Here is a 288358-nt window from a genome sequence, read left to right on the forward strand (position 1 = left end):
TCATTTTTTAACTATTATTGACGCAATGTTATTACCATACGACTGAATGTTTGTGCAAACTATTTTCTTCGTCGTTACTTGAAATGGGCCGCGGCACTCTCTTTCCTGCTGTGTCGACTGTCGACAGACTGTTGTATGCCACGTACGGCAGGGCTACATGGTGCCTACGCGCCACGCTTCTTCGAACAACTTTCTCCGAAGTGTCCACTCATCCGACGGGCGCCCTTTTTTGTATTTTTTTTTACTGTGGGCACCCCTTGCAACCAATGCAGTCAGGCGAGTTTTTTCGAACAATGGACTTCAACTTCCTCCCGCGGGCCCAGAAAGCTGCACGTGCAAGACCTTTGAGACAGGCATTCCGTGGAGCTGAAAGCCCTGGTTCGTGTACGCTGGCTACGAAGACGCGTTTCAGCGGAATTTTCATCTTATTTCGCAAGCATTTAAAATGATAATAATAATATTCAATCAACCAATAATCAATCAATCATTTTTTAACCTACCCAAGAACAACCATAGGGTCTTTCATGCTGGCGCGCGTGAAAAGAAAACAAAAACAAACAATACATTACAGACTGTCCACAGAAATGCAAAAAAGAGCGAAAACGAGCAGTCGAAAAGAAATCAACGCACAATGGAAACAACAAATAAAAGAGTAGATATTCATGGAATGGGACTGAAAAATAATGTAGAATATACATAACCGTGGCGAAGGCTTCCTGAAAGACGGAAAAGGGAAGAATCTGTGCATGTGCAAAGCTACGTTAGGACAGGGCAGCCCTCACTGACAAAAAAAAAATGACTGTAGACTATGGAAAACATAACGAATTGAGAAAGTTGACGTTAGATAGACTCGGTATTCTGTAAAGGATAGAGTGTTGAAAGAAGCTGGCAGGTACATGCAACGGTCGATTCTCTCTCGATAACTTACGCGGAGTTTCAAAATTATTACAACCGAGAAGGGCAGAATATCTCACCCTGAACTAGCTTGTAAAGAAATAACAGCTCAGCGCAATTTTGCCGCCCGTTAACTGATGGCAAATATAATATTCTAGCAGTGTTGAAAGGATTCTAGTGAAACGATGAGGGTAAATACTTATGAAATTTTTCTGGACTCACTCAGTGGCGCTACTGCTGGATTTAGCAAGGCCATTCCAAATCAAATATGCATATGTACTCAAGTTGACCACGACATATCGCGGTGTACAATTTGTAGAAGGCTGTAAAAGAACCGGATTCTCGCGAGATGTTGAGCCAACAGGAAGAGAATGAAGGCCTCGCATGGCAGCACATTTAATGCAAGTAGAAAAAAATCAGCATGCTATCAAAAAGAACACCAAGATAACTGATCTCAAAAAACTTACATAACGACGCAGTATGACAGCATATGGATTTGCTGTTGGGCGTTTTGCGAAATACAGCAACAACAACAACAACAACAATAATAATAATAATAATAATAATACACTCATATCATTCTGACATGGCCGAAAATATCTAGCCACATTGAATGAAATGCCAGTGTCCGGGTGCCCATGAATCTCTATACGTGAGTGTGCACTTGCGCAGTTTGGTGGGTATGTACCGGCATACATATCTTATAAGTAAGTGCACTACCGTGTTGGTGTTGAAAGGATATGTTCGCAAGCAGTTTGAATCGTTACGCGCCTGCACAACAAGGGGCTGTTTACATAATGTAGAGTTTGGCTTAGGTATCACGCCAGCCCGCAAAAAATGTGTCATACTAATTGTATTCACAAGGCAATGTTTAGGCTAATCCTGATGATGGCACGTGCGCTTTAGTGACCTCGACTAAGTAATGACACACCGACACAAAATAGAAGTTTGTGAATTCGGCAGCCTACGTTAAATGTTGCTATAAAGCTTCAGCATTTCATTACATGGTCCATTAAATATGTATCACGTGTGAGTCAGTTGCACCTTAACGTACATGTCTATGACGTGAGATTTATTTGACGCTTGCAAACATTACACTAAATTATTTGTTCACTTGTGCAATCATAAAATTTTCGATAAATTTACTATGTGCACAGCCAGGAACATTATACGTAGCCAAAGGAAACGCAAGATGTATTTTTGCAATAAATTAGTACAACTTCCATCTTGAATGTAATCATAATAGTGCCTGCAAGTTGCATTCACGTAAGTTCTTTTTGTTTTTGAAAATACTCCCTTAAACATTGCACTGCGCATGCAATTAAAGTAAATGGCTGCTGAAAGCAATCGCAGATGAGGGGTCAACAGGATTCAGAGAAATCTTGTTATATGAAGGGAGCATATAGCCATCAAAACTTTCAAATAATCCGAAATTTTGTCCACCGATGTGGAAGCTAAAAGTGCATTGAAATTACTCTTTCTTGCTGCCACTTTAAACAATGCATTAATGTGAACAATATAAGTTGCATGCATTTTGTCTTTACATAATACTATATAGGATTGCTCTATAGTAATAGCGAGGTTCGGAAGCTTCAATACGTTTTGTGACTTGACACGATTCCTTCCTCGTAAAACATGTCTGCTATTGTATACATTATTTACGTCGTATTAATTGCAACTTATTGTTTCAAACCTAAATGCCATGAAAAATGTACGTGTTAAATTACACGAATGCATGCATATATGCATTCAACTGAGTTGCAACTATCACGTACACAAATCTGACCTGAAATTTCGGTTTTTTTGCATGGCAGAAACAACATATATATTTAATACTCCTATTGTTATGAAAAACAAGCAGGTCAGCTTTGTGTACAAATTGTTATATATTACAATTCGCATAAAAGTGTGATCACGTTGCTAAATATATACGTGGTTCATCCCAAATAAGAGAGCACTTCCACATATAAGGATCCACTTGATATGTTATATATGGTGTGGCCGTGCCTTATTTGGCCAGATTTGACTCCTTATATGGGCCAACCGCGTCATATATGGCCGTATATAACCCCATACATGAACCGACTCCGCCAGATATACATCCATATATGCTTATATGTGGCCACATATGCTGCCATATATGCCTATATATGGCCACATATGCTGCCATATATGCTTATATATGGCCAGATATAACTTATATATGGGCCATGTATGGCGTTTCCGTAAGGGCGGCCACTTTATACCCGCAAACTTCGTAATCTCATCTGCCTATCTAACCTTCTGTCTCCTCCTAACCCGCTTGCTTTCTCTGAGAATCCAGTTAGTTACCCTTAATGAACAGCAGTTATCCTAACTACGCACTACATGCCCGGCCCATGTCCATTTCCTCTTCTTGATTTCAACTATGATATCTTTAACCCTTTGCCCCGCCGCGGTGGTCTAGTGGCTAAGGTACTCGGCTGCTCACCCGCAGGTCGCGGGTTCAAATCCCGGCTGCGGCGGCTGCATTTCCGATGGAGGCGGAAATGTTGTAGGCCCGTGTGCTCAGATTTGGGTGCACGTTAAAGAACCCCAGGTGGTCGAAATTTCCGGAGCCCTCCACTACGGCGTCTCTCATAATCATATGGTGGTTTTGGGACGTTAAACCCCACATATCAATCAATCAATCTTTAACCCTCGTTTGTTCCCTAATCCACTCTGCTCTTTTCTTGTCTCTTAAGGTTACACCTACCATTTTTCTTTCCATTGCTCGCTGCGTCGTTCTCAATTTAAGCTGAACCCTCTTTGTAAGTCTCCAGGTTTCTGCTCCGTAGCTAAGCACCGGCAAGATACAGCTGTTACATACCTTCCTCTTGATGAATTGTGTCTTTCATATACATCACTTATAATAGTGAGAAAAAAAGTAACGCTGCAAATCACAGAATGGTTTCCGTACGTCTGAGAAATTGGTATACTGAAATCTCATGTACACATTTCTTCTCAACAGTCGTCAGGGTTACGTAGTCGCGTACCCTGATTTACGCGAATAGCTGACTCGATCTACCATCACGTCAAGAATGGTAATGTTCACTTCACGTAAAAGCACTGCTGATAGCAGTAGTTTGTAAAACAGGTGTCAGAAAATCGAAATGAACTGTTTTGATGGCGCATGTACGCCGCTTCGTGGCCCACGTGATAATGAACCGCCCTTTGCCTCAGTGAAGCAACGATTGGTCTCGCATGTCATGTTCATATACAGATTGATGCTGTTCAGGGGTAATCAACCGTGGGAAAAACTTATTCATTAGGTGACTATATCTAAACTGATACTCACAAGCGTGACAGCACAGTTGCTAAGATGTTGCACGTATACACTATGTGAAATCAGTAGCCGTTTCTGAAAGTAACCTGAACTTCTTTTTCTAGGGAAACAGTGCGCCGAAATTATTCCGAAAAACATGAAGCCACATAACGTGATGAAATGTGAGCAACTACACACAATGAAATCTAACGCAGCAGTTGCGGTGGTATTCTCGGGCCAGTGCATTCGAGATATTTTGCGACACTCGATACTAACTTAAGCACGCTCCCACAGGAAAAAAAAACGCTGCCAGGAGTTACCCCGACGCGTCCGATACAAATACCGATTGTGGAGGCGAAACATTCACATCTCTTTAAAGGAATCGCCCGTGAACGACGCAACTTGAAATGCAAGTACGCTTTCGTATACGTTTCAGAAGCTTGACATCATTGCGAGGCATGCTGTAAAGTAATTGGGGTCACCTCGCATTTTTTTAACCTGCTGCACATGTATTGCCTTGCTGTTCACCCCCGTTGGAGTGCATCTACCGTAGCCGAGAATCGAACCCATCTTCGAAGTAAGCAGTGGGACACCAAAACGAGCCTCATCAAAGCGTGTAGCTTGGAGCGCAGGCACCGTTGGGGATTCTACTGAAAAAAAAAAGTTTAGTTTTTCATTGTTTTACCAGGGATATAGTTGATGCTGCTTCCGTCAAGTATTTGAAGCGTGAGACGAGCAAAAAGTGAACGGTGGCAGCGCAACGGCGTTCGAAGCGAGCGCGTCGTAGCAAGATTCGAAGAGTCCTTGTCGTGACGTCATTCAAGCATACCACCATGCGGCGCCACTCCAACTTCTCGGGGCTAATATTCATCCAGAAACTGAGAGAACAGACGATGGTAATTCATATGCGAGAGTGTCTAAAAAAATGAGATCGGCGGCGTTGACCCGACGAATGCAAAGAATAAATACGAGGGTACCAGCAGAAATCAAACCCGAGAACTCTGCGTGGCCATCAAGTGTTCTACCACCGGGCCGCACCAGACCTGCAAACTTCTTTGAAGAAAAAAAAAACAACAATATATGGAGGCGTATGCTGATGTTGAAACTGTGATTGTGGTTGCAGTGCTGGCTATCTAATTTTATTAAGATTGCACTTACAGTAAGTGAAACAGGCGTCACGTCAGGTTAACTTTAATTTTATACTGAAGCGCCATTCACTGTAGTCGGTATATGCAGCAATGGCCACGTAAATTATCATCGAAAGCGCAAGCGCTATATACTAGCTAACCGCTTCTGGTGTTGGTAATAACCGTGTTTTTGCTGGCATCGCCACGCAAGTGTAAACAACTGGTTGTAGAAAACATGCGACTGTTTAACGTATGTCTGCGCGCTAGAAATTCGTCAATGTCTTCAGAGTCGTTCCGTACAGCTTCGCTCGACAAAAAGAAAAAAGGACGCCACGATCACCTTCCACTAACACGCATCGCATGACATCGATTCCCATGGTATTGAGATCTGCCGAAATTTTTCGTCTGTATTTCTTTGTCTCTCTCTCGGTCCCTTTGTAATCGTGATCTTGCCCACCACCGGGTTATTCTATCCCGCGCCGAGGGAAGGGGCGCACGTGTTCTGGGCGCGAAGCAAAAGATAGAGTCACATGACGGTGACGAATACGAGAACGAAGAGAACTCCTGCCGCTTCACGACAGTGAACATTCCTTTTTTTGGCACTCCACGAAACAAGCGGCACGAAAAAACGGTCGAAAGTCACGCCAAGTTCAAGTGAACGAACGGATCATTCGTTCATTCCATGATCGCGTGACTTCCGACTGTCTTCCCGCCGAAACAACTGGAGCTTGGTCGCGACTCCCTTCAACAAATCTAACGGTCGCTCTCTATGACCGTTAGTACTTGCAGAGTGAACAGAACACTATCGCCATCATGAACCGGCGCGCCCTCTCTTAATATCAAGATCGGGGGGTTTTGCGTCCCAAAACTACGATACAATTAGGAGTGATGCTGTAGTGGAGGGCTGCTGCAATTTGGAATGTCTGGTGTTTGTTTTTTATGCGCTGTGGCATCGCACGATATACACGGGCCTCTACCATTTCGCCTCCGTCGAAATGCGACCGCCGCGGCCGGGTTCGCACCCACGACCTTGGGGTTTAGCAGCCGAGCATCATAACCACCGCTTCATCGCGGTGGACAGCCCCCTCTACGTGTTCTGCATCTTCTGCATGTCTCTCGAATGCGTGTGCCATTTTCTCTAGTGCGGGATGGGTCAACTCTGATGGGCGAGGTAACGATCAAAAAGATAGAGAGAGAAAGAAATGAAAAGGAGAGAAGGGGAAGGATAGAAAAGGAGACCGAGAAAGAGAAAGAAGAGACTGAAAAAAAATGGGGATATATGCATAAAAATAATAAAGGAGAGAATATTAGAGATAAAGAAGGAAACGCGTAGAGGAAGAAATAAAGAAAAATAGAAAGAGCGAGAAAAAGAAAGAAAAACAAAAAGAAACGGTAGAGGTAGCACGGCCCTGTATACGTCCTTCATGTTTGGCACCGCTATGTATAGCGCGCTAGGCTGGATCGATTTATCTCATTCGTGTATGCGTCTTTCATTCGACATCCCAAATTGGCGACTGTTACGTACTTTCTGCGCTTCACGTTACTTTGCGTCAACTGCCTAGTTAACGAGGGCTGCAGCTTTGTCGGCACGCTTAAGAGAGCTTTTAACGGCGGAGCTGTCTATGGTGGAGCTCGCTCCTTTTGGTGCTCGCAAAACTCCTTCGAGTGACGACGTCGCCATCCGTTGCCTGGCAATGCGTTGAACGAAAGAAATGAAAAAAAAAAAGATCAGTGTAATGACGGAGGAAAAGAAATAGATGAAATAATTTACAATTTCTTGGTGAGATTCGAGTCCATGCAGCTGCCTCCCATGATCCGAAGACGAGCGTCCTAACCAGTCGGCTATCCTGGCAGGCTAGCAGGCATAGAGTATAAAGGAACCACGTGATTGCGTTGCTGTGTGCGAGGCAACGAAAAAAGGATAGCGAGAAAGACAAACAGAAAAACAAATATATATATATATATATATATATATATATATATATATATATATATATATATATATATATATATATATAAAGCGCTGGCAAACTTTCATTTTTACCCATTTAGCTCCCTAAACACCCTTGACTACCACCGCTATTATTGCCGCTATGCTTTCACGCAGATAGATTAGTTCCCTGTTTCAGCTTTGTTGTCGGATCATGACAAGATGTTATACCCGCGTTTATGTTTATCGATAACTTGCTCGCAGTTGTACCTATGACGTGTATTGATGTTTGTGCCAGTGATACACACGTTATGTAGCTTCATAATTTTTTACTTATTGTTAATGATTTTTTATTCGTTTCGTCTTCGCACGCTTGTAATCTCATTTTTTCTTGTCTTATCACGCGCACTGTTTCCCACGTGCTTTTAACAACCGTTTGTCAGCCATTAACAGCGATATGATACGTTACTGGCCTTTTTATATTGCGTTACCGTCGCATGTTCACATCACTCCGACGAAGGCCGGTCCCGCGGCCGAAACGTCAGTCCTTTACAAAACAATTTTTCCTAGGTGCTTGATTTTTTTGAACTTTTACTTCCGGGTCCTATGTTAGCACTTCATTGTTATATATATATATATATATATATATATATATATATATATATATATATATATATATATATATATATATAGTGAAATCATATTAGCGTAGTCATGTAGTATACACTTTTAATCAGACGTTAGTTAAATTCTGATTACAACTAGTAAACTACGAAAAATGTCGAGTTTCCTGGCTATATCTGGTAGTTTACATGTAACCCGACTGAGAGTCAGTGAGTGAGCGAGAATTCATTAGATGGCAGAGAGGTCAGCCTGAGTAAATAGAAGTTTGTGAATTCGGCAGCCTACGTTAAATGTTGCTATAAAGCTTCAGCATTTCATTACATGGTCCATTAAATATGTATCACGTGTGAGTCAGTTGCACCTTAACGTACATGTCTATGACGTGAGATTTATTTGACGCTTGCAAACATTACACTAAATTATTTGTTCACTTGTGCAATCATAAAATTTTCGATAAATTTACTATGTGCACAGCCAGGAACATTATACGTAGCCAAAGGAAACGCAAGATGTATTTTTGCAATAAATTAGTACAACTTCCATCTTGAATGTAATCATAATAGTGCCTGCAAGTTGCATTCACGTAAGTTCTTTTTGTTTTTGAAAATACTCCCTTAAACATTGCACTGCGCATGCAATTAAAGTAAATGGCTGCTGAAAGCAATCGCAGATGAGGGGTCAACAGGATTCAGAGAAATCTTGTTATATGAAGGGAGCATATAGCCATCAAAACTTTCAAATAATCCGAAATTTTGTCCACCGATGTGGAAGCTAAAAGTGCATTGAAATTACTCTTTCTTGCTGCCACTTTAAACAATGCATTAATGTGAACAATATAAGTTGCATGCATTTTGTCTTTACATAATACTATATAGGATTGCTCTATAGTAATAGCGAGGTTCGGAAGCTTCAATACGTTTTGTGACTTGACACGATTCCTTCCTCGTAAAACATGTCTGCTATTGTATACATTATTTACGTCGTATTAATTGCAACTTATTGTTTCAAACCTAAATGCCATGAAAAATGTACGTGTTAAATTACACGAATGCATGCATATATGCATTCAACTGAGTTGCAACTATCACGTACACAAATCTGACCTGAAATTTCGGTTTTTTTGCATGGCAGAAACAACATATATATTTAATACTCCTATTGTTATGAAAAACAAGCAGGTCAGCTTTGTGTACAAATTGTTATATATTACAATTCGCATAAAAGTGTGATCACGTTGCTAAATATATACGTGGTTCATCCCAAATAAGAGAGCACTTCCACATATAAGGATCCACTTGATATGTTATATATGGTGTGGCCGTGCCTTATTTGGCCAGATTTGACTCCTTATATGGGCCAACCGCGTCATATATGGCCGTATATAACCCCATACATGAACCGACTCCGCCAGATATACATCCATATATGCTTATATGTGGCCACATATGCTGCCATATATGCCTATATATGGCCACATATGCTGCCATATATGCTTATATATGGCCAGATATAACTTATATATGGGCCATGTATGGCGTTTCCGTAAGGGCGGCCACTTTATACCCGCAAACTTCGTAATCTCATCTGCCTATCTAACCTTCTGTCTCCTCCTAACCCGCTTGCTTTCTCTGAGAATCCAGTTAGTTACCCTTAATGAACAGCAGTTATCCTAACTACGCACTACATGCCCGGCCCATGTCCATTTCCTCTTCTTGATTTCAACTATGATATCTTTAACCCTTTGCCCCGCCGCGGTGGTCTAGTGGCTAAGGTACTCGGCTGCTCACCCGCAGGTCGCGGGTTCAAATCCCGGCTGCGGCGGCTGCATTTCCGATGGAGGCGGAAATGTTGTAGGCCCGTGTGCTCAGATTTGGGTGCACGTTAAAGAACCCCAGGTGGTCGAAATTTCCGGAGCCCTCCACTACGGCGTCTCTCATAATCATATGGTGGTTTTGGGACGTTAAACCCCACATATCAATCAATCAATCTTTAACCCTCGTTTGTTCCCTAATCCACTCTGCTCTTTTCTTGTCTCTTAAGGTTACACCTACCATTTTTCTTTCCATTGCTCGCTGCGTCGTTCTCAATTTAAGCTGAACCCTCTTTGTAAGTCTCCAGGTTTCTGCTCCGTAGCTAAGCACCGGCAAGATACAGCTGTTACATACCTTCCTCTTGATGAATTGTGTCTTTCATATACATCACTTATAATAGTGAGAAAAAAAGTAACGCTGCAAATCACAGAATGGTTTCCGTACGTCTGAGAAATTGGTATACTGAAATCTCATGTACACATTTCTTCTCAACAGTCGTCAGGGTTACGTAGTCGCGTACCCTGATTTACGCGAATAGCTGACTCGATCTACCATCACGTCAAGAATGGTAATGTTCACTTCACGTAAAAGCACTGCTGATAGCAGTAGTTTGTAAAACAGGTGTCAGAAAATCGAAATGAACTGTTTTGATGGCGCATGTACGCCGCTTCGTGGCCCACGTGATAATGAACCGCCCTTTGCCTCAGTGAAGCAACGATTGGTCTCGCATGTCATGTTCATATACAGATTGATGCTGTTCAGGGGTAATCAACCGTGGGAAAAACTTATTCATTAGGTGACTATATCTAAACTGATACTCACAAGCGTGACAGCACAGTTGCTAAGATGTTGCACGTATACACTATGTGAAATCAGTAGCCGTTTCTGAAAGTAACCTGAACTTCTTTTTCTAGGGAAACAGTGCGCCGAAATTATTCCGAAAAACATGAAGCCACATAACGTGATGAAATGTGAGCAACTACACACAATGAAATCTAACGCAGCAGTTGCGGTGGTATTCTCGGGCCAGTGCATTCGAGATATTTTGCGACACTCGATACTAACTTAAGCACGCTCCCACAGGAAAAAAAAACGCTGCCAGGAGTTACCCCGACGCGTCCGATACAAATACCGATTGTGGAGGCGAAACATTCACATCTCTTTAAAGGAATCGCCCGTGAACGACGCAACTTGAAATGCAAGTACGCTTTCGTATACGTTTCAGAAGCTTGACATCATTGCGAGGCATGCTGTAAAGTAATTGGGGTCACCTCGCATTTTTTTAACCTGCTGCACATGTATTGCCTTGCTGTTCACCCCCGTTGGAGTGCATCTACCGTAGCCGAGAATCGAACCCATCTTCGAAGTAAGCAGTGGGACACCAAAACGAGCCTCATCAAAGCGTGTAGCTTGGAGCGCAGGCACCGTTGGGGATTCTACTGAAAAAAAAAAGTTTAGTTTTTCATTGTTTTACCAGGGATATAGTTGATGCTGCTTCCGTCAAGTATTTGAAGCGTGAGACGAGCAAAAAGTGAACGGTGGCAGCGCAACGGCGTTCGAAGCGAGCGCGTCGTAGCAAGATTCGAAGAGTCCTTGTCGTGACGTCATTCAAGCATACCACCATGCGGCGCCACTCCAACTTCTCGGGGCTAATATTCATCCAGAAACTGAGAGAACAGACGATGGTAATTCATATGCGAGAGTGTCTAAAAAAATGAGATCGGCGGCGTTGACCCGACGAATGCAAAGAATAAATACGAGGGTACCAGCAGAAATCAAACCCGAGAACTCTGCGTGGCCATCAAGTGTTCTACCACCGGGCCGCACCAGACCTGCAAACTTCTTTGAAGAAAAAAAAAACAACAATATATGGAGGCGTATGCTGATGTTGAAACTGTGATTGTGGTTGCAGTGCTGGCTATCTAATTTTATTAAGATTGCACTTACAGTAAGTGAAACAGGCGTCACGTCAGGTTAACTTTAATTTTATACTGAAGCGCCATTCACTGTAGTCGGTATATGCAGCAATGGCCACGTAAATTATCATCGAAAGCGCAAGCGCTATATACTAGCTAACCGCTTCTGGTGTTGGTAATAACCGTGTTTTTGCTGGCATCGCCACGCAAGTGTAAACAACTGGTTGTAGAAAACATGCGACTGTTTAACGTATGTCTGCGCGCTAGAAATTCGTCAATGTCTTCAGAGTCGTTCCGTACAGCTTCGCTCGACAAAAAGAAAAAAGGACGCCACGATCACCTTCCACTAACACGCATCGCATGACATCGATTCCCATGGTATTGAGATCTGCCGAAATTTTTCGTCTGTATTTCTTTGTCTCTCTCTCGGTCCCTTTGTAATCGTGATCTTGCCCACCACCGGGTTATTCTATCCCGCGCCGAGGGAAGGGGCGCACGTGTTCTGGGCGCGAAGCAAAAGATAGAGTCACATGACGGTGACGAATACGAGAACGAAGAGAACTCCTGCCGCTTCACGACAGTGAACATTCCTTTTTTTGGCACTCCACGAAACAAGCGGCACGAAAAAACGGTCGAAAGTCACGCCAAGTTCAAGTGAACGAACGGATCATTCGTTCATTCCATGATCGCGTGACTTCCGACTGTCTTCCCGCCGAAACAACTGGAGCTTGGTCGCGACTCCCTTCAACAAATCTAACGGTCGCTCTCTATGACCGTTAGTACTTGCAGAGTGAACAGAACACTATCGCCATCATGAACCGGCGCGCCCTCTCTTAATATCAAGATCGGGGGGTTTTGCGTCCCAAAACTACGATACAATTAGGAGTGATGCTGTAGTGGAGGGCTGCTGCAATTTGGAATGTCTGGTGTTTGTTTTTTATGCGCTGTGGCATCGCACGATATACACGGGCCTCTACCATTTCGCCTCCGTCGAAATGCGACCGCCGCGGCCGGGTTCGCACCCACGACCTTGGGGTTTAGCAGCCGAGCATCATAACCACCGCTTCATCGCGGTGGACAGCCCCCTCTACGTGTTCTGCATCTTCTGCATGTCTCTCGAATGCGTGTGCCATTTTCTCTAGTGCGGGATGGGTCAACTCTGATGGGCGAGGTAACGATCAAAAAGATAGAGAGAGAAAGAAATGAAAAGGAGAGAAGGGGAAGGATAGAAAAGGAGACCGAGAAAGAGAAAGAAGAGACTGAAAAAAAATGGGGATATATGCATAAAAATAATAAAGGAGAGAATATTAGAGATAAAGAAGGAAACGCGTAGAGGAAGAAATAAAGAAAAATAGAAAGAGCGAGAAAAAGAAAGAAAAACAAAAAGAAACGGTAGAGGTAGCACGGCCCTGTATACGTCCTTCATGTTTGGCACCGCTATGTATAGCGCGCTAGGCTGGATCGATTTATCTCATTCGTGTATGCGTCTTTCATTCGACATCCCAAATTGGCGACTGTTACGTACTTTCTGCGCTTCACGTTACTTTGCGTCAACTGCCTAGTTAACGAGGGCTGCAGCTTTGTCGGCACGCTTAAGAGAGCTTTTAACGGCGGAGCTGTCTATGGTGGAGCTCGCTCCTTTTGGTGCTCGCAAAACTCCTTCGAGTGACGACGTCGCCATCCGTTGCCTGGCAATGCGTTGAACGAAAGAAATGAAAAAAAAAAAGATCAGTGTAATGACGGAGGAAAAGAAATAGATGAAATAATTTACAATTTCTTGGTGAGATTCGAGTCCATGCAGCTGCCTCCCATGATCCGAAGACGAGCGTCCTAACCAGTCGGCTATCCTGGCAGGCTAGCAGGCATAGAGTATAAAGGAACCACGTGATTGCGTTGCTGTGTGCGAGGCAACGAAAAAAGGATAGCGAGAAAGACAAACAGAAAAACAAATATATATATATATATATATATATATATATATATATATATATATATATATATATATATAAAGCGCTGGCAAACTTTCATTTTTACCCATTTAGCTCCCTAAACACCCTTGACTACCACCGCTATTATTGCCGCTATGCTTTCACGCAGATAGATTAGTTCCCTGTTTCAGCTTTGTTGTCGGATCATGACAAGATGTTATACCCGCGTTTATGTTTATCGATAACTTGCTCGCAGTTGTACCTATGACGTGTATTGATGTTTGTGCCAGTGATACACACGTTATGTAGCTTCATAATTTTTTACTTATTGTTAATGATTTTTTATTCGTTTCGTCTTCGCACGCTTGTAATCTCATTTTTTCTTGTCTTATCACGCGCACTGTTTCCCACGTGCTTTTAACAACCGTTTGTCAGCCATTAACAGCGATATGATACGTTACTGGCCTTTTTATATTGCGTTACCGTCGCATGTTCACATCACTCCGACGAAGGCCGGTCCCGCGGCCGAAACGTCAGTCCTTTACAAAACAATTTTTCCTAGGTGCTTGATTTTTTTGAACTTTTACTTCCGGGTCCTATGTTAGCACTTCATTGTTATATATATATATATATATATATATATATATATATATATATATATATAGTGAAATCATATTAGCGTAGTCATGTAGTATACACTTTTAATCAGACGTTAGTTAAATTCTGATTACAACTAGTAAACTACGAAAAATGTCGAGTTTCCTGGCTATATCTGGTAGTTTACATGTAACCCGACTGAGAGTCAGTGAGTGAGCGAGAATTCATTAGATGGCAGAGAGGTCAGCCTGAGTAAATAGAAGTTTGTGAATTCGGCAGCCTACGTTAAATGTTGCTATAAAGCTTCAGCATTTCATTACATGGTCCATTAAATATGTATCACGTGTGAGTCAGTTGCACCTTAACGTACATGTCTATGACGTGAGATTTATTTGACGCTTGCAAACATTACACTAAATTATTTGTTCACTTGTGCAATCATAAAATTTTCGATAAATTTACTATGTGCACAGCCAGGAACATTATACGTAGCCAAAGGAAACGCAAGATGTATTTTTGCAATAAATTAGTACAACTTCCATCTTGAATGTAATCATAATAGTGCCTGCAAGTTGCATTCACGTAAGTTCTTTTTGTTTTTGAAAATACTCCCTTAAACATTGCACTGCGCATGCAATTAAAGTAAATGGCTGCTGAAAGCAATCGCAGATGAGGGGTCAACAGGATTCAGAGAAATCTTGTTATATGAAGGGAGCATATAGCCATCAAAACTTTCAAATAATCCGAAATTTTGTCCACCGATGTGGAAGCTAAAAGTGCATTGAAATTACTCTTTCTTGCTGCCACTTTAAACAATGCATTAATGTGAACAATATAAGTTGCATGCATTTTGTCTTTACATAATACTATATAGGATTGCTCTATAGTAATAGCGAGGTTCGGAAGCTTCAATACGTTTTGTGACTTGACACGATTCCTTCCTCGTAAAACATGTCTGCTATTGTATACATTATTTACGTCGTATTAATTGCAACTTATTGTTTCAAACCTAAATGCCATGAAAAATGTACGTGTTAAATTACACGAATGCATGCATATATGCATTCAACTGAGTTGCAACTATCACGTACACAAATCTGACCTGAAATTTCGGTTTTTTTGCATGGCAGAAACAACATATATATTTAATACTCCTATTGTTATGAAAAACAAGCAGGTCAGCTTTGTGTACAAATTGTTATATATTACAATTCGCATAAAAGTGTGATCACGTTGCTAAATATATACGTGGTTCATCCCAAATAAGAGAGCACTTCCACATATAAGGATCCACTTGATATGTTATATATGGTGTGGCCGTGCCTTATTTGGCCAGATTTGACTCCTTATATGGGCCAACCGCGTCATATATGGCCGTATATAACCCCATACATGAACCGACTCCGCCAGATATACATCCATATATGCTTATATGTGGCCACATATGCTGCCATATATGCCTATATATGGCCACATATGCTGCCATATATGCTTATATATGGCCAGATATAACTTATATATGGGCCATGTATGGCGTTTCCGTAAGGGCGGCCACTTTATACCCGCAAACTTCGTAATCTCATCTGCCTATCTAACCTTCTGTCTCCTCCTAACCCGCTTGCTTTCTCTGAGAATCCAGTTAGTTACCCTTAATGAACAGCAGTTATCCTAACTACGCACTACATGCCCGGCCCATGTCCATTTCCTCTTCTTGATTTCAACTATGATATCTTTAACCCTTTGCCCCGCCGCGGTGGTCTAGTGGCTAAGGTACTCGGCTGCTCACCCGCAGGTCGCGGGTTCAAATCCCGGCTGCGGCGGCTGCATTTCCGATGGAGGCGGAAATGTTGTAGGCCCGTGTGCTCAGATTTGGGTGCACGTTAAAGAACCCCAGGTGGTCGAAATTTCCGGAGCCCTCCACTACGGCGTCTCTCATAATCATATGGTGGTTTTGGGACGTTAAACCCCACATATCAATCAATCAATCTTTAACCCTCGTTTGTTCCCTAATCCACTCTGCTCTTTTCTTGTCTCTTAAGGTTACACCTACCATTTTTCTTTCCATTGCTCGCTGCGTCGTTCTCAATTTAAGCTGAACCCTCTTTGTAAGTCTCCAGGTTTCTGCTCCGTAGCTAAGCACCGGCAAGATACAGCTGTTACATACCTTCCTCTTGATGAATTGTGTCTTTCATATACATCACTTATAATAGTGAGAAAAAAAGTAACGCTGCAAATCACAGAATGGTTTCCGTACGTCTGAGAAATTGGTATACTGAAATCTCATGTACACATTTCTTCTCAACAGTCGTCAGGGTTACGTAGTCGCGTACCCTGATTTACGCGAATAGCTGACTCGATCTACCATCACGTCAAGAATGGTAATGTTCACTTCACGTAAAAGCACTGCTGATAGCAGTAGTTTGTAAAACAGGTGTCAGAAAATCGAAATGAACTGTTTTGATGGCGCATGTACGCCGCTTCGTGGCCCACGTGATAATGAACCGCCCTTTGCCTCAGTGAAGCAACGATTGGTCTCGCATGTCATGTTCATATACAGATTGATGCTGTTCAGGGGTAATCAACCGTGGGAAAAACTTATTCATTAGGTGACTATATCTAAACTGATACTCACAAGCGTGACAGCACAGTTGCTAAGATGTTGCACGTATACACTATGTGAAATCAGTAGCCGTTTCTGAAAGTAACCTGAACTTCTTTTTCTAGGGAAACAGTGCGCCGAAATTATTCCGAAAAACATGAAGCCACATAACGTGATGAAATGTGAGCAACTACACACAATGAAATCTAACGCAGCAGTTGCGGTGGTATTCTCGGGCCAGTGCATTCGAGATATTTTGCGACACTCGATACTAACTTAAGCACGCTCCCACAGGAAAAAAAAACGCTGCCAGGAGTTACCCCGACGCGTCCGATACAAATACCGATTGTGGAGGCGAAACATTCACATCTCTTTAAAGGAATCGCCCGTGAACGACGCAACTTGAAATGCAAGTACGCTTTCGTATACGTTTCAGAAGCTTGACATCATTGCGAGGCATGCTGTAAAGTAATTGGGGTCACCTCGCATTTTTTTAACCTGCTGCACATGTATTGCCTTGCTGTTCACCCCCGTTGGAGTGCATCTACCGTAGCCGAGAATCGAACCCATCTTCGAAGTAAGCAGTGGGACACCAAAACGAGCCTCATCAAAGCGTGTAGCTTGGAGCGCAGGCACCGTTGGGGATTCTACTGAAAAAAAAAAGTTTAGTTTTTCATTGTTTTACCAGGGATATAGTTGATGCTGCTTCCGTCAAGTATTTGAAGCGTGAGACGAGCAAAAAGTGAACGGTGGCAGCGCAACGGCGTTCGAAGCGAGCGCGTCGTAGCAAGATTCGAAGAGTCCTTGTCGTGACGTCATTCAAGCATACCACCATGCGGCGCCACTCCAACTTCTCGGGGCTAATATTCATCCAGAAACTGAGAGAACAGACGATGGTAATTCATATGCGAGAGTGTCTAAAAAAATGAGATCGGCGGCGTTGACCCGACGAATGCAAAGAATAAATACGAGGGTACCAGCAGAAATCAAACCCAAGAACTCTGCGTGGCCATCAAGTGTTCTACCACCGGGCCGCACCAGACCTGCAAACTTCTTTGAAGAAAAAAAAAACAACAATATATGGAGGCGTATGCTGATGTTGAAACTGTGATTGGGGTTGCAGTGCTGGCTATCTAATTTTATTAAGATTGCACTTACAGTAAGTGAAACAGGCGTCACGTCAGGTTAACTTTAATTTTATACTGAAGCGCCATTCACTGTAGTCGGTATATGCAGCAATGGCCACGTAAATTATCATCGAAAGCGCAAGCGCTATATACTAGCTAACCGCTTCTGGTGTTGGTAATAACCGTGTTTTTGCTGGCATCGCCACGCAAGTGTAAACAACTGGTTGTAGAAAACATGCGACTGTTTAACGTATGTCTGCGCGCTAGAAATTCGTCAATGTCTTCAGAGTCGTTCCGTACAGCTTCGCTCGACAAAAAGAAAAAAGGACGCCACGATCACCTTCCACTAACACGCATCGCATGACATCGATTCCCATGGTATTGAGATCTGCCGAAATTTTTCGTCTGTATTTCTTTGTCTCTCTCTCGGTCCCTTTGTAATCGTGATCTTGCCCACCACCGGGTTATTCTATCCCGCGCCGAGGGAAGGGGCGCACGTGTTCTGGGCGCGAAGCAAAAGATAGAGTCACATGACGGTGACGAATACGAGAACGAAGAGAACTCCTGCCGCTTCACGACAGTGAACATTCCTTTTTTTGGCACTCCACGAAACAAGCGGCACGAAAAAACGGTCGAAAGTCACGCCAAGTTCAAGTGAACGAACGGATCATTCGTTCATTCCATGATCGCGTGACTTCCGACTGTCTTCCCGCCGAAACAACTGGAGCTTGGTCGCGACTCCCTTCAACAAATCTAACGGTCGCTCTCTATGACCGTTAGTACTTGCAGAGTGAACAGAACACTATCGCCATCATGAACCGGCGCGCCCTCTCTTAATATCAAGATCGGGGGGTTTTGCGTCCCAAAACTACGATACAATTAGGAGTGATGCTGTAGTGGAGGGCTGCTGCAATTTGGAATGTCTGGTGTTTGTTTTTTATGCGCTGTGGCATCGCACGATATACACGGGCCTCTACCATTTCGCCTCCGTCGAAATGCGACCGCCGCGGCCGGGTTCGCACCCACGACCTTGGGGTTTAGCAGCCGAGCATCATAACCACCGCTTCATCGCGGTGGACAGCCCCCTCTACGTGTTCTGCATCTTCTGCATGTCTCTCGAATGCGTGTGCCATTTTCTCTAGTGCGGGATGGGTCAACTCTGATGGGCGAGGTAACGATCAAAAAGATAGAGAGAGAAAGAAATGAAAAGGAGAGAAGGGGAAGGATAGAAAAGGAGACCGAGAAAGAGAAAGAAGAGACTGAAAAAAAATGGGGATATATGCATAAAAATAATAAAGGAGAGAATATTAGAGATAAAGAAGGAAACGCGTAGAGGAAGAAATAAAGAAAAATAGAAAGAGCGAGAAAAAGAAAGAAAAACAAAAAGAAACGGTAGAGGTAGCACGGCCCTGTATACGTCCTTCATGTTTGGCACCGCTATGTATAGCGCGCTAGGCTGGATCGATTTATCTCATTCGTGTATGCGTCTTTCATTCGACATCCCAAATTGGCGACTGTTACGTACTTTCTGCGCTTCACGTTACTTTGCGTCAACTGCCTAGTTAACGAGGGCTGCAGCTTTGTCGGCACGCTTAAGAGAGCTTTTAACGGCGGAGCTGTCTATGGTGGAGCTCGCTCCTTTTGGTGCTCGCAAAACTCCTTCGAGTGACGACGTCGCCATCCGTTGCCTGGCAATGCGTTGAACGAAAGAAATGAAAAAAAAAAAGATCAGTGTAATGACGGAGGAAAAGAAATAGATGAAATAATTTACAATTTCTTGGTGAGATTCGAGTCCATGCAGCTGCCTCCCATGATCCGAAGACGAGCGTCCTAACCAGTCGGCTATCCTGGCAGGCTAGCAGGCATAGAGTATAAAGGAACCACGTGATTGCGTTGCTGTGTGCGAGGCAACGAAAAAAGGATAGCGAGAAAGACAAACAGAAAAACAAATATATATATATATATATATATATATATATATATATATATATATATATATATATATATATATATATATATATATATATATATCTATATATATATATATATAAAGCGCTGGCAAACTTTCATTTTTACCCATTTAGCTCCCTAAACACCCTTGACTACCACCGCTATTATTGCCGCTATGCTTTCACGCAGATAGATTAGTTCCCTGTTTCAGCTTTGTTGTCGGATCATGACAAGATGTTATACCCGCGTTTATGTTTATCGATAACTTGCTCGCAGTTGTACCTATGACGTGTATTGATGTTTGTGCCAGTGATACACACGTTATGTAGCTTCATAATTTTTTACTTATTGTTAATGATTTTTTATTCGTTTCGTCTTCGCACGCTTGTAATCTCATTTTTTCTTGTCTTATCACGCGCACTGTTTCCCACGTGCTTTTAACAACCGTTTGTCAGCCATTAACAGCGATATGATACGTTACTGGCCTTTTTATATTGCGTTACCGTCGCATGTTCACATCACTCCGACGAAGGCCGGTCCCGCGGCCGAAACGTCAGTCCTTTACAAAACAATTTTTCCTAGGTGCTTGATTTTTTTGAACTTTTACTTCCGGGTCCTATGTTAGCACTTCATTGTTATATATATATATATATATATATATATATATATATATATATATATATATATATATATATATATATATATATATATATATATATATATATATATATATATATATATATATATATATTATTACGACGTGTATGTGCCGGATTGATAAGAGGGAATAGAAGTGTGGACTTGGGAAGAAGAAGATCTCTCGGCAGTTTTATCCGGTGCGGCCTCGCCATCCCAGCTTCCGTTCAATAAACCCCCGTACCCCTACTTCAGGCGTAACAGAGTGGTGGAAGGTGCTGGGTACAGTATACGTCGACGAACCACGGAGCCACAGCTGTTCGAACTTCGCCGGAGCCGTCGTATTGCCGGTCTGCCACCGACACCAACTGCCATGGCCGAGAGCGAAGGTCACGCCTTCTCAACCACACAAAGGTCAGTGCCATCTGCACCTCGATATCACTATATGGAACCCCGCCCGTTCGCGGGAAGAGCAGGAGAAGATGTGGATGCGTGGCTGACACAGTACAAAAGGGTGAGCCGGTACAACTGCTGGGATGCCACCGACCAACTGGGAAATGTCGCGCTGTTTCTCACGGAAACAGCTCTGATGTGGTACGAAAACCACGAAGATTCCTTAACAACGTGGGATCGTTTCACTGAAGAGCTCAAGAAATGCTTCGGCGACTCTGATTCAAAAAAGAAGAGCGCGGAGCGCACGTTGGCTCAAAGAGCTCAGACTCCTGGAGAAACGTGTACCACCTACATAGAGGAGGTCCTGATGCTCTGCAAGATCATAGACCCGTACATGACTGAAGAGGACATGGTCGGCCACCTTCTGAAGGGTATAGCAGAGGACGTCTACAACTTTTTGATAGGCAGGGAAGACCTCACTTCCGTCTCCGCCGTCCAACGTCACTGCCGTACTTTTGAGAAGCTAAAGACCCGTCGTATTGCCCCGAAATTTGGTAGGCTGGCAAATGTAACAACGGTCGCCAGCGTCGACGTGAGCCCGCCCGCCGACCTTGCCGCTACTATCCGGACAATAGTGCGGGAAGAACTACAGCGACAAGACACACTGTTCCACGACACCATCCGCCATACGCCTACCTGTTCATCCTACTACCCGGCCCCGTTCGCTCCTCTGCCACCATCAGTATGTGTGACAGACGTTCGCGAAGCTAGGGCTTCGTGGCCACGCCGAGACTCATTCGCGTCTGACCAGCGGTATGACCAACGTCTTCGTCCCGGCCCCGCCCCACAGAGGCGCGCAGCTCCCGTTCAGCAATCTGCTCCACCCCGTTCGGTTAGGCGACCCTACACAGCCCAGCGCTCTCAGCAGTGGTTCGGCGAGCGACCCCTACCCATCTGCTACAACTGTGGCGTCGAAGGCCACATTGCCAGGTACTGTAACTACCGGCAGCCGCCGAGGTACGACTGGCCACCGAGATCCCACCTGTCCGACTTTGCACAAGCACCAACGTTCCCTGGAAGCGCATCTTACGAGACACCAAGGCCGCTGCGAAACCGTTCTCCAGCCTCTGACCGCAGTCTGACACCCCCGCCAGCCCCTCGCTCCAATCGGTCGCCGTCTCCTAGGCGCCGCTACCCTTCGCCGCCTCCGGAAAACTAGGCAGCGCGGCCGCTGGGGGTGAGGTCGCTGGTGATTCGCTGCAAGAAGAGATACCTCCACCGGTGCTTATGTTTAAAAACAAAGTGCAAGTTTTTGTTGATGGTGTACATACGATGGCTTTGGTGGACACTGGAGCCGCCGTGTCGATCATGAGTGCTGCGTTCAAAGCTCGTTTGGGAAGAAAGGTGACCTTTTTGTTGGAGAAAGCGATAACGTTCTGTGGCGTGGGCGGCAACTCGTTGTGTCCGATTGGTGTTTGTACCGCGGCAGTGTTACTGAGTGATCAAGTGTTTGTGACAGAATTCACGGTTCTTCCGCGGAGCACTCATGACATCATTCTAGGCATAGATTTCTTGCGAATGTGCGGAGCCACTGTAGACTGTCGAAATGGCGAAGTTATCATAAGTGACGCTGTTCCTCATGGACTTATCGAGAATTCGGGTACGGAAAGCGGTGCGCTCCGAGTCTATGAAGATACCGTTATCCCGGCCTTCTGTGCTGTGCGCGTTCCAGTAGCTTCTTCGCATATTAACGACAATAAGACCAGTTTCGATGCGCTAGTGGAGCCTTTCCATCTAAGTTGTATAAAGAAGAACACGTTGGTACCCCACAGCATAGTTTCAGTGAGTGAAGGTCGTTCAGACCTTTGGACAACGAATTATTCAAACGAACCGGTGCTGCTACCAGGAGGACTTAAGCTAGCGTCGTTTAAAGAATACTCGCCAACAACAGTAGCTGTCCTCAGTGACGTTCGACGGGATGAACAAGTGACCGCCTGCTCAGACAGTTCGAAAGTTTTACCTATGGTTGATAAGGCGCTGACTGCCGACAAGCGCAGAATGCTTGTGGACGTTTTGTTAAAGTACTTGCAAGTTTTTGATTTCTCCCAGAGTGACCATACGCCTTCCATTCCTCCATTTCGTATACGCCATAGGATAAATACACAAACAGCACAGCCAATCCGACAAAAACCGTACCGAGTATCGCCGTCCGAGCGCAAGATAATAGACAATCAAGTGCGTGAAATGCTCCAAAAGGGCATCATTCAAGAATCATCGAGCCCTTGGGCAGCTCCTGTGATCCTTGTGAAAAAGAAAGACGGTACCTGGAGATTTTGTGTCGACTATCGCCGTTTGAACTCCATCACGAAGAAAGATGTTTATCCTCTTCCACGAATTGATGACGCCTTGGACTGTCTCCATTCGGCGTCATACTTCTCGTCTATCGATTTACGTTCAGGCTACTGGCAGATTCCCATGCATCCAGCGGACAAGGAAAAGACTGCTTTCATAACTCCAGACGGACTTTATGAATTTAACGTGATGCCGTTTGGATTATGTAATGCTCCTGCCACATTCGAAAGGTTCATGGATACCATTCTGCGTGGCCTAAAATGGAACGTCTGTATGTGCTACCTAGATGACATCGTGATCTTTGGGCGCACATTTCGTGAGCACAACGAACGCGTGGACATTGTTCTGGAATGCATTAGAAACGCTGGCCTTGTTCTTAATTCGAAGAAGTGTCATTTCGGCGAGCGACAAACCTTAGTACTTGGGCACCTTGTGAACAAAGATGGGATCAGGCCTGACCCGAGCAAGACAGCAGCTGTGAAAGCGTGCAAACCACCTCGCTCAACGAAAGAGCTTCGCAGCTTCCTAGGCCTGTGCTCGTACTTTCGCCGATTTATTCCCGCATTCGCCGACGTTGCCTTCCCCTTGACCAGTCTGCTACGTCAAGGTACTAGCTTTGAATGGACACATGACTGTGAGACGTCTTTCAACCAACTCAAGTTCTTACTCACATCGCAGCCCATTCTCCGACACTTCGACCCTTCGGCGCCGACCGAAGTTCATACTGACGCCAGTGGCATTGGCATAGGTGCAGTTCTAGTACAACGACACAGTGGAAAGGAACATGTCATTGCGTATGCCAGCAGAACTTTAAGTAAACCAGAACGGAATTACACAGTGACTGAGCAAGAATGTTTGGCACTCGTCTTCGCTGTACAGCGATTCCGTTCATACCTGTACGGTCGTCCCTTCCAAGTGGTCACAGACCATCATTCCTTGTGCTGGCTTGTAAGCCTCCGAGACCCATCTGGCCGCCTGGCACGCTGGGCCCTCCGCTTGCAAGAGTATGACTTCACGGTGTCATACAAGAGTGGCAGGAAGCACGCTGACGCTGACTGCCTTTCGCGGATGCCGCTTACTACAACACTTTGCGATGCCGACAATTTCGATCACCTAATTGCGTCAGTGACTCCAGTATTCCCGGACAAGACCACCTTTGAAAATGAACAGCGGAAGGATGTCAGCTTGGAGCCATTATTTGCTGAAGCACGAGCGTCCACTTTGGCCGGACGCTTTTGCGTTCGTGAAGGATTACTTTACAAGAGGACCTTCTCGGCCACGGGTTCCCGCTTCTTGCTGGTGGTGCCGCACACACTCCGTTCCTCCATTCTGCGCGCCATGCACGACGACGCAACTTCGGGTCACCTGGGAATGACGCGAACACTCCTTCGTACACAGGAGCGATTTTACTGGCCACGCATGCGCCAGTCAGTTGAGCAGTACGTGGCCAGTTGCACTCAATGCCAGACGCACAAATCAGTCACGACTGCTCCGGCTGGACTTCTACAGCCTGTGACGCCTCCCAGCACTCCCTTTGAGCAAGTTGGCATTGACCTCGTGGGCCCTTTTCCACGCTCGGCAAAAGGCAACCGTTGGATTGTAGTGTGCGCCGATTACCTGACCCGCTACTGCGAAACGGCCGCCCTGCCATCTGCGACTGCTGGCGAAGTATCCTCCTTTCTCCTGCACTCTATCATACTGCGCCACGGACCTCCTCGCGTCATAATAAGCGACCGCGGCCGTCAGTTTACGGCAGACGTTGTTGAGGAACTGCTCCGTATGTGTGGCTCGGAACTTCGTCATTCGACACCTTACCATCCACAGACGAATGGCCTTACTGAACGAACGAACCGGACACTGGTGAATATGCTTTCAATGTACGTGGCGTCCAATCACAAGAACTGGGACGACGTCTTACCGTTCATCACGTATGCCTTCAACACTGCCCAACACGAAACCACCGGCCACAGCCCTTTCTTCCTTCTTTACGTTCGACCCCCTCGTTATACCCTGGACACTATCTTTTCGTTTTATGACAATGACGATCCTTCATTAGCTGAAACACTATGCCTTGCAGAAGAAACTCGGCGTCTTGCCCGCCTGCGTACTATAGCATCGCAAGACCGCTCAAAGCTCCGCTACGACAGCAAGCACCGCCACGTCACATATGAACCGGGAGACCTTGTAATGGTGTGGAAGCCTATCCGCAAGCGTGGCTTGTCCACAAAACTTCTCGCCCACTACACTGGCCCATTCGTTGTCCTTGAGCGCCTCAGTGCAGTAGATTATAAAATAGCACGACTGACAGCTAGTGGGAGACGATCAACCAAGACCGAGGTTACCCATGTGGCTCGCCTCAAAGCTTTTAGACTGCGGGACGATGCATGAAACGCGCGGTGCGCTTCGTCTGCGAAGGGGGAAATATTACGACGTGTATGTGCCGGATTGATAAGAGGGAATAGAAGTGTGGACTTGGGAAGAAGAAGATCTCTCGGCAGTTTTATCCGGTGCGGCCTCGCCATCCCAGCTTCCGTTCAATAAACCCCCGTACCCCTACTTCAGGCGTAACAATATATATATATAGTGAAATCATATTAGCGTAGTCATGTAGTATACACTTTTAATCAGACGTTAGTTAAATTCTGATTACAACTAGTAAACTACGAAAAATGTCGAGTTTCCTGGCTATATCTGGTAGTTTACATGTAACCCGACTGAGAGTCAGTGAGTGAGCGAGAATTCATTAGATGGCAGAGAGGTCAGCCTGAGTAGTGCGCTCTAGCCTGCTACTCTACACATGGCAAGGGAAGACGAATGAAGTATGATGATGGAAACAGGAAAAGGTGGTGCGTATGTACATTAGCCACTAAGCGTAGTACCCTACGGCTTAGTATCTAGTCCAGTGCTTTTGATAAATTATGAAACAGCCTTAGTAGCAGTTTTCGACACTGTTTGGTCGGGCATTGCTGACAAAATCTTCAACACTTGAGGAATTCAAAAGAATGCTTACGATGATACGAAGGTGCGGACAATTAAACATAACCGTTTTTTTTTTCCGCACGGTTCGCAGAATGCGGTCTTACCTTTTATTCGGTAGCATGGTGAGTCAGGTGTTCACTGTCGAATCAACCAAATCAACATATCCCAGGATCTCTTTCTTTTTAGCGCGGTTGAGAAGAGGAAACGGCTGATGTAGCTCTTTCTTCGGTACATATAAAGTGACTAGTGCCTTTAGGTATAGGCACTCAACTTTCCGCTAAACGCGATCCCTCAAATGCTGCTCGGATGCGGGCCCTTGTATGCTGTTCGTGTACGTGCGCTAATGAACGCCTCCGTATAGCGTGCGAAAGCAAATAGCGCGAGATATCGTGTCAGTGAACACACACGCAGAGCGTTCAAAAAAAAAAAAAACCTGAACGACAATGCTAAATGCGCGCGACAGACTATACGGCCGCAAGGCGTTACAAACTACAAGTGTGTAGCGAGAGAGCATTACTGGGGCCGCTTTCTTGTATGCAGTGGAAACGCCCGATCAGAAGTTTTTGTTTGGCGTGCAGCGCACCGCTAATGCCACGTGTCCGTGCTTTGTTTATATCGAGAAACCATTACACGTGCTTTTGTGAAGTGTGTATACAGTACGCTCGTCCCCGTCTGCTTCTCTTCCTTGTTCTCTTGCGCGTATAGTGTTCATCGATCACGCTATATACCGATACCTGCGATAAACAAATGGCCCGAGGTATGCATCGCAGAATTGCAGTGGTGGCGTATACGAAGAAACAATGCACTTGACGAGTGTTTATGGCGCGTATATCAGATCGCAGAGGGAAATAAAATGGAGATGCATTGCAGCGCAAGGTTATCTTAGAAGTTTGGCCGTCACACCCAGTCTGCAAGGAACACTTTTTCTCGAGTGCTTCAAATCTGAAGTGAACGCTATAGTAGAGAAAAATACTACAGCTTGGCTTGCGAAGTCATGAATACTAATGTCACGGTAAGGCACGGTGTTTTGTCGACTAGAAAAAACGCAGCAGTTCGGCTTTGCGAAGTGGTTCGCCTCGAGCAGCTACCGTTTGTGGATGAGTTTTTATGTGTCCTGCAGGGCTTTGATATTCCGTTTTTGTCAATTTTTCGTAGCACAGTGAGGCTCGCTGTTCGTTCGGCGCGGGATGAGAAAAGAAACGGCCCCATTTAATTGGTATACGAGAGCTACGCCAAAGACTGCGGCTCAACATCTCCGTGGCGTATATGAAGACGTTAGCAGACGATACCGCGACGGCGCCCAACAACAAATGGTGGGCTTTCGCAGTGTTGCCGCACTTCCAAGCATTATGGGTATCCTCTGTTAAGCAGAACACACACACACAAACAATGTAGTGACTTGTACACGCAATTTATTCGTTTGGGTCGTCAAAAAGAATATCTCGGCACTTAATCCTTTATAAAGACACTAAAGATCAGCATTGATTTTATAGCTTTACCAACTGCACTTTGATTGATATATAGGGTTTAACGTCCCCAAACGGCCATATGATTTTGAGAGACGCCGTAGTAGAGGGCTCCGGGAATTCCGACCACCTGGGGTTCTTTAACGTGCACCCAAATCTGAGCACACGGGCCTACAACGTTTCCGCCTCCATCGGAAACGCAGCCGCCGCAGTCGGGATTCGATCCCGCGACCTGCGGGTCAGCAGCCGAGTACCTTAGCCACTAGACCACTGCGACGGGGCCCAACTGCACTCTGAGAACTGTAATGTCATACGTGTCGCCGTCCTAACTCCAATATTAGCGGAGAAAATCAGCTCTGAAATTTCATGTTAACATTTCGCGCCGAAATCGTCATGCGTGACGCCGAAAATTCAAAGTGCGTTTTTCGTAATTTCGCGACGTTGGCTCAACGAAATTTTCTGAAACTTCGTATGCTATAGGTCTATATATGGAACCCATACAGGACAGTGTACTTCATTTTATATATGGAACCCACACAGGACAGTGTACTTCAATTTTTTACGATTAGAGGCTCCGTAGGACCCAGTGGATGCCTTCAAAATCTATGACGTCATGGTGCTTGGTGCGGGAATTCTTAGGTGGCGTCTCCACGTGCACTTTTTTTCACGCATTTTTTTTTTCGCTTACCAATGGTCGTGTCGTTGTAAGAGTGGTGTTTCTGGATTGTGAAATGGTACTTGACAAATACCCGAAAAGTTGTCTTTTGAACTTGAAAGTGTTTTATGCCGGGGTCGAACACCGCCCCCGCTGACGTACTTCCGTCACGGATGTGACGTCGTGAAATATACACCAACAAATGGCCAAGAAAATAATTAGAAGAAAACGCAGGGCGTCTAACCAGTGACCTCTCTATTCGCTGCGCGCTGCGCTACCCATTATAGGCCACGGAGCGCACATTGACTAAAGACAAGCAACTTATTTCTTCTTTGGTGTCGCTTTAAAGCGGCTGGAATTAGCCGGGAACCCTGCATAGCTCTCACTGTAGACGCTCGCAAACTTTATTTTGATACTGTTACGCCCTCTTCGGAGAGTCTCTATAGAGGGAAGGCGAAACTCTCCAAACGAGAGTTAACGTTTGCAAAATAAATCAGCGCGAAAGACGGAACGAGAGACGCCGTACAACAGGATGATTCCTGTCGTACTTGTGTCTTTCGTCCCGTCTTTCGTGCCGGTTTATTTCGCAATTGTCGCACCAACTTACCCAGCCAAAAGCGCCGAGAGTTAGCGTTTTTATTTAAAGAGGGCTTCTAATGTGGAAACTCGGATTCACCAAAAAGAGCGTAAGGTCTCTTTTTATCTCTTTTATTTTTCGTAGAGTGTACCATCTTGTTGTTGCCGTACACGTCTGATATAGACGCGCACGTACGAGTCTTCGTGCTTAAATCGCTATTTTTAAAATGTTTACCGAATCATATAAAACCTTTGACATCATAAACCTCTATAAACCTCTATAACCTCTATAAGCCTTTGACATCATAAACCTCTAAAGTAAGTGCTAAGGACGTCCCTGATCGTTCTACGTCAGGGGCGTCCGTCAGTACGAGTCATGGTGCCCGTCGCGTCTTGGACGCCTTCGAAGGCGCTTGTCTTCGACGTTGTTGTCCCTACGGGGACTAGTGCCGAGACCGTCGTTGATGCGACGGCCTCAATAGTCGGCCTCTCAGAGGTATACTGCGTGCAGCATCAGGGAGCTCGAAACTTCCAAGTCACCGTTAAGAGCATGGCCTCCATGTCTCTAATCGTCAATGCTGGCTGCCTGGTGATCGGCGGCGAGCGTGTTCAAGTCGTTCCCGTTGGCCCACAAGTGACCAACGTCGCCTGCCTGTTCCTGCCATCGTTCGTCTCAAACGAAGCTCTCGTCCAAGCGTTATCCCCATATGGCAAGGTGCTCACTGTCACCAGTGGTTTGATGAGCGGGCGACGCGGCGTACTCACTGGAACGCGGTATGTTCGAATGGAGATGAACGCCGCTAATCCTGTGCCGAACTACCTGCGCATCTCCGGTCACCGTGCTACGTTTGACTACCGTGGTCTCCAGCGTGTATGTCGAAGATGCGGCTCAGGGGACCATCTACGAGCCCAGTGCACAACACCGTATTGTGGTCGCTGTGGTGTGCACGGTCACGTTAGTGATGGATGTGACCGCCCATGTCGACGCTGCGGGGACGGCCACCCAACTGTGGTTTGCCCTGTCCGCCGCTCTTACTCAGACGCTGCCGCTGGTGCCTTTCCACCACTGACACCGGCAATGGAACCAACTACCGACTCGGGGGACGCAGAGGAGGTCACCGACGCTGTGCTGGCCTCACCCCTACAAGTTCCTTCAAACGAAGCGCACAACGAAAGCGCGATGGTCGATGCGACGCTTGGCGCGTTGGCCTCCCCGCTGGTGCAGGAACCGTGCGCTTCGAAAGACGCAACGCACTGCCCTGAAAACGGCGTCGGCGTCTCTTCTTTGACGCCACTTGATGTTCAGTGCACAAATGACCCCAGTTATCAGGCTGCTGCTGTTGGAGTTGGCCCTACGACCCCGGTTATTTTGGAAAACAGTGGCGAAAACACCACAGCCTCTTCTGTTGCGGCCGCTCCGACCATTTCGACATCGCGTCGTACACGTAAAAAATCGCCCACACAAAGGGTGCCTACACCGGACTGCCGAGACGCGGACAGTGCTGCCAGCATCAAGAATGTGGATCCAAGCTTGCCGGCGGCTCAGTCCCTACCTCCTCAGGACACGTCTTCGGAAGACGGCTTCAGCCTGGGACTGGATAGTAGCATCGGACTGTCTAGCCTTGCCGATTTTGACGTTGAAATGGGAGCTCCACGTGAAACAAAGCGAGAGCACACTTCCAGCTCTTGCTCCGATGAACGCAGTGATGGCCGTGGTAAATCCCAACGGTCCAAAAAACCTCGACCCTCTTCTGGAGGGTCGAACAGTGCGTTGTAATTTGGTCGAGCAAGTGTCCCCTGGACACTTTCCAGGACACCGTCTAGAACTACGCGTCCAGGTTAGTCTTTACTTTTCATTATGGCTACTACACTGCATATTATTTCATTGAACGTTCAGGGTTTTCGCAGTCCGGCAAAGCAGGCTGAAGTGATTAGTGTCGCCCGCGCTGCAAATTGTGATGTTTTGTGCCTCCAGGAAACAAATTTTTTCTCGCTATCCGACGTGCTTGCTTTTAAACGAAGGTTCAACCTAGATTGTTATTTCTCTTTTGCTACATCTCGTTTTACGGGAGTAGGTATTATTATTTTTAACCGAGCTCTATTAAGGGATCATCATGCTTTTTACGATGGCGTGGGCAGGGTTTTGGCTTTAGACTGTAGCTACTTTTCTTTCAGATTAAGGATACTGTGTGTGTATGGGCCAGCGCAAGCTGGACAGTCTAATGACTTTTTTAGAGACCTGGATGTGTTTTTTCTTACCGGTCGTGACGTCATTTTGATTGGCGACTTCAACTGCGTTCTAAATACGCGAACCGATGTACAAGGTCCTGGCTGGGGCCGGTCTGTTTGGAATTCACGCGAGCTTCGCCGCCTTGTCCACCACTTTTCATTACTAGACGCGCACAATGTAGTGCACGGAAATACCTTTGTTTGGACATGGCGACGTGGACGATCCTCCAGCAGGCTCGACCGGGCTTATATCCCACGAGCGTTAGAGGCGTTTGTCTCTGATTTATGCGTTCCGTCCTTCCCACCTTCTCCTGTGTACGTATCTGATCATCGGCCTATTGTCTTGAAGCTCGAAGTTCCATTTTCTTTCTCAGAAAAGCCATGGCGTCTTGATGTTCGCGTCCTGCAGGACGCGCGCTCAAGATCAGATTTGTCACGCGCAATACGTGTGTCGCTCACGGCGTCTGGTCCTGAAGATTGGGATGCGCTTAAAACACAGTGGCGCCTGCGCTGCGCAGTGGAGGGGTGTTCGCTTCGTCGACGCGTTTCTGAAGAGCTTTCTGATACCGCGATGAAGTTACGCATTGCTTTGCGCGCCGAGACGCCTTCTCCTCTGATGCGAGCGTGGCAGCGTGAACTGCGTGAACGCTTTCAGCGCTTGACTGCTGCTTCGTCCCTGGCGGCAGCAGCATGGCGCTGTAGACACAACCCATGTGCACATCCCGAGGTGCTGCGCTACGCGAGACATTCCTTTTTTGGGCAATCAGAGTCACCTGTCTCTATGACAGCACAAATACCACCTGCGCAGCGGCTTCCTACGCGTGATCGATCTGTTTTCTTGGCGCATTTTGAAGCAATGTCGTGTTCGGCCATGCGGACTAACTGTGATGAAACACCGCCAATGCTTAGAAGTTTGCCCCGTATTCCTCAAGAAGTTGCAGATTGCCTGCACATCCCTCCGTCGGCTGAAGAGGTAAAGGTGGCACTGAAATCTATGAAACGTGGAACGGCCCCAGGGCCAGACGGTTTACCTGTTGAGTTTTACTTGACATTTTGGGATGAGATTGGTGCTACAATTACCGCGGTAATCCGGCGATGCTACGAGGACGGTGTCTTTCCATCAAGTTTTCGAGATGGACGCATTGTGCTTATTCCAAAGGGTGATTCTTCCTCTGTTAATCCTGAAGATTGGAGACCTATCACGCTCCTCAACGTTGACTATAAGATATTCGCGGCGGTAGCCGTTCAACGTTTGAGGGGTCTGTTGAACACCCTAATAGGTCATCACCAGACTTCATCAGTGCTTGGACGAGAAATACACAGCTTGTCATATACGACACGGGATATCATAGCTTATACTTTGTCGCGATCTGCGCGTGGTATCCTTGTGTCTTTGGACCAGGAAAAAGCGTTTGACCGACTAGAGCACGCGTATATCTTTAAAGTGCTCACAGCCTTCGGCTTTTCTCATTCGTTTGTGGAAATGATTAAAAATACGTACACTGGTCTGAAAAGCACACTAGTTCTGGATGGTTGGGAAAGTGCTGCCTTTTCCATAACACGTGGGGTCCGTCAGGGTTGTCCATTGTCTCCTGTGCTATTTGTCCTCAGCCTTGAGCCATACTTGCGTGCTCTTGACGCGGATTCACGTGTCCGGGGTCTTGCGCTTCCTGGTAGCGGTGTCGTGAAAGTCACAGCTTTCGCTGATGATATAACCCTGTACCTTTCAGATGAAGATAGCCTTTCACGCAGCCTGCATGTATTTTCCCAGTATGGCGACATTTCAGGTGCAGCGTTGAACATCTCCAAATCCCGGTATTTCTTCATTGGCTCTCCAAACTCCAGGCTTAGCGCCGGTGTTCCCATTCAGCCGGCCGCGTCCCTTCGTATTTTAGGTATTTCATACAATCACTACGGCATTTGCGAATCTGTTTGGTTAAACGCTCTCGAGGAAGTAAGACTGAAAATTCAGGATGCACAGGATTTTGACTTCCCGCTTCTTGAGCGGAGGTACCTTGCGCAGACTGTATTTTGCGGTCGCATTTGGTACCTTTCTCACGTCGTGCAACCATCTTTACGTATCGTGCGATCACTACAGTCTGCTTTGTGTTCCTTTTTTTGGTCAGGCGGCACTGAGTTGGTCTCTCGCGCGGCACTGGGACAGCAGCGTGCTCAAGGAGGCTTTGCTTTCCCTTCAGTGTCCATACGCTGTCGGCTGCTGGCACTGCGTTTCCTTTTGCGCCTAGTGCAAGGGGAGGAATCTCCCGCACGAACGCTTGCATACTACTTTCTGGGTACTCACCTTCGCCATTTGATGCCTAATGCGCAACTTAACAGGGGGCCACAGTCAATAACACTTCCTGCGTTTTATGCAACAACTGTTGCATTTTTTCGCCATGTCAAGTCGAGCTGTCCTGGCATAGATGTTTTGAACAACCACATAGTTGAGACAACTGCTGCTTTGTTGCTTCCGTTGGTCCCGCCAGCCCGCCGTGCTCGCTCTAGACGGGTGTCTTGGAGCTCCTTAACGGCTTCTTTTCTGCCTGGACACCTTCGGGACTTCATGTGGCGCCTGGGATGGGGTGTACTTCCCACTCTCGACCGCCTCGAAAGGTGGAGAATAGTCCAGTCAGCAACATGTCCGAACTGCTCCCTTCGGGAAACAAATCAGCATTTTCTGAGGCATTGCATCATTGCTCGCGTTTTTTGGAGAGCCGTACATGCTGGATTTCCCTGCCTCAGAGTAAATCGCTTCGTTTCTTCTGGGCGTTGTTCGCGAGGCCGCTTCGCTTGTCTTCTCATTGTTGCCGGCGCTTTCTGCCTCTGGCGCAACCGCTGCGAGGCGGTTGCAGCGGGCCGCCGCCGCCGCGCGCTCTACCCGATCCTAGAACGATTGTACTCGGAGCTGCTGTCTGTTTTGTCGGAGGAGCTCTTCTTCCTCGGTGAAGAGGAATTTCTTCGGCACTGGTCTTGCCCTTTTGTGTCGGTCTATGACGGACGAGTGAAACTTGTCTTTCGGCCGGCCTGGTATTGGTAGGCTGAACTGTCGATGTGCCGGCAAAAATGGCATGCCAACATGTAAATATGCAAAATGCACATATTTATGTTTTATTTGTCTCTTGTTTACCTTGAAGTATTTTGTGGTTGTGTTTGAGTGAACCATCGAATGTACATGTTTTTTCAACGTCATCTCATATCCATGTTCATGTAAATGACGTCTGTCTTGTCATCATCGTTAGAGTATGTCTAAGACGGAAATGTTCTGTTGAGTGTTATTGACGTTTGTGGCAATAAATTTTTTCTAAACACACTATTTCGGTTCGTGGCTGAATCATTGTGACTCATGACACGGCGATGAAGCTGCACGTTCCTTCCGGGTGTCGATACCTGCGAACAAAAAAAGGGAAAAGAAAGAAGAAGAAAAAAACGCTGTCAATCCGAAGTCCGCCTTTGCCGCCCTCCCCAAGGAATCGCTACTTATCATGCACGTTTCAATACGTTTCAAATTGCCGCATCCCTAACTTTGTCGTGACTACATATTGATTGTCATGAGAAGCGCTGTAATCCTCTACGCTTGCTTCTACGTTGCGGCCAAACAGGTTCGCCTTCGTCGTAAATATATACGCAGGGGTAAACCAAACCCCGCGCAGTCTTCGTGAACGTATTCTCCCACGCATTCAGCGATCCGCGACGGCGTACACCAATATGCATGCTTAGGCACGCCCCGCGCTTGACGTGGCCGAAAGTGTCGTTACCCAGAATTCACGAATAACATCGCGTGCCGATGTCGCGCGCTTTCACATTCCTTGAATCCGGCGTAGCGAGGCCGCTCGCCACCTCCCCCCCCCCCTTCTTTTTTTTGTTTGGTTCTGTGGCCTCTGTCTTTTTTTTTTAATCGTGATCTTGCCCACCCCCGGGCAAGAATCCTTCTATATAGACTACTATTATTATTGATTGATTGATTTGTGGGGTTTAACGTCCCAAAACCACTATATGATTAACTACTATTATTATAATCCTTCTATTATAATTCTTCTATTATTATAATCCTTCGACTATTATAATTCTTCTATATAGACTGCTTTTTAATTGTACCTTCTTTTTAATTCTTTTCGAAACGAACGAAATCCAAAAATAGAAACCGTGCTAAATTTCACGGTAACGTAAAACACGCCCAAATGTCGACGTCATTTGTTCACAGCCATTTACACTACTTTTCCGTAGCCAATTTGAGCCCAAGCAAAGCGCACAAGTTTTAATACCGACTATGGTGGGTCGTGTGCGCTTTGTCAACAAAAGTTATTATGGGCGCCGCGATTATCTTCTCTTGATTGGTTGTTATACTCTGCGGAACCGCTCACGAATGCATTGCCGAGGTTGCGTCAACTTTTGCTCTTCTGTGCAAATATGCAGAAAAGAGGTAACTCTTCTATCCGTTGAAAAGCTTATCGAATTTCAGCCGTAATATAAGTTTCAGGTGGTGACATATGCACGCTTGAGAGAAGAAAATCTCCGAGAAGCGCAGACTTGATATGTGGGGTTTAACGTCCCAAAACCACTATAAGATTATGAGAGAAGCCGTAGTTGAGGGCTCCGGAAATTTAGACCACCTGGGGTTCTTTAACGTGCACCCAAATTTGAGCACACGGGCCTACAACATTTCCGCCTCCATCGGAAATGCAGCCGCCGCAGCCGGGATTTGAACCCGCGCCCTGCGGGTCAGCAGTTGAGTACCTTAGCCACTAGACCACCGCGGCGGGGCGAGAAGCGCAGACTGTATTGTCAGTATCAAACAGCCGGATTCTTCTCAGTCTGACTTGAAGTTGTGTTGGCTCTTCTTGAAAATAGCGCTTCATTTTGTTTGAGTGGTTGAATTCCGCCATGTTGAGCTTTCGATGCGGCTCGCCTTCTGTCTGTAACAAGCAAAAAGTGACGGCAAGAATGCTTTGAAATTTCTGCAACAATGTGGTTATCACAAAGCTAAAAAGCATGCTCTAAAATTTAAAAAAAGGCAGGTTACCTTTTACTCGTTTGGTAAGTACTTGCTTGCTTGTTTCTTTAAACGTGCGCGTGAACTCTGTCGCAAAGATGACCGTGATGATGATGATGATAATGATGATGATAACGACTACAATAAAGCTCTGATAACGGCTGCAACAGAAACCCGTTATATATAATTTACTATTTGTTTCGCATCTTCGCTATTGTCACCTCGTTTGGTTAAACTGTGCGAAAATATTATTAGGTGATCTAGTCACACTGCAGGAGCAAGCAGAAGCAGGCGCAGAAGCAAGCATTACGTGCTATTGTCGATGTACGCTACAATGAACATACGCGTGTCCTGTCTCTGAAGTTCAAAATTATCCGAGTTTGACCACCTATATGAGTGTCAGGTTATGTGTTCTTGTGAATGTTCATCTTCATTATCAACACTTACTCGCCGCGATCATCCTAATTCTTTGACACCTTATTTTACGAGAACAGATTCATTCAAATTTTCTTTTTTCCAACGCACCGTAACAGACTGGAATGAGTCTTTGTAGCCTTTATTCGTATTGGGTTTATTGCAAATCGTATTAGCTATATTTGTGTTGGCATCGCTTTGTTGCTGCTGATTTTTTCTTGCCCACACTCAGCTTGGATCTGTGTATACGGTCCGCAGTATTGAATAAAGAAAGAACGAAAATTTGAAGTGACCAAGGGTGCTACTCATATGAGGAACATCGCGAACTTGTTAATTAACCAATCATCTCGCTTAAACCGACTCACCGCACCACGCACAAACTATGGTATTTCCAATACTTTTCCTACTTTTTTTCCGTCAACAGTAAAGAAATGTAAATTATGCACTGAAAACATACATTATATATCTAGAAACGCATTACTTCAGCTCATATGAATGTTAACCTTGTTTCTGTACGTTTTTCTTGCAGATTTTTAATAGTTTGCTCTGTGTATTTCTATTTTAATATTGAAACAAGTGGAAGTTCATATCATGTTACAGCTGTTATTGTACGGGGATGTGGGTTATGCTACCATCCTTGCTGTTTGTGGATGTTTCGTACCTGTGTGATTACAAACTTCATCAGTAAGTGGAAGCAGGCTGCGGTCGCTGCTGATCATGGTGGCAGCTATGTACCGAAGATGACGATCATAATAATTACGATGATAATGACGGCAACGACTGCAAATTAACTGTTAAGCGTGGGAAGGCATGCTGCTGACGACGGTGGTAGTTCAATAGCGGGGACGGCCATTAAGACGACAGGCGACAACAGCAGGCTTTTATTGATACGTTGACGTCACAGTTGTTATTAGAATGCACGTGAGTGTGGATCACTGAGTTAGCATTCAAACATGAATGTTTTTAAGTAAGCCAAGACCAGGAGGTTACCATGGACAACTGTTGGAACAGGAACAGAGGTTGGAGGGGGTCGCATACTGACACATGTGCTACGTATGGTAGAAGGACACATTTTGAGTGAGGAGCAGCCTCCTTAGGGCACTCGCATTGGGCTCAAATTGGGGCTAATAGTCCAGCAGCTGAAGCCCAACAGGGTATGCCCTACGACTATATGGCTAGGAAATATTTGCCAAATAGTTAGGTTCGTCAGAGTGTCTAGCATTTGTTATACCTTCTACAACAGTTTATCCGAATCGTTTAGGTAGAAATTGGTCTATTTACTTTCGCATGCAGCTTCTAAGTTTGTGTTGTTTTTCTTGACCGGGGACGACTCGAGTTCCAGGCGTCGCAGCTCCGGGCTGCAAAGCGGATGTGAAGCTTATTCTCGCGCATTGAGGCGGCACATATAGATTCCTGTTGTCGGTAAACGTGCGTGATATTCTCAGATAAGCCACGAGTTTGTCAAGGAACTACATAGAAATATGGCTGATAAGTTTCTTAGATTTATAGGCGATGAGTGTGTTCGTAAATACCACGCATGTACTACGGCTGCTACGTCCGTGATGTGGACTGGAATCCCAGTGACAGGCTTTAAATGACTGCGCATTGGTGCTGCTGACGTCTGTGGGTCAGCGCCACTTCCTTCCGTCTCCAAGGCACTTACGAAGCGACGAAAGATTGCGACACGTCTAGAATCCGAGCCGAAGGGTGTGCCGACCTTGGCACACCGGCGGCGGCCGGCGCGTTCTTCCACCTGTGGCAGCGTCGTTCCTTTGGTGGCGCCCGGTCCTCCTTGGGCAAAAAAAAAAAAAAGAAGGTGCCCCCCCCCCCCCCTTCTTGGATCGATGGTCACCGAAATATCGTTGCCCCTTTCCTCTTCGCGCGCACATCCCGACGCTTCCCGCGGCGCTGGCGCGCGCGCGGATCGAAGAGCTCCGGCGGCGGGGCCCTCCATCGCCGCAGGTGAGCTCGCTCACACACGCACCGCACACACTCGTTGCCGGGCGCCGCCGCGCCCAGGTGTGTGGTGGCACGGTGCGCGCACCCCGGCTGCTGGTGTGGCTGGCAACCGGCGCACCAGCCAGTGCCGCGCGTCACACACAGGCATCTATCGTCCTCCTTCGTGCTTGATCTGTCCGCCCGAACTGGAGCTCGTTCCCGCAAAGAGTCCGCGTGATCTCCGATCGGTGTGAGCGGTCGCTGCTGTGGTTTCGCTTCTGTTCGCCCGGAGGCGTTTCCGACGTCCTCGCGCGGAAGATGGCGGGTGCCCTTTCGTTCGTGGGCCGATACGGCGGCGGCGGCGCGCCTACCTGTTGATTCGGTCGTCCCACCCACAACAAAAAACAACTCCTCGCGTCGCCCGCCCACTGTGAACCATGAGCGGCGGCGGCGGCGGGGGTCGACGGGCGACCAAGAGCGGGGGCTCCTCGGCGGTCGAGCCGCGCGGCGCGGGCGGCCGACGCGCCAGCCTGCCCTATCGCAACGTGGTGGACTTGGCCAAGGCGCTGTGCAAGACGTGTCGCCAGAGGAGGGCCAGCTACGCGGCCGGTGTGGTCATCGCGCTGCCCGGCATCATCCAGGTAGGGAGGACGCTCCGCTCTTTCTCTCGTGAATGGACTCGCCACTTGTCCCGTAAACCTTCGTCTTTCCTTCACGAATGCTTGCGCGCGCGCTTCGGATTACTCGTGGTGCATTTCAACGTGCCGCGTTTCCTTCGGAGTGGTTTGCTGCATGCGGGTTGCGGGGAATACTTGCCCTGCTTTTCTGGCGGGTTGAAAGCTAAAGTACTGTAGTCAGTTGAACCAAGTCTGCAAATTTACATACAGAGGGTGTTTTTTTTTTGTTTCTTTTATTGTCGTATTTCCTTCCCTCTCTGTGTAACGAGGCTCTAATATTTGGCGCCCTTCATACTCGAAGAGCTGCATGCTCAAAACGTAGGGAGTCACAGATGCTTCTGAGTTTATCGAACGGAATCGGGGCTAAAAATAGTAGACAATTTGCTGATATTGTGACTCTATGCGACTTGTGACTGCACGAGCAGCGAAGAAAGGGAAACGTAAAAGCCAATGAAACGAGCATTGGAACTGACATATAAAGGACACTCCAGTGCGTCCATCCTCAACTGTAATACCGTCTTTAGCTACACCCACTCATCAAGTTACCTGTTGGACACCCTAAGAACTGTGACTCTTTTTTTACTCGTGAGAGAATTTCACGTGCAGCGCTCTTTCTGAAGAGTCACATTCACTCTCTTTATGATAGTCGTGGGACGCACGTCTTTTCAAGAGAAAGTGCTTGCACGACTCTGCTAAAGGTAGCCAACGTGCCTCTCTAAAGAGAGCGCTGTACATGCACTCTACACTCTAAGAAAAAAATGGAGTATTTGGGGAGTAGTTCTGCTACACAATATTCAGCGTTATCTGACTTGCTCGCATTTCTTACCTTGAAAACCCAGGCTGGCCACTTTCCGGCCGGGAATGCTTTATAATACTGATAACGGGCTCACCGTTCGCGATCGCGAACTACCAAAACCATGATGATAGCGCGAGGAAAGTACTTGAAGTAGATGGTGATTGTTTTTGTGTAGCATATTCGATTTTAGGGTGTAAAAAATCCAGTAAAAAGGGTGTATCTTTGTCCAACAACAACAACAATAATCATCTGTCTTGTGTTCACTTCCTTCCACGATCGTCGCGCGCCCGACACTTTCAGGTCACGAACGGCGAGCGCGTTATCAGCGTGACATAGCATTCTTGACAGGAAAGTGGCCAGTACGGGTTTTCAAGAAAGGAAATGTGAGCAAGTCAGATAACGTTTACTATTGTGTAGTATAACTACTCCCCAAATACTCTATTTTTTCTTGGAGTGGTGTATAAAAAGAGTCAGAAGCACATTTTTTTTTCTTTCTCAGAGCACATCAGTGGCCGACGTGCACATTGTTTTCACTTTCGATCGCTGTCTACGTCTTGAAAAGCGCGAGTGCAGGCATGGCGTGTTTCCACAGACTTACGCTTCGATTTAATCCTATTCGGGCGAAGCCCGTTACGGCTCACGGATTTTGGGGTCGGTCGCGTCGCACGCGAGAAAGACCCAGTGCCGGCGAGCGCACTAAAACGCGGACCTTGAAGGTGCGCCAATATAGGGTGCTCATTGGTACGTGACCACTTTCTGATAACTGATGCGCTCTCGATCGCGGGCTTGTCGGTGATCGGCCGTCTCTGGTATATGACAGTCTTATCTCTTCATCGAAGTGACTTGTCATTTCACGATGCCGCATCTCAATGTTGCCTCGACATAAACACAAGGCCGTTGCTGTTGCCTGAGCAGGTGAACTGTTGCGCTGCTAAGCACGTCGATTGAGGTGTAATAGATAGATAGATAGATAGATAGATAGATAGATAGATAGATAGATAGATAGATAGATAGATAGATAGATAGATAGATAGATAGATAGATAGATAGATAGATAGATAGATAGATAGATAGATAGATAGATAGATAGATAGATAGATAGATAGATAGATAGATAGATAGATAGATAGATAGATAGATAGATAGATAGATAGATAGATAGATAGATAGATAGATAGATAGATAGATAGATAGATAGATATTATATTTTTTGCGTCCTTTCGCGATGAATATACAGCGGGTTGTGATCGACGTGGTCAGTCGAATTCGTCACGCCGCTTCCGACCGAGTGCGGTCACCGCGCTTTTCGCGGCTCATGCACGGAGAGCGTCTCTCGTCAAGTGTCACAGCCCATATACATAGGCCCGATGTCGACCGCCGCGGGAACCGCTTTCGTAACGTACAGAAAGGGTTGCGACACCTCCTACGCGTGTAATAACGGCACACCGCTATATACTGTATAAGTGTTTAGAAATAACGGCGCAGGAAACGGTGATTCCGGTGAACGTATACTGTGCATGGCTATATTGTATCGAGACATGCCGTCACGTTGCACCGTACTTGCGCGGTCGTTATGTAATGTGGTATATACAGGAGCCGTGCAGGATAAAGCTGCGTTCAGCCTCGATGGGAAAGCTGTCGCGTTTAGCGGTTTCACTTGGACGGTGCTCGGGCGCGTGTGACACGCGTCGGGCTTTGCCTGTTTGCTGCTCTTGCTTCCCTGTCAAATCGGTGTGTCGTAACGGGCGCCGTTGCGACACCGCAGGGTCAAAGTGAATGAACCGAGCGCCTTGTACGACGTTTCAAGCTATAGCTCTCTCAGTTTTTTTTTGAAAGACAATAGTCTTACTTGGGATACGGAGATTTTTCATTATATCTGTCTCTCTCTGTGCCTACATGTCTGTCACACGATACAATTCAGCCACCCGGCCAAAGTAACTCGCTCAACGGCCGGCCATCTTGAACTGGTTACTGCGTTCATTCGAATAGCAAATAATAGGCATATCTGAGGCGCTACGTAAATACGTAGCTATTATAGTTGGCGTGTTCTTTTAATAAAAAATACATAGGTACATGTAATTCTCAAGACCCTATAGCGTTCCTTACACTTCGGTGAATATGCAAGATGAAATGCAAGAGAGAAGGCTGCTAGGCGACTATCGTCTTTTCGAGCCCCGCCGCGGTGGTCTCGTGGCTAAGGTACTCGGCTGCTGACCCGCAGGGCGCGGGTTCGAATCGCGGCTGCAGTGGCTGCATTTCCGATGGAGGCGGAAATGTTCTAGGCCCGTGTGCTCATATTTGGGCGCACGTTAAAAAACCCCAGGTGGTCAAAATTTCCGGAGCCCTCCACTACGGCGTCTCTCATAATCATATCATGGTTTTGGGACGTTAAACCCCACAAATCAATCAATTATCGTCTTTTCGACGACGTTTGCCTTGAAGTACCCAGATACGCAGCCAATGTTTCTGGAGCTCATAAGGTCTGACCACACGTATCCGGTGCAGCGCGTCAGCGCGGGTTTTTCTGAAGCAGCGCCGTGGCAGTTGTCGCGCAGCTTCGCGAAGCCACGCGCCCTCTATCAGGAGAGCGCGCGGCGCCGCGAGAGAAAACCCCGCGCTGTAACGGGAACGTGGGGTCAGGCCTTTAGGCGCCCGTTCCCGCGTTGAACGGCGCCGCCGTTGTTGGCTGCCGTCGGCGTAACCGATAGCGCGAGAGAGAACAAAAGAGAGAGAACGCGACGTTCGTGGGTATAACCCGAGCCGCTGGCCTTTATAACGTCGCTTTGATCCGCCGCCACGTTCGCTGGCCCCTCGATTGGAGCTTCTGCGCATGCTTGGGTGACACGTGCAGTGTGGCTGCCTTCGCTAGTTGTAACAGGACTGTCGGCGTTTCGCTTTGCTCGCGAAGCCTGCAATGCCCAGAGTGCGTAGCATTCGAACGCTGGTATTCTGCGGAAATATGTAATGAATATATTGCCTAGCTACAACTGCTGATAGCCAAAACAGGAAACGTTGAGTGGCAATTACGTGTACGATGAGTGCGGGTTTCGCCCCGCCGCGGTGGTCTAGTGGCTAAGGTACTCGGTTGCTGACCCGCAGGTCGCGGGTTCAAATCCCGGCTGCGGCGGCTGCATTTCCGATGGAGGCGGATATGTTATAGGCCTGTATGCTCACATTTGGGCTCACGTTAATGAACCCCAGGTGGTGAAAATTTCCGGAGCCCTCCACTACGGCGTCTCTCATAATCATATGGTCGTTTTGGGATGTTAAACCCCACATATCAATCAAATCAATCAATGAGTGCGGGTTTCGTTAAAATTTTTGTAATGATTTTGTGCGCGTTGTGTGCGTGGAAGTATCTGATGTGAGAATATGGCAGCTGATAGCAATATCTATAGACTTCACCTTTTGTTGCGTCGTCTGTTGCAGCTATCATTGTGAGCTCTTTACTTTCGATGAAAAGTCGACAAACAGCAACATTATTTGTGTTCTTACATTTCCGTCTTACCCCTCAAGCGCCCGCGGCGGGGGTGTAGCGGTTCCGGTGCTCGGCTGCCGAACAAAAGGTCGCGGGTTCGAACCCGGCCGCCATGGTCGCATTTTGACGGAGGCGAAATTCTAGAGGTCCCTGTACTGCGCTGCGATGTCAGTGCGCGTTAAAGAATATCAGACGATATAAATCTCCGGACCATCGACTACGGCGGCGTCCCTCATAACCATGGATTTCGTAGTTGTGGGACGTGAGATGCCGACTATCATTCTATATTATTGCATTTAAGCAGGAGGTTGTTAGCGACGAGGTGACCAAACAGCCCTTTAAGAACTCACTTAAAAGTTGGGAGTTTGGGCTAGTTGTTAGGGCATGACGATATATAGTTATAGCGCGAGAACAGAACGACGAAAAAGAGACAAGAAGGATACGAGCGCTTGTCTCCTTAATTCTTGTCTCTTTGTCGTCGTTCTGTTCTCGCGCTATAACTATCGCCATTGTAAAAAGTCGTAGGGGTCTCCGGCGTGAATGCGGATGGCGCTATTAGTCGTTAAAACGAGAAGTGAAGAACAAGCGTTTGCAACGATTCACTGTGGACATCACGGTGAAAGTTTAGCGACAGTTTACATAATTCCGGTAGCGGGCGTTGTGTCAAGTTCCAGCGAATACAAACGGAAGCTGGTAAAACCCAGGCAATGCGCGTCAGTGCTTGTTGAGCGTGAATACTTGTCTTCACGCTTGACGATTGATTACAGACTGCTTCGTGTTAGTCATCTTTTGAGATTGGTCGCTCAAACCATATTTTCTAGCTTCAAGTGAGGCCAGAACTAGTCGCGCTGAAATGCCGACACGTCGCGCATTAATCATGATTGGTTGCTAGGAACGCAAGAACAAACTCGACGCGTCGGCAGAATTTCCAGGAATTTGACGCTGATCGGACTTCCGCATGAGTCCTCATAATTCAGAGCGCAAGCGTTCGCATGTTGGTATCAGTGGCGTAGCCAAAAGAAAGGAAGGGGTTCAGTCCCTCCCCCTTCTCACTGAAAGTTTTCAGTTTTGCTTGCGCGTATGTATGCGACGCACAAATACAAACGCACGCACCCACATACATAAAGTATAGCTGAACCCCTCTTCCACCCCCTACCTTTCCAAAAAAAATTGTGGCTACGGCCCTGGTTTTTATCGCATTCACGCGAGGACGTCCAAAAAAAAAAGGTTGCGCCGTGTAAGCGCGGAGCACTCTACAGTGGCCCGAGCTGTCATATGCTGTCGTCGTCTCAGCTTTGCGTAACGTTTGCGAAACCACTAATAGCACGGACACCTGTAAAATATATTCAGCATTGAGTGCATGCTCGCACCAATGAGAAGTATTTTCTTCATTTTGCTGCAAAACAACTTATAAATATTGCTAAAGAGGAAACAAGCGAGAAATGTAACGAGAGAGAAAGAAAGAATACAAAATGGGAATAAATATAGAAATAGAGAAAAGCCAGAAAGGACTGAGGGAAAAAAAGCGAAAACCGAAAGTAAACAGAGAAGGCTTTCCAGCTCAGCGCTCCCCTCAGGCTGGACACTCTAGTGCGAAGCCGCGCTAACATTATGCCTTTCCTTTGCTTTGCCGCACGTTTTGTTTTGTTTGTTTCGCTCTTCTCTACGATGCAACTCGCTAGCCGCTTCCCTTATTTCATTCAATCTGGCCACGATGCACCTGACGGCTCAGCTGGCTGATGTTCCCGGTATACAACATGCGTTGTATGCTATGACACCACCATCTGGGCCACGCAGGGTGCACTCGGAGATATTGAGGCGAACCTCAGGAAGCCGCAAGCATAGTCGACCGCTTACCCGCCAGTGTGGCTTTCAGTGCTCGCCATCCAAATCAGAATTCGTGCACATATGCCCCTCACCCAAGTGCACAGCCAAAATTCAACTCTCACTGGAGACAGTGTCGTGGATCCGGGGGTTCCGTGTCGTATGCCACCGCTGCCACCAAGTTGTTGTGGTTCGGGGTGCTGGTTCGTATCCCACCGCTGCCACCAGTTGTTGCGATCCCGGGGTGCTGTGGTAGCGTGGTGTAGCTTCGGGTTGAGGAAACGACCGCTTACAAGATGGGGATACGAAAAACAAACAAGGTTTATGGCACTATTTACAAATATTTACAGCATGAGGTTAAGAGTTCGCAAACCACGAACGTGGTGGTTGAACCGCTTCACAGTTCAGAGCGACGTCCTGCACTCTGCGGCGCCGTTATAAGCCCTGTCGGGCTCCTCCTTCTTCAGTGGAACACCAATCACACACACACACAACAGGTGAGGGGTACGAGCATGCACGGCGCACGTGAACATCCAAATTCGAGTCAAGATCACTGCACTTAAAGGTGGCGCCAGAGAGGCTCTTGCTCGTCGTGTGTGTCACTGGTCGAGGGGTCCCAAGCTTCGGACAGCAGACATCAAACGGTCCGCCAATCTGTCCGCTCAATTAGCAGGGCACTTTGTGGCGGCGGTCGCCGTTTCTTCAAAGGAATACGCTGTCTTTGTTGTCCCCTCTGGAACGGCTTACAGCTTTGTGGCGACATGACGTCTCATCCGCCGGCTAGCAGGGACAATACCTGGCGGGCATAGACATTCGGCGAGTCGGCTACTTGTTTGAGGATTAAAAAAACGCCGCTCCCCCGTCAGCTCTCGACGCCGGTTCCAAGAAAACCTGGGTTCCAGGCGTGGGAACGTGGCCCGGCTACGCTTCTCAGCGACAGCATGGCGCCTACCGATGGCGGTCATAACAACAGGTCCAATCGCTTAACAAAAGGATGTCCGGGTACTAGAGCTCTTTTAATAATCAAAACAGACGGCCAGAAACCACATTGGCCCATCTCGGGAAGGTGGGCGACCAGGTGGGCCGCATCGTCCGCCGGGTCTCTAATAAACGTGGGGGGGGGGGGGGGGCTACAGTGCAGAGATGCCTTGTGGCCGGCACATGCATTTGTAACCAGTAGAATCTTGTATTCTACACCATACCTTCCTCTTCGGAATCAAGACGAGGATTTACTTGAAGTCCTCCTTCACAAAATTGTAAAACGTACCCTCGACCTCCCCGTAAACACCTATAACCAGCGCCTTCTAGGCCTGGGCATGGTGACTACGTTTCGGAAGCTTCGAGAGGCCCACCTCACAAATCGGTGCACTCGACTTTCACAGACGGTAGCGGGGCGCCGATTATTAGCCCCTCTACCCATAAAACACATTAACATTGCGGAACATCGCGTTCAACTCCCATTCGAGTGGACATGCGCCCTCCACGTGCGTCCTCTTCCAAACAATATGACAAAGAAGACCGCAATGGCCGGCACCTGGCGGGGGCGGAAGCCCTGGCCCACTATTATGGATCAAAACCCGGCGTGTTCTATGCGGACGCCTCCGGCCCACACCCTGGGGGCTGGTACACGACCGCTGTCGTACACGAGAAGCAAGCAGTTAACGGGCTCACGTTTCGAGCCCGGGACATAATCCGTGTGGTTGAAGTCGCCGTTGCATTGGCCGTTTGTCACCCTAGGTCGCAAATAATAATCTCCGACTCTCGAGGGCCCTGTCGAAACATTGTGAACGGCCGTGTCGCATACCTGGCCTACCAGTTATTGCAACGTTCGGACTATCAGAGAATCCCCGCCCCCTGCCGTATAGTCTGGGCGCCTGCTCACATGGGACTCGAAGGGAATGAGGCAGCCGACGCCACTGCCCGCGCGCTCTCTTACCGGGCATTCCCACTCACCTCCCCCGATCAGGACGACCTTGAATTCAATTCGGTGTATTCGTTCCGCGAAATTGTGGGCTATCACCAATTCGATCACAGCCCTTATCCAGGCCCATGCAAAGACCTAAATAAAGCGGAGGAGCTGCTATTACTCCAACTCTTCACGAACACTATGCTGTGCGCGGCAGCCCACAAGTATTCGATGCCGCCTTTTCCGGCAGCTGCTCACACTGTGGGGAGAAGTCTTCGAACATCTACCACATGGTGTGGGCCTGCCCGGGCAACCCTGCTGTACCCCCTATACCTAACCCTACCCGGGAAGAGTGGAAGGTGACCCTACCTGGCTGCTTTAACCTGTAGGCCCAAAAGGCCATGGTTCGACGAGCTCAGGCTGCAGCCGACGCTAATGGTGTCCCGTACTAGGGATCTCCACCTCGTTGTGGGTGCCGTCCTCTTATGTGGTGGTCGCTGCATACCTCCTGTATTGTTTTTATTTTTTGTTAAATGCTTTTACCACCACCCCCTTAATTCACTGAATTGGACGAAAAACGCGCTCTGTAGCACATGTTTTTAACACTCATATGTAGAAATTTTACCATGCGTCTGCCATACGAGAGTGAGCACATCTGAGCGAGTCCAATGTTTGAAAATAGATGTCATACCCACGAAGCCAATGATTATGAAGGAGCTTGCCCCTGAGGTTAAATCTGGTAAACCATGAGCACTCCGTACATCCAGTCGGCCATCACACAAAGGCGTGCCCTACAAGGTTTTAAGACCTTTAACCCCAACAATTCCTCTTATTATATTATTATTATTATTATTATTATTATTGTTGTTGTTGTTGTTGTTGTTGTTGTTGTTGTTGTTGTTGTTGTTGTTGTTGTTCTTGTTGTTGTTGTTGCGAAGGTTCGTTGCAGAGCTGCCCCCCCCCCCCCCTACTCCGAGATAATCGGTGGGTTCGATGGCAAGCACCCCGTGCCTTGGAAGGGTGCCAACTATGGGCGCGCCAACGACGGACACCGGTCTCGTCGGTTGCGTCTCTCGTAGCAGCTCGCGCTTCCCTAGCGTTTGAGAGGACACGCTTGGCAAGCGACGCTATGCCCTCTCAGAGAGACATGCTTGTCGCGTTTCGTTCCGACCCTGTCATTTGCTCCAAAGGGGAGCATGGTTACTACGGAGGATGGTTGGATAAGGCTCGAACATATGGAGCAAGCTCCTAAATTACTGGTCGCCGAGCATCTTGTATGGCATTCCTCGAACGTAGGATCCCTGGCAGCAACAACTGTTTGACAAATAAGGTTTATTTAAGTTGACTCAACTTATTTTTGAGCTGTGTAAATGTTGGTTTCGATTCGCTGGGCCAGACGTCACCGGCAGTACCGCGGGGCCGTGACTGCGCGAGGTCTTGTTTACGTCGTCTGGTAATACCAAGGAGGATACATAATAATAATACTGGGCTACATGTGCAACGACGTTGCCCATGCTCGCGCTGACGCATAGCAGCCGCCGGTACCAGAACGAATGGCAACACTGCGAATGTGACCTTGAACTAAAAGCAGGTCGACTCGTAATAGTACAAAAAAAAAAGGCCACGTGACAACCGGCTCGCTTGGTGGCTAGCGTCGTGCGAACTGCGTGCTCACTTCGTTATTGCGGCGGTCGGGTGACGAAAAAATTGCAAGGGCCCCTGAATAACCTTTGAAAATACGAATTACGAGCAGGGTATTCTCTTCCGGCGTCACAGTACGTGATGCCAGATGTTGGTTCACGTGACCTTAGGACGAAATACGCTTTCGATTGGTCGATATACGAGGAATATCTTTTATTCTGAATTTTCACCTACTCTGTCTTGCCCCGCCGCGGTGGTGGCTATAGTATACTGGGCTGCTGGCCCGAAGGACGCGAGATCGAATCCAGTCTGAGGTTGCTGCATTTTCGAAGGAGGCGAAAATGCAGCAGCCAAAGGATATGGACAAGAGAATTCACATTCAAGACAACACAACGCTAAGTTGCGCTGTACTGTTTTCAATGTGCCTTACTCTTGTCCATGTCCTCTGTCAGCTCTACTATACATTTTCATGCTACCATATACCACCAAGTCCAAATCGCCGCTCTCATGCGGACGTTAAACCCCACATATCAATCAATCAATCAATCAATTAACCTACCCTGTTTGGCATACAGTCGCACGCCCGTTCTGCCGTGTCCTGTATCACTGTTGTGCAGGATAAACTGGTATGGGCAAGCAGATATAGTAGCATGTCGTTCAAAAGCGCCAAATCCTTCGGCTTAACGCTCAGTGCTGACACTGCACTAGTTTTTTGAAGGAGTAATTGGCGAGCAGGAGATATTGCTTGTAGGAAGGATCAACGTTGGGAAGGATGAAGCCGAGAAAGAAATAACTGTCTCTCCTTTGAACACGGTGTGGTTTAAGCGTTCAGGGCCGGGTCATTTAGAAAGGTGTTCGCGTGATGTAAACCGCACGGTAATGATAGCCACAGTAAAAGGCCTTCGCTTTTCAGTAGTAATGTACGTGAATGCTTGCTTCACACTGCGAGTTTTACGGCGAAAGCTGTTGTGAAATCACAACTATCACTTAAAAAAAAAAGTTAGTGAAAAGGTTGCTACGGCAAGCAAATAGGTAGTAACTGCAACGGTTACTACCTTTCTTGGACCGCTACTACCATTTTGCTACCTCTTTACTACCTACGTCAGTAAACAGTTACCAGCTGCAACCGTTACTAACTTTTTGCGACCTGTTTACTACCTACGTTACTAAACAGTAACTGGAATGAAAGAGGTAGTAACTGCCGCTGTTGCTACATTTCCTGCCCCTTTACTACCTTTTTGGTACCAGGCTGTTGACTATCTAATCCAAAATAGTGTGTGATTCCGATTCTGATAATTTATAAGAGGAGTCGTCTCGACGTATCATCGTTAAACGGAAAAATGACGCGAAAGATATCGATTGACCAATAAAATACAGTTTGTTTTAAATTGCGCAACCGAGATATGTAACTGTCGTTCTGATGTTTTCGAAACGGTGAATTACAAGCTAACGAGCCATAAGCAAGTGCTACACGCGTTGTTATAGACAATTTCAACAAACTTAGTTAATTACAGCAAATTAACAAGTCTGGCGGATCAAAATAACCAGGTGGTCACAATTAGATCCGAGCACGGTCACAATTACTCCACTGTAGAATGTCTCCAAATATAACGAAACTTGAGAAACGGAACGTGGCAATATTGTTATTGTTATGGCGCGTCCAACTCCAAAAACGATTATTACCTTTTAACAGCTGATATATTTGCCGTGTGAAGCATTCAAATACGCTGAGAATGCGTTCGGTACATTGTTTCGGCCACCGTACGTAATGCCTTCTTGCGGGCTGTTTATAAAAAATAAATATGACGTATAATTTATTATAAGTAAGGCTGATTAAATGTCTTGTGCTGCGTCCCCAAACCCACTCAACCAGTTAGTACGATATAATGCCATAGGTTCACATTTGTTATAATTCATTCTAAAACACAAGTGCTCCCTTGTGCAGGACATGCACCAGCAAAGTAGGGGCTATATATACCCCACACTTACTTCATATTGTTTGAGTAATACGTAAATATGTAAAATGTGAACAGTCTTGATGATATGCAAGGCAAGAAAGAAAAAAAGTAAAAATAGTGAACCTATTAGGTCTATGTATTCTTCGTGCTCATGGAACACCACGCCTCATTACCCGAAGTTGTGTGGCAATGAGAAATTGATTGACTAACATTAACAGTGGATAAATAATGTGACAAAATTAATGAGTAGGGTAATATTGGTTACTACTTTTTTTAAAGGTTACTATCCATTGGTGGTAACGGCTAGGGTAGTAACAGTTACTAAATGCTGGTAGTAACAGCACAGTTAGTAACTGTTACCACCCTCGCCGTTACTAACTGCGCTTACTACCAGAGTTGTGACATATGTGACAAACCATTACTACCCCAAGGTTAGCAAGTACTACCACCTTTTTTCTAAGAGTGTATAGCCAATGCTGGTGGCGTAGACTGCTATCACGCGAAATGAGTAAAAAAGTAAAAAACATATCCGCAAATAGGTTGGCTTTGTACCCAGGACACGAGTGTTTTACAACAGAGGCACGCCGGTCACATAAGCAATTAAGTCAAAATAGAGCGAGTATTCGTGTAATGTGACACCCCTTCGATTTACGCGCGTGCGATGTTACAAAGACACTATACTTCTAGAGGGTTGATTTCGTGCAAACCGAGTTTTATTTCTCTGGAACAGCATTGAAATTGTGCTAGTACACGTTGTATACCGTTGCGGAATTCGCTCCTACGAAAAACACGCGCGGCCTTTGTTCGATAGCTCGACGCTCCTCGTGCTATACGATGGCGATGGGTTTGATAAAAACGCGGCGAGGTGCCCTTGGGAGCAGTGAAAATTTGCATACCCCCTCTCTTCTTTTTTTCTTTTTTTTAATCCCACGGCCTTCCAAGGCCATGAATGTGAACAAAGACGTGTGAACAGCAACAACCACCGCGCGAGAAAACGTGAACGCGAGACGCAATCGAAGCATAAACGCGGCGATCGTCCTGTTGCAAAACTTCCTCGTCTTTTTTTTTTTAGTGATGCACTTTTTGCGACCCTAAAACCGCCGTCCGCAGCAACGTTTCTAGACTAGGTAAGTTGCAAAACTGAGCGATGTTGCGCGGCGCCGCCGCTGCCAGTGACAAATGTGGCGCTGCTGTCGCATCCGGATTCACTCACTGCATGCTCGCTCACAGAACACCTAGCTCGCTCGTGTCACTCCCGTAACCTCCATCGCCTGTGCATGTTGCAGTGCGTCGATATCTGTGGAGGCTTCTTTCTGCGTGAACAGTTTTGTGCTTCAGCGCGTCCTGTTCTGCTTTGTATGTGTTGCGTGTTTTCATCATGCTCAGATGTTGCGTTCTCGACTGTAGAGTAGCTACAGGAAATGAGAGACACCACGATATTTCTTTTGTGCCCACGTGTACCTGAGCAGCGAGAGGTATGGGGCCACGCTATTCCTCGTGCGGATAAGAAACTGCCCAGCACCTCACGTGTGTGTGATATGCACTTTCATGGGAAGGAAATCCTGAAGACTTTAACTCACGTCATATGGTAAGAAGGTACATATCGCAAGAGGAAAGTGGGACATCGTCGAAGGATGCGTTCCACGAATATTCCCGAATTTGCCCGCTTACATATGTCGCGGGGCCCGCGACAAAGAAGCGAAAGCTGCCTGATAGGAGTGGGGTATTTTCCAGAATATAATCGGCGAAAAAAAAATAGACTATCTCCGAGCACTGAGCTCGAAGACAGTGAAATAAATCCCGACATGTCGTCAACTAGTGGCGTCATTTCGCTTCAAGACATAGAAAACGCTTGTTTGCATGCTGGCGGAAAGTTGCTGAGAATGGCGAGAAACACCACAAGACGTCTTGTCTTGTGGTGTTTCTAGGGCTCAAAAAAAAAGAGTGCTATTTGTGAATACATGCGTTGTCGTCGCAGAAGACATGAGAGTCACCATTAGCAGCCGTCACCATCTCTTAGCCAAGTCGCCTGGCAATGCAGATACCATCACCCAATGGGCCGAACTTCTGGAGGACATAGAAAAGCTGCAACTGTGTTCATGTTGCCCAATGCGTCAGCAGGCAGCCTCGTGAGTAATGACTACGAAGTGCTCACCGATACCCCAATGTGCGGTCTCTGCTCGAAGCTTTGGCTGCAGCTGTGTTAACAGGTTTCATTAGAGGAGGAGGAATAAATGAGGAAGGACAGGGAGGTTAGCCAGTTCTCAGACCGGCTGGCTACCCTGTACTGGGGAAGGGGGTAAGGGGGATAAAGGATGAGAGAAAAGAGACGTTGTGAAAAAAAAGGAGGGAGGAGGTCATCAGACGATCCACGACGCTGTTTACAGTCTGTCTCTAAGACCACTTGTCCGCAGAAAGCGCAACAACGCTCTCAATGCCTTGCGTGCAGAGGACGGTCTTGGCCAGTGTCCTAATACCCTTTCTTCCGACAATTGGCGATTGTCTATTCTATCTAAAGCTTTCGACAGTTCTTTCCTTGGCACGCTGAAGCGAGGACACTCGCAGAGAAGATGGGAGAAAGTCTCTGCGCAGCCACAGTTGTCACATGTCGGGCTGCTGGCCATTCCGATTTGAAACGAATAAGCATTCGTAAAGACCACCCCAATCCACAGACGGCACAAAAGTGTCTCCTCTGCTCTGGTTATTCCTGATGGAAGACGGAGCTGTAGGTGTGGGTCCAAACTATGAAGGCGGACGTTGGTGAATGCCGGTGAATTCCACTGAGCGAGTGTCAGTTCTCGTGCAAGTGATCTAAGCCTTGCAGCGGCGTCCGTTCTTGATAATGGTATAGCTACACAAGGGGCATCATCATGAGCAGTTCGGGCTGCTTCATCGGCACGGTCGTTTCCATCAATGCTGCAGTGGCCTGGTATCCATTGATACGCTATGTCATGTTGTGTCTCTATAGCCCGGTGATGAAGCAGTCGTATTTCAGCAATTAGCTGTTAGTTTGGTCCATGACGATATGGCGAGGCAATGCCCTGGAGAGCTGCTTTGGAGTCGGAGAATATTGACCATGTCTGTTGCGGTTCTTCAACTAGGAACTCCAGAGCGGCACGAATGGCGGCGAGTTCTGACGCCGTGGATGATGCCAGATGCGAGGTCCTGAACTTAATCGTGATGGATTTCTCCGGAATTACCACTGCGCCTGTTGAACTTGTTGAAGTGACCGACCCATCCGTGTAAATGTGAATGCGTCCACTGTGTTTCTCATGCAGAAACAGTAATGTTGTCTGTTTTAGGGCCAAATTTCACAAATTTTTCTTCTTTTGCATTCCGGGGAGGGTTATCAGGGCTTCCAGTGGATGTAGACACCACAATGGTAACGACGGTCTTGCTGCGTGCGTGAAGTTCGTGGGAATCACCGTGCGATGTGGGGCAATAATAGATCAGAACGCATGCAGAGCGTGGCCTGGAAGTGGGAAGGGAGGCGAGGTGATGCGATTGAATCCGGGTGGCATGTCTTATGTGCGTTCTCAAAGCATCGACACGAATGTAGGTTGTGATAGGGAGTTCATGAGCTGTTGCGACAGTCGCTGCTGAGGGTGCGCATCTCGGAAGCCCGAGGCATATTCTCAGTGCTTGAGCTTGTAATGACTGGAGGATGCGTACGTTTGTTATGCGGGCCTTGCCAAGCACAGGTAGGCTTTTCATTAGAGGAACTCTAGAAGAAGCAGAGGGAAGACATGCTAAAGAAAATGGCCGCACGCGTAGCTTTTCAACGGTCTAAGTTGCTAAAGAATGTGACGGACATGAAAAAAAAATCTGACTACATAACCAGACAAAAGCCATGCGATTGTGCCACATAGTTGTAATTTATTTTCAAGCCCGAAAAACACAGCCACGAAAGAGGATGCCAGACATTGTAATTTGGTTTTTCGCGTCTAAAAATCTATTGCGAACGTACACCAACTAGCAACTAACCGACAGACTCGTATGTTATGCTATATATATCAAGCATTGTTTTTTGTGGGCAGTTCAGAAAACCATAATTATACTGTATTTGCCCTACACCGCTAAATATTACGCAGTATTAAGTTTCTGCGGCAGCACTACAAATCTCGATAATATACTGTTGGCAGAGCTCTTTCCGAACGGCCGCCATTGCATCTTGCCGTGACGACTACGCGTTTCCGTCTGCTAGCGGAAGCTTGTTGCGCCGCCAGTGCCACCAAACCGGAAGCTGTCCCGGTGCCGTGTGACGAGTCAGACGCGGGGAGTTTTGCAACTTACCTAGTCTAGAAACGTTGGTCCGCAGTGTGCCTCCTCCTCTCCCCTAGCAACGGCGCGAGGAGCGGAGAAGAGCGTCTGTAGCAACGGCGCAGCGACGTCACACACCACGTGATTGCGCGCGCTCCGCCCTCCGCTCCGTGGCTGCGCGTGCCACCACGACTTGCTCGAGATCGGCAAGTCGTCATAGGCATAGAGTTTCTCAAAATTAACTAGAGGGCACTCTGGCGCTGCGATCGTTCAGCGACCATAAAAATGATGGGTAGTACACACATTTGCCTAGTCTTCGTACTTGCGGACGGCGAATCGTACTTGCGGCTTCGTTTATTGCTGTGTTTCGGTTTTCTTTTGAAATTAAGATTGAATGCTTTTGAACTTCGTGAGCCAATTTGCAAAGTAAGTCTAAAAAAATAAAATGGTGAAGCGCAACCGCTGAACATTTGCTAATACTTGTTTCGTAAGAAAACATCTCCAAGCCACACGAACACTTACGGAGCCAAAGGCAGGCCAGAAGTACGAATATTAGACAAATGTGTGTACTACCCATCATTTCCATGCTCGCTAAAGCGCCGTGCGTTGCAGCTCCCATAGACACTAGCGCCGGAGTTCCCTCTAGTAAGTATTGTAGGAAACTCTATGGTCATAGGCATAGGTCCATCGCAGGCATCAACCTCGACTGCGATACCTCCAAGAACGAGTACAACGCAATCGAATGCGAGCATTGCACGCGTCGTTGAAGATGTCGCGCTGGTTAAAGACAAGGCAGCATGGTGAAGGGCCCGTGATGCCGAGCGCAAGCGGGTGAAGGGGGCTGCGGACATAAACTTCAATGTAGTGCGAATTTACTCTCACATATACGCGTAAACTCACCAAGATTTCCCGAGAGGATCTAATGGTTCCTGAAAATCGCAATGTGATCACACGGGGGAGTTTACGTTAACTCACTGGCGAATGCCAGCGGATTTTAACTTCACTCCCCCTCATAGCATCACCCCGTGCATTCGCACTTAACCATGTTCACCCTCGGGGAAATGCTTGGGAGTTTTTAGATGCGGAGCATCTAATTAATACTCGAGGCTTGTAGTGCGGCGCCGTCCGCAAGCTTCCTCCTCCTCCTTCCACTATCTGTGCATCCCTTCCTCCTCTACACACCGCGTGCGCTTCTCCTCTTCACGAACATTCGCTAGGTGTATAATGTAGCGCGCATGCGCCGTTGCGCTTCTCCCCCTTCTCGAACATTCGACAGCTGACGCGCGCATGCACCGTCACCCACCATCTGTGCCGCGCGCGCTTCTCCCCTTCGAAAACATTCTACAATTCTCCTGATTCTCCAGTGGACGCGCATGCGCCGTCGCGCTTCGAGAATATTCAACAGCTGACAGTGCATGCGCCGTCGCGCTGTATATATACTCAAGGTCGGCGCTCGCTCGCTCAGTTGCCGCTCGTCGGTTGGTTTGTACGGCGCGTCGACGTCCAAGGTCGCGGTGAAATGAATGCCAACGAATCCACAAACACAATGATCGACGTCCCTTCGACCAGCGCCGCCCTTTCGCATACGTGTGTACGTGTTCACTCATTTAACACCCCCTCCTACAACCACGTTAACCAATTTAGCCATCGACCCAAGTAAGTCGCAATTTAACACCCCATTTCACAACCACGTTAACCAATTTAGCCATCGACCCAAGTTAGTCGCACTTTAACACCTCGTTAACCAATTATATGCTCCGCATCCTCCTCAGTGTTCCCCCGAGGGAAGCTGCGGGCAATTTTTTTCTTGTTCGAGGGGCGAAGCACGTTTGGAGCCTCGACTTGGCGGCGTGTCCTGTCGACGTCACCGTTCGTCATAGACGTGTACGCGCCACAATAATTGGTTAAATGCCACTACTCGCCGTCGGTTCATACTATGCATATTATGAGTTAAAGGTTTGTATGCACTGCACCAAACCTTATGTTTGGCTTAGTAGCGGTGTCATAATCCACGAGAAAACTTGCCGAGGCGCTCGAGTTTCTTGTCTTAAACCAGAGACCCAAACGGGAACTTTTACGGTTAGATTATCTATTTAAGACACCACTTACTGAAACACATATAAAAATTAATGAAACTTGATGACTAGTTTATGCCCTGTTTGTTCACATAGCCTTACTATTTATTTAAGTTTAATCATCTCGATGTCATGAATGCCCTGTCTTTGTTGTACGATTTTGCATTGTACGTCACTGCGTATGCAATAAGTTCTTTACGCTGTATATAACAGCTTGCATTGTACATACGCATTGATCACCATTGTCCGTTCTTCTGTGTGTACATAAGCTGTGTAAGATATATCCGGAAATAAAATTCTCTTAAACGAGTTTATGCCCTGCCATACTACCACGTATTCTAAATCGTTAACCACGTTTTCTGAACACACAGTCAGAGCTCCATTTCCAAGGAACGGCCAAGAGCTCTCCCACTGTAGCCATCTCCAAGGAACGGCTTTCAGCTCTCTTATAGTAGAGTACCGAGTACTCTAAATCGTTAAACACTTCTTATAAACACACAGTTGGAGGACGGCACCGCCCTCCAGTGGCTAAATCACTCGGCTTCTGACCCACAGGTCGCGGGATTGAATGCCGGCCGCGTTTTTCGATGGAGGGGAAAATGCTTGAGGCTCGTGCGCTCAGATTCGGGTGCACATTAAAGAACTCCGGGTGGTCGAAATTTCGGGAGCCCTCCACTACGGCGTCTCTCGTATGGTGATTTCGGGTGGTTAAGCCCCTATTATTATTACTAGTTTGTGAACCGGTGGTGAGTGAAGCAATCAACAATGAACATTTTGCTGTAGTAAACAAAAGCGCAGGCTCCGTCTTTCTCCCCAGGTTTCGCGTTTTTCTCATTGCGTAATGCTTTCTCCTATTAAATGCGAAGCACTTCTTGACGAACTTCGGCGACCTTGAGCGTATCTATCTATCCATCTAGTCGCTTACGTTTGGGTGATCCCGTGGCCACCCACTTAACTTGGCGTGAATCAAAGTTAGCAAAGGGTTTTACGAATATGACGCGCTGGTCAAAACACGAATAACGTAACAATTTCGTCGTGTACGTCGTCAAACACTCCCCGCCAGACAGTGGCACATACGCACGAACGGGTATGTGTCGCTGTAACGCCGGTATGTGCCACAGTGGATTGACACTTAGTATCTACCCACGAACGATGAGAACACAAATATATGCAATTTTAACGCGTGAGCAGTACCCGACATCGGTACTATAGCGTCGACCCAACGAAGGCATAGAATAAATCTCCGTGTTAGGAAAAACCTCACATAGGCAGCGTTGGCCTCCCGACGAATGCAAATAATAAACTAGAGGGTCTCTGCAGGGATCCAACCCAATAATTCTGCGTGGCAGTCAAGCATTTTACCACAGAGCTATGTCAGGTCTCGGAACTACTTTTTAAATATAGACGCTGATCTTCGTGAAGCATCAGTGGTGGTTGCAGTGCTGCCTACCCAATTTTATAAACATACATATGTATCACTTTGATACAGCCGTCATGTCGGGTTAACGTCAACCGTGGTTAGTTGCCATGCGCTGAAGCTGATTTATTTAGCAGTGTCCGGGGCCAGCATCTTCGCGAGCATCAGCACTTCATGTCAGCTTCTGGTGTTGCTAAAGCGCACGTTCCAGTTGACATCGTTGCGCAAGTGCAAACAACTGGTTATATGAGCATCTGCAACTCTTCAACATATGTCTGTGCGTGCAACATTTGCACATATTTAGCCTATTTAGCCTCAATTCATGGCGTGTCGCTCAATAAAAAAAATTTCAACACGGTTACCTTCCCTCCGCATGCTTCGCATATTGTCGATTCCCAGGTACTTGGGATCTGTCGATTTTTTTTTTTTTTTTGAGTGCAAACTGCCCAGCCATGGTCAGATCAAGCCGTGTATACACAAGTGCTTCTCGGTTTGACCGAAATGGGTGGGGATAAGTATTTGCAGTGGGGCTGAGCCCACTCGTTTACACGTGTTATTTGTGGCACCTCGAGGCGACTTGTCCGCCGTCCTGTTCCCCGGGGTGACGAAGTTCCGTCGCAATGCTGACAAAGCCCTCGAGATTATGGGCGAGGAGGATATCGCCGCACCGAGTGCGGCTCTTCGCTCCCAGTCTCCAGCGAAGCCTTTCGCGCGTCTGAATGGTGCATGTGAATGGGTGCCGCAAGCAGATTATCTGGGATTAGCCTCTAAGTTTTTCTCTCCCTCTTGTTTCTTTTTTGAGAAGCTGTTTCTACACATTATGTCGGCTGTCAAAGCACCATTTTATAACGAGAATAAAAATGATACCGTAATTTAGGCGGTATAGTAATAATAATATCTGTGGTTTTACGTCCCAAAACCACATTACGACGATGAAGGGCGCCGTATGGGAGGGCTCCGCAAATTTAGAGCAACTGGTGTTCTTTTGGCGCGTACTGATATCGCACACTACACGGGTCGCGATAGTCTCTCTTCTCCACCGAAAAGCGACCGGCACCGCTGGGATCGAACCGGGACAATCGGGTCAGCAGCTGAGCACCTTAACCGCTATACGCCACCGCGGCAGAATGACTGAGGACCCGTTTATTGAAGGAAAAAAAAAAACGTCAGGCGTGAAGCGTTCCCACGAAAAATTGTCGTTCTTTGTTATGCAGCACATATCATCAGTGAGGCCGGCTGGTCAGTGGTTTAGTGTGCTCTTGCTAACTAAACGATTCGTGAATTCGGTCACCGTATTCACAAAACGTTTCACGAAGTGTCCTTCCCCATTGGCTGGCTGCCTTCGATAATGAAATGTGTTTTGTCATGATTGGCTGACAATTTCTCTCTTAACTACACAACAGTTTTTAACGTCAGGACCCCCCCTCGTATTCTTATTTTTATTTTTAATGCGAGTCCAGGAAACCGCAAGATAACTGGGATCTCACTGATTTACTGATAGCGGTAGGAAGAAACACTTTCGACGGTGAGCGGTGTTCTCCATTGGCGAGCCGGCATCAATAAGAATATGTCGAGCACCTGTATTGTTTAAAGCTTTCTTTTAAGAAAATTTTTTTGCGCGAAGTGTTGTGGATTCAGGTCTGCCTGAAAAACCGAAAATCATATGCGAGGGAACAACTAGGCCCAGTATGCTAGTGTCCCGGGACACTAATATGATCTCTTATTCACAAAAGGTCCCAGTTTCACCACAAGGGTGAATTAATTAATACTTTAGTGACAAATTGGAAGGTCATGTACGAAGGAAGGCTATCAGCTTCCTCTAGCGTGGGACCAGACGTCACTGAAGTTCTGAACTACATGAAGGTGTGAGTAACAGCGAGTGAAGTGGACTTCGTTCTACCTATCGCTTAAGCGCAAACTGTACGATGATAAAAGAGCACATACAATGCCATATAACTGTCTGTTGATCCTTGTCAAGGTAAAGAGCGCGTGGCAGACCCTGCTGGTCAAAGTGTGCTGTTCGCACGGAAACAACATAGCAGCACTTCCACCTCCGCTCACTTCTCGCTCTAGCATGGGCCTTTAGGGCTTGTCAACGCGCTAGCCGCACAGCCGCAACATACGTGCCGGGAGACCTGCCGCACCCAAACGGAGGATGAAATAACGTCGCCGATTCGCTCATTTGCCCTCCGCCTGGTTGCGGCACGTGTCCCGGCACGTGCGTTGCGGCTGGATGCGTAGCACATGGACAGGGTCTCACGCGCTACCTGCCCAACCACAACGACACCTGCCGCATTTGCGGGTGGCAAATGAGTGAATCGGTGAGGGCCGTTCCATGCGCTTTCCGCACAGCCGCAACGCACAAGCCGGTATCCCTACCGCACGCAAGCGGGGGACAAATAATCCAATTGGCGACGCTGAGGAGGGTGAAAGAGCGTCGCCAACCGGCTTATTTGTCCCCAGCTTGGGTGCGGTAGGGGTCCCGGCACGTGCGTTGCGGCTGTGTGGGAAGCGCGTGGAATGGCCCGACCCTCTTTCACCCACCGCTTAGGTGCGGCAGGGGTCCCGGCATGGGCGTTGCGGCTGGGCGGGAAGCGCGTGAAATGGCCCTGACCCTCTTTCACCCTCCGCTTGGGTGCGGCAGGGGTCCCGGCACGTGCGTTGCGGCTGTGCGGGAAGCGCGTGGAATGGCCCTGACCCTCTTTCACCCTCCGCTTGGGTGCGGCAGGGGTCCCGGCATGGGCGTTGTGGCTGGGCGGGAAGCGCGTGAAATGGCCCTGACCCTCTTTCACCCTCCGCTTGGGTGCGGCAGGGGTCCCGGCACGTGCGTTGCGGCTGTGCGGGAAGCGCGTGGAATGGCCCTGACCCTCTTTCACCCTCCGCTTGGGTGCGGCAGGGGTCCCGGCATGGGCGTTGTGGCTGTGCGGGAAGCGCGTGGAATGGCCCTGACTCTCTTTCACCCTCCGTTTGGGTGCGGCAGGGGTCCCGGCACGTGCGTTGCGGCTGTGCATGAAGCGCGTGGAATGGCCCTGACCTTCTTTCCCCCTCCGCCTGGGTGCCGCAGGTGTCCCGGCATGGGCGTTGCGGCTGTGTGTGTAACGCGTTGACATGACGGCCGCTGGCGCAACGGAGATGTCCGGTGCGTTTCCTCCCCGTTTGAGCAGCGATCGTCGGCTGCTCTCTAACGCTTTGACCCGCACACAGAACACATATTCTCAGGGGGACGTTATAGACACTTGTGCTTTATGTGAACCTCACGGCGACACCGACGTCTACGGCAATGGCTAGAAAGTGCTTGTAATGCCCATATAAACGCTATCGCAATAATGGCCACGTGTAAAGCCAAATGGGATAAATACAGCCGAATTGATAGGCACACGCATTGCATCGGGAATCCATCTGGCACCGTTACACTTTGATCATCTTAAATAGCATCTGGTAATCCGATGTGACAATGTTGGAAAGCAATTCCACAGAATTACTTCGTATGAAGACTGCTGTGTCTATTTCTATGCTCGCTATGGAATAACTTTGCCATGTGAACAACACGTTAAGGGCCGCAGAATTAGAGGCCAAAAGAATGAAAAGAAAAGAAAGAAATGAACGGAATTTGAGGCGCAGTCTTACGATACAAGAATAGAAGGGCGGGGCTCGAAGAGCAAGTAATTTTCCCGACATTCTGTACTCACAATGAAGTGAACTAATCGAGCATGACCAGCTTACGTAATGCTCAGGAGAGTTAACTCTAGGCCTATTTACAAAAGCAGAGCGATTGGCACCGAATTTCAGTTGTAGACGGCGGTGAACTACTGGCTGGCTCAACCACGAAATTAAGAAATTTGATGACACGAGTCGCCTAACACGAGGCAGACGTAATTGTAGACGCCTGTACGCGAAGTATATTTCTTTTTTTGGCGACCACGGTCATAGAAATTGGACGACGAATCCGGCCCTAATATAAACGTTCGTTCGAGCACGGTGTGCAACCTCCACGAACTCATTCGCGACGCGCAGCAAGAAGAAGCTCGTCGTATGATGTCACGCGAAGGTATACACCCAAGGTCAAGCAGTGTCTGCTGCGGCGCAGTACACAGTATACATCCATGCGTGTATGCTTTTATATATATATATATATATATATATATATATATATATATATATATATATATATATATATATATATATATATACATATATATATATATATATATATATATTGCTACATGCATGTATACTGATATTCTAGGGAGCGACGCGCGTGTGTGCCTGACGAGGAAGACGAAGGGTTGTCTCCGCTCGATCGCTGATGAACCGGGCACGCCATTACCGCTGGTTTGGAATATATCTAATCCCCAGCCTCGTCGTTACGGCGTCTCTTCTTTTCCGTAACAATATATATATATATATATATATATATATATATATATATATATATATATATATATATATATATATATATATATGTGTGTGTGTGTGTGTGTGTGTGTGTGTGTGTGTGTGTGTGTGTGTGTGTGTGTGTGTGTGTGTGTGTGTGTGTGTGTGTGTTTGTGCGCGAGCGTGTGTTATTGTGTGTCCACGTGCGTGTGTTCTTCGTGGCGTGTGCTTGTATATGTTTGTGTCTGTGTTTGCGTGCGTGTGTACACTTCCCAAATGACTCTCGGCAAAACCACGCTTGCACGCAACTTCATCCCTCGCCACTGCCGTTTTTGGGTCGTCGCGGATAAATTGGATTTCGCGAGAGATGTGCCCCCCTGATTGCGGACCCGATGTGCCGCTCGCGCTTTTTGCGCTCGACGAGCGCAGGTTGTAGCATGCGTTCTTCGTTTTTTCTTTATTTTTCTTACCGTGTGAGGTCGAGAGGTTATAGCCGCACGAGTTTTTCTCGGAGCGATTGAGTTAGTGATCCGCTCTGACACTCTCAATAAAAGCGAGGACGCGGCTGAAATCCCGCGCTCTCATTATAGTCGCCACAGTCGGGCGCGCTCCTCGGACGCTTTCAGGGTTCGTATAATCCCTCTCTTATAGATTTGCCTTCCGACAGGCACCGCCGTCGTGTCACCTGACGCCGTCTCCGATTAAAGCACGTAAACAAGCGCGCCGCAGTGACAAACAAAGGGACCGCGCGCGTTGCATGTCGTTGGGCGCATGCACTGCATGTATCTAGTTTGGTGAGAAGAGCGTATAGAGTGTCATTGATAAGAAAAAAACAATATACCTTCTATTAATGGTGACGCCAAAGGTTACTGACGGCTCGCGTGCACTCGGGCGTGCCTTCTGTATTTTCATGTATTTTAATTCGCACGCCCCCCCCCCCCCTCCAAAGCTAGTGTATTTCGACCCTTGTGTCCAGTTCGTCAACGGCGTTCGTATTTTTTTTTTTTAGTCCGTTCCTCACATTCTCGCGCGAAGTACGGCAACTCGTAAAATGATCGAAACGTATAGTATCAAGAATAATAATGATATTAATGATATCTGGGGTCGAACGTCCGAAAACCGCGATTCACGTGGAGGGTTGGGCGCAGCGGAAAATTCCGTAAATTTCGACCACTTGGTGTTCGTTAACGTGCGCCCACATCGCACTGTAGACGAGCTCATCTTCGGAATGCCACGGCCGCGGTTGGGATCGAATTCGCGACCGTCGGTTCAGCATGCGAAGCGCTGTATGCCCGGTCAACCACCACGGCAGACCGCATTGGAGCCCGTTTAGACATCACTGATACCAGTCCAGTGTAAAAATTGCGTGTGGCCTCGTGTATTTCGATTCCCTGTTCTCGTGTAACTAATCTAACCTTGAGTTGTGTTAGTCCACTCAAGACGGAACATCTAGGATTGAAGTGAGGAGAAATTGGTTGAATGATATGTGGGGTTCAACGTCCCAAAACCACCATATGATTATGAGAGACACCGTAGTGTAGGGCTCCGGAAATTTCGACCGCCTGGGGTTCTTTAACGTGCTCACAAATCTGAGCACACGGGCCTAAAGCGTTTCCGCCTCCTTCGGAAATGCAGAATGAGGAAACAAAAAACGATGAACAACCTGCGTCGCTGGCACTGTAATTTTTCAATGAGACCAGTTCCGGAGCGACTTTCCGTTGGGTAGTCGTTCTAAAATGCAGAGCGTGCAAATACTAACGAAACAAGTAAGTCACGATACCAAAACCGCCGGCTGACAACTGTAAGAGTCTCACAAACGGCTGAAAAAGAAAGGGTATCAAAAGTTGTCCGCGCATGCCAACAAAATAGGCGAAAATGTCAATTGGAGAAGCTGAAGCTCTGTACGTCAATTGATTGATGTGTGGGTTTAACGTGCCAAAACCGCCATTTTATTATGAGAGACGCCGTATATGGTGGATAGCTTCTGAAATTTCGACCGCCTGGAGTTCTGTAACGTGCACCCAAATCTGAGCGCACGGGCCTAAAGCATTTCCGCCTCCATCAGAAATGTAGCTGCCGCAGAACTTATTAGACCTGATATTTATTAATCATATTTATATGCTATGCCTCAATTATTATAATCGGCCAAGCTGTGCAACCATGTTCGGAGTTAACATATTTTCTTGACGTTCGGTGAGAGTACCCACTGCAACGCGAGGATAATCTGTATACATCTAGAAGTTGAGTGAATCATTGAGTAAACGATTCAGTAAATGTATGGGGGCATACTGGGAGAAACCATTAGACGATTTAGGAATATTTCGATAATGTCAGCTTGATCAGTGATTGCTTGATTCAGCCCAGCCGCCATGATGTGCTTGTTACTACATCACGTTTTTTTTTTTTTACTTTTGCTTATTACGTACTGCAGACGCTTAGGTCCAACCAGGTGGGCAGTTTCAATAGGACATACTTAGTACAAAAAGTTACGCCACAAATTGTTCGGAGTTGGTGTGAGATACAGTCAAATTAAATGGAAAAGGCGACATGGAAAACTATTTCGTAGGTGATGTGTATAACGGGCGCAATGAAGAAAAAAAATCCATATCAATACTACGTAAAGTTTTGCGATCACTGTAGGAATAAGTACAACAACAAATACAAAATCACAACCCGATCATTTCCACTGTTCTGAACAAAAAATAATAAGTACATATCCATACAATAAAAACAATACACGGAAGAAAAAGAACGCACACACTGCAATAAAGAAAGAAATGAAACTTGAATTGGTGAGGCAATGATACGGTATTTGTCATGCTATACACTACGTTCCCTTTTTTTTTTTTGCTAAAATAGGTACTTGAGTTTGTTCATAATCAGGACAGATTTACCTGCGCTTTTTTTTTTTTCAACTCAACGATGAATCGAACACTGACAACCACCACAATGTATAAATGCAGCCTCACACATTGCGCGTCTTCGGTAGAGTGCAAGTTCATTTTAAACCACTGTCTTCGCCCTTCTTTTGCGTTATGAGGTAGACATTTAACGACCACCTCCCGGCCTCCTCATCACATTCTTCGCTGCTCGCGTTCTCAATGAAGACGGAGCGCGCTCGCCAGTAAGTGTTCGCACCCACGCTATATGGCTCTCGGAGTCGAGCGGAGGCGAGGTGACGTCGACTTCGCCTCCGTACATTGCCCCTTGACGCCCCCCATATTCTGGGCGTCCCTCAGACGGTGGGTGTGCATACGCGTGGAAGTGCTACCCCAATGATGCGATTCGCGAAATGACTGTGGGATGACACAGACTCCCGCGTCCTCGGAACAGTATTTACCAGGAGGTCGACGTCGACTACCGAATGGCTCGCGCTGACGTCGCAGAAAGGGCCACGTCGGAGAACCAGTAGAGTGGAACTTGGTGGTGCCGCGTTTGTGTTATCGGCACGTCGCACGCCGGTTCCTTCGTTTTCGTGCATAGGGGGAAAGCAACGATCTAGCGACGTCGTTATAATACTGAAGCATGCAGGTGAATTGCTGCGTGATCATACTGCTTTGGCGTCAACTAAGCCGCCGTGTTAAGGCCATGTTGTGCGTGCGTGACGTCACGTTTAAAGCGTGACGTCATGTGATCAGTCAATGTAGCCGTCGTTAGGGTTAAAATTTGTGGGAAGGAGGGTTGCAGCCCCCTCTCAGAAATCCTTCAATTTTGCGTGCTCTCGTGTGTAAAACACACACACACACACGCACACACACACGCACGCACGCACACACGCACACACACACACACACACTAAAAGCGTTGCTGATCCTCGCCTTTTGATGGAGGCGGAACTCGAGTGATCTAAGAGTTTCGCCCTAAACGTATCGTTCAAGTTGTAAAGCTGTTGTTTGAGATGTTTTACAGCGAAAGTTGTGATGAGATCACAACATGGTTCACGTGCGGTGCCGTAGTTGTTCGCCGCCGCCAGTGTCCGTAACCACTATTGCACGAACTAAGAAAGAAAACTCAGTAGACAAAAAACACCAACGACACAATGGGATTCGATCCCGGGTCCGTTGCGTGTGAGCCCAGTATTCTACCACTGAAGCCATGCCGCAGCTTGGAACTCGTTTCTAAACTGGCCTCATGCAGGCTCGATGTCGGGAAAGGAATCGCATTAATATGAGTGATAAAGCGTTTTAGAACATCAAAGGAACAGCCAGGGGTATGCCAATTGCGTAAAGAGTAGGTCGTCCAATGATCCAACCCATTAGAAAACCTGTTCTTGATCACTTATTAACTGCGGCACATACCCTCTTGAGACATTATTCTTCAGGCATAATAACTGTGTAGCGGATACCAGGCTTCTCCGATGAATGACGATGGATAGCATAGTGAATGCTGGCCAACTACGCAAAAATTATGATTCGCGTTCCGCAGGATCAAAATAAGGTTATTTTCCTTCCTTTCCAATATGTGGCGTAGTAGTACCAAGCAAGTGTACTTGTAGCAGCTAACCAAAAAGTGATTATAAAAGGCTCTGAAAGGCCGCTCTTCCAGCTTTTGCTGTGATTGTGTTGCGCGTTCTGCGCAAGCCTGGCATTTCTTTTTATATGCTGAAATTTTCTTTCACCGAAACTGCGACATGATATTTATTTATTTATTTATTTATTTATTTATTTATTTATTTATTTATATGTTTATATGCAGCGTGCGGGACTCCGCTTCAGTGTTGGCCGTCCAGGGTTCAGTGTACACTACAATATGCACTTCACTCTAAGCTCACGAATCCCCCCCCCCTTTATTTGTTACTTATTTATATTTTTTTTTCTCATTCTGCCCTCATCGAAACGCGGCCGTCAGTCACCGTAGCTGTGGAAAGTATTCTAGAGCGACGAGGTAATGAACAACAATGAATAGTTATTGAGTACGAAGGCTTTAACTGCACCTCTCGCGTGCTGTAATCCTTTAATTTTTTTTCTACCGTTTTAAAAGTGATGCTTTGTTAGCCGTCATGCATTGTCGTCCTCGTAGCGGAGTCGCTTTTGGCTCCCATAGATATTCAGTTTACGCGAAAAATACCAAATAAACTTTATTGATTTATTGATCCACTAAGCTAGAAGAATAAATAAATAAATAAATAAATAAATAAATAAATAAATAAATAAATAAATAAATAAATAAATAAATAAATAAATAATAGAGAGAGCGTTCAGCCAAGCTGATTTGTCCAACATACGAACACTTGTGAGTTAATGCTCCCTTCAGTAATTGCCATTGCTTGGGCTTTTTTTTTTTCAGCTATGGGCGCATCTGCGCTGGCGCCATTGGTGTTCGTTTTTCTTGGGGGGGGGGGGGGGGGAGGGTACAATAGAGGGCGCCCCTCGCCTTTGCATTCCGTGCTGGTCGTATACATAAGGGCCACGTGAGGAGGGGAAGAGTGCTGCGAGGAATCGTCCGGGCCTCTTTCCTCCCCCGCTTCTCGTAGCACCGCGGTGCGCCTAGAATACTAAAATGCACAAACACTTGCAACACAAAAATAACAACAAGCAAACAGGCAGTGTCATTAAGTAAGCGAAGTAAAGCAACCTCGTTTTACTAATAAATACTAATAAAGACGCACAGAGGTGGTCTTGAAAGTATTTGAAGGACCGCAATGCGAACGTCGGTTGCCGAAAAAGCTGCGACTCCTCGCTTCGGACGAAAGTATGCGCGGCGGCGATATTGATCTATGCGGCCGCAGATTGGATGACTATTTCGTCGCAGCAGCTGTGGCTGCTAATTTCTTAATCGATTCGAAACAGGTCCAGAATAGTACGGGGTCAAATTTTCTTTTCGTACAGCTGGTCGTTTTTCTGCTGCTATAGCCTTTTGCGCCTACCAGTACTTGTTACGTTCCGAGGTGGGACGAAACGCAGGCTACGAATTCACTGCAGATTTCTCTCATGAAAAGTGTATGAGTGTTTGTTGAAGTTTGTTTGTTGAAGTTTGTTGTTTGTTAATTGATTGGTAGGTAGGTAGGTAGGTAGGTAGGTAGGTAGGTAGGTAGGTAGGTAGGTAGGTAGGTAGGTAGGTAGGTAGGTAGGTAGGTAGGTAGGTAGGTAGGTAGGTAGGTAGGTAGGTAGGTAGGTAGGTAGGTAGGTAGGTAGGTAGGTAGGTAGGTAGGTAGGTAGGTAGGTAGGTAGGTAGGTAGGTAGGTGAACGGACGGACGGACAGGCAGGCAGGCAGGCAGGTCATCTATCAACCTTGAACTAAGTGAACTGAATCCTCTCACCCTTTCAGCGTCATGGAATGGTGGTGAGAGTGAATATACATATATGACAGGTGTTCAAAAGGAAACCGCACTTTTTTCAATAGCACTTTTACTATTTGTGGTACAACCTTTTAAGTATTCCCCCTTGAAAAAACTCTGCTCTACTAGCAATACACGGTTGCCAACGTTCCTTGCATTTTTGCAAAGCCTCCTGAAACGCACTTTTTATAATGGCCCGCGGGTCTATTCTCGCATTGTCATGCATACCCTCTGTGGTTTGAACATGACGTTCCTTCAATGTTGTTTCATGTTCAAGATAAAAGAAATAGAAAGAAATTTCATGGCATTATCCTTCGCTATGATACCCACTGTTAGTTTAAATAATGTGGTTAACGTTTTAGAGTAATTTCTACTCTACTATGGGAGAGCATAAAGCCGCCCCATGGGCCTCGCACTTCAATGCTGCTACGCAGCGGCAGCATGAGGCAGTTGAAAACGCTACGGCTTGTGTAAAAAGAAAGTTGTTAACGATTTAGCGTACTCGGTACTTTATTATGGGAGGGCTGAAAGCCGTCCCTTGGGCTCAGCTCGACACCACCCTCCGTGCGAGACTTCTCAAACAATCTAACGATAATTCATTCGGATCATAGCACGAGCCCTCGATGCAGTCATCATCTGCTGTGGTGGAAGGTCATTCAGGCTTTGGACCATCTCCCACCGTCATTGCACCGTGTTCAAAACGCTTGTGCCACTATTCGAAGGTCGCAGGTTCGGTACCAGCACCAGGGCAAGTTATCTTTTCATCCCCGTTTCTTCCATCACCTCTACATTACAATTATTTCTAAAACGAAATCCCCTATACTTTCCTTTGCATGATCGTCTGTTAGATCTCAATAGCATTGTGTGACCCATACAGATTTTACCGCACGTTCGCTGAGCAACTGAAGTCTCTCTCAAAGGTTTCACAAGTTTGTGGCAGAACTTCACACATACACACACCTTGTTCTTCCAGCTATCATTGTCACACTGGTTCTGCTCCAAAGAACAGCTTCTCCATGTGCTGACGTTAACGGCTGTAGCTAGCGAACTATAGTTCAGAGCTAATATCGCAAATGACAGTTCATTGTTTAAGTTTTCATAGCACAACTTTATATCACACTCCTCCCTCGTTTCGTCGTGTCACTTTCCGTGTGCAAAACAACTCCTAGTGCCCTCTGGAGTCTACAGGGCAGTTGAAGTAGTAACATTTATGAATTAGTTCTTCAACCACCCCTGACAGCACCAGGGGTTTTGTGACCTGAGAATACGCATTTCGAACATATTTGCAATGAATTCCCCGTAATATAAACACTCTTTACAAACGTGACAACTGATGGCGCAGCTGCTTGCACCTAATGTGCCAGTTATCACGCAGTCACAAAAGACGGTGGACTGAGCTGTTCGTAGGACTTGTGACATGCCACTACAAGCGGCTCAGTATGTCAAACGCGTCTACACATGTTTATAAACATTAAATAGCTCTATATAGTCTTCAGGGGAGCCTCCCATTGCGGCAACCCCGCCGTGGTGGTCTAATGGCTGAGGTACTCGGCTGCTGACCCGCAGGTCGCGGGTTCGAATCCCGGCTGCGGCGGATGCATTTCCGATGGAGGCGGAAATGTTGTAGGCCAGTGTACTCAGATTTGGGTGCACGTTAAAGAACCCCAGGTGGTCGAAATTTCCGGAGCCCTCCACTAAGGCGCCTCTCATAATAGTATGGTGGTTTTGGGATGTTGGACCCCACATATCAATCAATAAAATTCCGTTGCGACAATGCCCGAGCAGCAGGGTGCTTGGGAGGTGTGACGAGAGTGCACCCATCAGCTTCGCTATTCACCCACCTTCACAAAGTGAAAAGGTTTCAAACTTTCACTTCGCGCTCGCGTGCCTCTCTTATGCCTAGTTCACACTGAAACATCCGCTTTCTACAGCGACCGAAATTCCCCTGCCGCCGAAACACAGCGTCGTTCGCACTGGACGCGCCCCGCGCCGCCGAATATTCCGTCTACTACGGGGCGAACGCGGGATGGATGCGCTGTCACCCGGTTGTTGTCGCGGCTCGCAAACGCTACTACGCTATCCAGTGGTGTCTACTTCGACGATTCTCGTACGCAAGAAGCAAGAAAAGACAGTAATGCTTACTTTGCTGGCAAGTGGCTGTCTTGTAATGTACGAAGAGCAGAAAAACCACCGACGCCAGCGGCGTTGGTCGGTTCGTTTTGCTCTGCAAGACCGCGAAAAGCTCGGTCACGCCACCAGCAACCTCGGTCACCTCTTTCACGAAATACGGAGGCGAAGCAGGCACAGAGTAGGTTAAACTCCCGTTGGTTTCAAGATTCAGTTACGTGCACTGCAGCATAACAAGTGAGTAGGGCTTGGCCGCCATTTTTTCAAAATTCCTTGACTAGCGCTCTTAATGGTCCGCGATGACCGATTCAGGGCAGACGCCGCAAAAATCGGTCCGAGAGCGATCGGCGCGGAGAGGGCCCTTTCGGCGGATCTCGCCGCCGCCGAACCGGATTCGGAGCACTTTCGGCGGCCGGAATGCTCAGTGTGAACGCGGCCTAAATCTTCATTCCTCAACCTCCCTCTCTCTCTGTCACAAGTTGCCGTGGCAGGGCACCGAATGCCTGTCGGGCGTTTAGCGTAAACGCTCGCATGGGTGTTTCGCGCGTATCGGACACGTACGCGGATAACCCTTCCATTGCACACGTTCATGGCATAAGGCCACTCCCCGCGTGACGACTCGCTGTCGAACTCCTTTCGCTGACGCAAATGGATCGGCTGTTATTGCAAGCGAGCCTATATCGAGAGTCATGTAACACAGGCGCGCACGCCTTTGGAGAAGCCGCGACGGGGTGTATACTTGCGCATATACGCCCTTATCGTCGTTCCGCAAACAATCGTTTCGTTTTATCTCGCTTCCCTGTTTGTATACCTAATAATACGCTGGTCTATATGGGGTGAGAGCTATAAACTACCATCCGTAAATGCCTGCTATTGCTGGCACACTCTGGACCCTCGCGCGCGCGTATTTTCGTCTCTCTCTCTCTTTCTGTGTGTGTGTGTGTGTGTGTGTGTGTGTGTGTGTGTGTGTGTGTGTGTGTGTGTGTGTGTGTGTGTGTGTGTGTGTGTGTGTGTGTGTGTGTGTGTGTGTGTGTGTGTGTGTGTGTGTGTGTGTGTGTGTGTGTGTGTGTGTGTGTGTGTGTGTGTGTGTGTGTGTGTGTGTGTGTGTGTGTGTGTGTGTGTGTGTGTGTGTGTGTGTGTGTGTGTGTGTGTGTGTGTGTGTGTGTGTGTGTGTGTGTGTGTGTGTGTGTGTGTGTGTGTGAGGAATTGTGCGTGCGCGCGTGTACGAAGACTTGTGTGTATTTTATAAGACGTTCATGTGAAAGTTTCGAGGAAGAGAAACCCGCCGAGCACTCATTCGCTGTATAAAAACACTAAAGCGGTCCCTTGCGTGACGGCCATTACAACAACCATCAACACCACGTCCACATGTGCCGATATCACCGCCGGGACCATGTCTTTTTGAGCGCGAAGGTTCCTCGGGTGAAGACGCGCCGCCGTAGTAAAAACCACGTGCTCGCGGCGTATGACATAGCCACAGCGTCGACGGAACCACATGGCCTGGGCGGCAATAAACGCCGCGAGGTCGCGCTGTTCGTATTTCATTCGAAACCCGCTCGCTCGCCAGGATGTGACTCAAAGAAAGCAAACGTTGCGCACGTGTTAACGGCTGGCGCGATATTATCTCGAAAACAGCGGCCGGGTGGCCACTTCCGCTCGTCCTTTCAAACGAAGCTCTCTCTGGTCGTGCACGCTCGTTTGCCATCACTCTATGTGGGCACTGAGCCGTGTCCGGAACTAGGAGACAGAAATGAGTGCCTTGTTCATTTTCCAGGAATCACTATATGTATATGACTCCATGCGTGGTATTTCGTTAGTGTAGGTCCCGACCAATTTTTAGGTACTATAGTCTTTCTTGGTATACTTCAAGGAGGTTTCAAAAAATGCTGTAGTGGAAATTCTTGCCCACAAGTGAAACCGTGCCAACCGTAATATGGCGGCTGCGGCAGCCATCTTACTAGAGGCATGATGAGCTGTTGACGTTCGGCGATTGAGAAGGAGCGTTTTTGTCGCACGCCCAACCAGTTTAACGTGGCAACCTTTCAGGGTCAGATTGTGCTCATAATGCGTCCTTCTGTTACTATGGTTCTCTTTAGTAAGCCTCGAACTTCAAAATTTAATTGGACATTAAGTCACCGATACTAGTTTCTGTGGATTATTTCTTCAGAAACAACTATCTTTTAATTTTTAATTAACGTATCATTTATACCAACAAATTAAAGCCACTTGATCTTTTAGTGGGCACAAACCAGAAAATAGCATGTTTCTGAGATCTTTGGAGGGCAAAAGGAGGCCCTCCAAAGATCACTACTGCTGGCAAAAAAATTGCGGGCGCTTCCACTCCGGCATTTTTTTTAGACCTGCTTGGTATACTTTGACGCAAAAAGTTTGGTATGTCTGTCTCTCTCTCTCTCTCTCTCTCGACTTGTCTGTTTGTCAACCGATGCGGCTTCTGCCTTTGCATTTTACACTGTCTTTAATTTCAAAGTTCAACCACATTTGCAGCGCTCACCGCTATTGCTCTGGTTTCTGCGTGCATATCTGTGCGTAGTATCGATTAAAAAGGAAATTTCGCGCATATCCGAGACAGAACATCAACACGTCAATATAATATGGCGTGTTTCTTTATACTACAAAAGTCATGCGTAAGTAATTCTAAGGAACGTAGCGTTTGTTACGCTAAGCTGACAATGCAACGCTATGCACGTAAAGGCGGGTGTTTCCTGCGCTCTCCTAAAACGATACGGTGGTGGCACCCACGGAGAAACGTGGCGACTACCCGCTGCGGCAATCAAATAAAAGCTCTATTGGCTCTCTCTAGACGGAAGACTATCTTCATCCGACGACTTTCGCAGTGAAACGTGAATATACGGGGTCAGTGTGTGTGTGTGTTTTTAATGCTAAGCATTTCTTAGCGAACCTCGGCGACTTTGAGCGTATCTATCTATCTATCTATCTATCTATCTATCTATCTATCTATCTATCTATCTATCTATCTATCTATCTATCTATCTATCTATCTATCTATCTATCCGCCTACGACTCTTTGCTCTCCTGTCCGTTTCAATAATGCTAACGATACCAAATTTGGTATGGCGTAACATGACTGTATGAAGAACATATTGGATTAGTCATAACATGAAAATCATGACATGTATGTCCTGAATGTCAGGATTGACATTTCATGGTTCTGCATCTCTTGCGGGGATTTCGTTCACATGGCATGTTGCAAAACTGGTATGGTAATGCATGATTGCATGGCGAACACAAGCGACAGACGCTAACATGTAAATAATGACATGCGTCTCATGTAGCTACATGACTACATGCCACGCTCATGATGCGCTCGCGGTTGTTTCGCTAGCGTCACATATACCGAATTTGGTATTACAGTGCGTGAATGGATGACGAAGGTATGTGACTGATGCAAACATGATAATCATGAGATGCGTGTCATGTGAGAACGTGACTACATGGCACAGTCAAGGCGCCAATACCTTTATACGTGACGTGGTGCGCGTGCTCGCCGGCGTTCATTTCGTCGCGTCACGCCGGCTTTGCCATTCCAGGCGCCGGTCCTGCCATATAATCGCAGGGGCGCGCCGCGCTGCGTTGCTTTGACGCTTGCGCGTTTCAGCGCGTCCGGCGTCCCTCCGTCACGAAAAGATGGAAACGCAGTGTTGTCTGGGTAACGCATCTGTGCAAAATGCAGCATGTCGCATTTCGCGCCGATTGCCGTCGGGCCGCGCTGACGGTTGCTGATCGCGCTTGGCGTCAGACTACATAGAGTGCTCACGTATCGCTAACGTAGCGTCGCTGTGTCCAGTGTACGCGCACGTCAACCCTACATTGGAGTACATTGAGCCCTTCATGATGCGCTCCTGGCCGTTACAATGCGCGTAAAAGAGACCTACTGCGCATGTGCCAGGAGGCGTGCCAGGTGCATTCCGGTCGTACCCCGTGGTACCCGTGGCTCGCGCACCTCGAGTCACACTGCTCTCCTTGGACGCGTCTTCGGCGCCGGGGCGTTTGCCAGTGTGGTATATAGCCATGGAGAAGGATAGCGAAATCGCTGCTCAGCGCCGCAGAAGAGCGAAGAAGCTCAACTCATCAAATGGCGATGTAGTTACTTGGCAATTAGCGGTTGAGCGTAGGAAGAATGAAAAGAAGAAGGCTGAACGTGTGGTGGAGACACCGGAGCAAAAGGACGAAAGTCTATAGGTAGCGGCGCCGCCAGGACGCTGATTGACTGACTAAACGGTGAAACTTAGCGAAAGCACCAGTGCTTGTCGGACCTTCGAGACGGGCTTCGTAAACAATCCGTTGGGATATGTGTGCGACTTTTGTGAGAAAGTGGTGCGGCACATCAAGAGTTTTGACGCCGGTAATTAATGCAATGCGTGAAACTAGTGCCATGCAAGTTTAACGGTGTCCTCCCATATTACACTGCGTGTATCCTGACGTAGCTGAGGTAAGCTATGCACAGCTAAATTTTTCTCATGCTGGACCTCCTTCTTTACAACAAACTGCTGCAATATATAATCAAAATAAACACTGAGTAAATAAAAACTATGCGATGAAAACACGCATTCTGTTGCTAAAGATGCATTTCTTCAAAATATATTGTTCACTTTTCGTTCACTTTTGGTGTTGTGCCTGTTGTTGGTTTTGACGATTTCTTTTTATCGCGGCTGAGAGTATTCGGATGTTCGAGGCACATTTGTGTCATCAGTTCCGGCGTCGTCGTGCTGGTGCCACTATCTACGGGGCATGCGCCAGGAGTGGAAGGGGCACTTAGCGCATCCACCAATCTGGCATAGCGGGCAACTCACTAGTTCATTTTGAATATATTACATCAAGTAACGAGTTGGTTCACTGCATCCCGCTCTCAACATTAATGTCATTTGTACGTACGATGCAGCTTCGATAGCGTCTGAAATCTCTGCGAAACCTGGTGTCGTATTTTTGGCGACGGTACGGGCTTTGACGGGAAAGGTGAGGCCACGTAATTCCAAATTCGCTTTAATGGCGAAAAAGCAAGCTTATTCCTCAGCGATGTTCAAGCGTAGGTGCCAGTCACTCTGATTAAGAGCGGATGCTGATACTTTCTACAACGCTACTTGGAGACCTGTGCTATCAAGCAGCATGGAGAAAACGTCTCCAAGTTGGCCAGTGTAAAGAAGAGTGCATTGAGAATCGATCGGGGCATAGCTGCAGCTCATTGTAACGCTCAACTCTTTATCCCATCTCGCGCTGTTATCGCAAGGCGGCCAGTATGGATGTATTCACCTATGTTTTACGCGATTTCATTTTATCGTACATTCAAGGCTTAAGCATTACACATTGTTGTGGATATACCGAAGCAAACAATCTTTTATAACGAGGCACTGGTGCGAAAAATGTTTTATGACGCACCAATACATATGCAACACACCGATACAAAAAATAAATTCATCAAACCCCGAAGCATCATTAGCTCAGAAGGTGATGATGGAGGTAAATGCGAGAAAAAGTACGAAGAAACAACGAAAACACATTAAAAATATTTGTCGCCTATCTACGTTCTTCGCTGGCAAAGGTCGTCGATCTTCTGGCTGGAGAGAGAGAGAGAGAATAAAACGTTGACGTTCTGCGCGAGAAGATCAGTTAGTAAACGCTGCCTTAGATATGGACACCATATAGCAGTAGTTAGAAGAAATAGTTTTTCTAGCGTGCAAAGTTACTGGTAGGTGGTGGCACCGTGTACTTTTAGTGAAGCGTAGGAAACACCCTCTTTTTCGTTCATAGTGTCGCGTCGTCAGCGCAGCTCAATAAGCACTGCGGTCTTTAGAATTAAGTATACATGTGTTTTAAAAATAAAGTAACACACTACATAATGCTCACGTGTTGACGACACGCCCAAATAGGCGTAATGTTTGGTCTTTGAAAATGTTCACTAGTATGAGCGCAACCAGAAGATCAATAAGGAACGTTGCTTAAGGAGGAGTTGAAATTTCGCTCTGGTGGCTGAACAGAGCGACAGAGAAGAACAAAAAAGTCACAACTTTGCCGCAAAGGTGAAGCAATGAGCGCGATAGCAATAAATTGGAAGGTCGTGCACAGATTGGCAAGCAGATCGAAACGTACTCACAGATACAGATAAACGCGAATGGGCGTCTCAGTTATTTCGCTGTCACTGAAAAGCGCGTCCTTTTCGCAAAGTGGAGGCTGTGCACCAATTGCAGGGACCTTTGTGCGCCCCCCCGTAACTACAACGCAATCGTTCCAGTGCAAGCCCAACGCCAGCCGAGACGTATGATCTTCCCTATATACCGAGAGATGAGGGCGCGCGAGAGATCGTGCACACCCCTCCTCCCCGCGGGTCAAAGTACCCGCCGTGCGCTGATTGCGCCATCTTGCTGATAATGCTAAAACACAATAGCCCCCCCCCCCACGATATGCCCGCCAACGGCGGTAATCTGTAGATATAAAAAGCTTGCCGTTTGAACGTTAAAGAGGCACTGCTCGGAGGCTCAGTGATTAACGCCTCGCATTCACGACGTGGAGGTCCCACGTTCGATGCCGCGCGCCGTAGTCTTTTTCGTGGATTTTTTTTTCTTACTTGCGTTTTCACATATATAGATATGTATACATATACGGTACATGACAACGACGCCGGCGGTGAAATCCAGCCGAGAGTGTCCATATAATTCCTATCGCAATAAAAAGGCCGACAAATACACAGCAGCCATAGTTGATGTTTCTTGGGTGCGGACGGCTTTCTGCCCTCCCATAGTGGAGTACGAAGTACTCTTAATTGTTAAATACTTGAAGCACCTTAAGCCGTGGGTCGTGCGTCTGCGATGGATATAGTAGTAGTAGTCGTTATCGTAGTAGTAGTAGGTTGCTACCTCAAGTTTAGTTCTTGGAATGTTCGCTGGATGGCGGTACTTGTATATGATGAATATATTGTTACGTGAGTAACGAGACAAAGTATTGCGAATATATTCGAAAAATATATTTGCAAGAGCGGTTGCAGCACTGGCCAGTCTGGCTCCGAGCTCGAGCAGCCAGCGAGCCTCCTCTTCTTCGTCGGGCGCACACGCGCATTCGCACTATGGTTTGTGGCAGCCTACAGGTAGCATATAACCCCCGTCGGCAAAGGCGCCGTCTCGGCGCATCTAGATGTCAAGATCATTGGGCGAGTGGTACTGCTTCAGGCGTGCGACGTGTACGATGTCGCTGGCCCTAGGGGTGGATGAAGACGGCGAGGCAGCAGGAGTGATTTCATAAGTGACGGGAGTCACCTCACGAAGCACTCTGTAGGGCCCTGTGTACCGAGAGAGCAGCTTGTCAGACAGGCCAACGTGCCTGGTCGGAGACCACAGCAGAACCAACGAACCGGGCGAAAAGTGCACATCGCGGTGTCGTTGGTCGTACCGACGCCGTTGGTTTGCTTGGGAGGTCAGAAGGCGAGCACGAGCGGTTTCGCGTGCGTGGGCGGCCCGGCTGATGGCGTCCAGAGCATATTGTGAAGTTGGAGCTGCTGGTAACGGAATCGTCGTATCGAGGGGTAATGTGGGTTCGCGGCCGAACAGCAAGAAAAAAGGGGAGTAACCAGCCGTGTCGTGGCGCGAAGAATTGTAGGCAAATGTCACGTATGGTAAAGCGATGTCCCAGTCAGAGTGATCTGAGGAAACGTACTTTGCAAGCATGTCAGTTAGGGTTCGGTTCAGGCGTTCTGTGAGGCCATTTGTTTGCGGATGGTACGACGTAGTGAGCTTGTGGCGTGTTGCACAAGAGCGTAGAATGTCCGCTATGACTTTCGATAGAAATGTGCGGCCTCGGTCCGTGAGCAGCTGGCGTGGAGCACCATGTTGCAAGATCACGTCGTGTAGAAGAAAATCGGCGACGTCAGTGGCGCAACTTGTTGGAAGGGCGCGTGTGATTGCGTAGCGTGTGGCGTAGTCTGTGGCCACAGCTATCCACCTGTTGCCAGCAGAAGACAGAGGAAAAGGGCCGAGTAAGTCCAAGCCGACGCGAAAGAAAGGTTCAGTAGAAATATCGAGTGGTTGAAGGCGCCCAGCCGGAAGCGTCGATGGTGTTTTGCGGCGCTGACATTCCTCACACGCCGCGACGTATCTTCTGACGGACCGTGCCAGACCTGGCCAATAGAAGCGACGGCGAATCCGGTCGTATGTGCGGGACACACCCAGGTGACCGGCAGTAGGAACGTCATGAAGTTCGTGGAGTACAGCCAAGCGGAGGTGTTTGGGTATGGCAAGCAGCAGAGATGGGCCGTCTGGATGGAAGTTATGCCGGTATAATGTGCCATTCTGGAGTACGAACGAGCGATAGGATCGGTTCGATGGGGAGGAGTCGAGGCGCTCAATGATAGCTCGTAGGGCTGCATCACGGCGTTGCTCGTCGGCTATGTGGTTCAGTTGAGAAACGGAGCACACGCAGGCGTCGTTGTCAGGTATGGTGGCCGATGGGTCAACTGGATAGCGAGAAAGGCAATCGGCGTCCTGGTGCAGGCGTCCAGACTTGTATATCACAGAAAAGGTGTATTCTTGCAGTCGCAGAGCCCAGCGACCAAGTCGACCTGTAGGATCTCTTAAGGATGAAAGCCAGCAGAGCGCGTGGTGGTCGGTGACGACGGAAAAGTGAGTGCCATATAAATATGGACGGAATTTTGAGACCGCCCAGACAAGAGCAAGGCATTCTCGCTCTGTGATCGAATAGTTACGCTCTGCAGGTGTAAGGAGGCGGCTAGCATACGCGATAACGCGGTCGTGTCCCTGTTGGCATTGGGCGAGAACGGCTCCGATACCGTGACCACTGGCATCAGTTCGGACCTCAGTTCGGGCAGATGGGTCAAAGTGGGCGAGGATAGGGGGCGTCGTCAAAAGTGTTATGAGGTGAGAGAAGGCGGCAGCTTGAGTGGACCCCCACGAAAATGGAACGCCTTTCTTCAAAAGATCGGTAAGTGGTTGGGCGATTGCCGCAAAATCTTTCACGAACCGCCTAAAGTAGGAGCAAAGTCCCACAAAGCTCCGGACATCTTTGGCGGATTGGGGTACTGGGAAATTCGTGACGGCACGAATTTTCTCAGGGTCCGGTCTCACACCAGAAGCATCGACAAGGTGGCCCAGCACGGTAATCTGTCGGCGGCCGAAGTGACACTTCGAGGAGTTCAACTGGAGGCCGGCTTTGCGGAAGACGTCGAGAATGGCCGACAGACGCTCAAGGTGGGTCTCAAACGTAGGTGCAAATACGAGGACGTCGTCTAGGTAACACAGGCATGTTGACCATTTGAACCCGTGTAGCAGAGAGTCCATCATACGTTCGAACGTGGCGGGGGCATTGCATAGGCCGAAGGGCATAACCTTGAATTGGTATAGGCCATCTGGAGTGATGAAGGCGGTCTTTTCTTGGTCTTTCTCGTCTACGGCAATCTGCCAATAACCAGAACGAAGGTCGATGGATGAAAAGTAGCGTGCGCCGTGGAGACAATCGAGGGCGTCATCAATACGTGGTAAAGGATACACGTCCTTTTTGGTGATTCGATTTAGATGCCGGTAATCGATGCAAAAACGCCATGTGTTGTCCTTCTTTTTAACCAGGACGACGGGTGACGCCCATGGGCTTGATGAGGGCTCAATAATGCCTTTAGTTAACATCTTATTCACTTCAGCTTGAATAATCTGGCGCTCCGACGCGGACACGCGATACGGTCGACGGTGAATGGGAGCAGCATCACCGGTGTTGATGCGGTGCTTTACAAGAGAAGTTTGGCCGAGTGGGCGGTCGTCAAGGTCGAAGATGTCACGGTAGGAAGCTAGAAGGCGTGCGAGAGCGGCTGATTGCGCTGGGGGAAGGTCAGGGTCGATCATGGGACGTATTGACATGTCGAGGCATGTGGCATCGAGTGGGCGACAAGGAAAATTGGGGCATGCGTCGGCTGCGAAAGTGGTGACGTGATCATCGGCTAAGGACCGCAACGTGGCAATTAGGATGCCTTCAGGGAGGACTTGCTTTGTGAAGCCGAAATTTATGACGGGTAGACGGGTCCGGTTGGAGGCTACAGTTACGATGCAGTGAGGGACGGTGAATATTATGAAAAGATGCGAGATGGCGATACGATACTTGTAGGGTTCACTAGATGGACGGATGCTGGGATTTTTCGGTACACCGAAATTTGGTGGAAGTGTCCCAAGGAAGACGGTCGTCTCTAAAATGTTACTTATAGCAACTATTCTCGAAGTCTTTCTTGGTCTGTTATATCTGCTATGAAGGCAGGAAGCAACATGATTCTGCTCTCTAGGAGTCCCGGATCTGGACGCACAGATTCGCTCTGTAAACCGGTGTGCCAATGCCCTGGCCCTGCGTGGTCCGAACACATACGCGCAATAGGATGTGTGTTTAGGTCCTTTACGGCCCAGGGTCCGTAAAAGACCAAAACTCACTCGCCCAGTACAGTTTTTCCTTCCTTCCTTCCTTCCTTCCTTCCTTCCTTCCTTCCTTCATTCCTTCTTTCCTTCCTTCTCTCCCTCCCTCCCGAAAAAAAGTGAATACTGGTAAACAAAACTCATAGAAAAGAGATATGCGAGCATTATGTCGACGGCCAAAGCGCAACCACACACATTGATGATGAAAAACAGAATAAAATAATGTGAAAAAAAAATCGGCAAATCCCATGCACGTACCTTGGGAATCGATTTTATGCCGAGCATGCACATGCAAGCTGACTGTATTGTAATTTTTTATTGAGCGAAACGTTCCGTAGTGGCGCTTAAGATATGTACAAATGCACGCACAGACATACGATAAGCAGCCGCATATGTTTTATATCACTATTTGTTTACAGTTGCGTAACGATGCCAACAGCAACGTGGATATTAGCAAGACCAGAAGCGGTAAGCTGATATAACGCGCTGCTGCTCGCGAGGATCGTAGCCCTAGATGCTGCTACATATATAAACTTAGGCGAATCACACCTCAACACAATTCATTTTAGCCCGACGTGACGGCTGTATCGTAGGAGTATATATGTAATGTTTATAATATTTTCATTTATAGTTGTTTATAAACGAACATTATGGTCTATTTGAAATATAGCTTTGAGACCTGGCTTGGCTGTGTGGTAGAATGCTTGATTGCCACGCAGAATGCTAGGGTTCGACTCCTGCAGGGACAATGACATTTATTCTTTGCGTTCGTCTGGTCAACGCTGCCGACGTCCGCTTTTTCATAACGATCAAGCGTTACAATTTTTCATTTGTGTTCCCGCCTTTCCTCGGTATAGATAAAAACTGTCAAAACACCTGTGGCACATACCCGCATACCAGTGGTATGTCCCACTGTCTGGCTGAAAGTGTTTGACGTCGTAAGCGACAGCATTTTGACATTATTCATGTCATTACAGTGAGTCTTATTTGTCAAACCATTTTACCCTCCCATACTAATTTTGGCTTAACGCAAGTTAAGGATCACGAGAGCACCGAGACGTAGATAGATAGATAGATGGATAGATAGATAGATAGATAGATAGATAGATAGATAGATAGATAGATAGATAGATAGATAGATAGATAGATAGATAGATAGATAGATAGATAGATAGATAGATAGATAGATAGATAGATAGATAGATAGATAGATAGATAGATAGATAGATAGATAGATAGACATACGCTCAAAGTGCCTATGGTACGCAAAGAAATGCTTCGCATTTAGAACGTGGTGCAAGGGACACGGGTGTTAAAAATATTACGGTGAGATGATACTTAAAGTAGGTCGCGAAAGAATAACAGGGTTCTGAGATAAAGTTTAAATTGAAGTTATAGCGCTCGTATCGAGCATGTACTTGTTCCTCTCTTGTGTCGTTTCTTTCTTTTATTTTTTCGCTACCTGCTTTGACATGAATTCTTACAAACCAGCCCGATCGTTTGTTCTCGTTAGAGATGATAGTGATGGTTGTTCAAGGCTCGATGTCAAACTTATCTATGGAGCAGAATCAGACATAAGCGGACTTGCAAACAATGACTCGGGTTCCTCTTCCATTATGAAACGTAAGCATGAGACATAAGATAGCGTGTTTATTACTTGTTATTATATTGAAGTGATATAACGTTGGTTATCCTGCCATGATGGATGGGCAAAGAGCTGTTCTAGCATGCCGCAAGAATAATTATGTTAGGCCCCTCTTATCGGCGCACACATAAGTACAGAAATGCGTACTCGTAATTCAAAGGTTGCTGTACTGTTCCCTGCCGCCGGCGAATTATATCCTCGTTTAACTATTCTCACATTTATGTCAATATTTCTACAAATAACACTCGCTATGCTTTCCTTGGCGTTATTGTCTGCTATAGTTTCTATTAATACAAGTGAACACACGCGCGCAGAAATGTATGGGCAAACACGCAGAAACACTGTCCCCGAAATGTTCGCAAATTTCGAATGTTTTTGCAGAGCTCTATTTTTGTTTTCATTGAATTGGAATGAAAGTGTGAAATTCCACTTGAGTTCACGCGTAGAAAAAAAATAACGTCAGGCTTCAGCGTGTACTTGGGCTGTGAGCTAATTTACTGCAACAATTGCGTTCTTTTATCTACCCGGGTTTCCGTTGTTGCGAGTATTGTTTTTCCAGTTGAGACATCTCATAACGACCCTGTTGGATGTGCTAAAAACCAATTTCCGATCCAAGCGCAGTGAAAACATACGATATTACTGCGATGCAGTGTACAACGAGCGAGACATCGATGTTCAAGAAGGCGAAGTGTGGACAAGAACGAGATGTAGGGCATACATTCGATTTTGATCGGGTGAGATAAAATCAGCTGTATGCTATACTCGAATTTTCAGTCTCCTGATATAGTATGAGCTCTCGTTTTCTTTTATTGATTCAGTTTTATTTTATTATCATTTTATTGGTCGGAGATAGTTTGCTAATCTTTTTTTCTTTGTTCATTTTAGTAATAGGTTGACAATCATTGTGTAGTGTTCAGATTAGGCTACTAAGAAGCTTTTTTGGCCAATCCTCCGGAGTGGTTATGTGCCATTGCTCCCAGGCAACACACAAACAAACAAACCAACAAACAAACAAACGAGTGCTGCTCAGCACACTTGCAGCGTATATAGGGCTATAGTCCGTTCATATCTCGTATTAACGCGATAGCGTCGAAGAGCTCGTTTGGCATAAATTCCGGCGTTGGTGTGGGCGTCGATCGTTCGTTGTGAGCGAAATTTTTTCTTTCGCATGACCGAAAAATTGAGAAAGATGCAAATAAAATTAATAACAATAAATTTTTTGTTCTAACCAATGATCGAACCTTGATTGTTTGCGCGGCAAGCTGGTTTTTTACCGCGCAGCCAAGCCATGTGAGAGTAACTTTCATGCTTCACAAACACACGTGTCTTGTGTACATGCTTCACAATACAACATGTAACATCGTGGTACTAATGCGTGGCACAATCGTATACATTGCCATCGGGCGTGAGAATAGGTGATTATCATAATGTTTTCATAGTTTAAAGCCGGCCACCGGCCACCCACACGTTACTGCACCTAATTCCTTAAGGCCACTTCGTGGGTGCGTAAAAAGTTCGAAAAGATTTAACGCGCATAATTGCCGTGGTTGAAAGCGTGCTACCCATTACACGGAATGCAGCCATATTCTAAAGCTTCGCTGACACAAGCCACTTTCAACTTTGTAGATTACATTGTAGTAATTCGCAGTTTCAACTTCTCGAGTGACATTATACAATAAAAAGTATGCACTAAGTGTTTGAAGTACGCACTAGAGACAGGATACTGGTATCGCATTCAACTCTTACAGGCGAAACTTAAATGTCCCCCAATTTTTTTTTGCATAAAAATACGGCCACTTAGCGTGAAAAGACATAACAAAACAAAAAAAAACTGCGGAAAAAGAGAGAAGAGGAGAACGGTGAACGCCAACTTTGGGCTGATTCATTGCAACATGCGATACAACAACTTTGTACGTGAAATAAGTGCCAGAGGACATAGCGCCGCGGCCATGGCGCGTCTGTGTAGAGCATGCGAGGAGCCGGTTTTCGCTTTGCAGGGTGAAACCTCGAGGCAGTTTCGGGCTCTGAAGTGCTGCATATGAGAAGCATGTGCGGCCTAGCTGTCAGGCTGACCCCATCAGAGCCCGAAACTGCCTCGAGGTTTCACCCTGCAAAGCGAAAACCGGCTCCTCGCATGCTCTACACAGACGTGGCCGCGGCTGTACATTCGCGGTTCGCGTCAACACACTTTCTAAAAAAAAAAAAAAAGACTCTTTGCAGCTAAGAGGGAAATATATGTGTCGCTGGTTCAAGATGTTTTCTGGTCGTTTTAAATGTGTTCGCGCTGATTTGATCCGTGAATGTACGCCGCTTGGCACTTTGCGCAGGCACAAAATTGTTATATCGCAAGTGGCCATAAATCTGTCCAAAGTTGGCGCTCACAGTTCTCTTGTTCATCCACCCCTAGCCCCCCCCCCCCCTTTTTTTTTTCTTTCGCCGTTTCGCGCTGAGTGAGTTTCGTGCTCAATACAAACGGCTCGTCTCCGACTTCTTCGCTGATGGGCCGGCACTTGCACATATGTCGTTTAAATATCAAGTAATCTGCGCGAATAAAGTGGGCGTCGAATAGAATAACAACTCACCCAACGGTCTATTCTCGTTTAAATAGTTATCTTGATTGATTGGTGGGTGGGGTTTAACGTCCCAAAACCGCGATATGATTATGAGAGACGCCGTAGTGGAGGGCTCCGGAAATTTCGACCACCTGGGGTTCTTTAACGTGCACCCAAATCTGAGCACACGGGCCTATAACAGTTCCGCCTCCATCAGAAATGCAGCCGCCGCATCCGGGATTTGATCCCGCGACCTGCGGGTCAGCAGCCGAGTACCAGCCACTAGACCAGCACGGCGGGGCGCATTTCGAAAGCATTCTGGTTTGCAATATTCGCCAATCTGTTTCTTGAGATCTGTCTATAGCTGTTTGTGTGGTGGAGGATATTTTTCTTGTCGTTGCTTATAGTGTGCCAGTGTGCCATGCTATACGTGACTAATCTGCCTTTTTTGTCTCGTATTCCATATTCGAGTACAGGGAGCCTATACGTGACAGCCCGTATATACGAGAGTGTTTCAGCTCCACTCAAGTGAAACCTGGAGAGGGGCGAATCATGCAGTGTGAGCCGTTGCTTCCCATTTGAAAATCTTTACTCTATGGGCTGCACGATTAGCCACTGGTGCACTGACATACCAACACTTCACGTGTTACGAGTGGAATTTCAAGTGGATTACTTCACCGTAGAAATGCGCGCTTGTGTCTCTGATTTTTGAGTAAGAAACTTGAGCGTCTTGCTAAATTTCGCTGGGAATTTCGGCACCGCTGTTAATCCAAACACAAGATTTTGGCAGTAATGACCACTATTAACTCATACATTTAACTCATAATGCAAGCATGGGCAAGGGGGTTAGGGGGCGACAGAAGGTTAGGTGGGCAGATGAGATTAAGAAGTTTGCGGGTATCAATTGGCAGCAGCAAGCACAGAACAGAGTTAACTGGCGGAACATGGGAGATGCCTTTGTCCTGCAGTGGACTTAGTCAGGCTGATGATGCTGATGATTGATGATGGTGGTGGTGGTGGTGATGATGATGATGACGATGATGTGCGCAGTACACAGCGGTGGCAAGTAGTGGGATTTCCAGAGTTTTCGAGGCGCACACCCGATGTTGAAGGACCTTGACGACAGCATAACGCGCCAATAACCCGAGACCCTAATGGTGCTCGGCTCCTTAAAGAACGGGAGCGCCGTTTGCACCCTGCAGCCATAACAAGTCGCGCTTACAAGGGCCGGAAAACATGGGTCGCTTTGTGTATAGAGGGCGCTCTTCGAGAGGGTGTGGATTGCCTCGAGTGGCTGGCTGATGAGACGTGTGCGCGGGGCTCGTTTCCGTGGCGAGTTTCCAATTCCCGCTTCATACGCTCTCTTCCCCTCTCTGTATTTCTGGCCTCCCGGATCGATATCCGCTACGCTGGGACGCGAGCCGGCACACGGGAAAGAGGCCGCCGCGTTGAGTGAACGCACAGTTTCAGGCATAGAATGACATCAGCTATGGAAAACTAGAAGCTCTTGTGAGAAGCGACGCGTGCGGTCAAAAGCAGCCGTTCGGCGATCTATCTATCTATCTATCTATCTATCTATCTATCTATCTATCTATCTATCTATCTATCTATCTATCTATCTATCTAAATGAAAAAAAAGGATTGTTCGAGCGGCCCGTGTTTTTTTTTTCTTAGACACCACCAAATGCAGCCCACAGGGAGTTAGACCAAGTATAATAATTACATCAATTGGAATGAAATAATATGGACCAGAAAAGGTTCATATTATGCACAACCTTCGAATTACCTTCGAATGAGTATATCTATGGGTTTTCTAACAGAACTGTGTAGGCTCAACGTAAAGGAATATGTGTGCGTGCGTGTGTGTGTGTGTGTGTGTGTGTGTGTGTGTGTGTGTGTGTGTGTGTGCGCAGATATATATATATATATATATATATATATATATATATATATATAGAGAGAGAGAGAGAGAGAGACGGATAGACATACATACATACATACATACATACATACATACATACATACATACATACATACATACATACATACATACATACATACATAGCCCGTGCGGAGGCAAGTTAAAAGTTGGGCGTGACATTGTCCTTGCACACGAAAACAGCTCCCACGGAGAAATGAATTGCTTCTCAAGTCGCTCGGCTGATATCGACTGCGGCGGTGTGCTCCAAAACTCGAGCCTACTTCCCTTCTCTCCTCCTGGCATTTTGCCAACGTCGGAAAGCCGAATAAATCAATTTCGACGAGTGTGTGGGCGCTGTGAAAAACTAGTGCCCTGAATACTTTCAATTTGGTCGTTGGATTCGTTTTGTGTTTCTCTCTCAAGTCCCATTTTCATAATGTTCGCGCAGAGAGCGCGTGTTCGGGCCGCTCACAAACGGCGCGCGTTTAGCTAAAGGCCATCTGTTCTTGGCTTGGTCGTGGCGACCGGAACACAACAGCGTTAAATGGGTCGTTTCACGGAAATTACGACGTCGGCGTCTTTGGCTGTGAGTGAAAAAGCAGCATTGGCCATGCGCGAAAATTAGAGGGAGGTGCAAATGAAGTTAACAGCTGCAAGGTATTTGTACTTTGAGTCTCATTGGTGCCCAGTTTAGGTCTTCACCGAGAATCGAAGGCAGGCTAGCGATTGAAAAGACAGTAGTGTGTGTGTGTGTGTGTGTGTGTGTGTGTGTGTGTGTGTGTGTGTGTGTGTGTGTGTGTGTGTGTGTGTGTGCTGCCTGCATGCGTGCGTATGATTATTCCTATTGCGCTCAAATCCTAAAGGGGAAGAACAAGAAATTCCCGATCCTGGTTGTGACTGAATTTATATTTTCCCCTTTTCTTCCCTCCACATACGTAATATCGTGGCTTAACATAATGCGAAAGAAATTGATAATTTGCATTTTTGATGATGAACAGTACTTCAAGTTGGATTATTTGGTTTGATATTGTATATTGAAAGGAATATCTTCATGTTGAACGTCAAATAATAATGGTAATAATAATAATAATAACGATAATGAACTGCTGTGTCTGTGTGTAACTGTCTTGCTTGTTTTCTTATCCTGTTTTCTACAGCGAACATGTATATGGTTAGATCTTGGCAGATCGAGTTTTTAAACAATACAACCACTGTGCCACTGCCTTGTGGCCCGTTATTGGGTTCGACTGTTGAGCCGGACGTCGCGTAATCGAGTCCCGGTCATGGCCAACGTGTACTTAGGGCTTGAGGCCCGTGTAATTAGATTAGGTTGGCTTTCGGCAAGCATGGGTGGTGGAAATTTTCGAAGCCCGCTTATACGACGTCCCTCATTATCGTCATTTTGAGGTGCTAAACACTTACAGTTACTAGGTGCTTTTGGCGCCTATTATCATACACACTAAACAAAAATGACCTGAAATAACCCCAAAAACTGGTTAAACCATTTGTCCTCTAGCGCACTACCTTTCCTGGGTTTTTTTTACCACCTACTACCGAGGTAAAAATTTACTCTTGTGCTAACTGAGTTTTTGAACGTAGCGAGAGTAGTAATTATTTACCCCGGCGAGGTTTTCAGCGAGTATAGAGAGAGTAAATTTTTACTACCTTCACAAGGTTTTTGAGGTGATTACTGGGAGTTATTTCTGGTGGTAAAAAAATAAAAATGACGGGTGCATTCACCCAGAGTCGACAAATTTATTGAATAGCAGAATTGATTGAATTTATTGAACGGCAGAATTGGTGACACATACATTCACATACAGACAAACACGCACACACAACAAATGCAGAATAATACACCACTAGCACAGACTGCACGCGTTGCTCAACTACACTTCGACAATCCGGTATATATATAGGCACGACTTTTTGACCGGCAATGTAGTACCGGTAGGAGAGCTCTTTTTTTGCATCGATTAACAACAACGCTTGAAGGTGCAAGCGTAAGCTTCAGGTGGGCTGCAGGGCACTAAATGTCACACCAACCTTTTATTATAAATCTACACGATCTCACCTTTTTGATTATCCAATAATTGCTTGGCACACCGGGCTCTTTGCCCCACGCGTGTTAGCACTGCTGATGCACAAGTCCACAAAATATACCTAAGTACGCACAAAGCATGGTAGCTCAATGATTTTCATTCAGCGACGGTGCACAAACACAGTAGCAGCACGTATTCATCACAACGGGCGTAGAAGAGCGGTCCACGCCTGCATACAAGCTGCTTACCGACGGCGTACTAGGCCTTTTTGAGGAGCACGGCTATTCGATAAAACACAGCTGGCGATCACAGAACACATATCCTGTGCGAATTTCGTCGTCATTTTAGACACAAATGAACACGTCACCGCTATCTTACGGGGACGGGGCGGTGTATGCACACTTCCAACGAAAGACCACCATCCGGGTTTTCTTCGTGCTCACGGGCAGCATCTTGTTGTTTCCGTCTGCCTCGTATCGGCTTCGCGCTACATGTTTGAGAACAGTTGGTGCATGAGGTGGGCAATTCGGGCAGCACTTTACTCATGCAGACATCGCCTACTGTGGAACAAAATGTATGCGATGCTTCTTTCACCTGCCCCGGCGACACACTCCCACTGGTCACTGGTGGCCACGGCTCGGTGACGACGACAGAGTGAAGCATTTTGCTTATTGCTTCTCCAGCAGGCAAGCATGAACGATGACGCCAGATTGATTTTGTTACCACTGGCAGATCTTCACGATTCGGCTCGGAAGTGAGATATCCGCGACGTGCAGGTTCGGAGGCGCTTGGAAGAGCACGGTCGCTCGGTGATGTGGGAAACACGTGAGATCCATCAGCCCAACCAGACACACAGATACCCAGCTTCTTGCCCTGTCTGTCTCCAAGGCCACCGCCGAGCAAAAGCAACATTTTGCGAAAATATGCAGGACAGCTTTCCACAGCAGGTTTTCTTTCTTTTTTTTTCTCTTTTGAGAGCCCCTTCCCCCCCCCCCCTCGTCTTTTTTCTTTCGTTCAAAGAATGCTGTTCTCGCTTGTTGTGCTTATGCTGCCCCCAGTTCCAGTAAAAGTGCGCTGACTCGAGGTCAATCCAGAGGCACGGCGATGCAAAAAAAAAAAACAAAAAAAAAAACATCTGTGGGCTTCGCGTACCTTCAGTATTCACTGAGAGCGTCACAAGGGGGGTATGGGGCAAAAGCCGCCGAAGCAGCTGCACCTTGCAGTCACGTGGTAATAAACTCTGAAACGCAGGTTAAAAATCACGTGATAGAAAACTCCCTAATTGGTAAAACTGGATTTTGACATCCTTTTACTACTTGCCTGAGAGGTGGTGGTAAAACTATGTCATGTACCATCTTTTACTCCTACGCGAGGTAGTAATTTTAAACCCGAGAGAGTTTTCAGAGGTCATGAGCCGGAAAAACCCCAAACTCGGATAGTTTTTGCTTACAGTGTATGGCGCTTTTGGGACAATCGTATGGCGCTTTTGGAACATTAAACCCCACATATCAATCATCAATCAATCTGTCTAATTGTTGATTGTATAGCCCAACTAATCAACAAAGCGCAAGAAAGGTTTTCATACAACATGGGTGCTAACTTTCTACAATGAAATTTATCCGCTTTTTCGCAAAATAAGAACTTGGAGGGAATGAAAAGCCTTATTACCTGCAAGGACGAAGAAATAAATAAACGGAATTACAGGGATATTAGTCAGTTCTTAGACCAGCTGGCTTCTCTGTGCTGGGGAAGGGTAAAATACTACACTAAAGTATTTAACGAGAATACGACACTGAAGTCTGTCTATAAGGTCAGTTGTCCGCAAACACACGCAATAAAGCTTTCAGAGCTTTCTGGGCGGAAGACGGGGTCAATGACCCAGAATCCTTTGTACGGACAAAGGGTGATCATCTAGTCTGTTTAAAGCCTCAGTAACTTCTAGTGTTTGTGCGTTGAAAGGGGCACATTCGCACAGAAGATGGGCGATTGTTTCTTTGAAGCTGCAGTAATTTCACCTAGAGGTGGCGGCCATTGCAATAAGAAAGCAGTAGGCGTTCGTGAAAGCTACGCCAAGCCACGGGCGGCACAGAATAGTCTCCTCAGCTCCAGATGTTCCTGGGGGAAGACGGAGCATTAGATCGGGATCCAAGTTACGCAGGTGAGCGTTTGCGTGAAGTTCAACTGTCACAGTGTGACGTTACGTGCTAGCGAACGAAGCCTTGTAGCTGCGTCGGCTCTTGAGAACGACATGGCTGTGTATCATTGCGTACCGTCATGTGCAGGTCTAATGGCCGCATCAGCGCGGTCATTGCCGTATATGCCGCATTGACCTGGTATCCACCGATGTGCTATGTTGTGTTGTTTCTCGATTGATTGGTGGTGAAGAAGCCTTATAAGGTTCCTGGGTAAGTGGGTGAGGTCCTCACTATAGGACTCCACTGGCCTTTGCGGTGCGCCCAAGTGCGCTTGTACTTCACTTTCAGAAGTAGCACGGGGCACAGCAATCGGGCCCCACGCACCTCGCCTTCTGAAATGCTAGCCTGGCTTCGGTTTTCGGTACATAGCGCATGCACCGTGCAGGGGTGGCGCCAGGGGGGGGGCAAGGGTGGGCTGGAGCCCCCCCAAAATTCTCGCCTGCCCCCCCTACGCCCACCCAAGTGCCCGGAAGCATATATTGAAAACCTAGTAGGAGCAGAGCTAGCTTGTCCCCCCGGAGGAACTCACTTTTCGTGGTTGCCCCCCCAGTAAAAACATCCTGGCGCCGCCCCTGGCACCGTGCCGCATTGAAACGAACGACTGTACACGTAACATTGGCGGTTTGGAGCTATAGTTTACAAGACCACAGAATTCTTGGCCAATTCCCTGGTCATGAGCCCTTCTCGTTCGCCTTCTCTTAAAGCTCATGCCCACTGTGGGTAATTGCCAAGAAATCTGCGGTCTTGTAAAGCATTATTGAATTTTAGACAGGTTGTGGACTGTAAAAAAAAAGCATTACAAGTTTTAGAATGAAAATTTTATGCTTACTGAAATGTACAAAATATGTAAAAAGTACAAAAATGTACAAAACTGAAAAGTACTAAATAATGAACACCCAATTTTGAAAAACAGAAATAAATAAGTTAATAAAACTTGTGCATGCGTCTACCAAAATGCTAATAAGGTAGATTAGTTTGTTAGTCCTTTAGTTTCATTCAGATGATTCCGCAAAGCCACGCAAACTTTGACACACTGGCGAACCCAGAAACAGGCTCCAAGAGACAAAATCACGGACACGTGTAATGCCTACCGAAAGTACAGTGTTTAGGTGCTTACTACGCCATAATTCTTCCTCTTGCGAATCGATGAAGGTGCCACTAACCTGCGCTAACCTGCGCAGCAGCTGAATTTGTTTTTGCCGCTGATGATGATAATGTAGAAGCATGTCTGAATGCTTTGCAATGTGTCGGCTTTTTTAACAAGTGCTCTTTGCGCAATTCGTGCGTCGTGACTCCGGGCATGATTGTATACTATTCTGTTACGCAATGTTGCGTGCGTCGAATATACTCCTTCACCGCAAATTTATGCAATGGCACGACTCGGCGGGAGAGCACCCGTTACCAAGCACAAGACTTGGGTTCGATTCTTTCTTGAACAGAAGTTCCTTTTTTGTTTGTTTGTTTGTTTTACGTGCATATTTCTCTTTCTTTTTTTCAGTCGTGGGCGATGGTGATTTTTGGCTCGGAACCAGGGACTCTGACACCGAACTCTATCGCGTTAATACGGAATGGGTGAGAGCTAGCGGCTGAAAATAAAGGAGGCAAAACTAGCGAAACTGCACGAAGGGGCCATTCACCAATCGGAGGTTATGCTACGCCAACACGCCCATTCAAACAGAAAGTACAATGCCGGGGGACGTGCTTTGGGTTCTTTGCGCTGCCGACTAACCTCGGTTGTCGGCCAGCAAGTTTCGGCATCTTGAGGCGCTCGGTACGAGAACTTTCAGTCGCCGTGACATGCGGGAAGAGGCGCGTGACCCGGAACACAGTGCCGCGTGACGTCATCGGTCACGCAACGTCATCGGTAGAGCGGTACTTTCAAGAACAGCGTAGTGACAAATGTTGTACTATTATTTTCGGGGGGATGGTGGGTTCAATCATGATTTATGTATGTTGGCGCATGTGTTAGTATATGTGCGTTTATATTACGCAAGCTAAATTGAATAACTTCGAAGTGATGGGAGGGGGGGGGGAGAATTTCGCAACACCCTCCTTGGCTACGCTCATGTTCCAAAAGTAGTGATGGCTGCAATGTAGCGGGAAAGCCAAGCGGCACGACATAGCTTGCTGGCCCCGTTTAGTAGCAAGGGCCGACCACTGACCCTGGCATAATGCCGATACATCGTGTGACGCCACGCAGAACATTTACATTTAGGGCGAATTTCGGTGGTAGTTTGACTTCACGTGTGACGTTTCTTCGGAGACCATGTGGTCTGGCTCTTTCGCGTATCACAGCTACAGGAAGTTGCGGTACTGCACTGCTGTTGACCACGCTGTTGATCAAGGAAGAATGAATTCGTGGGTGTGTTCCAATACTCACCGTAGACAGCTGAATGGACGGCGGTCATCTTAAGTCTCATTCCAATTCTCACGTAGCTGGCAAAATAGACAGCTCCGAGAAGACCGCATCGTAGACAAATACGATGCAGGCTACTTAAATTTGCTAACAAGATGGCGGCTCAGCGAATCGCTCAGATAGATCGGATCTCGCCGGAATGGCCGTCTGCTTCTCCTGATGCTCAATGTGGGTAACGTTTTAATTTTTTTTTAGATTTTAATATGAAATAAGCCTGAAAATAGAACTGTAACGTTTGCTTATTTGGTTTTCTCGTCTCGATGAGAGGTGGCGTCTCGTCGCGTAAAAGCCGTCCAGACGTGTTCCAATTTTTGGACACCATAAGCTCAGTGCTGTCTTCTAAGCAGTCTGTGTGGACTGTCTTCGTGCTGTCTAAGAATTCGAACACCCTTCCCAACACCCCCCCCCCCCCCCATGAATGGTTGCTTGACAGTGTTATCTACGCTAAGGGATACGCTCACATCGTAACCAGACATCAGGAAAAAACGTATTAGCATTTTCGTTACACAGCACAAAGATAGTTGCGTAAGTCATCCTTCAATTGCCTTAGGAGACGAAGAAATTTTCCGATACTTCTGTTGTTGTTGTTGTTGTTGTTGTTGTTGTTGTTGTTGTTGTTGTTGTTGTTGTTGTTGTTGTTGTGTGTGTGTGTGTGCGTGCGTGCGTGCGTGCGTGCGTGCGTGCGTGTGTGTGTGTGTGTGTGTGTGTGTGTGTGTGTGTGTGTGTGTGTGTGTGTGTGTGTGTGTGTGTGTGTGTGTGTGTGTGTGTGTGTGTGCTTTTTCCGCCCCCTATATGTAAAAATAACTAAAAGGAAAAAGGGGGGTAGCCCGTACCACCAGGAGGTATAACAGGCTCAAGCCAATCTAACATAAATGAAGAGGGGAAAGTTCCCAAATTTTTATTTTTATTTGAAAAAGCCAATTAGTTAAAAAAAATAACGTGGGTAAAACCTAGTGAGTGCAGCATGAAACTGTAATAAATAAACTAGTTAGCTTCTCAGGAATGAGCAGGTCGATATGCAGCAGCAGTGTATTTCCCCCACTTGAGTTTTTGGAGTTCGTGTGTGTGTGTGTGTGTGTGTGTGTGTGTGTGTGTGTGTGTGTGTTTATTTTAAATGCATTGTCGTTGAATGCAGAAAGTCCAAAAACAAACAACGAAGTGGGATGCGAGCCAGTGGTCTTGAGGATGGGTAAACGTTGACGAGGATGGTAGCAGCGGCCTGTGTGATGTCGAAGCCCATTTCTTCACCAGGAGTCATGTAGCCAGGCACGTCGGGATGTCGTTCCAACCAGCGATGCAGCAGGGAACCTTGGGCAGCCTGTTTGCCGCTGCGAACTTAGACAAGGCGCCATTCGCAATAGTAACAAGCTTTTTAAAAAAAAAGAAAAAAAAAAGGGGGGGGGGGGCAGGATTAGGTACTTGCGCAAGCGTTGCGAATCCTATGGTTCGAGTACTTAGGGAAAATGGAGCAGTGATGCTATCGTTATCAGTCGCCGAGGTTTTCTCCCACCTTTGTTGGCATAACTGCGACTGTAATCAAGAGCACTCACGCAAAAGTTGTGATATGGAGGTGATTCGGAGTATGAAGCGACGTCCTGATAAAGTGTTGGTAGCTAATACGTGTCATGTGGATGTCATAGAAACAGAGTTGCGCATGACAGTCACTAACTGAAGTAGATACGCGCGAGATTTTCTATTGGTCAATAGCCCATAATAATGCGCAGGTAGTGTTGTATCACTTTTGGGCACACGTAAATGGGTCACAATGTGTTGTGTGTTTGGGCATTCATTAAAGTAGTGTTGTTCGCTCAAGCAAGGTGCACCGCACATACACCTGTCCGATGCAGTTATATTGAATCGATGAAGATAATACTGAAAGTGTCCGTGACCAGATAATAGGTGTGTTAGGTTTTTAGGAGGCGGGAACCATTGAGGAATTTTGTACGGACTTGTGATCCAATGAAATAGCGTTGTCTCAGGTCCCTCAGTCTGCCAATGGGTGTGCCAATATGAATTCAAGGTTTTATGAAACTGAGTTCGTACTGACCGAATAGATATTTTGGCGTAACGCACGAAGCCTGATTTTCCTCCTAATGCAGCTGCAGCGTCAGCTAGCTCATTTCCCAAAATTCCCATATGGCCAGGTACATGAAACATTTTTATAATTTTGCCTGACGAGATTATATGGTTAAGAAGCAGCTTAATGTTCCGAATTCTTTCATCGTTATCAGTGAGACTTGAAAGCTTCATTAGAAGCGATAGACAGTCTGTGTAAATGTGGGCTGGCGTGTTAAAGTTGTTTGTAAAAACGAAATGAAGGGCTTCTTGGAATGCTATTAATTCCGTGTCGTATGCGCTTGAAGCGTTGCGGATCTGAAATTTTCTAACAGTTATAATTTTTCCATCCTTTGTCAAAGCAATATATGCCGCACCCGCCGCGTAGGACGTGTATGAGCCGTCAGTGTATACGTGAATGGCTTTTGTTTTGAAAATAACCGCTTCTTCTGATGGTGAGAGTTTAGTGAAAGTAAATTTATATTTTTTACTGGGGTGATGAGCCCACGGACTGCATGGATATAGTATGTCAGCCGGTTTGAATGTTTTTACACCATAATAAGTTACGTTCCGGAGTATAAATAAGGAAAATTCTGCAGATTGTCTGTCCAACTCTAGTGGTAACGGGGGCGCGTTAGCGAGAATCTGTAGGGATGACGTACGTGTGGTGTAAAATGCACCTGTTAGGGAAATTAAGACGGTTCGCTGAACTGATAAAACTCGCGCCCTAATGAATTTTGATGGGAACATAGGCCACCATACCGGAGATGCATACGTGAGAGAGGGCAATATTACTTGACGGTAGAGTCGTCTAATGAGTGTACTTTTTAATGAACGGTGCGATTTAACAAATGCGAGGAGCCGGGACGTGGACACTTCAGCCTTTCCTTTAATATAGTCAATGTGGGCATGAAAATTTAAAGAGGGGTCAAATAATACGCCTAGAATCTTAATTTCTTTCTTGTGTTTGAGAAAAATGCCATCCATGCGGATAGATGGGCAGCGTTTTGATGTACCCATGTGTCCGTTATTAAAGAACACGAAGAACGACTTCTCGGCGCTTACGGTAACTTTTTGTTCTCGTGCCCAACCAGATACCAAAGCCAGGACATGCTCAGCCTTTGCTTGTAATCGGAGTCTTGACTTATCTGTGATAACAATGATGGTATCATCCGCGTACGCCTGTATGTGTACGTCGGGTGGCACGGGAAGATTGAGTAAGCTGTGTATTACTATGTTCCACAGTAGCGGACTGATAGGGGATCCTTGTGGGCTGCCAATCGTTGTACGAACTGTCTCTTCTGCAACGTTGGTTGAAAAAGTTACAGTGCGGTTCGATAAAAAGGATTTGAGTAGAAAGTACAAGTTTTGTGGACACCTGTGCTTGCGTAAAAAGTTCAAGACTGCAGGATGCCAAACACTATCGAATGCTCCAACAAAATCAAGCGATATGAGTATGGTAGGAAGTTTGGCTGCCTTGTATGCAGCCAATTTGCTTCGCAGTGTGTATAGTGCTAAAGTAGCACTTTTATTGTGCGTAAAACCGTATTGATTATTGTGAAGAAGATTATTATTGTGCAGGAAATAATACAGACGAGCATTTAAGAGTCTTTCTAATACTTTACTTAATACAGAGTTCATAACTATTGGTCTATATGCATTAGGCGAATTGAGCGGACGTCCTGGCTTTGGTATGAATATTACTTTCCCTCTTCTCCAAGCCTGTGGGAAGTGTCCGATTCTTAAGGCGGTGTTGAAGATAAAATAGAAAAATTGAGGATGGTATTCAAATAATCCTTTAATGAACGAGTAGGTTAATCCGTCGTGTCCAGGGGCAGAGTGTGAGTTACCCTGTTTCATCGCGCACTCTATCTCAGATATTGTAAAAGGAGGGTCAAAAGTATGCCACGGGTAAGGACTAGCCGCAATGTTACGCATGATAGTGTGGTGCATGTTATCTTCAGAACAGCTGTCCACTACTACCAATGTATCGAGTAGTAGCCGGGCGGACTCCATTACAGAAGCTGTGCGAGTGCCGTTAGGTAAATCTAGAGGAGGAAGAAAAGTTACTTGGCGGTGTTTTTGAAATGCGGTTTTGAAAACATCGCCATATAAACATTTCTTAGTGAGAAAGTCACAAATGTCTTTATCAAACGATGATTTTGCTTTCCTGATTTTGTCCTTGTAGGTTGAGAATGCATCAACGTATAATTTGCGATACATGTCTCGAAGAACGGGGTCAGCTGTTCGCTGGTATCGTCGTCGCATAGCCCGAACACGCTTACGTTCAATAGTCAATTCTGGTGTCCACCAACCATTACCTAAATTACTACGCGGTGTTATGCGTCTTGAGTAACGTTGGCTTAAAGCGGAGTATATCGCATAAAACTTGTCTATAACCATGTTTAGGGCTTCAGGTGACCCAATGTTGCAGCCGAGTATCTTTGTGAACCAAGTATCGTCCTTTAATTTGTTAAGAATTTTCGTTCTTCCTAGATTAGTCAATCGTTTAGCACTGCTGGTGTGTGCTTGCGAAAACGAGAATTCAATGTAGTTGTGGTCCGAGAGAGTAGGAATTTGGAGAACATTCCAATGGTAAGCATCGCGAGTGAGGTCATGCGAAACCATGGTTAAATCTATCCATGAATCTGCATACGGAGTTGTGAAAGTTGGAGGGGAGTTGGGGTTGTTCAATATGACTAAGTCATTCGCCGTCACGAATTGGACTACTTGAGAGCCTCGAACATCCCCTATAGCTGGCCCCCACATTCTATGCTTAGAATTGAAATCTCCGGCTATGATGACAGTACAATCTGTAATCAATGAAACTACACATTGCAATTCATCCAGAACTGGGTCAATAGGTCTTTGCGGCGGTGCATACACAGCAATCAGTATTAATGTTTGGTCAATGCTTTCACACTTTACTGCAACAACCAAATCTGTTACGTGTAAAGGGAAAAGGTCAAAATTAGTGTTGTGCACTAGAAGCATGACGCGAGGATTGTTTGGTGCGTGGAACTTTGTTATGGTGTGTGGTATGCCTTGAACAGTGCCTGCGCGGATGTGCGGGTCACATACGAAGGCGAAATTGAAGTGTTGTTGTGTCATGTGTTCTATCAATAATTTTGTGGCATCACGTGTATGGTCTAGATTAGCCTGTAAAAATTTTAAGTTATTGCTGTGAGTCATGATAGTTCTGATCAATTTTAAATAACAAGCGCAACGCCTTTCCTAAAACAAAAATGCGAAAAGCTGTAAGGAGCCTTTTTTCATGTATTGCAGTGTGACCCGCGCAACTAGCAAATATCTTGAGGAAAGAAATATCGTGTAATTTTGTGGGATGTGCAGTTACTTGTAAGTGTGTGTCATATGGTGTAATTTCGTGTATGAATATGTCGTAATTAGGAGAATAGCGGCAAAAGCAGCGACCTCCATGTGATCCATATAAATGAGTCGAAAAGGATGCGGGCACTAATGCAGGAAATCGTAAATAACACTGCACGTTATAGAGGCCGCTGCGTCCTTCTTTGATGTACACGCCTCCTGGATTATCCATAGTCTGTTCTGGCCCTCATGCGGGCGACACGTTCTCGTAATATAGGACACATTTCGTGTCCAGTTGGATGAGAACTAGGTCTTGCGACCTTTTGGCATTCGTTGCAAACAATTCCTGGATCGTTCATCCTAAGAGTGCATGCTTCACCAAGATGTGTCCCCGTGCACTTCGTACACACCACTTTGTCAGGTTCGTTGGCGACAGGACAGGACTTTCTTGTATGGCCGTACGTTGCACAATATGTGCACAATGGCACATGAAAGTCCTCACTCACGCTACATGCTGTCCAACCGAGAAGAACTCGTTCCTGAGCAAGCAGTGAGCGACAGGTGGAAGGATCCACTTCGAGCACATGAGTGAAGTTGCCCGATCGCTCCTTGTACGATACTGCCACTCGGCATGTGGTCGGGTCTAAATGTAGGTTCGGATTGCGCATGTTTAGCTGTGAGATGATGTTGGCGGCTGGAATATCGGAGTCTACACCAGTGAGTTTGACGCGAGGTTTTCGCTTTTGGGGCAATCGGACTGACAATGACATGCTTGTGATTGCGTTCTTTTCAAGTGCATTTTTTAACCTAGTAATAGCGTTATGGTCGTTTGTTAATATTGTTAATCCATGACGTGTCTTTCTGATAGTCAGTTCGCCAATGTTTTCCCTCATGGGGTCAATGTTTGACTTAATAATCTTCGTGACCTCATTGGCAGGATTGGTAGACGGAATGAGTGGGGTTAGAAACATAATATGTTCATGCTCTCGCCTGGTGGTGTGCGTTGTGTGTTGGTCAGCGATTTCAGACCAGTGGGATGGCAGTACAGGGTGAGAACAAGTCTCAGGCCAAACGGGCGGGACCACGGTAGGACGCGCCGTGCTCCGCGCGGCTGCCGCCGCGTAAGTCACGGCCGTTTGGACAGGCCGAGGAGCCGAGAGTGCCGCACCGAGGGAAGCCGAATGTCTCGACAGGGCCAACTGGTGACGAAGTTCATCCATTCGCCCACCCTGGTTTTCTGCAATTGCTCGGATATCAGCACACTCCTGTACAATTTGTCGGAGCAAACCAATGATCTGGGACCTATGGGTATTAGGTACCTTACATGAGGCATCGAATAAAATATCGTGGATCTGTTTCTGATGTGCGATCACGCGGTGAAAAGAAGCTTGCATCATTTGACCACTTTCGGCAGGCAGCCTACCATTTTGCACTCACCCGCTGCAGCAGGCAACTGGATGTTAGTAACGTCGGGGATTGCGGGAACGGAAGTAACTGGCGCATTCTGCAAATCTACATCGAGCAGCGCCCTGTCCCCGTCCGGCGAAAATGTCGAACCATTGGATCGAGGCGAATCCCCCGGACCAGGGTGACTGCCTGCCATTGGAGGCTGTACAGAAACGGCCTCTGGCTCAGACATACCCGAGCGGGTATGAGCCAGCCATGTTGGAACCGGCAGCCGCTGGCCTATAGTACGACTGGTAATTGCGGCCGAATGGCCACTGAGAGAGCCTCGACTCCGTGTCGAACGGAATCGCAAGGTGTTCGAAAGCAACCCCTGAATAAATTCAGAGAGCAGGAAGACAGAATAGCTGACCTTTTGCAGCAAAAGAGTGGAGCCTGTGTGCGTCAAGCCTCTTCTCTTTCTTCGTCGTCCTACGCAGTGTGTGTGTGTGTGTGTGTGTGTGTGTGTGTGTGTGTGTGTGTGTGTGTGTGTGTGTGTGTGTGTGTGTGTGTGTGTGTTTGCGCGCGCACGCGAACGCACGCGCACGATAGTCTATTTATCTGGTTTTGCTACGCGCGCTGATGTGACACCACAAGTGCTTTGCTCAGTTCGGCACCAATAGAAAGTCTGTGTTTTCTGGTATTAAAAATCAGTTGTTCGAAAGCGCCTGTCATATGTTTATTCCCTTCTTTGTATTGGTGGGTTTTTTTCGTGCTTTTTAAACGTGAACAGATTGATTCCAGCTAGGCCAAATGGACGGGCTGGTTGATGTTCGAAGGTATTCTCTCTCAAGTTTTATGCGGAGCATCGACTAATCACGATTGTTTTTGAATTAGTTATTACACACAGTGTCGCAGTACAAAAAGAACTGCTCTGTGAAAACAGCAATGAACTCTAAAAATTTAATCACTCGCAGCGCCAGCGCGATTGCGTGTTAAACATGCGAGTAAATATAATAATGCTATCAATATTAATTACGACGCTACGGGCACCCCTGTATTCTGGCTTGTTCATGCAAAAATTTTGAATAACTTCGGTCGCTGTTTTTTTTTAATGGAACAATTCTGGGATGAACACGCATATTTTTTGCTGCATTGACCGGAATGGCCTGAATATTTTTTTCCTTCCTGCCGTCTCAATTATTTACACTAATTAGCATACGCTGAGTACGCATTAAAAGCGACGGCGAGCGGAGCGACCGAAATAGGGAACGTAAAGAAAACTAACAAAAAAGGTTAACTCAAAGAAAAAAAAATGATTTTGTAATGCGGAGTCCCGGAAGCTCAACAGTAGCAGCGCTGGCGAAATAAGAGGGAAAAAAAGAACTAGCTGAACCAGTGCAATACCGGTGTTCTGGAACTAGGTGTTATCACAGTACTGATAGTAGTGCGATGAATATTCAGTAAAAGAAGAAAAAATAAGTACGAAAAGAGTCAACCGTATGTATTTGAAAATGTCAGTGAAGGCAGCGGTAGGGTCAATACGGCTGCAAAGTGGCGAGAAAAAAAGATAAAATTTTAAAAAATACATATAAGCACGCGCGGAGATGTAGTCCAATTATATATACTTTAAAGAGTAAAATAACGACAAAGCTATATTCGAGGCTGCAATGAAATGTTGGTAAAAAGAGGAAAAACTATTTATACAGAATAACAACAGGATCAGCGGGACTCGAGAGATTGGTTAATGCAAAAATAGAGTTTTGCAATGCAAGCGTGTCGGGAGAAGTCGCTATAGAAGCTCAGGAAAATAAGAACAAAACAATAAAGTATTCCGAGTCTTCGTAGATAATTAGCTCCACTCGAAAATCGATACGGAAGTCTTCTGCCTTTTTTTACAGCTTTAGTGCGTGTTCTTGCTCTCTCATTAAAGCAAAGTCTAATTAAGCCTATGTAAGCGTTCCATGTTTCACAACTACCGGACACGACGAGTCGAAATTACCCGCAATTTTATGCGCCCATTATTTTAATTGCGAAGCATTTCTTAACGAACTTCAGCGACCTTGAGCGTATCTATATATATATATATATATATATATATATATATATATATATATATATATATATATATATATATATATATATATATATATATCTGTCGACGACTTTTAGCTCTCCTGGCCGTTTCTATAATGGTATCGATACCAAACTTGGTATGGCACAACATGACTGTATGAAGGACACATTTGACTAGTCGTAACATGAAATTCATGACATGTATGCCATGAATGTCATGATTTACATTTCATGGTCTTGCAGCTCTTGTGGTGGTTTCGTTCACATGGCATGTTGCAAAACAGGTATAGTATGACATGGCGAACACAAGCGACAGACCCTAACATAAAAATAATGACATGCGTGACCTGAAACAACATGACTACATGCCACGCTCATGATGCGCTGGCGGCCATTTCGCTAGCGTCACATATACCAAATTTGGCATTACAGTACGTGAATGGATGACGAAGGTATGTGACTGGTGTAAACTTAATAATCATGAGACACGTGTCCTGTAACAACATGACTACATGCCAGGCTTATGATGCGCTGGCGGCCATTTCGTTAGCTTTACATATGCCAATTTTTTTATTACGTGACGCCAATAGATGACGAAGGTATGTGACTGGTGCAAACATGACAATCATGAGATGCATGTCATGGAAGAACATGACTACATGCCACAGTCAAGGCGCAAATATATTTCGACGTGACGCGGTGCGCAAGCTCGCCGGCGTACATTTCGTCACGTCACGCCGGCGTTGCCATGCCAGGTGCCGGTCCTGCTATATACTCGCAGGCGCACACCGCGCTGCGTTGCTTTGACGCATGCACGTTTCAGCGCTTCCGGCGTCCCTCCTTCACGAAAAGAGAGAGACGCAGGAGGAGGAGGAGAAAAACTTTATTTATCCCAAGAGCGAAAGGTGCGGTGGTGGAGTGTCAGAGGAGCCTACCCAGCGTAGGTCTCCGCTACCCTCTTGGCCCAATCCAAGATCTGGTCCTGGACCTCGGGCGCCGAGCTGCACATAGCAGCCTCCCACCGCTCCTTATAATTAATGTCATATAGTGGTTTTGGGACGTTAAACCCCACATATCAATCAATCTTACTATTAATGTGTAGAGAATTGGGTGGTGGGTTTTGAGTACAACCCCACATGATATGGTCTGGGTTAGCTCTTTGTTGACAGAAAATGCACTAAGGGGTGGGGTATATCGCAGGGTGTGTAAGATGGCAAAAAGATGTGTAGGAAACGTACGGGTCTGTAACTGGCGCCTTAGTATTTCCTGGTAGCGTGAAGCTCCATGATGTAAGGGGGATATATAGTGCGCTGTAGGCGGTAGTGATTTGTTATATCGTGGAAGGTCAAAAGACGATTTCTCACGCTGAAAAAGGCCGCGTGGTCTAAGGTGCCATCAGAGGCCTGCGCTCGGCCGGTCATTCCTCGAGCACAGGTATGAGCTGCCTCATTGCCACTCAACCCTGCATGCGCAGGCGTACATATGAGAGCAACATCTTCCGTGGGAGGATGTTCCTTAAGAATTGAAAGGGCAGTTGATGAGATGCGACCTGCGCTAAAGTTGCGTATGGCAGTTTTCGAGTCACTTACAATCATAGTTATATTGGGGATGGGTAGACCTAAAGCGATGGCAGCATCCTCTGCCTCCTCCGAAGAGTTGACAGTGATGGATGCCGTTGTGAGCCCCTTGCCGTTATAGTCCACAGCAGAGAGGGCATAGGATGAGGAGGATGGGTATTCTGTTGCTTCGACATAGAGCACGTCATTGGCTCCATACAATTTTTTCTGAAAAGCTTTTGCTCTTTGAATTCTACGCTTAGTGTGATATGTTGGATGCATGTTTTTAGGAAGGGGCGGTATGAGTAACTGTTTGTGTATGTTTTGGGGAATGTTGTATTTAGCATTGGTGAGTGAGGTGAAGTTCATTCGGATAGACAATAAAATGTGGCGACCTGCGCTAGTGGTCGCGAGCCTTGCGTGTTGAGCTGTTAAATGGGCTTCACGGATTTCACATAGACTATTTATGACTCCTGTCTGGTGGAGTAGTGCGTTAGAGGTATTGATTACAATGCCTAGCGCCTATTTGTAAACTCCGCGGAGGAGGGTGTTTACCGATTCCTCCTCTGCTAATTTAAGAATAAGGTAAGGGAGGGTATATGTGATTTTACTAATCACAAAAGCTTGTATTACACGAAGTAGCTCCGACTCTCGGAGCCCTTAATTTCTCCCTGAGATTCTTCCTATCATTCTTAGGGTGTTTTCAGCGGTATTTCATAAAGCTTCGAGTATGTGCGTATTAAGTCGGTTGTTTTAGATAAATAAACCAAGCACACGAATGTGTGATACTCTAGGAATGAGGCACCTATTCATGGGAACTTCGATCATTGGAACGTGTTTGTTCCAACGATGAGTTGGTAGAAGGAGTAACTCTGATTTACTTGGGGTACATTAGAGATTCATCTGAGATGTTAGTGCTGTTATTGTATCTACAGCTGTTTGTAGGGTGTCTTGAATGTGTCCATCTGAGCCTCCTTTCACCCATAAGGTTATATCATCAGAATAGACGGAGAAGTTCAAGTCAGGGATACGTTGAAGAGCGTTGGGTATAGGTAGCATAGCCAAGTTAAAAAGGATTGGAGAGAGCACTGACCCTTGAGGTGTTCCGAACCTGCCTAGTGTATAGGGTGAGGAATGTTCTGGTCCTAATTTTAATGTAGCTGTGCGGTCCGTGAGGAAGCTTTTGATGTAAGAGTATATTTTAGCGTCACAAGAAATGCAGTTGAGGCCAGCATATATAGCTGAGTGGGCTACGTTATTGAAAGCTCCATGTATGCCCAGACCAAAGATTGCCTGAGTATCCTCGCTCTGGTTATGAGTTATGATGTCGTGTTGAAGTCGAAGCACCGCATATTGCGCTGAAAGTGAGGCCCTAAAACCAATCATTTCTAGAGGCAGTAGTCCATTATCCTCCACGTGTCTCTGGAGGCGTGCAAGCACAACATGCTCCATAGTCCTTCCGAGACAGGATGTTAAGGAAATGGGCCTCAGATTTTCTACCAAGAGAGCTTTGTTCGGTTTAGTATAAATATGACTCTGGCATCTTTCCACGAAGGTGGAAGGATGTCCGTGTCAAAACAGTCGTTAAAGTGCTCAGTCAAATCTTTAATAGAAATAGGGTCAAGATTTCTAAATAATTTGTTGTTAACGTGGTCGGGGCATGAAGCCGATGTGGTACAAAGTGTTGCGAGGGCGTGCCTAACTTCCGCTTCTGTTATCGGCGCATCTAATGACTCATTAGGTTTCCTTGTGTAAGATGGTATAGAATCCTTACGTAATTGAGGTAAATGAAACGTGCGGAGGTTATCGAAGAGCTGTCCTAAATGGCCACTGTGCTTGTGAAACAGTTTAGTGATAGCGTGAGAGTGCCGTGCGCGAGAAGTGCTGGGGTCTAGCAGATGTCTAAGAAGTTGCCACGTTCGTTTGTTAGTGAGGTGGTCATGCATTCCTTCACAAAGCTGACCCCATTCTTGGGCCGCCCATTGAGTCGTGTATCGCTCGATTTGTTGGTCTAGCTTCGCTATCCTAATGCAGAGTTTCCTGTTGTGGCGCTGGTGTTCACCGTCGCAGAAGTGACTGTTTTGCTTTCCACATATGGAGAAGCTTGGAGTCGAGAGTAGTTATCGGGGTGTCGGGGGGTAGAGTTCTCGTGTGAATTTCAACATCTTTTTGAAGCTGCTGAGTCCACTCGGCAAGGTCTGCAATACATGAGGGAGCGGTGCTGTGGCGAGTCTCTCTAAATTTGTCCCATTCTGTGAGCATCAGTGGTTTGGGTGCAATGGGTCTGTGTTTTAGTTGTAAAGTAATGCTAATAATGTAATGATCACTGCCAAGATTAGTCCAAACCATTGTGGGGGCATTGTGAGTGAGGGTAAGATCGGGGGGTGTATCTTTGTTCACACTGTTCCCCAAACGAGTAGGCTCCTCCGGGTCGTTGTGCAACGTAAAACGATGTGCCTGAATATGGGACCAGAGGGCTCTACCTTTCAGTGTAGATGCGGTGTAACCCCACGCTGGGTGGGAGGCGTTGAAATCCCCCACTATGAGGAGGGTGTGTTTGCCTGCCGAGGATGTAGCTCGGGCAAATAGGGAATTGAAGCGGTGCCTTTGCTCTTGTGGTCTACTATATGCGTTGAGAATGTATAAGAATGGCGAGTCAAATTTATCAGGTAGTGTTTGGAGAAAGTCGTGCTCGATGTCGATGTCAGCAAATTTTGAATAGGTAACTGTAAGGTGCTTCTGAGTTAAGACAGCAGTGTTTGGTTTGGTGTCAGCCAGGTTTTCATGCGTTTTATAACCTGGCAGCTGTCCTACACCATTCGTTTCTTGTAACGCAATGATTGGGGGAGGGGTAGTTTGTGATTTGATGTACTGCAGAAGGTTTGCCTTTTTCTCGGGGAAGCCCCCTGCAGTTCTATTGCCATACACAAAGTTCAGTGCGGTTACGAGGAGCCATTTTCGCTAGGTTGATTTGGCTTAGGTTGGGCAAGCTCTGGATGGTTAGCGTGGACCGTGTCGATCCACTGCGTGACTCTATCTAGGGTTTGTTGCATCGGTAACATGGCTTGTTGTATTGAGGCCACAGGTTCATGTAGCTACTGCAAGGAAGCTGTGGAGAAGGTATTAAAATTCTCTAGTTTTTCCTCAAGTTTGGTTACTTTTCTTTCTTTTTGCCAACCTTCTCTAGTTTCGCTTCGACTTGGTCTACTCTCTCATCGAACGACAATGTGGGAGCCGAGACTTATCGTTTTTGCGCAGGTGGTTGAGCGGGGTGCCTAGCTATAGGGGTGGTTGAGAGAGGAGCTGGTGCTGGTGAGATACGTGTAGGGGTGAAAAATGAGGCGGGGAGGTGTGTGGAGGTAGATGGTTGTTTGAAGGACTGAAGCTATAGGCGTAGTTTTACATTTTCTGCCCTCAATTTAGCCATCACATCCTGCAATAGTTTGAGCTGATTTTGAATCGAGCTTTCAGGGGAGGCTACATCAGCCCAGCTCACCTCGTGTCCACGGCCAGTCCGAGGGCTGGGGTCTTGATGAATGCTTTTGTTGCGGCTTGCTCTGCGGCTGCGACTTTTTCGGCTTTGTTATCTTGTGATGCTGCGTGAGCGTCCTCTAGGGGCGTTCTTGAAAGATGGGCTTGGGTCGAGGAATGGAGCTGCATCTTGCTGGAAAGTTGAGGGTGCGTGCTTTGGTTTGGGCTTGTAGAGCTGTGGGTACTAGGGCAAGCCGGTGGGGTGGTCACTGTTGCACACCACACACTTAGGTTCACATTCGTGATCAAGGAGTGGGTTCGGAATGCCACACATTGAACATAAAGGCTGAGGGGCGCCTGGGCATAAGTCTGGTTTGTGGCCAAGCTTGCGACAGAGATTACAGGCTTCCGTCTTATGGCGATAGGGTACGCATCTAGTAGTAGTAGTAGTAGAAGTAGTAGTAGTAGTACTTTTATTTACAGTAAGCCGGATACAGAGCTCACTGCAGGGGCAAAGGGCTAAAGGCGAACAGCCTGACAAAGGCCCTTGTCCCTCCGCAGTCCGTGACAGTGCAAGGCTTAGACATCAGCACTGATAAACAATATATATATTCAATACGTTGGTTTCAAGCAACCTGCAATTGTACACACAAAATTCAAGCATAAATAGCATAAGAAGTTTGCATAACGATCACGTTGCATAACGATCTTCAAGGTAACTTTTAAACAGTTGTAATGCAACTCCACGCACCCCATAACTTGATAATTTATGAATCAATGATTTGAATTGTATGAAGTCAAATGCCTTTTTTAAGATCGAGGAAAGCCCAAGAGTATATTTTTTGTTTTTCATATTTTCGATTATCTTATCTTTGATATAGAGTAGAGCTTGTTCTGTTGATTTATTTTTTTTTGAAAACCATACTAACATTTTGTTATTATTTGATACTTATCAAAAAAGGATGCAAGTCTTTCATAAATAACCCCTTCAAATATTTTTGATATTGTTGGAAGCACGAATGCAGGTCGATAGTTCGCTAAAGTATTGATATCACCACCTTTATGTACTGCAGTGACTTTTGCCACTTTTAACTGCTCTGGAAATACACCGTTAGTGAGGGTGAGGTTGATAATATAGGCCAAGACATTAGATATCAATGGTGACACCATTTTTAACTCAACAGAACGTATCTCATCAATTCCTGATGCAACATTGTTTTCAAGTTGATTAATCTTTCTACTTCAACCGGATCTGTGGGTGCGAGAAAAATAGAATACGGCAAAGGAGACTTATCAGGAGTTGGAGCATTATCTCGCTTTTCATCCGTTAAAATAAAGGAACCCGCATTTATGAAATGTTCATTCATAACATTGGCCAACCTTTCACCACTGAAAATCTGACCATTCATTGTTAGGTCCTGTGTCCTATTACAACCCTTATTTGTGTTCGTAAGCCCACTTATGACCTCCCATAGCTTCCTCTGGTCATTGTAAATGCTTTCAAATAATTTTTCATAGTACGTAGTTCTGTGTAGCCTTCCGTATTTTTAAGTTTAAAACGTTTCTGTATTTCTTGTACTCAGCTAAGGCGTCTGTGTTCCGCGAACGAATGAAATCATGATACAATTTATTCTTTATTTTTATGCACCGGTAAAGATCACGATTTATCCAAGGCTTTCTGCATTTCTTATTTCTGCCACGTGAGCGCTTCTGAAGTAGAAATGCCGCATCATAGCTAGCACTCAATAACCTCATGAATGTGTTATAAGCATCATCAGGATTTTCTTGTCTATAAACAGTGGTCCAATCTATGTTCTGAACTAGCTGAAAAAAATGTTCCTGAGTTTTGCTGTTTTTAATTCGGTGGAAAGATGTCTCTGTTTTCTGACCAATTTGAGAAGTAAATCGTGCAAGAAAGAAGATGGGCATATGATCACTTATGTCATACGCTAATACCCAGGATTTTATATTCTGTGAACTTAAATTTGAGGCGCATATATCAAGGAGCGTAGCACTTGTTGATGTAATCCTAGTAGGTGAACGTATAAAATTTGTACTTCCATATGTAAGTAAGAGCGTTTCAAAATCTTTGGCATAAGGATGGTGATGCCACCCTGATAACTTATGTAGAAAGGCACGCGCGTACCTTTGAAGGTGACCATGATGGACGTTGTGGAACCCATGCGACGTCCCGTCAGGATGAGGCCTAGTCTGTCATAGTACAATAGACTTGACAAGATGGTTTCAGATGTGTGTTCCATAGGAATATTACGGATGACCCCTCGGCAGGTATTCGATGTATCGGTAATGTGGGTGATCACTTCAAAGCTGCGCTCATTCATCTTGATGGATTTGATACGGTAGTATGCTTCGGTGCGTGCCGAGTCCGGTGTGCTTATGAGCAGAATGTTGCTTACAGAGTTGATGCGGTATGGGTCATGTAGGGAGCTTGTGAGCGCTGCCGCTTTTAGGACGGAATGTATGAGCTTCGGAAGTGGAGTGTCAGCACAGATGAGGCCTCCACGTATTCGCAGGACTATTTTGTAGTCGTCCGCTGGAAGTGGAGGATGTCTGGGGGCACTGCGACGAGTCGATGGGAAAGCTTTTTGTGACTCTTCTTGCGAAGTGTTGATGGCAGGCGTCAATTTCTTCGCAAATGAAGCGGGCTTTCTGGCCCTGGCATACACTTGACGCCAGCTGCCTTCATCATCGTCGAGAGCTTCGGTGGAGGGAAGCTCCTCTCCCTCTGTTTCGTAGATGACCATGTTGGTAGGCCTAGCCGGTAGGCCTAGCCGGTAGGCCCACCGAGGTAGTCGAACGCTGCCAAAAAGTCGATCTTCGTGGATAGGAACTGCGAAGCGCTCACTTGAAATCACTTCAGATGATGCGGTTGATTCCGTAGAAAGCTTCACATTTGTTCAAGTTGCCATTGAATGACTTAAACAGTCAGAAACGGGAGTTTTGCCGGAGCGCTTGCGAAACGCGGCCGCTCCCGGTGGCGTCTATGGCGCGTCCACAGACGCAGTGTTGTCTGGGTAACGCATCGGTGCAAAATGCAGCATGTCTCATTTCCCGCCGGTTACCGTCGGGCCGCGCTGACGGACACTGGTCGCGCCTGGCGTCAGACTATTGAGTGCTCCTGTTTTGCTAACGTTGCGTCGCTGTGCCGAGCGTGCGCGCGCGTCAACACCACATTGGAGTATATTGGGCCCTTCATGATGCGCTCACGACCGTTTTGCTTGCTCCACATATATCAAATTTGGTGCCACGTGGTGTCAATGGATGGCGAAATATATGACTGGTACAAACATGATAATCCTGACACGCGTGTCATGTGAGAACATGACAACATACCACGCTCATAGCGGGCTCGCGGCCGTTTCGCTAGCTCCACATATACTAAATTTGGTATCACGTGACGTGAATAGATGAGGAAGGTAAACGAGACATTAAAACATGATAATCATCACACGGAAGTTATGTACGGCATCATTTAACTTCACCTCGTAACGTTGTGCTGATTTTAAAGTGACATATCAACCTTTCTCATTCGTGCTTCGAATATCGTTGATTCCCACTGTACGTGGGACCTGCCAAATTCTGTCACTGTGTTTTACACGTGTCGCGACAAGTGTCGGTGCCCCACAATAGAGCCTGCGTATACATCAATTATGTTGACGCACTCGGGTTAATGTTACTGTAATATACTGCATTCGCTGCTGCACAAGTACCGCATCAGGTGACGTGCCGTGTGCCAATTTGAAGTTGCTAGGAACTGTACGTGGCACACGCTCACAGCTTTCTGGCTGTAATTTATGACAATACCTTGTCATTGTTGGTTTGAACAGATCCGTGTTTACTGTGTGTTGGCTTCCACCTCGTAATAAGAGAATGATTTACTCTCACATAATAAAACATGCCACACAGGCTGCTAAACGCCCCACAGGCCAAAATGTAGGAGAGTCTCTCCGAACGTCGTCCTCTTCCTTCACTCTTTCCAAAAAGGTGCATGAATCTCTAATATGTGCTGATTTGAATCGAGGAGTAGCAGCCGTCTTTCACCTACACTTCGGACCTCTGCGCACATTTAAGAAAATTAACGAGGACCAGTCGCATTGAGCCCGCAGTAATTGGGACACGTGACGTAGTGCTTTTCGAAACGCCTCAATTATTTTGTTCTAATACGTCAGCAATTATAAAGACACCTTAAGCGAAAAAAATTGCCATTCATTGGCTTCGGCGTTGTCTTTGGTGTGATGTTCTGTCTAGTGCTCGAGAATCCTGTCTCGTCTCGTGTGTGCGGCAAGCTGTTCAATTGAGAGAAACCATGTGAGAGGAGAGGCACTTCTGTGGAGGGTCCGGGTGAGACGGTAAGCGCGTGTGACCGAGGGAAAGGAGGGAGCGAGTGGAAAGGGTAGGGAAAAGGGGCAGGTGTAGCATTCCTGTCTCTTCTGCAAAAGAACTGACATTTGAGCGAGTTTGACGCTGTTGAACGTGTTGCCGCGCTGAATCCACTCATCATGTCTCTCTTCTTGACAGACCAGATCAGGTCGCTCAGACATTCTGCAACCTGGCTAACCTCCGTGCCTTTCGTTCGCTTTTTTCTCTCCCTCTGTCTTCGTCTGCCACGGTGGAACAGTGGCTACGACACTCTGCTGCTGACCCAATGGTTGCGGTTTTGAGCCCGGCCGCTGCGGTCACACTTCAATAAAGGCGACCGCAGTGACAGCGCCCGTGTACTGTGCGATATCAGTGCATGTTAATGGACTAACACCATATGGTCAAAATTTCCGGAGCCCTCCGCTACGGCGTTTCTCATAATCATGTCGTGATTTTGGGACGTAAAACCCTTGCTGTTAATATTATTGTCTCTCTGTCTTCAAAAGCATCGCTCTTGATAGCTTATGTCTCGATCTGGACACTAAGCTGCTATAGAGAATACTTTTTTTTTTTTTTTTGCTGTGCAGACCCTACAGCCCGAGGATCCCGGTCCGTCTGCACCACGTGGAGGTGGCCAGTCGAGGTCCCCTGGAGGAGACCAGGGCAGCGCTCGCGCCACCATGGGACCTGCTGCACCCGAAGCACGCCAGGTGGGGTAACGAGCGTCTTCTTCTGAGAAGATAAACTTTAGACGCCTCTACAAACGCTAAAAGTGACTGTTGGCTTCGGTGTTGGTATAAACCCGAATCATTGAAAAATTCAAAGAAAGCAACGATGCAGCTGGCGCGCCTTGTAGTCCCATGCATCAAGACGCCTATAGCGTTTGCTAAAGCACTACAAAATATATGAAGAAGTTGTTGAAATTGTTTAGTGTATATGCTATTTATTTGTTATGCTCTAGTTTACGGAAGGGAGCTGTCTTCGATGTACACCCTAAAAAAAATGCCCGCAGCTTCCCTCGGGGGAACACTGAGGAGGATGCGGAGCATATAATTGGTTAACGGGGTGTTAAAGTGCGACTTACTTGGGTCGATGGCTAAATTGGTTAACGTGGTTGTGAAATGGGGTGTTAAATTGCGACTTACTTGGGTCGATGGCTAAATTGGTTAACGTGGTTGTAGGAGGGGGTGTTAAATGAGTGAACACGTACACACGTATGCGAAAGGGCGGCGCTGGTCGAAGGGACGTCGATCATTGTGTTTGTGGATTCGTTGGAATTCATTTCACCGCGACCTTGGACGTCGACGCGCCGTACAAACCAACCGACGAGCGGCAACTGAGCGAGCGAGCGCCGACCTTGAGTATATATACAGCTCGACGGCGCATGCACTGTCAGCTGTTGAATGTTCTCGAAGCGCGACGCCACATGCGCGTCCACTGGAGAATCAGGAGAATTGTAGATGTCGAACGCGGTGTGTAGAGGAGGAAGGGTGCACAGATGGTGGAGGAGTGAAGCGCGCGCGGTGTGTAGAGGAGGAAGGGATGCACAGATGGTGGAAGAGTGGGCGACGGCGCATGCGCGCGCGTCAGCTGTCGAATGTTCGAGAAGCGGCGCGGACGGCGCACTACAAGGCGCGAATATAAGATGCTTCGCATCTAAAAAATTGACTAATCGAGGAGTGTTTCTGCCGCACAACTATCATCGTCATCTACTTCAAGTACTTTCCTCGCGTTATCACCACGGTTTCGGTAGTTCGCGGTCGCGAACGGCGCCCACTTTATCAGTGTAACATAGCGTTCCTGACAGGAAAGTGGCCAGCGCCGTGTTTTCAAAAAAATGGCAGCATATCCACGGAGTGAATGATAAAGAGTGGGGCGAAGAATTCGTCCGTCCATTCGTTCTTGCTTCCGTCCGTCCATGCGTCCGTCAGTGTGACCGTCCATGCGTCCATCAGCCCGTCCGTGCGTGTGTCTGTTCGTGCATCCGTCCCTGCGTTCGTCCATGCGTTCGTCCATGCAGCCGCCCCTGCGTCCGTTCATGCGTCCATCCATGCATCTGTCTATGTGTCCGTTCGTCCATCTATTCAACACTCCAAGTACCACCATCTCGCATCTTTTCATCATATATTCCCCATATAGAAGCACCGCCATCAAGCGGACATTCCAAGGACTAAACGAGAGGTGGCACACGCACGCTTTCTTACGGCTTGCGCTTCGAGTCCACTTTCCACCTTTAACCACCTCGAGTTCATGGTATATACTAGTTCACTGTATTCATGGCACTGCAGCCGAATGCTCGCTAAACCTTTCGAAAAACAAGGAGGTTACGCCCAGCGAGTATGACGTACCAAACTTTTTCAGTCAGATAGTGCTCAATGTACATGCCAATGGCTGCTAATGGGAAATGAGAGGCAGAGAATTCGGCTTTAACTTTTTTACGACTTGCGCTTCGTATCTACTTCCCATTTTTAGCCACCTCGAGTTCATTCATGGTATATACAAGTTCACTGTATTCATGGCACTGCGGCTCAACACTCGCTAAACCTTTCTAAAGCTAAGGAGGTTACACCCAGCGAGTATGACGTAGCAACCCTTTCTTGTCAGATAGTGCTCATTGTACATGCCAATGGCTGCTAATGGTGATCGCAGCCTGCGCTTTAACTAAAAGCGGAATGCTCCTGCCTCTCATTCCCCAATAGCAGCCACTGACATGTTCATTGAGCACTATTTTTTATTGTTCAACAACGCACAGAAGAAGTCTCTCACCGGCACCACCTTGGAAATCAAAATGTTATACTTGTTACATACTACCAGGGGCGAACAGGTGCCGCTATAAGGAGCTTCGCCCCTAAAAGGAAACATGAGCAAGTCAGATGACGATTATTGTTGTGTAGCAGAACTACTCCCCTTATACTCCATTTTTTTCTTAGAGCGTAATCTTTGGACACTGTATGTTCTGTGTTCGACTCCCCCATCTGCTAATATTCGCCGATTTCAGTAAAACTTTGAACGTGCGTTTTCGTCCGTACCGTGGTGATATGTGCCACATTGTACACCCATCAGCCGTTTAGTTGTTTTGAAAAACAAAATTAAAAATTGGTAGCCGATTCTGGAAATACACTTGTAGACGCGGGCCATCCTGTATAGGGTGGCCCGTGTATATTGTACTAGAATATAGGGTAGTGTGTTCAGGCACCCTCTCTCGCCATGCATCGCGTGAAACGGAGCTCGTGGACAAAAAACCGGTTCTCAAGGCGGTGCTGCCGTAGCATGGGCTGGCAGAATCGTCAGCCCCGCGCCGCTCTGCCTTCTCGGGGGCTGTTCAGTGACCTGTTGCTTGTTTTCGCGCCAGCATAACGAAAGTTTTTCTGGCAGTTTTTTTGCTGGCCACGCGACAGTGAGGCAATGCCGAGTCATAGGCGGCAACGACACTGTTTTGCATCTAGGTGCGAAACAGGGTATACTATTGGAAAAAAGGTGAGCAGCCATCGCTTTTCGCTGGACCCAAAAACGATGCACGGAGGAAGGTTTCAGAACAGAATTCGCATCGAACGGATGGGACCTTGAACTAAAGCTGCTCTGTATGTGAGCTACACTTCAAGCCTTCATGTATTCTAGAAGACTGCGTGCATGTTATAAACGGCGAAGAAGTTCGCGTACCACGTAGGAGACCAGAGCTTACGCCGGACGCCGTGCCGATGTTACTGCCCAACACCCCAAGCTGCTTATCGAAGAAAGCGCCGCATCCAAGACCTCCGAGAAAGTGAAAGAACTCGGTGGTCGAATCTACCATCTCCAAGAAAACTGCAGCACCCTGTGTTGATGGTGAGGCTAGTGATTCAGGTTCATCGAAGGACCTTCCTGCTGACTACGAACCCGGGGTGGCGAACACTACAGAGACTGCAGCTTCGCTGAAACGCTTACTCAAGCTTTGTTTACCTTAAATTTACATGAGCTCGATCACACCGCATCTCGTGTCAAAGAGAGCGGTAATTTACGTGCTGTCCCGACTTCATTTTTTCGTGAAGGGTATCAACCAGTCTTGAGAGGCAAAAGGAGAATAAAAAAAGCTGCACGTGAAAATCAGTCGGTGTTCATAAAGGTGCCACCGTGATGAAATGATCGTGAACTGATAATTCCACGAAATGGCGATGAACTTGATCAGTGTTACTGCTCACTGCAGCATGCGCGCTCTTAAATAAAGGGCTTCTTCTTACAGTCTGACAGTTGTGCCAAGTGATGTTTCCTTTTGACTGTACAGTGCAATAACCCGGCCACAGCAGCAGTATTTCGGCGGGCGCGTAATCGTTCAAGGACCCAAGGTTGTCAAAATTATTCCCAAGTCTTCAGCTACGGCGTACCTATCAATCAAATGGCAGTTTTGTCACCTTAGCCACATAATTACAATTGCATAATGCAACTATCGACAAAAACAGTGCCACGCGCGTAATGAAGGAAGGCGAAGCTGTCACAGTGTGCAGACTACAACTTGATATAGCAGTAATATAACAAAAAACTTTCGGGTTTATAGATGCTCCTTCGATACCTCAATCTTTCTAATTTTTTATTCATTCACCAACCGAGCATCAAGAACTGCAGGGAGTTTCCCCAAGGATGACTGCTTCACTATCGTTGGTTAATACCTGCAGCGCATTCGGACCATGCGTTGCAGCTTTGACATTTCCAAGTGTGCGCGCGTGTGCTGTCGAATGTGCTGTGTTTATCTCTATTCCCTCTCTCTTCTCTATCTTTCATCTCCCCCATCCCCCTCCCATGTGCAGGGTAGCAAACCTGCTGCCTATAGGCTGCTTAACCTCCCTGCCGTTCTTTTCCTCCTATTTTCCTCACTTCTTCGTTTTGTTTTGAATGCACTACGAACACACCCATTCAGAAAGCTTTTCGCGGATGTGTCAGCAATTAAACACAAGACTATAAAGCGCGACGTATGCAAGTGCATGTCACAGGATCGAATCCCAGCTGCGGTGGCTGCGTTTTCGGTGGAGACGCAAATACTGAGGTGCGTGTACCTAGATTTAGGTGCACGTTAAAGCACCTCAGGTGGTCGAATTTCCGGAGCACTCCTTTACGGCGTCTCTGATAATCGTATGGGGGTTTTGCGACGTTAAGCCCCTGCTATTACTAATACCAAAGCACAGGAGTGCATAAAAGGCAATGCGTGAGGTGACAGCCTATGCTAAGGTGGCACCTTCTCGTGGCTGTCGATAACAACTGCGGCAGCCACGGCTCCTCCCTGAACACACTACCCCATATTCTAGTACACTATATGTAATGTAAGTGTCTACTCTTGTTCAATACCCCGCCTTTCCCAGCAGATGGATGCAGGGCGCGCTTTCTTTTACGAGGCGACGATGACGCCAGACTCTAGGCCAGACTCTAGGCCGAAACGTCGAAATAAACTACGTTGTGACCGCTCACAGCGGATCTACTGGACTATATATATATATATATATATATATATATATATATATATATATATATATATATATATATATATATGCATTCGTGTAGATAGGACGCATAAATAATGCTCACAATATATATATATATATATATATATATATATATATATATATATATATATATATATATATATATATATATATATATATATATATATATATATGTATATATATATACTGTGAGCATTATTTATGCGTCCTATCTTTTCATCTGTACATACTCATCATCACCAGTCAAGTTTAGGTTGTGGGGCACATACTCGAGTCAATAAAGGAGAGTCTTGAGTGTATTCGACGCCATCTTATAAGTGGTGGAGAGTGCTGCCCGGTTCCTGCGTCCTCTCGCGTTCTCGGACACCCCAGCGTCTTCTAGAACACATCCCTGGAGCTCCGTTCAGGCCGCCGCTTAAACGACCTGGGTCCGGTAATGTCGCAAGCCGCCCAGTCCAGCGTGCCAGCTTCGCCACTGCTCCCACCACCAAGAAACCCTTCTCACCTGGTCACCAGCCCTCAAAAGGATCCTCCGCTGTTCGCAGGGCTTCCGGGGGAAGACGCTGAAGACTGGCTCGAGGAGTATGACCGCGTGAGTGTTATCAACAACTGGGATGAGTCTGTGAAACTCACCCACGTTGCATTCTACTTGAGCGGCGTCGCAAAAACGTGGTTTTTCAACCATGCCACAGATTTTCCGACATGGCCCGCCTTTACACGTCAGATCCGCCAGATTTTTGCCAACCCGTCAGTGCGCTCGGATATCGCCAAAAAGAGGCTCGGTGCACGTGTTCAACGCCCTGGCGAGTCTTACACTTTATACATCGAAGATGTTCTCGCCCTTTGCCGCCGCATCGACAACCATATGGCGGAAAACGACCGTGTGCGCCACCTGCTAAAAGGAATTGCGACTGCCGCTTTCAATGCGCTTGTGGTGCAAAATCCCCAAACCGTAGCCGATGTTGTCGCTACCTGTCAGCGCCTTTAGGAGCTTCAGACCACTCGTGTCGTCAGCGAGTCATTCAAATGTCAGCTACTGAGAGGGCATCCGATGTCGATCCATACAGCTTCCGTTTCGTTGCTGCCACTGATTGTTTCATTTCGCCAGGAGATGAACAACTTCTAATGATCGCTTCGGATACTATAGTTAACGGTGACGTGTTCATAGCTCCATCTGTTCGCTCCGAATCTGCGGGGCTTACCATAACACCCGGCCTTGTGCGGTTTAACGACGGTAAAGCATTGGTCACCGCCTTGACTCCAACTTCTTCGCCAGTGATGCTACCCCAGGGCACTGTTGTGAGCTGCTTCGCTGACAGTGAGCCCTTTTCGCTGGTTCCCCTTCACGCAGAATCACCGTCTTTGTCTGCTACTACTGATATCAAGGCTACCACTGTTACCTTAAATTACATCATAAGTCCTCACCTCACTTCCAAGCTAAAGAGAGACCTCTTGTACCTTCTCCAAAAGCACAGCTTTTCGTTTGATGTACATTGCAAAGTTCTGGGCCGCACCTCCGTTGCAGAGCACAGCATCGAAACCGAAGGCAGCTCCATTGTACGCGGCCGCTCATACCGTCTCTCTTCGGCGGAACGGCAAATCATTGAGTAAAACGTCGCTGACATGCTTAAACGGGATATTATTCGACCTTCATCCAGCTTCTGGTCGTCTCCTGTGGTGTTGGTCCGGAAAAAGGATGGCTCTGTCCGCTTTTGTGTTGATTACAGAGCGCTCAATAAGATCACGAAAAAAGACGTATATCCGTTGCCACGCATAGATGATGCCCTGGACTCCCTACAAGGCGCAGAATATTTCTCCAGCCTCGACCTCCGATGCGGGTATTAGCAAATACCTATGCGCGAAGCAGACAAGGAGAAAACAGCGTTTGCAACGCCTGACAGGCTTTACGAATTTAACGTCATGCCTTTTGGCTTATGCAACGCTCCAGCAACATTCGAGCGCATGATGATACTGTCTTACGTGGTCTCAAATGGAAAACCTGTTTATGTTATTTAGACGACATCGTCATTTATTCTTCTACTTTTCCTCAGCACCTTAAGCATTTGGACGAAGTTCTAACGTGCATTTCGAACGCTGGCCTACAGCTCAATACAAAAAAGTGACACTTCGCCAGCACAAGCATGAAAGTATTGGGTCACCTTGTCAGCAAAGACGGCGTTCGACCCGACCCCGACAAGGTTGCTGCCGTAATTAGTTTTCCACGTCTGCACAATCAAAAACAATTGCAAAGTTTCGTGGGCCTGGCGTCTTACTTCCGCCGCTTCATCCATCACTTTGCTGCCATTGCGGGGCCGGTACACAAGCTTCTGACGGCAGGAACGGATTTCACGTGGACTGACGAGTGCGAGTGTGCTTTCCAAGCCCTTAAGCGTGCTTTGACATCAGACCCCGTTCTCCGTCACTTCGATGAGAGTGCACCCACTTTCCTGCACACAGATGTCAGTGGCCACAGAATCGGGGCTGTCCTCCTCCAGCGCGACGACACTTCACGTGAGAGAGTATTTGCGTATGCCAGCCACGCACTAACACCTGCGGAGCAGAACTACTCGATAACAAAGCAGGAATGTCTCGCTGTTGTTTGGGCCATCCAGAAATTTCGACCTTATCTGTATGGACGCCACTTCACTGTCGTTACCGACCATCATGCCCTATGCTGGTTGTCCTCGCTGAAGAATTTGTCTGGGCACCTCGATCGCTGGATACTGCGTTTGCAAGAGTTCACTTTTGACGTTGTGTACAGGTCCGGCAAACAGCATCAAGATGCTGACGCTCTCTCTTGCTGCCCTCTGCCACTTTCATCTCCAACCACGCATCCTCAATGCCCCTCAGGTGATCAAGCGGCTTCCTCTTCACTCACGTTATCACCCCTGGCAGTTGCTGGGTCACTACCTTTAAACAGCAGCGCCCAGCTTGCCGCGTACCAATGTTACGACCCCTACTGTAACCGCATCATCGGATACTTGAATGGCTCGCCTTCTCCACCTAATGCCAGACTACGTCGTCAGCTACGGCTGTTCAAGCCAGAGAACAATGTCCTTCATCACTATACTTACAATGCGGATGGGCATCGGTGGGTGCCAGTACTTCCCCGTTCGCTGCGAAAACAAGTTCTCGAAGCATTGCACGACGACCCATCAGCTGGACACTTAGGATTTCAAAAGACCTACAACCGCGTTAGGAGCCGTTTCTTCTGGCCTGGTCTTTCTACCTTTGTGGCTAATTATGTCGCTTCTTGCGCACTTTGTCAACGCCGGAAATGACAAACTTCAGCTCCTGCTGGCTTATTACAACCCATTCCATGTCCCGACACACCTTTTGTCGTTGTTGGAATAGACCTCGTCGGGCCACTTCCCGTAATGCCAGCGGGCCACCGCTGGATCATCACAGCCGTCGACCACCTCACACGATACACGGAGACCGCTCCTCTACGTACTAGCTCTGCCTCAGACGTTGCCACCTTCTTTTTAGAAGCCATTGTGTTGCGTCATGGTGCACCTCGCGTGTTGTTGATTGACCGAGGCAGGGCCTTCCTGTCAACAATTCTCAACGAAATCCTAAAATCTTGTGGCACAGTTCATAAGACCACATCCGTTTACCTCCCGCAGACAAATGGGCTGACATAGCGATTCCACCGGACTCTAATCGACATGATATTCATGTACATCGGACCGAACCACGATAATTGGGACAAAATCTTGCCGTTCGTAACATTTGCACACAACACCGCTGTTCAACAAACCACCGGGTATTCACCTTTCTTCCTCGTCTATGGTCGTGTGCCGACATTCACCATTGACGCCTCTTTCTTCAATGTAATGACAAAAACGTCCACGACTACGCCAGAACATTTCGTCTCCAGGCTTGCTGAGGCACGGCAACGTGCTCAAGTCAACACGGAGGCCAGTCAACAAGACCGCAAGCAACGCTATGACAGCTTTTGTCGAGACGTCACCTTCCGTCCTGAAGATGAAGTACTACTTTGAACGCCTGTTTGCACACCCGGATTGTGTGAAAAGTTTCAGTCACGCTTTCTAGGACCTTACGTTGTTTGTGAACGAACATCTTCTGTCAATTACCTTGTCACTCCCGTCGAGGGTTCCTCGGACCGTCGTTACCGTGCCTCCGAGATAGTCCACGTTTCACCTCTTAAACCCTTTGTGTGCCGTACCTTTCCTGCCGAAGTCTCGGCCGGGCCGGCCGCTCAAGTGCGCGAGGAAAATAAGTGTGGGCATTATTTATGCGTCCCATTTTTTCATCTGTACATACTCATCGTCACCAGTCAAGTTTAGGTTGTGGGGCACATACTTGAGTCAATAAAGGAGAGTCTTGAGTGTACTCGACGCCATCTTACAATATATATATATATATATATACATATATATATATATATATATATATATATATATGTATATATATATATATACATACATACATACATACATACATACATACATACATACATATATCACGTCTTTGATAATGTAGTCTGCCATATTTGTGGATGCTTCACAGTTTAGCAATGAAACCCTCCAGCGCTTCGCGCCACTCATCATTATTCACTCCGTGGATATGTTGTGATTTTTTTTCAGCTACGCACATCATGTTAGTCGTCGTTGACATCGAGTCTTACACAAGCATGCACAATATATGTACTGAGCGACGAGGAGTTAAATTCAGGGCACGTCAGATGTTTCATGCGCCGGCAGGTCGAAATTGAGAGGTCATGCTTCCGCGCTCAGATAGTAGCTGCAATCATCGCTGAACTTGTCACAGGTATGTTCAGCCGAGGTGACACAACTTGATTCCGCGCCACATGACATCGTCAACTTGGTTTTTAGACGTCATGAGAGGCATGTGAGCTATGTTTACACCCTTTCCAGCCGTCGCAGTGTGTAACGGATGTCGTGACGTCATCGGGTACGAATTTTGTGACGTCATTCGATACTCGCCACGGAGGACGGAGCAGCCCCTTTTTTGGTTTTGATTCATTGTTAGTTGTTTAATTACAATTATTGAGTGTATGGGCAAAATCAACTACCCCATCTATTGCTGAACTGTCAATAATATTTGAAAACAACACTGTGTCAGTATGGTCAAAAATTTACCAGAGCCCTCCTTTAAGGAGTATAGCCGGCACCTTTCTTGTGCGCCAGCATCTCGTCATATCAAGTCAATAAAATAGCAAGAAATAAGAAGTAAAAATAAGTGACTGACAGTAATTGAGAAGTAATTGACAGTATTTAGAGGGTGCATGATCGCTATTGAAAATATCTTTTTTTATTGATGTGATATATGATATGATATGATATATGACCGAGTAATGACCGTAAATCATCTTTACAACTACCGTTTGACGCTGTCTTACTGCGTGGCGAATAAGAAGAATAACTCATTTTATAATGACCTATCGATGCTACAAAAGACATCTCACTGGCACGATACACGTTTCCCAGAAACGTGGTCTGTTCCAATGCCGCGGCATAACTATGCTTCTCAATCGATAACTTATACACTGCCCCATCTATTGAATAAATTTACAGATAATGCTATTGATATTGTCACGGGCTAAGTAGATGTCTGAGGATGACGACGATGAAGTGCTGTGGGGAACGTGCTCGGACTGCACCAGCGTTGTACGCATTTGCTCGCCAGTATATTCATTGTGTATACTTTATTCACCGTAACATCATTGGTGGAGGTGCCGGGGTACAACTCGCTATACAGCCCCACGAGCTGGATCTTCGCAGCAGACGGCGCATTGCAGCTACCACGATGACAGACCAGGCTACTCAATGTCAACAAGATCCGTCAGCCCCGCAACCGATCGTTGTGGTGCAACCTCGTGACCCAGGCCCATTCAACGGCACAAGTGGCATAGACGTCGATGACTGGCTGGTTCTATATGAGCGCGTCAACTGCAGCAACCATTGGGATCCGACGCTTATGTTGGCGAACATCATCTTCTACTTGCATGGCGTGGCAAAACTCTGGTACGAGACACATCAAGAAGAGTTGACCAGCTGGGATGTCTGTAAGCAGAAATTGTGCTATCTATTTGGGAAACCCATCAAACGTCAAGTGGCCGCAAAGAAAGAGCTTGCGACTCGTGCCCAGACATCCACAGAGCTGTACATCGCAGACATCCAGGACGTGTTGGCTTCGTGCCGCAAGGTCGACAAGGACATGCTCGACGAGGACAAAGTTGGGCACATCCTGAAAGGAATTGCCGATGACGCCTTCAATTTTCTGCTGTGCAAGGACTGCTCGACGGTGGAGTCGGTCATCGAAGCATGTCGTCGCTTCGAACAGCCGAAAAGTAGGTGCATAGTTCACCGATTTGACCGCCTTCCCAATACGGCGGCTACGTCCTCTTGCGAAGATTTGCCCACACTACATCAAGCACCAGCGCCGGAAAACGTCACCAGAATAATCCGTCGGGAACTCGAGGCTATGGCACCCGCTATGTCTAGCGTCAGTGCGCCAGGACACAACCTCAATGCTGTTTCAATGATACAGGCCGTGGTTCGCCAAAAGATCGCGAATATGGGCATTTCGCCACCTCATCAAAATGCCCCTGCTACTTCCAGCTCAGCTCCAGTCGTTGCGGCTGCCACTCCGAACCGCACGTTCGCGCCAAGACGAAACCCATCTGAATGGCGCATCTATGATGATCGGCCCATATGTTTCACGTGCCATCAGATAGGACACATCGCTCGCCATTGCCGCAGTCGTTAGACCTCATCACCTCGTCCGAGCTTCTATGATTGGGGACCTCGCTCTGAACGTGCAGCTTATGCCCCGTCCCATCGTGCAGAGACAGGTGCGGAGCATAATTCAGAACGTCGGACCAGCCGCTTGCCATCGCGCATGCGTCGTCAGTCCCGCTCGCCCCAACCCCGCCGTTCTCGGTCTCCCTACGACCGTCGCTCGGAAAACTAGCCGGTGCAGCCCCCGGAGGTGACGCTGCATACACAACTCGGACTTCAAATCCTCTGATTACTCCCGACCAGCGGTGCAACCTTCTTACAATTCTCGTTGAAGGTTTACCTGTAACTGCTCTTATTGATACCGGTGCGCAAATATCTGTGATGAGCTCAGACCTCCGCTGCCGCCTCCTAAAAGTTCTGACGCCTGCGATTGCACCTACCGTTCGTACAGCGGATGGGAGTACTCCTGCTGTCCTTGAAATGTGCACTGCGCAAATAACGATTTCTGAGCATCAAACTTCAGTTCTGTTTGCTGTACTGGAAAATTGCCCTCATGACCTCATCCTTGGACTCGACTTTCTGACTTCACACGCTGCGCTCATTGACTGTTCCAAAGGTCTTCTTCGGCTCGAACTACTATCCTTCTCAGAGACCGTCTCTACCAGCCCACCTCGTCTACTCTCTGTCGATTTCCTCGGACTTCCGCCGCAAGCCGCAGTTCAAGTCTAACTCTCGCCATATTCCCCAGTACCAATGGTGATTATGTTGCTGCCCCAATATCTGACGTGGCCATGACACGTAATGTTGCACTCCCCAACATGGCGGTTACCGTTAAGGACAACCGAAATTCATTTCCCGTCCTCAATTTCGGCTTCTCAGCCCAAGTTATTCCTAGCGGCATGTCACTTGTGCATCTGACACCATTGGTCGACCACGCAGTTTCCGCCCTAACCACCGATCTGCCACCCGATTTTTCATCAACGTTGCTCTCGTCACGTTCCTGTTCCGACTTTTTCAAGCCAATGCTATCTGACATGCTCACCTCTGAACAAGTCTCTGCTCTCTGCCGTGTGCTTGCTTCTTATTGGGAGATCTTTGACTTCGACCGTAATTTGGGCCAGACATCTGTGGTAACCCATCGCATCGACACCGGTGACGCCCGGCCCATTCGCCGACGGCCCTACCGTGTGTCAGCCCCGGAGCGTGCTATTATACAGCGAGAAGTCGATAAAATGCTTCATAAGGGCATAATCGAACCCTCATCTAGTTCCCGGTCCTCACCCGTGGTACTTGTTAAAAAGAAGGACAATAGCTGGAGATTCTGTGTTGATTACTGCCATCTCAACCATATTACTAAGAAAGATGTCTATTCCTTACCGCACATAGATGATGCACTCGACTGCTTACACGGTGCCAAATATTTCTCTTCAAAGTCCTTCGCTCAGGCTACTGGCAGATCTCTCTGGACGACAAAAACAGACAGGAGACAGCCTTCGTGATGCGTGATGGACTTTATCAGTTCAAGATGATGCCTTTTGGATTATGCGATGCCCCCGCGACTTTTGAGCGCATGATGGGCTCTCTCCTTCGATGCATGAAATGGAACATCTGCCTCCGCTATCTTGACGACGTTATTGTTTTTTCGACTACTTTCGACGACCATTTTTCCCGTTTGTCCACAGTGCTTGATGTTTTCTGACGTGCCAACTTGCAACTTAACTCGTGCAAATGTCGCTTTGGGCAACGCCAAATCTGCGTACTCGGCCATCTTGTTGATACTGTGGGCATTCAACCAGACTCCGCGTAAGTTCGAGCAGTTCGGGACTTACCCACACCCCGCTCAGCCAAGGACGTCCGAAGTTTTCTGGGACTGTGCTCCTATTTCCGTCGTTTTGTCGAGAAGTTTGCTGAAGTAGCCCGTCCTCCAAGCGGCCTCCTCAAAACGGATGTCGCATTCACCTGGGGCCAACAGCAAGCAAACGCCTTCTCGTCGCTCGTTGAGATTCTCACTAATCAACTAGTCCTAGCACACTTCGACCCATCTGCCGCCACGGAGCTTCGTACTGACGCAAGTGGCCACGGCATAGGTCCAGTGCTGGCGCAGCGACAACAAGGAATGCACCGCATCGTCGCATACGCAAGCCGACTGTTGTCGCGCTCAGAACAAAATTATTCGATCACAGAACGCGAGTGCTTAGCTCTCGTCTGGGCAATTGCGAAATTCCGACCGTACCTCTATGGCCGACCATTCTCAGTTATTACGGACCACCATGCGCTTTGCTGGCTCTCCTCACTCAAGGACGCTACGGGACGCCTTGGTCGCAGGGCGCTGCGCTTACAAGAGTACACATTTTCCGTATCCTATAAATCCGGACAACTTCACAAGGATTGCGACTACTTGTCCCATTACCCAGTCGATCCCCCTGACATGATGGAAGATGGACAAGAGGTCCTCGTTCTTTCAATTACCGATTTCACCGACATAGCTGCTGAACAACGCCGCGACCCCTCTTTGCGTGCTATTATGAATGGTCTGCACTCCCCCCACCCTGACCACTCTTTACAAATGTTCGTTCTTCACAACGATATCTTGCACCGCTACAACGCCCGCCCAGATGGTGCTGAGCTTTTACTCGTTGTTCCTGCGCATCTTCGCTCAGACGTTTTGGCCCAGCTCTATGATGCCCTCTCCGCTGGACACCTAGGGGTGTCACGCACATATGACCGCGTTCGCCGCCGATTATTTCGGCCTGGCCTCTACCGTTCTGTGCGACAGTACATTGCGGCATGCGACCTCTGCCAGCGCCACAAGACACCTGCTCTGGGACCTGCTGGTACCCTCCAGCCCATTGAAGTACCAGATGAGCCATTTTTCCAAGTCGGCCTCGATCTTCTAGGACCTTTTCCCGTGTCGGCCACCGGTAATAAGTGGATTGCTATTGCTACCGACTACGCAATGCGGTATGCCGTTACACGCGCCCTCCCCTTTAGCTGCGCTACTGATGTAGCTGATTTCCTTCTTCATGACATCATTCTGCGTCATGGTGCTCCTCGTCAGTTGATCACCGACCGCGGCAGCTGTTTTCTATCTAAAGTAGTCGACGAGCTCCTGCGATCCTGCTCTACCCACCACAAGTTCACTACAGCGTACCATCCGCAAACCAACGGCCTCACGGAACGCCTCAACCGTACCTTGACGAATATGTTAGCGATGTACGTCTCCAAGGATCACAAAGATTGGGACATCCACTTACCTTTCGTTACCTTCGCGTACAACAGTTCACATCATGATACAGCTGGATTTTCCCCTTTTTACCTACTGTTTGGTTATGACCCGCCTTTGCCTATGGACACCATGCTCCAATCTGACGCCCCCTCATCGACTGCTTTTGCTCGTGATGCCCTGGCCCGAGCTGATATCGCCCACCAAGTCGCCCGGGATCGGTTATGTGTCTCGCAGCTTAACCAAAAGAGTGCTTATGATCGCCCGCACCGCGACGTACAGTACTCACCGGGGTCGCTCGTCTTGCTGTGGTTATCATTGCGTCGTGTTGGTCTCTGCGAAAAACTGATGTCTCGTTACGTTGGCCCCCACCGCGTCATACGCAAGGTCACCAGCGTGACCTATGAGATAGCTCCACTCTATACCACGTCAGTACCAGCTTCAGTCCCGACCAATATAGTGCACGTCTCACAGCTTAAACCATACTACTCACGCCCCGAAAATTGATCGCACCAGGACGGTGCTTCTGCCGCCGGCGGGTAATGTTACAGGCTAAGTACATGCCTGATCATGACGACGAGGAAGTGCTGTGGGGAACGTGCTCGGACTGCAGCAGCGTTGTACGCATTTGCTCGCCAGTATATTCATTGTGTATACTTTATTCCCCGTAACATCATTATTACGATGCATGTCGCCCTGTCACAATATAAATCGCCTGCCAAATAACCGTTTCCAAAGCGTATTTTTGACGCCTGACTGTGTTATTTATGAAATTTGATAATTGTTGCCCACCAAACAACCGTTTACTAAGTGTATTTTCTGCCACCTGACTATGTTATTTCTAATTGTGTGTGATCTGTATATTGTTTATATTTGTGTTGATGTACACTTTTGAAATGAATTTGACCATGAACTGTCTCCTCTGAGAGGACGCTTTGATTGTAGGTATCAGTGTTTCTTGGTGGTGTTGATTTTTTGGTATTTTCGTGGGTCATTCGCGATCATCTCTGCGTACAGTACTGCTATTTCTGTTTATTTTGTGCCACTGATCACTCTGTGATTCTGTGGTGTGTTTTCCAAAGCTGTCAGTTCAGAGGCGTCCGCCTCGTCAAGCTACTTCTCACAGTAGCTTTTTGCGGCCGCTCCATTCTTTTATGGAAAAGGAAAATAAAGATTTGATTTGATTTGATATATAAGGAGATGTTGGTGCACAAGTATGGCGCCGGCTACTCCTTAGCTCTTGAGTGAAAGTTGGACATGTATCTTAAAAAAAAACATACGAAACGGTGCATGGAAAATAGAACGCTCAAGCACACATATGCAAAAACACATACGTATATATCACAATTCACTATGATAAGGAAATGTTCCAAAGTCAACGAATAAAGTCTCTGATAATGTCCCTCCTTAATATTCGATCAAACTAGCACAAAAACAGCAGAGCACACGTCTGGTTCTTATGAAGATGTATTCGCTCGTGTGTACAAAGCAGGCGACACGCCATTCACTTCAGAACACACATATGATGGGTGTCATATGATATTGCACATAATAAGTACATGTGTTATGCAAATGAAAGAACGTTATTTCTTAGTACTTGTCAGCAGTTCCGCTGTCTTGTAAGAAACGTGTTAGCGCTTTTAAAGCGGGCGTCTGTAAAACTCGAGCTGGCCATGGACCCAGAAGTTTCTTCATGCTAAAAGGTTTGCGGTCTAATGTCAACAGTTCCGATTTGAGACGGCGTGTCATGATGTGGACAGTCTATGAGAAGGTGACATACGTCTTTATCTGTAAGTCCAAATTCTCATTCGGGAGGTTCAGTTCTGCCAATTCTGTGCAAAAAATATCTTCAACTAATCTTGAGCAATTACAAGTAATTCGAAATGATGCCGAAAAAGTAATAGTGAAGACAGTGCATACGAAATGGTTTTCAGTTTTCATCGTCATCTTGTCTTAACACGTGCTAAGGGGCCCTAAGCAGCCTTTTCGTAAAGACACACTCTCTCAAGTTATTCACTCATATCGGTTATTCAATTGATACCATACCAATACCATTGAATCGTATAATAATCTACTCCGTTTCAAAACACACAGATGCCTACTGACAAATTCGCGGCCGTCGCAGAAACCGACGCTTCACCTGGAAGAAATGTCACCGCATCGCTGGAGTCCTTGTTGTCCTTGTGCGAATTGTGCCAAAAGGGGCTTTAGGGGAAGTAGTTCTGGAAGGTTCGAAAAGTTTTGCGACTGTCTGCAAAAAAAGTAATTCAAATACATAAATGTGTACTCCTGTCATAAGGCTTGCGGCCCTCTGTAGCACAGACACATGCACAAACGATGCAATAGACGAAGGCACCTCATCAAGTGTGACCATGTACATGTTTCCCAGACATGAACTGTTTACTAAGCTTGCCGCTTTGCCTTGTGTAATGGCATTAACTACAACCTGTCAAGACCTACTCGCAAATTTCATGTGCATTTTAAGTATTACACTTTCTTTATCACAATTATCTTTTTTTAATGACGCGTCCTTTGCAACTCCTGTATGAATGCATTCTTTATACTTGCCAAGTGTGTTTGTTCAATGCTGTTACGTGCACCTTGTTTGTAATTACTCCAAATTGTTATCTACGAACTGTACACTTTTCTATACCTCTATTATATGTGTGAACTACCTGCAAGAATCCCCGTTGAGATTGATAGCGTGACTGAAATTAATAAATGATTAAATAAAAAATAAATAGAAGAGTCTTTACAGGCGTTTAGGGCGTCAACACGAGTGATGCAGAAAAAAAAAAGATTAGTTGACTATCATGACGGCACAGGTCGTCCAAGTTTGTGACGTAACATTGATGTGGCGCAATGACATCATGATGTGACGTGGTCGCTTAGCTAAAGGTGGGCCGATTGGCGAGCCAGCGTGAAATCCGCGTTCGGTGCAGAATGCTTTGGGAGGACGGCGGGGTAGGATCAGTACAGTTGACATAAAATAAATAAATAAATAACAAAACAATGCTTTTCCACTTTTGAATCCTACTGGTGAATGCATAATCTACGCTGTGAGTTTTATTTTGTCCCTGCGTCAGCCGGACAACAGCTTGACAAGTGCTTCTGCTTTCTTTCCGAGGCAAAAACAGAACGTGAGCGAGCTACGGTACTTAAGCGTACATATCACGCGACAGAAGCCGGCGCGTGGAAACAAGAAGACCCCGACAGGCGCTCCTGAAGCGTTCAGCCACGCTATCAAGCTTGCTGTCCTGCCGACGCTCTACTGCCTTTCGCTCTAATTAGAGACCGCGTGCCACCTTTACACGAACCACGACGACGTGCTGTAGACAATGACGATGTACACGATAGAAGTGCACGCATGAGAGAAGTCACAGCGAGATACACAACGTTTAAATTCAACTGGTGACATAAATGTAAAAAAGAAGGTAGTCGAATCATCTTGCGATAAAGCATTGTTGTGCAGAAGACAGTTTCGACAGCAGATATTGTAAAAAAAAAACGAAAAAGAGAAAGAGAAAGAACCGTTGAGCAATAGAGAGAGAGAAAAAGAAATAAACTATATATATATATATATATATATATAAAGAATAGTCATTAAAAAATTCGCCTGCTGCTTCTTTGAGTCAGACAGCCTTTGTGTGACAAGATGAACGCTACTACGCCCGTTAAAGTGCGTTAAGATAACCCATCACTTCATTGAAACTGGTAGATTCATGCAGCCCGACCGAGGCGGTAACGATGGGTCAACTATGACTACTCGATCGCTTCTTGCATGGCTTGTTAGAACTGTTCTATTTAGCGGAGTCTGCCGACTACATTCTGTCCTCTGACGTCACAGCATTAGTTTCGGTGGCTCGCCTGTGTGTGTCATTTAGCTCGCAAGGCTGCGCGAGGTAGCATGCTCGACTCGCGGCAGATACAGTTGTGCATATGTAGGAAAGAAATGCAACAGAGTGCTGTTTCGTATTTATTTATATTGAAGTCTTCATAGCAGGGTGGTCAGATTAGAAGAATACAAGGTAAAATAAACATTTTCACACACCGTAACGACATTAGAAAATAAAAATGTTTTAGGTACAAGAAGTGAAGTGAACCAAAACAAGAGCAGGAGATTGCGCTGTGAGAAAGTTCAAGTTTGTTTATGTTGTAACAATACTGATTGTTGGCCTAGTTAGTACTTGCTTAATAACATGCTTGTGCTTGTCCTGTGTTCCTTTACTTTTCTTCGTGTTATTTGCGGCCAAAGCATGTCATGTGTTTATGTTACCGTACTTATACAAACGAACTTGCATGTAGCATACAGAATATGCACGGCGCAATGTAGAAAACTGTTATAGCTACTTTCCATTATTATAGCAGCAAGAAGTAATACTGCGAGCAATCAACACAAATAAATGCTATCTGGAGACAGGGCGTTATCTTAAATAGAAAGCGATTGCATAGCTGTTGAAACACTGTCTTTCTACAAAGTATAATAAATATTTGGAAACAGGGGTGGGCAATTACAAAAAAATTACGGCTTGTTGTGTCTTAGCGACGTCGATAAATATGTATAAATAACCACCCCCTCCCCACTACGGCGTCTGTCACTGTCCACATTGTTGCTCTGTGATGCTAAATTGAATCATTTAAAAAAGTGAGCCCGTGAGTACATCATATAAGTCAAAAGTTAAACTTTCCCTATGCATTCACTGAAAGCAGCTCGAAAGCCAAAGCCCTCTTCTCCTTCTCAGTCGATTGCTCTTTACCTTTTTCCTCGTCACTTAGAGTTCTCTGAACTTTGTTTTAAAATAGTGCCTCTGAGAAAATGCCCACGATTGACCAAGCGACTATACCGTGTGATGCCGTCATCATGTGACGTCACATTATGTAATGTCAGAATGCCCTCACGATGACATCATAACTGGCGTCTAAAGTTTTAGAGTCATGGGACATCATTGCTATCATATTTTGCACGATGTGGTGTTGATGCCAGCGCCGCTGCCAATTGCGATTTTTCTTCTTTTACTAATCCAGTACTTAATAAATCAATGACTCAGTAAATTCACATTTTGAAGGAAAAAAAACGCTGTAAAACAGACGAGGACTAAGGACACAATGTTGAACCACCGACTGGCCTAAGTTTCTCTTCTTGTTTGGTCAATCTATTTTGTCAAACTGCTTGGCCGAGCTCGTGATGCACTATTTTGCAATTGCCACTGAAGTGGCTTTGTGGCGTGTCATATGGGTATGCAGTCAGCAACCAGCTTGGCAAGCAGCGTGAGCAGTGCCAGCAGTAACGACAGCAGCGGAGGCCGAGAAGATGGCCGTCAGGGAGCGGCGGGAGCGTCTTCGGCCTCGACAGGAGCCATGGTCCAGCGAGAGGACATTCTCGTGCTCACCCACGACGTGCGAGCCTTCAAGGAGGCCCTGGGGAGGCTCAGGAAGACCTTCGCCCCGGAGGCACATGGTGAGGATCGTATGGTGTCTTGATGACGTCACTGGAAATCAGGTTCATAGCCAGGAGGGGCCCTAACGGTTGTTTCCCCCCCTTTTCCAACCGAAATTCGTATGGAGGGAGTGTTTCACCAAAAAAAAAATTAGAAAAATGTTTTTCAAAATCTTAAAAAAGTGTCTTCTCCCTCCGAAAAAAATTCCTGGCTACAGGCCTGCTTGAAATAAATGCAAGGTAATCGCCCTTGCTACCACTAGCGACACCTTTGTTGTACTTATCACCTTCACGTAATTCCGGGGTGTGACGAAATCTCGTCTGGTCATAATGAAAGATCGGTGATAATACTGAAGGGCACCTTGCCATGGTGAAGGATATTTACTAACCTTTTGGCTGTGACACAGGATTCTCGTTCACAGCTAGTGCTAACAATGGGACCAACGATCCGACATGAATGTCGAAACCTTAGTACAAGTTGACGTTAGTCGGGCGTCTTTCAGTGTTATTACCAATCATCATATCTCCGCCTGTATACTATCACTTTAATCTGAGTCATAGTTATCACCGTCGCCGTTACTGCGCATTGCTGTCTGCCTCTTTCTCTTTTTCACACTACGAAGTGATCGCGTAATCTTCAAACTGTCCGTTTCAACCAACTTTAGTATCACTTTGACCATCATTGTCATCATTTCAGAATCACCCCACTCTCATTAGCTCCACCCCTTCTTCACTTACTATCAAATTGCTGCTATGAGAATCATGATAATCCAATTATGTCACCTTCATCACCGCCACCAACACACTATCTAAATTCACACCTTTCACTCCCATCTCTTTTTTCCCCAGTGCAGTGCAGCCGACCTGGCTCTGCTGTGATTACCTATAGGCACCCGACAATGCAGTTTACGTGATATGATGGTAGTGCCAGAACACACAGCCTAGCGAGTAGGCGCAGCAAAACCGAGTCTTCCAATGCGTAGCCTAGCGAGTAGACGCAGCAAAACCAAACTTGCATGTGCATATCATTTTATTTTTGAGTTGTGAGCAAAGGGGTCACGGTTGATTATGTAAGCACCCAGGAAGCGTTCTTTAAAAACGTGCCAAAAAGGGCATTGACACTTCAGCGTGCCACTGTGTTCAGCGAGCGTTCGATTTTCTTAGTAACCCTGGCGGTCGGTAGTAACAATGTTGAGGTGGCCCAAAGAGCTTCGTCGCGCCCTCTGGTTCACTGCCGGGTGCCTATAGCTGCCCTTCGTTTACAGCTATTTCTTGCGAAAACACGCCAGACCTTTATGCTCACGCATGCAGGGCTGACACGTGCACTGCAGCTGGCATTGCTAGTCGTAACGAGGTCCGCATGTTTCACTACACCTGTAGTGCAGAGTGTGGTGTGGGTAGCATTCGAGCGCTGGCAGTTCCTGTCGCAATATGTGAGGAACATTGCCTCAACTGTGGATAGCCAAATCTCCAAACATGGTTGACGTTGCCCCAACATGAAGCTTCACTCACAAGTCGCATTAGCTGGTATCTTAATTGTCGGGGAATTTTTTTTCGAGGACCTTCGTGCTCTTTGTCTTGTACCTACTATCTGCCAGTATGAAGTTAATGCGTTTTTCTTTTTTTAACGAGATTGCGTGAAAGAGCTCGTTTCGCAAAAAAATTCAGGCGTCAGAATTGTTGATTGTGGCCGAAAAAATCAAGAACAATCCAAATACAATGAATGGAAAAAAACAACCATGGGTCAGATGAGGGGGGGGGACGAACAAGGGTCGTTTGGGTTCATGTGGAAACCAGACCCGTGTTGTTTGCGTGGCAAGCGGTCATTGCACCACATGGCCACGCGTCTGGTTGTGAATACAGTGAAAAGAACTTCCTCTGCTTGGAATCGCAGTGAAACTAGCTTTCATAGTATAGAGTCGTTCAGCCACATATATATACGGTATAGAATCGTTCAGCCACAACAAAAGGCACACATGCTACTGCGCCTACTTTCTTAAGGCCACGTGGTGGGTACATAGAACGTTCGAAAAGGTCTCGTGCACAAAGTGCTTGAAGTACGCACTAGGAACAAGATATCGCTATCGCGTTAAACTCCTGAAGACTAAGCTTTACGGTCCCCTAACTTATTTTGTTTTATTTCTTTAGATACGTGACTGTGCAGAGGCGTTAGCTTTAAACAAATACGGTGCAATTTCTGTACCAAAGAACAGGTATCAGGCACTCGACATCCAGCAGCAGGGATTGCTTGAAAAAAGTATATTGGCCATACTGTTGGCTACACCAGGGGGTGGCCCACTGGGCACGTGCCCCCCCCCCCCCCCCCGAACTTTTTGCTCGCCATGGCATAAAGAGTAAAAAATGGTTCATTTTAAGAGGGTGCCCCTCCCGAAATCAAAGTGATGCCCCCCCCCCCCCCATCAAGAAAAAAAATCTGGCTGCGCGCCTAGGCTAGATGCGCTGTATAAGTAGTGTTGTCATCAAATTCGCCTACAAACAAGTTTGTATACTGTTATCTTGCAATATTCTTTGTTTGCAATATTTGCTTTGGATTGCTTTATTTGCAATATTGTAACGATACAACGGTGTGGAAACGTTAACACCTGAAATTATCTGTCGACCAAGTTCCGGAAGATAGATGCCATTAGGTAAAGATTGCGTCAGAACCGTTTCTGTTACGATATGTATGCCACTGCAGGAGTTATTACACACTAGCTGTGGTCGTGCCTGGGGCAGGCGCGCTTTCAGCGCATTAAAAAAATCAGCGATCTAGAGTAATCGTCGCTGATCGTAAAGCTACCTTGTTCATCAAGGAAAATGGCTATTTACCCAATTCGTAATTCCTAACCTGGCGAAGCTTCCAGCAGCCTGCTGAGGTAGCGATGCGTCTTCAAGAAACTCGTAAAAGTCTTGCACGACCAGCCATTTTTGAGACCTCTGATAAGTGCTTGGCAAGTTTGTAAAGCTGCGTAAGTTCGAGTGGGTTACGCATAAGACACGGATACAAAAGAGACGTAGACAGCACAAGCTCTAAGTTCAAACCACGTTTATTTCGAAACGCGCTAGAATATATGCTATCACGAATCACAACAATCTCTCGCATCACGCTCATATCATGACAGTAAAGAATCTTTTTGACCATCAAGAAAAATCATTCGTACTACTGAGCTGAATACCGTATTTGTCGACAGCAATGACCCTCCAAGAACCAAATAACTAAATAAATAAATGAATAAAACTTGACAGTACAGTAATTCAGTCATTTAGAAAACAACAATATACAATGTGAATACCAAGGTGCGACATCTGGTAAATACATCAATTTCTACCCTGTGAATGCTGACGCTATCATGACGAGTGCGATATGACGAAGCTGCGTTAAGGAAAGATATTTCCTTGTCATGGCGGCCTAGAAACTTTTGGCTTGCATTCAACGAGCTAACACATCCAGTGGTTGACTGAGCATCCGTTTCCCATGGCAGAAAAGCAGCGACGTGAGACGCGGCTGGTGGCCGCGCATGAGCGGCTGGGCCAGGTTCTGCGCATCCTCCGCTCCATCCTAGAGAAGTACCCGCCCATCCAGTCGGCCGAGCTGCTGGTGGCCGCCTCGGCGCTCATACAGCGCGTCAAGGGACACGACTACGGGCCCGGAGGGTCATCCTCATCGCAAGCATGCTTCGAGGCTGTAGACCACCTGGCTCTCGCGTTCAGCAGCAGGTAAGCACGAGACGACGAGTGGGGGCCACACATACTATCAACATCAAATGAAACCCGAACAGCGGCAAACCTTCACAATGATATAATGCGCTTCGTATACAGTCATCATGATTTACAAGCGCGCATCCTGTTCGGTAGCTCTTGCCCATAGTTATAAGTGGATGGTGCGCGCTATACCATCACGTAAGCTTGCTGCTGTGCGAGTTTCATTTGACACAGATAGTATAGTGGTCAACACTCATGTAGACACTTGCGACAGGCTGTTTGCTCACGAAGAAAAACATGCAAAAAAATTCGGCAGATCCCACGTACCTGAGAATCGACGTTATGGGAAGCATGCGGAGGGAAGATAACGTGTTGCAATTTTTTTTTGAGCGACACGTCATGAATTGGCGCTAAATATACGTACAAATGTTGCACGCACATATATGTTCAAGAGTTGCAGATGTTTATATAACTAGTTGTTTGCACTTATGCAACGATGCCAACTGGAACATGCGTATTAGCAATGCCAGAAGCTGTCATGAAGTGCTGATGCTCGCGAAGATGCTGGCCCTGGACACTGCTACATAAATCAACTTTAGCGTATGACAATTACCCACAATTGACGTTAACCCGACGTACGGCTGTATCAAAGGAGTACATATGTAATGTTTATAAAATTGGGTAGGCAGCACTGCAACCACTATTGACATCTCACAAAGATAAGCGTCTATTTGAAAAGTAGTTCCGAGAAGACCTGGCGTATATAGCTTTGGGGTAAAATGCTTCATTGCCACGCAGATTGGTTAAATTTGATTCCAGCTGGGACCCTGACATTTATTCTTCGCATTCGTCAGGTTGACGCTATCGATGTGTGGTATTTCTTAACGCCCGTGCATTAAAATCTCCCATGTGTATTTTCGTCGTTCCTGGGTATATACTAAGTGTCAATCACCTGTGGCACATACCCACATACCAGCGGCACATACCCGCCCTTGGGTATGTGGCACTGTCTGGCGGGAAGTGTTTGACGACGTACACGACAGGATTGTTACATTATTCTTTTCTTATTCGGTGCGTGATATTCGTCAAACCATCTTACCCTCTCATGCTAATTTTGGTTCACGCCAAGTAAATAGGGGGACCAAAAAACGTACTGAGCATTTTTGTGTCAGTACTCTTTTAGAGGAGTAAAAACGCCTTAGGCTTGGCAAGGAAAACGTGGCTAATCCCTTTGTTTAGAAATCGGTATAACAAAAAAGTAAAACGTGTCTTCATAGAGGCAGTCGACTGTTTTGTGTTTATTGTTTTGCCACAAGGGTGAATAAATGAAGGCTACAGCAACAAATCGTAACATCACGCGAAGGAAGGCAAGCAGCTAGAAACTTGCAGCGGGCACCTCAAGCAGAAAGCACGCATGAAATGTGCATACACAGGATGGACTCGGACTAACAACTGTCACAGCTTGACACTAAAGTGCGCTCTTCAAAGAGAAATAAATACGCACAAAAAGGAACACACCAGTATACACAAGATGAACCCTAACAATTGTCACAATTACTTCTTCATAATATGTGAACAGCAGTGCTCCTTTCGTAAACGCGACCGCGGCAGCGAGCGAAGTGGCTTTCACGCTCTCCCTAATCACGAGTCTGATAAGCGCCCGCGCAGGAGAGATCATACTTCCTGGAGTCGAAACGCGAGAGGCAATGACCTTTGGAGCGCTTCCAGCACGAGTTCTTCATGCCAAGTTGCGCGACTATGAGGACCACCAAATGGTATGGGTGAATAAAAATAGCTTGCCGTTAGCAAGCTTCACTATGCTTTGTGGCCTAGTGGTTTCGCGCTGCAGAGGGAGCGATAGCACATTTGACGCCCAGCGACAACATTTTTGGTTGTTGTTCAAACGGACGCTCTTGGCTGGATTTCGCCACCGGCATTGGCGTCGCCGTCATTCACCGTAAATGGATACGTATTTATATATATGAAAACGCAAGAAACAAATAATCCAGAAATAGGCTTCGGTGTGCGGTATCGATCCTCTGATTACTGAATTGTGAGTGCGAGGCGTTAGCCACTGAGCCACGAAAGAGCACCACCTTCAACGTTCAAACAGCAAGCTATTTATATGTACCACTTACCTCTGGCAATTGGCATCTCGAGGGAACAACTATCATGTTTTCAGCATTAGCAGTGAGATGGCGCAATGAGCTCCCGTCGGCAGATCATCACGACGCGGTGGCACGCGCTCTCATCTCTCACGCGTACTTTGCCCCGCGGAGAGGGGATGGTCTCGCGTGCGCTCGCTTATCTCGCTGTGGGGACAATGGTACGCCTTGGGCTTTAACCGGAAGGATTCTGTTGTAGTTACCGGGCGCACAGTGGTCAATGCACTCTTTGCACAGTCTCCATTTGCAAAAAGAGGGCGCTTTTCAGGCACAGCGAACAACTGATAGGCTTATTCGCGTTCATTTGTACCTGTGAGTACGTTTCGTGCGTCATTTGTGCGTAAGAATTGCGGGGCACGTTTCGATCTGCTTGCCATTCTTTGCGTGACCTTCCAATTTGTTGCTATCGGGTTCATTGCTTCGCCTTTGCAACAAGGCTGTGAGTTTTGTTTATTTGCAATCTGTTAGTGTGTTTTACAACGTCATATCCGTGAAGGAAATGTGAGAGCAGAGCCGTGGGGGACTCCAGCATAAAACACTTTCGTGCTAAAGATGCACACATAAAGGATGATGAAATTGACTAACGAATAATCAAATAATCAATTAATCGCTCACTAAGCTAAGCACCTGCTATAATCTGGAGTTGTGCGCTGCACAACGTCCTCCCCTCCTTTTATTGATCCCTGAGACACAAAAGAACAAAACATTATGGAGATTAAAAGAGATTAATGCAAGAAAACACTGTAGCTATTGACACTACATAGTCGCTTAAGATCTCTAATTTCTTTATTAATCTCGCGTTACTAGGTTTGGATTATCAAAAAAGGAGAATGGAGATCTAAGTTACTGTGTCAGGAATCCACCAACTACACATCCATTTTTTTTTTCGTTTTTTTTTAAAGCGTCTAAATTTTTCACTTTTTTTAATGCTATGAGGTCAATGTTTATATCGTGGAACTTTGAAAAAGGTGAAGGTATATGCGAAATAAATCATTACTAAAATAAGTCATAAATACCAAGTCATGTACTAGTTAGTTTGCATTTGTCTTTAACTTTGTTTAATGCTATCAGGTCGGTTCCTATACTGTGAAAAATGACAAATTAAAGAAAAAGATGAAGATGTAAGCTAAATGAATAATTTATCAGCTATAATATGATTGCCAAGTCAAGTGTTAGTTTGTTAGTCTTTTTCTCAATCTGTACCTACGTATTGGCATTTTTATGATTAATTGTTTACTGGAGGTCTTCATAAGAGGTTGCAGCAAAGTTTCATTTGAGGTTGGTTTGCAAGCTGCGTATCAATTTTCGGCGACGTGGCGTATTTTCAACGCGCACGAATGGCGTGGTGGACGAGCTGCTAGCCCTTAATAGAACGAGCTCACCTCAGCCGGGATTGAACCCACGACATCGCATTCAGCTGCGTAACGTCACTGGGATCCTAATATGTCCGTTATGGCTACCATTGTTCGCGTTGCGGAATATGACAGCCCAGCCAATCGCTTATCAGATTGGGCGCCCTATAGATATACACGCTCTAATCTCTTTCAAATAGCCTCGTGTCGTGCTATCGTCTCATTAAATAAGCGGGAGGGCGGAAGTCACGGAGCCGAGGTGCTTCCTTAGCCGCATTTATCAATTTCGCGTGTGAGTTCACGAGTTTTGTTTTTATTTTGTGGGACTGTGGGTGATAAGCGAATATCAGTTCCGGAGCTTCGTCGCGACATGGTAATGCAGGCTGCCTGCCTTCGTGCGGTCTCTGTGTGCTGTTTATGCGGCTGCCTACTACGCGATCAGTCGCGACCACTCGCGGGTCGTCCCGACCAACTCCACTCCCAAGTGTGGTGTGTTTCGAATCCCACTTTACTCGATCAGATGGATAATGCGGAATGGGCTCGTTTCAGCCAGTGGTTTGTGTCTGCTATGCGACGTGAGTATGGACGTACTTTTTTGTCAGTGTCTACGTAGGAGCGTGATCACGAAATTGCTTGAGTCACAATGGGTTTACGACGAAAAATCTCTGACTCCCCTAAAAATGGTTTGGCACCTTCCTTCGAGCCAAAGATGGGATGATACTTTCGGCAACATACCTTCGTGGTCTGCCGAAGGACCCTAAAATAAAGGGGTGCGGGGGAACAATCAAGGTAGTCATAGCGCGCCACGCTCTTTCGCTCTTCCTACCTTTGAGTAGTGTATATACATACGTACGTACGTACGTACATAGCTTTTTTCAGTGAATTGAAGGATATAATATTGGTGGCAGGTGGGTGAAATTAGTTGCAAATTGGTGGTAATGAACCTACACACTAGATTTCTGCCTTGTAAATAATTAAGACGTTCACCATAAATATTTAATGAAATTTCTAAACATTAACTTTAGGGAAGAAATGAGATTTGTCAAATTCAAGAGCACCTTCAGAGACCCCAGTGCATTATTCGCGGTAAAGAAAGTGCCACGTTTACTATTTTCTCCAAACTGCAAAGAAATTCCACAAAAAAATATAATAAACGTGACAGTGCATTCGCGCGCTACGATCGAGCTGCTCCCGAGCGTGGTTGGAGTGAACAAAGTCGGCTGTGGCGGCAATAGGCCAGCTCCGTTGCAGCGGTAGGCCCGCAAGTTGGGGGTGGTTTTTAAAGACGATAGTCTTTCTTGGGGACCTTCAACGCAAAAATTTTGGTCTGTCCATCTGTACATTTGTCTGTTTGTCCACTCTTACCGGCATTGGGTACATGAAACGGTCGACCCCATCCGCAGCGACCACCAATGTTGCTCAAGATTGAACGTTCATGCTTGTGCAATTGTCAATTAAAAGCAATTATTGCACATGTCTGGGGCACCATAACAACATGCATATATTCTGCATATGCATCTGTTACTAGAAAACGCATACATAAGTAATATGAAGGACCATAGCGCTCATCATGCTGCGCTTACCATGCAACGCTTGCACGGAACGGGGAGTGTTTCCAACGCTTTGCTACGACGAGATTGTGGTGGCACCTACCCGTCGCCTCGCGTTTTATACCTTATCACCTCTGAGATGAGCGCGCACGGGAATGCGCTTTGTTTTCCAAAAGAAACTACCAGATGGCGCTCATGTCTCACGTGTGGCCTCCGCTGCACGCTCGAGGCACTTTAACGCAGCGCCTCCGGAATACCATTCATCAATTTTCTTGCGCAGAACACCAAACAAATGTTTGGGACATGTTTGCCACTACTTGTACCATCACGTTCGACAACTGGCTGACGTGGCCGTGGGTTCGATTCTCGCTGTGAGCAAATATATCTATTACTTATTTTATTTGCACATTTCTCGTTTTTTTTTTTGGTCACAGACAAGGTGATGGTCTTTTGCTCACAACCGACGACGCTGACGCAAGAATGTTCGCGAAACGAGTTCTTTAACGTTTTCTTTAACGTTTTCGCACTAAAAAAAACAATATTTATGAGACTTATAAAAGCATAGTGAACACTAACCACAAACGACGTTAAACCGATATAACGCCCACATCAGAGGAGATCATGACATATTTAATGTTTATTGATTTTGTATAAAATTAGGTTGCGCCAACATTACCCCGCCATGCGGGGGGGTTTTTTTCGACACAGTTTCAAGACCTATACACTGTGAACCGGTACCCACATTTAAGGGTGTTTTACTGTGTCTATAACCAACACCCTTTCTTCGACGATAAGGGTGTTTTGACAAACCAAAACAACCATCCCATGAGTGTTTCGGTATGTCAGTACACACATTCCTCTGAAGGGTGTTTCAACAGCCAAACACCCTTGCATCATTAATAAAAAATGTTATTACACCCTACACCTTTAAACAAAGGGTGCTATTCCACCCTTATGGATTCCTAAATGAAGGGTGCTATTACACCGTTACAAACTTAAATGAAGGGTGCCATTAAACTATTAACTCGAAAGCCGTGCTTCCTCGTGCCGCTCCTTGTTTGTGTGTTAGTAGTTGTTGAAAGGTGGTACTTGTTTTACAGCCCAATACCTCCCTTTTCAAGCACTGTGAGTTTAGAAAAAGCGGTTAACGACTTAGAGTACTTGGTACTTGACTATGGGAGATTATAAAGAAATCCTGTGGAACTCGCACTATATGAGGCCGCGTTGACAACAATTACGCCGTGAACGAGTTCACGGCCTCAGCAAGGAAGAGTTTGAACGTGGTAGCATCAAATCGCATTTGTTGATCTGTTGGTGTAGATTAATAGTACTGGGTACCCCACTATGCGACAGCATAAAGCCGTCCCATAGGCGTCACACTTGACGTGGCCTAGATGACAAAAATTACAGCGTAAACGAGTTCACTAACGTGAGCAACACACTGCCTACACATGCATATATTTTGTCATCAAGTAACCTCCCCTCCATGATTCATAATATTACAGGTTGGAGCCACGAAATGTCACAAGCTACCGCATATTCTGCTTGCCACTCATTGACAGGCAGAATATGGAGTGGCGTTTATTCATTTATTTACAGAACTCGCACTTTCTAAGATGCTGAAGTTTTATAGAACAATGACCACATGTAATATAGCACTGCTAGATGCCTTGTCGATGCAAAGAAGAATACCGACATGAAAACACAATAGTTTGTTCAACAAGCAGAATCATTGGAAAGCATTCTAATGCCACGCTCTTGAAAAGGGGAGGATCAAAAGAGCAGAAAGTGGAGCGCCGATTTACCCACTGTTTATTGACAATGTGGGACGTGCACACGAAAAAAAAAAAGAAAAGAAGGCATTTCTCCGCATGCGTGAGCAGCCAACACTTGACGTGCAGCGACATGGTCAAGACAAGATATTATCTGGAAAGTGTATTTCTGTCGAATACGAAGTCACACACACACACACACACACACACACACACACACACACATATATATATATATATATTGTCATCGACACAATCAGTCCCTTTCTTTTTTATAAAAGGTTCCAACAGTTCTCTAGCAGTTTGTTTGCTGCTTTCATGATTTACAGATTAGTGATTGTGCAATCATGATTTACAAAATAATTTCAGTTGATAAATTAACATTAGCAGAGTTGGACAGCGTGGATATTCCAATAAAATGACTTACTTTAAACCTCCCCAAAAGAGCTGTAACAATAATAATAAAACATGATATTACAGTAGAATTATGTCTAGTCATGCGAACCTGCCACATTATAACACACCAGATGAAAGTGCTTGGCAAGGTATAGAAGCCGAGGCATCCCATATCAGTAGCCTAGCTATCGCATGATACCGCTTGTAATTAAAAAAAACACCGATTGGTGCAACAAAGATGAAGAAACATGTACTTATTACTGTAACAACATTAACCACCCAACGAATCGTCATTGAAAACCTCCTATGAGTGATCATTACAGCCCTCCATCAGTACTTGAAGGCAATAGCATTGAGCAAACGCTTGTGACACCCTGCATCATGTGTGTGTTACTAACTTCCACTCTCCTTCTCTCTCTCATTCACTTCCTTATTCCTCTCCCTTTGTGTAGGGTCGCAAACTGGATGTAATCTGGTTAACCACGCTACATTTTCTATGCTCTTTCTCTGAGTACGTTGCCAGGATTCGAACCCTACGTCTTCCTGCTTAGCGGTGCGACCGTTAAACCACGAACGCGTATGTAATACATGTATAAAAACACTCCTGCTACTCAAACGCGCCCTAATCTGATCTTGATCGCCTCCCGCACCTGCTTACACAAACTTCACGACACCGGGCAAGCTGTATTTGTATCGGGACAACGCTTCGAAAGACTCCGCTCGTCCCCTTTGTTTGAAGTGTATAAGATAAGACCAACGCCTGGTTATTTACCGTCAGTATATATGTCTGCCACGCTTTCCTTTTTTCTCTTGGGGTGGGAGGATTCTTCTACTGGCGCGTTGTGCCCTGTCTATTGACTTGAGCTTGTTGCGCTTGTTGTTTGGTCTTTCTTGTCTTTGTTGTATTGCGCTGTTTGCTACGATGATTATGTCTTCACTACATTCGCACTTATTCAGGGGTGAGGGGGAAGGGGGCAGGCAAAATTTTTTGGGCCCCTGTTTGAAGTGATGGCGGAGGTGGTTACCTCTTTAGCTTCACCTTCGTTCACCCACTGCGATTGCGTAGACGTCTACAGCGCGTTTTATTAGGTAATATCACTGATCCTACGTGTGAAACCCACGATAAAATTACGAGGAACATCGGATGTTGCGAGTCTGTGGATTTATTTCGACAACCTCGATATTGCAAACGTGCAGCATTAACTTACGTACACAACAGAATTGTATAGTTGCCCCGTCGCTTTCAATGTTTATAGCGCAGTCGCTCGATTGTGTTAACACCAGGCAGAAATCTTTGTCATACCCAGACAGCGAAGCTCGTTTTATCTTTCACTATGCCACAGATTTGTTTGTCACAAAAGATAAATCTTTCTCTGAACTCAGTTAATTAATTTGATCAACTTATTCTTGGTCATTATGCCACTCTTTCTTCACCAGTGCTTGACAATAAATTTTGTTCCCTCTTGCAGGGTGTCCGAGTATCTGATGGGAGACCTGGATACAGGCTCCACAAGCGCCATTGGCAAGGCACGGGTAATGCTAAGAGTATATTACTAGGTGTCTCAGCTAATTAGGACCGTGATTTAAAAAAAACAATGCACTCCAGGAATGTTTTGCATGTGAATTAACAGTAGTTGTCGTGTGTGCTCACAACATTTTTTTTTCTTGTGAATATTAATTAGTTAAGTATTTTAACTAACATGCTTCCTCGTTTCCTTTTGAATTGGTGAAATGCTAACTTTAATTTGTAGGCTGCCTCAAGTTACCTCAAATGCAAGCCTTCATTCTGTGCTGAGATCTTCTTGTGGGTGTTTTTTTTTTTTTTCGAGATATAACTAAAGATTGTCACACGCATTTTATGAAATAGTATTTGTTACGTCTCAGAGTTTATTAGACAACATTTATCCCTAGTTGTAACCTTTACCACGGTTTCTCTTTTTTTCTCGAAAGTGCAGCATTACTGCGTGCTTATTTTCTTGTTAATTATATTTTACTCACAGAGTTGCGAGAACCTTCTGTCCCCGGACAAACAGGCGCCGACAACACGGTCCTATGGTGAGTGGTTCGATACTGTGTTGTTGTAAGGAGTTGCAATGTTTTGTTCATATTGTATATCTAACGGTATCAATTATTCGTCTTTTTAAAGTATTTCCTTATGCGTCCTGAACCTTCGCACTCTGTTTCAAGAGCATTTTCTTCGAAAATAGTTTTCGTTTCTCGACATATATTACGCTTTTATAAATATTTGTGCGTTCATCGTTGCCCACTAACGCAATTTTTTAAACGTCACTTTCTCGACTCACCGAGGTATTAGGGAGTTTTAGAATACCGTTTGCAAGCGCTGTGGGCGCTGTAAGAGCTTTAGAATAGCGTTTGCCCTGCTGCGAACCGCAACGCACGATCGTAGCGACACCGTAGCCGTGTGTGGCACCGGCACTGAATTACTCTTCTGTTACAAGCACTTCAGGTTGAGCATTTGCTTCCGGTTTATCAAACATATGCAGTCTTCTAAAATTCTGTACGCTATGAAAGTGACGTAATCCTGAAAAAATTGGCGATACCATGTCTCTAGCGAATCCACGTATAGTGGCTATCATGTTGCCAACAGTTGCACCAGCTTGAAACAGACTCTTTGTATGAAGCATATTAAGAACACCTATGACACTCTGTATTCCAAGATATATTGAAGGAAAAATGATTTCCGCAATGCTACGCATTTAAATTTTTTGGAGAAAATGACTTTTTATACCGGAAAGACAAGAGCTAGAGAGAGTGATAGGGACGAAGGACTGAACAAAATACACCATGCCTTTATATCCGAGCTTTATTAGAACGAGAAAAAATTGCAGAATATATAATAAAGTTATGAATACGATATGATTCGTAGAGGTATTGCCAATTGTGCGCTTGTAAGGAAAAAAAACTTTTTATGCCTTTCTGCGATTCGTGTTGCTCGCTGAGCTGGAAAAGCGCACTCATTTTGATAAAAAGGACAATGAGGTAACGATGATACGCTTGTCTACAGTTACTTATTTACAATACGGTCGACTGTGGAAGGGAATGCTCGAATGAGCATATTTCACATTGCTTGCCGCCAACTGCGAGTGGGTGGCTAAACTTTGTCCAACCATGGCAGTATAGCCTGTCGAAACTGTCAAGTAAAAGCACATCTTATGCAAACCTACGCCTTTGCAAGAAAGTGATATCCGAACATGTCTCGCACGCGAACGTTCCACTTAGCAGTGCACCCATATGCGCATGGCCCCTGCTACTCCTCGAGCAACCTTGTCTGCTTCTCCGTAAAATTCATGTTGTACTCATTCCACTTAGCAAAAGTTCACTGTTTCAACCGGTGTTTGTGGCACCGGAGATCCGGGATCAATATGTCGAGGCAGGAGGAGGTTGTACTTCGTAGAGAGGGTTTATTTACATTATTTACATGGCACAGGCTCTATGGCCTGAAGCTCTACATCGAAAGCTGTACATTGAAAAAAGCTGTCTCTTAAACAAGCTCCGTAAACCACACTCAGCAGCCCGCGAGGGCTGGTTAAATACAATCTTATCTCCCCAGATCCCTAGATCGGGGAATAGGTTCATACGACACTGTCCAATAATATGTTCCGCTGCACACACGAGTGTTATTATGCTGGCACCGCCCCCAACATACGCATACGCAAATACTCAAACACGTGTATGATCCCGGTGATGCTGCCACCTTTGGCGAATCTTGCTTGAGCGGGGTGAAGCAAGTCTGTCATCTCACCGTTCGGGCCGACCACCCATGATTTGTCGAAAGGCAGTCGCGGTCTAGGCGCCTACGAAGGGTCATGTCTGGACATCTGGTGCTGATTTGGGCGTCGGCAGCTCATCAGTCAAATACGCACAGCGTGATGGTCCAACGTCCGTAATCGGTGGAAGCTCGGCATTGTGGCTTTTACCGGGGCTCGAAGACGCCAAGTGTCGTACCTTTGCGCAGACCCGAAGGACAGCGGTGCTGCGTAAAGTAATTTAAGCCTCTCCGCGCCCAGCACATGGAAACAGCAGGGCGTCTTGGGGCTGCTCCTTATCTCCACAAAATGACGAGGCGACTGCCTTTTTTCATTTCTGGCAGCCGCGGCAAAACGGTGGCCCGCCAAACACAACACCACTCAGCAAAGGTCTACTCATTCCAATGATGCAAAAAATACGAGCCTGTGCTATTTCCTAATAGCCCGGTGGACTATACCTTAGACGGCCGTTGACACAACGGCCGGATGGGTTGTCGAAATATTCTTCTCACGCTTTTGTTTATTTTTCTTTTTTTTTTCATTTCTGCAGCAACCGCAATGACGCTAACTGGTCCCGAGGCGGACGCCAAGTTGATGCGCATCGATGACGGCGTCGAGTTTGCTCTGCGACGCGCCAAGGTGTGGTCCAAGTACGCCAAGGACGTCATCAGCTATGTCGAAAAACGCGCAAACCTCGGTGAGTGTCGAGCACTTTCAATCGCCCTAAAGGGACTCTGGAATAGTTCTTTTTTTTTCGTCTCTCACTCGTTCAAAACGTCAAAAACGCTTCGGAGCCTATAGAGCGCATGCTGAAAGCTTCTTTCTTTCTTTCTGTCTGTCTGTCTGGGGCCCTGGCACTGATTCACTCATTTCAGACTTGGAGCTGAGCAAAACTGTGCCTGTCACTTCGTACTATCTGACTATCACTGAATAAGTAGCGTAACCACTGTCAAATTAAGTTTGTCCTACTCTCCTCTTTCTCATTGCAGCTAGTCTGTAGCTCATTATGTCTTTTTCATAAAATTTACAACTTCTTTTTTGAAAAACAAATGACTCACAAGGTCCTCACATACAGAGTTCCCCATCTATCTTTAGCCAGAATATAAAAATATGCCGACACACGCAATGACAACGCAATCAAATGCATGTTACTGACTGTTGCCTGGAGTTAAACTATCTTTTGTGTTCTGATTAATCACTTAGTGGGGTCAATTTTATTAGCTAACTTTTTAAGCAACAAAAATGGGCTGAACATTTCAATGAGAAAGTTGCTCATCGGTTTGCAGAGCATCTGATTAGACAGTTTCGAGCTTTATATCTGTTAATTTTTGGTGTTTTCCTACTAACTGCAAATGCCCGCGGAATCCAAAAAAAGAAGAAACAAGTGACAAGCCTGCTCACGTGCCAACGCGCACGATGATTCTAGTGCTTCCTAACATTCCGTGAGTGAACGACCATAGCATTTGCTCGATTGTGCTGCCTCGACCCGTGCTCCAATGATGGTGGTCGTAACAAGAAGTTAATTTGGGCGAGTTGGTTCATCGTGGTTGTGTTAATTTTCTTCCTGAAGTTGTCGCGCTGTTACAAGAACACAACCACGATGGTGGTGGCTTTGCGATGAACACGTTTTGCTATCGGCCACAAAAGCGGTAACGGCTGTGACTGCTTACCACTGTCATGAACCGATGCGAAGGGCCCCGCCGCGGTGGTCTAATGGTTAAGGTACTCGGCTGCTGACTCGCAGGTCGTGGGATCGAATCCCGGCTGCGGCGGCTGCATTTCCGATGGAGGCGGAAATGTTGTAGGTCCGTGTGCTTGGATTGCGGTGGACGTTTAAGAACCCGGGCCCCGGTGGTCGAAATTTCCGGAGCCCTCCACTATGGTGTCTCTCATTATCACATGGTGGCTTTGGGACGTTAAACTCCATATATTAATCAATCAAACCGTGACGTCACGCGTGGAGGTTTAGGCAAGATATTTAAAAATGGAATCTTGACCTTGATTTTTCTACTTGATTAATTAACATATGACAGTGAGAATAACATCATTATAGCCTTAATAGTACCAAGCCCGCAGTAGGGGCTATTGTTTATTGCCCCCTCCCTCAAAATTTGGACAGATTTGTGTGTTTTAGCAAGGGTATTAATAAAGCGGCAGATTTTTCAAAGTGTTCACAAGGTGCCCCCCCCCCCCCTGGAAGGAATTTCTGGATACGGGCCTGCATGGTAAAATTTATCAATTTAAACTGATTTGCTTGCATTGTCACCATATACGCCCGGTATTCCCCGATTACAAACGTTGTGCAACTATCATCGGAGCAGGAAACTCAGCCAGTGCATTGTTGAAGAGACGGGAAACGATTACTATAATGGTTTTGGTGCAGAAAAAGACACCAAATACTCTTGCTGGTTTGAAAGCCAAGTACTCGGCTACCACTTGTAGACAGACGATGACATAATAGTACAATGTTACCAGTGATATTCTACAATGCATCACGTGCTTTCTACTTTAAATTTTCGGTGACTCGCTTAGATGCAGCCTTGTGACAACCGAAAAAGAAGGGGAGAGGGGGGGAAGAAGATAGAACTTTGAGATAAAAAAAAAACAGAGCAGTTGCCCGCTCGAGCCGACCCTTCTCGTAGGCTAGAACCATTCTGATTGATTGATACGAGGGGTTTAACTTCCCGAAATCACCATATGATTACGAGAGACGGCGTAGTAGAGGGCTCCGGAAATTTCGACCACCTGGGGTTCTTTAACATGCACCTAAATCTGAGCACATGGGCCTACAGCATTTCCGCCTCCATTGGAAATGCAGCCGCCGCAGCCGGGATTCGATCCCGCAACCTGCGGGTCAGCAGCCGAGTACCTTAGCCACTAGACCACCGCAGTGGGGTGCTAGAAGAGTTCTAGCCTTGCAGACAAGTTCTAAGCCTGAAGAAAAGTCCGCTCTTCGAAACGTTGGCTTGAGCTCACAACCCCCTGTCTACGAATTCCTTCACAGCACTTACACGAGATAATATCATGGGAGGTGAGGGAAAGGCACGTTTAAATACCATAATCTTTTTTGGGAACCTTCAACGCCAAAATTTTGCTCTGTCTGTTTGTGCATTTGTTTGTATGTCCGCCCTTAACGAGACTCTAAAGACACGAGACGATATTTCGAACGGCCGACCTCTTCGAGGCCGGCGCCGCGTCGGCAATGGTCAGATGCCGTCGGGTGGGACCGCTCGCAGTGTTTGTTTGTTCACAATCGCTCCTGACTGCCATCTTTGCTCTGGAGGCTCGGACTCTTCGGGGCGCAGCGCATCTGTTTTGACGTATACGAAGTTCCCCTTCCGTGCTCCCTGTGCTGTGAAATACTTTTCATTCAAGAATGTCATCGCTGTTCGTTGTCGTAAGTGGTTGTTGCGCCTTCTGCTGCCAGAAAAAGTCCAGTAATAGCCGAAAGCTTTTTATGATAGCTCCCGTAAAAGTGCAACCACTTGCGACAAAAGACATGGTTATGTAGAATCAAAAATGAGAACTTCAGGCCGACATTTTCGAATCCACCTTGCGAAATAAGTTGCACGTCTCTCAATATGAGTATGGTTCAATGTTTGCTCAATTGAATGCCTGCTCTAACGCCGTAGATAAGTGCAGTTAATTGTGCACGACGTTGCAATTTCTCACTCGGGTTTCATTACCGCTTCTGTGGCGGCAGTTTTTTTTTAACAATACAAGCTTACGTGTTCTGCTTGTCGTTAAGCACCGGCTGCTTTGAGTTCGCAATACTGGTTTGTGTGTTAAGAATGTACGCGGAAAGATGCTCGAAACTGTGATTACGGAACTTTAGAGATTTCGCGTTCCTGTTTTGAATAAACAAAACTGAGCAACTCACATTATGATTGGTACTCTCCGCTAAATTTTCTTGCATGCTCGTACATTTCAGGTCAAATTGCTTTTTGTTGCTCTTTTACGGTGACAGATCAGCTGGGGGGGCTTCCGATGCAAGGGCATGTGGTTATGCAAAGCGTGCATGCCTTCGAGTCACTGTGTGCGTGCATCATTTAGAAACCTCGCATATACGTGTCATTTCGTGTGCCATTTCGTGTGAAGGTTTATATCCGCAAGTGGAGCTCTCGCGAAGTAATCGCGTATATTGGCACGCTAGTTAATTCATACGCAAGCTCATTTTTTCCGCGATACAGTTCGAATGTGAGATACATACGTCCACAAGGCGCACTTCTGAAATATGATCGGTGCGTCTAACCACTTCACCAAACAACCACAGATGTTTTAGAGTATCAAATGTGCGCCTTTTGACACATTATTAAGGCCTTAGATGCCTCACCAAACGTTAAAAGTGGCCGTTGGCGACATCGGCGTCTCGCGTCAACAGGCTCAACGCGTGTTGTTGCTTTCACTGCATGACGGTCACTGTGAATGATTGATATGATATGTGGGATTTAACATCCTAAAACCACCATATGATTGTGAGAGACGCAGTAGTGGAGGGCTCCCGAAATTTTGACCACTTATAGGGATCACTGTGAATGCTCTCTGCACAAATTATGTACTCTATAGACGGTTTCGCCAGAGCCTGCCGGTCTCTAGCAACATTGTGCGTTCACCGGAAAACCACCCCTGGAAGCATCCAGTGTCGCTTGTTTTTGCGTGGTTTTAGTGTTTATTGCTGGCCGCGCCTGCTTGTGTTCCCATGTTTTATGCGTATAAAATTGTTCCGATGAAGCGCTGGCAACTCGAGCAGAGCTGTGTCAAGGCAGGATCCAGTCTACATGCCTAAATCAATTTTCTATGCTAGTCAAACCTATTCTGTTTTCCGACTGACGACGATAGGAAGAGCGGCTGCATTGTAGCGATCACGCGAGAAAACTGGATTCCCACTAAGAGCGCGTAGGTTTGTTCGGCACTTCATCAAAGATAATGCAAAGCTCAGCGCAGACGGATGGCACAGAGGCGATACTCAGACGTTAGACTAGTCGAAGGCGCCCGGTTACTGAAACTCATCGTGCAGTCACTTTCGTGTTCCACCTGTGGCACATTAGTGTACTGGCGCCTGAAATAAGCAGTAAAATGTGAAAGCTAACACTGAAAATTCATCGCAAGGGTGTTTATTTTATAGTTTTAGCGATATCAAGTATATGTGCACTGTTCGAAACAACACGGAAGGCAAAGTACCCGCGCTTAACATTAATCGCCGCACAGTGCAAGTCGTGGTGCGCACGTTTCGTTGTCGTTGCATTTGGTTTTTTTTTAAGGGATGCCGGCGAGTGGGATCTTATCTGTGCAAGCAAATGACTCATCGCCTGTTTTTCTGCCTCTAATGAACATCGCCGCATTCTCGCTAATGTATATTTTGGGCGTGAACATGGGCTGTAAATTTAGGTAGATTCAACTTGCATGTTTAATTCATGAATAGCTTACTCGTTAGTGAACCATAATAGTTCACTTGACCCTGCAGCCACAGTTGACGTCATCACATCAGCACATTTTAAAATTTCTCAGTCACATGAGCACTTCGTATCACCAGCGATTCCGATTGCTGCTGATCTCTTTAGAAAGCGCCCAGTGTGACACAGATGCAGAAATAAGCGTTTTATCCTGAGGTTGTATGCTTAGAAGAAAGCACAAATATGTTCGAGGTTCAACAGGAGGCTGGTTTCCAGTTCTAATCGAAAAGCTGAATTGAACAACTTCACAATGAATCGAGCGACTCTTCGTCTGCATGTCGACGATGTGGGTGTGCTTTGAAGAGGCCGACAGGGAAAAGACAGGTGTGGGCTGTCAATTCCCGGTCCGTGCCTTCAAAGCGCATCCACATTGTTGTCATGCAGAACCAACTGGCCTAATTAAGTTCGCTGACAAACTTCTCCTGCAGTTTATGCATTTTCTGTTTGTGCAGACACGACCACTATCAGAGGCAACACGGAGCAGGGGGCCGCGCTCATCGAAACGCCGCGACGAATATTTTGCGCGGTGCCAATTGGCCACTCGAGCAGTGAGTCCATTCATGTAGCTGCTAGACGTTGCTGCAAACACATTCTAAGGAATGTGCCAGAAATAACAGAGCAGCAAACTGAAACACACCACGAAAACACCGCTGGAACCATTGAAAAAGCATTGCCAGAAGTTCCGCACCAGAAGTCTACTGGGGTAGGCCGTTCGGTGCACGCCAGTTTGTTTACAAACACCGAAACTGTCTATATAGGGGGAAGTTTGCACCACCCGTGCGCGGAGTAAGCAAAGACAGTTGCATGGTTTCATGGGTGCTATCGCACCTGCTAACAGAAATATAAGCCAAAGCAGCTGCACATGAACGTTTGAGCGATGCTATTTACAGCGTAAAACTCATTCGGAGACGCCCTAAACGATGGGCCAAGAAAAAAAGGTGGTTCTCGCTAACAATCACAGGTCTATGTTTAAGAACATACATACTAAGGGGTGATGCACACAAAGTCAACATCTGGTCACTGCGACGCCGAGTGACTCGATCAAGGTGTGATCACACTTACGCAATGCGCATGCGTGTGATCAGTAATGGGTTGAAGTTGCACTCATTAAGATAATTTAGGGTGAGTTGAACGGCTGGCGCGAACACTCTCAGTGCGCTGTCTGCCGAGCAAGCGCTCCCGCCGCAAAAGGGCGTCTGCTACGCAAGAGAAATGCAGGTGGCGCCACATTCGAAAAGAGAGTGCAAAGGAGAGGCAACCGAGGAAAAACAGAGGAGGAGAGTGTCACTACTTTATGAAGTTCTAGAGGCTTTAGTGGCACCTACCCGTCGCCTTGCGTTCTACACCTTATCGCCTTCGAGACGGGCGCATACGCCCCACGCTGCGTTTCCAAGATAACTGCCAGATGCCTCATGTCTCACGTGTGGCGTGACTCGATGTGCTTGTTCGCCTCCGCTGCACGCTCGAGGTACTCTAACGCAGTGCCTCCAGAATACCATTCGCCGATTTTCTTGCGCAGAACATCAAATAAACGTTTTGTTCACTCTCTCCAGACGCAAGACTATCGTCTTTCGACGACATTTGCAGTGTAACATGCAGATACCGAGCCAATTTTTTTTTCACCTTAAAACCTTCTCGCGTGATCTGTTAGCGACTAACAAGTGACTCGTCACATGACCACATAAGGAAACGGTTATAAGCAATTCAAAGATCACGTGGCTGCTGATATCCTATAAAAGCTGTCTCAATGCAATGGATTGTTTTCTTGCACTAAATGCCCAAGCACTTTTTCATTGCATTGTTGGGAAGCTCGGCTCGAGAAAAGCTTGTGCTGAGGAGACCCGATTGCATACGCAGAGGCCGAGCACGCCCGGAACCTGCTCAAGCTGGCGCAGACGATGCGGCCTGTCCTTAAAGAAGAGGTGAGATGACTTAGTCTGAATCACGGTTCGAATATTTTTGTTACTGTTGTTTATGATGATGATGAGGATCTGCTTTCGTCTTAACAATAACTATAGCCACCAGAAAAATAGTTCTTCTTTGAGCTAGCGGCTTGAAGATGTTTTAAGCGTGTAGCATTCTAGGCACCCAGCATGTCATCCATCCATCGATCGCATGCTGCATGATCACGCCCAAGATTAGATGGTCGATACAGGTTCAAAACAATCCTAGCGATGTTCAAAACAGGGCTAAAATGTATGAATGATGTTTAAAATTATGTAATTAACTGAAACAAAAAGTCGAAATAATGGCTTCAATTATCATGAAATTGTCAGAAATCCTTCCTAAACATGCTGTTGACTCATGCGCCGCTCAATAGAGAGGGCCACCGCCTCACAGGTTCACACAGTCTCTCTCATCAACAGAATGCTATGGCGCTACAACAGGAAGAGGAGAGAATCTGACGAAATTCACTACAGACGACAGGTATCTCGACTGCCGTGACAAGCAGGCAGTCAATGAAGAGCATCAAAAGGCAACTGGAATGTTGCGCACCCAGTTTGAAAAATCCCTAACATGATTCGGCCCGTACCTGGAAAACCCTATGTCATTAAGTAAATTAACATTCACGTCATCAACTTTACAAAATGAAATCCCTGGATGACCATTCTACACAGTTCCACAGGTTTCGCAGTAGCAGTGCTGCATTTTTTTTTCTGTAACGGTTCTCATGTATTCTTCATAATTCACATGTTGAAAGTGCGACATTGCAAACCTACATGGAGAACCTAGATGCTGGTGTACAGAGCTTGTACTGAACTGGGGATATTTCATTTCGAATCGGTGAGGTACAAGCGCCATGTTTTGTGTAATTTTCGTGTACTTCGTGTATACATAACTGTCCGACAAATAAGCGCAATACAGTCAAACCCATTTATAACGATTTTAAACGTGTCGAGATAAGTGGTTGTTATATGAGTAGTTCGTTTTATATGGACTCAGCCATAAAAATGTCCACTTAGTGGCCAAAGGGTTTATTTTCCATTTGTCATTAAAGAGTGCCAACAACCCCTCCGCTGACAAGTAAGGCTTTTTTGTGTGTTAAACAATGCCTGTTATGGGTTCGCGAGTTAATTGAACCACGTTCAGAATGAACACGCGCCGTACAACTGAAGCGCGGTACCGACCGCCACCTTGAAGCAATCATCCCTGGCTAGTTGCGTGCAGTGCGCCACTACTCGCCTCTCGCCGTCGCATGTCAGGTTGTTCGCAATCTAATATGCACGTTTGTGCATTCATCATGCAAGCTTCACTCAGTATCGGGCTTGGATGCGGCGGGTTGCCTGTTCGTTGAACACAACGAAGACTAATTTTGCAAGCAACATGCGCAAACGGCCTGCCTCGCATGACACGGCTGTGGTTAACTTGCAAACGGCAGCATGACGCGCTTGTACACCCGTCACTCCGCCCAGCAGATATACGCAAATGACTGTGATAAGTTTGGGGGGGGGGGGGGAGCCGGCAATGTGTCAACATTGCACGTTTATGGCCACCTGGCATCACTCTTTTCTGTTCCTTATCCGGTGTAGGAATCACCGCAACCGCGTGGAGGTTGTTATCACTAATCAGCCAACATCTGCTGTTACCATAAGGTGGAAGATGTTTTGCACATTGTGGCATTGGAGAGTTGATTGTCACAGTGAACTTTTATGTGACAAAATGTTATCGCTTCTTCATTCAAAGGCATGGTTGATTAATCTTCGGCGATCGTAGATGCCGAGAATGGCGTCAGAAAAGCTTGCCGTGCGAAAGCTGACCGTAATTCTTCATGCTGCCTCCTTTTCTTTTTTCTTCTCATTTCTGTTCTGCCGATGAATGCCTGGAAAGTGAGTGACCTCGCTCACAACGTCCGAAATGATACGTGTGGTGCTCGCCGCGGTCTAGGATATTTTAGTCGCAAATAATCCACAGTGGGGTACGCGCGAGCGAGCGCCAATCACATGCTTTAGAAAGCTTTTTAAAACATTGTTTTTGCTTCATGTGCTCCATATTTTTACCACGACCATGTCCGAAGTTTTCATCGTAAAAGTAGGACGCTTCGAAAGATGTTCGCTTTATGCAGACTCAGTTTCAAAGGGTAGCTTAAGGAAGTTTTAAGTGCACCGAATTATGATCTTTGTAGCCGCTAGATCGTTATGTCTGTGGTCTTTATAAGCGCGTACGACTGCAATATATTTACAAGTAGAGGTGATAACGTGCATTATATTCAAACGTAATGTCCTCTGAGTGCGAAAAAACACCTTGTGGTGCTCTTGTGTCGTTTCACAAGTAGTTCTTAGTTCAATTGGAGAAGCTACGGAAGGTAATTATACAAGAGCAGCATTTAAGCAACATGGTAGCATTTATAGTGAACAAAATCAGAACAAGCTGCATACTACTGTTTCATTGGAACTCTAGTAGAAGGGCATATAGATTCTATAGATTCTGTGAAAATGCATTGGTGTGATTTGACTACATTAGTGATAAAGTGTTACTTAACCTTTAAAGTGATGAACAACCATCGGACAAGAAGCGTAGCTGAGGCCAGCTGTTGTCCCCGAAATATGAACCTGTCTTCGGCAAAGCTGCAGGACAATGCGACGTTATCATGTTGGCATGGCGCATTCCCCTAGCGGTAATTTCGCAAAGTCTCTGCACACCCTTTGATCTTGTAAGTTAATTGCTGTTGGCTCCAGAGGCTTCTCTGGCATCTCATTACCTTGAACTTCCCTGAGTCTGTTTCGTTTGAATTGTGACTTGTTGTGTGGTGGGGCGCAGAGCTTCCTGCCGTTCCAGTCCATCTACTGCACGGCCATTGACCAAGACCTGGACAACGCCAACAACTGCCTCTCAAACTGCACGCTTCTACACGACCACAAGTTCGTCGAGGTAACGAGTGCTCGCTTGCACGGACACAAAGCCATTCCTCCTCCTCCTTCTGCTTCTTCTTCTCCTCCTTCTCCTTCTTCTTCTTTTTCTTCTTCTTCTTATTGTTGTTGTTCTTGTTATTATTATTATTATTATTATTATTATTATTATTATTATTGTTGTTGTTGTTGTTGTTGTTGTTGAAGTTCGAAAATCAACTAGATGACACCGACATGCACGGCAATCAAAGCATAAATGCGGGCAAAAGTGCTTTAGAAGTTGCCCAAATGAGATTTCTTTGGTGTGAGATGCAGTGCAGGCAACTTCTCGGCCAAACTAAGTGGTTGTTATTGAGTATAGCAAAACTAGATTTGAAAGTTCTCGATACATTGGACGACGAAAGGAAAGTTGTCGTGTTAAAAATAACTTGACGCGGCTTTTGTAACCTTGGAATGCCAGTAATGTTATAAATTTCTTAGTTCCCAATCCTCGTTCTGCATTTTTGTGTGTGTACAAACAGGAGGTATCTGAGGGTTTTTACTTTAGGACCCCTTTCTGTATTATATTTACTTCGTATTTGTATTATACTACTGTATCGTTTAGTACAAATAAGTGAATAATCAACAAGTCTTCATTATGAAAGCGTACAGACAGTAAGGCATATGCAACTTGCAAGTATGAAAACCGTGTATTGTACCAGCTTTCTTTTATTTGCTTACTGTTGTCTAAAGTTATTTGAAGACACCCAAATAATGGCTCATCTGTTGCAAATTTGCCAACCGGTGATTAATTGATTGATTGATTGATTTATATGTGGGGCTTAACGTCCCAAAACTACCATATGATTATGAGAGGTGCTGTAGTGACAGATTAGTGAAACATCAACAAGAGATTACAAAATATAAGTGGTCCCCAGAGCGCTAACTTGAGAGCACTGTCTTGTATCGCTAAATTCATGCTTATTAAAGATGGCTTAGGGCTCATTATATGCTTGAAAGCTAAAAATCGTGCTGACATTACGCTTGCTGCATAGCAATAACAAGAATAATAAATACGTTTCAGTGAACCCTCACGTCTTCATACTTCATTTATTCGTTACGTGTCCATTGACTTGTCCACCGAGAAATCAGTGGGCAATTCAGGCATTAATCACATTTTAGCTGGAACAGCATTTTACTTTTTATGCCACTATCATTCCCGCTGATTACATAATGCCTGTTGCGTCCTGCGCTTTCAGCTCTTTTTTTCAGCTTTGCTTGATTCTTCGGGAATTCTGAACCATATTCGGCGTGCAATTCAGTGCAGCGAAGACATTCTCAAGGAAATGCATATCACCAGACAATTAAGCCCAGTAGTATCACATTTTTCAGAACACCCGCACAAGACGTTACGGTTCTGGCATTTTGCCACATAAAAAATTAATTTTCAATGACCTAATAGAACAATTTAAGAGAGCCTTATGTTTCATATATGCTCGTATTCTGCATTTTCACAAACAGTGCTGAAGAACGGTGCTATGTGTCTCCAGTCCTCTGGTCGTCTTCGTTCATAGCTGCATAATAAAGTGAAGCGGAGTAACCTGCCTGTGCAATGGAAAGTTCCTACTAATTAAACATGGTCTTCAAGGTAGTCTGACCGTATACCATGACACCCTTGAAGGGGCACTAAAGAAAAAAAGAACGATTTTAGATGCGAAGCATCTTTTTGACTAGCCCGTGTAACGCTGTCTATCCCCTGTCTATACGGGCCGCTCCACGTTCCCCTCGCCGTAGTCGTTAGAACGATGCCAAGTAGGTCAAGTCGTAGCTGCATCTTGACGTCATTCTCTCCCTTACCCGCAGCAGCTTCCGGCTCCTCCCAACACAGCTAGGTGGTGTTGCTGCTCAGCCGGCTCGCAAAACGCTTCTCTATCTCTTCACTCTCTTCACACAACCCCCTCCCCAGAATGCTCGACCGCACGTTAAGGGGAAGCACTCTTTGGGCTCGTTTATTTGCGTTGAAACTTACACGAATACCAACCCGTCTCTAGTGTCTTTGCGTTTTTAAAAAATGTTCACTTGAGTAAAGGCTACATAGAGTTTGGCTTCAAATATTTCTTCCAGCACCCGCGTCGAAGCCCGTTTCAGCCAAATCAATGGCGTGTGCGCCGCTGCTGCTTCGCATTCTATCATGGTTCTCTTGGGGGATTGTTCATAAATTTTTTCTTGCATATACAGATTACTGTTTCATCACAATACGGAAGTCAGCATGCTTGCCACTAAAATTCACCTAGGTAAGCAAGAGAACATGCTAGAATAAAATGCTGGTGGTGGGGACGCCACTTAAAATTTCCCACACCAATGACATCACAACTTTTAACACCATCTGCCTGGGCTAAAGTCATTACCCCAAGTACATTGTACCCTGAGAAGTTCGTGGACCAAGTATGCCAAGTTTCGGAAAATGTTTCGTTCAGCCAGTGTGGTCGTAATTTCGAAAGCCGTGATCTCTTGTGCGGAGATTTCGGTGCGAAGCTGAAGAATGACACTTTGACCTCGATTTTTCCTTCTAATAATGAGCCTTTGATGGTGAAGTTAGGGATGATAGACTTTTCGTAGTCTAATTTATCAACCTAAACTGCTTGATAGTTTCAAGCACTTTAAGCACATTATCTGACATGTAACTGTGTCACTTGGAAGCCGCCGCCGCTAATGGCGAGCATATAAGAGCTTTTTTGTGTGCCTTCGTGTGCACATGCATCATTGTGTGCATGCTGCTCGTGACTCCTGTTTTGCCTCTTCTTTTGCAGCCTCTGTCGGCCAGGAGGAACGAACACGAGAAGGCACGCAAGCAGCTCAAGGAAGCGTGGCACCGAGAACTGAAGCGAATGGTGAGATGATTGTGTACTAGCATAGCTAAGCCTACAAGTACAGATGTTTTGCTGTGCTCTGTTTAGTTCCTCTTTAAGAAATCTTTCACCTTCATCATTTTCAAAACGTCCATCTTGTTCTTCTCCTTCGTCTTCTTCTATAAACAACCGATGTGCAGCACGACTTCTTGAGCGATCTCGTCCTCATATGTGAACTTACATTCATATGTTTATAAGTCTATCTGTGGAGGAAAGAAAGGAAAGGCAAAGCTTCAGTCAACATCGCTGCAATTAAGAGTGTGCTGTGGAAGTATCATCATTATTTTTGTTTATCATTTAACAGGGACTGCTGGGCCATACATATACTTTTTATGGTAACTGAGCCCCAAAAGCACTCACTGCTCAGGGTTTCTTTGCGATGAGAAAATAGCTCCTCCCCATAATTGCCCCGCGAGGCGTTCCGTTTGCAACAGCAGCGCTGTTTTCAGTGTGGTGTGTGAGCATGAGGATTGTGCTTTCGATCGGTGAGATGTTGCGAGAATCGGGGAACCAAGGAGTAGCGCATATCTGTTTTTATGTAATCAGGGCGAGGGTATTGTGGCCAGAGGTCAAGACATCGACATAGTAAGTATTTATCGAGAAAGGAATCACCTTAGGATGACTAATAAAGCATTTTCGAACACCGAAGCATCAACCAGGCGTCGCACAATGCGTATTGCATAACGAATGGGTCGTTCATTACTCCAACCCTTTACAGAAGCTTGTTCTTAATCACTTCTTAGTTTGGCTCATACCCACTTCAGGCATAATTCTTCATCCTTGTCAGCCACTGCATAAAAAATTGCACAAAATTTCTAGCAATTCTGTATACTACGCTTCTCCGAAGAATGACGAGGGATAGCACAAGAGTTATGGTTGTTTATGGCATAGTGGGTATCCAGCAAGTGTGCTTGTAGCAGTACACGCAAAGAATGGTTAATAAAGGCTCCTTTTCCAGCTGTAGCTGTGACAGAAGCGCTGTGGCGAATTTTGCGCGGGCTTGGTGTTTTTAAGAATCAAGGCCTGATGCGACGTATCCGTCCCAGAACGTCGGCACGTGCCCTTTTGACGTGGCGCCGGACCCTCTCCCGAACGAAGAGAGCCAAAAAACCATGCGCTGACGCCCTGAGACAGATACGTTGGGTCAGGCCTTTACGGTTCTAGAGGTTTTTGACAGTAAGGTCGGCACAAGGACCCTCTCATTCAATTTGAAGGACTTTTCATCTTCCATCTTTACTACAGAAAAGCCGAGGACTAAAGCTGTGTTATTGTGAGGAGCACGTCATCGCTTTATTTTCTTCTTTTTTAGTCTGTTGTGCAGCGTTCCGTGTTTGTGACTCGACCACTGGGAGAAGGGTGTGGGGGAGGCTGCAAAGAAATGTTGCTCCTCCTAATGGGAAAACCACGCGTATGCCTGTGGTGATTGCATGTATCTGCGGTTCGCGTACAACACCACATTTTGCCTCTCTCGCAGCAAGAGCTCGAGGCGAACGTTCGCAAGGCCCGCGCGCTGTACGTGCAGCGGCACCAGGAGCACGACAAGGCCGCCCAGCGGGCTGACGGGGACGAGCGACGACGTCGCGTCGAAGAGGACGCCCTCCAGAAGGCCCGCGAGGCCGAGACCACCTACAAGGCGTGTGTCGTGGAGGCCAACGAGCGCATCGTCGCGCTGGAAAGAACTAAGGTATGCTACGACGTTGTCCTGTGGTCCCGGCGCAGTGGTCTATTGGCTAAAGTACTCGGCTGCACCCGCAGGTCGCAGGATAGAATCCTGGCTGCAGCGGCTGTTTTTTCGATCGAGGCGAAAATGCTGTAGGCCCTTGTGCTCAGATTTGGGTGCGCATTAAAAAACGTCGATGTTGTCGAAATTTCCGGAACCCTCCACTACGACATCTCTTATAATTATATGGCGGTTTTTTGGAACGCTGCGAACGCCACATATCAATCAATGTGGTCCGTTCAAGACTTCGGTTGCATAGTGACAGCAGAACTTGCGCAAGTCATAAAGGTACCAATGGTGTTCCTGACCCCCCTTGGCATCAGGCTCACGGGGGACACCCTCCTCCATCTCTCTATTGAATTGTCCCTCACCTTGAGAATTATCTTTCAGGCACCGTATTTGAAATACCTTGGCAATAATAATAATTGTGGAATTTTTATGCCTGGGAACCGTTTTATAAGGATTATGAGGAACACTGTAGCGGAGAGCTCCGGCACTTTTTTCCAATCTGCGCTTTTTCACCTTGCACTTAAATCAGTGTACACAGGTCTCTAGCAGTTTGGCTCCAGGAAGAGCCCGCGAGACCGAGCAGAGTCGCCGCCTGGCGGCAACTGGCCGAAACTGTGTAGTGTGGATTGCTTCTTGCTTCATCTGCTAGCCACGTCAGATGTCTATGTGCATGTATGTCATGCACGTTCTCAAAGTGTGGTTTGTCCGTTTATGTAAGCACGAGTGTAACTGTACGTATATATGCCTGAAACGACGTAAAAACCATTTGGTCTTGCTCAAACTGTTAATGCATTGTAATGAGATCGGCGAGTGCAACTTTCCAGAATGCTGTTTATGTCGTCGTACCCTCTATTCACCAGATAAATTTCAGAGTGGGTGCCCCTCTCTATTTGAAGCACATCTCAAAATGCTCTTGGCGTCCTCCCAAACATGAACACTATTAAATGCTGTGTGAATGCAACATTTTATGGTGACTCGGTTGTAAAAAAGCCAAAAACAAAAGAAAAAAACAGGCTCTAAGACATGCACTTGCGCGCTGTTGGTAGGTGTACAACTATGGCACTGTAGTTTATCGATCAAGTGAGGAGCCTAAGTTGCGTTTATCTGGCCAGGTCCTACCATTCATGGTGAACAGAATGAGAGAAAAAAAAACTATATGCGTATAAGGTGCGAATGATGGCACTGAACGAATCGTACAGATACGCGGGCTTTCTACGATCTTTCTTTTTTTTGTAGTATGTGGATGACAAGGATGTAAGTGATAGTACAGTCACACTACAGCAGTGCGTAGCAGGCGGAACAAAAGCTAACCACTTACAAACAACATACCAAAGGCGTGATTTAGTGCGAAAGCATGAGGAGAGTCACCCAGGGTGAGCATTCCTATGAAAGGCAGGATGCGCTTTACTTCGCGGGTAGTGTTAACCTTGCATAGGCGTCCTGCACTGATCCAGTAGAGAAGAGCGTATTAACAGTAAACTGTATTCAACGCACTTTATCTGCCGACAATCGGCTCAGACCGCCTATCTACACTTATGGTGCACTATAGCCTATCCACACTTGGGCAGGACGGTGCTGCCACCTATAGCGCGATCTCTTCGTGAATACCCAGGAGTATACTGATGTAGCAGCTACAGATGTAACTGCATCGTGTTTGAGCAGCTCGCTCCTTTTGCAGATGCGGCCGCTGCGGCAAGCGAAGTCACCGTCTAGCGCTCTGTACGCAAACTTTTGCAGTGAAGGCACAAGTCATACAAACAACCCCCATTATAAGATAAGCACGCGCGCACTGGTGATCGCATCCGGTGGGCAAAGTAGAGATGGTATACCATCTCTACTTTGCCCACTGGTTGAGGCGCGGGCACATCAGACGGCGACCTTTACAGCACGCCCATGACGCAATCTCGCTGGTGAGAAAGGGAACAAGCTAAAGTGCTTCCGAGCTCTACGCATCACCAGCTGTGAAGGAAACATATAAATAGTTCACCGCTGATATACTAAAATGATGTATATATTCACCGTGGTCGATTCGTCTAACGCCTCGCGAGGTGTTGCTGGTTCGATTACGAGGTCGCACGTTGCGCAAAATATCTCTCCGAAATATTTTTCTAAATTACTTTTTCTAAGTGAACAACGAAGCCTATGCCCGTCGTTCATTAGGATATATGTCGTACTTCAATATTGTTCAAGTCCCGTTCATAGGCGCTTACTCCGAAGCCCCTCTTGCGCGGACATCGCAGTTTTCTCGACTATGACATGCCCATTTTGCGTCAACTCAAGCTGACGCCGCTCACGTCGAGCGGCTTCTTCATCGGAACAATGAGAAATGCTCGCCATCTTAAAAGCGCAGTGACATGCTGTTTTATGGCGTATTCGGTTGGGCGTTTTTGAGCGCTCTAGAATGCTCTGAAAAGTGGCTGCCCCTTCGGTTGGTAGAATTCGAGCGCTCGGACTACCTTCGGTTGGTTCTTTCAGAGCGTCAGCCTCCGACTTGGAGCACTCCCAACCGCGCTGACTTCAAAGTGAGAGCGTGGTGCGATCTGACCGGGAGGACGAATCACGTGGCACAGGCCAGCGAATCACGTTACTGCTGGAAGGTGATCGAGGTGAGGAGCGTGAGCGTGCATTTCGGAAAAAGGAATCGCCGGGCGCGTAACACTCCGTACACGTGTGTTGTTAACGGCGTTTTCACCCGTTTGTGGAGCGAATTGATATCCACGAAGCCATAAATGCACCATGTCAATAACGAGGTGACTAGTGAAGGTGGAGGAGACGTCAATGCTGTCATTACAGCAGCACGCATAAAGACTCGTGATTTGCTTTGAAGGTAGCAGTTCGGCTGAGAACGATCGTGAGATTTATGTGCTGAGCTTAGGCTTTCACTACATCCAGACATGCCAGAGAGATAAAGAATATGACAAAGCTAAGACATGTCACAGATGGGCACTGAAGTGATCGGCTCCATTTGTTGACAATGTTGTCGCGGTGCAGCTATGTTTACCTGGCAGCTTCCCGCACTGGCTGCATGATTCGGTACAGGCTCACTGCTCTGGGCACTCTGAGATGACCGATGTATTCGGTTGGTACGCTGCCTTTCGCACTCCGATTGCGAGCTGCCTGTGCATCTGGCGACACTGAGCCAGAGAACCAGAGTGGCCAGCCGAATACGCCATTACACTCAACTGTACCTCACCGCATCACTCCATCTTGGCGCCTTTCTCGAAACTTCGCCACTTTACATCTTCCGCCCCCACCCTCGTGTCTCCCTTGCCACACGTACTTCTCCCTTTTCCCTGTGATGCTCACTCTCGCCACAATGCGAGGTCACGTGACCAGCACCACTGCAATGCCGAACACGAAACCCTCAGCTAAGAAAAGCTTCGCTGCTAAAACCAGCCAAAAGTGTCCATATAATTGCAACAAAAATTTATGGGGTTAATAATGGGAGGCTATTTTGAATAAGTATACACGATTGAAAATGGACCTGGAGTGAAAAATAAGAGCGGTGTTTTCGCGTGTTATCCCAAGAATCTCTTAACAATGGCTGTAATAAAAATAACATCTACATTTATACAGCAAAATGGCTGCTGTGGCAAGATGTGTGTCCCCTTTTATAATTTTTCTAGATTTCCCACACTCAGTGGCAGTGCTATAAACTAGAGCTCTGACGTCCCAACACGGACAATAAATGCATTGCGGATGTTGAGCAACCTGTTCCAATAAATATATGCATCTCTTGTTTGATTATGTTAGTTAGGTAGAGGATTTGGGAAGCTGAGAAGTTATACAACTTTTAAATGCGAATGCATTCCTTAGTCAGGCTATGTCAGGCGTTCGTCGGTATCAATCTAACATCCTCTCCCATAGCAGAAGCTGTGGGTGCGCGTGCTTATCCTCGCCCCTAGCAACCGGAGGCCCCACCTCCTTTACTTAAATGTGACTTGCTATCGCCTCAATACAGTGCGATGAAACGTGTTTGCAGCATTTGTGCTGCCTTGGAACTGGCTGAAAACAGAGCATTCTCAATGTGTTATTTTTCTAACTTTGGGTTCTCATGTGCGAAACGCGGTTATAGACGCTACGCAATGCATTCGCATTTCAATCAAGAGACTGGCGCCTTCTTCAGATGAACATCTACCCCAACCTACACACTATTTAAAGTACTCCCTTCTGAATATCTAGATGAGTGCTCCTGGTGCGGAAGAGTATCAACATTTACACACATTACATACAGCTGTTCCTCGCGTTTTGTTGCGGGAAACTCGACGCTCATACAAACCCACATGTTACTACACTGGTCGTGGGAGGTGAGACTCTCGGATCAGACCCTGGGAAACCAGTTGGCAACCCTGGACCAGGCCCGGCGAGCTGCTATAGCCAGTGAAGCTCTGGGCGTATGGCCCCACTCACTTCAGTTACTGACAATTTAAATAAACGTTAATTCTCGCACTCTCTCGCACAGTTCGCTTCAGGGAGGTGGGGGAATTTTTTTTAAGCGACCACTCATCACCACGCTAACCGTGTGAGAAACGCAGTCTGTGTGATTACCGCTAAACCGGCCCTCTAATGTACCTCCATTCGTCGTTATTAAGATTGATTTAATCACTGAGTAATGATCATGTTCGTTCTAAACCACTAGTTGTGCGTTATCAATGCTACTAGGTGGAAGTGGTCTAGAGCATAGACGTTCACAGGTTAAAACGCGGCTGTTTCTGAACTGAGCCAACCCGACAGCAAGGTCATGCAATCCGCGCTCATTTCAATTTTAGTGCGTATGGCAGGCAAAGCACTTGGTTGGCTGCTCATTGCGTCGAGGTTCTATCCGTTAAATAAAGCGTTCATAATGAAGAAGTCAACTTAGTGGTTAGCAGCGTAGGTTGATGATGCACAGCTAACCACAAAAGTTTACAGACCACGGTGTCATAAAAAATTTGAACCATCTCCTCAAAGGGAGCCCTGACGGGATGCGAAGCAGCAGCGGTGCGCACGGCATTGACCCTGTTGAAAAGGGCATCGGTGGGGGTGCTGGAAGAACGGTTTAATGTGAAACTTGCAGTAGGGTTTACTCGAGTAAATGTTTGTTTGAAACGCGAAGACACGGGAGACGGTTTGGGTTTCTTGTAAGTTTTATTGCAAATAAACGAGCCAAAAGAGTGTTTCCACTCGACATGCGATCGAGCATTGTGGGTGGGGGAGAAGGTGAAGCGAGAGAGAAGTGTGTTGCAAGTGGGCGGAGGATCCGGCAGCTGCGGGCTCTCCGGCGAGCGTGGTGCAGGTGAAGAAGAGAATGACGTCAGCGTGCACTTTCAAGGGAAACGTGACGTCAACGCTCAGCTGCGGCGTGACCAACTTGGCATAGCTCCAACACCTGCGGAGAGGAGAACACGTTTTTGAGTGTTTGTACGGATGCTCATACATAGGGGTACGTTACACGCGTGTGTCAAAAAGCTTCTTCTCATATAAAAGACTTAGTTCCCGTGCAGCTTGGAGCAGTAGCTGCTGAAACTTTGTGCGACAATGGTGCAAGCATATTGCAGCTGAATACCGAAGTGCATATGCCAGGCTGCGCTGTGAGGCGGCAGAAACATTCGACTTTTTCGGGAAATCTCGTGGTCTGCAATATTTTTTCATTCTAATGACGTATGCACGAAGTGTGTGAAGAATACGAACTGTTGGACGAACGTTGGGATAGTCATCAAAGTGCATTTATAGGGCCACTGGAGTCAGGTGCCGAAAAGTATTCTCGACGTGCATAACTTTAAGCAGGATATGACGCTTTATCGTCATGGTGTACCTGCTAAATTGTTCATGAACCTGAACCACCACTTCTTTGTCGCTATGTGCTCATTGCCCAACACTATATTAATGCTATTTGTGTATTGGCCAGGCGGAGGTGCTGCAGCAAGTCCGTGAGCTGATGTGCCAGTGTGACCAGACCATGAAGGCTGTCACGGTAGCCTATTTCCAGCTGCAACACACCGTTACCGCACCCGCACCCATTCAGGTATGCTCTAGCTATTGCTGTGAGGCTGTTCACTTGTAAGACCACTTTTTTTTATCAGCTTCTGAATAATGATTGTATATATTGAGCACTGTCGTGATTTTTTTATTCACTGTGAAACTGCTATTTTCTAATGCTGATACTTTGCTGCATTAACGGGATAGCGTTAAAAAGTTTAGTTCGCCGAAACTCCGGCGTCGGCCTCGTTGATTGTGAGCAAGAGAATCATCATCTTGTTCGTGACCAAGAAATTGAGAAAGATGTAAATAAAATAGTGTAAATTTAAAATTCACGGGTTGGAATGTGGATCGAAGCCACGACGTTTGCGTGGATGCGTGAAAAGCAGGTGTTCTTCCAAAGAGCCACGCGTCTGCTTTTTTTTTTCACTTGAAACTGCAGTGAAAATAATTTCTAGTGTTGTATACAGGCTCCTCAATACAATATGTAACATTGCAGTAATGTTGCCTGATACAAGCGTACATTGCAATCAAGTGTCAAAACACATGATTTTTATAGTTTAAAGCCGGCCACCCATTACGAAAGGCACACACTTTGCTGCGGGTATTCCGCTGAGACTGCATAGCAAGTTCAAAACCTTTCGCGCGCATAATTGCTCGTGATTTAAAGCATGCTACCCATTACGTGGAATGCAGCCATATGGGAAAGCTTGACTGACACAAGCCAATTTCAACCTTATAAATAACATTGAATATACCACAATTTAAACGTCCAAAGTAACATCGTACAATAAGCTACACTAAATGGTTCAAGTAAGCACTATGGACGGAATATCGATATCACGTTCAACTCTTGACTCTTGAAAGTGATACTGAAGATTTCCCTTTTTCCTAATTTAATTTTCGTATATTATGGTCAATCCGCCGGTTTTTTCTGGTTGCTTGCAAAGCCTCCCCCCCCTCCCAAAACCTACGATTGACCGTCCGGCCTTCGTTGTTTCGACACTGATTTGGGACATTATTGGCCTCATGTTTACAATAACCCCACTTTGTCACCGTAGTTCCAGACGCTGTGCGAGAGTAGCCGCCTGTATGAACCGGGTTCCCAGTATCTGGAGTTCGTACGCCGGATTCCAGCAGGACGCCACCCAGTCGAACCCAGGCTGCTCGCCTTCGAGCCTTGCGCGGGAGACACGAGGTACGACAACAAGCTTCCTCTGCCCTAATCGTACACTAATAAATATGACGAGGCAGAAGAAATAGATAAATAGTTCTGCTTCTTCAGCAGGCTGCCTTTAATTAAAACTTTCTGCCTCTTTTTATTAAAACATGCTAACATGCTGCGTAGCTCGACCGAATATCGTAAGGCACAACTGGAAAAAATTTAGGGAAATCTTTGTACAGATACATGCACATCTGTCTCCTGTTATATATATATATATATAGTCAAACATATATAACGAACTGGAAAGGGCCACGATAAATAGTCGTTATATCAATACTTCGTTGTATATAGACCCGCCCATAAAAAAGCCCACTTCCCAGTATGCCTCCGTGAGGACAATATGACACCCTCAGAATGTCCTCTTATGGTACTAGAATGGCACTAATCCCGTCCCCTTGTCCATACACATAACAACCTCAGCACATCCTCAAAACAACACTTCAGGACTTTTTCAGTATCTTTTCAGAACAACGATTGCGTGGCCGGTTCGGTACTGTGAGCAATGATACTACTTAGGATTTACTTGTTTTCATGATATTTTCATACATCAAAAGAAAAACACCTGCGAGGTCTCGTGTATATATACTGTATCAATCAACAGAAAGGTGACAAAACGAACAAAGCTTGTTGACTCGAAATTTATTTAACAGTAATTAATCACAACTGACAGCTTTGTCAGGCATTCGAGTCTGAAAAAGAAAAGCAGTATCAAGGCAGTCAACACAGCTCAATCAACCACGTTTGTAATCTTCCTCAAAAGTTTGACACATGCTGTTTTTCACTGGTAGATTCGGAGCAGGTTTTTTTGCTCCGTGGCGACGAAACCGCATTTCACTGGTAGATTCAGAGTGGATCCGCGCTTTTCACTGGTAGTTTCAGAGCAGCTCGCTCCGAGGCGGATTGCTCGCACTGCTCCGCCGACAAGTCGCAGATTCGGGCGGAAACACGACGAGCAGCATACGTCACTTCCGTCGTTGTACGTTGCTGAGTTTTGCAAAATGGCTGCGTTCGCTGCCTTGGCGGAACTTCTGTCTAGCGACGAAAGCACTTCAAGCAGCAGCTCGTCCAGCTCAGACGACGAAGACTTCGAGGAAAGACAAGCGCTATGCGAAGCCTTCTTTCGGGAAACTTTTTCGGAGTCCCACCGCGAACGTCCCAAAATTTTGGGGTTCATCGAGAACGTTGCGCGGCTGTACACAGACGAGCAGGTAAGCGCGGAGCTCCCTCTTTTCATAATACTACATGAACCTAATTTCATCTTTTTATCATTTCCTTCTCTGCAGTTCCGTCAAGACTTCAGGGTGTCGAGGCGTGTCGCGGAAACGTTGATCCGTGGTTTTGAAGGCTCGCGTCACTACCCATGCAGTGATCGTGGTGGGTCCCCCTCGAAAACCGCGGAAGAGCACATTCTGGTCTTTCTGTGGTAAGTCTGCACGCTGTTTTAAAAGTCATGCCTACCAGTGTGTATAATCTTAATGCTTTCAAGTGCTTCGGCGTAGAAGTACGTTTTTTCGTTGCGTGCGCAGAATTTTGACGGGGAGTCCAACCATTATAAATTTTTGTTCGTGTGTTTATGTGCGCGTGTGTAGAGAATATACACATGTGAAATTTAACAATTTCGGCGGCGTTAAATCTCCCTAGTAGCCTTCCCGTGGCTACGCCGCTTGTGCTTTTTGTCCTTGAAAGTTGCTAAGTGTGATGCAATGGAAACCAATGAAATATGACCGCTTGCAACTGCACAGCCAGAGAGAACAGTGTTAAGAGCTTCTACTTTTCTTACGGCTGCTAATTTTGATGCAAATATTTCATGCCTTTATTTCACAAAGCAGGCTTTACTTGATCACTTTCTTCCATAATGTGTGTTTGCTGTGTCAGGTTTGCTGCAAACAAGGCGTGCCTGAGGGACGTTGCTGGACGCTTTGGCATGGCAACTGCGACAGCATTTAGAGTCGTGGAGCGCACGCTCGAATATTTCCTTGATATAGCCGAAGAGGTAATATCATTTCCAGGAGATCTTGATCAGCTGTCAGCGGACTTCGAACAAGTAAGAATTTTAGGTATTTCACTGTTCCATGGCAAACACAACAAATGAGTTGTCTAATTGAAGCTTACTTTAGAGAATAGTCACATAATACATTGATTGTAGCAGGTTAAGCTGCCGTTGGGGCACAGGGGATGTGGTACTAAGTTGCGCTTGAAAGATGGGGTTATTGTCAAGCAGTCTCACTATCAAATGAGAAATGCTAGTGAAACATGTATTGTTCATTTACAGTGCACATAAAAGCAGGGTGTCTGCCAACGTGGAAAAGTCAGGGAATTTCAAAAAAACCAGGCCAGGTCATGAAAACTGACAGCAGTTCTGTGGGACCGTCACAAAAATAAGCATCGCCATTCATCAAAGCTTAAAAAGTCTCTCAGCTGCAACTACAGTGGGCTGCTGGAAGGTGTGTGAAAAAAAAAAAAGGACAGTGCATAACTCTTGCTTCTGAGTGTAAACGCGAAAGGGACCCATAGAACACAAAGTTTACTGACATTTCAGTACCTCATATGGGAGAGAGCCTTGTTTAAAAGTCATGAAAAAGGCACAGTGTACTTCAGTACGCCTAAATACGTGACGTAAGCAGAGAGAGTACATTGTCAGAAGCCTCCCATCACTCCTGTGCAGCGTATGTACAGTTGTCTGTATCTGGATTCGAGAGTTTTACAAGTCTATTTGGTGGTCTGTGATTCCGTGTGTTCAGGGAGGGCAGTCGAGGCCACGCCTCGTTTTGTGGTATCATATTTGTGTTGTTTAACTTTTACCAGTTTCACCGATGTACTGGTCACAATTATGTCAGCCTATGGCATAAACTAGACTAAGGAAATTTCTGCTCGGCAACTTGTCCTTCACATTGGCTAAAGCATTCTTTAACATCCATGTTGGTATATCCACTCTTTTGGTGCCTGTTGCTTCTACATATCACACGGCATATCTGACTCACGTCTGTAGATTTATGCATGTTTTGTCTATGCCACGATTTCGGCCCGGCTTGAAGGCCGTCTGGTTTTTCTAGGCTAGAACTGCTATCAGCTGAAGCTTGCTGGGCTACTCATGTCTTTTAATAATAATAATAATAATAATAATAATAATAATAATAATAATAATAATAATATTATTATTATTATTATTATTATTATTATTATTATTATTATTATTATTATTATTATTATTATTATTATTGGTGGTGCAACACCAAACGTCTTCAGCTACACACTTATGCTGGTAGCTCGTGTTTCAAGGGTAGAACTTGGGTAACTTCAGCTAAATTTTTCATTTCAGTTTTGTGAGATTGTGTAAATAAATCTGCAATTATTTTTCAGTGTCACGTCTACAGCAGAGTACGTAAATCAAGGTAACATGCGGACATTCATGATTCATCTATAGAATCAAGGAAACTGTTCCACCTTGACAAATTCATTCTCACCACCACATATTCAAATGTCAGCACTTTAAACGTTGACCCCAGCTTTCATTTCACTTCAAGTATGACAGCCCAGATAAATGCATGTGCTTGTCGTAAAAAAAAAAAACATTTTGCAGTATGGCTATGTTCTTGCAACGTTGTCGTTACTCGTTGTCAAGGCAAGATACATAGAATATGCGAGTAGTAGTTATTTACTTTTTTTGTTGAAAAGTATACTTTAGAGGTGTGCAAATTAGGCGGCGGCGCAAATCAATAGTAAATACATCAATCTAGGTCGAATCAGTTCTAATCTAATCTACATATAAATAGGTGAGTCAGTAAATACAGTAGTTCAGGTCGATCTAATTAAATCCAATCCACATCCTAACCGGCGTGGGCTACAGCCATTATAGTAAAATAGATTTTACTCCAGTGGCAGAACCGGCCAGGCTCCTGTGTTTTCATTTTACACGAATGCCACCAAATGGCACCACTTCTAAGTTTCTCAGCAGCTTTGACTGCGATGTCAAACGATCGCAGACACCTTCAAACTTCATCTGCGGTTACTCTTAACTTGTGTGTTTTCTTCCTGGTTCTTCGGAACATCAAACAGCTGACTTGCTCACTGCCTAGCTCAGGGGTTTTATTTTGGCCAGATTTACATGTTTTTTCACAATTGTCGCATGCCCTGAGAACATTTTGAGTGCGTCTGGTAATTATGTTTATAGAGCGCCCGGTTTTTTTTTTTCTACTCGGGTTTGTTTGCAGTGTACAGTGTTTTCCATGCAAACGTGGCAGTCATGGAATTTGCTTTGAATCATGATGGAAAACCTGGGAAATTCAAGGAATTTAGAAATATGAAATTGGTAGACACCCTGAAAGGGACCCCTGGCACTTAAAATTTCTAATGCCTTTTGCTGTGGTGTTCCGTACAATGATTCCATAGTTCTGGCATGTAAAAGACTTGTGTCACCTAAAGTTAACTCCGCTAAGACCAACAAAACTACTGCATCAAGTGTTAAGATTATTTACTTCAAGAAGTTCACTACAGGTGTGTTCTTTTTCTCTCACTGTCACAGGTGTCAGGAGTGCCCAACACGATCGGTTGCATTGACGGATCCTACATAAGCATCCGCTGCCCTGCAAAAAAAGTGCGTTCAACCTATGTGAACAGGCACAGTTATCCGTCACTGACACTGCAAGCTCTGTGTGATCACAAAAAGAAGTTTCTCGATGTGACTACTGGACACCCCAGCAAGATTCACGATTCGAGAATCTTCAGGACATCGAGGCTTTCTTCAAAGTTGCCGCATGTGTGCTGTTCCGGGAAGTACCACGTTCTCGGGGACGCTGCCTACCCGCTTCGAGATTACCTCATAACCCCATTCAGGAATTATGGTCACCTTGACGCGAGGCAGCGCGCCTTCAATTATCACTTTTCGGCAACGAGAGTGAAGATTGAGAATGCCTTTGGAGACCTCAAGGCCAGGTTCCGCCAGCTGCTGCACCTGGACTTTCTGTTTGTAGACAAAATGAACAAGTTCATTATAGCTTGTTGTGTTTTGCACAATATGTGCATTAATTGTGGTGATGTGGATGTGCCGCCGTACATCGATGATGAACATGCACCGTGGGAATGGGAGGCACAACCGGATGATGTTCCCCCCAACAATGGCCCGCTTGCATCAACTGAAGATGCACTGCGTCGCCAAGGCGAGGAGAAGCGTGAGCGCTTAATGCAAGCGATGCGCATTTGATTTAAAGTTAGGACTGCCTACGTGTACACAAAACAAGAAACGTTAAGGTGTTGTAAATTTTGTTTCGTGTTGTAGAGATTTCTAGCAGAAAATAACACTAAAAGACGGGACGAAGCAAGGACACAAACTACGGCGCTGACTAACAAGCAAATTCGTTTTATTCTTCTAATCCGCGTATATATACTTTACCACAATCTCAAGGAAACAAAAAAAAATAGAATCATGATAAATGCATGCCCCTCATTTCTGAAGCGTATCATTTACAACGGCGGCGAAACATGCATCAGTTTCCCTTATATTTCCCTCTCTCTGAAGGAGTTACCTCTCCTGTCTTATTGAGCATTTCTTTCCTCCTGAGTCAGCCAACATTTGTGTGTGTCTTTTTTTTGCTTTTTCTCACCCTTCAGATTAGTGGTGGAGTGTATATACCTAGACTGGAAGAATAAGACACATTTGGCTGTTAGTCAGTGCCATGGTTGTGTCTCTGCCATGGTTGTGTCCCTGCTTTGTCCCATCCTTTAGCACTGTTTTCTACAGGAAACACTGTACTAACCAGCTAAAATGCATGCCGCACTGTGTTGTAGTGACTCATCTTGCTAGGGCGCAGCCTGATTTTTTTGTTTCTTAGCTTTGTGACACGTAGCAGCTTCCACATAGCGTGAGTCAACCCAAGATGTTTGCAGGAATCTGACTGGATCAGTGTAATTGTTTCCTATGCGAAGCCATCAGCATGCTTATTGCTGACTAGTGCTAACGCCGCAGCGTGTTGGTCGGTATGGCTACTGCAGCTGAAGATAGCTGGTGATATTGATAGTAACTGCACTCTTCGTGCTGGTGAGACACGAGAAAGTGACAAAGTCAACCGGCCAAACATAGCTGGGCTCCAGCTCTCGTCAGCCACCACAAACATTCTGAGAAACATGTAGTGACATTGGCATAAGTCCAAGCTAGTGCAGGCTACACTGAGGAGCATTTGTGTTAATGGAACAATGTCACCAAAATTACGAGCTTGAAATGTTTGTGTTGTTTGTCTTGCAGTTGGGGCACTATGCTTGTCAGTTAAACCTGTCGCTTCGAGGAATATTCGTAATGAACACCCATCCCGACTCATTGTTTCCCACGCATGGTGCCCAAATTCAAAAAGTGCGCTCTGAACGTCACAAAAGCCCGAGTCTACATAGTCTTATGACTCCTGAGATTGTTCGCTGTGTAATTTTTTGTGATTCCAGTAGTAGTTTTACAGTGATGCCAAAATTAGTCACAAGGAGCCATTCTTGCATTAATTACACAGTACATTGCAATATTTATGATCAAAGTTTGGGGACTACCGGACACAATGCTCTTAATTAAAGCATTCAAGTCAAAACAAAAATTTGTCAGGGGTCCTTTAGGCATGGTGACTGCTGCTGTGAGAAATGGCTTCTTTGTCATGCAATTTGGTTATTGCTTGTGCATTAACATTTCATTTGCCTGATGAAAATTTGCATGGACAAACGTTCTGCATTTCTTAGTCTTTGTTCAGCTTTTCTTACCATCAAAACGGCGTGAAATTATAATGATCATTGCAACTTTGTCTTGTAAAAGGGCCCTGGAACCCTTATTTCACCTCAACAACAAACATTGTCAATCTGTTATCAATGCGCCTGCCAACGTGCACATGTGTACAATGCTTACAATAAACATGCTTTTCACATTTTATTCATTTTTCTTCAAGTTGAAAATTTCACGGAGAAGATTCATCTTTTCTTTGTGCATTTCTTCTCGTCGCTGTGTTTTAGCAAGTCGTCGCTCTTCCCTCTTGCTGTCTCTTTCAGCCTTTCGCTCTGCTCGCCGTTCATCTAACTCCTTCATTTTTTCAAAGAAGGTTTGCAGGTGGAGCTCGCGTGCTGAATTCGAGCGTTTTCTTTTTGAATCAGGAGTGTCGTCCTGCCCAACGGAGCTGGATGGAGAGTGTGACGTTGACGAGCTTGAACCAGCAAGTGGAACAGACTCGGTGGATGACTGTGGACATGTCTTTTTTGATACCACTCCACTTGCGTCGCGTACCACTTCTGGTTCCAAGCTGTCGTCCAGCCACTTGATTTTTTCAAGCTCGGCCTCGTAGGGGACTTCTTGTGGGGAACAGCCAGACGTATTATTTTTCCCAGCTGCCACATTTTTTCTTTTCAGTACGGTTTTGTACCGAGAGCAGCACTGCTCACCAGTTCTCATTACACCCAGTTTATTATTAATGTCTGTTGCAATTTTTTCAAACATGGCCTTTTTGTTGCGAAATTTTTTCAGAGGGCCAACTTGAGGGAAATATGAGGCGTAGAGGTCCAGCAGCAGCTTCGTCTCGCCACTCGTCCACTCACACCCTGCAGCTGAAATATGCATTATACACACATAAAATACATATAAACTGGCATTAATAGACTTTTTTGATACAGGGCACGAAGCTATATGCTCTCTGAGCCATAGAACACTTACTGTAAAGCATTAGTACTGTCACACTGTTTTGGCACAGCAAATATTGGGTGCTGTGGGGATCGCTTTGCATATCAGAACAGACAATCATGCAAATTCATAATATTACTATACATAACTTATTCACAGCATAATTTTCTTAGAGAGTAAATTTGAAAACACTGCATAATAAATATGGGGCCTCTTCGTGCAGCTGACTATTCGTTGAATTCAATTTTATTATTTAAGCACCCAATATTGAGAAGCGTGAGCAAGAAGCCATTAAATGGTTTTGCGTAATTCGTGGTTTTTTTGAGAGGGTTTGCAATCTGCTGGACCTATCTTCATCCTAATGCCACTAGCATGTTTGTGTATGCATGCTTACCACGTGCAGGAGTCCCTGGCTGACAAGCCCGACTTGGTGACGCACCAGTAGACGCTGCAGAATCTGTGTTTGATAATTGAAAAGCATTGTAGTATGTTAATATGTGTTAATTTTAAGCAGGTACACAATTTTCTTCAAGTAGTCCTTACACGTTGCTCGTCAAGGCATTGTCCTCTACATATATAGACGACTGTATACAAAACTAGTTCTACAGAGACACATGTAGACCAATTTACCATTTCCTAAAAATGCGCCCTGTGTATGTGACAAAGCGTCGGTGGCGTCACACTGTGTAGCACCTTCAAATAGAGAAAAAGAAAAGACATTTGCGGGTTAACACCAAAAGAGTAGAGGTCAAGAATCACCAAGAAAACGTTACTTCTCTAGTAAATTTTTCATGCATGTATTCATGCGCGAATACAGAGATCGCCATGCATTTTTATTAAAGGTAATACAGCAGCTTGGTGAGCGCTGCGAAAATTCCGGCGCTTGTGATATTCTAAATAGTAGGACTGTAAGGTGTTGGGTAAGCAACTGCTCTGATTAAAAAAAAAAGCCTGCTCACAACATGCCGTATTTTTGCGAGCGCCGATTGCGGCCGTTACCACGTGTACCCGCATGCTTTACAATTATCTGACCAGTCTTCATGCGGAGCTATCAAAGTTAGCATTCCGTGCAGAGTTTATTATCAGCGTCAAGTACGTCGCACTTACCGTTCAGATCGTTGCCGCTGTTTCTGAAAACGCCCAGCAACAGCCGACGCACAGCCGGTGTCAATTCCGCGTGCTCGTCCATACTTGCTACACAACTGCTGTTCGCGACTGCGTTAAAGTGTTCTACAAAGCTTTAACTGCGTGGTCGAAATGCGCGCCCTGCAGTGGCGGCCAAAGTTGCCAAGGAAACGAAGAGAGCGGAAAAATAAACTGTTTCCGGAACCGGTTTGCGTGACGTATGCATAATCAACTTCCGGGGCACCTCTCACGGAGCATTCTCGTGTTTCACTGGCAGAGGTGGCTTCGTGCGATCCGAGTGCTCGCTCCGGGATTTCGGCGGTCGCTCTGAATCTCCCAGTGAAAAACACCAACAGTGTCCTCATCACCACATGTATCGTGCACAACGCACTCACTAGTGTTAGAGGCTCCGCTATGACAGCCTACCAGTACACTCGACTTGGGCTTTGACTTGACTTGCCCGAGGTCGGGCCATGTGTCAGATGCAGAAGTCGATCCTTTTCACGTTGGGACCAGGCTGCTTCAAAGCACAATTGATCGCGATTGGCTGGTGTTCCAGAATGCTTCGAACCACACCTCGCCGCGGTCGGCTGGTGACGATACATCCATGATCAGTCTGAACGTTGAGCAGCCCAGTGCACCCATCGACACGGCAATTTACCTCCCGCCACCACCTACGACTTACACTCTCACAAATATCTCACTTTTAACCATGCGCACAAATAACAAAGGACACGACCCTTCACTAGTACACAGCACCTTCCCTTACAAACCCCATTTTGACAGTCAGTTGACTTGGATTGGCTTGGCTACTTGACTATCCACAATGGTGCTGCATGGTCAGTGGTTGCCAGCTGCTAGTTTGTTAATACGCGCTACAGCGGCGTATAATGACTAATTTAAGGTTGTGACATTTAAGAACACAATGTTTCAAATGTATATTTCACAATACCAGGTTCGATACCCAAGCCAATGAATTACGTGCGTCTCATTAAGCGGAAGGCATAATTTGAAAGTTTTCTGCCAAAATTAAAAGAAACAAACGAGGCAAAAATATACAATAACTTCATAACTGTATGAAACAAATGTGGGGAGAAAGTTTTCACATATGAAATGCATCTACTTGGTGCGCAAAGATTTTGAGGAACTATATCTAAGTGCTCAGTGCAATGCTATTGTTATCCCCAAAAGATCCTTGACAGGACCTTTTCCGGACCAATTGTTGTCCTCAGAAAGCATTCGAAAAGACATTTCCGGGTCAAAACAGCTTGCGTCGTCCTCAGTAAGTACTAAGGTCAATGATAACTGTGCGAGGACGATTGTACCGTATGAGGACGACCTCAGGACATCGAGTGTTGTCTGGGTTAGTGACCAAATGATTTTTTTTTTTGTTCCTTGTGCATTTTTCTTCAAAAGTGGGAACGACCCCTCCGCTCACAAGTTAGCCCTTTTCACGTGTGAAATGACGCAATGGACTCTGGCCGTTCCAGTGAAGTGCAGTATACCGCCTCGCTGAACCGATCACACCTGGCTAGTTGCGTGCAGCACGTCGCTTACTCGGCTTTCGCCGCCGCATGCCAGTTCGCTTCCAATCCAACATATGCCCGCGTTTGTGCTTTCTTTGTGCATGCTTCACTCGGGATCGTGCTCGGGTGCAGCGAGTAGCCTGTTCGTTTAAGACAACAAAGGCAACGCGCGGAAGCGGCCTCGCACGACGCAACGGCGGCGAATTTAATTGCGAACGGCGCCGTGATGCACTTGTACCGCTGTCACTATATTGAGCAGCTATCTGCAGATGACTGAGATGAGGTTGCCAGCGCTGAGTAGAAGGACAAGTTCATCGCCACCGGCTGTCGCGCCATCGCTCTTTTCTGATGCTTACCGTTAAGGCACCGCTGCAACTGCACGGAAGTAGTTGTCACTAATCAGCCGAACTTGGTCGTTGCTGAAACTTTTTGCGGCACATTGTGGGGTCGGAAAGTTGAGCGTCGCAGTGAAAGTTATCGTTCTTCGCATTTATGGCTTCTTGCGTTCGAAGACGTTGTTGGTTAATCTGCAGCGGTCGTAGATTCCGAGAACAGTGTCAGAAATGTTTGTCATGTGAAAGCTGACCGCAAGTCTTCATGCTGCCTCCTATTTCTTTTCGTTTTTATTGCAATAGCAATTATTAGGCGCGAGGCCCACCACTGGAGGCGCGAGCGCTGCAATCGCTGTGATGTCCGGGGTTGGATCACGTGATCTCGCCTCGCTGGCAAAGAAAATCTGGCGGTTTGATGCATTGTTGTTAACAGCGCCTTCACGGTGTTTTCATATTTTAACAGCGTTGTATTGCTCTGACTTCACCAATGCAGACTTCTGCAAACTACACAATGCAGAAAGTTGCAGTAAACGTTACCAGGGGCGTGCCACAGTGCGCTACGTACGCAATGTCACTGTCGCGGCCGCTAGCAGTGTCACTGTCACCTCTCTTTGTTGTTATTTATTTATTTATTTATTTATTTATTTTGAATACCTCAAAGGCCCCAGCTGGGGTATTACATGAGGGATGGGTAATAATTACAGAATAAAAAAAGTGATTCGAGGGCAATCTTGAATTGATGCGGGTCGGAGTGGTGCACGGTAGTTGTAGGCAGACGATTCCAGTCCCATGCGGTTGTCACAAAAAAGGAGCGAAGATGTGCGGTGCTTTGGGCTGGTGGAGGATACACTGCGCTTGAATGGTTTGTGCGACTTGATGAGCGATGAACTGGCAGGATGGCTGGAACTTCGATGGGGGCGTGATAAAGTTTGTAAAAAAGGCATAGTCGAGATATGTGACGTCGTAATTCTAGATTAGAAAGGTAAGCACGAGTTTTAAGTTTGGAAACACTGGAATGGTAGGTATATTCAGAGTAGATAAAACGTGCAGCACGGTTTTGAATCGATTCCAGAATGTTGGATAAATGAGATTGATGGGGATCCCAGACAGAACATGCATACTCTAATTTTGGACGAACAAGTGTGACATATCATATTAGTTTAACTGATGGGGGCACAAGTCTTAAGTGTCTACGTAGAAAACACAGAGTGCGATTCGCGGAGTTGGCTATGTTAGTCACGTGGGCTGACCAGGAAATGTTACTTGAAAATGTGACACCAAGATATTTGTATGATTCAGCGGGTGAGACTGCAGTGCCAGAAATAGTGTATTCTGCTGAGTGGTGATGGGGCCTGCAATGAAAAGATACCAATGAAGTTTTCTTTATGTTTAAAGGCATTAACCACTTATCACACCAGGATACGATTAGATTGAGGTCGTTTTTAAGTGTAGTAGTTTCAGCACTGTTTGCTATGGGACGGTATACGACGCAGTCGTCTACAAAGAGGCGAATGCTTGAAGAGATGTTTGATGGAGGGTCATTGATGTAAATGAGAAAAAGTAATGGTCCGAGCACTGTACCTTGCGGCACACCAGAGATTACAGATTAACGGCTAGATGAGACGGAGTTAGCATGCACAAATTGTTGGCGATTGGTAAGGAAACTGCGAATCCAATTAAATACATTTGTATTAATGTTTAGACGAGAAAGCTTTAGTAGTAGCCATTGATGCGGGACTTTGTCGAATTCTTTTTCAAAGTCTAAGAAGAGGGCGTCAACAGGTATATTTATGTCGAGGCTGGAACTGATATCATGATAAAATAAAGCTAGTTGTGTGTCACATGAAAATCCTGAGTGAAAACCATGCTGACTGGAATGAAAATAGTTATTGCTGACTAAGAACTTGACGATGTTAGAGTGAATAACATGCTCCATTAGTTTGGAGCAAATTCTAGTAAGGGAAATGGGGCGATAACTGCTGCAAAGAGATGAAGGACCTTTTTTGGGCACTGGAACAATATTTCCCACTCTCCAATCTTCCGGCACCACTCCTGATGATAGCGACTGCTGAAAAATATGACAGAGTAGTGTACTAGCAATGGATTTTGTGTTTTTGAGCATTTTCGCGTTAATACCATCGATGCCGCATGAAGATGTGAGTTTCAGTGAGTCGATTAGTTTTGCGATGCCGTTTGAGCAGAATGTGATGTCCGGCATCTCACTATGGTTGAGATTAAGAAATGAAGGCAAGTTATCGACAGGTTCAACGATAAACACAGAAGAAAAAAAGCTGTTAAGTTGTTCGGCAGCCTCGTGATAGGGAATTGGATGATTTTGATCGTTGTGCAGTACTAAAGGTTGGAAAATACTGGGGTTAATTGTGCGCCAGAATTTTCGGCGGTCATTGCTTAACATAGCGGGCAATGTTTGTGAAAAAAATAAAAGTTTTTCTTTGTTAGCAAGTTTATCGAATTCTTTTTCTGTAGCGTAGTACCTGTTCCATGCACATGCGCTATTGGATGGCTTTGCCGATCGAAAGAATCACTTCTTTTTGTTACTTAGGCGTTTTAATGTGATGTTGAACCACGGGGATGACTTTTTCTCGGTTACGGTAATCGTGGGCACATGCTTGGTGAATAGATCTAGCATTTCGTTTTTGAATAGCAGCCAATTATCTTCGACCGAACGCTTTGAAAGGTGATGGAGTTAAAATGAGCATAAACCATGAATGTTTACAAAAAAGCAGAACATTTCAGTTCCCACACGGGAGCCTCGTTAACAATGAAACATGAATGTGAAAACAGTTCGATTACATATATTTTAAAATGGGACTCTCAATTGACAGAGAGTCAATATATAGCCCGGAAGTCTAGTTCTTTTTTTTGTTTTCATTATTTTTACATTGTTCCAGTCTATTTCATGGCCAGTTGCTTCTGCATGTTCGGCCTGCGCATTTGACGAAACCGTCTTTCTTACATCATACGTGTACCGCTCTAATCTTTGCTAATGCTTCTTTTTCTCGCCCTGGTAACTTTTGCCGTAGTTTGCACCAGCAACATTCTCCTCCCTAGCCGTCCATTCCCATGTGTGTGTACCCGACCATGTGGGTTTCCATCCGCCAGTGGCGTAGCCAGGACGTGGCACACCAAGCCCATGCCCCCCCTCCCCCTCCCAAGTTTTCTCATGGTATATAGCATGCAAAATAACGGTCGCCCACACCTACCGGCCTGCCCAGCCCCTAGTTCTAATCAAGGTGGCACCCCCTCCGAAAAAAAAAATTCTGTCAACGCGCCTGCCATTCGCGACTTCAGTTCACAGGGATCCTTTTTACGTCCATACAATGGACCCATAGCCACTGTCACTACCTCCTGATGTTGTTTTTATCTACAGGCGGTAACGTGTTCAGCTTCGCATACTGATTCCTCTTCGAAGAGCTACCGTGAAATATCGTACAACTTATTATTGAAACTGAAAAAAAAAACTGGACATAGGCGATTTTACTGAAACATGAAATTGCTCTTTAGATCACAGTACGCAAGACCTCCCAGCATGCTCAAGGGCGTAAAAGGCTACTGCTGGCTGATCACATTTTTAAAATTATGAATTATCCCTTTGTAGAAGCTCTGGAAGTGAACCAATCATTCATAATTTTCACCCGTGTGTGGCTAGATGGGGATGGAATGTGCAACGTTTGACCACCGTAGAAATTTCGCACAATGGATATTAGGAGCATGCCACAGAGAAAAGTTACAACTCTGAATGAGGCACGAGCGTGAGTGATTTGCACGTTTACCCACAATCATAACAGAAAGGATACGACTGCATGTGGCTGTAAGAATGCTGTGTTGCTTCCCACCCCACTATGCTTTCCACAAAGCGAGGAATCTGCTCTGTTGTGCTTCGTAGGGTTATGTGTGCTGAACATAAATATAACTTGTGCATGCTCGATCGCCATGTGAGCTGCGACCCGGCTTTAGATGCAAACCTACAATGAATGAAGTAGCGTGGTTGCACGCACTTCTTGCAGCAAAGACGAGTTTTTTTTTTACTATTATACCCACTTGGTGCTTCAATTCAACACGCAATGAGTAGTCAATTTTTACAGAGGCGGCGCGCTCGGCCGCCGTGGTTTTTCCATTTAGGTGGTCATAGCAGACGACGCCGACAGTCAGGCACTGTGAGAAGCATAACACTTTTCTGTGGCAGTTATTTAGCACTTCGTACAGTCACGGAAGAAGCTGCAACAGTAATTTACTGATCTCGTTGAGTGGAAGTACAAGAATAGAATAACTAAAAAAAGAGACGCGAAAGCGGCTGCGGGCTGTGCGTGAGAGGGCGGCGGAGCAATCCAACCACTACAGTTACTGTATATGCTACTAGTAACTCTACCAACCACGTACGTCACAGGAATGCTTCCGCATGGTGGCGCCATAGTGTGTCCTCATGCCCGATATGGATACTCGTCTGCATTTCGCCACTGGCATCATGCACCGTATATGTAGTACACTGTAGTGTATGTATACATATCTCTATATAAGAAAACGCTAGAAAGAAAAGAAAATCCATGAAGAAGACTATGGCACGGGGAATCGAACATGGGACCTCCGCGTCGTAAATGCGAGGCATTAATCACTGAGCCACCGTAGGATAACTCCTTCAACATAATAATGGCAAGCTATTTATATCTACCACATACCGCTGTTGGCGAGCATCTTGAGGGGAACTATCGTATTTTCAGCATTACCAACAAGATGGCGCAATGAGCGCGCGGCCGCTCTCATCTTTCACGCGTACTTTGTCCCGCGGGCACCACCACAACGTAATCAATGTCTCAATGTGTACATCAGTGCTGTACAGCATGACGTCCTTAAGGCGTACAAGACCTGTGTTCATTACCGACAAAATTTAACGAAGAAGGGAAAAGCAGCGCTTGAAGAGCTATCGAATAACCCTGACATTGTTTTGAAACCTGCCGATAAGGGAGGAGCAATCGTCATTCCTATAGGAAGGATTACATAGCGAAAGCTACCCAACATAGAGCCCTCCCAACCGACCCAACAGATAGTTTTAAGTCCATCTTGCATATAGCTGATGACTCTATCAAGAGAAAAAATAAAACTAGAGAAAATAAATGCTCGGTCACTTTCTCCGCTCAATCCTGCGGCCGGCAGATGTTACATACTCCCGAAGATTCACAAACAAGGTAACCTGGGCTGACCAATTATCTCCTGTATAAACACTAGAACCCAGAACTTGTCGCGCTATGATGGTTCCGTTATTAAAAATATTCCTGAGACACTTCCATAATTCGTCAAGGACACCAATAATTTTCTTCAAGACATTTTTCTTAACATTCCCTAAAATGCAATATTGTAACACTGGACGTCGCCTCACTTTATACAGAGAAACCTTGTTAAACTGTAGTTGGCCGGAGCTCGGAAAAAGTACGTACTAAACGGTAGTACTGCTTAACCGAAATAGCGTCAGGTCGCTCACTTACCTGTCAAAAAAAGAAGCCTTCGGGGAGTGCGATGAAAGAACAGAAAATGTGCAGTAATTTAATAACTTCGTGTGACAAAGTCTGTAATCTTCATTTGACGATGCGGTGGCCTAGCAGCAACGACAGCGGCCTCAAACTCACTTATGCTGGGAGCCAGCTTTTCCGCCAGCCCCCTCTTCTCGGCAAATACTCGCATGACGCTGACGCAATGCGCAGCTTCGGCCACTGTCGGACCTGGATCACCCGTGTTGTCGTTTTCCATGTCGTCCTCATCACTATCATTTGACGACACTTCGACAACCGAGGCAACAATGGCTTCGTCGGACATGTCCGGAGATGTCTGCGCATCGCTGTCTGGGTCTCTGAAGTCGGGGAAGGAAATGCCTTCCGTAACGCCCTGCCGCTCAGCACTTCAGCTAGCAGAGTTTTGCAAGGTTCGTCTACGATGTCCGAAGTCTGGTCGATGGTGTCACTGGCGTCATCTGCATCCCCCGCACACACACTGAAGCCAGCACGCTTGAAGCAATTTTGAACTGTCGTTGCTTCAACCTGCCGCCACGAGTATTCGAGCAGGTGAATCCCGCCAATCAGGTCGATATAGAATAATTTGCCACATTCAATAGCGAGAAGAAATCTGCGCAGCGGTTTCTTCTTGTAGAGCTGTTTTACAGCTCGAATGCTGCCTTGGTCCAAGGGCTGGGCAATCACTGTTGTGTCTGGTGGCAGAAACGCCAACTTCACAGCTGTCAGGTTGTCCAGGACGACGTGCGCCGAAGCATTGTCTAAAATAATAACAACTCTTCTGTTCTTAGCCGCAAAACAACGATCGATGAGGCGCACGTACTTCTCAAAAAGTTTTGCCGTCATCAATGCTTTGGTGTTGCTGCGATAGAAGACCCCTGATGGCAACTGGGAGTCTTTGAAACTTCTAGGCTTTGCCAACTTTCCGATCATGAGGAGCGGAGTTTTGTCGGTTCTAGTCATGTTAACGCAAAACGCCACTGATATTCTGTATTTTGCATGCTTGCCGCCGGTGCACGTCTCGCCTTTGAACGCGAGCGTTTTGTCTGGTAGCAACTTAAAGAATAGTGCCGATTCATCCATAATAAAGATATCATCAGGTGCGTAGTCTTCCAAGATGTTCTTCAGCTGACCATTTCACCACTGCTCCGCGCCATCCACGTCAGCAGCAGCACCTTCTCCCGAAGGAGTCCTCGTGGTAATGCCGTGCCTCGCCATAAATCTGGCCAGCCAGCCATTACTGCACATGAAGTTGTCATGGTTGAGCTGCGAGGCAAAAACCAGGGCCTTCTCCACGAGCAGGGGTCGCTGATAGGCAGATTTTTTGACCGTGCAGCTTTTAGCCACTTTACCAGCGCCTCCTCTCCATCCGAAAACGCCGAACCGCGTAGCCGGCACCTTTTCGCAGTTGCAGCAGCACTGCCAAGCAACTTCTCTTTGGAATTCCTAATTCCACACACCGTGGTTAACGGCAGGTTCTTTTCGCGTGCCAGCGCCGATTTTTTCGTGCCACTTTCAATAGCACGAATGATGTCCAATTTCTCCTCTATTTTCAACACTCGATGCTTTTTTCCCAGCTTCGGCATGACGCAAGTACGAAGCAGCACTAGCACACATACACAACACGTGAAAAATGACGCGAGAGCTGTACGGCACGGATCAACCAGGGAACACCTATGCACGGCGCCAAAAGAACAAAGAAAGCAAAGCAAGCGCACACCGTGTTTGCATGTTTGTGCAAAGCGCCATCGCGTGGACAACACCAGAAGCCTAGCCGGCCGAGCGCTTCTTGTTGCAGAAAAATCCAAGAGATGGCGCTCACCAACACAGCCGCCATCATCATCAACACAAACAAGCGAGGCGTGTTTCGATCTCTGGGGCTTGCTGTTCTGTCGGGACGCCCATTGGGGGACGACATGCCGCGGCAAGTGCGCAACGAAAATTGGAAAAACTACTTGTTAACCGATACATACAAGATAAGCTGGTACGGCTTATGTGGATACAAAATGCATTATGTTCAATGATCGCCAAGTCGGAGATTTGACTACACTACTTTTAAAATGAAACTACTGTTTACGCGGGTACGGTTTAACGAGGTTTCACTGTACTAACACACCGCATGCTGATGGAATCGCTGCAGTGCTTAAGGCATGCGAGGATTCTTGCCTCGAGAAACCAATCGATAATTAAGCCCTACAATTGCTATTGAAGCCTATTCTCGAACTCAATAATTTTTAATTTAATAATTGTCAATACACTCAGATTAGTGACACGTCAATGGGAACCCGAATAGGTCCTACTTATGCTAACATTTTCATGGGCATTCTAGTAAATAATTATCTGTCCAACACTGACCTTATCCTTGGTATTATAGACGGTTTATAATGATATATTCTTAATTTGGGCAAATGGGGAGGACATACTCTTAAAATTTATAAATAGATTCAATAATTTTCATCCGTCAATCAACCTTTCGTACAGCTATTCAACAACTTTCTGGATGTCACTGCTGCGCTTTCCGAAGGAAAATTGCTCACAAAATTATATCGCAGACTTACTGATAGAAACCAGCTTCTCCATTTTCAGAGCAGTCATGTGCGACATTGTAAGACAGGTACACCTTATAGTCAGACTTACTGATTGTGTTCAGACCGCGAAGATTTCCTATCTAACTGCGAGCATCTTTAAAGCACTCTCATTTAGCGATGGTAGCCAGCGGGCTTAGCTGATGACGCTATAGACCAAGCAGACCAATTGGATAGATCCGACATTTTTAGCGGAAACGGTTTGCCTGAACGTGCTGGCACTAATGTCGTATTAACTTACTCGACATCAGTGCCAAAGGTTCTTTCCATACTTAAATGCCACCACAACATCCTTAACCAAAGTGATCATCTGAAAAATATCTTTCCTGAATCACTTCGCGTTGTTTACCGGCGCTCGAAGAATCTCCACGATAAGCTAATATCGTCAAAATTAAACGAACCCACAACATCTGGTTGCGCACCTTGTAACAAACCACGCTGCTAGGTTTGTCTACATATGCAAACCACTCAGGAAGCCGTTAATATGTCGTCAAACTTCATTCTTAAAATTCGCTGCTCCTTTAATTGCAATATCTCTAACGTTATATACATGCTCGAGTGCGCCGCTTGCCAAGAACAGTATATTGGCCATACAGAAACATCGTTCCAAATATGCTTCAACAACCATAGATTGCATATCAATACGCTACTTAACCTCTCGCTCTCAAAACATATTCGCTTACCAGGGCACTCTTTCGAAAAAAATAGTGTCACTATACTTGAATCGAGCTTTCATTCTCACCATGATCAGGAAATTCCCGAATCGTACCTCTTCTACAAATTCAACACCGTGTCATCAGGTATAAACAAAAATACAGGCACGCTTTCTAGCGTGCCCACCAAGCATTATCAGCCTTAACCCACGGCCCGTAGCGTCATTGGTTAAGCTTGTTGGATTCTGTCTCTAATGTTTGTGTTATTGTGTATATTTGTGTATCCAAGGTTTACAGTCGCTTGCGTTGATTAATCGCTGCCGCTATCACGAATGTGGATGCAAGACTGTATTTGAATGCGCGCGCGCAATAAAAGTATGAACTACTCATTTTATTCATATCACAATGACTGAGCTGTGTATGTGACGCACAATCTGACTAATATCACGCAGTGTTTTGATATTTTGATATTCATGCTTTCATGTTTTATCATCTGTCTCCGGTTCTTGCAGAGTTATGCTGTGTGCGTGAAGTGATTTCTGTTCTTTAGTGTTTTACATTTCTATATATCTAAGTTTTTTTGCATGATAACTAACTGTACCGTCATGAACACTTCACGCTATGAATTGTCTAATCACTGATATACGCCGTCAATCTGTATTATCCCATGTGAATCGTCTTTATAAGCAAACACGTTGACATGTACTTGTTACTTTGACAAAGGCTGGTCCACCAGCCGAAACATCAGTCAGCAAGTATACCATGCAAAACCAACGTGTGTCGTACTCTATTTTTCCTTATTCTACCGGGGCCAGCGTTACTTCCTTGCTGCAACTATATTTGCTGTTAGGAGCACACTCATTATGGTGGGAAGCCTCTGTATAAAGCATGGTGTTTGTGATATCAACTTCCGATATGTATATCCATGCTTTGTGCATGCATTGGTCGATTATATTTAGCCTTCGCACTACTGTTTCCCACCTTATTTGAAGCCTCATTTATCAATCATATGTCACCCTTGTAAGTGCGCAAAAGGTGCAAAAAAGAAAAGCACAAAAGCATTCACCAATAATCATCTCACATGTACTATCGGTCTTGTTTCGTAGGCTAAATGATTCAGTCAATTAGCGAAATTGTAAATTGTTGCTGTCACATTGACTTAGTCTCCTCTTCGGCCAAACTGTGGCTTTGTTTTACGACATGATGTGCACTTTTTTACGTGTCACATCACAAGGATCGCATCGATTTTTTTCTTTTCTTTTCTTTTCTCGTATGATGCAGAACGGAGTCACGCAGGGTACATGAAGCTGAACTGGAGCCACTGGACCAGACTGCACTCGACGTCAGGCTATCTTCTGAAGGTGAGTTTGTGGTATGACGAATGTGACAATGGATAATGATAGGAGATCCCGGCGGTGTAACCACGGTGGTAGAAGCTGGCATATAATCTGTACGACTCAGCACCGACTTCAATACCCCTTATTCATGTCAACAGATGTTGCATAAACTAACGTCACTAAAGGGACCTTGAAATGCTTTTTCAGGTAACCACAGAATGAATTCACTGGAAAAGCTTATTGCCTCACGAATTCAATGCAGCAAAAATTTTAAGAATATATCCAGTGCGAGTGGAGTTACAAAGGTTTGTCGCATGCTGCAATTGCATTATCTCTTCTCTCGCCCCGATCAAAGCGCTGGAAGCTAAGCAGGGAGAGATGGCAGGGCCACTGAAAAACGTCACACGTGGCTCGTGGCCTTGAGAACTTTTCTTTCCTTTTTTTTTCTTCGAATGCATTGCTTTTTCGGTGTGATTGCGCACGCACGCATGGAAAGTTGCGGCCGCCCGTGGCGATCTTTGTAACGAGCGAGCGCGACATCTTCAAATCAGCCAATGGCTGATAGATGGGTAATTCACGTGTGATTTTTGGGCATATTCCGCCATTTGTTGAGAGAAGAGAAAGCAATTTTTAGCTGACTTTGATAATTTATTGTGAATTTCAGGCCGCGTGCTGTGCTATAATATTTGGCTCGCGTGTTGTCGAAAAATGTATGGGTGGAGGGACCTTAGTCAGGCAGAGGTAATCTGCCTTTAGTCCCTTCAACCTAGGCAATCGTCGTTTTTGTCTGAATAAACAGTGAATGAATGAGTAAATGAAAACCTCTACTACCGATCGGCAGCATTTTCTGAGCATGCTGAAAAAGTGTTGCAGGGCACCTTTAAGAGGCACAGTGAAATGTGCATCTTTGCTGCTGACTGCTGCGGCAGATCTTGCTAAGTGAACTGAGCCAGGGCCATCATATAATGTAAGAGTTTTTCTGTGGTACAAGAACTGAGGGACACTTTTCTTTCAATTCCAAGAACTTCTTCTGGATCATTTGCTTCCTGTTTTCTGAACATTCAGTAAAAGTCTATAGCAAAAGCAAAGTTGTTACAAAATGGATGATTCTGATTTTAAGCAAGTGTTCTATTTGATGCATATCATTTTAGAGCATAGGTTTACGTAAGATAAAGGCCAATTCATAGTCGCAGTAACTGATGAAAATTAATTTAATGAGTTCAAAGAAAGAACACAGTCTTTTTGAGAGTAGCCGAATCGTTGCTGTGCACCTGGTAGAGCAGATCTGGACCACCCACTTCTTTCTACGTGGCCTCTGAGACCAGCTTTGGCAGTAGGACGAAATGTGATGCTAACTAGAGAAATACACCGAGGAGCATGAACACTGACGTACAGTTTCCACTACCACACACCTGTGATAAGTATCAGAGTCCATTTTTGTCTCTTTGTTAATTTTTATGCTGTGTCCTTTAACGTTTGCCGTAACTATAGTATTCTGGGTTAAGTGCTGCTGTATGACTTAATGCTTACAGTTGACCGCATGTTGCGCGGCACCACTGCCACGTCGCGCCCGGCGGGCTGGGCCGGTGGCACTAGCGATTCGGAAGGCAGCAACCGGTCGGGAGACACGAGTCCTGCTGCCAGCCCGCAGGCGTTGGCACGAACCATGCTGCTCACTGTCTCATCGGGAGACGAGCTGGACACCGACCACGACAACGGTATGTGCGTGACTTCCACACAGTTTTTCATTTCGGCTGTTTTAGATGCGAAGCAGCTTTTGCCTGGGGCTGTGTCTGTCCCTCGGCGACCGCTTCTCTCCCACTGCATATGCGCCAAATCTTTCCCCTCTCCTTGCGTGAGCCTGAGAAGGCAGCAGAGTGCTGCCTTCGCTTTGTTTCTCTTCTCCTATTTATCTCTCTGTCACAGCCGTGCGCTCGTATATAATGTTGCGCACTGTCGCTTCGTTTCACTCTCCTAGCAGCGCTGAGTGTTCACTTGACGGCACACACATGGTAATACACACAAATGGCAGGAAGGTAACATAAACAATACACAACATATACAAAACTCCACACACAAGTGAAACATATGCGGAAACATGTAAATGGAAACAGTAGTGAACACGAGTGCTGCTTCGCATTCACACACGGTTCAATTTAGTGGGAGACAGTATAATGTTTTGCCCCACCACCTTCTTTTTATTGTGACAGCTAATGATCACTCCAAGCGAAAATCAGCACGTGATGTCGATGTCACCGTGATGTTCTATGAAACGCAAAAATGTAATTTATTCCATGTCATGATGTCAGAGACAAGCATTTGAGGGAGTGCTATGTCCTCACAGGTCATGCATGAATAGGGGATATGACGTTAGTGTAGAAAAAGAAGGTATTAGTATTTGAGGTTTTGGGAAGGAATGTAAAGCAGCACCGAAAGTTGGTCCCTATATCTTGCATGCAACTACTCAAACGATCAGCAAGAGCTGAATGACTGCATATGCACTTAGTTAGTCATCAAATAGCTGTCTCACTTATCTGCTTTTTGTCTTACTGATCACTTAATACCAACTCACCTGTAACACCTACCTGTTGAATCATTGCTTTTTGTTGAAAGGAAGGGCCGAATGTAGCATAGTCACATATGTGCGGGTGTGATTCTTTTTTGTTGCAGAGCGAGCGGCAGGGCGACCCATGTGTCTATCCCTGGCCGCCGAGACGCACTCTTTCCGCAAGCTACGCACGCCTTCTCGCTGTCGAGAGTGCGACTCCTACGTCTATTTCCAAGGAGTCGAGTGCTCGGAGGTACGGAGTCACTTTGCTTTGTGGGCATGAGTGCGTTTGCTGCATGTATGCTTCTCCGCCTTGTGGGCATCTGTGCGTTCTTTTGTTCTGTCTTATATGTTTAAAATGGCCGTGGAGAGTAAGATTTTGACCATGCTGCACATGTGCGATGCGTGAACTGAAAAAAAAAAATAATTCTAGCCAGTTGGAATCCCTCAGACAGCAAAACTGCGGCAATTCGATCCCTTTAAATCTCCTCTTCTGTTCTTCCTAGTAACTTATCTGGGAGTCATATCTGTGTTGTTTCTTTATTCAAGCTAAGTCACGTCTTCAGTTCCAGTCGACAGCAGTGGGGGATGCAGTTTACCTGAAGCCTTTCTCTCTTTCTTCTAAATCTTTTCCTGTCACTCTGGTTTACTTTGTCATTTCAGTTGCAGCAACTCTCTCAATCCACTGCTCCCAGCTCCCTTCTCAATGCAAGGCAGGCAAAGGTTGCTGAGAACACATGGATTATACATACAGATTTATGTGTGAATTTATGAGTAGGTAGATCCCCCTAGATACCATATTTACATGATTGTAAATACGGTATCTGTCGCAGTCCCCTCAAATTGCATTGTAAAAAAAAAGAGAAAATAGGTATCAGCGCATTTCATAAACGAAATCTATTTACAGTGCTGATGAATATAACAAACTCGAATTTAGATGCGCAAAGATGGGATCTGCCACAGTGATCTAGTGGCTAAGGCACTTGGCTGCTGACCCGCAGCTCGCGGAATCAAATTCCAGGCGCTGGGACCGCATTTTTGATGGAGATGCAAATGCTTGAGGCCAGAGTGCTTATATTTAAGTGCTCGTCAGAAAATCCCTGGTGGTCGAAATTTCTGGTGCCCTCCACAACGTCGTCTCTCAAAACCATATGGTGGTTTTGTGGCGTTGAAGAACAACAATTATTATTATTATTATTATTATTATTATTATTATTATTATTATTATTATTATTATTATTATTATTATTATGTCATTGGTATTTTTATGTGCAAGGATAGCTTCAAAGCATCACTATAGAGCTATGCAAAAAAGATAGCCTTGTGGCAATATGCATGGGTTATTGTTAGACAATATTCTGAGATTTGTGTAAATCGCATTCATACGGTAGTCATGCACAGGTATGTAGCTTGATAGATAAGCACAGATATACAGACAAGCAGACACATTATACATTATTGTGCTTTCCATCGCAGTGCGGCCTGTCCTCACACAAGAAGTGCCTCGAGACCCTGGCCATCCGGTGCGGCCACAAGCGGCTGCCGCGCAAGATGACCACCTTCGGCGTCGAGCTTGGCGGGCAGCCGGCGGACGAGGTGCCCTACATCGTGCGCCGATGCATCGCCGAGATGGACGCGCGAGGCTACGGTGTCCGCGGTCTTTACCGTGTTTCCGGGGTCAAGTCCAAGGTGGAGCGCCTGTGCCAGTGCTTCGAAAACGGCGCCACCCTGGTCGACCTGAGCGACTCACCCCCGCACGTGGTCGCCAACGTGCTCAAGCTGTACCTGAGACAGCTGCCCGAACCTCTGCTCACCTACCGTCTCTACCCGCACTTCATCGCGCTGGCCAAGGTACACACTTTTTGTACCGCTCGCTTTTACTGTACACACTCTTCAAAAGTTCGTCGCTGACGTTTCAGCCAAAAAAACATTTAGAAATATCGTAATCTCGAAGCAGTCACCTAAGTAATATGCTCAAACAGACACGATACAAGTTCTTTGTAAATCCGGTTGATATCGACTCAGAATTCTGGGTCTCCTACATTTAAGGTTTTTTCAATGTATTACTGCAACTGTAATAGTGCGTTCGAAAGGTGAGGCACTGCTAGTGATATATATGTGTAAGATGGTTGGGGACCCGTGGTTTTTTTTTTTCAGTTATACATGTCACCGTGAATATTTGCGCATTGATTTAAATTATGCTCGCCGCAGTGGTATAGGAGTTGCGGGGTCCTGCTGCCGACCCGGAGGTCGTGGGTTCGATCCCGGAGGTGGCGGTTCGCATTTTGATTCATGAAGGCGAAATGCTAGAGCCCTGTGTGATGTCAGCGCATGTTATAGGACACTGGGTGGTCTCAATTTCTGTAGCCCTCCACTACTGCGTCTCTCATAATCGTATCAGGGTTCTGTGGCATAAAACATATTATTATTATTGTTATTATTATTATTATTATTATTATTATTATTATTATTATTATTATTATTATTATTATTATTATTATTATTAAACTACCGAGCATGGTGCCGGGCGAGGACAGGCAAATATGAATGCATCTCATTGAATGACCACGAAAACTGCTGTAAATAATGCGAAAAGGTGCAATTAAATGCTTCGCTTTGACTCTGGTATCTGTAAAATCACGCAAGCTGCTAAATTAGGCACCCGGAAGCAAAACAGATGAAGGGACCTGTCATCGCTGTTCGCTCATGCAGCTTTAGGAATGACCACAGATTGCTTGAAGATGGGGCTTCCATGCCGCCTTTACGGCTACCGCTGCGTGGAGTGACAGCTCCATAGATCCTGGTGACTGTGATAAAAAAAAGAAAGAGATGCATGCCTCAGCTGCATTCACGAAATTTTGTCCCGCTAGGGCTGTTTCAATGAAGAGCGTAAAAGCCGGGATGAAGGTATGCACAAACTATCAGCGAGTGTTGTCATTTGAAAGGAAGCCTTTCGACTATCTCGTACACGGATTATTTCTGATTGAAATTTGATGCCAGAATTACAACATCTTGTCAATACCATTGTCCAAAATGACTGCAATCTGGACGCCGATTGTGTATTATAGTATTTCTTTCACTTTCATGTTTCAAGAAGTGTAACGACTTGGCATGCACTTTGAAAACAATTATTTAGGGCAGTCATGCATGTGTAGCTCATGAACATAAAAAAAGTGTGGGGTCAAGACAGCCATGGGAGGGCCGTGGGCGGTAAGTTTGCGAACCCTGTTTAAGGGGAGATGCGGGTTGAAAAACGAGAATTTTCTAAAAAATTATCGATTTTTTGTTTTCACCTGTTTTGTTAAGAATAGTACCTCTACTATTCTGAAAAAAAAATCTATGTCGAGAATCAACTGGAAATGCTTTAAAATTGCGTCTGAAAAGCACTGTCAAAAGGCCGAAAGTGTGTCATCTTCGAGCACCTTGCCGCTGATAATGCGCCGCTGCTCGCCATTGTTGACCGCATGAGGCGAAGAACCGAGCCTCACTCTTCAAATAGCGACGGTTTCCCGCGCTGCTGCAATGCAAGAAATAATAAAGAGAAGCGCGCTTTTGCCGCCTTTTTCGAGCGCCGCGACTGGCTTTTAAATCACGTGGTACGGATCTGGAGCCGCCATTGGCCGCTGCGCGCCTGTGTGTGCTGTGAAGCCTACTTGCAGAATCCGTGTCTCGTCGAGCAGCACAGCTGAACAACGCTTTTCTCGAGTGCTTATTCGTTATGGATGAAGAAAGCCGTAGGAAGCGCGGTCACCGGCCTGTGAAGTTTCACGCGGCGCACAAATTTCAAGGACGCCGGCGCAAATCAAAGCCGAACACTCAAACCACGAACAGATTGTCTGCTGCCGCAAAACGTAGTGGCAATGACGCCGACGCGCCCGATGAGTTTGCCGCGGCATTCGAATATGTGAGTGCCTCCCAGAAAAAGATCGGACTCTTCGAAGACGAAGAAAAATCACAGGACGACGAGTCTTCGTTGATTGCTGATGTGACAGCACTGAACATGCTTGAGCACGGTGCAATGTGTCCGACGTGTCGCCATTTGGGATTACGTGTCCAGGAACCGGCCGACAAGCGGAAAGGACTTGCGTCGTTCGTCGAACTCCACTGCCCAAACAGTGAGTGCCCCGAGACTATTCTTTCGGCGACATATACTTCGCGGTGAGTAGCTTCAGGCGGGGAGGCCAGCGTGAGCGCGGCGGGTGACGGACTGACCGCGAGGAGAACATACGACAGCGGGAGCTCGCGCGATAGCTACGCTGTCAACGTGAAAGCTGTTGTGGCGGCGCGCTCTGTAGGCATAGGCTACGAGCCGTGAGGGCCAAACCTATGGTGCTGGCGCATTTTAATGGCAGTGGCCACTACAAGGAGGATTTTTCTTTCTTGTGTACAAATTTCGTCACATTCAATGACATGTTTGATAAATAAACATGCAATTTTGACTTTAAAACTTCTTTTTCTCAAAACACAAATTTTGCCATTTTTGTCAATGTGCCACTCCTTTTTCGGGTACTTCTGGTGCTCAGATCTGCATGAAATTTTTCCCAAATTTTTTCCAAAGTACGAGAAATGCAATTATCTTGTTTAAGTTTCAATATTCTTTTTATATAATAAAAAGAGTTATGTAAACTTTTACTAGGGTAGGAGAAATATGAACTTCCCACGTTAAAATTTTTCACTTCTAGTACATATTTTGTATGGACTTCCAAATTAGTTGTTTGCATTCCACACTTCATTTGAAACATTATGAACTATCAATTGTAAAAAATTAATGAAGTTTAGGTATGAAAAGAGGGGGGGCAAAGGGCTTAAGTTTTTCACTTTGTCATGTTGCAAAACTAAAAGTATGCAACTTGCAAGACAACTCCGTATATATTCGAAATCAGCATAAAAAGTTCTATAAGCACCTCAAGTTTCATTGCTCTCGAATGAATATTAAAAAAAAGTGTCTTCGACCCGCATCTCCCCTTAAACGCATCGCTGTCTGTCTGAGGAACAACAACAACAACAACAACAACAATGCCGTAGTGTATTTCATTCTGCTATGGTGCACTCAGCACTGATAATTGTCCGACTTGCCCCCGCTTGCTTATCTCCCTTAAAATTTTCCGATGCACTCGTCTGCAGCTCCTTTTTCTCTTGGCCAGTGCTTGTATACAACGGACTCCACGCCCGCATTTTTAAATGCAAATGCATTTCTTAGACGGGCTATGCCACGCATTCATCGGGATCTATCGATCACCCTCTTCCTTAGCAACCGGAACTCCCACTATGTCATGCGTCAGCATCAGCAGCTGTCAGCAACATCTGCGGGCGCATGCGCTTATCCTTGCCCCTAGCAACCGAAGCCTCAACCTACTTGACTTGGACGTGACTTGCCACCGCCTCAATGCAGTGCGTTTGAAACGCGTTTGTAGCATTCGTGCTTTCAGCATTTGTGTAGTATTTTTGTTGATAAGATGCTTGCATTATTGCCATCGGGTACAAAGACAGGTGCAGTGCTTCACCGGTACTTCTCTCACCGTTCCCTCTCTCTCCTACGTGCACCCATCTTTCTCGTCTGCTCGCGCCTCACTCTCAACTGTTCCGTGGATGAGCGTTTCTCAAGAACATCCGGAAATGTGTGCTCGAGACGCCGCTGCGAAACGGCGACGCCAAGCCGAGAACACTTCATAGTATTTTTTTATCGTGCATGCTAGCTACTAGAGCTGGAAACGCATAACACGTTTCTCGCGACAGAAAAACGCCACGTGTGGCGAACGGCGCTATTGTCTGCACGGTATAAAAAACATTATTCTTCTAATGCTTGGTTCTCACATGCGAAACACCGTTATGGAGACTATGCAATGCATTCACATTTCTTGTGATTCCCTTAGAGAGAGTGGGGGCGTTTTTTGGTCAGCTGCCAGTTCTCAATAAGATCACGTGCTGCGAAATGATTAGATTGGGACGTTAACGCCAAAAAGTGTTGTGGTGTGGCTCAGCGATTCCCAGTTATGCAAGTGAAAGCTTTAAAACAAAACCTCATGCCTCTAAGCCACCAATAGATGCCCACGTGCTACTCTGCTAGCAGATGCGCGCGCTTCTTGTGTTTTAACTTTGGACGCTGCGGAAAGGCGTTTGGAGAGATAGCCCGATGAGCCGATGAACACGCTCACTTTAGTCTCGGGCACAACTGCTAGGATACAACTAAATCTTGAGTGGAGTGTCACAGGGTATCCGTTCTTTGTTTGATTACACTGATGATGATGATGATGACTTCAGAAGGATGGCGCTCACCCACAAACGGGGATTCTTTTTTTCTTAAAGGCCATGCGGTGATAAACAGCGAAACTCTCTTGACTAGGCCGGTAAAGTTTTTGCTTTAATGTACCCCAGGTGATCTAACTTTTCAGAGACATCAACTACGGCGTTTCACAAATATTACTATCAAACTTCAAATATCAAGATGGATGTTATTGAGCATTAGTGAGCAGCTTGTTATTGAGCATTAGTGCTCAATTACAAGCTGGTGCGACGGGTACTGAGTTGCTTGCTTTGTAAGCAGACAGAACCACTGCATAGACGAGTATTCCTTAGGAGGTGATAATGGTCATGGGTGATGACGTGCGTGCGCAGGAGCATCCGGGTGGGACCAACGTCCCCCACCATCACCACCATCCGGAAGAGGATGAAGAAGACTTGGGAGAGGACGACAAGGACGAAGGCGACCATCATCACGACGACGAAGAGGAAGAGGCCGTGGTGGCAGCACTGCGATCACTGGTGGCGCAATTGCCGCCTCTGCACGCGCGCACCCTCGCAGCACTGCTGCGTCACTTGGCGCGTGTGGCGGCGCACTCCCACCTCAACCAGATGCCTGCAGGAAACCTCGCCATCGTGTTTGGTCCCACCCTTTTACGAACGAGGCAAGTATTGATAGACACAGGAAGACGCATGTGTAAACTGATACTATAACAGATTCAAGAGGAGAAACATTAAAAACTAGTTTATTATGTGTGAACGTGTGCCCTGAAAACTAGGTGCAAAAAAAATGAATGAGTCCGCTAGAGCATTTCGAAAACAGAACTGTTCATCAGCGAGCGCGTCTCCTTTTTTTTCGCAGGTCAAACCCACACTGACTCGTGCCCGTGCACGAGAGGCATGACTTGCGCTGCCAGAAGCACGAGCGCGCATGAGACCGTGGACGTTGATCCTTAATTCATAATGCCGGATCATGTAGTTAGTTTCTGTGGCATTAGCCCCATTCGAAATAAGCATCGTCCTGATGCGGGATGGGGGGAGGCAAACAAGGAAGCTTTTTCATTGTCTCTCATAATAGGGTTTCATACGGATAATGTGGACAATTTCCGCACTGTTTTACTTTTGCTATACCTTCAGAGTCAACGAATGCTTCATTTCGTACACTGACCATTAGGCTGTACCGGGGTGGCACGGTAACATCACAATCTACAACACGTGATGCAGTATACTCAGGCTCCTTTGTGTCTATGGCCAGTTTCATTAAAAATGAGACACTGAAATTCTGCAGGTTGATTATACCTCCGTTTGCTAGGAGAAAATCCATTCCCACTATTACATCCCTAGATTACTCTCAAAGTAAGACAAAATCTTCAACGTAAATAGCACTGTAAGTTCCAATTTTCGCGGTACATCTTCCCAGAGGTGTGATGAGATGACCGCCAGCCGTACGTATGTATTTAGGCTTCACTCCAAGGCCTCAAAACTTTCTTTAAATCCTTTACGGCAGCATAACTGAAAACCGAATAATCAGCACCTGTGTCAACTAAAACGTTCAATTCACACCCATCTATGGTTAAGCGCAAGTCTGAAGAAATTTTGTCTTTACTTGACTTAGTCTTTGTATTCCGCTTATTATTGCTGTACTGGGCCCTTGACAGAGGATCTTCAGTTGGTCGGACATCAACGACCTTGCCTCCCCAGGTCGCTGGCTTCAGTTTCCCTGACGGGGACTGCCTGAACGATGGTGTGTTAAGGTTGATGATGGAGAAGGTGAACTTCATCCCCGAGGGCTTGGTGATCTATTGCGAGCAGGCGCTGGTGATCTAGGCTGATGCGGGAAACCAGCTCTTGAAAACGAACGATTGCATAAGTAATCTTTTTGCATCAAGTGATGCAGCTTTTTCTCTTCGGTCATGTTCGGGTTGGCGCGTCTGAAAAGGCGGGACATGTCTTCAATATACAGCCGTCAACACCTTTAACACGAACGCTTTGTCGCGTGTCCTGCAGCAGTTTGATTGACATGTTGACACCACGTATGTTTGGGTTTCGTTGGTTAGGTGCTAACCATAGATGCTGACATACTATCCAAGCCTACCGAGGTATTACCTCGGCAAAAGTTTCCAGCATTTCGTGGAAGGGCTCACGCATACACGGTAGGGACAGGATAAGTTCCAATGCTGTCACCTGGCAAGCCATCATTTTGTTGTTATCTGTGGATGCTGCCTGTGTTGCTGGAGCACTGGGGAGAGATCCAAATTCAGGCGGCTCTCCTCAAAGGCGGCGGCTTGAACACTGGTTTACTGGAGTCAGTTTACTAGGTTACAATCGGCAAGGGTCGGAGCTCCGCTCTCTTGCACCAAGGAGGCTTTCAATCATACCCAGCACCTCCACCAGATATAACAGATTCAAGAGGAGAAACACCAAAAACTAGTTTATTATGGGCGAACTTGTGCCATAAAATCTTGGTGCAAGAAAATGAATGAGTCCACTAGAGCGTTCCAAAACAGAACTGCTCGTCAGTGAGCACGTCTTCTTCTTTTTCGCAGGTCAAACGCACACTGACTCGTGCCCGTGCACGAGAGGCAGGAGTTGCACTGCCAGAAGCACGAGCGCGCGCAAGACCGTGGATGCTGATCCTTAATTCACAATGCCGGATCATGTAGTTAGTCTCTGCAGCAATATATCATCATCGAGTGTAGCGCCATGGGGCATATATATGGGATACTCCTCCCAGTAAGAAAGGGACTATTCATGACGGCTTGAATAGTTCAACTCTGTTTTTTTTTGTACTTTTGTAGCTCACAGTAAAGAAAAGAAAAAAATGGCGATATTTCTTTAAAGCCTACAAGCGAGCGTGGTTCGGCACCACACTGAAGGGAGTAACCAGCAACTGTAAGAATATGGTTACTTGGCGCAAAACAAAGCAGTTAGAGAGATGTTTAAAGGGGAAGCGCTAATTCTTCCCTTACTAATTTCTAACGTTACTATTGTTGTCGCTCTCCTTCTTTGTTGGTAGTTGGTACAAAGCAATCGTATTTTTTATTGCAACAGCAATAATATGGACATTCGAGGGAGAGTTAGAGACTTAGGGACTCAAGACCTTGGGTTCAAGACTTGGAGACCCTAGACAATGGGTCCCCAAGGCAGGTAGGGTAGCGCGCCCTTGCGTTCAGAAGATCTGCAGAAGGAGAACTGTTTCAAACGCAAGATGCGTTAGGTCAAACACACGCGGTGCTATACACAGCGAAAGTAAAGTTATCTGACACGCCGACCATACTGTGTCGTGGCCCGCGCTGTGTCTGCACCATCTCGCTGGTAATCCAAGACGCCTGGCGACCCACGCTAGCTTTCGATATATGGGTCTAGGATCTACGTGAGTGCTAGCGTCCAAGAGTTGCTCATGATCTGCGCATGCGCTCTGGGGGCTCAAACTTTTCTCTTGTCGCCGAGTTCGTTGAGGCCCTGATTTTTAAGCTCTCCTTTGCCATCGACGCCATCGTCATGTTCTCTATAAAGTCCAAATCAATAGCGTAACTCCTCGCGTCATCTGTTCTGTGTGCAAGTGAAACTGCGCGATCAGTGCTGACAAATGTGGCTAAAATGAGATGGAATGAGCCGGGCGTGTACGTGGCGCACGAAAGACGCTTGGAAGCTGTAGCCAAAGTGGATCTGCATGCATCTATTGTCTGACCCGCCTGGCATGATCACCCTTGATCGCAAGCATCATCGTTTCGCTGTCATAGATCAACAGAGGGCTCATATACTTTTGCCCATGTTGTGCTTTCTTCACCAACTGTGCTGCTTGTTTTCAAGAAATCTGGCTCTTCAGTGCAGATGTATTATGGCGTTATGCCTGACCAAGAAAAATGAAATGTGTCACAAAGTTTCAAGTTTCACTACATCACGTCAGTTGATGCAGAAACTTTGGTGTGGTGGCGCCACTTGCATTTTCTGTTTGCCCGTTTTCTTCATGGGCAAGTAAGTGCTCATGCGGCAAAATTGCCCATCTGTAGCTCTACAAGGGCAGTTAACAAAGTATGAGCGAAACCACTTTTCTCCTTAAGCATTACTAAAAGAATCTCGTTTTAAGATTTCTTGAGTAATACTTATGATATGAGATACTGATGATGAGTAAATGATGATGGTGATGAGGTGGCTGGTCAATCTAATCTTCTCTGCACTGCTCTTCGTAGTGAGGGCAGCGCCTCACTGAGCTCTTTGGTGGACACGGTGCACCAGACACGCGTCATCGAGCTACTCATCATGTACGTGGACCGCATATTTCCGGACGAGACTCCACGCCACAAACAGGAGCCGCAAGTAGCCGAGGAACACTACACCCTACTCGAGGCTGTCACGCTCAGGCGGTGCTCGTCGGCTGGTGACGGTGAGTCGTTAAACGACTGACCACACGCACCCAATGCAGCGCGTCAGCGTGGGGCTTTTTGTCGTGCCGCCAAGTGCTGTATCATATATATAGAGAGAGAAGGTGCGTGACTACGGGAAGCTGCGCACCCACTCTCTTCATAAAGAAAAGGGTGTGGTTCCGCATCAAATAGACATGCATCGACGCGCTGCGGCGGGTACTTGTAGTCGGGCCTTTACGTGTCAAACCTCTCAGAGACATTTTCGCTCAGACCTCATGAAGACATACCGTTTGGCTCTTTTAACACAAGGCAGAAATTATGTCTGCACATGTGTATGCTTGCATATGTAATTATCAACTTGTGTGGCACATACGATTTCACTAAAACCATACGATGTGGTCTGATGTGTGGGGCACAAGGCTAGTGTTATATTGAGGCTGGCCAAGTGTTATGCAGTGAGCAATGGCACCCTCACTGACATCTGTTGCTGATGTGTTCTGCACATACATATGCAGTTGAGTGTACGCTGCCAGATGAAGCGACGACGCAGAGCCAGGACAGTGACGATGCCGCCGAACCTGTTGTACTCGCCAGCCAGTTAACAGCTCAGACCTCATGAAGACATACCGTTTGGCTCTTTTAAAACAAGGCAGAAATTATGTCTGCACATGTGTATGCTTGCATATGTAATTATCAACTTGTGTGGCACATACGATTTCACTAAAACCATACGATGTGGTCTGATGTGTGGGGCACAAGGCTAGTGTTTATATTGAGGCTGGCCAAGTGTTATGCAGTGAGCAATGGCACCCTCACTGACATCTGTTGCTGATGTGTTCTGCACATACATATGCAGTTGAGTGTACGCTGCCAGATGAAGCGACGACGCAGAGCCAGGACAGTGACGATGCCGCCGAACCTGTTGTACTCGCCAGCCAGTTAACAGGTGAGTGCTGATGCACTGAAATTTGCATCGACATGTAAAGGTCTTTCAGAAGGTGTATTGCGGTCTTTAATATTAAGGAAAAAACTGTATTCTTCGCACATCTTGGAAACCTTGTGAAGGGAAAATTTCGTGAGGCAGTTAATTTAAACACATAAACCTAGAAGCGATGCATAGAAATACATTTATGATCATTCTATAGAGAGGGAACGGTTGCAGAAAGCAAGGATATGTATCAGTGCTCATCCCCCCACCCTAAAGCACTAGCGTCCCCAACTACTGACTCAATTTATTATATTCATATTTGTATTGTCTTACGATTCCTACTAAAATGTTCCGTATGTCATTCCAATAATTATGTATGTTTCCTTATTAATCTCACAGAAAACGTATGGCTTCTCTAAGCTAATATATGGAAGTATTGGAATGGCATACGAAATATTTTGATAAGGATTATGAAACTCACCGTCATAAAGTTCAAGTTTTGACTGCTACAATCAAATCGTGTGCCTTTCTCTATAAAGCTTAGGCAAAATTTCTGCCATCTATTGGCCGTCGTGTGCATACTGTCATGTTAAAAGCTCGAGCGCAGCGCAGTCCGCACAGTCCGTGTTTGTTTACGTACATTCAAACCCCGATAAAACAAACTCGGATATAACAAAATATTGCTTATAACGAAGTAATTGGAAAAGAGTCTTGCAATATATACAGTGCTAGAAATAACCTGTATAACGAATTTTTGAGTATAACAAACTTATTTTCTTGTAAGATACAACTTGGTTATAAGAAGTTTTCAGTGTATATGTATACGTAAGGCATGTCGATGTGAGGTGTGTATTGGCTGATATTGCAATGCCAACGTATTGCTGCATCCCTTGTTGCACACAGAAAGGAACTCAGAATGCTGAACAAAGAAAGATAAGCCGTAAACTTTGCCCTTTGTTATTTTTTCAAACTGATGTCATTTTCAGCAATTTCTTCGGCTACTGCTCCTGAAACACGTGTTTGCACTCTCCTTTCTAAGCAAGTAAGACATGCAATAGCATTTGTACTCGTGTTCCCTGATATTGCTGCAACTGTGTTTTGCTGCACGCCGCAGCAAAACAGTTTTAGGGGTGAAGCTACTTACACAGTGGGTCATATGTCCCATGTCGTCGTAGTAGCCTGTTGCATTGCATTGCATGTCAATAAAAACGGTGTCACAGCATATCCTAGGAGTGAAGGATAAGTCGGGTGAAGCATCCGTCAGCCCGTCCGTGCTTCTTTGCGCCCTTTCGTCTGTCTGCTTGTTTGTTTCGTGTTGTTTTGTTTTCTCTTCTGGAAAGTGACAAGCTGCCATTTAGTGAAATGACTTGGGCATGACTGCGAACGTTTTTTAAGGATTTGAAGTGTTCTGCACACTCAACGAAATGCAGGCACATGGAATTAGCTGCAGTAAAGCTTGTTGCGCGAACATGACTTGCACAAAGCATACGAGTCACCTTTACTTATTAAATGGCTGCTAGTGAAAACGTTGCAAGAACTGTCTTGCTTTGGCCTGTAGCAGTTTGAGGAAACCGAAGTACAAATGCTATCGCAGGTCTTACTTGCTTAGAAAGGGGAATGCAAACACGTGTTTCGGAAGCAGGAGCCAGAGCACATGCTGGAAAGGTCCTCAGCTGGAAAAATAACAAGGGGTAAGGTTTATGGCTTATCTTTCTTCATTTGAGTTTCTCTTTGTGTGCAGCAAGAGACACAGCAATACGTCGGTACTCGCGCTTCACATCGATACGCCTTACTCACACATATACGCCTTACTCACACATATTCGTAAACACACGCAGACCGTGCGTACTGCACCGCGCCTCTAACATGGAGACATGCGCATGAAGGCCGACATATGGCAGCAATTTAGATAAGAGCAACAAGGAGCTTTAAGCGAAAAGTGAGAGAGGTGGAGAGGATTTATTGGACGACAGAGATGAAAAAAAAAAGCTGGCTCTCAGTAACTACCCAAAGGGCTTGAACGAAATAAGATGGGAGAGGAAGGAAAATGGGAAGAAAAGAACGGCAGGGAGGTTAACCAGTCTATAGGCAGCCGGTGTGCTACCCTGCACATGGAAGATAGAGAGGAGAGAGGGAAGAGAGATAAACACAGCACATTAAGCAGCACACGCGCGCACACTCAGTCATAGTCCAGTCTTGTCCTTCATGGTGTGTGACATTGCTGTTACAGCCGCTTATTCAAGTCCGTGTCACATAGGAATTTCAACAGTGCTTTTGTCGCCTTCTGTTGCAATGTCTTCTCTTGGACACTTGAGAGAATAGTGTCCACAGACATTTGGTTGTTATCGATGCACGCAAGAACGGACACCAGTGACTGTCTCTGGATGTCATACAATGTACAGTCACACAGAATGTGGTGTAGCGTTTCTTCGCAACGACAAGCATCACAGAGGGCATTGTCGGTCATTCCTATGATAAATGAATAAAATTTTGTAAATGCCACCCCTAGCCATAAGTGATGAAGAAGGGTGGCTTCTCTTCGGTCGAGCCCAGTGGGCATGCGGAGAGCCATCAAAGAGGACAGGTGGTGTTGACGATTCGTCTGGGTGGTCTGGTTGCTTGGTGGGCACCACAGTGAAAGCGCGATTTCCCGTGCAAGCCATCGAAGATTACTGGCACCGTCGGTCCGCGAAAGTGGTATGGCTTCTTCTCGTGTTCCTTCAAGAGCTGCCCGCGCAGCAGTATCGGCATGTTCGTTCCCTATGACGCCGCAGTGACTTGGCAGCCACTGAAACGTCACATGATGCCCTTTCTTGTGTAAAGTGTGGAGACGGCATCGAATTTCGAAAACAAGCTGTTCGCACTGCCTGTGACGCAGTGCTGAGAGCACAGATTCTAGGGCAGCCCTTGAGTTGCTGAAAATCGACCATTGTTGCAGTGGTTCCCGATTGACCACACAAAGTGCAGCGCACAAAGCAGCTGGTTCCGCTGCTGTAGACGCTGTGGAGTGGTCAGTCCTAAAGATGATAGTAACACCTCTTGCTGGAACAACTACTGCACCGGACAAACACTGGCGGTTCGTGGAGCCATCGATATATATATATGTACACTGTCTGAATATTCCTTGTGCAGAAGAAGCAGAGACAGTTGTTTCAGCATGGGTGACAAAAGCTCAGATTTTCTCCGGATCCCTGATACACTAAGATGCACTGTGGTTCGAATAAGACACCAAGGGGTTATCAATGGTTTATATGCAGGAGTGAAGCCTGAGGGAAGTTTGTCGTTGTACTTCACAATCATTTTAGCGAACAATGCTTGGTGCCTCTCTGAAGGCAACAGTGCAAGGTGATGACAGAGAGCATGCACAAAGTGTCTGATGTGCGTTCTCAGGACTTCTACAGCAATGTGAGTTTGTATTGGATAGTCACCAGCAATTACAATTGTTGCCTCTGTTGATGTACACCTGGGCAGACCAAGGCACACTCTCAGTGCTTGGGCTTGTACTACCTGTAGAACACGAACATTGTTCTTGCAGGTATTGCTCAGCACGGGCAAGCTTTATCTCGGGAAACCGAGAAACAGGGCTCTGTAGAGTTCCATCATTGCGTCTACTGACATCCCCCACGTCTTTCCTGCCAGGAACTTGAACAATTGGGAAACAGCAGTCAGGCGCTTCTTGATATAGGCCACATGCGAACTCCAACAGAGGTCCCTATCAATAATGATGCCCAGTAACCGGTGAATTCTGGCGTGAGAAATGGGTCGCCCGCTCATTGAGATGACATAAGGGGTCATTGCTTTGCGAGTGAAGGCCACCAGCGCGCATTTTTCTGGTGATATGCTGAGACCTTGTTTTAACAAGTAGTTGTCAATCATAGTTGCTGCTCTTTGAAGCCGGGCAAGTATCTGAGGACGTGTGAGTGCCGAAGTCTAGACACAGATGTCGTCTGCTTATATTGAGATTTTAATGGTACTTGGCAAGTTTCAGCAAGGCAGATAAGTGCAAGATTGAATAGCGGCGGGCTAAGAACTCCGCCTTGAGGAATACCCCTGGAAGTATAGCGTCGCGTAGTTGGGCTGTTTTCTGTTAACACAAAGAATTACCGTGCAACCAGGTAACTCGAAATCCACCGAAAGACTCGACCACCAAGGCCAACTACCGCAAGAGCACCCAAAATGGCCTCATGTAGTGCATTATCATACGCGCCTTTTACATCTAGAGACAAAGCTGTAGATAGTCGCTTACAGGATATTTCGTGCTGAATGTGCAAAACTAGATCAACGACATTGTCAATGGAAGAGCAGTCACATCGGAAACCAGGCATGGAATTCAGATAAATCTTGTAGTATTCAAGATACCACTCCAGGCAGCCATGTATCATCCTTTTCATTATCTTTCCTACGCAACTGGCCAGTGCTGTTGGGCGGTATGAGGTGAGTTAGAGTGAGGATTTGCCTAGCTTTAAGATGGGTACCAAGCGGCTTTCTTTCCAGTCGTCAGGAACATTGCCATCCTGCCATGAGATGTTGCAAAGGCTCAGCAGTTCTCTCCTTGCATTTTCCCCAAGGTTGCACAAGGCTTGGTACGAAATACCATCTAGACCAGGAGAATGAATGCCTGCAGAGAGCTAGTGCCACCTCGAGCTCCTCCATTGTAAAAGGAAGGTCCATGTGGTAGTCACGGGAATGAGGGACGTCACCTCTCACTGGAGAATCTGGACGAACAGCTTGGTTGGCGATCTGCGCACAGAAATCTTCTGCGACATCGATGTCTTGCCGCCCTTGAAAGAGCACAAAGCTTTGAATGGAAAACGCTGTTCCGTAGGGTGATTCAGACCTTGCACTGTTTTCCAAAAGTGTGAGAGTGGCTTGCGAGGGTCTAGTGACTGGCAAAAGGTTGTCTATCGTTCTGACGCTAATCTATCTTTGCGAAACTGAATCTTCTTTCGTGTCCTCCTGGCTTCCCTAAGATCGTGAATTGATTTCGTGCGCCGATGCCGACGCTCCGCCCGGCGTCGAAGTGCTCGGAGTTGCTCCAACTCTATTTGAAAGTCGTCTTGTGCGGAAGATATCGACGCCATGTGAGTGATGTTTTGCACTGTGCTCTTAATTGTTTGCTCTAACCCAGATCGTAGGCTATTGCTGCAAGCATCTTCCATGTCAGATTTGAAGTTGGTCCATTAAAGTGCTCGAATGTTCGTCCGTGGACCACAACTAGATAAGCCTTTGATGTTAAGGTAAATTGGAATGTGATAACTTTCTCATGTCTCAACATCTGGAAACCACTTGACGTATCTCGCGAGGGAGTTGGAGACAAAAGCAAAGTTAAGACAGCTGCTGTATGTCACCCCTTGAAGAAAAGTGGGACTACAGTAAAAGCTCGTTAAGTCGACACCCCTTAATTCGGAAATTCGGATAATTCGGACGGCTCTATTGGTCCCGGCCAAAGTGCATGTTAATCTATGGGACCAAACCTTCATTATTTCGTCAGAATTCGGCTCCGCACCGCTTAATTCGGACAAATGCTGACGGCTCCTGCTACACAAAAGTGTGATAAAGCAGCGCTGGCACCACTGGAGGGAAACCGAAACCTGAGTGGCATCGCCATCATCATCAACTAGTGGGGCGATCGCAGCGTCACTGAACGTCGGCGTCTTCTTTCTTCTCCACTCAGCGCCTCCGACGCCATTTTCCCTTGTGTTGTCGTGTCGGAACCATCTCTTCTTGCGGAGTTCTCTTTTTCTTCCATTGTGACCGTATTTGCATGCCACCACCATCGTGTGCTACACTGATGGCAACGCCGAAAAAGTGGCAGAACTACGACGCGAAGAACTTGGCGACTAAAGTGGAAATTTTGGAAGCACTGAAGAACGGCGAATCGTGACAGCAGGTTATGACCAAGTACAACGTGAAGCGGAGCACGTTGGGAATGTACGTGAAAAATGAACAACAGATTCTACGGGCCTTCGAAAGCAAGAAGTTTCATGCCTCTAGAAAGTGGTTGCGAACCGCAGCTCATCCCCAGCTCGAAGAAGCTTTGCTCCGGTGGATTACTGACTGTCGCAACGCGCATCTGCCTTTGAGCAGACCTCTCATCATGGCGCAAGGGGAGAAGTACGCTGCAATGATGAACATTGAATCGTTCGAAGCGTCAGAAGGGTGGTTTGCGAGGTTTCGAGAGAGACACGAACTTGTCTTCAGGAGTGTGTGCGGCGAAAAGGCCAGTGTTGACGAAAGCGTGACCACCGAGTGGAGAAATGTGAAGCTGCTGGAGCACATCACCGCATATGAGCCACGTGACGTGTTCAATGCAGATGAAACTGCTCTATTTTGCAGAGCTCTGCCCGACAAGACGGTGACTTTCAAAGGGGATGCGTGCATTGGTGGCAAGAGGTGCAAGCAAAGGATAACTGTGCTTCTTGCCGCCAATATGACTGGCACGGAGCGCTTGCCACTACTTGTCGTCGAGAAGGCGCTTAAGCCACGTTGTTTTAAGAACGTCAAAAGCCTTCCTGTCGAGTACACAGCGAACAGGAAGGCATGGATGACATCGGACATTTTTCGCGGCTGGCTGCAGCAGTTGGACCGGCACTTCACGTCGAAAGACCGCAAGATAATTGTGGTTGTTGACAACTGCAGTGCCCATAACTGTACAGTCGAACTGAAGAGCATCAAAGTAGTTTTTTTGCCACCCAACACTACGTCTGCTCTTCAGCCGATGGACCAGGGTATCATTCACTACGTGAAGTCGAAGTACCACAAGCACCTGCTAGAGCGAATGATCCTATGCTCAGAAGCTGGAAAGTTGTATCAAGTGGACTTACTCGGCGCAGTGCACATCATCGCCCACATGTGGAAAAACACTCCACCGCAAGTCATCACCAACTGTTTTCGGCACAGCGGTTTTGTGAGGCCCGAGCATGCAGCAGTAGCTGACGATGGCATCGAGGAGGTGTCAGCCGAGTCCACCGACGATGACTGCCCGACTTTCGATGCTGTCCTTCCCACAGATGTAACCTTTCAGGACTACATCGCGATTGATCATGGTGTCGCCACGAGTGGTCTCCTGACCGATCAAGAGATTATTAATGATGTCACGGGCGCCCATGAAGACCACGATTCCGACGAAGAATCATGCGAGGAGATACAGCCGCGACCTCATCACACCTCAAGGGAAGTGTCGGAGGCGCTGTTAATATTAGAGGACGCTTGCCTGAACACTCCCGACAACTTGCGTGCTGTTGGCCATTCAAAACAGTTAAGAAAAATTGTGATGTCAGCCGGAATCTGTGCGAAAATGTAGACGACAATTACAAATACTTCAACAAATAAAGGTATGCTTCTGCAGCTTGATTTTAAATGTTGTTTTCCCTGTTCATTCGTTAGTTCGGCATTCGGTTAATTCGGACAGTTTTTACGGTCCCGTGAAATCCGAATTAACAAGCTTTTACTGTACCGCCTTTCAGGAGAGAAAGGCCACTGTTGTAGGTGATGTTTGCTAACCTTCATTTTCTTGCATTTGTCCACGTACTTCCCCATGCATGATGATGCACATTGAATACACCTACGATGATTCATGGTGCGTGATCCACTTTCAAAATATCTGCTAATTTTCGAGAAACGAGTATATTCAAAGGCGATATAAAGATGCCTGTGAGAGTAAACATGAGTTTGTTCTTTTTCACAGTCATGCCGACATACTGATTGTCATCATAAGGCGCAACTGTTTGCACAACATATTTCAGTTCGCAACGAACAAAGACGGTGATTTTGCTGCACACATTGTTTGTTGAAGACATGACAGCTTGTACCCCAAAAGTCTTAGTGGTTTTGGCAAATTGGGTTCACAAATGACGATGAGTGGAAGCACATTGGTGCAGTCAACTGCCGATTTTTCGGACCCTCTAGGGAGCGAAAAACCGCCCAAAAATTCGAGCAGTCCTAAAAAATGAATGCAAGCAAAAAAAAACGCATTATTTTACTGATAGTTTTCAATGCAAGCAAGAAAAACGCACCATTTTGCTAATATTTCTGAATGCAAGCAAAAAACACACCATTTCATTGATATTTCTCGGATCAAGAGGGTTAAGGTCGAAGTACCAGACTTCCGTAACTCTGCCAAAGCATCAGTGGGGTGGCTCTGAAAAGAGCCGTTAAAAAAAATGAATGCAGCCGACCGCGAGTGCCGTCAGGGCAGCCGGTGTTAGAGCTGCAGTGGCTTGAAAAACTTGTTGATCCTTGTTTGAATGACGTTCCGCTTTCATGTGATCACATTCGCCTCAATCTGAGCGAGGGTCATGTCATCACTGTACACCAAGACAGTGTCATCAATGTTCGCATGAATTCGGCGGTTGTAGGTGGCGTAGGCGTTGGTTCCTCTTTTTCGACATCGGAGTCGTCTGAATCCGTCATAACCTGACTGACTATTTCGTCATCGGTTAGCTCTGCGCAGAAGTCGAGCTCGTTGTCAGCATCGATGAACCGCTCAAAAGTTATTTCTGTGGGCATGGAAGCACCAGCAGAGCGGAGGTCGTTGATATCGTCCATGAGAGGGCACAAGTCAGTGACGCTGTCGCTTTCTTCAGGCAAGTCTGCTGCCTCTGTGTCGAGTACGAAGCCCACATGGCGATAGTAGTAGCGAAGGGTGTCTTGCGTTACTGCCTTTCATGCGTCCACAAGCATTCCAACAGCAGACCGAAGGTCAACGCTGTAGCCTTTCCCGTTTTCCGAGCACAGCACCATGCGGTTGAGTATACGTGAACGGTACAAAAGTTTCAGAATACGGATAACGCCTTGGTCCATCGGTTGGAGGATTGCAGTCGTGTTGGGCGGTATGAATTCCAGCTGGATAGCCTTCAAGATATTGATGGGACGATGAGCAGCGCAGTTGTCAACGAAGAGCAGAACATGCCTGTTCTGTTGTTCGAACTTCCTGTCCATCCTGCGGAAGTAACTCTCGAACAACTGCTGTGTTACTCATGCCTTTTTGTTGGCTTCGTATAACACTGGCAGCGTTGCCCCTTTAAAACACCTTGGGCTCTTGGACTTCCCGATTACTAACAAAGTAAGTTTCTCGCTGCCAGACATGTTGCTGCCGACAAAAACCGTCAGCTGTTCTTTGCTATGCTTGCCACCATGGCATCAGTCACCAGCAAAAGTGAGTGTTCTTTTTGGCAGCAGCTTGTAAAACAAGCCAGTTTTGTCGCAGTTGAAAATGTTGTCAGCAGAGAACTGCTTCAAAAAAGACTGGAGTTTTCCGCTGCGGTACTGCGCAATAACGGCACTGTCGACGGCGCCGCTTTCGCCACACATCTTCTTGAACTTGAGGTCATTCCGATGCTTAAAGTTTCTCAGCCATCCATCACTGAATTTAAAATCCTTGATGTCCATTTGAAGTGCGAGAGTTTCCGCTTTTTGTTTCAAGATGCAGCCAGAGACTGGCAACCGCTTGGCAATCATTGAATTAAGCCACACGACGAGAGCGTCCTCAAGCTTTAGATGAACACCTTGGCTGGCATTCATCTTTTGAACACCAGATGGTTTTTAGGCCACTTCCAAAATCTTGTCTTTGTTCCTCAGGAAATCGGAAACTGTTTGTTTGGAAATGCCGAACTCCTTGCTCACGTCAGCCTGCTATCGGCCACTCTTCACTAACTTAATAATGGCGGCTGTCTTCTCCGTAGTTAACCGACGGTACTGTTTTCTGCACTTTGATGCCATTGGCGAGGACGACAAAGGCGGAGTGGGGGCCATCGCAGGCAAGTGAAATCCTCACGATGTGAACAAAGGAGTTTGCTGACGAGCGTCGAAGCATCTAGGCTTAGCGTTGCAGAGCACACGATCGCATAACCATGCACTAGGCTAGCCAAACACCATGTGGGCTGCGTAAACAAAACGGCGCGACGGCAGGCGACGGTGCCTCAGGTATTCCGGAGGTGGCGCTGGTGAGCATTCAAGATAGCCAGCGTGGCCAGACCGAATCGATGTGTGACACTTAGTTCTAGGTCGAAGTGGTGAAACGCTTCGCGAAAGCGCTGCGCGGGAAGCCAGAGTGGCACGCAAGAGCACAAGCGCTAAAGCGAAAGGAACTTTATTGGCGCCAAAACATTTCCTGTTGGATAGTCTCGATTGTCAGCGAAGCACCCTTGCACGATAAACACAGCCAGTGTTAGGAATCTCGGAGGCTGTGTGTGTTTATCCGCTAACGATCGAGTCCAAGCAACAGATGTCGCCACAGTAAACCGGCGCGCTCATTTATGTGATCGTAATCGTGTGTGACGCATTTGTGGTGGTTTCCACAGGAGGTCAGTGGTGGTTTCCAACCTTCCGTTGTGTCAGAAAGTCCAGAAAATTGGACTCTGGTGGGTTCGAGCGTCCGAAATTTCAGACTTTCTTATACATTGATTCTATGGGGCTTGTGGCGGTGCCGCGAAGATGTCCGAATCATCGGGCATGTCCGAAAATTCGGGTGTCCGAAAAATCAGCAGCTGACTGTATACACAAACTGGCAAAAATCTTAAAGGCGTGATTTTAGTCTTCTGGCATTCCATTAGATTACTGATGCAGCCTTGACTTATTCACAAAATGATGAGGTGTGTGTAGCCATCTTCCTAGTTGAGAGATTCAAGCACTGGGCTTATGAAGTCCAATACTCTAAGTGCGCTTCGACTTAGAGGATCATATATAATATAATGCCGATATATATATATAATGCCCACGACTGGTTTGATCAGCGAAACATGGGGCAGGCTTTTGCACCTTCGTGGGCACACTTGTGGAGCTCACTCGGAATTGCTCATGAAATATATTTTGTGCTTATATGGCTCACTCGTACTCAGGCTCACTGCTCGATCTCACTCTGAGTTATTCAAAGTGAGTCGACTCATCAGTGAGTTCGCTGATTTGTGGTTACATGTGTGTGCGCAGGTGGCGCAGCACATCACTGGTGCAGTGGCGGTGGTTCTGAAGACGCCGAGTCCGAGGCCAGCGACGAAGGTGGCCTACATCAACCGCCTCTGGCCAACAGCGGCAGCAGCAGCAGCGGAGGCCTGGACAGACCTGGTGCGCCTTCAAGTGCATCAGAGGATGCCGCCGAGCCGGTGGCGCCTGTGCCTCCTCCACGCAGATCCGCAGCCCGGAGGGTCGAGGCGAGAAGCTGCACGCGCGACACCTGGAGTACAACCACATCGTCTTCTTCACAACAGGTGTGCTCGCCATTGAAAAGTGGAGCGATATGCCAAGTGTCGGCCCTTCGCCAGACACCCTAACACCTTTCTATGCTCTTGTTATCCTTTAGTCATTGAGAAAATACAATTTGCAGGACGCTGGAGTTTCTCCTTGAAGAGTTTACGTTTATTGCAGTGTACGAGAAACATGAATGAGAGGTCACTACTTCAGTAGCCCGGCGAACGTGTCATGTATGTCCACGACTTGCTCTATAAACTTACGACCTGCTCATGCCACCGCTCCCCATGTCGCCAGGTTTGCTTTTGCTTGTTTAATTTTTTTAGTTCTCAAAAGTGCTGCAGCTCGCCATGGCGGCACAACTAGCCCTCATCGCTGCACCCACCAAAGCGCCTTTCTGCACGGTGCGTGCGTGCGTTGGCTCGTTTTTGTGCCATGTAAAGGTTAGCGTTCATCCGGATATTTGAAGACTCGAGGGCGTTAGGGTACGACGGGTACAGCCTCATTCACATAATGGTGTACTGCTGCGTTCCATTCTGCAAGTCGAGCAGCCAACTGTCAACTGGGGTATCGTTTCACATATTTCCCGTCACTTAAATTCGGCAGCGCCAATGCTAAAAGCTCGTGGGATATTAACAGAGACAGTTCAAAGTGATTTCGCCAGTTAGAACGCATGGTAGAGACTGATACTCGCGTTTGTAGAAAACATTGTTGCCTTTACAGGAATGGAGCGCGACAAAAGCTGTTGTTACTTAATGTGCTGTAGTTTGCTGCTCCAGAGATAAAAGCTTAGTGACATCGCCGGTGAGACACACATGGAAACGCCAGCGGCGCTCGAACAGTGCTGCAACGAACTGCTGCAGGTGCAAGAAATCACTGTAACCACATTGGGGGTAATCCACCGGTTTTATCGCGCACTTCTATCGATCGTTAGACATTCGTCAGACGATAGCACAACTACTCCCTTCTATTGTTATCCGTGAACAGTATCATTGAAGGACAATATGCAGGCATGAAAACTTACACGGGTCATCGCATGCGTTTTTAGTACCGTATGCGTCTTTATTGCGTTGCAGAAACACACTGATTTCAGGTTGCAACTTGTTACAAGATCGCTGTTTTGCCCACGGACGAATTATTTCAGCACCTTCTAGACAGCTGTTAGGTGGGGCGCACTGCGCAAAACAAACTGGTGGTGTGTCGCATATTGCTCGCGTTCGCCTGTGCTTAGACCAGGACACAAAGCGCTCACACAGATTGAGTTCCTGTAATGAACATCCCAGAGCCAACCACTATGGTGCTTCTCACAGCTACAATGTTGCTTCGATTCGTTAAATCTGTGGGTTGCTCGATCAGCGTGTTATAAATAAGATAAAAATTGCAGAAATGCGCATGCACGAGTGCACCACTACGGCAGCACGCCGTCTGCTATGAGGGTAAGTCGTGGCGGCACCTCGCGGCGGCACCTCCCGGTAACTCCGGTCCCTACACGCCAATTTTCGGGCCTTCATAAGGGTGGCGCCAATGAGCAGGTCATAAGTTTATAGAGCAGGTCGTGTGTATGTCATGGCATGACATGCTGAAATTCTATCGTGATGCAATGGTGGTGGTTTCGCTACCTTGTCATACATATATATATATTCTTACGAGTGTATGAATGTGGTGATTAAGCGCTGCGATTTCTGCAACCGTTGCTCGCAGCAGGGCTCAGCATCTGTACTATAAGAATGTGTAAAAAGGAGAGAAAGAGGACCAGAGGTTTTACGGGTCATAGAATCTCGATGCAGAAAAAAATCTTCAACTTCTTCGCTTGAATTGGCAAGTGTGTGGGTGACTGGATGAGATAGTGAATGAGTGAGCGAGTGGGTGATCGAGTGTGTGTGAGTGAGTGAGTTAGTGAGCAAACCAGTGATAACTTATGGCCAGAAAATCGCATTTGGCACAGTGACTCATCAGAAACTTTATACTAGTGAAGGAGAATGAGTGGAAGAGTGGTAGACGTCGTAAGCTACAGGCGCTGCGACTACTGTACCCATAAAGAATGAACTCAGCCTTCCTTATGCGGCTTTGCCTACTGTTCGTCTATAGAAAGCCACAGCCTCTGTGTCATGTTTGGGACAACCTATAACACTACAGTTGGACAGTACCGAGCATTTCTACAGCTAACTGTCCTATAGGCATAAGCATGCACAGTGTTCCTCTTCAGGGGGGGGGGGGGGGGGGGGGGTGTGAAAGTTCGTCGCAGCGCCCTCTCTATTAAGTGGATGTATGAGGCAGACTTCGCACCACCACCACCACCCCCTTAGGCAACTATTAAAGAGATGCCCCCCTTACTCGCCCACGCCTATGCCCATAGAGGTATTAACACTGGGAAGAAGCGTGGATTTCACAGGGACCACATTGCAGATTAGCGAGTGGGTGCGACCTTTTCAAGCCTACTCGCTAACCACTAAAGTCGTTGTCATGTGATCTGCAATCAGCACCTGCTCCGTGCATTTCTCCCCCATATGAATATCCATTATGTAACGAAGGATTTATTCCAGGTTAAAAATGGTGCCAGATCACGAGACACAAACGAGGAATATACAAGGATGAAGTACACACAAGGGGAGTTTCGAACCATGAACCAACACCAACTTCCCCAACTATCACTATTACTGAAAGATTCCTTGCATCCTGGCTGTATTGTGAATGTGATGCTGTTCCGCAACTTCTGCAAAGTGATACGTATTACAACTTCTTTGCTGTTCTCTTGGGTATGCTTTTGTAAAGGCAGGGCTATTATTTCTCTTATCACAACCGTTCGTCCTTCACCTGTCACAGAGTGCCCAGTCGAAGGCATGCAATATGGCCGAACTAAGGCGGCAGTTCTTTGAGGCGCCGTGGGGCGGCGCCAGCCTGGAGGAGCTCACGGCAGCGGGGACGCGGCCCTCGCTGTTAGCGCGCCACCTGTTGGGGACGCCCGCTCGCACTTCAAGTGAACCACAGCTGCCGGCGAACGACGGGAGTTGTAAGCTGACTTAAGATTTAGTCATCGTTGCTCAAAAAGGGAGGCTACAAAGCTAGTGTCGGGTGGTTCTCTTATCAAAAGAATGTGGAGGCTGTATTACTCCCGGCACAATTGCTAGAGAAGGCGAAGTATAACCAGTGTGAATATATTGTAGTATAACATCACAAATTTAAGATGAAGTGTGTCTATGTCATATATACCTGTTTCAAGCCTTAAGCCATTTTGGAGCTGTTTAGTTGTTGAGTGTCAGCTTGCCAAGTGCTAGCTCTCATGAATGCATGGATATTGTAAACCTGTAAGAAAGTGCTGTTTACAGTGAGTGCTGGATATAGTGAACATAGATTTAGATGTAATGAACTTCAGACGTACTACCGTGAAAGTGCTTGAATGAGGCGGTGAAATAGAAACTAGCTGAACAGAGAATGCTTAATTGAGCGAACCACATGTTTTTTTGAAAAATAAAGACAGATTTAGTGCTGACAGTTATGAGAAGCATTGTAGCCGTCGACTAAACTGAGGTGAAAAGCTGTTTGGTCGTCTGTTATAAGTGCAGAAAGCAGAAGTCTTTCAGTTATATGGGCAATTGATGGGCAACCAGCGCTGACTAGGTGGCATGAATAGTATAGTTCTTTATGTGGAGATGGCCTGTTAAATCCCGGTCTCCTACTTCAGCTAATAAAAGTTTATTCAATCCAATCCTACTTCACCTTCGCACATTGACTAAAATGAGCACAGCACGAGGGAACGCCTTGCCTGATTATGCTCAAATGGCTGGCATTTCGCAGGCAGAGCTGGGCTTTCCTTGAGTGGATCGTCTCGGCAAACCACATCCCCGCATGTCACCGAAGCTCGTCGCAGGTGAGCGTCCTCAGAGTACGCTGTGCTCTTCAATGTCAAAGCCTTGTATGTCTCATGAGTCGACAAATCCGGCGTTGACAACTCGAATGTCACCGAAATAAGGTAACATTCATCATCAGCCTGACTACGTCCACTGCAGGACAAAGGCCTCTCCCATGTTCTGCCAGTTAACCCGGTCCTGTGCTTGCTGCTGCCAATTTATATTTCAGCTATGATATGCTTAACCCCCGTTTGTTCCCTAATCCACTCTGCTCTCTTCTTGTCTCTTAAGGTTACACCTACCATTTTTCTTTCTATTGCTCGCTGCGACAACCACGACCTTAATACTATAAGAACTAGCAGTAACCCAGATTACACCCCACCAGTAATGATAGAAGAAGTCAGAAAAGCTTTGGGGAGCATGCAAAGAGGCAAAGCTGCTGGTGAGGATCAGGTAACATCAGATATGCTGAAAGATGGAGGACAGATTGTGTTAGAAAAACTAGCCACCCTGTTTACGAGGTGTCTCCTGACGGGAAGAGTACCAGAGTCTTGGAAGAACGCTAACATCATCTTAATACATAAGAAAGGAGATGACAAGGACTTGAAGAATTACAGGCCGATCAGCTTGCTCTCTGTAGTATACAAGCTATTTACAAAGGTAATTGCTAACAGAGTAAAGAAAACATTAGAACTCAATCAACCAAAGGAACAAGCAGGATTTCGAACAGGCTACTCAACAATTCACCACATTCATACTATCAATCAGGTAATAGAGAAATGCTCAGAGTATAACCAACCACTATACATAGCCTTTATAGATTACGAGAAGGCGTTGGATTCAGTAGAAATATCAGCCGTCATGCAAACACTGCGGAATCAGGGCGTAGATGAAGTATATATAAACATTCTGGAAGAAATCTACAGGGGATCAACTGCTACCATAGTGCTTCATAAAGAAAGCAACAGAATACCAATCAAGAAGGGTGTAAGGCAGGGGGACACAATTTCCCCAATGTTATTTACCGCGTGCTTACAGGAGGTTTTCAGAAGCCTAGAATGGGAACAGTTAGGGATAAGAGTCAATGGAGAATACCTTAGTAACCTGTGCTTCGCCGATGACATTGCATTGCTGAGTAACTCAGGGGACAAATTGCAACTCATGATTACGGAGTTAGACAAGGAGAGCAGAAAGGTGGGTCTTAAAATAATCTGCAGAAAACGAAAGTATAGTACAACAACCTCGGCAAGGAGCAGCGCTTCGAGATAGGTAATAGTGCACTTGAAGTTGTAAAAGACTATGTCTACTTAGGGCAGGTAATAACCGCAGAGCCGAACCACGAGATCGAAGTAACTAGAAGAATAAGAATGGGGTGGAGCACATTCGGCAAGCACTCTCAAATTATGACAGGTAGATTGCCACTATCCCTCAAGAGGAAGGTATATAACAGCTGTATCTTACCGGTACTTAGCTACGGAGCAGAAACCTGGAGACTTACAAAGAGGGTTCAGCTTAAATAGAGGACGACGCAGCGAGCAATGGAAAGTAACATTACTTCATGAATAACGCCATATAGCAACGTCATAGGGACGTAACCCTCACTTCCTGCCATTATCGATGACGTCATCATACTACATTGTCACTTGGTCTAAGGGGCAGATCGTGGATGTAGATCAACACCATCCGAAGTATGAAAAGCTTCACAGTGAGTGACAAACAATTTAATCGACTAAGAACCTCAGTGTAATTTCAAGAATGTGTCACGAAAGCCTAACTTATCACCTATGCTCTTTTGAGCGTTGCACATAGGCACTGCGCCTTTTCGCAATGTCGGCCATTCATTTTCGCTCTCAGATAATATGTACACTAAATACGAATCATCGCTGTCGCCGTGATGTTCTGAATAAAAACGGGAGTATGATGAAATCACCCTCTGCCTGCTGTGTGCGAGGGTGCACAGAGAAGCATGTTGACTAGGGACGTGCAGCCTTCCCGCGCACCGCATGTTGTAAATCGCGTGATGAGGCGCCTGCTAGTGTATGGCTGTACCTTTTGCCTTAAGAAATGAATTGGACACACCAAAATATGACTGCAAAGGGTTGGCTTATAGAAGCTTGTCGGGAAGGCTAGCATCGGGTACAACTGTAAGAGGCGGCGGCATTCACAACTCGAAGGCAAATGTGCACAAGTCTTTACCAGTGGGTGCGTACGCTAGACTCATTTCAGTAGCCGAATGGCCGGTGATCCTTCCAATAGAGAACACGACCGAGAATACCAGCTGCACTTTTTCTTTATTCGAGAGGGAAATCTGCTGTCAAGCTTCGTTCATGTGTTCATGTGGGTGAGGCCTCGCCTGCATTCTTAACTTGTGCCCGATGTTGGTGCAGTGTCATATAAAGATCTAGGGTGGGCCAATGTAAAAAAATTTACCTTAGCACCATTTGTCGCAGAGTGCACAGTCCGCTACGCGAGAGCGTCTCCCTCAAGAAACACTGGTTCAGCACTGACGAAGCTAGCAGTAGCAGCAGCAGCTGTGGACCAGGAGGAGGCGACGCAGGCGACGCCCCCTCTACTACACAGCCAATCGCAAGCCCGCAGCCACCAAGGCACGAGTGAGGTGGCACCACCAAACGACCGCTGCACGAACGTTTGTAGTGTCATCCTTGCAATGAACTGAACATCGCCTTTCACACCCCCACCAACGTTCGCTGCTCAGTGACCAAAGGAACGCTCGTCCAAAGATCACTTTGAGGCCCTCAAAAACGCAGCGAACCAGACCAGATGGTTACGACATGTGGATGCCCAGGTAGTGGATTCTATTTGCAATGTCTGCACAGTGCAAAAGCTTATAAAATGTGGTAAAATGATTGTGCAGATGTTTTTAAGCATAGGCCAAAGTGAGTCGTGCAATTGTTGTGGCTGCATATCAAGCGCTATAGCTCCTTAATCAGTCGGGAGCCACGGCATAACCACGCATATCATTTGGTCCGAATTGTAGATGTGGCATAGCGTCCCTGCGGGCGCGACGCGCTGCCTGCGACTCTAGGACCTCTGTCGTACTGCATGCGCTGACCCGGATGCGAGATCTTTCTGTCAAGTTTCACTTTTTTGACGGGAGGAGTTGGGTTTGAATTCTGCTATACCTACTTGTGATTGTTCGGTTTGTACGTGTGCCTGTATGTGTGGGTGCATATATGTGTCCTTCTAAGAGAGAGAAAAAGGCAGGATTTCGCGTGTACAAAAGCAATATTTTGATCAAACAATGTTTTTGAGCAAAGCGTGCTTTTTGGTAAGCAGCTTAACCTCACCGTCCACCCCTGAATATTAGAGGGAGCGAGCAAAACTGCTAGACAGCCCGGATGTGGTCATCTTAAAACCTGTGCTTTTAAATCGCATGTAGGACTGCCTGTATATGCTTACGGCTGAGCACACGTAAAGAAACAAACAAGACATAAGTGTCAACGCTCTGTCAATGGGGCGGAGTCTGTGTAGATGGTGAAAAACGGCTTATCCGCAGCTCCTCGAAAATCTTGACGTCTGCTTGCGTAGCTTGAGTACTCAGGTGTATACCAAGAGAATATGGGGTCTACTTTTTGTGTTTAATTACAGAACTTTGGTTTTGCGGCAGGAAACTTTTTTCTCATCATGCCTGTAACGATGGACAGTAGCTGAAGATTTCACATATGCGATAACCTTCTTTTTCCAAGCGTCTCCTGCTCCTTCAAAAATGTCCCCTACCCACCACATTGGAGCAAAAAACTATACGTATTCTGGCACCTAGAGTGAAAAGAGTTCAAGCATACACTGTTTATACACTTACAGTGCACTTTTTTGTGGCACCTGTCTTTGCATAGCCAAAGTGACCAATAGGCTAAGTTCAAAACTTGTTTCACTTGAGAGTCACAGACTGAATGATGTCAACATTTTTAGCTGAGCAGTTTAAATAGGTCTTGCTTAGAAGGCGTCACTAAGTGTGAATATATTTATTGAGGCTTTAAGATTTATTGAGATAAGCGTTTCTATCTTCTGGTCTCTTGCAACTTCTTCATATCGTACAGCGAATCACGTGATCGATACAAGCGTTGCAGCGTACGTGATTAGATCTTGTTATCTACATGGCCATTAATTACGTTTTATGCAAGAATGAGTACTTGTGGACTGAAGGAGCTGAGAACGCATTTATTATACGAAAAAGCATGCTCACATATGCAGTTGGATTCCAAACATTAGCAGTCCCTCGCTCCATGTCAAAATCGGTTGCCTCGTAAACGTGTCATCCTTCCTGCAACTTGTTATATACCGCCTTGTTGTCGAATTAGGCTTAAACATGCCAGTGACTTCGCAAAGCGAACCCTAGCGGTGAGCCCACTGTACGCACGCTCATTGTGAAGAATTTCGCCCGCGTTTTGTGTCGGCGACAATTTTTTTTCAACGCATTGCAGGGTAGCAGAGCTCGAAGGCCTTGCTCGTTCGTTCCTTGGCTCTCCTTCTCTTTTTGTGCGATCGGGAAATTCTACAATCAACGGACGTTCAAACTGCCTGCGGTGATTGCCCTGTTTACCGCATCTGGCAAGATAAAAATGTGACAGCGAATGCGGTTGCTGTGTTGCCTGTTGGATGTCCGCAGCCCATGCCCTTGGCCAGTGTAAACATTTTCAGTTTATGCATATTCATATTCGTCTGCTGCTCTAGTCCGTGTAGCTTTGTTTGTTGTTGTATCATATTGCGGCGCTAATGTTTGTTTCGTTTTCTTTTTTTTAATGTATTTTATTGACAAAACCTCGGCCTACCAAGCCAAGGCTCACCTCCTGTACAGCTGACCGTTACGAAATCGTGACAGCTTAACTATATTTCACTGCCCGACCTCACAAATCCTCCACTGTTCGAGCACACATTTTAGTAGAGGCATACATTCTTTGTGTGCCACGTCAGCCTGTTGTTGCTCAAATGTGGTCGCTGAACCTTTTTGAGCATTGAACCTTTTTGTCGCTGGCGTTTTTCTTCGTGGCTCAGTGCAAAACGAAACAGCTGTGCCTCCTCACAAGATCGAGTGTGGAGTGAGTTTTGACAAGACGATCCACGCTTATCATGAACTGTGTGTATATGAACGGCCTTCAGGATTTGCTCCAGCAGCCCCCCTTTGGAGCATCACTGAGGCCATGATATATGTCACCCCTGCAGTGCTACCTCGTGGATTGAAAACAAAGCTGTACAAACTGTAGCCCCTGTCGATAGCTTACACAGATGTTATTTCTGTGGTTACCGACCTTGTTTTTGGCATATCGCTCCTTTGGGGAATTAACCGGGATTGAGTCCTCATTGTCATAATCCACATGAGCACGACTATCATTGATCCTGATGCGCCCCTTTAAACAATTTCTGTATTTGAAGTCGCAAAGTGTACAGTGAGAGAGACCTGTTCACCCTGGTCAGTCAGTCGAAATCGCAAATACGGTTTCAACATAGCATGACGTCTTCAATGTCGATGCAATGAACACAAAAAAAATTTCTGAGCATAAGTTCACGAGCGTTATTCCTCTTCATACTGAGGTCTGCCTAGGGGAAGAAATTTCGCCTCACAGGTTTACAAGTGCGTGTTTTTGTCATTACTAGGCAGATATGTTGTGGTTCACACAACGTTTAAGGAATGTGAGGAAAAAATGTGCCTTGTGGCAGCAGCAGCCTGATTATAATAACTTTCTTGTTCTACTTTCGTTCATATTGAGAATCTGCGTTGGGGCTACTGCCTCGTGCAATTAATCCCAGTACAACTCACAAACTCTTAATGCTCGTTCTCACATGCGAATCGCGCCGGTCGTACAACCATTTGCGACTGGTTATCAAAAAGCGACTTGAAACGACTGTTATTCACACCTGATAGCGAATTATACTCGTCGTCTCACAGAATTCCCGTCTTCTCAAATATGGCTCGCATTGTCATTGCCCTGGTAAAATAAGCAGGCGTCCTGTTCCATCGCACATGATTAGTTCAGAGGGTATGCTTGCGCTATGAAATATCGAGCAGCGAGCATCTGAGTCAAAGCAGTCGCTTTGCAACCAGTTGCAACCAGTCGATTTGTTATACTGACATGGTCTCGCGATTGGCGGGAACGAGCATTTACTGCAAGGTGTGGTACTGTCATGACTGACGGTGCCCCTAGCAGCACTGTTGTTTTTAGCAACTTAAGAACTGTTAATATATAGATAAGCACAACATGCGTCAAATGTGTGCCAAAAAAAGGGTAGGCTTAGCACTTTAAACGAGCCTTGCATGGTGATGCAGCGTGCCTCGTTTAGCAGCAATTTTGAAATGCCAGACCTCCTATTTTTACAGAAACAGGACTTTGCATTCTAAGGCAACAAAGGGTTATATTTATTATACACAAAAACAACAAGTAGGCAGGGATGGTGCCAATGTTCTTTTCTTCCTTTTTTTTATGAAAGAGGAGGGGGCAAACCACCATCCTTGGCTTTGAGGCTGTTGGGGGTCGAAGCGCGAAGGGGCGGGGCGAGAAAAATGTCGACCCCCCCCCCCCCCCCCCCCCCCGTGCCTCGGCCTGACGTCGCCTCTAAAAGGAGCCAAAGGTCACAGGTGTTTCTACAAAATTGTACAGGCTCTGTTGTGGGATACAATGCATAAAATATACAGAGACACTGACATTTACACGTTGTGATTTAGAATACAGATAGAACTCTCACATAATATAAGGCACGAGTGAAATACCGAAGTTGTAGAAATGTTACTCCTCTATAAAGCAGCAGCCACATGGCACGTATATTACGAAGTTTTTATTAGTATTATAATTATTTGACAAAGGCAACTATTTCATATCGTGAAATATTTGGAGCATTCAAACGCAAAGTACAAATGATTAAGCACCAATAGAAGGTCACAGGCTCTTAGCGTTAGACCTTTGCCACGACTATGTGACCTTTCTGCTTTGCAAATTTCAGACAGGGTATACAGATGGCACATTGTGTCCTAACGCACACATTACGATCACTGAGTCGTGCTGTTAGGCGATGTTGACTTTAGAGGTGTCAACTAATCTGCACCACGATAGCTCGAGGTCACGGGACATGAGCAGAAACGTTACGAGTGATGCCAGTGGTAGAGCGGCAAGCCAGTATAGTTAAAATAGCGATCGCGGCAAGGTCGTAGGCGGCCGACCCGTAACTGACACGAACCAACCGTTGACCGTGGCAAAAAAGCGATGCTTAGATGCAGATACCACGCGGAAGCTTTGTTATTCATTCAAGATTTGCAGGTGATGTGATGCGTGGCCTTGCCGGTGCCATCCCGCCACCCTCCTCATGTGACGCCGAGTCGAAGTTCCACTGCTGCGGTCTTCAGGGTATGGGGCTTGTCAAGCACGCCTTGCTGCAAATGTTGCGATATAGGGTATCCCTAATTAAATATGGCGGCCCTTGCGATGTTTTTATTTACTTTTACAAATTGCGAAAATACATTTTTTCAGAGCCAGTTACTACTGAGACAGCCTGGTACGCTCCTTATTTTAGTCTTTGAAGTCATGGACAGATGTTTGCCATGGATAGATGGATAGATGATGGATAGGAGTCGCCGTGCTACTTGGATTTCGATGCTAGCTCTATTTTATTTACTTATTTTTGCATAATTAGGTACATCCATGATCGTGCAGAGTCCTTGCCCCTGCTCTGCTTAAGCACGTGCGCATTGTTTTTACGCTGGCGCCATGCCCGGCTGTGCATGATGTCAACGCAAGAGCAACACACATCACGTTATGCATGTGTGCCTGACAAGCCGACGGAAAGACGTGCAAGGTAAAGGTTTCTTTTTTTTATGTGATAATAATAAGAACTGACAGTCAATTATGTCAAGAAAAGTATAGGGGATGTTGTTAGAAGTAATTGTAATGTAATTGTGAAGAAGTAAAAGTGGACAAAAAGATGCCCTGCCGTGGCCAGGAACCGAACCTGCGACCTTTAATACAACATCCGATGTTCCTGCCGGTGGCAAGTGGTCTTTTCGTCCACTTTTCTTTCTTCATACTTACATTACAATTACTTCTAATAACATTATCTTATACTTTTCTTGGCATAGTTGTCTCTTGGTTCTCAATAATATTCTGTTTAACAAGCTGATGTGTAATTTTGTACGTATACAGCCCTCTCTTTCTCTGATGAAAAAATAAGACCGCCTTAGAATATCGAAGCACTGTGATATTAACAAGGTCTATCTTAAGAGTGCCATATATATCCAGAAAAACCAACCTTTTCGCTGTACTTTCCTGGCTATAGCTGGCATTTTAGCCAGGATACGGTAAGAGCTCGGAACAGGTGTACATCACCTGCGCCTATTATATCGGTCAACGTTTGTCAACTCTGTACTCGGCTCACCAAACATGTCAAATTTCTTTTGTTGCGGTGATTTTTCGTGCACTTGTGCTTTCCTTTGTCATTGTTAACGCGGCAAAAACACAATGCTGCGATATGAGTGCGACGACTTGCGGACGACTTAATGCGGGACGCTTACGTACTATGTTATGCCAAAGAATGTTACATCATTCGTGCATTTGTTAAACGAAGTTTAGGCACTGCGTTTATACTAATTGTTGTCACCAGCTTTAGTTAATGTGCTTGAGTGCTTTATGTCGAATGCTTTTACATTTGTTGAGTTTGATGTACAAATCTTTCACTCTATTCTTTTTGCGGCATGTTCGGTAATGTCTCTTGAAACCTGGGCGCATGCTTTTGTTGTTTTGCGAATCAGTCTTGTCACAATTTTTTGACAAGCTTGTCTCACTTTTATGCCTTGCAGTGTGACACCTCTCTTCATCATCTGTGACCTGCGTTTATTGCACAATCGTGTAGCGCCTGCTGTATGCTGTTTCTCTTGCAGGTGCAGAATGAACTCGCGCACGTGACAACCGTTGGTGACAGTGCGTAAATTTTGGGGGACGTTTCACACGCCAAAACCTTGATTTCATTATGGGGCATGCCATGGAAGGGGGGGGGGGGAGTACTCTGGTTTTGTTTTGACGGGCTGGGGTCAAGTTACGTGTACCTAAACCAAAATTCACGAATGCTCTTGCATGTCGTCCCTCATTAAAAATGCAGCTTAGTGTTATAACGCTTTACCTGCTACTTCCTGGCAAAGGTGTATCTAGAAGAAAAATTTTGAGTACGCCGCTACCGTGTACTTAGGTTGTTGAAATTACTCCCCAGTCGTCCAATCTACTACAGCGTTCCTCACTGCCATTTCCCGAAGTTTTTGGCACCCCGTACCTCAAGACATATCCTTAATCAGTTATGACTTTGGCATCACTGTGTGCCTGAATATGGTGTTCCTAGTTCTCCAATGACCTCTAAAGGCATCTGGCCTTGTGAAAGTGCGCTCATATTGTGGCGCACGTGTAGTGTCATTGATCACGTCACTGTGCTTGTCACGTGGGTGCGTTGATTATGTTTGCAAGGCCAACACAGCAGATCCCCGTGCCTCGTTCGGTCACGAAATTGAGCCCTGGTTTGTCGCACCGTTTCTATGGAAACGCGGACGCATGCACGTGGTGCCATCTCTCGGAGCCATAACTGAACGGTTACAGGGGCAGAAGTAATGCGTGTCATGCCGGAAGATGAAAAATAGTCGTCCAATTTGACTCTCAGTGCTGTTCAGAATATTCCAACAGAATTCCAGCGTAGTGGCCCAAAGTGTGCGGGTTTTCGGGACACTTTAATATCTTACCATGTAGCCTGTGGGCTCTTAGCATAATTTCGCAATAATGAAGGTCATAATATCTCCTACAATGAATTATGGGATATAGCGAACTAAATACTAAGTTTGAGTGGCCATGCTTCGTATAAGAAACATTTATTTTTTGATAACTCGAAAGCCGTCGACACATCGTCTGTAACAAAAAAAGTAATATTGAAATCGTGTGGGTATCGATACTGGAAAGGTAGCACAAAAAAGGAAAATTGACAGGCGTTTCGTGACCGCATTTTAGTTGAAAAAGTCGTGACAAAAATGAATGCTTTAATACCTTATCCTAAAGGTTGCGGAAGTTTTTGCCAAAAGTAAGCAGTGTATGTGTCAGGGACATGACTGGCACAGTGTAAGGTTCACAACGCCTAAAACTGGTGAATTATAAGAGGCTCCGTCGAGCATGGACCACAGGAAGAGTTCGTTCTGCGCAGTGCGTGCACTTTTGTATTTGCGATTTTTGCACAAGCTAGATTATTGATTTGTAAGAGCCGGTTTTTTCCCTTTGCTGTTACAACGAGCATCGGATATAATGAATTAAGTTATGGTCCCGATGTTACTTCGTACCATCATATCACAATGTTTGTCACGAAGTCTAGGCATATATATATATATATATATATATATATAATATGACATTCCCAGACGTCGGGACGACAGCAGCATAATGCGAGAATATTCCAGTGAGTCGCAGGAGCCTGAGTCAATTTTGACCTCTATTTTACTGGTCTGGTGCGATTTTTTTTCTTCGTCGCGTACTTCACTTTCTAACATGGCGAAGTGCTGTGACTGCCGCCGAGAGATGGCACCATGTGTGCGTGTCCCTCAAAACTTTTGGACATGCCTGCAGTTGTTGCTTGTGTTGTTTGCTCTAGATGTCTACCGAGTGTTTCTCGCAGCTGTTCACGTGCACACTAGTCACTTAGTGCGTTCTAATCACAAACGTCGACAAAGTTTCACCAAGCCGCCACATGTGTGTTACCTGTATACATAATTACCCGCAGCACCAATTACTGCTGCTGCGCATCGTCCTCAAAAGCCTTGGCTTTCTGACCATGGCGCAAGCGCAGATAGTTTGTAAGGCCTGTTGTCGAGCCTGTACATAAAGTGACAAAAAAGGAGATATCCACACTATTTCTTGTGTTTCGTCTCTGCTTCACTTGTTTATTTGTTAGTTTGTTTTCAGCGGAGTCGTACGGGACACACCTCCTTGCTTTCTTCGCGTTTGCAAACTTTTAGGGCTTTCTAGGGAGCATTTGGTGAACTCATTTTGATGACACGCCTCTGCGGTCTGCTCGTGCACTGGACGTCGAAGGTCCAATTTGTCAAATTCTAATACGCCGAACGTCATAATTGGACTGCTGTTTTGAAGTTTCTGAAGTTTGAAGTTTATGTAGCATTGAGTACATATCCGGCGATAGACATTTTAGTACAGAAAAAGGTCCCATAAACACTGTAGGGGGGCCTTATTATAATGTCAAAAACACAACACTACTTAATCAGAGTACAACATAAAATATGAATGGTATAGGCAATTCAAATAATTGGCCATAAAGTAATACGTATGCAAAACATAAAAGAAAAAGAAGTGTAGCAGAAAACAAAGCACTAATCAGAACATTGAACTGAAGTTCTGTTCTGCTGAATAATAAATAAATGGTGCTGTTGGTTAAAGATGAAATCGCTAAGGTAATGTTTGAATGACGGTACAGAAAAAGCACACTTAATAATAAACGGCTGAAAATTCTAAACTTTGAATAAAACAAACGGTACTCTTTGCAAACCATAGTTAGTACTTGGGCAAGTAAAAGGTATTAATTGAGGGAAAACGGGTGACCTTAGATTTAACATCTTGGATGAAAAAAAGTTTCAGAGGGCTATGCTTTTTGACAAGCCAATAAGCGAACATGCACACATTGAATTTGTTCAGGTTGTCAATAGTTAGTACGCTTAGTTCAATGTATAAATCAGTAATATGAGAATGTCGGCTGTTTCATGCAAGAATACGAATGGCTTGGTTTTGAACATGTCGAAGGGAAGAAAGATGGCAACGATATTGTCACGATGTTGTGATACACGCCACACTTGAGAGGAAGCACGCAGGAGTCAGGGCGGTGTCAGGCGAACTGTTTATTGGGCGAACTTGTGCCCAGCAAAACAAGGCCAAACACAACTCACAGCAGCAGCGGCGTGAGCAGTCGTCGGCCGACGGAAAAAGACTGACCAGTGGCGCACTGCGCCGGCTTTTATACACGCGTCGTAACGCGTTCCAGAGTGGCATACAAGATAAACGCGGCCTGCGTTGCGCTTAACAGAAAGTGATAGCGGCTTCCTTCGTAAACCAAAAGAACCGCACGTGTCAGTCTTTTATACACGCGTCGTAACGCGTTCCAGAGTGGCATACAAGATAAACGCGGCCTGCGTTGCGCTTAACAGAAAGTGATAGCGGCTTCCTTCGTAAACCAAAAGAACCGCACGTGTCAGTCTTTTATACACGCGTCATAACGCGTTCCAGAGTGGCATACAAGATAAACGCGGCCTGCGTTGCGCTTAACAGAAAGTGATAGCGGCTTCCTTCGTAAACCAAAAGAACCGCACGTGTCAGTCTTTTATACACGCGTCGTAACGCGTTCCAGAGTGGCATACAAGATAAACGCGGCCTGCGTTGCGCTTAACAGAAAGTGATAGCGGCTTCCTTCGTAAACCAAAAGAACCGCACGTGTCAGTCTTTTATACACGCGTCGTAACGCGTTCCAGAGTGGCATACAAGATAAACGCGGCCTGCGTTGCGCTTAACAGAAAGTGATAGCGGCTTCCTTCGTAAACCAAAAGAACCGCACGTGTCAGTCTTTTATACACGCGTCATAACGCGTTCCAGAGTGGCATACAAGATAAACGCGGCCTGCGTTGCGCTTAACAGAAAGTGATAGCGGCTTCCTTCGTAAACCAAAAGAACCGCACGTGTCAGTCTTTTATACACGCGTCATAACGCGTTCCAGAGTGGCATACAAGATAAACGCGGCCTGCCTTGCGCTTAACAGAAAGTGATAGCGGCTTCCTTCGTAAACCAAAAGAACCGCACGTGTCAGTCTTTTATACACGCGTCGTAACGCGTTCCAGAGTGGCATACAAGATAAACGCGGCCTGCGTTGCGCTTAACAGAAAGTGATAGCGGCTTCCTTCGTAAACCAAAAGAACCGCACGTGTCAGTCTTTTATACACGCGTCGTAACGCGTTCCAGAGTGGCATACAAGATAAACGCGGCCTGCGTTGCGCTTAACAGAAAGTGATAGCGGCTTCCTTCGTAAACCAAAAGAACCGCACGTGTCAGTCTTTTATACACGCGTCATAACGCGTTCCAGAGTGGCATACAAGATAAACGCGGCCTGCGTTGCGCTTAACAGAAAGTGATAGCGGCTTCCTTCGTAAACCAAAAGAACCGCACGTGTCAGTCTTTTATACACGCGTCATAACGCGTTCCAGAGTGGCATACAAGATAAACGCGGCCTGCCTTGCGCTTAACAGAAAGTGATAGCGGCTTCCTTCGTAAACCAAAAGAAGCGCACGTGTCAGTCTTTTATACACGCGTCATAACGCGTTCCAGAGTGGCATACAAGATAAACGCGGCCTGCGTTGCGCTTAACAAATAAACGCGGCCTGCGTTGCGCTTAACAGAAAGTGGTAGCGGCTTTCTTCGTACGTGTCACTACCCCCCTCTGAAAAAGCATCGTCCCGATGCTAAAGACAGAACATAAGAGAGAGTACATGCAATAAATTACATTAACAATGCGTCACAGCTAATCAGCGCGCGTAATAAGGTTTAAGTCGCACCACGTGTATGACTTCGGGTCGTGCACGGCGTCGTTGGGATGACGTTAAGCCATCGGGCACGACCTCATAGTCCAGTTCACCACGACGTCGGACTACCTTGTAGGGTCCAAAGTAGCGTCGCAGGAGCTTCTCGGACAATCCCCGTCGTCGTATTGGCGTCCAGACCCAGACAAGGTCGCCGGGTTGGTATTCGGTGTGGTGTCGTCGAAGGTTGTAGTGGCGCCTGTCGACCGTCTGTTGGCTCTTGATACGCAGGCGGGCTAGCTGTCGAGCTTCTTCAGCGCGATCCAGGTAGCTGGCGACGTCGAGGTCTTCTTCGTCGGTGCCGACCGGTAGCATGGCGTCAAGCGTCGTTGTTGGGCTCCGTCCGTAGACGAGCTTGTATGAAGCAAACTGCGTCGTTTCCTGCACGGCCGTGTTGTACGCGAAGGTTACATACGGGAGTATGGCGTCCCACGTCTTGTGTTCGACGTCCACGTACATGGCCAGCATGTCGGCGATGGTCTTATTTAGACGCTTGGTGAGGCCATTCGTCTGTGGGTGGTACGCGGTGGTTCGGCGGTGGCTTGTCTGACTGTACCTCAAGATCGCCTCCGTTAGGTCAGCCGTAAAGGCCGTACCTCTGTCGGTGATGAGGACCTCGGGGGCTCCGTGGCGGAGGACGATGTTCTCAATGAAGAACTTGGCGACCTCGGCGGCAGTGCCCTTGGGCAAGGCCCTTGTTTCGGCATAGCGGGTGAGGTAGTCAGTCGCTACGACAATCCATTTGTTGCCAGAAGTTGACGTCGGGAACGGCCCCAATAAGTCCATGCCGACTTGTTGGAATGGCCGTTGAGGTGGTTCGACGGGTTGCAGAAGTCCGGCTGGCCTAGTTGTCGGCGTCTTGCGTCGCTGACAGTCTCTGCATGTTTTTACGTAGTGGGCGACGTCGGCAGTGAGGCGAGGCCAATAGTACTTCTCTTGTATTCGTGACAGTGTGCGGGAAACACCAAGATGTCCGGCTGTCGGGTCGTCGTGTAATGCTTCCAGAACCTCTGGACGTAACGCTGAAGGCACCACGAGGAGGTGGTCGGCGCGGAGCGGCGAGAAGTTCTTCTTCAGGAGGACGTTGTTTCGCAGGAAAAACGAAGCCAGTCGTCGGCGGAATACTTTCGGCACGTCGGCGGTCTTGCCTTGCAGGTAGTCCATGAGGATCTTGAGCTCTGGGTCAGCTCGTTGGCGTTCCGGGAAGTCGTCGGTACTTATGGGTCCCAGGAAAGAGTCGTCGTCCTGGTCATCCTGGGGCGGCGGATCGACAGGGGCGCGAGACAAGCAGTCAGCGTCGGAGTGCTTTCGTCCGCTCTTGTAAACGACGGTGATGTCAAATTCTTGTAGTCTGAGACTCCACCGTGCGAGGCGCCCTGATGGATCCTTCAAGTTAGCTAGCCAACACAAGGCGTGGTGGTCACTCACGACTTTGAAAGGCCTGCCGTACAGGTAGGGGCGGAACTTTGATGTAGCCCAGATGATGGCAAGGCATTCCTTTTCTGTCGTGGAATAATTGGCTTCTGCCTTCGAAAGTGACCGGCTAGCGTAACTGATGACCCTTTCAAATCCGTCGGTCCTCTGCACGATCACGGCGCCGAGCCCTGTGCTGCTTGCGTCCGTGTGAATTTCGGTGTCAGCTTCTTCGTCGAAGTGCGCCAGTATTGGCGGCGTTTGCAGGCGTCGCTTTAATTCTTGAAATGCCTCGACTTGCGGCGTTTCCCATTTGAAGTCGACGTCGGCCTTCGTGAGGTACGTCAGTGGCTCGGCGATCCGCGAAAAGTTCTTCACGAAGCGCCTGTAGTAAGCGCAGAGGCCAAGAAATCGGCGTACTGCTTTCTTGTCGGTGGGTGCAGGAAAGTCGGCGATCGCAGCTGTTTTCTGTGGATCAGGGAGCACTCCCGACTTGCTGATAACGGGGCCAAGGAACAATAGTTCCTCGTAGGCGAAGCGGCACTTTTCTGGCTTCAGGGTAAGTCCCGAGGCTTTGATTACCCGAAGAACAGCTTCAAGGCGCCGGAGGTGCTCGTCGAAGTTGGAAGAAAATACGACTACGTCGTCCAAGTAGACGAGGCAAGTCTGCCACTTCAAGCCTGCGAGTACTGTGTCCATAACCCGTTGGAACGTCGCAGGCGCCGAGCAAAGACCAAAGGGCATGCTCGAATAGGCCGTCTGGTGTTATGAAGGCAGTCTTCTCTCGGTCTCTCTCGTCTACTTCGATTTGCCAGTAGCCGGTTTTGAGATCCATCGACGAAAAATACTTGGCGTTGTAGAGTCTGTCCAGAGCATCGTCTATCCGTGGGAGGGGATACACGTCTTTCTTCGTGATCTTGTTCAGGCGACGATAATCGACGCAAAAACGTAGGGTTCCGTCCTTCTTCTTCACCAACACCACGGGTGATGCCCACGGACTCGTAGAGGGCTGAATGATGTCGTCACGCAGCATTTCGTCGACTTGTTGCTTGATGGCCTCGCGTTCCCGTGCAGAAACTCGGTAGGGGCTCTGACGGAGCGGACGGGCATATTTATTCGTCGGTTATGATGCGATGTTTCGCGAGAGGGGTCTGACGAAGCCTCGATGACGACGAGAAGCAGTCCTTGTATTGGTGGAGTAAGGCTTTGAGCTCCTTTTGTTGCTGCCTGGAAAGGCTTTGATTGACGTCGAAGGCGGGCGTGGACACTGCTGTCGACGTTGCGGCTCCCTGAGAATCGGTGAGGGCGAAGGCATTGCTCGCTTCCACAAATTCGCTTAGATGTGCTACCGTCGTGCCCCTATTCAAGTGCCTATATTCGTTGCTGAAGTTCGTCACCATTACCTTGGCTTCGCCGTTATGAAGCTTGGCTATGCCTCTTGCGACGCACATCTGACGGTCTAGGAGCAGGTGCTGGTCGCCTTCGATGACACCTTGTAAGTTGGTAGACGCTTTGGTGCCGACGGAAATGATGACGCTCGACAGTGGCGGGATGGTTACCTGCTCTTCTGTCACATTCAAGGCATTGTGAGCGACGTTGCAGTCTGACGCCGTTACATTATCCGTGGACAGCGTGATTGACCTGGATCTTAGGTCGATGACTGCGCCTTGCTGGTCCAGGAAATCCATGCCTAAAATGACGTCTCGCGAGCATTGCTGCAGGACCACAAAATTCACAGAATACGTCTGGCTGTGAATCGTGACTCTTGCCGTGCAGGTTCCAGTCGGTGTTATAAGGTGGCCCCCTGCTGTTCGGATATCCGGTCCTTCCCATGCAGTCTTTACCTTCTTGAGCTTAGCGGCGAAGAGACCACTGATGATAGAGTAGTCGGCGCCGGTATCGACTAGGGCGGTGACGCTGTGGCCGTCGATGATCACGTCGAGGTCGGTGGTTCGTCGTCTGGCGTTCCGGTTAGGTCGGGGCGTCGGATCACGGCTGCGTCGGCTTGGTCCGGTGCTGCTATGTCGCGTCGGCGGCGAGGCTTTGTCGTAAAGACTCTGCTCAGGCGGCGTACTGCGACTACGTCGGGAAAGTTCGTGCGTCGTGGTCGTCGTCATCGGCGGCGGCGGCGGAGGAGGATCTTCGGCATTGCGTCGTGCAGCAACCGCACCTCCATCGGTTGCTGTCTTTAGTTTCCCGGGTAGGGACTTGGGGATCGGCCCCGGTTAGGGCCGGTGTACTGGCGGCGATCCGGGGAGACGTAGCGGCCAGGCGAAGGTGAACGGGATGGTCGTCGTTGTTGCCACTGCGATCCGGCGATGTAGTCGGCGATGTCGCGAGGTCGCTCACCTGGGCGCGGACGCGGCGCGTTCACGTCGAAGCCACGCAGTCCCATCTCACGGTACTGGCAGTAGCGGTAGGTGTGCCCGGCTTCGCCGCAGTGGTAGCATAGTGGGCGGTGGTTCGGGGTGCGCCAAACGTCAGTTTTCCTCGGCGAGCGCTGGATTACTGGCGAGCGGGAAGGCGTCGGGGGTGGCGGCGGTGCCTGGCGACGAAACTGCGGAGACGTTGGGTCCTGGTGTTGGCGAGGAGCGGCGACAGGTCGTCGTGCAGTAGCGGCGTAGGTCATCGCCTCCAGTTGGGGCTGTGGCCGTTCAGGAACGCTCAGTGAGCGCTGTAGTTCCTCGCGGACTACGTCTTCGAGAGAGGCGACTTGGGGCTGAGACGATGGCAACATGCGGCGCAGTTCTTCACGAACAATAGCGCGTATGGTCTCGCGCAGGTCGTCGGGGCAGAGTCCTCGGACTTCTGCGACGTCTGGCGACATGCGCCGATCGTATTGGCGGGTCCGCATTTCAAGAGTCTTCTCGATGGTGGTAGCCGCGGAGAGGAACTCTTGTACCGTCTTTGGCGGGTTTCTGATCAGTCCGGCGAAGAGCTCCTGCTTCACTCCTCGCATAAGCAGGCGAACCTTCTTGTCCTCAGACATGTCGGCGTCGGCGTGGCGGAAAAGTCGCGTCATCTCCTCCGTGAAAATCGTTACGTTTTCGTTGGGGAGCTGCACCCGAGTTTCAAGCAGTGATGCGGCTCTTTCCTTCCGCACGACGCTTGCAAAGGTGTGCAGGAAAGCAACGCGGAAGTCGTCCCAGGTTCGAAGCGTTGACTCGCGGTTCTCGAACCAAGTCCTTGCGGCGTCTTCCAGGTAAAAATACACATGACGCAGCTTGTCGTCCGGGTCCCACTTATTGAGGGCTGCGACGCGGTCGTAAATGTCAAGCCAGCTTTCCGGGTCTTCGTAGGTCGATCCGCGGAAGGTAGGCGGCTCTTTGGGCTGGTTGACGACCACGGTTGCCGAAGACCTTGCTTCCGTCATCGTGGATGCCGGCTTCGTAGCAGCCTTTGTTTTCTTGTCCTTGTCGGGGAGCGGCAGGTATTCGGGCGGTAGTCCTTGTTGTCTTCGGCGCACTCGAACGACGGGGTCGGCGTCGTCCTCTTGGCGGCTTGGGCTTGGCTCACGGCTGGACGGGGGCGTACGGTACATGGACCGAGAAGCACCTCCACCAGATGTCACGATGTTGTGATACACGCCACACTTGAGAGGAAGCACGCAGGAGTCAGGAGTGTCAGGCGAACTGTTTATTGGGCGAACTTGTGCCCAGCAAAACAAGGCCAAACACAACTCACAGCAGCAGCGGCGTGAACAGTCGTCGGCCGACGGAAAAAGACTGACCAGTGGCGCACTGCGCCGGCTTTTATACACGCGTCGTAACGCGTCCCAGAGTGGCATACAAGATAAACGCGGCCTGCGTTGCGCTTAACAGAAAGTGATAGCGGCTTCCTTCGTAAACCAAAAGAACAGCACGTGTCAGTCTTTTATACACGCGTCATAACGCGTTCCAGAGTGGCATACAAGATAAACGCGGCCTGCGTTGCGCTTAACAGAAAGTGGTAGCGGCTTTCTTCGTACGTGTCAATATGTATGAGCCCATGGAGTGATGCGATAGTCAAGATGACTGTGAATGAATGCACAATATAAAGAGATCAAAGTGGTCAAGTCAAAATAACATCTAGCTTTCAGTAGTATCCTAATACCATAACATGTTTTTTTTTTACTTCAGTATCTTGTCCCATGTAGGGTGCTCCAAGTAAATGTAAATGGACAATATGTATACAAGCTGAATTTTGACCAGGAGTGAAGCTTAATTCCTAGGAGTCTGACAGGAGAACGGGATGCGAGTTGACAAAATGTGATCGGACTTGGGCGCTATTTATTGACTTATGATTAAAGATTAGGAACATAAAACCCAAACATTTAGATGTAAAACGCAACTATAATCATTATTATCATCAACTCATTAGATGCCACCCGCTTCTCAGAGGGCAACATGGGTTTTATCACTTCAGTGCTTTAGTGTCGGTACCGGTATCTGTAACAACCACAAGAAATTTTTAAAAAATTCAGTACATAAAAGGCTGCCAAAAACACAATGGGATTCAAACCTGAGTTTACTGCGTGCCAGCCCTGTATTCCACCATTGGGCCACACAGGCTTGATGTTGGGAAAGGAATCACGTTAATATGAGTAATAAAGCGTTTAGAGCATCAAAGGGACAATCAGGCACCACACAATGTAAATCGCGTAACGAGTGAATCGTCAATGCTCCAACCCATCAGAAAACTTTTTCTTTATCACCTATTAACTGTGGCACATACCCACTTCAGGCATCATTCTTCATGGTCATCAGACACTGCATACAACAATTAACACAGAATTCCTAGCATGTATGTAGCGGATACCACGCTTCCTCGAAGAATGAGGAAGGACAGCATAGTAAATGCTGCCCTACTACACAAAAATTATGATTATTCATGGTGTAGCGAGTACCCAGCAAGTGTGCTTGCAGCAGTTACCCAAATAGTATTTAGAAAAGGCTCATAAAGGCCACTCTTTCAGCTTTTGCTGCGACTGTGCCGCACGTTCTGCGCAGGCCTGGCTTTTTTAAATGTGAAGCATTTTTTAGCGAGCTTCGGCGACGTTCAGCGTACCTACCTACCTACCTACCTACCTACCTACCTACCTACCTACCTACCTACCTACCTACCTACCTACCTACCTACCTACCTACCTACCTACCTACCTACCTACCAACCTACCTACCTACCTATCTAGCTATCTATCTATCTATCTATCTATCTATCTATCTATCTGCCTAAGACATTTTGCTCTCCTGGCCGTTTTGATAATGGTATCGATACCAAGATTGGTATGGCATAACATGACTGTATGAGGAGCATAAGTGACTAGTCATAACATGAAAATTATGACATGTATGTCATGGTTTACATTTCATGGTCTTGCTGCTCCTACAGTGGTTTTGTTCACATGACATTGCAAGAGTGGTATGGTATGACATGACTGCATTACGAACATAAGTGACAGACCATACATATATTGGAAATCATGAGATGCATGTCAGGTAAGCCATGACTACACGCCATGCTCAAGGTGGGCTCGCAGCCATTTCGCTATCTTCACATATACCAAATATGGTATTGCCGGACGTGAATGAACGACGAAGGTATATGACTGGTGCCGACATGAGAATCATGAGATGCATGTCATGTAAGAACATGACTAGATGCTACGCTCATGATGCGCTTGCGGCCGTTTTGCTAGCTTCACATATACCAAATTTCGTGTTACGTGACTTCAATTGCTGACGAAGTAATGACTGGTGAAACATGAAAAGCATGACATGCTTGCGTGTCATGCAAGAATTAACATGGCAACATACCACGCCCAGGATGTGCTCACAGCCGTTTTGCTAGCTTCACATATACCAAATTTGTTGTTACATAACCTGAATGGATGACGAAGGTAACTGACACGTTCAAACATGTTAATCATGATATGCGTGTCATGTAAAACATGACGTGCTACGCTCATAGTATGCCCGTGGCTGTTTCGCTAGCTTCGCACACACCAATTTTGGTTTTACGTGACGCGAATGGACGAAGGGGGTAAATGACACATCCAAACATAACATTCTGTCATGTAAAACATGACCACATGCTAGGCTCATAGTGCACTGGCGGCCATTTCGCTAGCTTCACATATACCAAACTTGGTGTGACATTACCTCAATGGATGACGAAGGTATATTACTGGTGCAAACATATGATAAGCATTCGACGTACGTGTCATGTAAGCACAGTGACATCATACTATGATGATGATGCGCTCGCGGCCTTTTCCCTAGCCTCACATATACCAAATATGGTATTACGTGTCCTTCGTCATCGAGGCGAAGGGATGACGTAGGTAAAGACACGTTTAAACATGATAATCACGACATGTGTGTTATTTTAACATGACTACGTGCTACATTCATAGTGCGCTCGTGGTCATTTCGCCAGCTTCGCATATACTGAATTTGGTGTTACGTGATGTCCATGGATCACTAGTGCAAACATGCTAAGCATGATATGCGTGTCGTGTAAGAACATGGCAACATACCACGCTCATGATGTGCTCGCGGCCGTTTCGCTGGCATCCCATGTACCAAATTTGGTATTACGTACGTTGCTGGAATGAATGACGAAGGTAACTGACACGTCCAAACATAGTAATCATGACATAGAGGTCATGTATACGGCATAATTTACGTTCGCCTCTTAACGTTGTCCGGATTTTAAAGGGACATATCAACAAGCTTCTTCATTCGTGCTTCGCATGTCTTCGATTTTCTCTGTACGTGGGATCTGCTTTTTTTTTTTTTTTGCACGCGACAGATAGCAAGCGCGTATGTGATGCAGCATGCTCTACCACGGCTGCTGTAGAGTTGCAGCCAAGGTGAAAACTTTCTCACAGCGCAGAGCGCGTCGCTTTGACTGCCTCCCCCATCTGTGCTGTTATCTCATCGTCGACGTATTGATGATTGGAGGAGGTGATTCGGAGGCCTTGATATTTTTTCTAGGTGGCTTTGGCGAAACCCCTTTCGCTCCCATCGGCTTTGTGTTGGCGACCACCCTCTCGACCCATGGAATTGGGCGACGAAGATGAAGGTCTTCGACGGCATCTGTACGGCGGGAAAGCAGGACGAATCTTTCAGCATTCTTAACAATTAACGTATATTGAAGTGCGGTACATACGGCTTGAAGCTACTTGCAGGAAGGACACGACCGGTCAGCGATCCCAGGCTTCATGAGTAAGCAATGCGAAATTGACCAATAGCCTCTCTACTCCTCAGTGACGTCATTGCACTAAGACTGGCGCTGAGGACACGTTTTCAGAAATGCGCATTATCGCGCACTCAAAGTACGCACCGCGCGTTGCGAATTCATTCCTTCATGCTGTCTCGCCCTACAGCGCCAAGAAAGCAAATCCAACGTAGTGTGTTGACGCTCGGAGACGACCATAAGGTGTCTTCTACATGGTGTTGACTTGACTCGAGGTCAAAGGAAGTTCCACAAGCTCTGGACTATTGAGATAATAGAGATTTAGTGCCGAGAACCGCAAGCCGCTTAGACACCCACACTCTTGCATTCCTTTGCGCCCACAGCTTGCTGCACCCATGCGGAATACGAAAAACATAAGCAGCTTTGACAACCAGACGATTATAAATGGTTTATCATCCCAATTAAAACTACAACATAATCTTGAAGGATGCCGTAGCTGAAGGTTCCGGGAATGTCAACCATTTGGGTGTTTTAACGTGCAGGCCCGTAACTAGGGGGGGGGGGTTGAGGGGGTTCTGAGCCCCCCCCCCCCGAAATTTTTTTTTGATGCTTTAACTTTTCGGGTGATACTAAAATATTTACACGCCTTCACAGCGACCACCAGCTGCCAAAGTTACACTGCAACTTTCCTGGCATTGCTTCCCTCTTCTTCCTTTCTTTAAACCTACCCTTTTACCAAAACACCTCAGCGCTCCCTCCCCCGCACGCGCATCTGCCCTATTTGTACAGCTTTGCACGTCGCCCTCGCGTTCCTTCGAGTCTTTTTTTTTTCGTCTTTCACACCTTAGCAGCTCCTTTATTGATTCCAGATGCTTTCCTTGTGCGTTGCCGCTGGACAAGTTATCCGCCTGTGCGAACCGCACGTGTCGGCTTTGGGTTCCTACGAAAAGCGCGTCTACTTCTGTGAAGGTAAACAGTTCGACAGCAATGGCAACACCAACACGACGTGCGCAAATTTGCCAGGGAACGAAACCCCTAAGCGGAAAAACTCAGCGGCGCATTCCGAGGACGCAGGCTGCAGGGCAAACTTTTCTCAAACTGTAGTCCTCGCCACCGAAACGAATCATCGAAGATGACATCTACTGAAAGACTGGCATATCCGAGCAACTTCGAACAACCTTAACCACACGCAAGGAAATCTACCTCTTCTGTACACAGAAATTATATGCGCCTCCCTATAAAGCGCACAAAGCGAGGATACAGCCGGCACACAATCCGGCACCAGTGGTCAACTTTCACAGGAGAAAAAAAACGCCGCCAAGCTGGGCTGCGCGCGGGAGTACAGAGGCTGACGTCACAGCCTACAAAGTGCATTTTTGGGGGGTCACGGCTATTTAATTAGCGCAGCCCAGAGATAATTATGCAGGCGCCCAGGGAGCCGTCTGTGAAAAGGTGACTTTTTCACAGGAACGGAGCAACACCTCCTTACTGGACTGTACCACGGGAGTGCAAATGTCTCGGCAGTGCATTCTTGGGGGTTCACGTATATTAAGGGGAGTATGCAGTGTCCATGGAGTCTTCTGTGAAAAGGTCTTTACATAGCGTTAATCCAGTTTGCTGCAGCTGGAGTACAATAATGGGCCTGCATGCACACCAGCTGTGGCAGCGTTCAGAAAACACATGCGCCACGCGGGAGCCGGCGCGTTCATCACACTTCTACATTCTAGCCACTGTAAAGTGGATAAGAGAGGAAGAAAACATCGCCCGACGTTCAAGCCAGGCAGTCGAAGCAGTCGCAAACGTCTTTTTGGAGCCACTGGCCACTTCTTTGTGCGTGCACAGCATCGCGGCAGCAAAATGAAAAGACACTCTGCAACAACGAAGCAAAGGAGTCTTGCGTCTTACTTTAAGAAAGTTCGAACCGATGCAGCGGACGGAGAAGAACCGCCTCCTTCGAAGGATAAAACTTCGCCCTCCTCAGCACTGGTAGAAAGCCAAGTGCGTCCGAACTTCTGTAGCGACTCAGGAGAATGCACCAGTTTATATGAATCACCTGAGAACGAACACAAGCAGGACACCCATGCGCCGCCGGGAAATGATGGTGGCCGCAGTGCAACTCCAACTGATCTTTGTTCTACAGTCAACGCTGGGCAAAGTGACGCCTTTACCACTGGGCAATGCCCAAGGAAGGTGAGTGGCATGGCACCTACACATTCTGGTTCGCCTCCCCTCTGTGCTACGAGTGCGAATATTTTCGACTTGGGACTGTTTGTCTCGAAAAGCGATAATATAAATGATCCAGAGACGATGGAGAAGCTGCTGCTCAATCCGTGGACCACTCCGGCTAACTATGATTATCCAGCCACAGGGAAAAGGAATCTGAAGTTCCAACCTCACTGGGTATATCGTTACCCATGGCTTGTTTATTCAAAGAAGCTTCAAGGAGCATTATGCAAATATTGCGCAGTCTTCGCAAGCGAATGTGCAGGAAAAGGGGAGCACCAGCACTTGGGCTGTTTTGTAACTAAGGAGTTCACCAATTACAAGAAAGCCATGGACGCCTTTAAGAGCCACGCATCCACTAGTTATCACGCCATGTCAACAACGCTATCGGAGAGCTCTTTAGCAGTCCGGTACCGCTCACAGCATGACATCTTAACACAACTTGACCACGGCCTTAAAAGCAGGCGGAAGAAAACCGCAAGAACTTGCTGCCAATAATAGAAACAATTATTTTCTGTGGCAGGCAAGAAGTACCGCTTCGCGGCACAGACGACTCTGGTCCGATAAATATGTCTGAAGTGCTGCCCTTCAAAAATGATGGAAATTTCCGCGCACTGCTTAGGATGAGAGCAAAATGTGGATATGCCGCCTTAAGAGCTCACATGGAAACATCTCCGGCGAATGCGCTGTACACGAGCCCAAAAATTCAAATTGAGTTGATCACCCTCTGTGGTAAAATCATACAAAGAAAGATAGTGGAAAACGTCAACTCAGGTTCGTGTTTTTCAGTTCTAGCTGACGAGGCCACTGATATATATCGCACCGCCCACATTTCCCTATGTGTAAGGTACGTTCGACACGACACGTCGGGAGTGCCCATTCTTAAAGAAGATTTTGTAGATTTCGTTCCCGTGTACGATCTCACTGGCAAGGCGCTGGCGAGCACAATCCTGAAATCCTGAACAGCCTTAGAGGTCATGGCTTTGACCTGAACCTACTTTGCGGGCCAGGATACACGGCGCGGCATCAATGAGCGGCCACCTTAACGGTGTTCAAGCCTTCATTCGTCAAACAGCGCCCAAAGTGTTGTACGTGCATTGTAGCGCCTACTCGTTGAACCTTGCTCTGCTTCACGCATGCAAACTCCCCAGCATCTGCAACTCTTTGGGAACTGTATCCTCAACCTGTACGTTTTTGAGAGCTTCGCCACAGAGGACGAACCAACTGCGAGACAAAGTAGAAGATTTAACACAAGAAAAAAGAAAATCAGTTCTCTCCTTTTGCCAAACAAGGTGGGTAGAGAGTCACGATGCACTTCAGCGTTTCCTTGAACTGTACGTGCCTATTGTACAATTCCTCGAATATTTGGAAGAAGAGGCCGCGTCATCTGATACTTCATCAAAAGCTTCTCAACTGCACAATGCCATTACGAAGCCCGAGTTTGTCGTTTCGCTTCAGATTTGTAGCGACCTCTTCTCTTTGACACTGCCACTTTGCAAGTTTCTTCAAAAAATTGGCTGTGACTTGGCTCAAGCGTGCGATCACGTAAAAAATGTTATAGACGTTCTTTCCACAAAAAGGGCTAGTGCGGAAACGGAATTTAATAAGATTTTTCTGAAGTCGCTCTCTTTGCTGAAGATCACAAATGTTGAGATGGCCCTACCACGCATCACTGGAAGGCAGATGCAAAGAAGCAACGTACCTTCTGCTACTCCCGAAGAGTACTACCGGAGGAATGCGTATTTGCCTTTGCTGGCTGACTTCAAAAATCAATCAAGAGACCGGTTCGATGCCCATAAGAAGGTCGTGGTTGGCCTTAACATGCTGCTGCCTAAATTCTGCGCATCGGCTAGCCTTTCTGATATTGATAATGCAGTGCAGTTTTACCTTGGCGACATTCTTTCGGCTAATGTCATCGAAGCAGAGTTCACACTGTGGGTGAACAAATGCTGCCTGATCGAAGAAAATAATCACCCAGCTTGTGCTTTACAGGCCTTAGAGATGTGCAACCGCGACTTTTTTCCGAACATCCACAGCCTACTTTCTATCCTGGCGGCTTTACCCGTGTCGACGTCGACCCCGGAACGGACTTTTTCCACACTGAGAAGGCTGAAGAGCTACCTTCGAAATCATATGAACAACGACAGATTGACCGGAATAGCACTGCTCAGAATCCATCGAGAACTTTAAGTGACCCCAGAACAAGTCTTCACAGAATTTTGCAAGTTGCCGAGAAGGAAAAACTTCCTCGTTTAAACTTCCCTCTATGTTTCAAGAGTCGATTAAAAGCTAAACCCAGCTATCCCAAGCTTCAACCCTTCTATCCTTTCGAAATTACGAGGAAACTATCCAGCAAGCAGAATGTGCGAACGGTAACAAGAAGATCGGAATGTCGGGCGACTTGTTTGTTTGCTTGCATACATGCTGTCACGGGCTGCCATTTTTTGCGACCCGGCGTAACGGCAAATTAACGGGCGCCGCACTCCCCCGCTGACCGGTGGAACCGTTCGCTCATGAAAAGACTGGCCTTTAGTACAGGGAAGTACTGAATGGGGTGTTCTTCTTCAAACGTTAGTCGCCGATGTTTGATCTTTTGTACCTACGGCGGCGTCGGCAGGGCCGTCAAAGGCCGCGATGCACCCCGAACTAGCTGTAGACTGCAAGACGCACCGGCTGAAACCAAGGAAACTGACCATTCCCACGGGCAAAACTGCTTGTGGACAAGCCGTATGAGAGAACCCCAACAGGTTGTCACTCTCGCTCAGTTGAGGACCCTCTCCTAATAAAAAGGGACGTGGTCAATATACTTTTAGGGTGGAGTTTCTAACAATGAAACGTGCATGATTGGACCCATGTAGAGGTCTTTTTTCCCCCAGGACGAGAATCAGGGGACACGGAGGTCGATTTAAGAGCAGGATTTCGCCTTGCTAAGCAGTCTAGTTGCTGACCAACATGGTGTAGAAGGAGATCAAGAATTATCCCTTAAATGGTTGTGGCTCCGTGTCAGCTGGCCACCTAAACTTAGCCATTCGTCTAGTTGTGACGCGAAATTAACGTCTGTAACGTAGGCATTGGTACTTGAATCTCGAGTAAGCTCAACCTGCCCGAGATCGGCTTCAAGCACTAGCCTCCCGGCATCGCAGTTATGCCAGAACTCTCTCTGACTTCTCGCATCCGATCGTCGTGGACTCAACGCAGCCGGTCATCACAGGTATTCCTTCACCTGTTTATACCTTCGGACTTTCTCATCTGTAGTTTTATTGTTGGTTAGTTTTGTGTAGTTTGTGATACTTCTCTCTTGTAAGCTGATTTATTGATTTTATATGTATTTTGTTAGTTGGTATTAAGTGTTGTACTAGATTCCTATGCAATATTCCTAGATTCCTCTGCAGTGTTGCAATATCACTAGAGTTTTGTTTTTCCTCACATACGTCTCTGATCTCTTCACTGTCTCTGCTTACGTACGGAACGACCTAACCTGCTGCCATTCCCGTCGCCGACTTCGCACTGGCGACGCTTGAGTGGCAGCTTGTAACACATACATACCGTTTTTGTACCGCGGTTACATTGTGTTACTTCATCAGGAGCCGTTGGTCGCGGTGTCTCCGGCTTTGGTGGTGCTATTGTCCAAACTTATTTCTTGCTTTAACCAGAGTTTGAGGTTGACATACCAATTTCTTTATTTGGGTACAAATAATTGAAAAGTACCATCGAATTATTACAAGTAAGCGATGTACTTGTTTTATTCACGAAAATAAGCCAGTATAAATCTTAAAAAATGGCAGCCATTCTACTCGCAAACCCCCCCCCCCCCCCCCCGCCCCCGAAAAAAATTCCTGGGTACGGCCCTGATGGGCGGGAGGAGACGGAAGTAGGCTACGGGGACGTGAAAGGTTGTGGAGTAGCGCCACATCCCGGGCAGAAATCGGTATAGCAAGTCGGGTATATTATATGCATGAAGTGCAGATTCGGGAAAGTTCCGGTCTGTAGCCGGCCAAGTGCGACAGCCTCCTCTTGTGTGAAGGACTCTGGTGGGAGTTGGTGTTTCTGTCGTTGGCGTACGTAATGTGGTATGACTTCGTGGTACGTGAGAAGTGAGGAACCTAGTTTTGTGTTGGCCACCTCCCTGCGTGCGGCTGCTCGGAGGGTGAGCTTTCGAGCAACCGCGTGAGCGCATTCATTGCCCAGCCGTGAGACATGACCAGGAGTCCAGATCAGGTTTATGACGCCGCTGATGGGTGAAAGCAATATTGGATGTGCGTGAAAGAATAGAATGGGAGGTTTTAGGAATGCAACGACCCAAAACAACTCGGGCACGCTAGCAAAACAGGCATTTATGGCAACGATATCACTGCATTGCCATGAGCGAGAAAACGAGAAAAGGATAAACAGTAACAGAAAGTAGAAGAAATAGATGGTGAAATTGATGCAGACATATTGGCTCGGTTCGAAATTTCCGGAGCCCTCCACTACCGCGTTTCTCATAATCATATCGTGGTTTTGGGACGTTAAACGCCACATGTCAATCAAATAAATCAGCTTTCCAGGTTCCTTTGCCGATGCTAATGTGGATGCATCTAGACTCATCAGGCTATATCTGGACTAAGCTTGGCTGGTATGCCAGGGAAGGCTGCCTAGTACCGCTGCTCCTGCAGGCTCGGCAACACCAGAGCAAAGATGTCCTTTTTTTGTTCGTCTTTCTTAATACTCAGTAAAAGCTACGTTTACAATACATACATTCTATCGAACGCCTATGCTACCGTAGAATTCGTTTGGCGCCGGCTGTGCCGTCAGATCTTCTTGGTCCACAGCAATGTCGTGTCACTCGTGACAGCGTCTAATTGTCTTCCACGCATGTGTTTCCTCTTGATGCTGTTCGCGAAGCGATAAGCGTGCAGTCAGCCAGAAAGGATGCTCTGAGATGACGCGCGCGCGACCTTCACTCCCGGCGAACGCTCAGCTACGTTCAACGAACTTCCGCCGTGGCAACAGCCTCTTAAAGTCACGTGCATTTCTGTCAAGGATGCGCACCGATGAGCCGCATCGGCATTCGTTTGATGCGGTGCGCATCTGTTGCCGGTTGGTCTTTTCTGGGAGCTTTCTTTTTTTCCTTCTTTCGGAATTCAGTGACACAGTGCGCGAATTGATTGATATGTGGGGTTTAACGCCCCAACACCACCATATGATTATAAGAGACGCCGTAGTGGAGGGCTCCGGAAATTTCGACCACCTGGGGTTCTTTAACGTGCACCCATGTGCACCCAAACGTGCACACGGGCCTACACCATTTCCGCCTCCATCGGAAATGCAGCCGCCGCAGCCGGGATTTGAACCCGCGACCTGCGGGTCAGCAGCCGTGTACCTTGGCCCCTAGACCACCGCGGCGGGGCGACACAATGCGCGAAGTTCTCTGTAATAAGCTTCAAGCTGGTTTCTTATGAAGGAAAAACTGAAAGGGAGCGCCCAAAAGAGTTATCGACAGAAAATTATTAGTTTTCGTTTTTTTTTCTTTTTTTGGGTCGGGGGTGGGGGGAGGGGAATGAAGGGCTAAGCACTGAAGAACTTAGAAACTGTGCTGGTCAGTGGGAGTGCACGAAAAACAAATTACTCACAGTACGTTTTTAAAAGCTAGCTTCAGTTCCTACTGTACCCTGACGTCACGCCAAGGTTTGAGCTTCTCGTGGCGTGCTCGCAAAAGATATGATGACGTTTCCAGGGCCACACCGCACCGTGGCTCTGTTGTTGACGCACAAGAGGCCATTTTGAAAGTTTTTGGCACATGACGTCATGCCAATTAGCCAGACTGCTGCGTTAACTCACCAGAATTAGTACTGCACCCTGACGTTAAGTCGATGTCGGTTGGTGCGCTATTGGAAACCTTCCTTTAAGAGTACGAAATATCACCAAATGCTGAACTTCACACTTGCTCAGTGCCATCCGAGGAGATCTGTACAGTAAACTCATCTTCGAAAACTGATGTCGATGTTTAATGCTGAATCAAAGAGACGATCCGCGTGCTTTAGTAAATGACGTATGGTGTTCTTGCGTGCAATAGCAACGTTATGATAACAGGACGCAGTGGTACAGGTCTCCGACAATTCCGAACATCTCGTATTTTTTTAACGTGCATTTACATGGCTAAGTACACGGCTTCTAGTATTTCACCTCCATCGAAATGCAGCCACCATGGACGGAACCAAACCTGCTACCTTCGGGCCAGCAACCGAGCACGGTATAATCACTAGACCACTGAGGTGGACCGAAGGTTGCGCACGTTGCAAATAAGCGAAAGGGGTCTTTCTCGAAGAGCAAAGCAGGCTTGCCGTACAGCAAGTGTGGCATACCGTGCCGTCGTGGTCAACACTTGGGTATTTCAGTCCGCAAGACTTGTCCCATCCGGTCTCATCATGTTACAACACGCAAACGCTTGCACCAAGCACAACCGATACTGAACGAGACAATAAAAAATTATTTCCTTGCCTGTATTTCAGAAAGGGGGCGCAGGAGGAAAAAGGCCACAAAGACCTGACAAAAGGCCTCCTTGCTTCTGCTGGTATTCAGCACTATATATACTAAACAGGTGTAAACGTAATACGACTTTATTTCCTCAGCTGCATAAAAACCCGATTTTGAGATCGCCAAGTGCAGGCATGGTGCAACTGCTCGTCACCCACCTCGATCATCACCCACCACCGTGATCAACGCAAACGTGAGATTGCAGAGGCATACAACAAGGCAAAGTGGGACAGTTATTGCATGAGTGAGCCATCGGTGGCATTATCGGAGCAAGAGATTCATTTCACTGGCCGATCGTAAGCTTGTTTTACGTTTTTATCTACATGTATGAATTTTTCAAATAAAATTTTCAGTTGCTAGACCAGCGCTTCATGCGCTATTACTCTGTTCGCGTCAAATTGGTGCTACGTGTGCAATATGGAGATAAACATGTTTCACATAAAAGAGACATAAGTTACCCGAACCATATGAAGCATAGTAACAACATGAACTATAATAAAAGCTTGCTTATCCTACAGTCGTTAATTTTAAAAATCACATAATTTTGACGTGTTTTCCTGTTCCCACCGGTATCAAACTCTCGTTAATTTGGTCACATTCGGCCACAACTCGGTTACTTCGAATTTCGGACTATATATTGTTAGGGTTGACGAAGGAGGAAGAAGGTCGTTGGAGGATGCGAAAAACAGAACAAGGGTTTATGACATTATTTACACATATTTACAGAAAGGAAAAGGTTAGTGGTTTCCCAAACCACGAGCGTGGTGGTTGAACGTTACATAGTTCAGAGCGACGTCCAGCACTCTGCGGCGTCGTTTTATGCCCTGTCGGGCTCCTCCTCTCCGAGTCGAACACCAATCACGCACACACAGGTGAGGGGGGCGAGCATGCACGGTCCACGTGAACACTGCACTGTGGTGGCGCCAGCAGGGCTCTTCCTCGTCGTGTGTGTGCCGTTAGTCGAGAGTTCCCACGATCCTGGCCGCATACTTCAAAGGGTCCGCCGATTTTGTTCGCTCAATTAGCGGGGTGATTTGCGGTGGCCGTCGGTCTCCTCCAGGAAGACGCTGTCTTTGTTGGCCTCTCTCGAATGGTTAACGGCGTTGTGGCGACACGACGTCTCGTCCTCCGGCTAGCACGTACAATGCCTGACGAGCATAGGCAGTCGGCCGGTCGGCTTGGTGATTGGGGATCAAAAGGGAGCGCCGCTCCTCTGCCAGCTCCGGCGCCGGCCACGCCAGCCCTCCTGTCGCCCGACGAGTCGACGAGGCCATCAGTCACGCTGCTGCCTGACAGCGTCCGTCAGACAGGGCGCCGAAGGGATTGAGAGACGAATATCCAGGCCAAACCTAACAGCTCCTCCGCCGCCCGGAAAATCTCGGCTGGCCAGCGCTCCCAACCGCTGGGCACGAAGAGAGTGGTTGGTTACGAGGACGATGGCCTGGCTTTTCTCTCTCCAGCTGCGAACTCGAAACCAACTCCTAAACCAGCTCACAATGACTGACAACAGCAAGCGGAACCACACAACACAATACCATGCTGAAGTCAAGCACATTAGACCCGCTTAAAATCCTCCAGGCTTTTCAAGAAACGCAAACAAAAGAAAAACCTGCACGCTAAAATTTTGAGACAGAATTTCGTGCCGCCAAAGTTACAACAATTATAGATGTGGAGAGGCTTACCAAAGATGGAACAAATTGCCGTGCGAGAAAAGCACACAAAGGCAAATACAATTTGGCCCCATATAACCGTAATCACACTACTTCAAAACTAGCTTCCTACCATCCGCACTATGTTGTAACTTACTCTGCTAATTTTATGACTAACTTCATGAAACACAACCAAATACCTAAATCCCACACAAATGCAGCCTGAACCTACAAAAGGTAACTGGACGCATTCTCTATTTTCTCAATAACCGAACTGTGAAAACCCTTAAAACGCATCCCTAATCTCAACGTTCGGTATATAACATAATGCTCAGCTAAAGAATTTCACCTGATCCCTGAGCACATACTAAAATAACAAAGGGAAATGCAACTCGTGTACTAACACGCTCATTTGCTGGATGTAGTTTCATGTCAGCCCATGTTTTTAAAGAACGCACATTGCTGTGCGCCCTAGCACGACATCATACTCTCATCCAAAGAGCGTCAGCACACCAATCGCACACCTAACCATAGGCCATTTCCCTGTAACTCAAAAAAACACTTACAATGCCCTTAGAAAATCTAGAAGGGAAAAAAACTGTATCTAAAACTATCCGGGGAGGGGACACAGGAATGCCACTTTAAAACCAAAATTGAGCAAAAAATGCTTTCAAGAAAATTCCTGTGGCTGACACTCCAGCTTACTACAGCTGTCCCGCACTTCAATCTCACACGCGGCGGTCGCGATCTTGCCGGATTGCGAGGACGCCCGAGGCAACAACGTGCACGTGCTACCAGCTGGACGGCAGCGTTACGCCTCATTTGCGTTTTCGGCCGTCCTCTGTCAATCCGGCGGCGGGAACCCGAGCAATGCAAGGGAGAAAGTGACGGTGTCCTATTTGGTCTAGCCGAGCGGTGTTTAGCTATTGTGGTCTGTCTTTTAGGACCCCTTCGACACTCCCGTCCCCGCAAAGCTCTTAATCTCCTGCTTACATTCCTTCGCGAGGATGCGCGCTGTGGCCTACCCTTTCACCGCTGGCGCCTTACTTCCTGCCACAAAGGCCTCTTCGTCGAACTGGCCGATAACCCACTCTTCCGACGTTCACCCGGCTGATTGCTACCTTTGGTCCGGCTCCTCGCACGCATGCGAACCGGCTTTGACGCCGATGCGAAACGCCTCGTTTTGCCTGCTACGCCAAAAGATTTTGTGCCTTCTTTTATAAGCGTAGTAGTGTTCGTCTTTCTCGCGGCTTTTCGACGTCTTTTTCATCTGCGCCGCTTTTTGCGACTCGTTTCGGAGCTTCCCGCTTGCATCTCAAACTCGTGAACACTCTCACAGCTTTCCTCAGCGGTCGAACTCGCGCAGACTAAATGATTTTCAACAAAATCATCTCTTTCACATTTTAAACCGGCGGACAGTTTAACACACTTCGTAACAATGCAGCTGCTTCCCTCTGAACCATCTCGCTCGCACTCCTGGGAGCTATCGCCAACTGCACTGTTACCGTCACTCTCTACCTTCGCTGCTTCTGAGCTTTCTCCGGTGTTCTTGATTACTTCCACATTTGCAAGATCCACCGTTGCGACAAACACAGTTGAGGTCTGTACCAGCTTTTCTACAGCTATCCTAGCTGTTTCGCTAACAGCTAACTGGCACAGCACCTCGTCGCACTCGCTCTGGCCTTCGTCGGCCTCTCTACGCAGCGCAGCCTCTTTAGCAGCTCTCAGATTTGGTTCATCGTCGAACCTGCTGCTGTCATTAAACGTGCTAGCCTTATCTAAAGTTCTGGGCTGCACCTCACTTATTAGATCCTCGCACTTCTCGTGCGCTACAGTTGCGGATGGCTGACTCTTTCGCCTCATTGCTTCAATTTTCTGTTCCAATTGTTCCAGCACCAAGGCGCGTGCTCGATCACGCTCTTTTCTATCCCTTTTTTCCTTTTCTTCCCTTTCTTTTCTATCACGTATTTCTTTTTCTTGCCTTTCTTTTTCCTGTTTTTCAAAAATCTCTACTGCGTTTTGAATCTCGTCCTCACTGACTTTTTGCGAGATTAGCTTCACAATTTGTGACCTGCCCATCTCTTCCTCAACCTCAATACCTAAGTCTTTACATAAGTACAAAAGTTCGTCTTTTAGCAGTGCGTATACCTCCATGATTGCCCTTTGTCTTTGGTCCTGCCTTTCGCACAAATGTAGGAGATCCCTAAAACACACTCAGAACTTAGACTAGGTGATCTTCCTAACTTTAAATCAAACAATTCAGTTTCTACTAAACTCACACAATGAAACCTGGAAAGTTAAAGCAAGGACCAAGCACTCACCTCAACACAGCACCATGTCGCGAGGTCCGCCTCACCGCTGCCAACCAGTTGTTAGAGTCGGAAGAAGAAGGAAGTTGCAGGTGATGGCATCCCACCGCTGCCACCAGTTGTTAGGGTTGACGAAGGAGCAAGCAGGTCGTTGGAGAATGCGAAAAACAGAACAAGGGTTTATGACATTATTTACACATATTTACAGAAAGGAAAAGGTTAGTGGTTTCCCAAACCACGAGCGTGGTGGTTGAACGTTACATAGTTCAGAGCGACGTCCAGCACTCTGCGGCGTCGTTTTATGCCCTGTCGGGCTCCTCCTCTCCGAGTCGAACACCAATCACGCACACACAGGTGAGGGGGGCGAGCATGCACGGTCCACGTGAACACTGCACTGTGGTGGCGCCAGCAGGGCTCTTCCTCGTCGTGTGTGTGCCGTTAGTCGAGAGTTCCCACGATCCTGGCCGCATACTTCAAAGGGTCCGTCGATTTTGTTCGCTCAATTAGCGGGGTGATTTGCGGTGGCCGTCGGTCTCCTCCAGGAAGATGCTGTCTTTGTTGGCCTCTCTCGAATGGTTAACGGCGTCTTGGCGACACGACGTCTCGTCCTCCGGCTAGCACGTACAATGCCTGACGAGCATAGGCAGTCGGCCGGTCGGCTTGGTGATTGGGCATCAAAAGGGAGCGCCGCTCCTCTTCCAGCTCCGGCGCCGGCCACGCCAGCCCTCCTGTCGCCCGACGAGTCGACGAGGCCATCAGTTACGCTGCTGCCTGACAGCGTCCGTCAGACAGGGCGCCGAAGGGATTGAGAGACGAATCTCCAGGCCAAACCTAACAATATCCGCGCCGAGCGCGAAGCTTCATGATTGTGCGACGCTAAGGAACGAAAGTACGGGGTTCGTAGAAAATGGAAACGAGGCAGTTTGTCCACGTCACTCTATATATAATTGTGAGTTGTGACAACTGTTTCATTCACAAACGGATCCGGCGCACAGCAGCTTGCAATTCGCGCGTGATGTCACAAACCTCAAACTTGGAGAAGGCCGTTGAAGGTGAGGGGCTTTCATCCGTCGTCGGCATGCTGGCATAAAACTTGTTCCCCACATCGCGACGGACGAACCATCAGTGACAGGCCATTTTACTTGCGAATGAATGAATGAACTTTATCTAAAGCCCGCAGTTTTCACCGGGCGAGGTGGGGGAAGAAGAGATTAACCCTTGTCTCTTCCCATTCTCCATCAATTATGATGGCGGTGCCTCAGGTGACCGCTCGAAGTCCTTGGACCCGGGCGGCATCTTCAGCTTGCCGGATGGCCCAAAGCGAAAGAAATATTTCGCCACAGGGGCGTGGATGTGGCGGCGATGGTGGTACGCAATAAGGGATGGCTTCAGACCACATTTCGGGCTAATTAAACACATGTATTGCTCGCATTCAGAACGAAGTCGCAGGATGATAAAGACTGCGGTTTTTGCACTACTTTTATGCAAATTAAGTGCAAAATTTACCTGTTAAAGAAAAAAATGAAAGTGTATTGACGTAACAGAAATTTATTTGTTGTTTTTTTTTTACCCTCGATAATTCGGCTTTCGATTAATTCGGACATTTTGTCCAGACGTTTGAAACCGGAAGTAACGATGTTTTACTGTATAAAACAATGCGTGCATTAAGCAAAGGTAATACGGATCGACTCCGAATCTCAAGATAACATTTACCATATGAGTGGAGTCAGATAACAGTAGTGAACATGAATGAAAGGAATGGTATACTTCACAAAATTGCAACAATGGTAAAATGATACTGAATAAAATGTTCATGTATCTCCATCAACTTATTACTTTCCGTGCCTATAGGGTGCATTTTCTCGCCAGTTTATCTCAAGGTGGTTCCTTGCTTTTTTCCACGTTAAAGCGACAATATAGTCACACTAACGTGTAGATTTCCGTAACACGCTTATAACTATAGCTGCCACCAATGGTATCTGAAGATCACCCCTTGTCAAAGTTGTGCTTCTCATACTGAAATATTTTCTCACAGTTATCGTTATAATGCTATTACTCTTATTAATGAAAATATTTCATATTTCATTTTTTGTCCTGTTAAACAGTGTTCATCGTTAGCTGCTTTGTTGCTGCCTGTAAAACTAAAACAGGGTCACTAACCTCATCAAGCCTTGTCGACGTTTTGTGCGCGGCTCTCATGGTAAGGTATACGTTGAAATGAAGTTGGTTTATTTCATCGGATTTTGTTTGTTTTAAATTTTGTCGGCTAAATTTACGAGATTTTATAGGTTAGAAATTTTATCATTCGTAATGCTTTTTTTTTTCTTTGCTCTAGCCGTTGCAACTTCCCCGACATATTAACGTAAGCAGTAAGCAGGCTTTGATTCAAGTGATTGCTATACACTGGGAATGCATCATACTCACATTCGACTGATCAAGCACCGTTTCAAAGTTCTTTCTTTATTATTCTTGTGGTGATTCTCTGGCAACCGCAACATAAGCTGAAAAAAAGCATTTGCTTCCCCATTGCATCGTTGCGCCGGATGAGCGAAGGCGAGTCTCTGGAAGATTTCTGGTTCCTTCTTTCATTCTCTCATCTGTTTTTCCCATAAATCCGGTGCGCCACCTCGCGGATGCGTGAAAGCACGATTTCGCGGAGGAGATCGCTATATGCGGTCGTGCCGTAAGAAACACAAGCGCCGCACATTAAATGAGCCCCGCAACACTTTTCCAAGTAATCATCGAGGTATTTGAATAAAGGTGTTTATTGCCTCGCGAATCGACTGGCGCAATCATTTTTATAATCCATCCAGTACGAGCGGAGAGATAACAGCCTCACGCGCGCTGCTTTCCCTCTCCTTTCGTACGGGCGAGTCCGCTGAACCACATATACACGCAGAGTAGGGTAGCAAATGGCCAAGAGGCCATGTCCTCTCGTCGGCATGCGCCATGAGCTTGAGGAGGAGGAGGAGGAGGAGCAAGGGAAGAAATGAAAGGCAGGGAGGTCAACCAGACGCACGTCCGGTTTGCTACCCTGCACTGTGGGAAGGGGTGAGGGAATTAAAGGAGAAGAGAGAGAGTAGTGAAGGGCAACGTGTGTATAGATGTGACCTTGTCCATTGCACGCTTATAAGCAGTCGCGTAGTCCGGTATGAGCTTGAGGATTTCTCAGGCCAGGCAGCGAACACAATCTGGACGCAACGCCAGGCGCAGTGTCATCACTTAACTTATTCTTAAACTATGGTATCGATGCAAAATGTAAAAATATGGGGGCCAATGCCAGACAATGTGGTCTACAGGAATCGTTCGCTGAGAGTCGACAGTGAGTCAGAGAGACGCGACGCAGCCTTTCGAACATCTTTACTAAAGAAAATAAGAGGAAAGAGAGAGAGAAAAGGTGGCACTGGTCCCATGACACGAGATGCTATTTTAACTTTCTGTGCTCACAGCTCTGCACTACAGGCTTCGACAGGTGCAGCGATGACAAACAAGGGCAGACGCACGCATGTCACCTGTAAAAAAGAAAGAACAGTAAAAAAAAATACGCGTTGTTTTAGTGGTGGTACGAACAGAGACAGAGAGGGGAAAAAAGGGGAAAGTGGACGAGAACATCCGAGCGCGCAGCCGTCGCAGGCCCCCGACGCTGTCGTTAGGGCGACAGAGCAGCTCGGTGATGTCGCATGAACTCTGCGTCACGTGCCTACCAACACCTGGCCCAGGCGCCTTTGTTATTTTCGCGACTCCGCTTTCATGTACGCCTCTCCCGTGAGCGGCAGGAACCGTTTGCAGCTCTGACGCCTACTCTGTCGCTTAACCACCGAAAGTGAATTCAATTATTTCTGTTTCGACGTGCCAAAACCATTGTATTGTTACGAAATGATAATAATAATAATAATAATAATAATAATAATAATAATAATAATAATAATAATAATAATAATAATAATAATAATAATAAAGTGATGACGGTGGTGGTGGTCGTGGTGGTGGTGATGATGATGATGATGAATGCGGGACGTCTTCACTAAGTTGCGCAAAGCTTCGCACAGCGAACCCCGTTAATCCTCCGCTCGTCGTGCTGCAGCATGAAAATCACAACGACGCGGGTTATTGTATTGTCGCGAAGGCAATGTCTCGCGAAAAGCTTTTTTTTTTTTTTCTTTTTCAACTACAGCTGGAGTTCTTTCTTTGTCAGAAGCTCTCGTTACAGGCGCTATTTTACGACTTTTCTCGAAGAGGCAGCCCTGAGAAAGAATGAGAGTCAGAAGAGAAAAACGTGCATACGGTCGGTCACTGTGCGCCCCAGACGAGCGAGCCGCCGCGTGGGCCCTACGGGGCAATCGGGGACCGAAATTTTAGCTCTTGATTGCGCATCAAGGCTGTTTTAGAGAATGTGCCCGTTTCAAGTAGCTGCTACAGTTTTGTTGCGAAGCAGGCGACCATGTAAACTCGTGTTGAGATTGGTTATCCTCGGCTTGCCTGGTTGTTCCGTATAAGCCGTTTTTCAATTGGTGCAAACCAGTGGTATTCCGCGCGGTGCGCGCAATGGATGCTGTAAAACCCTATTTAAGCAGCAACTCTGGCCTTTTTTGGGGGTGAGCGGACTCGGGGTCAACAGCGCATCTCACCACCGGAGACCAGTCATGCAAGCCGAGGGGTATGCCATCATTTTCCATGTTTTGTATTTGTGACTTAGTGCATTGTGTAAATTCATGTTGCGTTAGATAAATAAACCCTCAATGAGTGTTCCCCGAAATCATCGTGTCTACTTGTCATCGCTTGCCTGTGCGGAATTGCTCCCACACTCCTTCGTCTGGATGGTCATCACATGTGTCTAGCTTAAACAACCCCGAAGTTTCACTACAGCATCCAGCGTAAGTTGGCCGAAGAAGCGGCAGCCAAGAGACTGTGACTGTGGGTCCTGAATACGCGCACAGCTTACAGCTCTCAATAAATTGCTGTTCCTGCGCCGCGGAGTAAGCAACTGCGGCGGTTGCTATGGCAACGGTGCAGCAGGTTTTTTTTTTTTTTTTTTGTTAATAGACGTCTTACGGCCAGCTTTAACAGCTTCGCCGTTTATAATAATAAGTGCAACAGTTGCAGTCCAGCGCTTTATCTCGCTTCATTTTAGAGTGCGTGATTGTGTCATTTTGTTGCGCTGCTTCACTAAATAGTATGAGGTCTTTTACGAGCCAAAACCGTGATATAGTTATGGGTCGCACTGTATTTTGCAGGGTTCTGGAAATTTCGACAATTTGGTGCTCTTTAACGAGCACCGACGTCGACCGGTGCGCGCGGGCCTCTGGCATTTTTGACGCCATCGAAAATGCGACCGCCGTGGCCGCGATCCAATCTTTTATTCAGCAACCGAGCACCATATTTACTGCACCATCACGGCGGACCACGTTAAATTGTAAATTAAATGCAAATACACGTCCAAGCTTATATGGGCATTCAGGTTAAATTTAAATTAAATAAGTGTAAATGCGAGTCCATCGAATGAGAGCGCACATGTGCAAGTACACGTGAGCGCTTGGAATTTCGTCGCGGAACGATTGATTGATTGATTTGTGGGGTTTAACGTCCGAAAACCACCATTTGATTATGAGAGACGCCGTAGTGGAGGACTCCGGAAATTTCGACCACCTGGGGTTCTTTAACGTGCACCCAAATCTGAGTACACGGGCCTACAACATTTCCGCCTCCATCGGAAATGTGGCCGCCGCAGCCGGGATTCGAACCCGCGCCCTGCGGGTCAGCAGCCGAGTACCTTAGCCACTAGACCACCGCGGCGGGGCAGCGTCGCGGAACGAGGCATCACTCCGGTGTTTACGCGCGGTATAGTTAGCGACCGTGAAAACAGGGTCGGAGCTCCTCGGCTGTCGGTCTATTCTCACGCCGCCGACAGCAAGGTCTCGTGTGTCGAGCAAAGGCGACTGTTTCCCTCTGAATCCGGTGTGCCAAAATAAACTCGCCCCGAACAAAACGCGACGCACATTTCGTCAGTGAAGCTTTCCCATCACTGTGAAGATCAAGTTGAGTCGAGGGAGTGAAAGAGAACTCTCAAAGGAGAGCCTTTGTTTTGCCGCACGCTGACGGTCGCACGCGGGGTGTCCTCTGACACACCACGTGGTGCGAACAGACGAGCCAGACCTCGTTGCGAAGTGATCCGTGCGTCGTAGCATGTTCTGAATGGCGAACACGAATTCTTTTTGCCCTTCTCCCTCCTTGATGGCGGCCTGTTGTCAACCAGACAAAACAGATAGATAGATAGATAGATAGATAGATAGATAGATAGATAGATAGATAGATAGATAGATAGATAGATAGATAGATAGATAGATAGATAGATAGATAGATAGATAGATGAATAGATGAATAGATAGATAGATAGATAGATAGATAGATAGATAGATAGATAGATAGATAGATAGATAGATAGATAGATAGATAGATAGATAGATAGATAGATAGATAGATAGATAGATAGATAGATAGATAGATAGATAGATAGATGGATAGATGAATAGATGAATAGATGAATAGATAGATAGATAGATAGATAGATAGATAGATAGATAGATAGATAGATAGATAGATAGATAGATAGATAGATAGATAGATAGATAGATAGATAGATAGATAGATAGATAGATAGATAGATTCAAAGCAGCCGAGGTTTGTCAAGAAATGCTTCCCATTTAATATGTGTTGGACAGACTAGCGCCTGCTTTGACGACACACAACAATACCCAGAAGGGCACAACATATTCACATTTGGCCTCTCATGGTCGGTCACGTGGTTGAAAACCTTTGTTTTATAGCACGCACGTCATATTGAGGCTCGTGGATCAAAGTTGACGTGAAATCATAGAAGCTTTTGACGTTAAGAACAAGCATGGTCTTCGTATTTCCTGCCTGTCCATTACTGTGCAACGAGTCTCCCCGAAAATTCTGACAACTATCGGTTGGGTGAAGGTCCGCGCACCGCCGAATTACTTGCATTCATTCCTTTCTGTGTAATAACTGCCACATTTGTTAGTTGGTCATGTCTCTCGGGTCGTTCCTCATATCGTGTGTCCGTCTTCCTGCGCTGATTTTGCCACGAAGAACAACCATCTGGCCCACTTTTGCGAAGCACGTAAAATGCATCTCCTTTCCCATCACGCCCCTTCACTCCTTTCTCCCGAAGAACCTACTTGTCGTGGTCAGAGCCTCAGTAAAGTACTCCGTCTTTCTCTCGAGAGAGCACTCGTTGAAGTATGTAATATAATGCGATAGGAAAGTAAAACGACAACCGGGCGCCACACTGTGTGAATCACGTAGCTAAAGTGGGTCATTGAAGCTTCCAACCTATTACAAAGGGCACCGGCATAATTATTCGTCGTCATCAGCCACTCCGTCACCAAAGCGCGTGCTTTGCAAATATGTACGCCACAGTCATCATAACACTATTAGTCTATAGGACTTATAGCTTACGCGCTCTCCTTTCTCTCCCTCTCTCCATCTTTGAATTCCCTCATCCCTGTTTCTAGTGTAGGGTAGCATACCGGTCGTTCCAGACTGGTTAACATCCCTGCCTTTCCTTTCCCTCCTATTCTTTTTTCTTGCAAATATTTAGCTTGCTTCTTCGCCGAATGACAAACAATGAAGTAGTGGGTGCTTGCCAACTTGACCAAAATTACGATTCCTGGCGTATAGCTTGTGCCTTGCAAGTGTATAGCTGTATTGGCAGCCCCTCTCTGCTCTGTATATTTCATCTCCCCCATCCTTCTCCCATGCGCAGGGTAGCAAACCGGCTGCCTATAGGCTGGTTAACCTCCCTGCCGTTCTTCTCCTCCTATTTTCCTTCCTTCCCTATTTTCCTTCCTTCCAGCTGTCGCTGTGACTACACTGCTCTGTCCACGTAAGCCCAGAGTTTTTTTTTTTATCATGCGAGTAGGATTTGGCCGGACATGTCACGTGACGTGACACGGAATATGTTACGTGACCACCTAATACGCGACGTTGCGTGATTTTATTCCCGTGAATAAATACGGCGCCACCTTTATGTCGAGTAATGTCCCGTGATTTTTAGTTACGCGATTCACGTGATGCAACGTGACTATAGTCACTTATTCAGTTGCGATATTTCGGTGACACGTCACTAGTTGTTACGTGATGGGTCCTCATTTTAAACGCGTGACGAGATGTTACGTGACCTTTCGTGACGTGACTAGTAACTGCGCGATGTTACACGATATTGGTCACGTGACTAGTTAATAGGTGATGTTATGTAAGATTTAGTCGTGTGATTTGTTGTTACGACGCGATCTTTACTCGCATAATAGAGTCGCCCATCACAGTTTTTGAATTCAATGCCAGACAAATTGGCGTGCGTGTTGTGGAACCGAAGCAGAAGTTGCGGAGGACAAAGTGAGCCCGTACCGGTACCTTAGATTGGGCTTTCTCAAATCGATTACCTGACTTTACCCCTATTTACCAAGCGGAGCTACTGGCAATAGTCCTAGCATTGCGTAAATTGGCCTAAGGTCTATCAGCGGTGGTTGTTCTAACAGGCTGTCTCTCTGTGCGGCCTTAAGCGCACCAACTTTTCCGCGTACCTTATAGAAAAATTCTACTCGCTCATTCCTAGACATGTGCGACTCATTCGACTAGTTTGGGTACCAGGCCATGGAGTTTTAGCTTTCAATGAGCGTGCAGATGCACTAGCTCTATCTTCCCTCAATTGATGGTCCCGTTCTACCTATTTTGCCTACTTCTGAATATATCACAACAGCACGTTTTAAAAAACGTACAACGGCCAATAACTTCGAAAAATCTCCTTGCTTTTTCATCACACTATCTACAGCTAAAGTCCCCTTGGAAGAACAAGTGGTGTTCATCAAGAAAGGAAGAAATAGTGATTACCAGGCTGCGCTGTCGAGTCCCCTCATTGAACTTTTACCTTCACAAGTCGGGTCTGGCACAGTCGCCTTTGTGCCTTTATTGTAATGAGAGGGAACCTTTGAAGCACTTCTTTTTGTCATGCCGAAAGGTCAAAACTCAAAGGAAAAATCTTTGTAGAAAAACCCTTACAAAATTTGGGCTTAAACTTGGCACTTCCGGTGATTCTTTCATTTGGTTCAATCGCATTTGGTTTTAGCCACAGGAGCGTTTTTACCGCTGTTACAAATTTTCTACGGGAGTTTAAAAGAATGAAATGCTTAACGTAGATAAATTCAGTTGTTTTATGCATAGACGTTTATTTTTCTCTTTTTGTGTTTTTATTATGTCATCCTTTTCGAAGTTTTTTTTTCGAAATCCTACAACTTTAAATTAGTACCTGTAATATCTAATGAATTCAATCTTTCCTTCAAGAACTGAATTAGTTTAAAAAGCAAGGCACCATCCGATTCATGGACTATCCCCCAGATGGGTTGCACTAAGTTGTTGAGGAACCAACCAACAAACCGTACCGGTTGATGATGGTGAGAATTCTTTCTGGCACTACCCGGCGCAACGGGCAGTTCAAAGAGCTCCGCTCTTAAAACATCCTGTCGCTGGCCCTGAATTGCTTACATAAGCTGTCTCGCTGGCGAAGCCGAACCGTAATGTACTGCAGAAGCAGGTAATTAGAAGGCAGTGCTGCGTACTTGGCTGTAAACGCAGTACATGGTCCTGAGCGAGTACAGCGTTGTGATGCGGCCCCGGTCAATCATGTGCTGTCTGCGCGAGCTCGGTTTACGTTCTTTTAAGTGTGTGCGGGCCACGGTGTAAGAATAGTTCTTACACTGTGGTGCGGGCCCTTTTACTTGCTTTTTTGCAATCATGCAGTTGCTGCGAATGAGCCTATGAGCAGCAGTTTTTCTTTTTTTCCTCCACAAAATTGTGACTAATGAGTTTGACCTTTGTTAAGACGACGAAAGAAAGAAAGAAAGGAAGAAAAAAAGAATGAAAAATAAAGAAACAAAAAGCAAGGAATAAAGAAAGAAAAAAGAAGGAAAGAAAAAAAGAAAGGGAGAAAAAAGCAAGAAAAGAAAGAGAGAGAGAGAGAGAAGACAGAAAAACAAATAAAAAGAAAGAAAAAGAAAGCAAAAAGAAAGAGAGAAAAAGAAAGGAAGAAAGAAAGAAAAGGAAATGAAGAAAGAAAGAACGGGAGAAAGAAAAAAGAAAAGAAAGAAAAAACAGCACGATGACGTCCACGAAGTACGTCAATCCTTAAGCCATGTATACGTGCGCACGAGCAACTCGCAGACAATAACCTAGAACGAGCCGCCCAACGGATGTGTTGTTAGCTGCAGAATAAATAAATATAGATTCAAGAAAAAATAAGGCGCACATTTAGGTGCTGCGCTGCAGCTGTTTCTAGCACGTTCAGCAGCATATGCATGGTCGACACGGTACGACTCCTACGTGTGCTCTATACGCAAGCACCAACACATGGCTTCACAGAGCAAACACTCTTTTTTTTTTAAGTTCAAAGCACTATATTCGCCGTATTCTATAACATCCTTAAACTCAATGCTTCAGCTTGACTCGAGAAAGCCGAAGGGGGGGCCGTCTTCATAGGCAGAGCCGGTTACTGCACATCAGCGATATAACCCGCAGAAATCTATTTCTGAGATGCCCAGCGTCATTTTCAGTCGAGAAGAAGCGCTGAGCTCAACTCTGTCAAGCGTGGGACGACATGCGAGTCGAGGAGCATTTGTGAATACAGGGGTAAATCAAAGTAAGGGAGCCGCCGCTTTTCGGAGACGTGGAGGCATAAATTTTTTTCCCATATCTCTTGTGATTAGGATTCAATATTGTCAAACCACCACAGCGGTCTATCAGTAATGGAGCTCGATTGCTGGCCCGAAGGTGGACGCGTCAAATGCCGGCTGTATTTTTATTGAGTCGAAATGTTGGAAGCCCGTGGGCTTGCATTTATGTGCGCCCTATAGGCGGACAATATTTCCGGAGCCCTATACTATACAGCGCCTATCATAGGGTATCCGCGTGCCCGCCCTGACAAGCCACGGGTGTCCAAGCGGCTGCGGCAAAAACGTGCGACTGCGGAACGCCAGCAGATGGGAACGGCACAGAGATGGGACCCAACTCACGGTTTGCAGTTGGTAACCTAACCAGCGCCGCTTGTGAAGCTGTCTTCGCGAGCTCCGGATTGCAGGAATAAGCCGACTGCTCATTATATAGTATCACTCAGCGTTGGCTCGTTTCCACAGAACCTGCAGGCAGCGATATCCTTTAATTGAAATAAAAATAACAAATTAAAGAAGTGCCCCCACTGTTTGGCGAAGGTTACCTCTTTCTATTTGATTGTTAAGATATAAATAATGAATAAACAAGGAGACTGTATGTACTTTAGGAAAACAAAAGCGCGAAGCAAAAAAAGAAGGAAGTGGGAATAGAAGAGCCAGTCCAGCGATCGGGCGTTGTTTCTCGGTTCTCGTTATTGCAAAAGTGCTGTCGACAGCATTCGAATTCGTTCGGGAAACGTTCACATTCCTACGTTTGGCAAGTTCAAAAAAAAAAAAGAAAAGAAAGCGGTGGTCGCAAGTTTCTTTCAAACTGCTCAATGCAGCTCTTTCACCTAGTCATCCTCGCAACCTTGTTGCGAACAAAACTCAGTTCAATTCGAAAGTTATTGTTTCAAGAGAGCGCTCACAAAATCGCTGCGCACACTTTCAATGTAGTCTGCTTCATCACGAATAGTGATGCCTTCGAAACAACGCTGAATCAGCTTCACTGCCTTGCGGCTTATCTTAGATGACCACGGACCCGGTGTTTTTTTGCTAACGAAAACGCCCGTTCCGAGTCCAGCGTGAGGAGTTCCTGTTCGAGTCGCTGTCTATGTGCGTCGTGTTGGTAAGAGTCAAGCAAGAGATGATGCACAACACGCACGGCATTCGTAGGGCTCCCTCATGGGATTCGCTGATGCACTAATTGTAGTGCTGGGTAGTGCGCACTGGGATACCCTTGAGGGCGTATGGCAACAAGAAACGCAGGGTCGTATAATATACATACGGACTTGTAATGGTCTAAGGGTAATTGCCCACGCCCTCCACAAGGCAAGGTGTGGGAGGGTTAATAATGGTAATAACAGTAATGACAATACTAAACTAGGGTTTTACGTCCCAAAACCACCACATGATTATCAGAGAGGCCGTAGTGGTGGGCTCCGAAAATTTCGACCATCTGGTGTTAACATGCACCGACATCACACAGTATGCATGCATGGTTCTCAATAGCATTTCGCCTGAATCAAAACGCGACCGCCACGGCCGGTATCGAACCCACGACCTTTTGGGTCAGCAGCATAGCACCGTTATAGCCAGTCTATCGAGGCGGACAGGAGCAATACGCGCCTTGACAGATATATATTGAAGGGTTTCATTCGACCATGCGGGAATGTCAAGCCATGGGCAGGTGTACAGCACTATTGCGCACCCCGAACTCAACGGCCGAACCCGGGCCGTTCAAAGCGGCCGCGGACGGGTCGCCAGGATAGGCCTGGCTGTCTCTACGTGGGAATATACAGCCAAGTGGCACGGGGGGTCCCTCCTGCGTCTTCTCTGGACCAAAATAATGTTTTCGTAATCGTCGTCATCATCACGCGCTTGTTGTGTAATAAGTGTCAACTGTAGATCGCAAATAATGGGACAGAAAATAACATACAGGATGTGTTTGTATACCGACGTGTTGTTAGATGCAAGAACACAAGAGCACAGGACGAGCGCAAACACATACAGTTACCATGCTGTTCCGCTTACAATAAACGAATCTGCGCTATTTTTGTGAGTCACTTATAAAATATGCGAGTCCCTTGTCACTTTTTGGGGGGCTATAGCTAGTTGCAGTGTCCAGCAAATATAGTTATTTTAGTCATCATCCAGTTCACCAGTATAGCACGTTTTTCGTTCACGGTTGACGCGTTTGTTGATGGCTATGAGTAGTTGAGTGTTGAAATAAAACATGAGCTGGGGATGATGAACAAGCAACGTTAATCATGCACTGGCAGACGTACAGTGTCAATTTTTATGAAAGGGAACACGGGAGCGCGTGGCCTGCGCGCTCTGGCGGCTGCTGGCAGCGCGCTCAAGCGGGAGCGAGAGCAACCGCAGTCTTTTCTCGCGTCATCTCGCGGCGAGGAAAACAACAATTCTTTGCTGACATGGAACCAGCGGCAAGGTTGTGACCCTCTCCCTTTTCAAGGCGATTACGCGAGATCGGGTAATCGCCTCGAAGAGGGAAGGGGTCAGCAACAAATGGTTCTTTTCCTCGCCGCGAGATGACGCGAGAAAAGACTGCGGTTGCTCTCGCTACCGCTTGAACGCGCTGCCAGCAGCCGCCGGAGCGCGCAGGCCACGCATCCCCGCGTACCCTTTCATGTCCGCGTATTTTCGCTGCACAAAATATTTCGAAGAGATTTTTTTTCCAATTGTCCTTGGTATTTTAGAGACTTCTTTATTTTATTTAAAAGTATTTTCAAGAAAGGGATAAGTCGTTAACTTTCCGCGTCTTTTGGGCTTCTTCGCTACAGTCGGCTCGCTTTTTTTGGGTGTTTTGTTTGTGGCACTTGCTTGTTAGCTCACCAGCCTCTAACTCACAGCTCACGACGCACTGAAACACATCTTGTGTGTTTTATGATACGTCGATCGGTTGGTCGGTCGGATGGACGGACCGATGAACGGACTGAACACGTTATTAGCGCGCTTTAGTTCACGAGTCTCCTACTGCTGCTGACCTCTGCCAATGGCTCATGCGTAATATATTATATCGGTCCAGTAGTGGGTAGAGTTTTCCTCTACTTTCAATGGGACAGCCTTGTTGATATTTACCCGTGGCAATTTAATTAGTTAATGCACTGATTCAAAGTGCAATTTCTCAGAAACGATATACCTAAAGCCGACACAATTCAGCAAGGCAGTCCTTCAGCATCCACGGTAAACTTCTCAATGGCGCTGAAAACATCCCAGCAGCTGCATAGTAGTGGTCCCAAGCGAAACAATAATGCAGTTGCGTTCATTGAAAGCCAAATTTTTGAAGAGGTGGTGCTTGGTCAAAACATCCGGAGCTCTCCACTATACGGCGTCTCTCATATCTTGATTTTGGAACGTAAAACCACCGATATTATCATTGCTGTTCAAGATGTGGGGATATGTATTATTGTTTTTCTTGAAACCGTCAAACGGTGAAAAGAGAGGGAAAAAAAAGACCAATGATTTCCTCTTTAGTGGAAGCCGTCGTGAGTAGTAAAGGCTGTTATTCACGCTGCAAATTGTCGCGATTTGCCTCTTTGACAACTAAAAGAACAGTATCATGGCAAGCACGAACGCATGAGAACGGTTGCGTTGATACCTGCGATGTTTCATGACTTTATTAATTCGCCATCGCCATATACAAACAAAAGAAATCATCGACTTAACAGCCCATAATCGCGGCGCCTATATATGGATTAGGTAAAATAGTATATGTATATCCAGGCGGCTGTGTGTGCTTGTTTGTCCCACTAATCTGCCAGAAGCCCTGAGTTTTGAGGATAGCACAAAAAAGGTGAGCACCGTAAGAGCGATATCAGAAATTTTACACGCGCCAAAACCACGACGTGATTATGAAGGACGCCGTATAGTGGAGGCCTTCAGAAGTTTAAACAATCTTTTTTATTTTCTTTAACGCACCTTGACAACGCACATCACACCAGCATGTACAATTTCGAAATGTGATCATCGCGGCCGGGATCGGACAACGCAACCTTCGTGTCAGCAGCCGCGTACTCGGTTCACCGAGGAGGACCAAGAATGTGAACATGTGGACAGATAATTAAAAGGCGAGTTAATAATTGGTGGCGGAAGAGTTTTGAAGACGGGGGGGGGGGGGGGGGAAACAATGCGTATGAAAAGAAAGTTTACTCCACCGTAAAATTGGAAAAGTGCAGTGTGAGGTTGTTTTTTTTTCTTCTTTAAGATATCGATTCGATTCAGATCGGCTAGGTACTAGGCCGAATCGAAAAGTGAGCTTGGTGGGGCACAATTCACTGTCACGATACTGAAAGGACGCACGTATAGTATCCATCTATCTATTAACGTGATACCGTTAGAGAGCTCGTTTCGCAGAAAGATGTAAATAAAATAAGCAATAAATATTTTCAGCTTCGAGTCAGAAAGAAACCCCGGCCGTCTGCGTGGCAAGCAGATGTTTTACTATAGAACCATTCTATTGCTTTAAACTACTTCGAAAAAAAAAGAAACGTTATATGTATAGTCTCCTTGGAGCATGTAATATTGCGTACCAGAAGCGCAGAATCGCGCCAGCCGTCAAAACATGCGAATTGCAGCGAGCGGCTTTTTTTAAAGACCCATCCATTACAAAGCGCTCAGACATCTTCGATCATAATCAGCTGCAAAAGCGAAATTCAGCAACTGCGTATAGGTTCGCGTGTCGCCCTAGATCGCGACCCTTCGCTAGAATCGCAATAGGAAGAATTATGGCGGAGTGGTCACACAACAACTCTACTTGCATGGCCTTCTGGGATACCTTGAAACGGCCAATGTTACATGAGCAGTGCCCGTATCCTTACGTAATGGCTGAGGCGTGCATCGACAAGCGGAGCTATGTGGGAGTGATTGAGAAGGCCCAATTGCGATATCACGTACTATTCTTCATGGCGAAGCTGAAACGTCCTCCAAAATTTTCATCTATTTGTTGTGCATTCATCCGCTTGTACTATTCAGTGCGTCATGAACATCTGAGGCTCTCCGAAGATGATGAAGAGTACTGTGTAATAAGCGCTTGCGCGAGAGGCTGCACCGCCATCTTGTTTGGCTGCCTATTCACTGTGGCTGTTCATTAAACTTGCATGTCGCCTCCGTCACAATATGATCAACACTTTATGGTTATGAACTGCCTAGTAATTTCCCTTCCATTATTTTGGCCAAGCGGGGGCCGCCCAACGACGAGGAACCAGCCACAGTATATACTACAGACGCTACGGAGCAATTATAGAACGCCTTCAGAGAGCCCTGAGGAGGATTCACCCCGCTCCCCACAAAAACATCAGCAAAGAGCAGCCGGTTGCCTGGGGACAGCTGCAGAGTAATACGTACCCAAATCTCGAGTCTTCTTACCAAAATGTCTCCGGCAGTATATGATAAGAAATGGCAGCTATGCGGAAAACACCCGACACTTTACCACGTGACATGGGCCTGCCAACTGTGCCAAGAAACTGCACACCAACACCGAGACTGGGCTGTCCTGCTCGAAGCCTGAACAACAGCTCAAGCTCGTATCGACCGGGCTCGAAAGATGGCAAAGGCCACAAGGGCCCTGGACTGAGGGCTCCACCTTCGCTGAAAGAATTTGAAATAAAGTTTTTCATTTCCATTCCGTTATTTTACTGCGTGCTCCATTCCCTTTGGTGTCACGGTTTGCTCCTTAGCAGACAGCGGGAAAAAAGTGCCATTTCTTTTTTCCCTAACAATATTGACTTAAACTGGGATGAGACTTCTTTTGGTAAAAAATAAAATTATTTTGAGATTTTGTAATCACGCAAGAGACATTTTTTATCACTCCAAAAATTAAAAATTGATCACACTTGGGCACTATCAATCAGTAACCTGCCGAGCGCACTTGCATTGTTTCCTTATATATATAATATATATATATATATATATATATATATATATATATATATATATATATATATATATATATATATATATATATATATATATATATATATATATATATATATATATATATATATATATATATATATATAGACACTCGAAAGTGGCAATATTTATGCATCGACAAACATAAAAGAACATAACAAATGTAGCTTTTGTGGCACGTTCACAATTTCAATTTCACTTCTGTAAAGCACATTAATGCCTGCCTTTGTAATTTAGACGCTCTGCAGACATATCTTTAAAATATTAATGCATAAAAAACATGGAAAAAAAGAATAATCATGAATTAAAACTTGTTTCGAGCTCAAATAAAACCCACGTTTGCATTTAAAATACCACGTGAAGTTTATAGCCGTAGCTTTTATTACCACAGCAGTACTATCAAATTTTGAAACTCGCTTTCTACCTAATTAGCACGGGAATTCCCCCTCCACGGTGTTTGGATGCCGAGTACGACGCCACGGAAGCGTTTCTTTAACATGCGCGCAATTCTAGAAAAAATACCGTTTGTGTAAAAAAAAACACGTAAACTTTAGGTTGGAATAATTGCGGGCCTAACAAACCTCGGAGCCTCCGCATTACTTTGGAACATAAAGTTCACTCAGATCATCAAATAGTATGCCTCTTTCGTCGTAAGCTCTCCTCCTCTGTAGTTGAGTGCTTCTCCTACGAGGTTAAAGTTCCATGTCTTGCAACAAAGTCATCAACACGTATGCCTTCGCAAAGGTCATGTTTCCCACTTACTGTAAAGAGCAAGTTGCAGCGAGGCTCCGTTTTCACGATCACAGGTGGGCCTCCAACAAATACCACTTCAACAGCTGCTTTCTCTTTTAATGTTAACGTAGACAGTTACAGAATGTCGCCCAATACGTCACCCGTACACAGCGACTGAGTTTACTAAACGCTTTTCACGCAGCCAAATGTCGTTTACCAGCTTGCTTGCAAGAGCAAACGGATCGTACTCTGAAATTCGAGTCAGCCCCTTAGCCAGGAACACGACCCAAGGAGCTTCGCCCCAAATAGAGAAAAAAGAAATGAATTAATAACAGGATCAAAGGCTTTTGCAAGGTCCATACGTATAGCATTGCTAGATGTTTTTGATAACCATGACAGTTCTCAAGTATACGAGTGATATTGTTTTGTATGAATCGGCCCCTAATTCCTCTGAGACCCAATGAGGATCAACATTGCAAATTGCAACGTATTTGATAATATTTTTGCGAAATTTTTTTTCGAAGGTAGGGGTGGGAGGGGGGAGGAAGGGGGCCTGTTTTTAGGACAGTCCCTTCCCCAGGCTGAAAGGAGCAGCAACGCGAAAAACGGCAGCAAGGGGGAAGATGGTTGCCTCGTTCCTAAAAATCCTGAACAGGGGTTGTGTCGAGGCGACGTTTCAGCAAGCGGACTTGTCATTCTCGAGGCTAAGACATTAACTGTTCTGTTCTAGCTTTGAGTAAGACAAAAGCACTTACCGAAACGTTCTGTTCTGGATGACTGCCCTTGTTTACAAATATTTAGGAGCGAAGCTCCTCAGCTTCGCTAATATGACAACGCTACGACAACGCCGTCGTAATCGTAGCTCCCCGTCTGACCGAAACACAGGTGATACATGAAAAGTGTTTCAAGAAATGTATCCGTTATTATTTAAAAACTAGAAAAAAATAGACATCTGCGTGCTACCTGTTGCGTTCGTTTAACTGCAAAACAAGACACCTGCAGATGTGGCGCACACACAATAATTATGGCAGTAACTATAAAATTAAATCAATTCTCTTTTTAACCCGTGCGATTAGCCGATTAAGTTCAATGGGCGATTCAAAGTCTATCCTTCGAATACTCCGAAGCGATTTTAAAATTTTTAAAAGGTGGCCAGTGTTAATCACCGGGGAGCCATGAAATCTGGCTAATCCAACAGGCGAAACCGAAATCCGCATAAAGATGTCGGCTTTACTGTTAAAAATACCTAATTGAATTAGGTCTGTTTTGCCTCAAAATTAAGAAATTATTATTTACCGATTTATCACATCTCTATTCTTTAAAATTTATAACCATGCGATTCATTTGTATCCTTTATTTTAGAAATTGGTTCGTTTCTTGCCCAACACACCAGGCTGAGTGCGAGCCAGCGACATGGATCACCATCGTCGTCGTCAGTTTATTAGAAGATCTCCTAGGAGACAAGACAAGACAAGACAGGTGCGTGGCCAGAGCACGAGCTGCACGCGCACTGCCGAACGCTCCAACATTGAGACGTGTCACTTCGGAAGCTTTCGCCTCTATGCTTTGGCAGTACCCTGGTGGGCCGAAGTTGTATTCCAAGCCGTCTTATTCGAAGCATCTTCGCCGAATGCATCAGATGGCGTCAACCACCTTGCCCGCTCCACCATTGAGACGCACTTGCAGCGCCTCGGATCCCGAGCTATGGACGCTTGTCAACCAGTGGCTGGCGCTGACGAACCGCGAGGAGCTGTACGTAATCGTCCTCGCTATGGTCGTCCCCCGTACGGATCGCAGCTGCGTCCTTACCTACTGCTACCCCAGTGACAGCATGCTGGAGCGGAATGGCGAAGAGACGCGCCTACAGATTGCGGCGTCCCACGGCAACGCCAAGGTGGCCGTTGACCTTCGCGCCATGGACCAGCGTGCTGCTGCTGGCGGCATCATGAAGGGCGAAGCCCCACGCTCGAAATGGTCCCAGCATCATCCTGTCCAGCACCGTTGTGTACGAGGCGTCAATCAGGCGGTGTTGCTGATGAAACACGAAGACTTGTACGGGATCGTTTTAGCGCAGGTCGTCTTCAATATGAAGCACACCACTGCTCACACGTACCACTTCGCCGATGACAGCATGCTGAAGCAGGGCCCTCAGGACAGTCCCAAATACATTGCGGCGTCCTCCGGCATCGCTCAAGTGTTTCATGTCCGGGAGAGCGACGGCTTCAGTGAGGATCCTTTGGCAACTGCACAGCTGTCGCGTTAACCGTGAGCGTCCATGATCTGCTGGCTGCTGGGAAAGCAATCACGATGGACCAACCGGGTATGCAGCAGCGCGGCCTACGGGATCGGAAGCCACGCCTCCTCGACTGGCTCAAACGACGCGTTCCCAGTTGCAGCCAGGGTCGAGGCGTCTTACTCGGTGAAGGAGACGCACTAGGACTATGGCACGTGAAGCTATTACGGCTCGTAGTATGCAACGCCCCCGTACATTCTGCAAGTGCTGGAGGCTGCCACAACATGCAAAATTCATGGGGAAGTTCCACAAAGACTGTGTGAGCGGCTGTGTACCGACCGAGTAACCGAGTACGCAAAGGACACTGAGCTAATTCAAACTGCGTCGCTGAACTCAATTGCGTGGAGCTGGTCCAGCAATAAGCTTCGAGATGACAGTGGCACTTTTGGCCACGTGTGTCAGGATTATCGCCCCAGCCTCTGTGTTGGGTTACAGCGACGTTGTGTTTCTTAAATAGGTTTCGTTACTATCCAATTTAATTAGCGTTCAATCAATAAATTTATGAAGCGGCAGATGCTTGTTTCTCCTTTTCTTACACCGAAACTGTACAGCGCTCATTGGTCGGAAAATTTTGTGGCAGCAGCATAAAGTTCCTATTGGCTTCGAAGTCGAACATAGTGCCTTGGCGAACGTAGGAAGCAGTGAAAGGCGGATGCCGGTAGCCCGTCAACACAAGGAGCCATGCGTGTTGCGTATGTTGTTCGAGACTCCGAGTAAATTCGCAATGGAAGTTGACGGGGAAGATTTTTTCGCCGTTGTGTCAACTCAGTTTATAGATGCGGAGCAGCTTAGGGTCGAGCTTAAACCGGTGTGCGGCATGGCCACACTGCACATGCGCATCCACTCCCCATCTCTCTCCTACAGGCATTCCTCCCCGCATCATTTACACCTCCATTGCGCATGTGCTTCTCCCACTTTCCTCTCCTACGCTCCCCCCTCTCTTGTCTCACAATGCCGACGCAGGCAGCATCTGCCAGCGAGTTTCTTAATTAAAAAAAATGCCAGCATATCTACGGAGTGAATGATGGAGAGTGAGGCGAAGCATCCGTCCGTTCATTCGTTCTTGTTTCCGTCCGTCAATGCGTCCGTCTGTGTGACCATCCGTGCGTCCATCCGCCCGTACGTGCGTGCGGCTGTTTATGCGTCCATCCGCCCGTACGTGCGTGCGGCTGTTTATGCGTCCCCACGTCCATCTGTGCGTCCGTCTCTGCGTTCGTCCATGCATCCGCCCCTGCGTCCGTCCATGCGTTCATCCATCCGTGCAACCATCCGTGCGTCCGTCTATACATCTGTCTGTGTGTCCATTCGTCCATTTATTCAACACTCCAACTACCACCATCTCGCATCTTTTCATCATATATTCCCAATATTGAAGCACCGCCATCCAGCGGACATTCCAAGGACTAAAGGAGAGGTGGCACACGCACACTTTCTTACGGCTTGCGCTTCGTGTCCACTTCCCACCTTTAACCACCTCGAGTTCATGGTATATACTAGTTCACTGTATTCATGGCACTGCGGCCCAATGCTCGCTAAGCCTTTCTAAAACCAAGGAGGTTACGCCCAGCGAGTATAAAGTAGCAACCCTTTCTTGTCAGGTAGTGCTCAATGTACATGCCAATGGGTGCTAATGGGGAATGAGAGACAGGAGAATTCGGCTTTTACTTTCTTACGGCTTGCGCTTCGTAACTATTTCCCACCTTTAACCACCTCGAGTTCATGGCATATACTAGTTCACTGTATTCAAGGCACTGCGGCTCAACGCTTGCTAAACCTTTCTAAAACCAAGGAGGTTGCGCCCAGCGAGTATAACGTAGCAACCCTTTCTTGTCAGATAGTGCTAAATGTACATGCCAATGGCTGCTAATTAGGATTGAGATACAGGAGAATTCGGCTTTTAGTTAACGCACACGCTGCGAATTTTTTATTGTTCAACAACGCAGAAAAGAAATCTCCCACCGGCACCACCTTGCAGGTCAAAATGTAAGACTGGTTACACACTACGACTACCACTACTACGAGGGACAAACGGGTGCCGCTTTAAGGAGCTTCGCCCCTAAAGGGGTGACTGCTCGCGCTGCACAACTGTTCACTGGCCATCTCGTATATACAAGCACTGGATCTTGAAGGAAATGCCGGTGGAAGATTTCTCCAGTGCGTTGTTGAACAATAAAAATTTGCAGCGTGCGCGTCAACTAAAAGTGCACTGCGAGTACCTGCATCCAATAGGAGTGTTGTCTCTCATTGCCCATCAGCAGCGATTGGCATGTTCCATAGTAGGAAGCACCGGTCCATCACTGTGTGCTTTTCGCCTCTCCAAGGTTCTCTCCTGCGCAACGCCGCCGCCAGTGAAAGCGTTAGCACCCACGGATTCGCATCTACACACGGTTTCCTTTAGTGGGAGATGGTGTAATTATCCTTTTTGTAATGCGAGTTTGAATAGGCAGTCGCTTCTTACAAGTACAGCGCAACGGAAAACATTTGTTTAGCCTAATGCGACCCCCCCCCCCCCCCACATACGCAATTTGCTTTTCAACGGATTCGAGTCGACTATAGGGCGGATGCACAAGAGACGGTGCGAGTTGGCATACATTACGGCGAAAGCCTTTATTCGGCAGATTTAGCTGGGCGTCTCCAATAGATCAGTGGACGCAGCCTGCCAGCCATATAAAAATGCGTTCGCAAAGTTGTTTCGGACGCTCAACTAAATTTGTCCGACGTCGATCGGCTCTGAAATTTTCTGACGCAACTCAACACTATCCAATGCAAAGGCTTGAATACCCTCCACCTCACCCCAAGCTAAATCTGACCCACTTCATTCAATGACGGCACAAACAAACACGTTCATACTGGACCCCATCATCATGCATCACATACACCCTGAAGTCTATAGCACTATAAGCTATGCCAGTGCTGTACCACCAGAGCCACTCCTGACCATATCCTATGAGAATGTCAAGCATTAATCCGCAATGCTGGTGGTCGCGATTTCCAGTTAAGGCCTTCGGGCACGTTGGCAAACTGCGCTATGCTGTTCGGGCCAGGACAAACAACTCTGGGTGATCCAGTAGGCCGATGGAGCTCCCGGAAGACACGATCTCCCTGTTAGCCTTTAGTTGGGAGTACAGCTCAGCAATCTGAAATATTTTACTCTCTCTGCCGGACGTGTGCACAACCTCCAACTGCCGGTGCTGCGGCACTCACCCGGCTACGCTTCCGCAAATGCTGTGGAAGTGCTCGTCGAAGCTCCATGAGGCTCTGCAGAGCCCCGTGGGCGACCCAGCACGCCCGTGAGGCGGCGTCGAGGCAAGCCCTTGACGTCCTTTCATAGGAGGCTTAGGCCTGGCCACCTAAACCTGCTGTTTTCTTGTAATAAAATTTATTCCTCCTCCTCTGTCGTACTCGTGGTGACCGACGTCCGTCCAGCCCCCTAGGACGGTGCCACTCCTTAGACATTGGCCATCTGTGGCGTCTCCCCCTTACGCGGGGGGATAAGCATAAGCCGTAAGAGCGGTGGATCGCGGATGACGTCAGCACGACGCTCAAAGCGCGAGAAAATACGAACGCTTGCGAGACGGAGTCAGATAAAACTCGATTCTTGCTGCAATTCACCGTGAAAGCTAAAACACGCACACATTCACTCTGTCTGCCATTCTCCTGGTACTAACTGTAAAAAAAAAAAGGTATGTCATACTAAGTCGAATGGCCACAGGCGTTCGCCAAACACATTTTGGAAATCACGAAGTGTCCCAATTTTCACAGAAGGAGTAGCTAGATAGCTGGACTAGTTGGTGCTTGTTCATTTTTGACAGAACATGCGTGGAAACTAGCGGAAAGACAGAAACCAACGCCAGTGCAGTTTCCGTCTTTCCTGTAGTGTCGGCGTTTTTATAGACGATAGTCTTTCTTGGGGACCTTAGACGCAGAAATATTGGTCTGTCTGTCTGCCTGTACGTTTGTCTGTTTGTTCGCCTTTAATGGTACTCTAAAAGGCACGATACGATACCATAAACGGCCGACCCCACCCGCAGCGCCCACCAATACAGCTCAAGATTGAGCATTTATATTTGTGCGATTGTCAATAAAAAGCAATTATTGCGCCTATCTGAGGTACCATAACAACAAGTCAATATTCTGTATGTGTGTCGTTTACTAGAAAAAGCGTGCTTAAGTAATTCTAAGGAGCGTAGCGTTTATCACGCTGCGCTGACCATGCAACGCTTGCACGAAAAAGGCAAGTGTTTTCAATGCTTTGCTAAGACAACACAGTGGTGGCACCGACCCGTCGCCTTGCGTTTTACACCTTATCGCCTAGGAGACAAACGCGCACGTCGCGCGCTTCGTTTTCCAAGATAACTGCGAGATAGCGCTCATGTCTCACGTGTGACGTGACTTGATGCGCTCGTTTGCCCCAGCTGCACGCTCGGGGCACTCTAACGCGGCACCTCTAGAATACAATTCCCCGATTTTCTTGCACAGAACATCAAATAAACGTTTTGTTCACTCTCCCCAGACGCAGGACTATCGTCTTTCGACGACATTTGCAGTGTAACATGCAGATACGCGCCAATTTTTTCGTTAGCGCAATATTTTCGTTCAAGGGGCTCTGAAACACTTTTTGAGCAACCATTGAATTAATTTACTGGAACAGCGTATTGCCTCATAAATTCAACGCCACAAGAATTCTAAGAATCCGCCCAGTACGAGCGGAGATACAAAGGTTTGTCACACGGTGCAATCGCATTCTCTCTCCTCTCGTCCCGAGAAAGCGCTGGAAGCTAAGCAGGGACGGATGGGAGGGGCAAACAAAGAACGTCACGTGCGACTCTTGACCTTGCGCACTTTTTTTTTCAAATGCGTGACTTTTTCAGCGCGATCGCGCGTGCACGCGTGCACAAGTGACGGCCTCCCGCGGTGATCTTTGTAACGACCGAGCGCACCGTGTTCAAATCAGCCAATGGCTGATAGATGGGCTTACTACGAGTGATTTTTGGGCTTATTGCGTGTTTGTCGAGAGAAGAGAAATCAATTTTTAGCTTACTTTGATAATTTAATGTGAATGTGCTGCGCTATAATATTTGACTCACGTGTTGTCGGGAGCCTCTGCTACCGATCTGCAGCGTTTTCTGACCATGCTCAAAAAGTGTTGCAGGGCCTCTTCAGCAATGCACTAAATGGCCCTTGAAGAGTTATTATTGCTTTATGATTGTTGTCTGCCGGGCCAGTTGACTGTTGGTGAAAGATATATTGTAAATATTTGAGCGTCTGTAGAGTCGAGGGGAACGCCGTCTCGTATACATCCGGTCCCGGGCTGGAGTGCTCATTAAGATTGTTTAAGATGGTCCGGACCTCTGCATCCTGCAAGGGCTTGTCCGATTCGAAGGCTGGTGATCCCGTGTATTGCGCGTAGCCAGAAGGAGGGCGGGTTGTGTCCAAAGGGAGGTATCTCTGTGCCAGACAATCCGTTATTTCCGTGTCCGATTTAACCTTCCTTTCTGAGCGCAGTATTCGGTCTACCAAGCGCGTCTGGTTGGATTTAGATTTGGTCTCCTGCAGCAGGTGTTAGAGGAGGCTGCATTTCCCCCCAACTTTTATCTGACCATCCACTGTGTTGCAAATCTCGTCCCAATGCTGTTTTTACAGCGTCTTACAGTGAGTCGTTATTTCCTGGTTAAGACTTGCGATGCGTTTTCGCAGTCTTCGATTCATGCGGTGTGCTTTCCACCTGGTAAGGAGGGCGCTTTTAGCCTCGAGAAGATGAGCAAGCCTGCTATACATTTTATTGACCGGAAGATCAGTCTCTATCGTTTTGGTGGCCGACTTGACGTCTTAGACCAGCTGAGACAGCCACTTGTCGAAATTCGGTGAGTCATTGATGTCCTCTGCGCTCTCCGTTTTGATCTTACGCAAGAGGTCCCAATCTGTGAATTTGAAAGCTTTAGGGGGCTTTGCTTGAATTTCTAATGTCGTACTCAGAATACAATGGTCGCTCCCCAAGTTTTCTCCCAAGTTTAACCATGATACCTCCCCCGTGGTTGCGACAAAGGTGAGGTCTGGGGTAGTATCCCTTGAGCAAGAATTTTCAGTGCGGGTAGGAAACGTGGGGTCAGTGACCAAAGTAAGATTCAGATCCGATATTGCTTGCCAGAGCTCGGCTCCCTTAGCAGTGGTGCGAGGGTAGCCCCAAGCTTGATGGGGTGCGTAGAAACTCCCGCTATAACTATGGGTGCGTCCACTTTCCTAGCGATCGTAACGGCTTGCAATAACAATGAGGTGAAGCGATGGTGCCTGCCTTTTGGAGAGCTATATATGTGGAGTATGAAAATGTTATGTTGAAGGTTGCTGCCTGGTATAATTTCTAAAAGAGAGTGTTCAATCTTGCTATTTGCCATGTGCAAATTGTGCTCAATGTAAGTGTACTTCTTGGACACAAACGTGCAGATACCGCGGCCATCTGGAGATTTCGTGATGTGATGGGTGTAGCCTGGCAGGCTCATTGTTTCCGTAAGCGTCTCCTGCAGCATAATGACATGTGGTCTAATTGGCTGGTATTTAATATACTGCTGGAGAACCGCCTTCTTTGATTGGAAGCCCCAGCAGTTCCACTGCCAAATTACGAAATTGTTAAGGTGTCCCACCATTGTTGGGACCCTCAAAAGCTCTCTCCTGAAAAACGCTACGGGTTGCCACCTTCTGAACGATCCTGACCTTCGATATTAGAGAGTTTTAGTACTGCGGAATGGTGCTACGTACGCATCACGCAAGTGCCTTGCGTTACGTGGCGTCGTTTGCCACTAATCGGCTTTTAGTACGCCGTAGTACCCGCGTCCGTAACGAGCGTGAAGCGTGCTGCGCCATCTGGTAGATAAAAAAATAGAAGCACGTGTTGTTGACAGCCAATGTGAGCCAATCCAAGTGTTCTAGCCAGATTACGGCCATATTTTAAGCCACAGAGCCGGTCGGTGCTTGCCTTCGATGCCGCCATTTTGCAAAACGAAGTCTCACGCTTTCGCGAACTTGTTCGAGAGCGGCGCGATCAGCTCATACGTACGCACGCACGCATCTCATGCGTGCGTACGTAGCGGCTGCGTACGTAACGCGATACGTGCGCATTGCGGTCTGCGCATGCGCACTACGCAGAACGTGGCGTCCTTACGTACGCAACGCCGCCACGTACGCAGCGTACGCAGTACTAAAACTCTCTATTACTTGAGCCGAAGTAGCCTCGGCGAATTGCAAAGGTTTAACTTGGTCAGCCTCGATCTTTGTGACTCTGCTGTCCAATACCGCAATCGACTCGACCACCGCCCTAAGAGCATTTTTGATATCATTCAAAGTATTCTTGACCTGTGTTTTAAAATCTCTGTCCTCGTTATTCGTTGATTGTTCCAGCGCTCTCTTTTTTGTTGGTTTTGTCCCTGGCTGGACGTCCATGGGTACCTCATCGTGACTCGCATCCGATGCGGCCTCTGTACAGGGAACTGTGTTTGAAGGAGACGGAGACGAAACCTGCTGTGATTTCCTTAAGTCGGCTATTTCAGCCCTGAGTTGCTCGACAATGGCCCTGAGATTGGCATTTTCTCTTTGCATCTGCACGTATAAATCTGAGTGTTGCTCTGGATTGGTACCCCCCTTTACCTGTGGTTGGGAGCCCTTGATCTTGAATGCTTAGGTCTGGTGCTGATTTACTTGCTGCACACCAATGCGGACGATAGGCACCCATGAGTTAGAACGGCCTTTGGATCTAGAATGTCCTCTGAATCTCGAACGGCCCCTTGCTCTGCCTCTGGAACGGGATAGCCCTCGCGGTGGTTGTAGCTGTTGGCTTACGTCAGGCGGGCGCCAGCTGCTGCTCAGGCGTTCAGTCGTAGCGCGGCCGCCTGCAGCGGCTGGTAGCGATGGGAAGTCTCCTCCAACATCTGTGAAGTTCATATCGTCGGCGTCTTGTTCCGCAAATTCCATCGTATATTGCATCCGTCACTCTCGTCTTCGTCGACGGACTATGTAGGGCACTTGAAAACGATACGGTGATTACAAGTCTTGTCTGCCGGAAGATGTGGACCCCCACACAACTTGCATTCTGGGGTGCAGACGTGATCCTCCGAAGGAGATGACATACCACACCCTCTACAGACCGCCTCTTCTGGATGAGGACAAACATCGGCTCGATGACCTAGCTTTCCTCAGGCATAACAGACATCCGACTGTCGACGATACAGGGTGCAGCGAACCAAACTATTTCCACATATGACGTAATTTGGTACTTTTATTCCGTCAAAGAGGATGATCACCGTGGTGTAATTCTTGATTCTTTTCACTTGGAGTGCAGTAGGTTTCCTTGGGTGTACAATAAGTGAATAAAGTTGTTCTTGGCTACTGTGCGCGTCAACATTCCTGATGATACCTTTGCAGGTGTCATCGGGGGCAGCTCGGTAGGCACCAACATCAAAACTGGCGGTACCTAGAGTAATGGCGGTGATCTTGGAATACGCTCTGGCGTTCCTCTCCACTGGGCTGCTTATAACTGCGATGTTCTGCATCATATTCGGGCATACCACGTCTTCCGTGACTTCTTCCTCACTGAGCGCTGCAGCCATTGCGAGTGACTTCGCGAACTTAATTTGACTCACAGTTCTCATGTCCAGGCCATTTCTAGGTCTCACGATGACTCGATGGTGATCTCTTGGAAGGTGAGGAAGTCTAGAAGCAGCGATAAGACGCTTCTTCACCGCAGCTGGGGAGCGCTGAGGCAACCACGCGTCGCCGTGCATGGAGACGCTTGCTTGCGTCTCGGTCCTGGGGGTATGCGTCCCACGAAGTTTACGTTTATTGGTAGCCACAGACCATCCAGAGTCTTGAAGATCATTGGCAGTGATATCCTCCCCATCGACAGAGACTTGCATAGACATTCCGTGCGTAGAGCGCTGAAACACCCTTCCGAGAAGGGCCGATGGCCGCTCCGCCGTAGCCTCAGCCTAGCGCGCTCAGCTGAGCAGATGGGCAACCAGAAGAGTCAAAAAGTTCACCCACAGTGAAATATTGGCATCGATGTAATCTGTGCGGTTTGATGCGTCGACAGGCACCAAAAAAGACGCTCACAAATGCACAAAAAACTGTCCAAAAACATTTCCGAAAGCGGAGCCGATGTTTTCACAACCATACAAACAAGACACTACGCAATTTAGACGATGACTCTGTCACCTACCTCACCAAAGAAATCAATCGTATTTGGGAGACGGGGACTTTCCCTGAGCACTGGAAAAGGGCGTCGGTTATTCTCATACCTAAAGCTGGCCGGAGTCCCAGTTTTAGCAACTTACGACCCATTTCACTGACGTCCTGTATAGGCAAGGTCGCCGAGCCTGTCAGCAACGATCGAATATCAAAAACACATGAGAAGACTAACCTGTTCCCGTACAACATGGTAGGTTTTAGACCACACCTATCTACTCAGGACGTCATGAAAATGCTGAAGCATCACATCATAGATAAGGAGACGAAAGACGTTAGAGCTATTCTCGGTCTGGATCTTGAAAAGGCCTTTGACAATGTCTTGAACTCTCACATACTTGCCTCCATCTCTTCTCTCAACTTAGGAGCCAACTTTCACAAGTTCACCAGCTCGTTCCTCCGGAATAGAAAAGCCACTATACAGCTTGGGGATCTCAAGTCTGAGCCCTACGATCTCGGTTCCTTCGGCACCCTGCAGGGCTCAGTCGTCTCCCCACTGCTGTTTAACATTGCAATGTGCGGGCTTGCTGCCAAGCTCTCAAACCAAGAAGGCATCAAGTTCGCCATCTACGCGAACGACATCACCATATGGAGTGTCGGTGGCTCGGAGGGCTCTGTGGAGATCTCTCTTCAAGAGGCGGTCGACTCTGTTGAAGTCTACATAAATGAAATGGGCATCAAGCTCTCGCCAGCAAAGTCCGAACTTCCCTTATAACGACCCACGAGACGGGGACCCAAACCCAAAAACTGGCAACCATTGGCCAACATCGACATTAGGCTGCACACGGCATCGGGGCAGCGTATTCCAAGGTTGGACTTCATACGCGTTCTGGGCATGATTATCGAAGCTAATGGACAGAACGGCCGCGCGATCGACCGTCTGACTTCCAAGGCGGAAGGGGTCATCCGACTAATCTCACGCATTTCCAACAGTCTGGGTGGTCTTCGAGAGCACAACCTCCTTAGACGGTTCCATGCATTCTTGATGAGCCACATAAGCTATGTCGCATCTATGCACAGGTGGCAACTCCATGAAAGAAATAAATTGAACATCCTCATAAGGAAAAGCATCAAGAAAGTTCTTGGCATTCCTATGCGCACAAGCACTGAGAACCTTATGAAACTTGGAGTCCACAACACGCTTGAAGAAGTTATCGAGGCTCAAGAAACGGCACAGGTTGCCAGACTTTCGATCACACCAGCGGGGAGAAATATTCTGGTTGACACTGGAGTCAACCCCCTGACGCTCGAAGTGCAAAGTACGCCACTCGATGATTATATACGCTCTCACATCAAAGTGTGCCCCCTTCCACGAAATATGCACCCACAGTACAACGTGGGCAGGCGTGTCGCTCGAACCTCCTCTCCTTTAGCTCAAGCTCACAAACACTCGTCTGTGTCATGCTTTGTTGATGCCGCCCAGTACGGCGTTTTCGCTCGATTTGCAGTAGTATCCGTAGATACTAAGGGTCAGATTTTATCCTCGGCGTCGGTTCGAACCACTTCTTGTTACAAAGCAGAACAGATGGCCATTGTGCTAGCACTCCTTAACCCACAAAGGACTGATATTTATACGGACTCTAAATCCGCTGCTAGGGCCTTCGCTTCTGGTTCCGTGTGCAAGGAAGTTTTGAGAACTCTCGGTCACAAGTAACTCACCCACCACACTATTATTTGGTTCCCTGCTTACTTTGGCTTTAGGGTCGGTGGCCTTCCCAATGTCAACGAGCTAGTCCACTCCAAGGCGCAAGGCCTCACTTACCGCGCCGGGACCTGTGCTTCTCAGACAGAAGAGTTAGCCCCCAGCCTTCATTTTAGGGACATTTTGACTACCTTCAATGAGATCACGAAGCATTATCAATTAGGCCATAGGTCCTTTCCATTGCCACACGAAAAGTTGTCTAGGCCACAGGCAATCTATCTTCGCATGCTTCAGACGGGAACATGCCCTAGTCTCGTAGCCTATAGCCATTACTCCGATATTTCAGAACTTTGTCCAGACTGCCAGAATCGCTGTGACTTTAACCACATGCTCTGGAGGTGCCATGAAGAACTTTCTGAAAACTCCTTTCATTTAATGCTCACGAGTCCGGTTCTCATACAACAACTCAAGGCTGTCCAGAAGGCCCACGATGCGGTGGTGAGGCTGGGCCTCCTCGTCCCAACGTGGGAGCGGCCCGCGATCCTACCCCTATAAAACGGGGGTAGAATCTTTCAGGACCCCAATAAAAGTTTTTTATCCATCCATCCATCTGTAGAGTCAATTTCTCGCCATTCGCTTTGTCTTCCGCTTATAAATTTACAGCAACCTATTATGTAATTAGGGCCTTAGTAAAGTGATATTCTTCCTCACTACCATAGGAGTCGGCCCAAGAAGGGCGCAAAGTCTGTTCAATAAGTTTACTTAGGCCTGTCCCAGCAATCGAGTTTTATTGCTGGGTACGCAAGTGCTTGGGGCCCTGTGGGCTTCGGAGCGAGCGGCGTTGCGCATCCAACCAAAGTGCCTTAGAGCGGCGCGTACGCAAATGCGAGCCGCACGAAGGTCACCCGCACTCGCTGCAATAGATTTTTTTATTTTTACTATTTAATATGTTAAATCAAGCATAGATAATGACATGAAGTGAATTACTTTCGTTAAAGCATTCTTAATTAATATGAAAAATTTATCAATCCGAGACAAAAAAAAAGCTTTTTCATAGTTGTCGCATTTGCGACTCAACCCGCTGCCGCTGATGCCAAGAATCGACGGGTGGTTGTAGTATTACAACGATCTAACAAACTGTGCGTAAACGACGTACACGAATAGGACTTGTATGATCGGCGTCGTCTGTTCCCGTGTACCATGAGAGTTAACCATGCCGCCGTTGCGTTGCCGGCTCTGCAGCGTGCTCTATCGTTGCGACCAGCTATATACTTCGATCACCTCGGAAGAAGATAGAGGATCAGTTCGTCGGCTACCACGCGCCTAAACAAAGGATTCGAAAAATAGGTGGTGGCCATGTAGGCTTCAACGCCGCCGATAAGTTACAACGTATGATGGCGGCCCGCCTCGGACTGTCTTCTAACAGGTCGACGGCCAGCACCTTACGCAAGAGAGAAAAAGAAGTTTCAAAGCCTTGCGCTGCACTGCTTCACCGGAGTTGTAGTCTTTGAAGGCGGCTGAGCCACGATTTTTCTATAGATTTGGCGCCTGGACAAGTGGTCGTGGTATCAGTCTTGTTTTCTGTTATGGAGACTCTGATTCGACGACCACAGCGGAGCTCTGTTGTACAGTGATCCTTTCACACCCCACCTCCACCAAACTGTCACGGAGATAACGAATACATGGGAGAGATAAGCGAGTGTATCCGCAATATTTACGAGTAGCTGTGTCACTGAAAAGCTGCCAGCATCTCGAACGGCGAGTCAGCTTCACCGACCGTGCGGTTTGCAACGGCGGGCTCATACACAATGCCTCCCAACAACACCATTATGATGGACGGCGCAGAGAAGAGCTCCGGGCAGTTCAACCCTGTGGGGTTCTTTAACGTGCGCCTAAACCTCGGCACACGGGCCTCAAGCATTCTCGCCATCATTAAAGACGTGGCTGGCGCGCGGTCGGGACTCGATCACGCGATCTGCGGGTCGGCAGTCGAGCACAGCCACCCCCACCACCACAGCGGGTGCAGCGGCGCGGTTTCCTCCAGTAAATGTTGTGTAGTAAACTCTACGATATGTTGATGACATCCGCAATTATCGCATAGGCAAATGTTTATTGAACATTTTCTTTATGTCAACTTTTTCGGATAGAACTGGCAACGCTGACGATTCCGAATCTCGTGACATTTTCACGTTTAAGCTGCCTGATTCAAAAGCAACATTCGTTTATCTTTAGTCGCTAAAATATCAGGTCTCTTTTGTTTCATGACGCACACGTCGACGCCTATGCTTCAGAGAGGACAGATTGGCGATATCGCTAGTGAGGCCTCCGCAAGGCTTTGGACGTATATAGTCAGCCACTAATGACTTCTGGTTACGCACATTGACGTTGCCTATACGGCTGCATGCCAACTTCATCCACGTTCATCTGCTTCATAGATAATTGTATACGTCACCGTAAATGGCCACTGCACTGAACAAAGCACGTAATGGATTCTTTCAAAGCTCAGTAATAAAGGTATATTTTGATTATTGACGTTTCCGTGGCCATTCAGAATTATTTCTTTCTATACATGGTGACGAGGTGAAGATATTTCAGCAAACCGATATGGTTGAGGACCATGGTACCCTGCAGTGTGATTTGTTTTTTTTTTAATGGTGCAAAAATATATAACCTCACTTGTAATACATTGCAAAATAGCAAAGTACATTATCATGATTAAATCGGTATGCTCAATCCTACATACGATCTTGTATA

The 288358-nt window shown here is 46.6% G+C and overlaps 3 protein-coding genes and 1 long non-coding RNA gene across 5 annotated transcripts; 2 read left to right on the top strand and 2 right to left on the bottom strand.

Moving 5' to 3' along the window:
* Positions 1 to 34155: 34155 nt before the first annotated feature.
* LOC142786499 (uncharacterized) lies at positions 34156 to 77490 on the bottom strand. Its single transcript, XR_012889080.1, has 3 exons — positions 77356 to 77490; positions 35807 to 35985; positions 34156 to 34459 (listed from the first exon to the last, which is right to left on the bottom strand). It is a non-coding gene; the product is annotated as an uncharacterized LOC142786499 (long non-coding RNA).
* LOC142786498 (rho GTPase-activating protein 45-like) lies at positions 38533 to 231044 on the top strand. Its single transcript, XM_075884225.1, has 24 exons — positions 38533 to 39055; positions 113262 to 113384; positions 133341 to 133554; positions 137016 to 137250; positions 145940 to 146003; positions 146471 to 146525; positions 148788 to 148934; positions 155548 to 155612; positions 158449 to 158559; positions 161327 to 161407; positions 162900 to 163109; positions 169042 to 169158; positions 170174 to 170310; positions 190998 to 191077; positions 192586 to 192771; positions 193724 to 193854; positions 195078 to 195452; positions 200217 to 200506; positions 204035 to 204228; positions 205065 to 205154; positions 216063 to 216340; positions 219144 to 219330; positions 220116 to 220188; positions 222619 to 231044. Exons 1-24 carry the CDS (start codon positions 38852 to 38854, stop codon positions 222782 to 222784), a joined length of 3813 nt encoding a protein of 1270 aa, XP_075740340.1. The 5' UTR covers positions 38533 to 38851; the 3' UTR covers positions 222785 to 231044.
* LOC119185086 (putative nuclease HARBI1) lies at positions 171098 to 177235 on the top strand. 2 transcript variants are annotated; one of them, XM_075884227.1, is made up of 4 exons: positions 171099 to 171545; positions 171621 to 171760; positions 172213 to 172381; positions 174860 to 177235. In XM_075884227.1, the coding sequence occupies exons 1-4, from the start codon at positions 171336 to 171338 to the stop codon at positions 175535 to 175537; spliced, it is 1197 nt and encodes a 398-aa protein (XP_075740342.1). In that variant the 5' UTR covers positions 171099 to 171335; the 3' UTR covers positions 175538 to 177235. The 2 variants fall into 2 exon arrangements, with proteins under 2 accessions (XP_075740341.1, XP_075740342.1); XM_075884226.1 differs by having other exon boundaries at positions 171098 to 171760.
* LOC119181446 (uncharacterized) lies at positions 177220 to 179459 on the bottom strand. The gene is made up of 4 exons (XM_075884228.1): positions 179081 to 179459; positions 178604 to 178666; positions 178368 to 178430; positions 177220 to 177900 (listed from the first exon to the last, which is right to left on the bottom strand). Exons 1-4 carry the CDS (start codon positions 179160 to 179162, stop codon positions 177233 to 177235), a joined length of 876 nt encoding a protein of 291 aa, XP_075740343.1. The 5' UTR covers positions 179163 to 179459; the 3' UTR covers positions 177220 to 177232.
* Positions 231045 to 288358: the final 57314 nt, after the last annotated feature.

This window comes from Rhipicephalus microplus, unplaced genomic scaffold, assembly GCF_043290135.1.
Source record: "Rhipicephalus microplus isolate Deutch F79 unplaced genomic scaffold, USDA_Rmic scaffold_24, whole genome shotgun sequence".
Lineage (NCBI taxonomy): Eukaryota > Metazoa > Arthropoda > Arachnida > Ixodida > Ixodidae > Rhipicephalus > Rhipicephalus microplus.

Coding starts and splice junctions, on each gene's coding strand:
- LOC142786498 (XM_075884225.1), top strand. CDS start 38,852: ATGAGCGGCGGCGGCGGCGGGGGTCGACGGGCGACCAAGAGCGGGGGC. Junction 146,004..146,470: donor GCGCCATTGGCAAGGCACGG/GTAATGCTAAGA, acceptor TTTTACTCACAG/AGTTGCGAGAACCTTCTGTC. Junction 204,229..205,064: donor GTGCTCGTCGGCTGGTGACG/GTGAGTCGTTAA, acceptor ATACATATGCAG/TTGAGTGTACGCTGCCAGAT.
- LOC119181446 (XM_075884228.1), bottom strand. CDS start 179,162: ATGGACGAGCACGCGGAATTGACACCGGCTGTGCGTCGGCTGTTGCTG. Junction 178,667..179,080: donor CAGCGGCAACGATCTGAACG/GTAAGTGCGACG, acceptor CTCTATTTGAAG/GTGCTACACAGTGTGACGCC. Junction 178,431..178,603: donor GGGCGCATTTTTAGGAAATG/GTAAATTGGTCT, acceptor TATCAAACACAG/ATTCTGCAGCGTCTACTGGT.
- LOC119185086 (XM_075884226.1), top strand. CDS start 171,336: ATGGCTGCGTTCGCTGCCTTGGCGGAACTTCTGTCTAGCGACGAAAGC. Junction 171,761..172,212: donor CACATTCTGGTCTTTCTGTG/GTAAGTCTGCAC, acceptor TTGCTGTGTCAG/GTTTGCTGCAAACAAGGCGT. Junction 172,382..174,859: donor TGTCAGCGGACTTCGAACAA/GTAAGAATTTTA, acceptor TCACTGTCACAG/GTGTCAGGAGTGCCCAACAC.